At 40.9% G+C, this 288,358-nt stretch overlaps 2 protein-coding genes and 5 non-coding genes across 8 annotated transcripts; 5 read left to right on the forward strand and 2 right to left on the reverse strand.

Moving 5' to 3' along the window:
• Nucleotides 1-242: 242 nt before the first annotated feature.
• Nucleotides 243-43,997, forward strand: cftr (CF transmembrane conductance regulator). The gene is made up of 27 exons (XM_072386453.1): nt 243-582; nt 1,678-1,788; nt 4,320-4,431; nt 9,024-9,239; nt 9,622-9,711; nt 13,416-13,579; nt 13,835-13,960; nt 15,900-16,146; nt 16,343-16,435; nt 18,264-18,440; nt 18,644-18,835; nt 23,361-23,455; nt 24,351-24,437; nt 24,816-25,581; nt 26,246-26,374; nt 26,458-26,495; nt 26,811-27,097; nt 27,279-27,358; nt 27,711-27,861; nt 30,298-30,525; nt 31,967-32,067; nt 33,934-34,164; nt 34,496-34,651; nt 36,673-36,762; nt 37,182-37,354; nt 40,194-40,299; nt 41,152-43,997. The coding sequence occupies exons 1-27, from the start codon at nt 530-532 to the stop codon at nt 41,365-41,367; spliced, it is 4,515 nt and encodes a 1,504-aa protein (XP_072242554.1). The 5' UTR covers nt 243-529; the 3' UTR covers nt 41,368-43,997.
• A 24,743-nt stretch (nt 43,998-68,740) lies between these two features.
• On the reverse strand, nt 68,741-197,002 carry cttnbp2 (cortactin binding protein 2). 2 transcript variants are annotated; one of them, XM_072386455.1, is made up of 23 exons: nt 196,718-197,002; nt 190,593-190,700; nt 142,246-142,476; nt 135,643-137,074; nt 131,244-131,537; nt 128,707-128,806; nt 127,070-127,220; nt 125,593-125,784; nt 124,829-124,946; nt 124,047-124,337; nt 102,278-102,373; nt 86,010-86,089; nt 85,408-85,494; nt 81,103-81,202; nt 79,787-79,963; nt 77,747-77,919; nt 77,246-77,424; nt 74,436-74,665; nt 74,126-74,311; nt 72,294-72,339; nt 72,024-72,123; nt 70,351-70,458; nt 68,741-69,938 (listed from the first exon to the last, which is right to left on the reverse strand). In XM_072386455.1, the coding sequence occupies exons 1-23, from the start codon at nt 196,844-196,846 to the stop codon at nt 69,600-69,602; spliced, it is 4,947 nt and encodes a 1,648-aa protein (XP_072242556.1). In that variant the 5' UTR covers nt 196,847-197,002; the 3' UTR covers nt 68,741-69,599. The 2 variants fall into 2 exon arrangements, with proteins under 2 accessions (XP_072242556.1, XP_072242555.1); XM_072386454.1 differs by having other exon boundaries at nt 68,741-69,941.
• Nucleotides 197,003-260,637: 63,635 nt separating this feature from the next.
• Nucleotides 260,638-260,753, forward strand: LOC140307809 (U5 spliceosomal RNA). Its single transcript, XR_011915840.1, has one exon. It is a non-coding gene; the product is annotated as a U5 spliceosomal RNA (small nuclear RNA).
• Nucleotides 260,754-261,065: 312 nt separating this feature from the next.
• LOC140307998 (U2 spliceosomal RNA) lies at nt 261,066-261,256 on the forward strand. Its single transcript, XR_011916013.1, has one exon. It is a non-coding gene; the product is annotated as a U2 spliceosomal RNA (small nuclear RNA).
• A 390-nt stretch (nt 261,257-261,646) lies between these two features.
• Nucleotides 261,647-261,760, forward strand: LOC140308373 (U5 spliceosomal RNA). Its single transcript, XR_011916326.1, has one exon. It is a non-coding gene; the product is annotated as a U5 spliceosomal RNA (small nuclear RNA).
• Nucleotides 261,761-266,437: 4,677 nt separating this feature from the next.
• Nucleotides 266,438-266,624, forward strand: LOC140308041 (U2 spliceosomal RNA). Its single transcript, XR_011916051.1, has one exon. It is a non-coding gene; the product is annotated as a U2 spliceosomal RNA (small nuclear RNA).
• Nucleotides 266,625-267,005: 381 nt separating this feature from the next.
• LOC140308094 (U5 spliceosomal RNA) lies at nt 267,006-267,119 on the reverse strand. Its single transcript, XR_011916071.1, has one exon. It is a non-coding gene; the product is annotated as a U5 spliceosomal RNA (small nuclear RNA).
• Nucleotides 267,120-288,358: the final 21,239 nt, after the last annotated feature.

The following is a 288,358-nucleotide window of genomic DNA, read 5'->3' on the forward strand; positions in this document are numbered from 1 at the left end:
CATTAAGATTTTATAAAAACATGCAAACAAAAGTCATGAAATGATGAAAACTGAGTGTTATTCAAGTGAAAATGGCTCTGCACAGCTATTGTTCCCTTCATCTGACAACTAAGATGTCCACAATCACATGAGCTGGCTGTTGCTTCTTCAACTTGTTGCCACAATATGCAACCTGAGGTTCATTTGCGTGGAAGTGACGTGTCTCCACGAGTTTTGGCGAGTCAGCCCATAAAAGATGGACTGTCCTCACTATCACTGAGTGAACGGAAGAAAGAGCAAAGACGAGAGGAGCGGACTGTGACTTGCGGAGAGAAGATCAAAGACACTCAGGGGGCACTCGATCTCACTTTCAGCTCTGAGGTGAAAAGTTAACGGACAGTGACGTCACATTTAGAGTAGACACAAAGTGGGGGATAAAACTTACGACCCCCCTCTGAGTTAGTGTAAACGGAGCTACGCGGGAGACACCAATGTAAGCAACGCGCAGGAACCCTCAGGTGTTAGAGAACAAACTGGCGGCGCTCTTAGGATGCAGAAGTCACCGGTGGAAGATGCAAACTTCCTCTCCAAATTTATCTTTTGGTAAGACATGTTTCGTCTTCATTCTTTATCCAATAAGTTATTGGTTGATGGCAAAGTGCACACGTATTCCACTATAGCCGACATCTGATGCAAAGACAGATGTCTGAATAAACGTAATATCATTTTCCTCATTTTCTCCACATCGAGAAAAATCGAGAAGAATTGGTTTTGTCAGTAAAAGTAACAGGTGCTTACATAAACTCGTTTGCAGGTTTGGTTGTGATTAATAAATTATTAATTCTGAGGTTAATTGCTTTGGTGCTACGGGGGGATACGAAACTGCAAATCTTATTAAAGCAGTGACTTTCTATCGCCCGTAATGCACATAAAATGCGCACGTTGTTGAAAGCTGTGCGACAAATGTGCGTTGTGCTCCAGGTATTATGTTACATATATATATTTATGATCATTATTTAAAAAGCCATCAGATGAAGATTGGGTTGCCAAGTCCTGTGTTCCTCATTTGTGGATCTAACAGTCATTCACTTTTAAGTAGAGAATAACACTACGTAGTGGCAAGAGATCATTGGGCATGTTGTCTTACGTGTGCTATTTAAAATATAGCATCAAATTTTCACACTGTCTTTGTGCAGTTCTTGTTTCATATTTGCAAATCACAATACAACGTTATGACTCCACTGCTATGTTCTGCCTCTTCAAATTTTAACAGATACTGAAAATCAGGCTATCTCTCAGGTTTTAGGTAGTGGAATCGCATGCTTCCATCATACATGTTACCAGTAACAGAAGATTACATTAAGTGCTCCAGAAACACTTGGCCTTGTTTTTTTATTTTTTATGTTAAAATTGTCCTTTAATAATCAACTGGAATTCTGTGTACTCTGTCTAATAGATTCACAAAAGCAAATCATTAGTTTTGAATTGTGTTACTTTTATCCATAGTGTACCTTGACCAAACCATGTGTCCAACCTGAGTTCCAGTAGATGTTGAAAACATATTTATTCCGGTTAATTTTTGTTATTTGCCAATTTTCTTTGTTTGTGGAACAGTATCTATTAACTTTTTTTTCCCAGGTACTCTAGCCTCAAGCAGCTGATATTTAACAATCCTTATGTGTGTGGTTTTAAACACAGGTGGATATCACCACTGTTGAGGAAGGGCTTCACTAAGAAGTTAGAGCTGCCAGACGTGTACAAGGCTCCATCTTATGATCTGGCCGACACCCTCTCCGAGAGGCTTGAAAGGTTTGTGTATCCCATCCCACTCACTGGGAATAGTAATTTAGTGGCCATTCAACTAGAAATCAGGGTGATAAGACAAGATTAACCTGAAATTCAAAATTAGTTCATTAATACTGATGTCCCTTATAAAGTGCTTGGTGATTGTATTCCTTTATGTACAGAGAGACTAAAAGTCTAAAACATTTATGTGCAAACATAAACAGATTTCTACCTTTTTACATCTAAAATCAACACAAGGCAGCAAAACACACAAATAAGCGAGCACATCTTTTTACTTGCTGACATTTTGACTCATTAGAAAAAGGTAGAAACTTTCATCCCCGGCCAAGTACATAAGGATTATCTATAATCAATAAAGTGCCTTGAACAGTACATTTGTATGTGTAATCTAAAAATGTGCTTCCTTTTGTGCTATGCATGCTGTTTACAGTAGCAGGACATAGATGTCCTTTCTTCTTAGTCAACTTAAAATATGGGCTGGCATTTAAACCAGGTTAGACGTAAACCTAACTTGTGTGTGCCAACAAACAGCCAGGAATCAGATGATGGACATGAACTCGTTCACTACTTTGAAAATGTCTTTTCTTTCAATGGTTAGAGTTGTCCAAACTTTTGATAAATAGATTTTCTTTCTCACTCTCTCACTTTCTGCCTCTGTCTTATATGTCAGTCTTAAGTTTTTCTTTGCCACTCCAGCCACAACCTGCTGGATGGTACTTTCTCTCTTGTTAAAGTTATTTCTTTTATATAAACAAATAATAATTTTTGTCTGGGATGTTAAGTGCCGCTGTTGCCTCTCAGTTGTTGTTTTTTTTTAATTAAAATTGTCTGATTCCCTGACACTTGTTCGTGTTTTTATCCCAGATTTTGTTGCTTTCTTTAATTTATCTTCTCCTTTCAATTGTTTCTTTGCTTTTCTTATTCCACTAGGCAAATGCCAACAATGTTTTTGTGTCACAGTTGACACAAAAAATAGAACATTTTTATACTTGTGTCTTCCCTCTTGCTATTTTTTACATTGCCTAACAGTCTTAGTGGTGTCCCTCATTGGCCTTGCCTCTTGGTCACCAAGGGGCCCTTATCACCTTGAGTGGTGCCAACAAGCCGGTTAATGTACATGGGTGTTAAAAACTCAACCTTTAGAAAGGTTCCAATGCCCACTGGGTGATAAATGAGTAGTAGTGGGTGATTTTGCTCTCATTACTCTGATCTGCAAACAGCAAAGGCTTCTGGGAATGTGAACTTTACCTTCCAGTAAAGTATGCTTCATCAGCCACTTCATCACTCTGAGCTTAGCTCAAGTCAACAACCTTTACTGGCATGAAAAGGATTGGCAGAAGTTGGACTGAAATTTAGTGGTGAAAAAAGGATTTGTCTACATTGCTTAAAATCACAATTTAAAGTTAAAATTGACCCTTTTGTATTTAAAAAATGTGGTGGCAAATACTTTTATTTTATTTATACTTAAATTTTTTGTGGTACACTGATGTAGTAGTAGTTTGTTGCAGTAAACAGTCAAGATTGGTTGAGATTATTGCTACTCATTTATCTAATTGTTACTTTATTGTGTGTAAATTTCAAGCTCAAGACAAAATTTTCCATCAGTCCTGATTTTCTTTTTTTTTCTCACTCATCTGCCATTTGCCATCAATAGAAACTCTGGCAACATTACCTCTGTGATTTTGAAGTGGATGAACAGAGACCATTACCAGATATGCTGAAAAAGACAAACCAATCAGTTTGTTATTAAAGATGTATGGTAGTGAATCATGAGAAATCATAAAGACGACGTCCAGCTTAAGGTTTACCCAGTATGTTCAGATAGAAGCTCTCTTTGGATTTTGGGCAAAAGCAATTCTTGGCAGCTTGCCATCATTGACTGAAGGCAGCTGAAGATGGAAACAATACCTTTTTTATATCTTTGGTGAAGAAACTGAATTAAAATTCATAGTGATCAAACTGATGATTTTAGTCCATCCTTAACTCTCTATTATTTGTGTGAATGTCAAGAAATACATTAAAAATACATTAAAAAATAAAAGGTTGTCCTCCACAGTTATTATTAATTTCTTTCAGAGTGATCTCCCCTTTTTCTTCCTTCCTTTTCTTTCTACATTAATCTCGTCTCTTCTCTGCTACTCCACCTATTTGCTGTTGAATTGGTCAGCATGATCGAACAGGTCAGGTCAGTGTAGGTACATGCTATAGGTATGCCTTCATACCAAGACAGTAGCTTAAGGTTAATGTCAACATGGTATGTTGGTCAGCATACAAAAAAAAATCTAAAGTATTTTTTTCAAATTACTTCTAAATCAATTCTTTAAAAATGTTACACAGATAAATGCAATTTACTGTCTTTATCGATTTCCTGTCTTTATTGATTGAAGGCTCCTATACCTGGTTTGTTGCCAAAGTGGTAACATAAAAATAGCATACAGGGCCAAAGTTTGCTGGCATTTGGCTGGTAGATGTATTATTCTCCCTGTGTGTCTGTACTGCCGTTTAACTGTGTTGTAACTTTGTCCACCCTGCAGAGAATGGGACAGAGAGGTGGTGTCAGGCAAGAACAGACCCAGGCTGATGAAAGCACTGGCCCGATGCTTCTTCTGCCCCTTTGCCTTCTTTGGTGTCCTCCTTTACCTTGGGGTGAGTGTTGATCCTATTTGAGTTGAGCTACTGTAACAGCTCGACTTGACCATTTAATTGGGCCGACATCTTTATCCTAGTATACATGCAAAGGAGCAAAATTTAGTTATTGACCGAAATACGTCCTCTGCCATGATGCTCTTGACTGCATAAGAAAACAATTATGATATCCTGTCACTTTCTCTGTGTGAAGCAATTGTACATGTAAGTACAGCCAAAGTCACAGCAGAGACAATGTTTTGAAGTTACTTTGACGGTGATTTTGTCAGATGAACCAGCAGTTCTAATATCCATCCATCCATCATCGGCCGCTTATCCGGGGGTCGGGTCGCGGGGTCAGCAGCTTGAGCAGAGAAACCCAGACGTCCCTGTCCCCGGCCACTTCCTCCAGCTCTTCCGGGGGGACCCCGAGGCGTTCCCAGGCCAGCCGAGAGACATAGTCTCTCCAACGTGTCCTGGGTCTTCCCCGGGGTCTCCTCCCAGTGGGACGTGCCCGGAACACCTCCCCAGGGAGGCGTCCAGGGGGCATCCTAACCAGATGCCCAAGCCACCTCATCTGACTCCTCTCAATGCGGAGGAGCAGCGGTTCTACTCCCAGCCCCTCCCGGATGACTGAGCTTCTCACCCTATCTCTAAGGGAGAGCCCAGACACCCTGCGGAGGAAACCCATTTCGGCCGCTTGTATTCGCGATCTTGTTCTTTCGGTCACTACCCACAACTCGTGACCATAGGTGAGGATGGGAACGTAGATTGACCAGTAAATAGAGAGCTTCGCCTTCTGGCTCAGCTCCTTCTTCACAACGACGGGTCGGTGCAGAGCCCGCAACACTGCAGACGCCGCACCGATCCGCCCGTCAATCTCATGCTCCATTCGTCCCTCACTCCTGAACAAAACCCCGAGATACTTGAACTCCTCCACTTGGGGAAGGATCTCATTCCCGACCCGGAGAGAGCATTCCACCCTTTTCCGGCTGAGAACCATAGTCTCGGATTTGCAGGTGCTGATTCTCATCCCAGCCGCTTCACACTCGGCTGCGAATCGCTCCATTGAGAACTGAAGGTCACGGCCTGACGACGCTAGCAGAACCACATCATCCGCAAAAAGCAGAGACCCGATTCTGAGGTCGACAAATCGGACACCCTCAACGCCCTGGCTCCGCCTAGAAATTCTGTCCATAAAAGTTAGGAACAGAATCGGTGACAAAGGGCAGCCCTGACGGAGACCAACTCTCACCGGAAACGTATCCGACTTACTGCCGGCAATGCGGACCAAACTCTGGCACCGGTCATACAGAGACCGAACGGCCCCTATCAAGGGGTCCGGCACTCCATATTCCCGGAGCACCCCCCACAGGACTCCACGAGGGACACGGTCGAACGCTTTCTCCAAGTCCACAAAACACATGTAGACTGGTTGGGCGAACTCCCATGCACCCTCCAGGATCCTGCCGAGGGTATAGAGCTGGTCCACTGTTCCACGGCCAGGACGAAAGCCACACTGCACCTCCTGAATCCGAGGCTCGATTATCCGACGGATCCTCCTCTCCAATACCCCCGAATAGACCTTACCAGGGAGGCTGTGGGGTGTGATACCCCTATAGTTGGAACACACCCTGCCAATCTGCCAGTCCAGAGGCACTGTCCCCGATGTCCACGCGATGCTGCAGAGGCGTGTCAGCCAAGACAGCCCTACAACATCCAGAGCCTTGAGAAACTCAGGACGGACCTCATCCACCCCTGGGGCCTTGCCACCGAGGAGCTTTTTGACCACCTCGGCAACCTCAGCCCCAGAAATGGGAGGCCCCGTCTCCGAGCTCTCCGACTCTGCCTCTTCCGAGCACGTGTTGGTAAGATTGAGGAGTTCCTCTAAGTACTCCCCCCACCGACTCACAACATCCCTAGTTGAGGTCAGCAAAGCCCCGTCCCCACTGTACACAATGTTGACTGTGAGCCGCTTCCCCCCCCGAGACGCCGGATGGTGGACCAGAATCTCTTCGAGGCCGTCCGGAAATCGTTCTCCATGGTCTCACCGAACTCCTCCCAGTTCCGAGTTTTTGCCTCAGCAACCGCCGAAGCCGCAGCCCGTCTGGCCTGCCGGTACCTATCAGCTGCTTCCAGGGTCCCACTGGCCAAAAAGGCCCGATAGGACTCCTTCTTCAGCTTGACGGCTTCCCTCACCACTGGTGTCCACCAGCAGGTTCGAGGGTTGCCGCCACGACAGGCACCGACCACCTTACGGCCACAACTCCGATCAGCTGCCTCGGCAATGGAGTCACGGAACATGGCCACTTCGGACTCAATGTCCCCCACCTCCCCCGGGATATGGTTGAAGCTCTGCCGGAGGTGGGAGTTAAAGCTCCTTCTGACGGGGGATTCTGTCAAACGCTCCCAGCAGACCCTCACAATACGTTTGGGCCTGCCAGGTCTGATCGACATCCTCCCCCACCAGCGGAGCCAACTCACCACCAGGTGGTGATCAGTTGACAGCTCCGCCCCTCTCTTCACCCGAGTGTCCAGGACATACGGCCGCAAGTCCGATGATACAACCACAAAGTCGATCATCGAACTGCGGCCAAGGGTGTCCTGGTGCCAAGTGCACATATGGACACCCTTATGCCTGAACATGGTGTTTGTTATGGACAGTCCATGACTGGCACAGAAGTCCAACAACATAACACCACTCTGATTCAGATCGGGGGGGCCGTTCCTCCCAATCACACCCCTCCAGGTCTCACTGTCTATGCCCACGTGAGCATTGAAGTCCCCCAGCAGAACGAGGGAGTCTCCGGTAGGAGCATTCTCCAGTGCCTCCCCCAGAGACTCCAAAAAGGGTGGGTACTCTGAACTGCTGTTTGGCGCATAGGCACAAACAACAGTCAGGACCCGTCCCCCCACCCGAAGGTGGAGGGAGGCTACCCTCTCGTTCACTGGGGTAAACCCCAATGTACTGGCACACAGCCGGGGGGCAATAAGTATGCCCACACCTGCTCTGCGCCTCTTACCACGGGCAACTCCAGAGTGGAAGAGAGTCCAACCCCTCTCAAGAGGACTGGTTCCAGAGCCCAAGCCGTGCGTCGAGGTGAGTCCGACTATATCTAGCCGGAACCGCTCAGCCTCGCGCACCAGCTCCGGCTCCTTCCCCAACAGAGAGGTGACATTCCACGTCCCAAGAGCTAGCTTCAGTAGCCGAGGATCAGACCGCCAAGGCCTCCGCCTTCGGCTGCTACCCAGCTCACATAGCACCCGACCTCCTTGGCCCCTCCCACGGGTGGTGAGCCCGTCGGAAGGGGGACCCACGTCATGATTTCGGGCTATGCCCGACCGAGCCCCATGGGCACAGGCCCGGCCACAAGGCGCCTGCTGCCGGGCCCCACCCCCGGGCCTGGCTCCGGGGGGAAGCCCCGGTGTCCCATATCCGGGCAAGGGATCATGAGGTCCAAATTTCTTACTCATCATAAGGAGTCTTTTGAGCTGTTCTTTGTCTGGTCCCTCATCTAGGATCTGTTTGCCTTGGGTGACCCTACCAGGGGCTTGAAGCCCCGGGCAACATAGCTCCCAGACTCATTGGGGCACACAAACTCCCCCACCACGATAAGGTGACAGCTCAGGGGGGAGTTCTAATATATTATATATTTGAGCCGACACACTTTTTTTAATCACAATTTCTCACTTGTCCAGCCGTCTGAAACGAAACAGTTGGCACTTTGGAGCACGTGTGGAGTGCCTTGGCCCATTTGAGTCCAACTGAGCTGTGGAAGCTGTGGGTTAGGGAAAGTGTGAGGTCACACACTGGATTATTTATATATTTTTTCTATACAGTATTACAGCCTAGGCTCTGCTTTTTCTCTATCACACATCAGTGGATGCATCGGAAGTAATGTGGGGTTCAGTGTCTTGCCCAAGGATACTTCAACATGTGGTACAGGGAAGCCAGGGGTCTGATCACCAAATCCCAATTGACAGACACTTGCTCTTGCTCCTGAGTTACAGCTGCCCCAATAGTTTCAAATGTTCTGTCATACAATATTGTTTCACTCTTACTCTCTCTTACTCTCCTACTCTCTGTGTTTGTGTGTGTGTCTCAATCTTTTTGTGTGGTGCCTGTTAAGTGTGTTGTCTTGCCGAAGAGGACCAATAAAACTACAGCGCAATGACGCATGAACATCACAAGCATGTCGCACCATAGTGTCACAAACCAACTCACTGTCTCTCACTCATGGGAAGGTGCAGACAGTAGCCATTGTCTAAGTTAGTACATTTTGAGCTGGTTGTCTTGACGACAAGAATGCCTGTTAGATGTAAATGGGACACTGTGGGAAAAAAGAAAATTGTCTGAGAAAGATGTCAGTGGGAACCAACACACTCTGATGGAATTTCACAGTTATGCTGCATTCAAATGGAAATTGTGACCTTGATGTCTGGCCACTGATGCAATCCTTTATTTTAATCCCTTTATTTATTGATTGATTTTGAGATACTGTGATGTGTTTTTAAATTTCTCTATAAATCTATGTATCTGTCTATCTCTCTCTACCTCTCTATCGGAGCACTGGGATGGAATGAGTAATCACTTGTTCTTTTTCTTGTTGCAGGAGGCTTCGAAGACTGTGCAACCTCAGCTTTCGGGTCGCATCATTGCTTCCTTTGACCCATTTCATGCTCCGGAGCGGAGTCAGGGATACTACCTTGCCCTGGGCCTTGGCCTCCTCTTCACCGCCCGCTTCATCCTGTTGCAACCGGCCCTTTTTGGCTTGCATCACCTGGGCATGCAGATTCGCATTGCTCTTTTCAGTCTTATATACAAGAAAGTAAGAGGAGGAATGTTTGCATAATCAAAAACAATATTTGAATAAAAAATAAATAAATGTGTCAACATATATATCTTAGTTGTATGTATGTTGTGTATATACATATATATCTATAGAATAAATTATGATAGTGATTTTTCTTAATTTTTGTTAAAGTTAAGGTGGCACAGCTACATGATCAGCCAAAAGCTTCCACCCTGTTTAACGTACATAACTGAATATTCCCAAAATACTTCTCACATGTGAGAGTCCAGCAAGTGGCAATCCTCAAGCTTCTATTAGGGGCATGGCGGCCTGATGTCAGAGTTTACCCCATGGCGCTGACTTCCTCTTACTTACTCCCTTTGTGCTTTGACTGAGCTCTGATATTTAAATGTTTCAGACCCTGAAGCTGTCAAGTCGAGTCTTGGATAAGATCAGCACTGGTCAACTTGTCAGTCTGATGTCTGCCCATCTCAACAAACTGGATGAGGTGAGAAAAGTTTTGTTTTCCCAAGACAAAGTTCATTGATCAGTGAGAGGACATCCACAGGAATAAGGAACTGGAATTAGAAACTATCAAAATTATTGACTGTGAAACAGGAATAACAGGAGGTCAGAGGTAGAAAACACACAAACCCAATTAGGTATTAGTCTATAAGCAACATATAATTGTGTGCGATTGTTGCAAACAAAGATGACGACAACATAGCTAGAGAGTGTTTATGTGTGTGTAAGCTGTCAACTATGTTACGTGGAGTTTCACTGAGGTGTTGAATGTGGAAACACTATGCAACCTGCTTTAGGACAATTATCACCTGGCTGGAATGTGGCTTGCTTGATATAGAGAGATGGGGCTACTTTGTCTGTGTGGGTGCATTATAGATAAAAAGAGGAAAGTTGCAGGTGAGTGGATAAAAGAGAGCTTATTGAGGTGAGAACTGAGTGTAACACTTATAGCACAGGTGAGATTCAGAAGCATAGAGGTGATGAAACTGGATTCTTCCAGCAAGAAAGTTTGCCTACTTTTTTTACTCATCCTTCTTTGTCTTCTTTCACTGCATTTAGTGTCGGCATAGTGTCGACATATTTTAAAAACTTAAGTATAAAAACGTTTATATAAATAATGTGACATCCATCCATCCATTAATTTTCTAAACTATAAATTCTAGAGCCTATTTCAGCTGCCATTGGGCAGGAGTCGGGGTACACCCTGGATAGGTTGTCCATCACAGGGTATGATATGATTATCATATTGCATAATGATATTACATACTAACTCCTTCAGTCAGTCTGGATTTATAAGATGCATTACACTGATAAGTAACCTATTCCAAAAGTGGAAAAAGTAGTATTACTTTTAAAAGAATGTTATCTTCTGGAAAGTAGGCAGTGTTCAGTGTTCAAAGAGAGCTCATCGAGTCACAGAATGGCACCACAGAACTGATCACCTGATACTGCAGCGCTGGTCATATTGTGTCTTTTCTTGTATTTTCTTTTGCTTTAATTCTGTGGAAAAAAAAAAAAATTTAAAAGTATTTTTTCCATCTTGGTTTGGATGTTAAGCTGTGTGACTGAGGAAGAGGAGATGAGCAGCAGGTAAAAGGATGTGGGTTCATTATGTCCTTGTGGCAAGACAGGAGTTTGAAGATTTTAGGTTCATCCAGGAGCTGTACAGATACAATCAGTTTTCATGTCTGCTTCAGACTAAGTAGGGAATAATTTGACAGCATGTCGGGAAGAGTCAAATGGAGACCCACAAAAATGAGAAGGCCAACTTGAGGCAACTTTAAACAGAATATGTCTGAGATCGATGATTTGTTGAGAATTGCCAGATTCCCTCCAATTTGATGATGTGTCAGAAGAAAACGCTGCACCCAAGTTTGAACATTTTTAACTTCAACGCAGAGCAAAAGAATGGCAAGCCCAATCTTGCACTATTTATATTTTTTGTTCTGGCTTCATGCGACATATATACATGAAGGTGTTTGGAAGCAGAGTGCTGCAGCCACCACATCCTGTGCGAAAAACCCCTTAAGGAATTCTTGCTGGTAATTCTGGCACTCTAACTGTTATAATAATACACCATGCCAACAGAGAGTTGTTTACATTCATGAACAGCTAATTGAGCTTTCAAAATCCCGACAGATGTCTGCAGTAACTTGCATTCATCGCCTTCATTAAATTCACTTAAGTTTATTTATATAGCTCAATTTCACAACTAAATTATTCTTAAGGAATTTTATTCATACAATTCAATCTAAACCGAACCAAAAGAAAGATGCAAGGTGTTAGCCCATGGGTTCTGAATGCATGCGCAGAACAGCTATTTAGGCTTCCACAGCACCTTCTCAACCATAGCCTTTGCCAGGAGAGCATTCCAGTACCTTCAGGACAGACTATAGTTTGCATTTCATCCTGGGGTTGTTGTTGAAGATGCTATCATCTACCAAGATAAAGAACATAATGGGGAATACTGCCCACTCTCTACATAACCTAGTCTTGAAACATTGGAGTGCATTCAGTAAGAGGCTTCTTCAGTTTTTATTTTGACAATACAGAACGATAGTTCCTGCCAGCACAATAGCCATACCTGCAATGCAATGACAACTTACGATGATCGATGAGAAAAAATTATTTCTAAATTCAAAATTTGCAACATTGTATTTTTCCTTTAGGATAAAGTTTTTTTTTCTTTTGATTTAATTTTTGTGTCATTTAAATAAATTTGATCAAATCCAACCTAATGCATTGTAATCAAATTAAATCAGATTCATTACAATCCAAATTAGTCAATTTTTTATAATGCTAATTAAAAGGTTGCCTAGCTATGGAAACCAGCGCATCAAATATTCTCTTTCAATCCCCTGTCCTGAACATGCACAAGGCAACAGTGGAGAGAAAGCCTGTTTAATGGAAAGAAACCTCCAATAGAACCTAATTCAGAAGCGCTTTCCATCTGCCTCAACTGTTTAGGGATTGAGAGTACAGGAGAAGGGTCAACAATGCCATAACACTAGTTAATGACAAGAATAATGTCATATTTAGATGGAGAATAAAGAGAGCAAGTGTGGAGAGGTGTTCAGTGCATCATTGGAGGTGCCCCAGAAGGTTAAGTCAATAGCAGCTTATCTTAAAGGAATGGTTCAGGGTCACCTAAGCCATTATGAACCACACCTACTAAACTATGTGATCTTAAAGATGTGAAGAAACTTGGTCATTAAGAGCTTTATATGTGTGGGGAGGAATTTTAAATTCTACCCACAAATTATTCTAACCTAAAACTGGAGAAAAATGATCTCTCCTCAGAAACAGCATTAACTGTTTGAATCAACTTGAAGCTTTTCAAATTTTTTTTAGTGACAGCCCAATAACAAGTAATTAGATAGTCCAATCTTAAAGTAACAAATGCATGGACTAGTTTTTCTGCATTCTGCACTCTGAGAAAAGATGTTCCTAATTTGCACAGTTTTGTGTAGTTTAAAAAAGACCATCCTAGAAACTTTTTTATGTGGTTCAATCCAGGTAAAAGAATAACACCAACGTTCCTAATGCTAATACTTATCAAGTATTTTTTTTAAAAAAGTTTTTTTTACACAAGCATTATTCAGTTAATTTAAATTATGAATAAGCACAAATCAAGCAGCCTAATTATACATATTATATTTAGATGCAAGATTATTACAAAATGGCATTTGTGAAAAGAGAACACTTGCATTAAACTACAAAGGTATTGATATAGATAGGTTTTATCAGAAATATTTTTGATGAAGTACTATTGTATAGCATAATGCTAATGCTGTTTTGTCTTGCATGGTCAGTGTATTCCTAATATTTCAATATGTTTTACCGAAGTGTAGCTTACTAATAATTTCTCAATATAAACATATTCTGTTGGTTAACTTTATAGCACCTGACAATGTTTTGTTTATATCAAAAGTAAAGCTACTGTGCTCATCTAACTTCTCAGATATCTTTACAAAGCTGTGAGTATGAGGTCCTCAGAACAAAAGCTTTCACTAATCTTTCTTAAACCTGACCATTTATTTTCTTTCTTTGATTATTTCTTCATTCATTGTTTTTAGTGATGGGAATATCACACAATGATTCCCTCCATTAAACTCCATTTCTCATTGCCTTGTATACTCTATTCTCATCTCTGTGTTTTGTGTCTGTGTGTGTGTGTGCGCATTACAGAGTTTGGGTTTAGCACACTTCATATGGATCACGCCTCTGCAATGTATATTGTGTGTTGGTTTGATCTGGGAGTTGATCGAGGTTAATGGGTTCTGCGGCCTTGCAGCTCTAACTCTGCTGGGCATCATCCAGGCCTGGCTCTCCATGAAGATGGGACCACACAGGTGAGGTTGGATTACCACATACACTCATAATATACGCTCATAAATCTCAGATTTTATTTCTTTCTTTCTGATTACAACAAAGTAACTCCTTGGCGATGGAAATGTTTTCAGAACAGGTGCAACTATTGTCATGGATGTGAGAATGTTTGTGCATGTGAACCTGCATGCTCTGATATGCTTGCATTTTATGCATGCGCACACCTATAAGAAATTAAACAGTTTATTTGTTCACATGAAACTGCTTCCTGTGAACAGAGCGAAGCGAGCAGGATTGATCAACCGCCGTCTGGCTCTCACGTCAGAGATTGTGGAGAACATTCATTCTGTGAAGGCATATGGCTGGGAGGAGGTGATGGAAACCATCATTAAGAACATCAGACAGTAAGGCACTTATACATTCTACATGTATACACTCACACATTTACAGAATAAGACTCTTGCTAAGACTCTTGTGTACTGTGGCAAAAGCTGATGCTCTGCCTCTACAGTTTGTATCAAAGCTTTTACTGTGGAAAACCTTTCAAGTACACCTCAGCTTAGATGATTTCAGAGAGAGGACTTATCTGGGCTTAGTTGGCTTAAACTGTATTCCAGAAACTCGTAAGAACTGAGTGAATAATTTTTCTGTGTTTTCGGGCTGATGGGGCATATTATTCACATTTTAGTACCGAGTAAGAACAACTGACAGGTCCAATAATCACACTCAAATGCTTTGACGGTACACAGCATCATGGCATCAACACTTTGCTGAATTTGAGAGGGATGTTAAGACATATGGTTAACAAGTGGGTTTTAAAGTCAAAGTCTGCATCACTTTAAATGGCAAATTAAAGTGTGAGAGACAGTTTTGGTATCATGCAGCAAAAAATATGAATATGAATTTCAATATTGGTTACTTAGCAATTTGGTTACCAGAATCCCTCCAGTTAACTGTAAAACAGTTTGAAGTTCAGCTACAGTTTGTTTTTAACAAGCTAACAGACATCTCAACTGTCTGTAAAAATGTATTAACTATATGTAATATATGTAATATTTAATATGTGAAAATCCTCAAGCTCCCAGGCCTCTGGTAGACGACCCAGCTTGAAAAGGGCTATGTGGCGTTGCCTGATGCCACTGCGGGTTCTTTCAGCAAGTACACTCATAAATGATGGACGGTTTGACACGGACGGTTTATTTTATTTTAGACAGACAATATGGCCAAGTGGAGTCGTTCACAGGCCTTTTTCTCTCAGGATTCCACTTGTGTCTGTTTCTGCTCCACCCCCTCTCGAGTCCAACACGCTACTGTGTTAAAAGAGAAGAGTGATTAGACAAGTGGATATGTTAAATTACCTCTTGCCCTGGTGATAGTTCAGTTATTTCAAGCTCGGGTTCTGCCAGAGTCCCAGGAGCTTGGGGATTCTGCACAGTATTTTAGCTGTTCCTAGAATTTGGCTTTTCTGAATAGCAGTTTACAGGATCGTATCTCTGATCTTACGATCTTTGGTGATGGTTCTGTAACTGGAATGAAGCTTCTTTCGTGTTATTTCCTTTTCCCCCACTGGGTCCTGCTCATTTATTGAGCCTTATGTCTACTTATCTTATCTGCAATAAACTCTGACAATAGCTTATATGATGTAAACTGGCAGATTTTTGGCTGGTCGTTGGATGGAACTGCCCTCTTCTGGAGCTCCATCTTGACCAGGACTGTTTCAACTCCAGGTTGCGAGTCTTAGTTGATCCCACCCATTAGCAGCTAGTTCATTTGTGCTGCTGAGCATTTCTGGGGTGGAGTTAGTGTCTTTAGCCAGTAGGTGTGTATCCTGTCAGAGCCTAATGTGGTTCTTCATACTTGAGACCTTTTCCTGGATTTCTGCCATCTTTATTGTCATGAGTTCTTGTTCCTGAAGACTGTGAACTGTACCACAAATGTCACACTGGTGGTGCCTGGTGGTACTGTTCCTGAAGGCACCTTATTGGCTTCACCTTTAAAACCTGATGCCGAAGGTAGTGAAGACATGAAATAACCAACTCCCCCTATGATTTATTTATCCTGATATTCTTACCCTCATTCTTACTCTGTGTTCTTTCCACAAAAGAATGATCTGCCTCCCTCCTCACAGTTAAATTAATCAGACATTCAGGTGGCATATTTTTAAATGTCTGTTTCTTTTTTAATACAGGACATTTTTTGCTTTGGGTCCAGCCAATAGTATTGTACTAATTAAATATAAAGTTTCTTTGCTTCATTAAATATAAACAGAATCTATCAAAATTATGTGTATCTTGTATATAAAGCATGTAAGAATAGTAATGCAGTGCTCCTTTCCTCTCTCAGGGATGAGATGACACTGACAAGGAAGATTGGCTCTCTGCGATACTTCTACAGTGCCTCATATTTCTTTTCTGCCATTTTGGTTATCGTGTCAGCCATTGTACCACACGCGCTCAGTAAAGGCATTATCCTCCGTCGAATTTTCACCACAGCCTCCTATTGCATAGTGCTACGAATGACTCTCACCCGCCAGCTACCAGGCTCCATCCAGATGTGGTATGACACACTGGCACTAGTCAAGAAGATTGAGGTAGGTTGTTAGGTTGGGGTTAGATGTACTTTCATTGGCCACTTCATTTGGTACCCCTGTGAAGTATAATGAAACAGGCCTGTCCTAAATCTACTCCTATGAAACTCAGACATTTTTGTTGATGATATCAAATGATGATAAATCTACTTTAATATTATTATGGATCACTTTTTTTTTCGTTTTTTTTTTTCATCAGGACTTCTTGCTGATGGAAGAGTACAGAGTGCTGGATTACAGCCTGACCACTGTTGGGTTGGAACTAGTCAATGTGTCTGCATCCTGGGATGAGGTATGTTGGTGTGTGAATATCAAACCTAAATACAAGACTTAAGTGTGTGATGAGAGTACTAATACACATGAACCATAATTACAGTAACACTGGAGAATTTGGCTAATTTTTTGCTCTTTGGCTCCACCGGTGGTTGTGTAAGACCACTGTCATAAAAACAAATCTCTGTGTGAGCCCTTTACATGTATAACCATACACATGATTTGTTGTCATGTTGAAGAGGCCACCAAAAGGCCATCAAAAGTCCATAAACCATAAAGCAATGTATTATTTTAATTAAGCTATCAGCAAGCTATCAAAGCTATCAAAAAGTATGTTGCAATTACTCACAAGGAGTAGTGATTGACTTATTTGTATTTGAGATGTGATAAGGTATAGCAGAATGGTGCAAGAAAAATGTTACAAACTTTAAATATATTAGTCTACAATAAGAAATCCTAATAACAGTACAAGGTTTTATCCACATTTCTTTATTAGTAATTCTCAAATTTCATAACTGTTTAAATATTATTTTGATATGTTTTTATTATTACTGATATGCTGGTACAAGTAGTATGATTATTTTCAAAAGGTTTTTCAGACACTAGTGGCCTTTGATTAACAGTAGGTGGACAGAAAAGGGAGCAGAGAGAGTGGGGAAAGACATGCAGCAATAGGCCTCAGGCCAGGGCTCAAACTACAGCCTCTGTACATAGTGCGCCTGCTCAACCAGTTGAATTAAGTCATGCCTCAAGCAGTATGATTCTAATATAAGATTTAGTGTGACACGTATTTACCATTATTTTACTTGATTTTACTCAACTTCCAATAATTCTGGTCATATGACACAGCAGTTATTGTGCCTGGATCACTTACCTTAAATAAATGCATTTTCATCTGTTATCTGCTGCAAGTACTCCTTGATCTTATTGGATGTTTTGTTTTAAGAATATATGTGCCAAAAACTGTTTTATCACTTTAATGAATAAGCATTTGGGAAATCATGACTCGGGCTATATCATTAACCTTTCTGACTGTCACCACCATAAAATGGCATTGGCATGTTTGAAAAAGGTAACCCTCAGAAATCCCTAAATCCACCATGCATTACAGGTATCAAAGTTAATTCACCAGTCACTGGGAGTGGGTAGTATAATCTCATCTATAGGCAGAGGCTCCAAACTTAGTGTAGCAGGTGTGACTCATTGACCACCTGATACCGTGAGAAAACAAACGTCCGGCAGTGTTCTTTTCACTCACTTTGCATAATTAATCATCCCGATGTTGTCACCAAAGTTTGCTTTTGCTGGGAACACTGAATTTCCCTTTGAGATTCAGTGCTTATCACCTAATTCCCAAATTCTCCTCTTGCATTCTCCCCTTCTTGGAATGTGTCATTCGCACATGAATGGGGGTGGCTGTTGCCTTTCTTTACTACTGACAGCATGTACGTCAACTCATTTAAATGAGAATTAGACTGACAAACCTATACAATCCATTGCCAATCCTGGAATTAGGGGAACGGTGACCCATAAAATATCACAAAGGTCAATGATTAAGCTAGTGAGTCATGCAGAACTCCTTTATTCTGTGTGTTATGTCACCTATTAATTTGTACAGAAGCAGTGACTGAATTGAAATAAGGCCACTGAGAGTCAGGTCGTGTTTTTGAGAATCTCTTATTTCTCATAGTTTGACCCACTGTCATTGTCTGAAATCATTGCTTGACAGAGTACGCACACACTAAACCCTGGCATGAGCAAAGATTAAACAAACAAAAAACAAGTGTCCATGTGTGTGTTTGTCTTGATGTCACTCAGACAAGTGAAAACTGCATTCTTTTCTGCAGGAGATTGGTAATCTATTTGAGAAGATCAAACAGGAAAGCAAAGCAAATGGACACCTGAGTGGTGACAACGGGCTCTTCTTCACGAACTTGTACATCACGCCTGTTCTCAAAAACATAAGCCTGCATTTAGAGGAGGGCAAGATGCTTGCAGTGGCTGGATCTACTGGCTCAGGAAAAGTAGGTCAAAGAAAATATTTGATCCTAAGGAAATTGTGCTAAAGGAGTGTTAATGACAATTAGAAAAAAATGTGTTATCAAGCTATCTTTTCTTGAAAAGTCACAATACTGACTCTTTCCAGGTAATAAGGAGTGACAATACCATTGTGTCATGCCTTGACATAAAAATGTAGTTGAGTTAAGTATAACCCTGTTTCCTTCAGAGTTCCCTGCTCATGATGATCCTAGGCGAGCTGGTGCCATCAGAGGGTAAAATCAGACACAGTGGTCGGATTTCATACTCATCGCAGACTCCTTGGCTCATGCCAGGGACCATTCGTGACAACATCCTGTTCGGCCTGACTTATGACGAGTACCGCTACACCTCCATTATCAAAGCTTGCCAGCTTGAAGAGGTACCGGTCATTAATTTTTTTAAATGTCTTTACTTTGTGGTCATGATTGCTATTAATGCAGACTACAGATGTTCTGCTACCAATTACTAAAACACAAACTAAGAATATGAATGCACTTATTTTAATAGCCACTACCTCAGATGCTCATACTTTCAGACAAAGTCTGTCAAAATTAACAGATTTGGTGTGTGCAATCCTGGAAGCAGCAGATATCTCAAGAAAAAATATTTTTTATTTTGTTTATTTTTTACTGATTTGTTTATTTATATATTTGTTATGCTTTCACTGAACTGAAACTCTCCACTCAGTTGCCCATTTGGAGCCTCTGCAAGGCTTTAACGGGTTCAGGTTTCCCAAGTCCCCATTTACCCCAATTATATCCCCCCACACACACTTGCACACATATTTGTACATTCTGTCTCTTATTCTGATACACACACACTCACACTCTCATAAGCCTCAGTGTTGAGTGATATCCAACTCAACTGAATAATGTCTCTTCTATTGCCATGGAAATCTCAGTGGGATGCAATATGAGCCTTTTAGTTCTCAGTGACGAACACAACCACATCAGCAAGCTGGAAGGACAGCTCAGACCTGCAAGGTGTGAGGACTGATATTCACTATTAGATTATTTTATAAAACGTTTAAACAAATGTTGGTGAAGAAAACATTAAGAAAACATTAATTTTGCATGCATGCATTTATGAAAAGTATGCATTTATTATGGTAATGTAATTTTTGTCCATATTGCGCTGATGTAAATACTTGATCTGTTATCTGTTTTAGGATCATATACAACAAAGTACAACACGTGTTGTGATGTGATGGACTTTTACTTTTAACCAACTACTCACAATCAAAATGTTTGGAACTTATATAAGCCAATTTTTCAGTGACATTTTTTTATCTGTTGATATTATTGATACACTCTTTAAGCTCTATTATTACTGAAATCAATGCTGCAGTTCATGCTGTGGATAACTTTGTTGACTTCCATGTTTCATGCTCTGTGGCGTTGATGGTGCCTCAGTAGTTTTAACAAAAACATAAAATGTTGTCACAACAAACAAAGCCAGCATGCAATACCATTGTTTCCATGAAAAAAAAAACAATCACTTTCAGTTTGTCTTTCAGGAGAGATGTCAAAAGTGGTTCAAGGCATCAAGAAAAACTAAACCACAGGAGTCATATAACAGAAGTCACACTGTCAGTTCACTGTATATCGTATGGAAATTATTAAAAATCCTCCTCTGTATGCAGATTGTTAATGTTGGGACTAACCAGTATGAGACACGGTTCTTTTGAAGTTTTGTCCAAACAGCCTCTAAAACTTAGCGTATTGTTTTGCTTTTTTTTCCTGTGTTGTAGCTGATCTGTCCTTTGTAGTAATGAGCAGTGATAACCATTTTTGTTGTCATGTGTCATCAGATTTATGTAGGTGCTTTTGAACTTGTAGTGTTAAGATTTATCTGCCTCTGGTACAATTTATGAATGTTAAATTGTCTTTTTGTCTTACTTACGTACTTATCAAGTATATAATTTTAGAAAAGGTTCAATTTACCGTATCCAGCAGAATGTAGGCTTTCCAAGAAGGACAATTTTAGCTTACAAATATAGGATTCCTTCGTATGAACAGTAGCAGTTAATGCTTTTGAAGGACTTTGTTGAAAATACAGGCACTAACATAGAAATCAAATACTAAAAAAAAATATGTACCTGTGTTCACCACTACACAAGACACAAAACATGATTATTGAACCAAACCAAAAAAAGATACTTTTAATCTCATTATAATGTATAATATCAACTGGTTTAACTGTGTGAATGTAATAAACAAGAATCGTTGACCAGCCTAAAATCACTGAACAGTGATGGTGACAGAAATCATGCACTACAAAATAATTAAACTCAGACAGACAGACAAGTGAAATACAGACAGACAAGTGTTTCAAACTTGTCTTAGGGGTTATCAGTTGAAATGATCAGTTATCAGTTGAACTGCTAGATAAAAAAAAAATCGAGTGCATATACTTTAATCAGATGAAGCCAAGATGAAATTGCTAAGCTGATATGGGGTTCAGCATGTTTTGTGACAATGTGGCCAGGACTACCACAGCAAGTGCATAGTCTTGACAGTGAAACACGAAGGTGAGTCTGCTGTTACAAAGATGACATGTGGAGATAGGACAGTGACATCATACCTTTGGAAATGCCAAAATACTGTCTGATAAAATTCCAGCATGACGATCCAAAGCAAAAGTAAAACTCACACAGGAGTTACTAATGAAGAAAAAAAGGGAAAATTATGTTTTGTCTGAGTATGCAGCCTGATTGAAGTCACAGAACTCCTTTTGGGTATTTCACTGAGAAAGTTAGAGCAACACAGCCTCTCCAGCAAAGAGCAGCTGTTAAAAAAATGTCATCACATTGAAGAGGGTTGAGTCTTTCAGCAAAAACACAATATTTTACTTGCAGTAATAAAAGATGGACTGATTTAAGTTGTATTGAGTTCATTACCATTTGACCTGTATTTTAAATGTAATAAGTCTAAACTGATAGTTTGTAAGAGTAAATACTTTACTTTTTATTTTAGATGTAAAACTGAACAGTAGGGTTTTCACTTATGTTGAGTACTCTATTATCTTTAATCATACATTTGAATACAGATCATTCTACTTGCTTAATTTTTAGATATCTGGCACAAACAATAACTTGAGTACATGCATGACTGCAGCTTTGGACTGAAGGATGAACTGTTAAGAACTTAATGATCAAAGGTCATTGTCACCTCAAAAATTATGTTTTTGGCCACACTTTAAGAATTCATAAGCCTAGAATGACAATTTTTTTTGTAAATTTCTTGTAGGATTAGATGGTGACTACAAAATATGATTTGAAATTCGGAAAGTATTTGCAGGTTATTCTTAAGTAGGAAAAAACATAGGATAAACCTGATATACAGCATTGACGGAGTTCTGCAGCTGATTTCTTCAGATAGTGACAAGTCTTTCATTGGGCATGTCACTGTAATTCCTTACTATTGTTACCTCCCGAAGAACCAGACAGACTGCTGTGGGTGGTCTTACCTTTAAAATCTCATGATTTTCCTTCGGCATCTTTTATCTGCCTTTTTGTGCAGTGCGACACAAATGTAGTTTTTTTTTTTTTTTACTATGCTGCCTTATTTTATAAGCTGTTAAACAACTTGTTAACTTGATCCCCTATGCGCTCCTACTGGGACTGCGGAAGCTACCATTAAAAAGGTAGGAAACTTTAATGATGAAAAAGTTCTTCATGAACACTTCATTCCCAATGGTTTGGGTGTCTGTTTTGTTACCAATTACTATGAAAATAACCATACAGTTTTTCCGTTTCTCATATCCTTCATATGCCCCTCTCATCTGTGTTTTGTGTTTTCTATGTGTTTAAAATTATAACAATACTTTTGTGATCGTATGAACAAGCCTTAATTGGATTTTCAGGTAAAAATCATGTTTAGGGCAGTGTCTTTATGTTATCTTGGTGTATGGGCAAAAATTTCAGTTTCCCTGGAATCTTACAAAAAATGCCGACAAATTCATGGACAATGTTCATCTAATTAAACAAGATGTGAAAGGGACTTAATATAGATATGTTTTAGGAACTTGGCCTAGGAACTTCTTTATACTTTGAATTAAAGTTGCGTTAAATGATAGTCTAATTATAGACTATTGACTACTTATTGACATAGTATTGAATAAGACAACCTAGCTCTCTGCATTGAGACCTCAGCATGGCACAGCATTCAATTAGTGTTGGTGTTGCTCTCAAGTTTGCTGCTGTTCCCACATTGGGGCTGTGTTAAAACACTAGGAACAAGCTGGAATGTATACCACTCTTGTTTGTGTAATAATGGTTTTCGGGTACAACCACTGACTTTACTTCATAGTGATTTTGCGTGCTTCTTCCTCTGTGGTGTACTATTCTGTGGATGTCTCCCTTTGCAGGTCAAACAAACTTCCAACCAATTAGCATTTTCATTACTCTTTGCGTCATCACCACATTGTTGGCTTTTTGGAGGACTACACACAGACCCATTTGTGTACCCTCTCCTTTGGTTAAATTTCTGTAATCCTTCACTGTCTCTGTGGGCTTAGAGCTCCAAAAATATACAACCATAAATTTGTTTTCTCGCTCAGTTTAGCTCAACTATATTTATGGTGATTATAGATGTGTTAAATGATAAGGGGTACGTAAGGCCCCTGATACGTAAGGGGTCTGGCATTCATTGAGACACTCATTAGTTTCTGGCTCTGGGAAAGTAGAAAATATTGTATTAGTCCCCCAAAAAATATTTTTTCTCACACACATTTCTGACCAAATCACAAATTATGCCAGAAATTAAATTAGGCAATTCGTTTCCTGTTGTCAGTTTTTTTTTACAATTTTTTGCTATATTTTGAGCTGAAACCTGTTATACAACTGATACTACTGTACTTGCAAATTTACATTTGATCCACTGACCTCTTTTTTTCTTCCTAAGGACTTTGCTTTGCTGCCTGAGAAGGACAAGACTCCCCTCGTCGATGGAGGGGTGACCCTCAGCGGCGGTCAAAGAGCGCGCATCTGCCTAGCCAGGTAGCCCCTGTCACACCTCAGCATCTGTCAGCATGCCTCAATCACTCCCATGTATATATCAGCCCAGTCCACCTCCACTGAACAGTTTGGTCTTTTCTAATTATAGTCTTTGTTTTGGTCAACCTTAGCGCATTAAAGAACAATGCTTTGCATAGTTCTTCTGATTTAAGATAAAAAAATTATTTTTTAAAAACAACGTTTCAAAATATAAACAAGCTTCTTACACAAAAAACTAACTGAAAAATAAACCAATACTTTTCTTTTCCTTCAAAACCAGTATCAAATAACTTTATTATCAGTGGAAGTTCAGACAAAAATAAATAAATTCATACATGAGCAATAAATAAATGATCCCTGTTATCAAGATAATTACTATTATCATCTTGTATTACCCTTGACAGTTTTGATGCCCAAAGATTTAAGTATCCACAGTACATAATCACACTTTCCCAAAACTGTAAAGGGCCGTATATCATTTCTTATCTATTGTTTTAAGCTCTCAAGTTTGAATGACAAATGTCTTCTACAGCCCTACCAGAACTTTATTGCTTCATAAAATCTCTGTAGACTACAACAGACACACTCATTTTCCCTTGCGTTATTTATTGCTTTGGTGTGCTAACATTGATTTGTGGCCATTGATTGGTTTGCTGCCTCTGCCATCACTGTCAGTGTTTATTTCAAGTTATTTACAGCATTTCCAAAGAAATCTGACTCCTTCTTTACAACCTGTAGGTAGACAGCTTCTCCTCTTTGGCTCTTCTTAAACATTTTCTCTCCAACTCAACTGAACTGTTTTATTTCTGTCATTCTCTCACACACTCTACCATTGTCACTTTTTATTTTGCCTTTCAGTTCCTCTCTGATTGGCTGCCTGTCTGTTGCTTTCTTATAGAGCTGTCTATAAAGATGCAGATCTTTACCTTCTTGATGCTCCGTTCACCCACCTGGACATTGCAACAGAGAAAGACATCTTTGAGAAGTATGTATACCAACAGAGAGCCTTTCAAGTGGCAGTTGTGGGGGTGGATGAGTTGAAGTGCAGGTTCAAGTTCAAAACTATCTCTTGTTGTTTTAGACACACTCAAGCTGACTGCAGTGAACTAAGGCTACTTCATTGCCGTGTAACAGTCTCAGGAAATGTGTTTGGGTTTTTTTTAAGCTCAGCGAATGGGAATTTTTTTCAATCACAGCCAGATGCCTGACCATAACTGTTGTGCTAAATACATACTGTAGAAAATGACACATCATTCTGTATTCTATATATATTTTTCATATTTAGACAACAGCCCTTCTTTTTGTTGGAATCCCCCAGCCCCCCAAAAAGTAATCAAATATAATTTTCTGTATCACTCAACAGATGTGTCTGTAAACTTATGGCCTCCAAGACTCGAGTTGTGGTTACCAGCAAGTTGGAACATCTTAAGCGGGCAGACAAAATCCTTTTGCTGCACAATGGAGACTGTTACTTCTGCGGCACTTTCTCTGAGCTTCAGGCACAGCGCCCAGATTTCAGCTCCCTCCTGCTTGGTCTTGGAGCTTATGACAACATTAACGCAGAGCGCCGCAGCTCTATTCTTACAGAAACCCTTCGCAGGGTCTCAGTCGATGAAACTGCTGGTTTCCGGGGCTCAGAGCCAATTCGCCAGTCTTTCCGCCATGCACCACCACAGAACCATGCTGTAAGTGATAGTTACCCTGAAAAACGCAAGCAGTCACTCATCCTTAATCCTTACGCAGCTTCCCGAAAGTTCTCATTCATGGGCAACTCCCAGCAGACAAATGCATTCCAGTCCACAACTTTAGAAGATGGGATTAATGAACTTTCAGAAAGAAGATTCTCTGTTGTCCCTGAGGATGATCAAGTAGAGGAGGTGCTTCCAAGGAGTAACCTGTACCACCACGGGGTGCAACATCTTGGCGCGCAGCGACGCCAGTCCGTCTTGGCGTTCATCACCAATGCTCAGGGCCAGGAGCGCAGAGAACAGATGCAGTCGTCCTTCAGAAGAAAGCTGTCCATCACTCCTCAGTGTAACCTGGCATCTGAGCTGGACATCTATGCCAGACGTTTGTCTAAGGACAGCGTTTATGACATTAGTGAGGAAGTGGAGGAAGAAGACATGGAGGTACGACCTCTTAACATTTTTACCCTTGTTTTGCAATGGCATTACTAAGAAAAAGCAGTTTGTGTGTTTTTTTTTCAAATTAATGCTATTAGAAAGATCTTTTTTTAAACCCAGATTTTGAAAATCTTACATACATAAATATAAAACTTATTTGCTTTGTCACAATTTGACGTACACTGGGACAAACCTCTTTCAGGATTAATGTTTCTTTGAGCCATATTATTGACTTGATTGTGTAAATATTTCTAAAAGTAACCTACATCAAATTGATTAGAAAGAGTTTCTGTATCCAAGGAAATATGATAATAATAATTTCATAAAGTTATTGTTTAATGTAAGAAGTCACTGTAATTTGAATAAGTTGGAGCCAGAGATGCTTTGTAACCAACCTCGAATAATTTAAGTCTTTTCTGCATTGGCTTCACATTTCAGACCTGATGTCCATCATTTAGAAAACCTACAGTAAAACAAAGGCATACATGAAAGCCATAACAGTCAGCGAGCGCTGATAAACAGGCCCACCTCTAAGTGTAAACTAGCCATCAAATTATAAATTACATGTGCTTTTCACTCTATGATGACTGAAAATGTCTCCTGTGAAAAAGGTATAATTTGGTGTTATTGGTGGAATGCATTATAAAAGAACAATTCTGCTTTCTTACAGCAATGCTTTGCAGATGAACATGAAAACGTCTTTCAAACTACCTCATGGAGCACTTACTTGCGCTACGTTTCCACCAATAGAAGCTTGGTCTATGTCCTTATTTTCATCGTGATTGTCTTTGCCATTGAGGTAACACGCAACCACTTTAAAAACTTTATGTGTGCATGTGGAACTTTAAAAATCAATAAATACTTATTTTTTTCTACAAATAGGTTGCTGGTTCAGTCATTGGCATTTTCCTCATCACTGAGTGAGTTCATACTTCATATTCATTCAGACTCAGACGTTAACCCTTAAATTGTGTTCTCTCAGCTTTTGAGTGATTATAACTCTCTTTTTTTATTTGTGTGTCTCTGTGTTTAAGTTTCAAATTGATTGAGGACTATAAATATTTTAGATGGCATCATTATAAGATATTAATTGACTTCTAAGCCTATACAGAAGCTTCACAGTTAGCTTTCACTTGCCATAGCTGTGTAGTTAAGCATTTTTGTAGTTATATCGCAGTTTTCAGACAGAAACTCTGACTACAGTTTATTCTCCACTATTTGCTCTGCTCAACCAGTGAGATCTGGAGGGACGGCGCCAACCCTAATTCGCCCAACTTCATTGATGAGCAGCACCCTAACGCATCATCCCCCCCTGTCCATCTGGCAGTCATCGTCACACCGACGAGTACATACTACATCATCTACATCTTCGTGGCCCATTCTGATAGCATACTGGCCTTGGGAGTCTTCAGAGGTCTCCCTTTAGTCCACACATTGCTCACTGTGTCCAAAAGACTGCATGAACAGATGCTTAGTGCTGTGCTACGAGCCCCCATGTCAGTGCTCAACGCTATGAAAACAGGTGCTTGACTCTTTCCACTTTAATAATATCATTCACATCAACAAAGGAAAGTATGGTATAGTACCCATATATTCACAATATCCAAATAACTGCTGTATATAGAATGCCATACAAAGTTGTCCTTTTCTTCAAATTCATACAAGATAGAATTTTTTCTTATATTTTTATTCACCCCTTCCAGGCCGGATAATGAACAGATTCACCAAGGACATGGCCATCATAGATGACATGCTGCCTCTTGTGCTTTTTGACCTCATACAGGTATTTAAACAACGGATGATGTCATATAATGTAACTCTAACAATGAATTTAGCTTAAGTTCCTCTGACACACATTTTTTTGTTCCACACATAAATTGACTCCCAGGGTGACTTACAACGAGAGCAAGAAAAGGCATATCAATATTCATCAAATGTGACTGAATACTGTGAACTGATTCTTGTTGACTTATTTTAATGCAGAAGATAAGTTTAAACAGTAGCAATCCTTGATAATACTTGAATGCAAAATTAAAGGAGAATTTAGTTTGATTGACGCTGACTTCTACACTTTTAAAAGGTGTATCTGTGTTTGAGTCAAGTCTGATCTAACTCCTTATTTTTCCTCATATCAGCTGACATTACTTGTCATTGGGTGCATCTTCACTGTGTCCATCATGCGACCATACATCTTCATCGCTGCCATCCCTCTGGCTGTTATCTTTGTTATCATCAGAAAGTACTTCCTACGAACTGGACAGCAGCTCAAGCAACTTGAAGCTGAAGGTGAGAAAAGGGGAGTCAGTGCTCTAATTACAAATGATGAAATTCGGCAATTGGTCAACTTTCATTGCACTCTTTTAGGTTCTACAAGACGTTTAAAGTGTTTCTTACTCAGACATTTGTACACACTCTTATTAACCAGTAGTTTACCAGTAGCTAAAGACATTTCTTAAGGCTCCTTGTTCTCTGCATTTACAATGCAGTCAAATGATCTTTGAGGTTTAGGCATATTAGGTTGATGATATCCGAAAAAGGCTTCCTGCCCTGAGCTACAATATTTGAGCAGAATCCATACCACAGCAGTGGAGAAGGTGAAAGACGTTTAGGCCCATTGAGTTGACTATTTCTGATAGCTATTACTAATTCTGTCAGATTATCAATACACTTTTAACACAAAACGCAATGTTTTCTGTCACACCCACAGGTTATAGGCCCACCAGTGCGTCAATTATGTACAGTACAAATATTGTCAGCTTTCAACTCTTTACTAGGAAGTGAAAAGTGACAGACGTTTTATCAGAACTATATACATAGGGTTGTTTTCCAACACTTAATGCTGATAAGGCTCTGGTGCTTAAATGTTCTGCATCTGTTGGACCAAATGCTTTTGCAGATTTTGTTGTAATTTTAAAAAAGCTGTTCTGTATGTTAGAATATATTTATTGTTGATTATTTTGGTAAACGTTTAGAGGAAAAATGCACTTTTACACTGTCCAACAATGTACTCACATTTACATTTGTCCAAGGTGGACCTTTTGTCATACAGTATAATGTTGGAAATTCTTTGATAATGCAGGATGCTTAATGAATTAGCTGATGTCATACTGTATTTAGTTTGTTATATTGTATTGATTTCAGTACAAGTGTTCATAGTGAATTTATGAACCCATCTGCTTAAAAATTCTTCATCTTTTTGTTAGATCGCAGTAAATTGTGCTTTTTTACAACAGCCTCAAGATTGTGAGGCTGTTGTAAAATAGCTCTAGCTTGTAAAGAATTTATTCCACAAAATAGATATTTTTTTCTCTTTTATTTGACAGCACGAGTGAAATTTGACAATTCAGCAAAGAGTACAGAGATGAAATGGCAAATATTTGGAATGAGTAAAGTGAGAATATTATTGAATGACCAATGGAGAGAACAAAGGAAAAGAAACTTGGTGGGGGCAAATGCCACAGTTCTCTGTGAAGAACTGGTGGATGGCCCAGGGCAGTGAGAGAAGATGTCATGGAAAAATGAAAACATGACCGTAGATAGAGTTGAGGGAGTGAATGGTCAGACGGCATCAGAGGGGTGGAGAGAGGTTAAAAAAAGAGAGGTGGCTTTGATTTTATATATCCAGGCTAAGAAATATGTCTGAAATTTCTGCCTCCAGCTGACGAATGTTGACCTTCAATACAATGGATAATCTACAAAGTTCAACTGCAGAATAAGTTTTTTTCCAAACAAAAGAATGTTGTATAATTCAATAATTTCTGTACTTGATTAATATAGTTATTGCAAGCCGCTTTGTACAAATGTATATGTATGAAAATATCTAAAGTACTGTACATGCTCAAAAGACTAAAACTACACACATTAGATTGAAATTCAGAGGTCAAACTTTAGCATGTTACATATCAGAGGAACTTCCATATGAAGTTGATAGAACAAAGCAAGTTTATGCAGTCAGATGGAGGAAAAAGCTTGTCACTGGACAGCTGACAAATATGCCACTTTGTTTGTTTGACTTCCCTGCTCTTCCCCTGGTTATTTCATTGAATGTGTGCTTTGTTGATGATGGCGAGGTCTTTCCGGAGCTGCTGAGAGCACGTCTGGCCAGATAGATGAGCCGAGGTGGGATTTCCTCCAGCCCCATCCTGGTGTCGTTCCTTCTAATGTTTTTACACAGCATGTTGTACAAAATACAGTGGAAACTCCTTGTGTTAGTCAAACACTGTTATAGCTGCACTACTCAGACCTACCTATTTGGATTAAGTCTTAACCAAAAGTGATTACAGTGAGAAAAGTAAATGTTAAAATACATTCACTGAGAATTTCTTACAGAAGATAAGATATTGATGATAAATGCAGAGGTTCTTGACTAACATTCAGTCAGGCTGTATGTTTAGGCTGCATGTTGCTGAATTGAATCATCAACATTTCAGTTGGGTTATTGTTTTATGGAGAAGAATCAAAACAGTGAAAGTATCTAAAATTTTTGCAAAGTACTGTGAACAAGTAGTTAAGTAGTTGCAAGTAGTTAATTCCAGAATATTATCCTGTCTTTGCCAGTTATTACAATGCACTCAAGAAAAAAAATAAAGCATTGTATCTTTTTATATGTTCTTTCTCCCTTTCAGTTATTTTAAGACTAAACCACTGGAATCAGGGATTTATTTATTCTTTTTTTTTTTGCCAACATTAATCCTAACTGTGTCTGTCTCTGCTTTCCTGCAGCTCGTAGTCCCATCTTCTCCCACCTCATCATCTCACTAAAGGGTTTATGGACAATTCGGGCATTTGGGCACCAGACTTACTTCGAGACGCTCTTCCACAAGGCCTTGAACACCCACACAGCCACGTGGTTCCACTACCTGTCCACTCTGAGATGGTTCCTCTTCCGCTGCGACGTGCTGTTTGTCATCTTTTTTACTGCCGCTGCCTTCATTGCCGTGGGAACCAATCGTGAGTCATGGGAAGACTTTAGACAGTTGAAGGTTATATGAAGGGATGAAGGACAGATTTCAATATTATTATGTGATAAAAAGAGACTTGATCGGTTGTCCAGCTGTTGCTTATAGTACAGATGTATACTAAGTCAATCATCAGAATAATAGGGTAAGTTCACATAAGGACAACAAAATACCAGGTGCATTCTAAACAACTATGTTGAATGAAACCTTTTTGCTAATACGTTCACTGTCTTTGTTTCTGAGCTCTAAATTTTGATGTGGTGCTGCCAGTTACCCTTAGAGGTCACGTAATTAGTTCAGTTTGGTCCATCTATGTGCAGTTTTAGTGGCTCCGGGATCTGCAACACAATGAAACAGATTGCACCCCGAGCAAGCAGCACAATGAAGACCAAGGAGCTCTCCAAAAGGATTTAGGACAAAGTTTGGGTACAAACCTGCCAAGAAAGAACAGACCACACAAAGTCCTGGATCAGGCAAATTAGGCATTAATCAGAGTGGCAACAAAGGCTAAAGGACACCCTGAAGGAACTACAAAGCTCCATAGCAGAGATTGGAGTGAAAAAGAAAAATTGGCATGGCAAGTAACTGGAGTTAACTCAGATTAACAGGAAACTATACTTTTTTGCCACCAAGGAAAACACTTCATGAAACACAAACCCAAAGATCATTCCAACAGTGAAGCATGGTGGTGGTAGTATCTCTTTGGTGGGGCCTGGAAAATTGGTAAATATTGAAAGACTGATAAAATTTCTCAGAAATGTTGTTAATGAAATGGAATTCTCTTTCAGAGAATACCATTTCAAAGTGATAGGCATCTTGTGTTGCTCATATGATACAAACAAAACAGATATTTTTAATTCCACACTGTAAAACAGTAAAATACGAAACGTAGTAAAGGGGGTGAATATTTTATGAAGGTACTGTAGTGTCTTCATTGATGTATTACATGTAAGATGTATTACATGAAATGAGAATAACAGTAGTCATTATTTGTTTAATCAAGGTAGAGATTAGGGTATGTAGCTAGATCTTTCTGACAGGTTAGTTAATCCTCTGGGCTGAACAACTGAAGAAGTGGAATTGTATTGAGAGCTGCAGTGTATATTCAGATATTAGGATCAGAACACTTTGTCTGCAAAAACTGATCAAAACTGTTGGAATGTTGCTGGATAGAATACCAAAAGGAAACATGTGTTTGTTTAATTAAACCAATGGGAAAAGCAAGCACACACACGCAAAAACATGTGTTATTGTGTCACAGGCTGTGTTTATGTTGAGAGCAGGTTTAAGGGTCATTTCACAGCTCATTAGCTTGTAATGGAGCCAGTAGCAGAGTGCAGCTCTGACATCAGAGAGGAAAGCTTTGATTGGACAATACTGTTGACGTTGTGTATGCTGATATGTGTGTTTGTGTGTGCACACTCACTCCACAGAGGACAAACCAGGGGAGGTTGGCATCATTGTGGCCATGGCCATGCTCATCCTTGGGACTTTCCAATGGGCTATCATCACCAGCATCAATGCGGATGAACTGGTATGAGATTCAGACACACATACACACACACAAAGCTATTATTGTTTGCATCATGGTAGTAAGACCTGGTTATACTTCTCATTTAGAGATCCTTAAAACATGGCAAACGCACACACATTAAAGAGTGTTTTTTCCTGAGCATAGTTTTTTACATGGATCTCACGTTTTTTATATACCTTTATACTTTGTGCAGCCAATCCTCACAATTTCTGCCCATCTGATATTCAGCCTTCCCAAATTTCCCTACAAATTTCCCACTTAATTGTTAATAACTCTGGTTCATGCAGTTCACTCTAGTGCTTACCGCCAAAACAAGGACAGACTATGGGCAAGTTGCTTCTGCACCACTCAGACCCGATAGTGGTCAGAAATTTGCTGTGGAATAAAATTAAGAAGAAGAAAATTAAGCTTAAGAAGTTATGGCTGCACAGTCTGTGTTACATTATCAGAGAACAGTTGAAAAACTTTTCTTTCTCAACTTCATTTATTTGGTAATGGATGTTCTTCCAGTTAGTGATGATATGTAGTTTAAGAGTTTGAAAGCACTTATTGTTAGCCCTTTTTGATAAAAATGTATTGTAATTTTGTTTGGCATTACTTGGGAACTGTTGAGATTTTACAAATATTATGTGCAATTCTGTCATCCAGTTTTACACAGTGTGTTATTATCATCACTGTTCTTGAAGCAGAGCATACATTATGATTATGAGCTGTCCCAACTGTGGTGTTATCTTTGGTCGAGGCTCCAATACAGGGTCTTATATTCATTGTGAGACATGATCAAAGACAGTAGTCATTGACGTTGTTTTCAGAAACTTAGGATGACTGTCTTGCAGTGTGACCACTGCTAAAACCTACTTTTATTTATCAATCAGTACAAATTCACTAGGAAAAGATTAAAAGAAACCCAAACTTGCAATTAGAACAAAATGTTTTAATGATTCCAGCAAGAAAAAAAAGCCTTTTGAGACACTTTTCAGATATTTGCAGTCAGATTCAGATTTACAGCCATGTAACAAAAAATGTGTTTGATGTGGCATTGAATGACCTGCATTGAACTAACAAAAGTGCTCAAATCTCACAGTCTGTTGGTATTTTTGTGTCCTCAGTCGACATATGCTCACCAAAAAAAAGGAAGAAAAAGGAATTTCTTTGGACAAAAACACCTTTCAAATGAATGTAATGTTTTTTTGTTAATACAGCTGGGATGGTTTGTTTTTTGTACACACAATCAGAAGGCAGCAGATAAGAATTCAAGCTGCTGATGATGTGGTTGGCCATCGTTTGTTCTTTTTGTTCTGGTTTGCCTCTGTAGGGTGAGGGTAAAGGGAGCAGGCAGAACTGAAGGTACCTCAGCTGCAACATGCTGTTTATGAAGACTGTGTGAGGCTCTTGTGAGTCAACCTGACTCACAAGAGCTATTCAGCGGTCTTTTCCCCCACATTGTGGTTAGTGAAGCTGAGCAAGCTTATCAGAGTGCAGGACTCTTTGTTCAGTTTGTACACACACTCACAGTGGTGGTAGAGGTGTGTGTGTTTAGGGAAGTTAGCATGGCACCACACATTGTGTGGAAAGAAAAATATGAATGCAAAGAGTCCTGAATTGCATTGTCAACGATGGTAAGAAAGGTTCAGATGAAATAACTTCCAGTTATGTACTTTTTTTAGTTAAGTACCATTTGATTTTCTGAAGATCTCAAAGTAACACAATGTGGAGATTGCATCTATGTGATAAAGCCTATACAAGAAAAAAGTTTTACACTTGCAGCACGTTGATTGATGTTTCAGTCGAAACAAAGCGATTTTTACACTTGATATATCTTCATCGCTCTCAGCTCCCTTCACCCTTCATCTACCCTTCTCTCAGATGCGTTCAGTTGATCGAGTGTTCAAATTTATCGACCTGCCGTCAGAGGAGACACTGCTGGGAAGATCTGGGGGTAAAGGAGGTCATGACCTTGTCATCAACAACCCTCACGTGCACGACTATTGGCCCAACCATGGCCAGCTGGATGTCCAGGGTCTTACTGTCAAATACACAGAGGCTGTGCGTGCTGTGCTCAATGACATCTCTTTCTCTGTGGAGGGCGGGCAGAGTGTAAGTCCTGAGTGATGGGTACAGAGGGGTTTGTGTTTCCAGTGTGGAATGAAAGTTGGAACAGTGATGCATATTAGCTGTATTTTATCAGTTTTGAAACATCAAAACACCCTTTGGGCAGGGATGAACTGCTATGTATGGATGCTAGTGAATAATCAATATTTTATATTTACACTCAACTTATTTCATAAGGAAACAGTTTGTGCTGTTCTGACAAACCCACTGACATCACCTCTGTAGTTCAGTTAAGCTCCTCTGAGTACTTCTCAGATGCAAATGTATTTATTCTGTTTCTGTTCGTATGTGTGTGTGTGTGTGTGCGTGTGTGTAGGTGGGTCTGTTGGGTCGAACAGGTTCTGGGAAGAGCACGCTACTGTCAGCTCTGCTGCGTCTCACAGCCATTGATGGAGAAATGTCTATTGACGGCGTTTCTTCAAGCTCCGTCTCACTGCAAACATGGAGAAAGGCCTTTGGAGTGGTGCCACAGGTACACATTTGACTGCAGATGTTTCTGCTTCAAAATTCAGGAAATCTTGTTGGGTTGTAGGAGGGTTGTCGCAATATTTGAATTTCAAACTCAAAATCAACACTGAGGAAAAACCATTTTGCTCCCGCAGAGAGAAAAATGAGGAATGAAGAAACATTAAAATATGTTTTAATAAACAGCTTCAGATTAACTTTTTCTGCTCTTTGCACTAATTGTTCTTACTGAAAATAGGTACTGCAGCACTAAAAGGAGCATGGCTTAAAGCATCTCTGTTGCTATGCTTTAATTTTTTTACTTTTGCCTATATACCAATAGGTAGGTGTTTTGATCCTAAACAAACAAATTACAGAAATGACCAAACTTTTAAGTAAATTACAGTAAAACTGTCCAATTAGTTTACATTTAATTGGACAGTTTGTTTTAGGGGTTTTTCACACAAAAAACAAATAACTTAATATTAATGCAGTAAGACTGATATTAATCATTTAAAACAAAAATGCAATTTGATATTTCTGGAGGATAGACTGTCATAGACTGTCATTTATTAGTGAAAATTTTAAGATGGGATGAGTATCAATGTATGGAGGTGCATGTTGGCTTATGTTATTTGGTTTACACGTCAGTCACATCCAGGTAGCTGAACACATATTGTGTTGTGTCTAAGAGTCAAATTCACTTAAGCTTTTTTTCCATAAACCTAATTACAGATAGTGAAGCCAGTTCTTCATATATACCATGCCAGTGTATTAACATGTTGCTGGTAAAACCACGGCAGTTGGGTTACGTAGTTTATCCAACATGCTATTGTTGCATTCACGAGTATCTCATGTTTAAAGTTTGTTGTTGATTCAGTAAACTAGCTTTCACTGTAAATGTTTGGTCACATTGATATCAGTACATGAAATACACAGCACTCCTCTTTTATTTTCTTGACCTTAAAGTGAATGGGAAGACATGTCACATATGCTGCATGCTGGGACATTTGCACCATCCTGTGAAGAACGCTTTCATTGTTCATCATTGTTGCCTGATAAGATTTTCTTTTTTTGGATTTACATTTTTTTCTTTTTATATTTTGGGGAGAGAAGATGGATCGAGAGTAATTAAATCTAATTTCCGAATGCAAGATCTGCTGATTAAGAAGTCTGAAGTTTTTGACTAGTTTAAAGAAAAATCCTAGTACTTCCAGTTACATTCAGCAATGTGTTAATTTTATGCAGTCATGGGTTGTGGATTTTATGAGTCACTATGTTGATAATAAAGATATTTTCAATATTTCACTAACTAGCAGTGGACAAATATGTTTAACATATGAGGATTAAAATGGACTGATGATTTAAGAGGCTGATCCCAAAGTTTGAATGTAAAAATACATGCTGAAGTCAAAATTCAGAGAACACAATATTCATTTTTATACACACACACTTGTCTTTTTCCTGCCTTTTTGTTTTGCTTTATTTATTATGGCAAAAATCTACTTGCTGCTGCATTATGTGATAATGTGTGCTGTGCCATGAGGAAATCAAAGTTGGGAACAGCGGTGTCTTAGCCTCCGGGCAAAAATTGGTGTACTTCAAAACAAGTCAGAGGCATATATTTTTAAGATTCACAAAGAAGACAAACACACAAAACACATTGATTCTCACTACCTTCTGGTGTTTCATAATGGGTATTACAGCATTTTAAAATCCTCTGATCATATTTCATAGAATTCTTGGTGCACCAAGCAAAATGCTGTCATACTGTCTCCAAAAATGGACACAAAATGCAACATTTTGAAGTCTTTTCAACAATAAAAACAATGTTAACTTAATGATAAGGATTACAATGAGGCTAACTGACCAACAACTATATTTTTCAAAGACACATTCTTTAATAAGTGTAGCTGTCAGTACTTTGGTATCAAATGTCTTAAATTAATATGGTGACTTTTTTTTTTCCTCTGGCCAATATACCACTGTAGTTTATGACAATTCAGTGTACTTATATTCAGTTGTTATCTCTTTATTTTGTTGAAAAAGAAAATCTTCATCCTGACTGGAACTTTCCGGGTGAACTTGGACCCATATGGACGTTATAATGATGAGGAGCTGTGGAGAGTGGCTGAGGAGGTGAGGTTCCCTTGCTGTGATTATGATTACAGTTGTGATTGGTAAATGAATCTACTCTGTCAAAATTTTTATCTTTCTTATCATTTAGAGGCTATGAACCTTATAATTTTGATCATTAGATGCATATTTAAATATCTTCCTTGTTCATCTGGTCATAAAAAAAGAAAAATAACATGAAAATCTATGACAGTCTTGTGTTGACCGGATGAAGGCAGAATGTTTAGCTCACTGTAACACCTTGCTGCTCTTCTGTTAAATAAGCTTTTCTTTGATGTCACAAAGCTTTTCACTTTAATATAAGGAAAGCATACAACAACACAAAAATATTATGTCTGTATTGTAAAAGCCAGCCATTTAGTTAATGAGCTTGAACCCCAGACATCAGAGGGTAGAGTAAAATCTCTTCCATGTCCCTGCAGGTTGGTTTGAAGTCTGTCATTGAGCAGTTTCCAGACAAGCTGGACTTTCAGCTGGAGGACGGAGGCAGTGTGCTGAGCAACGGACACAAGCAGCTTGTGTGCCTTGCCCGTTCCATCCTCAGCAAAGCCCGCATCTTGCTGCTGGATGAGCCTTCTGCCTACCTCGACCCCATGTCAGTATCAACAAGAAAACATGGTCTCTTTATCTGTGGTGGGATTTAACCTGACTAACCAAAACTCCTTTAGTCATATTGTTTTGTTTGACACAATCAGGAATTTTGTCTCTCCTGATATTCCGTATGCACCAGTGGGCAATGAGTTTTTACACTTTTTTGTAAGTAAAGTTGCTGTCATCAGGTCAGATATTTCTCCATCAACTTCTCAACATTATGTCTACAATTTTCTTCCATCTGTTACTTGGTCCTCCTTTACTCCTGCTACCTTACAGGTCATCACAGCTTTACTGTTTTACTTGAAACTGACTTCAAGTCCTCTTGATGTCCTCCCTACTCCCGTCTTTAAATATATTGGGCACTGTATTATAGAAATGATCATTTTCTCTCTTCAAGCTGGCTCAGTTCCCAGTTTATTTTAAAAAGTTGTTGTTGAGCCACTACTGCAAGGAAAACCTCATTTGGATCCATCTCTTCCAAATAGCTACAGACCAATGTCCAAAAAGAAATAGAAATAGAAAAATACCTCTTTCATCCCCCAGTGGGGCAAATTCAAAATTAGTCAAGTAACTCAAAATAAAAAAGAATACATTTATTATTATTATTATTATTATTATTATTATTATTATTATTATTATTATTATTATTATTATAATAATAATAATAATAATGATAATTAAATTAATACATAAATCAAATTATCTTATTTCTCAAAGATTTTGGAGAAAACAGTGGCCGACCAACTCAACAATTTTTTGGAGAAAACCATTGTGATACTTTCCAGTCTGGTTTTTGCAAATTGCACTCCACAGAAACTGCTTTATTTAAGGTCTCTCGTGACATTTTGATGGCAGCAGATTCTGGTTACTGGTTACTGTTCTGGTTTTATTGGATCTCTCCTCTGCCTTTGATACTGTCCATCACAGTATCATGATAAACAGGCTTCAGGAATTGTTTGGGATTACTGGTGTCATTTTAAAATGGTTCACATCGTACCTGTCTGAGACATTACTGTTGATGTAAATGGGGGAATGGCTGATTCAGCTGACCTGCACTGCAGGTTACCTCAGGAATCTGTTTTTGGTCCAATTTTATTTTTGCTGTACATGTTTCCTTTTGGCCAAGTTATTAGACATTACCATAATATTTCTTATCACCTCTATGCCAATGATATCCAGATATATTGCTCTTTTAAAGCTTCTAAATTTTATAAACTGTCTTGTTTACGAAATTGGCTGACAGATGTCAAGCAATGGTTATAAGACAACTGCCTTCAGTTAAACAATGAGAAAACTAAAACTTTGATAATAGCTCTGATGTCTGGTGGTCCCAGACATCAGAAAATATCAGCTTTATAGGCTCTTCTGATAAATCAAATGCTAGAAATTTGGGTGTCCTATTTGATAGTTCATTGTCATATTAGCAACACTCCCAACAATTAGTTGGGAACTGTTTTTATCACTTAAGGAACAGTTCAAAACTCAGACTGCTGGAGTCAAAAGCTGAAAGATGATTGAGATGATTATCCATGCTTTTATCTCTTCTCATTTAGATTATTGTTGCAGTCTTTTAACCTGTTTAAATAAATCAGCTTTGGACCGTTTTTTGCATTTGCAAAATGCTGCAGTAAGACTTCTAACTGGCACCAATAGAAGATCTCACATTACTCCAGTCTTGGCTTCTCTTCATTGGTTGCCAGTAAATTTTAGTTCATTTTAAGATTTTAGTCTTTACTTTTAAGGCCTTACATGGTCAAGCTCCACAATATATCGCTGACCTGCTGAAACCCCATTCTTCTTCTCGTGATTCGAGGTCGACAGGTCAGATGTTGTTGGTTGCCCCACGTACTCTGTTCAAAACTTGTGGGATTGGGCATTTCAGGCAGTGGCACCAAGACTGTGGAACTCTCTCCCGCTTTCTTTACACTTTACTGATTCCATTAACTCTTTTAATAAGCAGCTGAAGACATTTTTATACAGAAAAGCTTTTCATTTATTAAATTGATGACTCACAGTGTGTTGTGTTTTATTTATTTTTTGTAAATGTTTACAAATATGACCATCCTTCCTTGCCCTTATCAAATTGACCAAACTCTGAGACCACCATAGTTTTCAGTAAGTGGTTGGATGAGGAGGGTGATATTTGGGTATTCAGTTAGTCGCAGTCTGGTGTTTATGCCACTAGATGGCACTAAGTCTTACTTACTGGACTATGACATTCAAAGCTAGACAATACATTGTAAACCTAACGGCACTGAGATCAGTGAGAAACTGTGCATCTTTTTAAAAGTCAGTAGCAGATAATTGTAGAATATATAATCAAGATAAGCCACTTCACATGTCATCCTGTTTGTGTGTACTTATGTAAACTCTTTGATATTGTACTGTTTTGCTCTCACTCTGTGTTTTGTTTTTTTAGCAACGTTAACGGTAGTAATAGATTATTTCTGCTATGGAATTGCTTCCTGCTGCGCACTCAGACACAGCAACCATCTGAAAGTCATTAAGAGTTTGTATATTTTCTTTCTGCTTGTGGCATCCTGTAAGATGAGGTCACAATGCAGCTCACACCATGCATGTCTTACTTGTGCAGTGTTCCTGTCATTGCATCTGGTGACAATCTAGAGTGCTTACAGTAATTTTGAAGTACTGTATGTGAAGTGTGCGTGTATAAGCATATGCACAGAGGAGGGTCATGATAGCAAATGAAGCCTAGCTTTCTGCTGAGTTTGCCACAGGTTAAACTAATGTCATAGCAATGGAGAGAGACGGCCTTTGATGATGATGTTGATGATAGCATGTGTGTGTGTTTGTCTTTGTATTTGCATGTGTGTGAGCAGAACTCTACAGGTCCTGAGGAAGACCCTGAAGCAATCATTTTCTGGCTGTACTGTCATTCTTTCAGAACACAGAGTGGAGGCGCTGCTAGAATGTCAAGTATTCCTGGTGAGTGTCTGACTCAGTATTGGTTGAAACCCGAATTTGGTCTGCCGGACAGTTTTTGCCAAGACAGTTTTCATTATGAATTTTATCAGCATGTTTTGCTAGAAGAAAAGAAAGTAATGAAACTTCCTTTCTTCATGTTGCAGATTTAGACATGTGTGCTGGAATGTTTGTTGGTATGTTTGTAATTGAAGTTTGTGCCAGAGCAAATAACTGGCATAATATACATTGAGTGGTCAGGTTGAGAGGAGCCACAGTCAGGACTAACAACATTTTGTTCACTCTCCAAATTGTACTCTCAGAAGGAACACCACAAAATTGCATTTGATTTCCAAAGCCTCTGGTTGAACTCACAGGATCATTCATCTGTCATGAGCAAAACTGACTGAGATCCTTTTCTCAGATTGTCTTATCTGAGTATAACAATAAATCACCATCTGTTTATCTTTGCTGAAAGTGATCTGACCAAAAATTCTTTATTTTTGTGTGATACAGTTTTACACAATGTGTCACTTTACACCATCTGAGAATGGACCTAATGTAGGCCAATCATAAGAGCTTTATCTTACAAAATCTAAACTGAAAGTTGATTATCACAGCCATCAACTTTCAATGTTCTCACTGTGCTTTCCACAACATGGTGGTTTTTAGATCAAACAAATGTATGTAAGTGCAGTCGGCACTTTGCAAGTTGATGGAATGTTTTCTAGATAATTCAAAGCTTTGAAATTTTCATTGATTTACTCATAAAAAGCATGTATCACAAACTTCACAAACTCTATTAGATATTCATTAAAAAAAAATCCTCTCCCAGATGAATCCATAATCAGCTTCTCTATCCTCTTTCCTTTGAAGATGATCGAGGACAGCTCCGTAAAAAGCTATGACTCTATTCAGAAACTCATGAACGAAATGAGTCACCTGAAACAGGCCATGAGCCCATCTGACCGTCTCCGCCTCTTTCCAACACTTCACCGCCTAAACTCCACTAAGAGGGTGCCACCGCAGAATGCCAAGATCTCCTCCCTGCCAGAGGAAACGGAAGATGAAGTCCAGGACACTCGCCTCTAAGCTGCCAGATCAACACAGATGGACACACACGTCTTACACATATGTATATATACATACAGACACACAAAAACAGGGCTTACTTCTGGTGTTTGTATACTGATGAGTTTTGGTTATTTCTGAAGCATTGTTTTCCCAAATTACTAGTTTGCATATCTCAGTTACAGTCATTTAAGTCATTTGTATGATAACTCAATAAATACTCAATTGGAATTGATTTAAAAACTAAACTGACCGTGCAAAGAAGATATAATACATAATATTTTGTTTATATACATATTGAATAAAAAATAAATAGATAAATATTTAACTTCACATTTTAACAAACATGTAAATTAACACGTAAAAACACAAGCTCAGACAGCACACACTAAACGCACACAATACAGTAATAAATAATGGCACAAAGCATCTGGACTCATTTACTCAAAGAATTCACTCACAAACAGAAGTTGCAGAGGAATTTTTGTACATATGTGATAAAACGTAATTGAGATAATTTGTCTGCATATGAATCTTAGGATGAAATCCTGATGAAAAATTATAAATCAGGTGTGTACAGTGGAAAAAAACCAATACACGTTCACTGACCACCAACATGGTACGACACAGTTGCAAGTTTAAAGAAGGAATGGAAGGTGAAAAACCTTTGCATGGCGGTGAATTTTGTTGTAATTCCAAAAACCTAATAAAGCAGTGAGTGTTTGCGCAACAGGGAGAGCTCTGGACCGAAGCATCTTACTTTCAGAGGGGTGGAGGATAAAATCCTCTGTCAAAAGTCAGTCAAACCATTTCCATATCTGAACATGCTCTATAAACTGGTTTGGCCTAACTGGACATTTAAGTTATTGAACCACTCCAAGTGCCTTTGCTGGTTTCAGTCACACGGGGCAAACTTAATGTGAGTGTTATGGTTGTACTTAATGTTCTCTCCTATATTTGCTTTGAAAAAGCAAGTTGTTGTTTGTTTTTTTTTGTTGCATGATTTATTGTTTAAGAACAGCTTTTTTGCTGTGGCTATTGAACAACGAGCCTGTTTTCTTCTGAGGACTTTAGTGTCAACTAAGGCTGAGCATGAAATTGCTGTAGAGGACAGACTACTCCACTTCCATAAATGAGGGTGGAGCTCTTTTTTGCTAGACAGTTTTGAAGTGTAACTACAAGCATTACAAGTAAATGTTAAGATAGTAAGAGCCTTTGAAAGTTAAGAACAGGGCTTTATTCTTCACGTTGAGCTGATGGATCTGCAGTACAAGTATCAAAACATTTTCATTACTTTGTCATTGATTATGTACTAAAGTATTGGTTGTTTAAAGAGCTGATATGTTTTTATTTGAATATAATCAGCTTCACTTGAGGCTTCCACATGTAGGCTTTGGTGTTTCCGAAGGCACTCGTTGACGTTAGTGGGATCTATCCTAGATAGATCCTAGATATCCCACTATATAAATATACAGTTCCACTCAAAGGTTTGGACACACCTAACCAATTCATTTTTGATTGGATAGGTATGTCCAAACTTTCGATGTCTGCATTCTTACCCATCAATTGATCCTTTTTTTTCTGGAGTCATAAATTACATACAGGGACACGCTGCATGCTTATCTGCCACTTCAGTGGCACGGCCCATAATTGTGCTTGACATTGTCTTGATACAATTCAGTTTAAAAGACTGAGTTACATCCAGATGCTCAAAACTTTTTCTTTTCCATAATCTGACCACAAATATGTATTGTACCCCATTTCAGGGATGGGGTCTTATCATCAGGACTGACTCACATTTGGAGAGAGTCCCCAGCAGAGATTCAAGGAATTGCAGGTTCTGAATTATGTAATTTGGTGAATCAGCTTTCTGATAAAAATGTTTAAACCATGCAGTATAGCTGGAACTGCCCAATGAGAAAAAGAAAATCATTAACTCCACATCAAAGTGTGATCAGAGTCCATGTCCATCAACAGCACCTCTTTAAGTGTGAAACTTCTGCTGTAGCTTCTTATCCATTCATGGAATAAACATATCTGAATTAATATTGTCTGATTTGCGTCAGTATCTTTGATTTGTCAGTCTTAACCTGCAGAAGCTCCACTGCTGTCAGCAAGCACACATCGACCAGCAGAGAGATGCTGTTGACTGATGCAAATAATTAGTTATGACTCAAATACCCTTATTTTTCTCAGTGTATGCACTTTAGAGACACCTTGACGTACTCATCAGCTTTTACAGCAAGGAAAAGTAAAGTGATTACATGCAGCACAACAGCTGTTATCACATTTTTTTCACATTTTTAATATCTTTTTCTCAAATGCAAAACAATTCCTTCTCATTTTCCACATTGCATCCCCTCTAAGTTGGAAACCATTTAGGCTCCTCTGATGTCACAATATTGTTTATTTTCTTCTTTGGCTGAGGAAAGATGCTCCTCTAATGCTGACTATGTTTTTTTGAAGGAACCCACAGAAATTTAAGGTGCCATTGAAAAGCTGTGATTTTTTTTATTTTTATTTTATGCTGTAATTTAAGAACAAAGTTTTTCTTACTCATAGCAAATGGACACAAAATGTCCAAAAAATGTTTAAATGTATTTGTTCAACCAGCTGTATTTCCAGTAAAGATAGATTTTGAGAATTTGAAAGTGGTTGTGTCATTTTTCTCAAATCTTATTTGTTGTGGCGTAATGAAATCCACTAATTCTAACATTAATATACACATTTACATTTACAATTAAATGTAAATGTAACCTACCGTCTATTCATTAATTTGTCTTAATACAGGGCAAAAAATAAATAAAAAAATTAATTGCCACTACGGGGTGTGAGATAATGCGTGAGAGGTGACCAAATTTTTTCAAATATCGGGAGTTTATCCATGAGAGTATATTTAATTCTCTCTAAATGGAGAGTGTTAGTAAGATCACTAAGCCACATCTTTGTGGTGGGTGCTTCTTTCTTTTTCCAATGCATGAGAAGTAATTTCTTGGCAACGATGAGACTATAGGAGAGGAAACATTGCTGGGATTTGTTTAATTTCTTAATATCATCTGACATTCCAAGAATTATAGTGAGTGGTTTAGGCTCTAACTGTACGTTAAGTATTTCAGACATTAAACTGAAGATATTAGACCAAAAGAACTTGACCTTAGAACATAGAGCAAAGCTGTGAAGCAACGTGTCGTCCGCTGCATGACATTTGTCGCATATAGGGGACAACTCGGGGTATATTCTATGTAACCTTTCCTTAGAGTAATGAAGACGATGTAAAATTTTAAACTGGATTAGGCAGTGCCTGGCATTATTGGAGCATCGATGAGTGTGTTGCAAACTCTCTTCCCATATAATGTCTGGTATCTCAGTGCCCAGTTCTTCCTCCTATTTTGTTTTAATTGGGATGGAGTTCACAGGACTAGTAGATTGCAAGATATCATATATAAAAGATATTGATTTTTCTGAGCAAGACATGGGGCTGAGGCATTTATTAAGACACAAGCCTTTGAAAGTCTCATAATTTTGCAGATGTGTTCTTACATAGTCCCTTATTTGCAAATACCTAAAGAAACTACGTCCAGGTAGATTATATTTACTCTGTAACTGTGCAAAGGATGCAAACATACCTTTAATGTATAGGTCTCCTATTGTATGGATGCCTATAGTCCTCCAGAGATTCAAAGTATCATCCATAATGGATGGTGGAAAGGTTGGGTTTCTAGCGATAGGTAGTGCATAAGATATGGGTTTCAGCTTAAAGTGTGACTTTAAGCACACTTTAGTGTGACAATTTGTTTCCAAATGCGCACTGTACTATGGATCATCACATTGCAATTATATAAAGACTTCTCAATAGTGCAAGGTGCCAGGAGAATGGCACCCAAAGAATAAAGCTGGCATGTCTCCTGTTCTAATTCGGGCCAGTTTGGTGGGATTGCTGTGTCATCCAGCCAGTATGCCATAATCCTAATTTGTGAGGCCCAATAATATGATAAAAAATTTGGGAGTGCCAAGCCCCCCTCCATCTTAGATTTGCAGAGGTGTTTCTTACGAATTATATGGGTTTTGTAGTCCCAAAGGAAAGGGAGCTGTGGAATGTTAATGTCTATTGTATTAAAGAAGGATTTAGGAAGAAACACTGGAATGCTCTGAAATAAATAAAGTAATTGGGGCAAGAAAATCATTTTAATGGCATTGACTCTGCCCACTAATGATATTGGCAAGGACTTCCAGAACTGTATATTTGACTGTAACTTAGACAGCAGTGGTTGGAAATTCTCCTTAAATAACTGGGAGTGACACTTTGTGATCTGAATCCCTAAATATGTAAATTTTTCTGGAGATACACGAAAAGGGAGGTTCTGTAACCAGGCATCATTCTGTACGTGCACGGGCATTAGCACACTTATCTTTCCTCGCTTTTATTCCAATTTATCCTATAGCCAGAGAAGGACCCAAAAGTGTTGATTTTATCAAGTATCTGCGGAATCGTGACTTGTGGCTGAGAGATGAATAACAAAATATCATCAGCGTATAATGAAATTTTGTTTAAAGATTTTTGTGTATTATAACCATGAATTAAGGGATCTGAGCGGATACTCTCGGCAAGGGGTTCAATTGCTAAAGCAAAAATCAAGGGCGATAGAGGGCACCCTTGTCTTGTTCCTCTATGTAGATTAAAACAGGGAGACATATTACATACCAAGATATTTGGTTTGTGAGTATCTGAGCACGGGGGTTGTTATAAAGAAGTTTCACCATTGAAATAAATCTCTCACCAAAATTAAATCTTTTTAAGATTTCAAATAGATAAGGCCATTCAACTTGGTCAAATGCCTTCTCAGCATCGAGTGAGAGAATGGCTAACTCTTCCTTTGGTCTGTTAGTAGCATACATTACGTTAAACAAGCGTCTAAGATTGAAAAAAGAATTTCTCCTTGGTATAAAACCAGTCTGGTCTGGATGCACTAATTTCTCTAAGAAGGGGCTTAATCTATTTGCTAAAATTTTAGAAAATAATTTCCCATCTTGGTTTAACAGGGAAATGGGACGAAAAGAGCCTACCTCTTCTGGGTCCTTACCCTTTTTATGAATCACTGTAATGACTGCTTCTGTTAAGGTAGGAGGTAGGACACCATCAGTGTGAGCTTGAGTAAACACCTTATATAGATAAGGACAGAGAGTTTTGTTAAATTTTTTTATACAGCTTACCTGGAAGGCCATCAGGGCCTGGGGCTTTGTTGCTTTTAAGTGAAGTGATGGCTTTTTTTACTTCTTCGATAGAAATTTCAGAGTTCAGCTGAGCTGACTCATGTTCATCAAGTTGAGTGATATTACATTTATCTAAGAAGTTCTGCATAGCGATATAGTCTGCATCAATTTGGGAAGTGTATAAATTTTTATAAAATTGAAGAAATCGATCGTTAATGTCTTTAGGTTTAATCAGAGTCTCACCGTTGTCAGCTTTTATGTATTGTGCGATCATTTTCCTGTTTTCTGAGCTGTCGGGCTAAGAGTCTATGTGGCTTGTCATTAAACTCGAAATATTTCTGTTTGGTATACAAAAATGCCTTACTAATCCTTGCCAAGAGTATCTTATTAAATTCATATTTTAAACCTGACATTTTTTTATGTAAATCACTGGAAGGAGTCTGGGCATTCTCTTTATCTAGAAGATCAATTTGGTTGTCAAGTTCAAGCAACCTGGCTTTGTTCTTTTTCCTTCTGAATGCTTCAAATGAAATAATAGAGCCTCTAAGAAAAGCTTTAAATGCCTCCCAGAGAGTAGAAGGGGTTGTTTCTGAATTATCATTAGTGTCAAAATAGAGGGATATCTGAGCTTTTAAATAATCACAAAACTCTTTTTCGGTTAATAAAAGAGGGTTTAGTCTCCAGTTCGTCTGCGGCTTCGCCATGTTTAAAATATTCAAAGTGCACGTGAGGGGGCAGTGGTCGGAGATCAGAATATTGTGGTATTTCGCATTCATGGCATATGGCATCAGTTTAGCATCTATGAGAAAATAATCTATTCTGCTGTATGAGTTATGCCTTGCAGAGTAAAAGGAGTAGTCCCTTCCGGACGGATTACCGACTCTCCAAATGTCAGACAAATTATCATTATTGATAAATGTATTAAGAAAGACACTTGAATTGCTTTTCTCTATTCTACGAGCGGAAGACCTATCCAAATACGGATCTAACACGCAATTGAAGTCCCCTGCAATAACTAAATTAGTTTGGGACAAGTCTGGTATAAGAGACATCACCTTCTGAAAGAAAGATGGATTGTCTATGTTCGGAGCGTATAAGTTCACCAAGGTCAGAGGCGTAGAATATATTTCCCCAGTTACAATCAAAAAGCGACCTTCCTTATCAGATATTGTGTCTTTGTGGATGAAAGGAATGCCTTTCTTTACCATGATCGCCGTATCTCTTGCTATAGCATTGAAAGATGAGTGGTAAATATTATTAATCCATTTACACCTTAATCTAATATGAGGGTCCTTTTTCAAATGAGTTTCTTGTAGGAATATCAGGTCTGGTGTTAATGATTTAAGATGGGCAAAGACTTTACCTCTTTTGTTAAGTCCACACACATTCCAGCTGGCTAAAGTTAGATCTCTCCTCTCTCTTGTATTCAGATCATCTTGTGTTGACATATCAGACAGAGGCAGAGTAAAAATCTGATTCAATTAGTCCACCTTCAAGTTGTGATTTTACAATAGCTAGACGGTTAGATCCCATCCCTCCCTCTCCCTTCCCATAACTCCCTTAAACCCCCTAGAACAAACTGAGCAGACAAAAAACAAAGACATTTCTAGCCAGTACCAAACAAAAGGTATAGCGCGAGAATACTTCGGGAAGTGTTACAAAAAGTAATAAGAATAATGATAAAATAAAAAACAAATACAAAATAATAAGACTCTAACCAAAAACTTACTTCCCTGAGCTGTTACTGTTGACCTTTGTTAACTTAAGTAACTCTAACTTCTCAAAATAGATAGCTCGTCAAATTTCTTAGATTTGAAAATAACAAAAAACGTTTTCATTGTAGTATGAAGACAATTCAGGTGTAACAGTCCCAACGTAGATTCTGGGGAATTAAACCAGTATGCATAATTACTGGGGCGGTTCACCTGTACAGAACATATTATGCCATTCAGAAAGATGGGCTACCACTCTTTGGATGAACAAACAAGTGAGGGGCAAAGAGGCAAGAGCGGGACAAGAGAGTGAAAAATAAGAAAACAAAAAGTTCACCACATCGGTGACGTCTCACCGACGGTCAGCGTCCTCTCGTTGCCCTCCATTCTGGGATATGAATGTCTGTATGCAGCTCGCTACCCACTCAGTCGGGCAGCCCGGTGTATCCATTTCACTGCCGATGTCTATTGTGGATGTCCAAAGTGTTTCTCCGCGTAATCTTGAGCTTCCTTCGGGTCGGTGAAGGACATTTTCACTCCTCCGTGCGTCACCATCAATCTGGCCGGGTAGATCAGTCCGTACCTGACGTCCGATCTTCCTCGTAACATTCCTCTAACTTTAGTGAATGCAGCTCTCTTCTTGACCACAGAAGGGGGGAAATCCGGAAATATTAATATTTTCCGCCCCTGGTATTCCAGGTTATTATTTTCTGTGGCCTTGCGTGGTATTTCCTCACGAATATGGCAATAATGCAGCCTCAGGATGAAGGGTCGCGGGGGGTCTTCGGGTTTCGGCTTTTGGCGGTTTATCCTGTATGCCCGGTCAATCAGCGGCTGCTCCGGCAGAGATAGCGCTTCGGCCAGGAGATGCGCAATGAACTCTCTGGGCCGTGGTCCTTCTTTTCCCTCCGGTATTCCTATAATCCTGATATTGTTCCTCCTCGAGCGCGCCTCGAGGTCCTCACATTTTTCATTCAGGTGCTTAACTTTCGTTGTCAGATTATCCACTGTGGATTGCAGTGTGGAAAGCATGTCAGAGTGGGTTGAAGCGCATTCTTCTAGCTCTTTCAGAGCGTCCTCGTGCACCACCGACATGCCTCTCAACTCCGAAATAGACCTTTGGACATGTTCATTTAGTGATGAAATCTCGCCCCTGATGGTAGCAGAAACTTCTGTGATGCGGTTCTCTATGGTGGCACAGACCTCTGATTTAATTCGGTTCACCTGTGTGCTTAAAACACTGATGGCCTCGAGTACCGTCTTATTAGAGGGTTCATCCACACCCCTGTCGTCAGCTTCTGGGGCCTCCGAGTCCGGCGTGCTCGAGGCGCCTGGGCCTGCCTCGGGTGACTCGTTCTTCTTACTTTTCGGTTTAACCATTGTGAAAACTGAGCAGAATATTGTGCTCTGTCGATTCCTGCTGCGTTTATATTCTTCATAAAGTGGATAGCGTTCAATAAATTTGTGTTTTTGTTCAATTTTAAACGGATTTTTGACGAGCTATCTGGAGGTGCAGCTTACCCTACCATTGCTCACTAGTGCCCTCAGTCATTCATTACATAGTTGAATGCGATGAGATCAAAATAACAAAAATTATCAAAATTATTATCCCATGGTGATCTGGATTTGGAATCATACCCAAACAAAAATGGAAAATCAGATTACAGGCTGATCCAACTTCAGTGGAAATTCCTCAAGACAAGTCAAAATGAGGCTCAGTAGTGTGTGTGGCCTCCAAGTACTTGTATCACCTCACTACAATACCTGGAAATACTCCTGATGAGGATGTTCTCCTGAGGGATCTCCTCCCAGACCTTGACAGTCTGTGGTACAACGTGGCGTTGGTGGATGGAACGAGACATGATGTCCCAGAAGTGTTCGATTGGATTCAGGTCTGAGGAACGGGCAGGCCAGTCCATAGCATCAATGCCTTTATCATGCAGGATGCTGACACATTTCATGCACATAAGGCCTAGCATTGTCATACATCAGAAGGAACCCAAGGCCCACTGCACCAGCATATGGTCTCACAATGGGTCTGAGGATCTCATCCCGGTACCTAATGGCAATCAGGATACCTCTGGCTAGCACATGGAGGGTTACGCGGCACTACAAAGAAATGCCTCCCCACACCATTACTGACCCACCGCCAAACCGGTCATACTGTAGGATGTTGCAGGCAGCAGAATGTAGGTATATTGTCAGAAAAAAATCTCTCAAAATTCGGCTCAGAGTCGCTGGATACGATTAACACAAAACATTTATTGCAAGAAAGAGACAAGTCCGCACAACCTATCAGAAAGCTGGAATCTATCTTTGACATTGCTTTGTGTTAGGTACAAAATATTTATAATGCACATTGTAAATTGGGACAGAGTGATAGCTTATTTCTAAATGCGGTCTGGCTTTAGCACACACAATACAATTATATTGATTATTTTGTTGCACCGTATACAACATCCATTCCAGCTATTTATTTTCCGATCACTATAACCTGTTATGGACTACTATTCATTCTCACAAAATTCCAATTGATACATCGGCAATGCTTCGGAAATCTTGTACCAACATACGTTTCACATATGTTCTTCTCAGAATACACATGTTCTTTTTGGTTGCCTCCACATGCAATAACTGAGCATTAGTCAACCTCGGCCACCCCATCCATTCCTATAACAAAATGTGAGGAACATGCAGGGAGTAAATATTAATGACTGTAGTCATTCCTGTATTCGTGTTAAACTGGCTAAACATGATGTGTGCTCGAGTGTAGCCTGTATGCTAACTGTGTCATGCGGACAGAGGCTAAGGCATGGTTGTAATGTGACGCTGCTGCCAATTTCTTGTATTAGTTTCATATTGTAGAGAAATGGTAAAAGTGCAATCGTTGCAGGTTAAGAAAAATGGGTGTTTAATGTGATTAGGCAAGATATGTTTTGTTCATTCTTACAAAATTCCAATTGATACATCGGCATTGCTTCGGAAATCTTGTACCAACATACGTTTCACATATGTTCTTCTCAGAATACACATGTTCTTTTTGGTTGCCTCCACATGCAATAACTGAGCATTAGTCAACCTCGGCCACCCCATCCATTCCTATAACAAAATGTAGGTTCACAAGTTGTCTATTGGACCTGAGGGACCTCCTACCTCTGTGGTCAGTCTGTATTAAGGGTGTGAGGGTGATTCATTGTAATGCATTATCTTTAGTTTTTGTTCATCTGTGCTTAATACCATATAATTAGGGATACTATAATAAAAACAATGACTAACAATATGCAGCTGGTTCCTTTTAACCCACTAAATCCTGGTAATCTAAATGGATGCCACGGCCGTTGTCTGTCCATTTTCTCTGTCTCGTTTTAGCCATTGTTTTCTTCACTGAGGTTGAGATGAACTCCCTTCTGTTGAGAGAATTCCCCTTTGTCGTCAGACTTATGCCACAGAGGCCTTACTAGTTCACAGTGTGATAAGTGAATCCAGGATATATTATTTTAGCTGCTGTGGGTGTTGTAAGTAATACCTGATATGGATTCTTCTCTTTCTTCATCATGTCCGGTGAATGGTTCTAACTGTGGGAGTACAAATGCTCATACATTATCTCAAATGGAGTTAATCCTGTGCTAGCTGGAATAATATGCATATTTAGGACTACTAGTGGTAAACAGTAACTCAATTTTTTTCCATTTCTTCTATTTTCTTCAACCTTGACTTGATTATTCCATTGTGTCTCTCCACCAAACCTGCTGATTGTGGATGATATGCACAGTGGTTTCTAAGGTCTATTCTTAAGTTCTTTGCCATCAGGGAGATGATGGCAAAGAACTACAGTGTCCCATTCTCACTGTAGATCTTTTCAGGAATACCAAATCTAGGAAATATTTAATTCACCAGTGCTTTTGTTACTGAGAGTGCATCTGCCTGTGCACATGGAAATACCTCAACTCATTTGGTAAAACATCAATCATCACCAGGCAGAAACTTTTTCCTTCACTTTTATTTAGTTCAATGAATTCCATACAAATGCGTTGAAAAGGGAACTGTCCTAGGCCACCTTGTGGATCATATTTTGCACATATTTGACATGTTAGACAAAAATCCTTTATTTTGATATTATTATTTATTATTTGAAAAATCATAAGCTGTAAAAACCTTGTTTATAATTGCTACCATCCCTCCTGTGGAGACATGACATGGTCCGTGGCTCAATACTGCAGCATATTTAAACAAAGTCTTTGGCAATATGGATTTTCCTTCAGGTTACTCATATAAGTTTGACTGTGTATAGTAAATGGCACCTTTATTCTGAGCGTGGCTGCTTTTCGCATATCACATAACACTTGATGGTTTCTATGTGAGTTTCCTCTTTGGAGAGGAGGTTTTCTTCTGGTAACTGAGCAGCTTTTTTTCTTCTTCATCTGCTTTTCTATTACCTTTTGAGACAGGATCAGTGTTCGTAATATGTGCAGCACATTTATAAATTACTACTTTATTTAGCAGTTGAATAGCATTTAATAATGCTAAAATCAAATCTTTATGGTTTATAGATTTGCCTGTGATGTTGTCATCCCTCTGTTTTTCCATTGCTGTGCAAACACATTAAGATTAAGATTACTTTTTATTGTCATGTTACAAGTGTTACAAGTCATACGAAATTACTCTGCATTTGACCCATCCAGTTGGGCACCTGTTGAACACACACATGAACAACCTTTCTGCTTAATCTAATTAATAGTTATCTGCAGGCTTAGAAACTGCTAATAGTATTAATATATTACTCCACTTGTGCAACTCTCTGGTCACTGTGACTGAACAAAAAAAATAAACCTGACTCGTTGTGACTCTGATTCACTGCAGCTACCTTTAAATTTCTCTTTAAGAAAGCCCTTGTTTGATATCTGACTCCCGTCGCATATTTTATTGCTCTTTTGTTAATATCCTAATATTCACTTTAACCCTTTCTGTAAAGAACTTTTCTTCTCTGTTATGAGATATATGCGGCGATCTCTGATGAATATGATATCAGTTCCTTTAAGTTTTAGGGAAGTTAATCAATCAGAAGTAATGAAGCCATCAATATGTTAAATTCTCCATTTCCTGCTAATATTTCTGATAAACTTATCATGTTGTTGCAAAAGCCAGCCTCAACTTTAGAAAAGGTATCAGTTTGGCTTGAAAACCATCTGCACCTGAAAAATTTGACTGTCTGGTCTCAGACCTGCCTCCGGTCAAATTATTAAATTTTTAATACCTTGAACTTTGTCATTAAAGAATATTGCAAACTCATTATGTAAGGATGATCAAAAAAACAAGGCAATTCTAAATACATTGAATGGGTTGATTTAAGTTTAAGGATACTAAAAAAGTCAAAAGGAAAAGGGAAACATTAAGACTGCTAAGTTGATATTCATTATGATCGGTAGATCAGTCATCCATTACTTTTTGGGATAAAATATTAAGAGGATAAAAAGACGATCTGTGTTTAGAATGCTATTTAATTTCCATAATGTTTTGTGGGAATGCACCTTAAATTGAAATATGCCGTGTTTGGTTGTTTACATAAGTTTCACTTTCTTTTGCCATAAGTATTGATTATCAGTTTGTGATCGGAGGATCTGTTCATGATTGCTAATGCCTCGTTCAGTCTGCGTACGGAACTTGTTGCTTACGTTCGTCCATTACAACATTGGACTTGACTGCAGCTAAACTGTGTCCGTGTCATATTTCCTATTTCCCCTTTTATAAGCAAGAACGAGGGTTGCATTATGTTTGAATGATTTATATTTGTGTTTAAATTGTGAGGAACATGCAGGGAGTAAATATTAATGACTGTAGTCATTCCTGTATTCGTGTTAAACTGGCTAAATATGACGTGTGCTCGAGTGTAACCTGTATGCTAACTGTCATGCGGACAGAGGCTAAGGCATGGTTGTAATGTGACGCTGCTGCCAATTTCTTGTATTAGTTTCATATTGTAGAGAAATGGTAAAAGTGCAATCGTTGCAGGTTAAGAAAAATGGGTGTTTAATGTGATTAGGCAAGATCTGTTATATGTTTAAGTGCAACACTACTGAGATTAAAATGTTGTGTATTCTGAATTAGTGATGGCAAAAAAATGGCAGCATTTGGCATTACAGCATACTTCCTGATTGTGCAGTTTCTTAGAGGGACATTATTATGTTATGCAAAGGGAAATTAAATGTTTATTTGTAGTATTGTGTAAACATGTCATTATTCTGTTCATCGTAAATTCATTACAACACTGGACTTGATCGCAGCTACACTGTGTCCGTGTCGTATTTCCTATTTCCCCTTTTACAGGGGCGTAACAATTACACTTAGATGTAGAAATTAATTCTAAAGGCAGTAACAAACAGTTCAAAGAAAACACAAAAATTATCAGATAAAGCACAAATTGTTTTATCTCAATTTTAAATGACACATACTCAAATTAAGGCAAAAACATTGTTAGACAGGAGAAACTCAGTAAGCTGTTGGTATACAACTTTTTCTAGGACTTTGCCTAAGAATGGCAGGTTTGATATGGAAATGATAAAATCTCAGTTTGTAAAACTGAAAACTTTTGCTCAGTTTTTCCTGTGAAAGGAGCAAATATTTTAACTTTGTTTATCTCAGATCTTCTGAACTTTAACTCTTTAAGAGAGCTGTTAAATCTTAATTCACAAACTTGTACTACTGCTTAGTTTTAAACGTGTTCTTAACTGGATTTACTTTGTACATTTTATTATCTTTGTCTTCCCCTTCTCTAGGATTGGGAAATTTTACAATGTTCAAATCTCCTTTAAAACAAAATTTATTTTCTCATCTGTATAAGTATTGAATATAAAATATTATTTGATATTATTATGAATCATGTATTTAGTACTCCCACTTAACTCCCGGTTAGCTTTAGTATAGGTATTCCCCATATTACACCCTTTAGCAGCTAATCAATTTGAATAGAGTTAATCCGAGTAACTAGTCAGTGAAACATTACACCTGTCATTACGTCACCAGTAACAACAGTACAACTAAACCACAAGGTTTGCTCACCTTCAGCAGCTGTTTCACCACCACTTCAACTCAATTTTATACATACATAGCAAACATAACAACAACACTGCAACAAACAAGCAAACAAAGAAAGAAAGATGGATTTACTTATTGCGATCCCGAATCGCAAACTTTCTTAAGAAAGATTCCCCTTTTAATGTGCTGCACGGAGTTATTTATTCCCTGTAGTCTTCTCACACAGACTATGGACTCGCTCACCTTTAACTTAACTGGTTTTATGTTACTTATCATGGGTTAATCTGAAACAATTATACAGTCTTTAGTTAAAGGCTACTCCCTTTGGTACTTAGCTGCGCTTCAAATAGCAACGTTTTTTTCAATAGCAATGCCCCTACATAAATGTATCGTCATATCACAGGTTTCTCATTGCAATCTTACACAGTTTAGTTAAAGGCTGCTCTCGGGTACTTAGCTGCAGTTGCAAAAAATAGCAAAGTTTTTGCAGATCTTAATTAAGTATCACACATTTATTAATTAAACTTAATCGGTCTTGCAGATATTAGCTGTATATTAACTTTAATACTAGACTTCACTGGAAGAGTGGGTTACAGTTAAACATGTCCTGTTCCATACTCACTTCACTTTTTAAAACTCACTATTATTTGCAAACGTCTTATTTAAATGAAGTTCAATTTAACCTCATTGGTCTAACAGTTGTTAGTTAAATAATCCCTAAATTTTTTTTTTTTCCCTTAATAATCGCACTATTTTTCACCAACAATAGTCACACAAAGAGTTCCTTATCATAAATCCACTGGTAAGTAGGCCGGGGCCGATAATCAATAAATCAATTAAGGCAGACAAATTAAAATTAAAAATTAACTTGCCATGTGCATGCGTTTGTTTTCCTCGTCTCTCGCCTCCAAGCAGACTGGATGACAAGAGGGTTCACTCTGTGCTCGGTCTCAGCACTTGGGCGCGTTTGTTCCATAGCGGAATAAACGGAGTGAACCCTCTTGTCAGTCATCCAGTGTCTTTGTCTCTGTGGGGGGAGGCTGGGCCACTAGCATTGGCTACACACAGGCTGTATCCGAAATTATTCTCTAATCACTATATAGTGCACTATATAGTGACCACACCATTTTGTAGTGGTATCTGAATATTTAGTGATTATTAATGTTCACTATACAGTGCACTGAATGTATCCCACAATTCACCGCGAAATGTAGTGAACATCTGATGGTCACTAACAAGATATCCCATCATGCAACGTTTCGCCTCCGCAGCTGGTACGGTGAGTAAAAGGTTTTTTTTTCCCGTGAATTGCTTGTAGTTTTATGTTACTACGAGCAATTATGACAAGCGGCAGACAAATTCATGAGTTGTAGAGCAGTACAACAGTCACAAGCCAGTTTATTCCATTGTTTATTTTATTACACTTTTCAAAACAAGGCAATTTAAATGTCTTCCAACATTCATTGAAAAAAATAAGTGTAAAAGGAACTACAGATAGACCAATATGTTTTTTTCAGGGCTGATACCAATACCGATTATTAGTAGTCTGATATTCAAATAGTATGCTATATATAGCGGACACACATAGCGATGTGATAAAATATAAGGATTTATTTGAAAGTTCTGACTATCTGAATAAGCCTTATTTGACCTCGTTTTTGGGCACCACCTTCAACCGAAGGAAAAAGACAGAATCTTACGATTCTAGTATGTTAAATTAATAATCAATAATTAATAAATTCCAGTCTCATATAGTCACTACTCGTGAATTGTTGGACTCATAAATACATAAAGAACACATACACAAAAACCGGTTGATTTTATATGTATATATATGAACCATTTATTAACATGATATGACCAAAGACATGAACCTTAAGACAACAGTAGAAATGCTTTGAATATGGATGATTATATAAGAAACACTTAGTGAATTGAAAAGAACTAAGAGCAGGGGATGGATGGATACCGGAATCATTCAAATAGTCTAGGTTTGTTACTATTTGAATTTAAAGGCAAACAGCTTGAATTAATTTATCATTCTAACAGTGAATTCTCTCGACACCCACCGCACACCGCCTGAAATGTAAGAACAGGCAGATCTTACTGTTAAGTCGGCTCCGAACCACAGGTAATCGCCAGCGGGTCCAACTGGGTCTCTCTCTGTTCCACGTCTCGCAGGCTTCGTTGTGGTTGACTTTCGGGGACTTTAATTAAAGTGGCCTGGACCGGTCGCTCTCCTGCGTCAGAGGGGCTTCTGGTGGCTCAGAAAACGAACAGGGTGGTGTAGCCTACAGGAATTTACCGCAAATAATGACAAAATTGTCCAGGGTCTAGTTGGGTTTGGTTGCTGACCAACTCTGATGAGGTGAACTTAAATTCACAAAAGATTGACAAAAAGAGAGCAAGCTTAACGCTGACTCTCTTGTTGAGCAAAATAGGTGAGGATGCGTGCAGCAGCAGAATTTAAAGAGACAAAATTACGGACGAACAAAAAACGCAAAACGTATCTTTCTACTACATTCTTCTCTTTCTGTCTGTGTTCGGACCTTTTTCTTCCATCTCAACTTCCTCTCCTGCTATTTTCAAAGACTCTCCGCTAGACTCTCATTCCATAAAACTCTCAGCTCTTCATCTCCTTCTGTTCTACTCCGACTTTCTTCTCGCGGTTTCCGGAGTTTGATTCGCGGAGGCGGGGCATGATGTAGGCTTACGCTACAGAATTCAGATGGATATAGTCGTTATGACCCTTCGCTAAGCCCCACCCCCCTTGGTTACTGTTGCTACGCCAGTCAAGCTTTCCCTCCTAGAGCGAGAAACATGGAGTTTTTACCGGTAACGTTAAGTCATATTCCTCAGGAATTATCTGAAATTTTCTGGCAAAATTTTTCAGAGGTGTCACAGAGAAGCAGACAAAAAGGTCTGCAATATGCGTTTGAAAGATACGTTCACCAAATTAAATGTTTGCAAAGGTCAAACTGTCAAGAAGGGAACTCTCAAAGAGGACTCGGACGCAGAGTACAGGTTCAACTGACAAACTTTATTCTTCAAAAAAAGGAAATCCCAAGGAACAAAAAACATCTCCAAAGAGGGATGATCGGGAAAGGCTCTACTATACTATAGGAGCTATGAAAATACTACATTGCAAAAGGCCAACCAAAAATCCCTCTTAATTAGGAATAAGGAAATAACAACAAAACTAGAAAAGCTCTGACTTAACTCAAGTGATATTAAATACTAAATGACAAAAGGCCAACCAAAATCTCTCTTAATGAGGAACTAGAAAATAACAGCAAAACTAGTCTATGAGAAACCAGAAATCCAAAATGCCAATAAGCCAACTAAAAATCACTCTTAGGAGGTACTAGACAGACTTGACTATGACAAAAGACTTGGAAAACTATGGAAAACGGGCTTGTGAGCAGGACGATCAGACATGACACACTGGCACAGGACAAAGGGAGACGAAGACCATAAGTAGACATGAGGGAAGTGAGGAACAAGTGGACTCAATCAGGAATCAGGGAAGACGATCAGACTGGTGACACATGAGGAAGGGCAAGGAATCTGAAACAAGAGGAGTTAATTTCCAAAATAAAACAGGAAGTCACAAAACAAACATGGAGACACAAACAAAGAGGAACACACAATAGAGGGAAAAGTATACCGCTCTCAATGTAAGTGCCAGGCATCACACGTGTTCAAATAAAAAACCAGCACATTGAAGAACAACAATGTTCTTGTACAGCAGGGTAACTCAATATATATTCTTATATAAGGAAGATAAATATTCAATACATATTCTTATATATATAAGGAAGAAGAGGAAAGAGCAGCCACAGGATTTGGAAAGTAAGTTGTAGGTCGTCCCTTCACAAAATACTAAAAGATATCAGTATGTCAGAACTTGCCTCTATCTGTTAGTATTTATTTTGCTTAAATATTACAAAGTGGCTCAAGGTTTAACAGAGACGTCTTTGTTAAAGGAGAACTCCGGTATTTTTAAACCTAGACCTTATTTCTGGCATGAAATACGTTTATCTACTCACCGAGCACAGTTTAGCGAAAGTCGGATTCCTTCAGAAGCTATTTAAATAACTTGCGATCCATATAACTGAGTGAACGGGGCAAAGAAGATGCAGCCTCTAAATAATGCATTATCTGTCTTTATTTCACCAATACTTTAAGATGAATGAATGAACGAACGCGTACTATTGCTCTGTTAGCACATAGCTACTGTTATGTGGCTACTTGCAGCTGTAGGAGAGCTAACTGAGGGAATTCTACACACACCTCTACTGGGACGACTTCATTGACACGCATGGCTGCAGAATTCAACGCCACTCTCCAAACTTCTTGGATATCGACTGTTGGACTTGCAAGTCCCATATGCACACTGTTTCGGCATTTTGCTTTCTACCGAAAGCTTCAGAATCAGAGAATCAGAATCAGAAAATACTTTATTAATCCCCTGAGGGGGAAATCCATTTTGCAACAGGTAGCTTGCAGCTAACGCACATGCGCACAATTAAAGAGTTGCAAAAGGGGGGGAAAGGGAGAAAAAGGGGGACAGGGGACAAGAGGAGAGGGAAAACAAATACAGCCTCCAGACTATGCTCTTTGGGGAGTACAATGTGGGGCCGGGAAAAAAAATCTCAGCAACATCAAGAACAGCAAACATAAGCTCACCATCCAACATATAACTCAAAACATAAGCAAACATTTGCTCGCTTCACACATAATACCGCAAAAACAACTAGAAGACGTGGGATGGGGGTAAGCCCAGAGAGTTGCTATGTGTGGCTCTCAACCAGTGTTTCAGTTCACAGGATGTCATTGTGATACCACAGCAGGTTGCTATGGAGAAGTCCTTGATTGGGTCCCAGACGGAGTCAACAATCACCAGGGTCCTCATGTACAAAGGGTGCTTATACACAAAAAAACGGCGTACACACTTTTTCACGTTAACGATCAGCTGTATCAAGAGCGAAATGACCATGGAAATGTGCGGTGCCTCATGCCAACTTCAGGGTTGTCGTACGCACTTTTCTACAGCTATTGAGTCTTTGGCGACACTTAGAGGTGATGTTGGGAAACTGTTTGGCAAAATTAGGCTCAGAGTCGTTGGATGCGATTAACACAAAACATTTATTTCTTGCAAGAGACAAGTCCGCACAACCTGTCAGGAAGCTGGCTCAGAGTTGTCTGACTCACAAAATGGTACTATTGCTATTTATATTGTTTAAGTTTGCTGGCCACATAATCTTATGAGAAAAGGACATTACTAGCCATTCAGTGTTATGGGAAAACGAGTTTTTCTTGTGTTATGAAAACCAAAAGATAGGAGGAATCCTCCTCCATCACATGAACCTTTTATTCTTGCAGCTTTTCTCATAGTATAACTATATTACTATATAATTTTCTGATACTGTTATAATAAATATATGAACATAATTTGTCCTCAGAATGAGTGATGTGCACATTTGAGACACATGAACAGTTAACACACGTGTCTGCAATTACATGAGTGGATATAAAAGCATGCGCAAAGTGTTGCAATGCATACCATTGAAAACAATGGCTGCTTTAGTGGTATTGGAAGACATTGTAAATGGTGCAATTGGAAGAAAGTGTGTGTTCAGAGACTGACAGGATTTGCAGGCACATGATGACAACTGGCTCATCAGCCGTTTTGAGGGCAATCCTCCTGGAACTGTGCGTAGAGCTGTGGCCGGCGCTGGAGGACAACACAGCAAGGAGCCATGCGCTGCTTGTGCCAGGTGATGTGTACACTGGGGTTTAAGCAACCGGGGCATTCCAGAGGGAGCTGGCCGACCTATTGGAACTGTACCAGTCGACCCTGAGCCAAGCCATGCCAGCCGAGTGGGACGGAATTATCTGCATCTCAGCAGGTATATCAAATTCCCACAATGCAGTTAAACAGGCCAACATTGAAGCGCAATTTGAAGCGAGAGCCGGTTTTCCTAATGTAATCAGAGCGATCATCTGCACACACAGTGCTATAAAAGCCAATCACATGATAAATTTGTCAACAGGAAACATTTTCCTTCCATCAATGTACAGATCGTATGTGATGCGCAAATGCTTTGTGGGGGTGGCCTGGTACAGCGCACAATTCATACATTCAGTAACATAATTGTTGGGAACAGACTACAAGCTGGCACTGTGCGCAATGGGTGGCTTGTTGGTGAGTAACTTTATTCATGTAATTGTCCTAATATTATTCCCTGTGACATGCATTGAGCACGTGCGCCCCCAATTTCTATCCCGTCTTCACATCATCATCATAGTTGGTGGTTAAAGTTAGTGACTTGCTGTTTTTTGCTGGTTAAACAACAGCTTAAGATCTTTCTAACAAGCCCCTGATCATCTCTGTGTGCAAATGTAACCCCATGCGTAAAGTGTGAAATGTCTTAATCAGCCTCACCTTTTCCCCGGCGCACTTCTGCACTAGGTTACTGTATGAACACGTTTCTTGTGAGTTACACAAATATAGGTAGGTACCTTGGGGGTAATCAGAGTCTCCCACACCCACCACCGCTGAGAGAGCAGTGTCACCCATAGTTGTGCCGACTCTCATAGTAGTAACAGAAACGTTAGCTGCTAACGTAAGTTATGTACCTGAATGGTAGCTATATAAGCACGTCGAACTGAGCATGGGCAGCAGCACTCAGGAGGAGAGGTTTTATCCCAAAGGACCGTTCAGTCGTCTGCAGCTGTCACTTTAAACCACAACACTTTGACAGGACTGGACAGTCAATTCGTTTAAAGGAAGGAGCGAAACCATTGCTTTTTAATTTTTCTGACCATCTTAGCAAAGTTAGTGTCATGACAAATTCTCATATAATCTTAATATTTCACTAACACAACGCATTGCCCACTAAATGATAATAAAATACACTATTAGAAATTGTTCCGATTGAATGAACCCTCATATAAACTTTTAAAAACAGTTTAAAAACTTTCTTAAAACAACCTTCCTGATGTTAAAATGCTCAGTTCTATTAACATAGAAGATATACTGTTTTTTTTTAAAACAACAACACATGATAGAGTTATCCTTAAATACCTGAAATCATTCACTAAATAATCACATTTCTAATGTATGATCTATGATCTATGTATGATATAAATAAAATCCTATAAAAACTAATCTATGTGGTATCACAAATATATGTCTGAAGTTTATATTAAACCAAAAGGATTGAAATTGAGAGTGAGTTGTGACTTTAATCGTTGATAGACCTCTGGCTCGGTTGACTCATGCAGTAAGCAGACATGGCTTCCCCCATCCCAAGATGGTGGCCGTGTTGACGTATCGTTCCAATGGACAGCACGGCAACAGAGGCGGCATTTACGTATATATCTATGTATCAGGACCACATGACGTCACTGTATTTTCGCGCCGCCATATTTTTGTCTGCCCACAGCACTCAGGTTACAGCGTTGTCACTTTACCAGAACAAGTGGAGTAGGAGGAAAACCTTCATGGATGATAAAGCATGGATGTCAGCTGGCAACGAGCTAAAATGGGAATGTAAACAAACTAGTGAGTTTTTAGCGCTGAAGCTAACAGCTAAGAAGGATAACGTTGACAGTAAACTAGTACCGAAACCACACATTTAAAACTGTTATTGAATTATTTGCATGTGCTGTGATGACATAATTTCTTATGTGCCATATCTGTGATTCCTTCATTCATCCAGCAACAGCATACTGGTAGGCATCCGTGTTCTTAAAAGCCTTCAGGCTGTCTCGGCTAGGGAGAGGGATTGTGGATCAAAAATATATAAATATCCAGGAACATGAGTTGGGACAGGTGTTTTGCAGAGGTTAGGGGACAAAATACTGTTGAGGGTAATAAATATGGGTCGCAACCAGTCGTTGTCTCTACATCTTGTTCAAATGTGAGGTGTGTGCCGCCATAGCGAAACTGAGGAGAGCTGTCAAATTGGACACAAAAGGGACTTCCGGCAAGATGGCGGGTTGAGCAGTCGCGTTTTTTGGAGCTTGTCTGACTTAGTCCCAAAGTTTATTTTGAAGTTGTTGAAAGTCCACTGTGAAGAAACATCATGGATGCACAGAAACTAATTAAACCGGCCAAACTCATAAGAGATGAAAGGAGATGAAAGAATGCAAAAAGAAAGTTCAAGACTTAAAGAAACAAAACGACCAACTTTGTAAAGATAACAGCGAACTCAAAGACAGAGTGAGAGAGCAAGAGAGATACAGGATGAGGTGGTGGTGTCAAATTAAAGGTTTGGAAGAAAAAAGAGATGAGAACATCAGAGAGCAAGTCATCGAAATCCGGAAAATCGCACCAGATCTGGAGTCGAAGGAGGATGCAGTCGACGTCATCCATAGAACGGGAGAAAGATGGATAACAAAGTCAGACATATCGTCATTGTGTTTGCAAAGAGATGGGTGAAAGAAGAAATCTGGCGTCGGACTAAGAACTCGCAGGTCTGCAGGGATAAAGGCATCTGTTTTGTTTTGCTGAAATGTTGCCATGGGAGGACTGGGAGGAGAGAAGACGCTTGTGGCCACAAATTGAACAAGCGTGGCGTGCTGGAAAGCTGGCTTTCTTTAGGGGCCCACATGGATACTGTGGTGGAAATTTAGTAATGCACAGAGTCACTTAGTTTCTTCTGAAGAGATAAGCGGCTTTAATAATAATATCTTGCAAGAGAGAACAACAAAGTACAGAATACAGAGTTGCTCTGACCACAGAAGCAAAAACACACAGTTATATTGCCCGCTCATCACGTCATCTGTCTTTGGGTATAGTTGATTGTTCTTCTAACTTTCCTTCCCAACCATCAGTTGAGGTTACCCAGACACAGTCGTATATACCAGTCTAACCGTGTCCCACCTAAAGTGCAGCTATCTCATTATAACAAGCCCACCATTGTAAAGAGGAATTTCAGAAAACAGGGCAGGGTGGTACCTTGCAGCTCGGTCATTTGCAGGTCATATACAGTAACACTCAATACAATGCATATAAGAATAAATTTTCCATTACAATACATAGACGGCCGTCGGATTGGAGATGACGGGTGGAAAAATTAAATATGACAGTGATACGGTGTAAACGTTTGTAAAGGGACATGATATGCTATTATACTCTATTAAGGTTTAGGTTAAAATCACTTATCCAAGTGGACGGAGTAAACACGGGTTTCATTTATCGTTTATCTTTTTTTTGTTTTTGTTTACTGTTCATGGAAAATGTTGACATTTCTTTTGGTTCATTGAACGTTAGGGGCCTGAAAGACATTGTGAAAAGGAAAGCACTTTTTTGTTTTGTAAAGGGCAAAGATCTCAGTGTTTATTTTTGCAAGAGACTCATTCGGCTGATGTGAACATAGCTTTTTGGACTAATCAATGGGGAGACAAGATCTTATTTAACCATGGCTCCAATCGTTCGGGAAGCGTAGCAGTTTGTTTCAATAAATGCCCTGGAGAAATTATAACTCATAGAGATGATGTAGATGGTCATTGGCTAACGGTGGTATTGAAGGTTGAAAGTCTGTTTCTTATTACAACAAACATTTACGGGTATAATGATGGACAAAATAAGAAACTCATGGAAAATATAACAAATATGATATTAGAGCTTAAAGTGTTGTACCCCAATAACTTTGTTTTAGTTGGAGGAGACTGGAACATGACTCCGGATGAATGGGTGGATAGGATGCCTCCAAGACTGGGTAAACCACATTGTAATGACATTGTTAAAAGTTTTATGACAAATGATAATTTAACTGATGCATGGAGATGTCTCAACCCAGATGTCGAAAGTTATTCATGGGTTAAGCCCAATGGGGGTAACAAGTCCAGAATCGATTATTGCATGTGATGACATTCTGAGAAATACCTTACACACTAGAATTTCTAAAGCACCCTTAACTGATCAGTTTTATAGATTTAGTTTTAGGACCCGCAATGACAGAAGATGGGAATAAAGGGTATTGGAAATTTAATGCCAGATTGCTAAAGAATGAAGACTGTTGTGATCAGATTAGAGAATTGGTTAAATAAAATGAAAATAATGAATCGATCAGAAATTATATGGCTAGATGGGAATTGACTAAATTTAAGATAAGACAATTTACTTTTAAATTTAGCAAAGAACTTGGCAGGAAAAAAAGGGAATATGAAAGCAACTTACTTCGAGAAATAAATATGTGCTGTAGTAAAGCGGAACTAAACTCTCAAGAGAAGAATAAACTCCTCTACTGAGCGCTGTGGAAGACGATTGCCTCTCCAGTAGCTCTCCAATTGTTGAGCTGTTTTTTTAAAAACTTTTTAATCGCTTCTTTCTACTTTCTGCTCTTCTTGTGAAGAAATTGTGTGCTTTTTGTGTATCCCATGGATACTTTCAACTTTAACATGCCACCAGGAGCCAGTTTTCCCACTTATTCGAGAGAGGAACAGCTGGCTTGACAAGCAAAGGGACGAGCCGGGATACAACACCCCATCCCGGCGGAGCTGAGGAGGAGTACCAGGGGCTGCAAGGTCGGGACTAAGCTAAAGGCTAAGCTAGCAGACAACAGGAGGCGCTAAAAACCGACGATTCCCTCCGTAATCATGGGGAATGTGAAGCTGCCGAATAAGGTCGACGATCTGTCCGCACTGAACGACCAGCGGATCTACAGGGAGAGCAGCTTGTTCAGCTTTACGGAGACATGGCTAAACCACCTCGTACCAGATGCTAACGTGGACCTGCTGAGATTCACTGCTGTGAGAGTCGATAGAGACACGAAAGTGAGCAGGAAAAGCAAAGGTGGGGGACTCATCATGTATGTCAACAACCGCAGGTGTAACCCAGGACATATCTCTGTGAAGACGGTGTGGTGTTGCCGGGACCTCGAGCTGCTTGCTGTTAGCCCGCGGCCATATTATCTGCCGAGGGAGTTCAGTCACGTGATCACCATCTGTGTTTACATCCCTGTTTACTGCCTGTGAGAAGATCCACTCTGTCATAATGAGGCTACAGACACAGCATCCTGAGGCTTTTATGATCATTCCTGGGGACTTCAACCACGCAACTTTGGACTCTACTTTGACTGTTTTTCACCAGGTTTTAGACTGTCCCACAAGAAACAACAGGACAATTGATTTGCTGTATGCTAATGTGAGGGATGCATACAGAGTCCCACCCCTCCCCCCACTGGGGAAGTCTGATCACAAACTGGTTCACCTACAGCCACTTTACACCCCCCTGGTCCGAAAGCAGCCCTTAACAACTTGCTCCATCAGAAGGTCCCCTGAGATGGAAAGTGCCCTGAGAGACTGTTACAACACCACAGACTGGGATGTGCTAATCAACCAGCATGATGAGGACATAGAGGGGCTGACACACGGTCTGACAGATTACCTGAACTTCTGCGCAGATGTGGTCTCCCATGTTAAAACTGTCCGCTGTTACCCTAATAACAAGCCATGGGTAACACGGGAAGTCAAAACTGTCCTCAAGCAGAAGCTGACGGAGAACAACATGAGGGAGGTCTGGGTAGGTATGAGGACCATCACAGGCCACAAAACAAAGACCAGAGCCGTGGGGGGGACAGTGGATAGGGCGCATGAACAGAACAACTTCTTTAACAGGTTTAACAGGTTCAACCAGCCCATGCCATCCTCTACCTGCTACATCGCGTCCACTCCCATCTGGACAAGGGAAGAGGCACAGCAAGGATTCTCTTCTTGGACTTCTCCAGTGCCTTTAATACTTTTCAGCCCCCTATGCTTCAAGATAAATTGAACAGGATGGGAGTGGACTCCCACCTGGTGGCCTGGATCTCCAGGTACCTCACCGACAGGCCACAGTATGTCAGACTGAAGGACACCATGTCTGACGCTGTGGTCAGCAGCACTAGAGCCCCTCAGGGCACAGTGCTGGCCCCTCTTCTGACGTCTGCCACAACTCAGAGCTGTGTCACATACAGAAGTAAGCCGATGACACAGCCATCGTTGGATGCATCAGGGACGACAGAGAGGAGGAGTATCAGAGTCTGGTGGGGGACTTTGCTGTTTGGTGCCGCACAAACTACCTAGAGCTCAACACCTCTAAGACAAAGGAGCTGGTCATAGACTTTGGGAGGACCAGATTGAAGCTGAGACCAGTCCTACTAGAGGAAGCTGAGGTGGAGAGTGTGGACTCCTACAAATACCTTGGGCTGTGGGTGGACAATAAACTGGACTGGTCAACACACACCAGCCACCTGTATGGTAAGACACAAGGCAGAATGTACTTCCTAAGGAGACTGCAGTCTTTCAACATCTGCAGCAAACTGCTGTGGATGTCTGTGGTTGCCAGTGTCCTCTTCTACACTGTGGTGTGCTGGGGGGCAGCACATCAAAGAAGGACACATCCAGACTGAATAAACTGATCAGCCGTGCCGGCTCTGTGATTGGCATGAAGCTGGACCCTCTGGTGACGGTGGCAGAGACATGGAATCTAAACAAACTGTTGGACATTGTGTACAATGCCAGCCACCCTCTGCACACCGTCATCAACAACCAGAGGAGCCTGTTCAGTGGGAGACTGCTCCTTCCACAGTGCAGGACCAACAGACTGCATAACTCCTCACTTGTGGGGAGGAGGTAACAAAGACAGAGGAAGAGGAATATTCAATTGCTCAATACACACTACAACTCCTGTACTATTTCCTGTGCAACACTTATCTATTCATCAAAATGGTCAGCCTATGTGCAATAACTCATTTCATTCATGTCAACTACAGTGCAATAACCTAATTTAATTTCATCTATATTTAGTTCACATAACAGTAGCTACGTGCTAACAGAGCAATAGCACTCGTTCATTCATTAATTCGTCTTAGTATTGGTGAAATAATGACAGATAATGCCTTACTTAGATACTGCATCGTTTAAGCCCCGTTCACTCAGTTATATGGCTATACGCCAATCGCGAGTCATCTAAATGTCTTCCGAAGGACGCCGACTTTCGCCAAACTGATCTCGATGTCATGATCTTAGAAATAAGGTCTGGGTTTAAAACTACCAGAGTTCCCCTTTAAGCGAACAGGGACTTCTACGGGTATTGGTTACTACCTGACCCTGCACAGAATGAATGTGAGTTTAAGTCGAAATGCAAAATTTTAAATTTAAAAAAAGATAAAACAGTAAAGGCTTAATATTATTTAATATTTGTGCCATTTTTTTAAAACTTCAAACAGCTATACAGATCAAATCCATAGGCTGACGAAAATCTCTCCTGTACATATGTATAGATATATTTATAATGTCTCTATATATTCATATATAAACTGTGTTTTTTTTTTTCAAATGAAATGAGTAATTGAAAACAGAAACTTCAACTGTCAATATGAAAACCATGGAGCCCACTGTTGGGCTCTGCTAGGGTTCAACTGAATATGAGTCAAGGGAAAAAATGGGCATTTGAAATATTTATTTATGGCTTACAGTTTACAGAGGACATCCTGTGTTTACACAGTTCTATTACTTATTGCCACATCCCATTTGCTTTGAAACAAGTGGAGGGTTCAGAAACAAACTAATTTTAAAAACACTATGTACAATTTTGTTTGAACTTTTTTTTATTTATTCTCAACAGTTTTAAGATTGAATGACTGTACAAGTGTCATACCACATACACCAATCTATAGAGCATTTAAACTTACTAACTCTTATTTACAAATATATTTGGTAGAACCCTGGTATTTCAACAGTATTCAAAACCAATCTTGCAACTATTTGCAGATAAAACACTTGAATATCTCAAAATACTTAATAGCAAAAAAAGAACAAAAATCAAAACCTGCTTGTGTCTTTCTTTGATCCAAAAACACTCTTCAGTGGTGTTATAACAGTAGCAGTACACTATTTCACTTTAAGTAGACAAAAATACTGTGCCAGGAGTGTTTTGAGCCAGTTTCCACCAGTTAAATACTTCATCTGTCTTAATCTAGTAAATTCTTAGACTGTATCTGAATACTGTACCCATAATATGCAGGTTGAAACACTGGAATTAAGGCAACAGTAAAAACAAACCAACAAACAAAAAAAAAGTATGCTGCTTTACCTTCAGTTTTTTTCCCACATTACTGTCCTTTCAGAGCAGTCACATTTTTTTCAAATACTGCAATAGAATAAAACTATGGTCCCACAACTGTAGTACAGTGTAACACGTACAGATAACAAGTACAAATACTAAGAGTCAAAGGTCGTCAGGTACATGTTGGAGGGAGGCTCAGAGAGGAGTCATGGGAGAAAAGAGGAGGAGAAAGATGTTTAGTCATTGTTGCTTTCATGCAGGTCTCTGTGGAAGATCCAGATGTCCTCGTGTGACTGATTGTTGTCGTTGATGCTGCTGCGGTAGTAGTTGTTGTTGCTGTTGGATGGAATCTGCCTTGTTCTGCTGCTGCTTTTGGTGTTGGTTCTGCTGCAGTTGGGGGGTGTCTGAATTTGACTGCTGCTGCTGCTGTTGTTGTTGATGCAAGTGGAGAGGACTCGTGTCTGCTGCACTCTGCTGCTTGGGACGGGAAGCTGCGATTTGCTGCGAAGACCCGAACCTCGGTCACTGTTCTGAGCAGGTGCCTGGATAGAGCTGTAGCTGGACTGACCTACGGTCTGCTGGAAGAGGTGGTCGGGAATATTGAGATGGAACTATTTTAGTGTCATGTTAAACTGATGGGGAAACTCCAACAGGAAAGTGATGTACGTAACTGAATCACTTGCACAATCGCATTGTTTTTATATTTGGTTTTATGGCTTCTAGGGATATATCAACTTGTTAACCTATATTTTAAACACAATTAGTTTTTCTTGAGACCATATTTGCACAAGAAAGTGGAGCTGTAAAGTGATATCTGAAACTAAACCAGACAGATATGTCTCAAGGCCTGATTTATTTTTAAATCAGCACACAGATTACAAGTAAGTTCAAGGAACCACTTCTCAACACATAATACAGTAGCCATTTCTTTTTATGCTGGACTGCCCGTTATTTATATTATGACCATTTTTTTGGCCCTGGTCTCACCATCTGTGTTTGCTGCTGGACTGCGGTTTCTTGGATGGGCTTTTGAGGAGGCAGCTCTTCACTTGGTGAGCTGGAGAACAGGACCAAGTCGTCTTTGGCCTGAGAGATCTGTGGAAGTAAAATAAGGGTAAAAGTTGAGCAGCAGGCAAAACCTGGAGTGCAGGAAAGGGACAACAGATTCATCAGTCCCTGGCTGCACTGTGTGTTTGACCAGCCAGAGAGCACCAATGAGGTATTTTTGCTCAGGCATAGAGGAGTCAATCTGGTCAAACATTAATTCAAAATGTATGTATGTATGTGTGTACAAACTCTTGACTAGGAAAAAAACAACTCTGCATCTAACTTTACACTGATTAAATTCTTTCAGATTGCCAATGCAGCATTTGCCAGACTTGCACCTCTGAAGCTGTTAAGTAAGCTTTAAAGAATTTCTCAAACTTAAGAATCAAAGGCCTGACAGGCAGGTCGAGCAAACAGACTTTCCACAAAGACTTCCTGTTGAGTCTCCAACATTGATATCCCCAACTGAAATTACTTCACCTCTGATATCAGAACCGAGTTTCCACATGAATAAATACTCATCCACATAATGTTACCAGAAGAGGAGCTCATTAAACATAAATGTCATTTCCCTGCCACTTCATAGCACCAGACACTCACAACGTCTCTATATTTGCAAAGATGACAGTGTTAAATTTCAAGAAAAGCTGTAATTTACATATTCAGAACTTAACTCTTCACTGACTGGAACATAAAAAAGAAAATGTTTTACTCAAACTGTGAGCAAAGCTTTACTGCTGTGGCGGTCCATCCCAAATTAGTGATGCAGAAATCCTTTGTGGAGAAAAATCAGTCCCAACTGGGTATGTTCAATCACTATGAGAGCCTTATCCCAACACCATACCTTCAGCTACATCAGTTAAAACAAAATTAATGTACATGGAAATTTGTAAAAAGAGTTTTGAAGGCCTGAAAGAAACCAGAAACATTTAACTTAGGGAACCACCAGTGTGGAAAGGTGCTGTGAGCTGATCTGAGCTCACAAAAACCCAAAGGGCTGCTGAGAGAATTTCACCAATTTAATGTCAATCTGAACTATATTTTACCTTCATGTTGACTGCACAAATATCATCTGGTGGAATTCTACAGAATCCAGGTTCTACAAACTCTGGCCTTTACTTCCCTGTTTTACTAAGTCAAAAATAAGACTGGAACTTCAAATAAAATGGATGAAACAAAATTCAGATTGCACTGAAGTGACAGCGCAGACGTGGCACTGGTGCTTCTTTTATACAAACTGCTGAGTTAGACGGTGAAAGACCAAAAAGGAAAATGCTAAATGAGAGATTTCACATAGATACCGAGGACAGAAGTGCTGTTGTGATGGAAGCTATCTATAACAGTAGCCAGGTGATTAGCCATGGAACAAAGTATCACAACACAACAAAAAAATCCCCTTTTCAAGCAATAAATACAGCAGTTTTTCCTCTTCTACTTGTCAGAGGACACCAGTTTTAAAAATAGTCCACTACCTTCACTCAGACCTCCTTGTCTAAATTATTTTCCAGAAATTTTTCTTTTAGAAAAGATTGGCGAGCTTATGGAGAAAAAAAATGTAATAAGAGACATAACTGTGTGAGTGTGAGTGTGTGTGTATGTGTGGATAACAATACCTTGCTAATGTCTGGCTCTGACTTGCTGGAGCACATGGTCTGCAGCTCTCTGATCAAATCTGTCTCATCATCAGAGAATACTGGGAGACCTCCAGGCTCCCTGAAAAAACAAAAAAACAGTAAGGCTATTTTACATCAAAACCAATTTATTGAGCTATTTAACAAATGTAATATCGCATTAGGCTGTAAAGTAAGCTGCACTTCCAGCACTATACTATTGGACCAATGCTGCTGAAAGCTGCTCATTAACAAAAGACAAAAAACACCAACCTGGGGCCATTTGGGATGAAGCTGACATCAGAGCTCGACCGCGACCCTGCAATCACGAGCATGTATGAATGACTTTATAAACAAAACAAGACATCAAACTGTCAGTCCACCAAAACCACAACAACATACTTTCACAGAGATTACGCAGACCTTTATGTCAACAGTATTCATTAAAAACTACTTGCTTTCAAATGTGAAATATGACGTGAACCATCCACACTAAACTGAACAGCAGGGACATAGTTCGAATGATTGTGGTAATCAGCTCCTGTAAAGCCTGTTAAACTGTGTCTCCCTGTGGAGACTGTTAACACAAGGCTCCCAAACCAGAGCTCGAAGATTTCCACACTAAATATCAAAGTCCATCTTATTTCAAATGAGCTGATCATGAACATTTCCACATGTTTGTTCTCAGGATTGGAAGTGTATCTTTGCAGTCCTTTTGCACTTCATAGTCCACTAAGTAAGTGTATTTACTGGGGCATTTGGGTGTTAATCTTGTCCAGACAGGAAGCGGAGAACTTTGATTGTCTTTTTACATTGCAATGTTCTGCTGGAAAACTTTGGGTCATGGCATTGTTGTGGATATTATGTTAACATATTTTCAACAGATGCTGTTCCAGTGCAGGTTTGGAGCCAATGCCTGACTTCCAACAAGTTATTTGTATTTCAGTAACCAAACCACTGATGAGAAAAAATATTGTCTGAGCACAGCACTAGCTATGGTTTCTGTGAGGTCAGATCATATCATAAGGTGAAGTCCTGCGTTTGGAAACAGCTGGAATGCATACAGATGGAGAAGGCCTCTAAAGCCTGTTTTATGGTTGCTGCGTCGCTCACAGTGTGTGACGTCAAAATGACCTATTTCTGCCTGTCGCGCGCCATGAGAAGGTGGTGTGGCGCGTAGTCGTGCACCAGTTTGGCGCGTGTGGAGAACGACAAACAGGATGGACCAATTCGAAATCCAGACTCAGCGAGGAACTCTGTACAGGCACCTGTACAACACTGCACTGAAACAACATAGGGATCAAGTCAACTCCCAGAACTCGTGGACGGAGATTGGCAGAACTTTGGGGAATTTTCTGTTGTTTCATTCACTGGTATTCACTGGAAGTGGCTTTGAGTATTATAAAAAGCGCTATATAAAACCGATCTATTATTATTTTTGCATCCTGAAAGGCAACGACAATTCCAAAGTGTGTCCATTGAAGCACACTCTTTCATAACAAACAAAGACAAGGTAACACAATACACTTAAAAGTCCTATAACAATATTCTAAGTACTATAATTATGGTGATAACACATGGAACATAATGCACGGAGACTTTGGAGGCCAGGTGGGCATCGTCATGCCTATTGAAATTTCAACCTCTGGAGGCTCATCAGCTATTATGTAAGAGGTGAGAATGCTCAGGAATTTGGAGGAGAGATGGGCATCATGCCTATTAAAAATTTCAACTTCTGCAGGCTCATCAGCTATTATGCAAGTAGAGGTGAGAATGCTCAGGAATTTCCAGGTGAGATGGGCATCATCACGTCTATTGAAATTTTGCCGGCAAGTTTCTAAGCAGCATTTCATCTTCCAGATACTGCAGCAGTCATTGATGACAGTGCTGCTCTTCCAGCTCTTGACAGTGGCATTGTTTTCTTCTTGACTTTTGTTGCTGTAGAGTAGTTAGCGGTAACCTTCACGTAGCAACGACACCTCTGTGATGGAGAAGATTACAACTACTGGTGCATTGACTCGCACCACTAAATGTGGCCAGCACGACATTGTGACGTCATCAACACCACTTGCGCAAGCCATCGCAGCAACCATACTGGGCCTTACCCTCTCGAAAGGAACCACCGCAGCTCCAGTTTACTGAGGGGCCTCCCTTCTTTCTAGGGCTGGTGTTGGACCGTCTCATCTTGCTACTGTCCCTTCTTCCACCTCTGTTGCAACTTCCTCTGTAGGAGCTGAGGGCTGACAGAGGGAACGCGCTACCTTTAAACTCCAGTAGGTACCTGTCAATTTCTGAGGATTGAGCAAAAGAAGCACGTCAGGATGTTTTCCTATTTTTATTATCACTTTCCCAATCCTCTCTTTTTCTTTTTCCAAATTTCCATTTAACTTGACAGCAGCGACTACGCCTACACACCATGTCGAGGCAGGGGGCAGCCAAGGAGAACAGCCTTGTTGACCAGGATGCTGAGGGCGGCTTTCACCACAGCCTGCTGTCCGGCACTCAGCCCACTGTTACTAGGAGACAGTTGCTGTGACAAAGCGGGTGAAGAAAGAGAGGAAGAAGAGCGCTTGGCTGTTACACGTGAGATGATAGCTTCTTCCACACGAGGGACAACCACAGCATTCCAGAGACGTGCCAGCCACCTGTACACACACACACACACACACACACATACACACACACACACACACGCGCGGTCAGACTCTTGAACTTGTTCTTGTAACTCGTTGTCTATCAACTTTTATCGAGCTGCTCTAACTTCATTTACAGTCAGTGCTGAGCTGTTATCAGTTAAGTAAGCAGCTTTTGAGAGAAAATGGCTGGAAATGAAGGGTGTGTTTTATAAAACAGTGTTGTGATTTACTCTCCTATTACTCCTTGTGATCAAAGCTATTTTTCAGTTATTGTCAATATGCAAACTATCTGGAAACCTAATTCAAAGGGTTACTGGACTTCAAATGTAACATTTGAAGTCCAGTAACCCTTCAAATGTTCCCTTCCATTTGTGCTCTTCACTGCTTGAATGCTTGCTGACACATATTAAAAACATTCACAAAAAGCTACACCAGTGTCAGAAGAAATTCAATCTAAAAGTGAAACATATTTGCTAAAAACATTGCCGGCTGTTCAAAGTAGTGATATGCCAAGGCGACCGCTTTATTAGTCGGGGAAGCCAGCTTCCAAATTCATAAGGTGGTTGTGTGTACATCCACAGCAAAATTCTGACCTTGTTCTACCAAATACATTATGCTGATTATGTGTTTACATGAGTTGCAGATGGGATATTCCATTCATATTCCGGTTTACTTGTAACAGCATATACATTGATTAATGACTCATCCACATTATATTTTCCTACACAATTACAATGTGTGCACCCATCCCAAGTCTCAGTTATATCCATATCATTCAAAACACAGAGCAGTAGTTTACTTGTGCTACTACTTTACCTAAAAGGTTAATTTTCTTTTGGGTTACAGCCTTCCTGTTGTGCAATAAAGAATGCAGATCCAGTGTTGTGCAGCAGCAGTGTGTGTCACAAGATGATGTGAAAACTCCAACACATTTATACATGCAACTGAGGTCAGTATACTAAACATAGTTTATTCAGTCTGTTGCCATATTGTTAAATCCAAATATGACTTTATTAAGAGTCAAGGATTAGGGTAAGGGTTCAGGTAATCAGAAAATTCTGTTTACATTGAAGGTGTCTTTTTCAAATTAAGGTCTTTCACATCGTTCACATCAGAATATTGCTGTGTATGTAAATGTAGCCAGTGTCTATAGAGGGAGGTCTATAACTGTAACTAAAAACAACATACTTCACAGAATTTTAAACCAATTTTCAAAGTGAATGGTTTCTTTAATATGCATTTGTGAAACAAGAAATATGACCAGCCACTCAAGACAGTTGAAACAATAAAGCCCATCAACCACCAACATGCTCTTGGATGCAGATAGTAAGTCACATCTCAAGATTTAGTGAACACTACCTCCCAGGTGCTGGCTAGCCAACAGCAAACAAGTACAAACTACTTAGCTTTTAAAAAAAAGAAACATTATCAGTTTTAAGTCCTGATCTGTGCCAGAATCAACTTTTTTCTCATACTACAAATGTTTTGCTACAAGGAGGAAGTAAATATCCTCTGTGGAGACAGAGGAAAAGGCTGGGGAGAAAGCTAACATGTTAGCACAGCGGCCAGCTTTTGTTTGCAAAGTCAAGCTGTAATCATTAGCTGGTATCTGCTAACATAACCTCTATAAACTAAACCTGTGAGAATTGTGCCATTTACATTTTTACTTTGGGAGAATTGTTCTGTGACTAAGATTTTGCTGGCGTTCCTATTTTTATGGGGACAACAACATAATGCTATCCCTATTCTCTCTTTAAGCATAACAGCAAAATACCAAAGTCAACCACAACCCAACCCTAACTTCAACACGAAAACTGAGTTTTAGCACTAAATATACCGTATTTTGCGCACTATAAGGCTCACCTGATTATAAAACACACCCTCAATTATGGGGTCCATTTCTGTACTTAACCCATACATAAGGCGCACCTGATTATGAGGCGTATGTATTACCTAATGTTCTCTGATTGGTTTATCGCTGCCAGCACAAATGTATTACGTCCCTGTGTCAGCGGGAATTGGTCTGACGGTCAAGGACAACATCGTCGGTCATTTTTACACTTATAAACTGCACATCGGTCTGCATCACCCATCTCACACTGAAGAACAGGCACTCACTGAGACATGGGCAAAAGCATTAATGATGACACGATTCAATCGCCAAGTACAAGCTCCATACAATCTTTGCCCCATTCAGAGTGAATGGCTGGGATCTGCCTAACCCTGGATTCACACCGAATGCAAAGCGAGCGACAGAAGTGGCCAGTTGCCATTATTTTCCAATGTACAATAGCGAAGAGGCGCGGCAAAAGTGAACGTGGCGGTGAGCAGCGTGAAGGGAGAGCGGTTAGTGATGCGGAGGGGGCTTAATGCTTGGCGCTCCCCGCGGTAAATTCAAAATGGCGGTATCCGTGACAGATTTTGGAATCCGGTGCGCATATGTGTGCACCGGATTACAAAATCTGTCCATGGCCGTTTTTTGTGGAAAATTTAAGGCTTTTAGGTGCGCCTTATGGTGCGGAAAATACAGTACATACTTTTTTAAAATTTAGATTCAGCTATAAAAGATGGAAAGACAGTCGGACACACCTGACAATTGCCTGTGTATTGTTTGGGACCACAGGACACGACAGGAAGAGTTGTGGGCCCAGCAGAGCCTCATGGGTCCCCAGATGGGACAGACAGGCATTAAGCTGTTGCCAAACCTGGCTCACCCACAACACTGACTGCTCCATGACACCGTCAGGTGACCAAACTCCTGTCCCAATCTGGAGGAGAGATAGAGGAGAAAAATATTAAAAATGTTCCTCCTTTTTATTCTGCTGAGGAAAATAGCTGAAATGAAACAAAGTAACAAAAGATAGGGAACATCACAAGTTTTCAAGAATCTGGATCATAAAGCCTGCTTGACAACATAAAAGATTTCTCCTCATCTGTCTTGCTGACTGAAACAGGACCATTCAAGCTCACTTGGTTATTTTTCATATTTTGTTTTCTTGAAAAAAAAAAAGAACAACCATAAACACTGAATCAAGCAAAATTGCATTATGTGTCATCTCTGTGGCAGCTTCAGCTACTCCTTTGACTGACCTTACAGAGCAGCTTCCTGCGCAGGTGCCTTCCCAGAAGACCATGCAGTGGCTCCTGGTCCCAGCGAAGAGTCACCCAGCGGAAATGCTGCTGGAGGCGGAGCTCTGATCCCTGTAGTCTGGGCTTTGACAGTGTTGCAATCAAGAAGTTGTCCTCACAAAAGTGGTGGGGACCTGAGGGATGAATAAAAATGGAGGGATGTTTATTTGGTGAATAATTGTCACATATGTTAAAAAAGGACAGTTAAAGAATTTTTCACAACATGTAATTCAATTCAATTCAATTCAATTTTATTTATATAGTGCCAGATTACAACAATTGTCATCTCAAGGCACTTAAGTAATATAGTCCAATTCAAGCCAATTGGAATTCAATTCATTGTAATCATAATCCAATTAATTCATATAGAGCCAATTAAAAAATTAATATCCTAGCTAAGGAAACCAACAGATTGCACCGAAACTTGTCTTCAGTCCAATCTCCCGTCCTGAGCGTGCCTGTGGCGACTGTGGAAAGGAACGACTCCCTTTTAACAGGAAGAAACCTCTGGCAGAACCAGACTCAGGAAGGGTGGCCATCCGCCTCGACCAGCTGGGGTTTGAGAAGACAGAAAAGAGGCGGGAAAAACACCATAACGCCATTCAAAGGATATCTGTTGGAACAGGGAAACACAAGTTAATAACCACAATAATGTCACATGTACATAAAATCAATTGTGAAATTAAACAGGGGGAAAAAGAGAGCAAAGTGAGGAAAGGTGTGACAGATGAGGTCCCCCAGCAGTCTAAGCCTATAGCAGCTTAACTATGGGATGTTTCAGGATTACCTGAGCCATCCCTAACTATAAGCTTTATCAAAAAGGAAAGTTTTAAGCCTAATCTTAAAAGTGGAAAGGGTGTCTGCTTCCCGGACATTTACTGGCAGCCTATTCCACAAGAGAGGGGCCTGATAACTGAAGGCTCTACCTCCCATTCTACTTTTAGAAACTCTGGGAACAACAAGTAAACCTGCAGTTTGGGAGCGAAGTGCTCTGTTAGGAAAATATCTTACAATGAGATCTTTAAGATATGATGGAGCTCGGTCATTAAGAGCTTTATATGTGAGAAGAAGAATCTTAAATTCTATTCTGAATTTAACAGGGAGCCAATGAAGAGAAGCTAAAACTGGAGAAACATGATCTCTCCTGTTAGTTCTCATCAGAACTCTGGCTGCAGCATTTTGGATCAGCTGGAGGCTTTTCAGAGAATATGTGGGACAGCCCAATAATAAGGAATTACAGTAGTCCAATCTTGAAGTAACAAATGCATGAACTAGTTTCTCTGCATCACCCTGAGACAGGATGTTCCTGATTTTAGCAATATTACGAATATTACGTACAATATTACGTAATGATTTGCTTGATTTACCTGAGGGTGATTCTATACACAAGGTAAAATAAAAATATAACTCAGTGCTTACTTAAAGAGGAAGTTTTTTTTTTTTAAACCTGGAACTTATTTCTGACATAAAATACGTCCATTGACTCATCGTTAACATTTTGGTGAAAGTCGGTGTCCTTCAGATGCTATTTAGAGATCCGTATATCCATATAACGTGAGTGAATGGGGCATAGACAATACAGCCTCTAAATAAGGCATTATCTGTCTTTATTTCACCAATACTATAAGACGAATGAATGAATGAATGAATGAATGCGTACTATTGCACTGTCAGTTCAAAGCTGTCGTGTTGTTGTTATTGGGGGCTTTCTACACCTGGGTCACTTGGGATAAAATCATTGACGCACGCCACTGCAGCACAGCTTATTTACTCCGTGCTCTGTGACGGTCGGCTATCATCACACAGAGTTTGTGACTGCTAGTAACATGGTTCGTGTTTGAGTACTTCAAAATTGTCCAAACATTGTCCCTTTTAAGGTAAACTATCAAAGCGATATTAAAAACGATTAAAGCTAAAAAAAAAAAAAAAAAGACTGCATGAGTGGATGAATGTTTCATTATAGCTTTTGTCTCATGAAGCACAGTCTGGCCTCTGTCATACCAGTGTTCAGGACCAGCGGTGAGGCAGAGCCCCTTTTATCCAGACTGTGGCAGATGTCTCCCAGAAGGTCTGTAAGGGATGAAACCTTCTCCAGTCCTTCCAGCAGCACCACCACACAGCGACCAGTATGACCAACTGCTACCCTGAAACCTGACCTCACCGCTGGCACCAGGAAGCCTGAGAAACGAAGAAGATAGGGGTGAAGTAAAAAATCTAAAAAGTGTTTGGTTTGTAATTACTCTTTTATGAAAATTAAAGTGTTTCAGCATTTTACAATAGGTATGTTTTACGCAAAGTGGACAGACTAATTCTAACTTAAGTGCCTAAAGTAGCACTTTTTGTTGTGTTTCAACTGAGACAGTCAAGACATTAACTGAGAAGTTAACTGAATCTAATAGTGATTGTGTAGCAGTGACATAACTGCTAGAGCGGCACAATTTTCAGGTACTTTGCCAACTCTGCAGCCAACTGTTTGTTGACATGTGAATGTCCTCAGGCTTGTAAGCTGTAAGACGACCCCCACTCAGCTAAATGTAGCTAAAAATCACCAGCAAAGATATTACATTTGGAATCAAATTGCATGTTGTAAAAAGTGAACTTTTGGAATTGTACCTGAAAGATTACTTTAGAACTAGAAAAAGCTGCGAAAAAGCAGTTTCGAAAAAACAGAAGATTTGATTTGATTTTTTAAAATCTTTTTTTTTTTTTAAATGTTTTTGAAACAGTCGTATTTCAAACTTGGCTTAATATTTGCAAACGCTGACCCATTTGGTAATAGCTGAATGTCTTGTGACCCGTTTAAAAATTGAATGGTGTCTCTAGCTGAAAATCTGCAGAAGTAGTTAGGTTGGAAAGAGGAGGAAGTTTTTAAAGAGTTGAAAGCACTTTCCATTCATGTGAATGAGGAACAAAGTTGAATCAAAGTTGAATAGTTTAAAAAGTGTAGAAGTTAGGAACACCAAAAGTCATAGCAGTAATCTCCTGAAAGAGCTGAACGTTTTGATACCAAAATTGTAGAAATCGGTGAAAGATTGCAGGAGTGGTTGAGCAGCGAAAAACGTACGGAATAATAATAATAAAGAGAAACAGGAAAACAATAGTGAGAATGCCTTAAAGAATTCTCACAATTATTTTATAATTAGGATCAAAAGTCTTGCTAAGTTTTCATAGATAATTAGTTTCAGCTAAAAATAAGTAATCCAAAAAAAAAGATTATATTCTGTACATGCATGTCAGCATCCACCACATATAAACCTATTAAATGAGTATGCATGTGTTTCAACAAAAATGTTTCATGTGCTTGTGTGTTTTCTCACTGCAGTTGATGAAAGTCTCCAGCAGCTGCTGTTTGGTCAGATTTTCTTCCACCTCCACCTTCACTATATCGCAGCTGATCCCTCCAGCCTCCTTCTTGGACTGGTAGAGAAAGAGAGGGAGTGAAGGAGCGGGAATATGAGTGAAGAGGCAGAAAGAGGTAAGATGGGAGCGTGTTGCCATGGAAACAAAGGAAATGTACTACTACATACAAAGGGAAATGGGGCAGGAGGAAAATTTAAATGAACACAAAAGAGCTTTTCCAGGAACATCCCTGCAATCAGCTGAGGACATTTACCTCATGTCCTTTCTTTATTTCTTAGTATGTTCTGTAGTATATCAGTATAATGCACATTTATGGACAATAATCTATTGCTAATATTATAGATTAATGATGCTAAATTGCAGAAAGAACATCAGAAATTAAAAGAAAAGAAAGACATTTACAGCGTTTCAGTTATCATTATGAAGGATGATTGGGGAAGAAGATTTATCCTTCATCACTGCCTTGAAATACAACAGACGAATGAGGACGTATCATAATTACATAGCTCCACATTGTCTCTTTCTGCTTGTGTCAGATTTCTTTGTCTCTGGAACAAACACCATAGCCATGGTAACACTACAGATGTGACACTGCAGTGACTCAAACAATGCTGATTGTTACCATTGTGCCGACAGCATTCATGGAAAACACAAGAAACTTGTGCTAGAGAAAACTCCCTGTAAGCTGGATTTTTTTTTACTCATTTTGTCTCTCATAGTTGAGGTATACCTTGGATGAAAATTACAGGCCTCTCTCATCTTTTTAAGTGAACTTGCACAATTGGTGGTTGACTAAATACTTTTTTGCCACACTGTATTCCCAGCCTTGTGACAAATGGGGAGTTCAATCCCCAGAACCTAATACCCCTATTAAAAATCTAATACTCCTTTCCTCCATACTCTACAGCTTTTTCCAACTAAGCTTTTTCTTCTCTAAGCCTTCCCAATTCAACTACTGTCCCTGCTTAACCTGAGCCACTGCCTTTGTACTCCTTAACATTTCCTCCTGTCTACGTTCAACAACTTCCTTTCTCTTCTCCTTGGGACCTGCTCTACTTCACACCGGTTTGCCTGGGCTAAGCCCCAAGCCTCCCCAGCCTATTTGAACATACCCATCTCTGTATGTCTAAGAGTTGCTTCTGCCTCCTGAGCTGCCAATCTTGGATTCCATTTCCTCCCCTTGGTGGGATTTAGAACCACCTCACAACTACCACATCTTTATTCCCAGCTAACAGGAGCTTTGTCCTAACTTTAGTACATTTAAACTCCTCTACTAGACTAGATACTGGGAGCTGGAGTATGCCTTTCCCATACAGTGCCACAGTACTTAAGCATCCAGGAACACCTAGCCACTTCCTAATGTAAAAGCTAACTAATTTTTCCATTTTTTCTGCAACAGATAATGGAATCTCATACACATACAGTGGCCATATCAACCCAGGAAAAAATCCAAACTGCAGACACCACAGCTTCAACTTTCCTGGAAGCCCTGATTTATCTATGCTATCCATTCCCTCAGCAACATCTTTCCTAAACTGCACTGCTTACTCTACATTGTTCATGTCTGCCTGGTACCACCTACCTAAACTCTTTACTGCCTTTTCCCTAATTATTGGAATTTTTTCTTCATCTATTAAAAAGTTTCTATCACTTAATTTTCCTCTACTTATTGAGATACTTCTGGACTTTGTAGGTATGATTTTCATACCAGCCCACTTTAAATTTTTATTAAGTCTCTCAAGTATTCTCTTTATACATGGCACAGTTGTAGTCATCAATGTCATATCATCCATGTAGGCCCTAATTTGTGTAAGGCGTATGCCATCCTGACGTCTCTCTCCACCTACAACCCACTTGGAAGCTCTAATAATTGTTCCCATTGCCATTGTAAATGCTAATTGAGAAGTCGTACACCCTGCCATAATGCCTATTTCGAGCCTCTGCCAACCTGTTGTGAAACCTGCTGTACTTAGGCACAGTCTAATATCCTGAAAATATGCTCATACTAAGTTAACATCTACTACAGGCACATAACCAAATGCTTTCCAAATAAGGCGATATGTTTTTTTTCTCAATCTTGGCTGTCTGAATCTGATGCCAAATAATGCTGGCATTCCTGCCTTCTGCACAGTAGTATCTATTAAGCTATCATTTTCTAAATAACTAGCTAATCTGTGCAACTACATATAAAGAAAATCTTTCCCTTTACATTTAGGAGAGAGATTGTCCAGAACTGACTAAGGTCAGAGGACTCTTTGTCCTTTGGAATAAGAACACCTCCTGTCCTACGCCATGCTCTAAGAATTAACTGTTTCTCCCAAACTGTTCTTAAATGCATCCACAAAAACTTTTATAAACCCAGTGGGTTTTTTTTTAAGTCCATTTGGCCCTGGGGCAGATGAAGCCTTTGCATGCTTGACTACCTCAACCTCTTTCCACCTAGGTGGTCTCACATCCATCTTATGAGCTGTCTCTCCTAATGGTGGCATGTTAGGAGGACCTACTACTCTACACTGCTCAAGATCTGAATATGTATTTCTTAAATACTCTTCCACCTCTGACTTTGTTGCCTTAAGCTGTCCTCCCTTTTCCTGGTTAAAAAATGCAGTCCTTACATGTTATTTCTTCTTTCTCTTTTTCTTAAGATATTCAGCCCTTCTGAGTTTTGCTTGTCTGCTTCTCAATTCTTCCTGCAAAACATTAATTCCCTCCCTCTCTTCCTCTGTAGCTCTTTTCAATTGCTTTCTTAAATTTCTTTCCTTAACCAATTTCTCCATCTCTCTTTGCCGTCTAGACTTAACTAAATTTACTCTTTCAACCCTCTTTCTATCTTCTACTCCAAATCTTTCTACACCACAGGAGTAAATTATATCCCATCTTCTTTAGCCTATCGCTTACATTTCCTCCTAACCTACTTAATATTATCGACAAATCTTTATTGACTACCTCCCATTCTTTGTTGCTATTTACCCTAGGCCACTTAACTCTAGCTTTCTGTTCCATATTTCTCTCTCTAACTGGCCTATTCACCTCAGTTTCTGCTGCATCCCTTCTTAGAACCTCTTCCTCCACCTCTGTAGCTGTGTTATTGATATCCTTCGGACTGTGGTTTTCTACCTGCCGCTGGACTTCATTCGACTTACTCGATTGACTTCTTAAAAAGTACTGATCGATGTGGCCGCACTGCCCTTCTTTTACAACACATCTCTTTCTTCCCTAATGCATTTTAAGGCCTCTAACTGAGGTTACTTTCTGCCAGCCACAAGGACAAACCTGGAGCTTATTTCCCTCTTGCTTACCACTTTTATTTTCTCCAGCTACGCTCTCTTTCCTCTGAGAACTATTCTGCTCAGCTCTAACCCTAGAGAATAGTTCCGTGCCCCTATCCTTCACTGAGTCACATCCCCAACTCATAGTCATGTTCGTTCCAGTGTCAGTTGCCATGCAGTCTGCCTGTGAGTAATCTTCCGCCCCTGCTCTCACTGACCTAATGAGTATTCTCCTTAATTTACTTGTAGTTTATGCTGGTTGTAACAACGCTGCTAGGCCTTGCTACTGCTACCATGGATTGCTAGTCTTTGCCTCCTGTCAGCTGTCTTTCTAATCTGTCACATGGTCTTCCCCTTGTTGCCAGCTGCCTTATTCACAGCAGCCACTAGTTAAGATAGATTTGGATTTAAGTAAAACACAAGAAACTTGTGCTAGAGATAAAATGGACCTGACTCTATATATATCCTATATATATATATCCTATAATCCTTATATAGACCAGTGAGCAGTGCTGACTAATATGTCATTGGGGTCATCAGGTGGTTGACAGAAACTGTTAACAATGACAATGTCATCATTAATGATTTGACAGTTCCACTATAGGAGGTCTCTTGTTGTAGTCAAGTCTCTGAAATGCAGATGTACTGAAGCAACAGTGGCTAGCTTCACAGCACTGAGAGAAATGACACGACTGTTTTCATGCAATTTCTCTTATTGCATCACCCTGTGCAAAAAAGTTTTTTTTTTCCTTCAAAAAGGTAAACCTTTCCCAAAATTCTTCATGTCAAACCTCTCACAAAGAAAAAGAAGCTCATATTTTCATTCAAATAATAACTGAATTTGCTTTGAAGAGACCTAACTTCACCTGCTTTTGTTCTCTCATTCACTCAAGCATCAACATGACTCGCTTTGGTCAGGTGTTTAAATTGAACCATTACGCTCTAGTGACATTGTAGCTTTGAGTGTTGGTGTTTGAAGGCTGGTGGATGTACCTTGATACAACGAGCAACTACACTGGCAATGTACTCCTGACAGCAGCCCTCCAGCCCGTGAAAGATTAGATTGCCATACTGCTCCACCTAGACCAAGACCGAGAAACCGATGACAGATGAACAGACATGATGAACTGAAACAAAAAGTGAGTTATATATACAGCAAAAAGTGAGTTATATATACACCTCTGTAACCCACAAATTATTTTTTAAAAATGCATTAAATCTTACTCAATTTCTATTTACTAATAATAAAATACTTCAATTTTTCTTGAAGGATCAAACCAAACCCAAACCAAACCAAAACAACTTTGAGCTTAGATTTTATTCCGTTCTATGTTTCCATTCGTTTTAGATCACTCTCTATTTGGCACAGCCAGCAGGGGGCAGTGCAGCTGCTAGAAATCGGTGAACAATGATTCCCTGTCTGTCCATTTCCTTTCATCCTGCCCATCATCTCCTCCTCTTTCTTAACCATTTCTCTTGATGCAAGCTTCTCACTCCCCATCCCAATTGTCCATGTCTCCTTCAGCCAATCCCTCACAGTCCTTTCTGTGTATTTGCATGAAAGTACACATGCATGCGTTAGTGCATGTGCTTACCAGGCGGACGCAATTGTGCAGCAGTGGCAGGGGGAAGAGGGATTCTAGAGCCAATTCATCAAGGCAAGACTCAGACAGACCTGTCAAAAACACACACACAAATAAACCCTCAAATTCTCTCCGATTTATGTGCTCAGTATGAGACTTCAACTGAACCTGTACCCTGCAGTAAGACTGTCCTGAAATTAATAAAAGTGCAGGCTCGATGCACACATTTAACATTTAACTTGTCAAAGTTAACTTGTCATTACTCAGCTAAGGGCCTGTGATATATTAAATATAGCACAACAGAATTAGGGAATGTTAAGTATGGGTATTTGTTCACTTCACTCTCAGGGGTCTGAGTCCATTTTGGTCGTTTTTGAATACTTTTGATTTTGCTTTTATATACCACAAAAAAAAAAAAGTTTGCCATACCCATGCTGGGTATCATTTTTTCAGCACAACTTCATCTATATGATCTGATAATTATTTTTCACTTTGACATACTTTATTAACACATTGGGCCCAAAAAATACACAGAAAATATAAAATCCGAATTGAAAAAATATACTATTTATTACAATAAAAAACATGCTCAATTAACTGTTTTGGAACTTGAAATAGTAAACATAAATGTAAAATTGAAAAAAAATAATACTTTAATACTTTATACAAATATTTACCATAAAAAGCATATATATTTATAGGCGTTTTTTACCTTGTCACCTGCAAGTCCTCAAAACAAAGTAAGTGCAAAATTATACAGAGAGCTACACCAGTGCTTTGTATTCCCAGAGTCTCAAATAGCTACTCCAAGAGTTCCAAATAGTACAAAATGTAAGATAAGAAGTAAAATTGAGATGTAATCAAACTATATACAAATATTTAAATCTATATACAATGGGACAATTTTTTTTCTTTATCTGTGCCACTTTCCAAAACAGTTTCTGTCCACTATGAGACAAAGCGCCACATCACAGGACTGGCACTTCCAGGGAGTGAGGTTTATTTTTTTATCCACCTGGTGCAAGTGTAGGCAACTCCTGCAGCCTTGTGTGGCTTTCAGGCTGGCATCTATTACCAGTCAATGGGATGCGATCTGACCACGCCGGCGTAATCATAGACCTCAGAGGGTTAATGCTTTTCCATGTCAACTGCTGCAAGAATGCTGCCCTGATAACAGATGAACAATTTGCCCTAATTCCACCTTTTCTCTCCAATGTGTCCAAATAATTTCTGCAGCACAATTGATGTATCTTAGACTTTGCTTGTTTTAAAAGCAAACATGATTTTTAGTCAGCAAAAATGACATCTCATATGCGCAAAATATCCACTGTTTTCTGTAAAAAGATAAATTTGCATTCATTGATACACATCCACTCTCCAGACAAGCAATAATTTTGTCATCTTCACAAATACAGTATATATAGTGTTTAGATTTTATCGCTGAAACATATCTTCTCATAGTTGAGTGACAAACTTAATACTGTTACTTATAGCCTTCAGGAATAGAATGACAACAGTGTGTCATGTGTGTATAATCCTTTTTTGTCTGTCACTGATAAGAGTGACAGACTAAAGTGCAGAACATTTCTTGGTCTATCACTGCAATGGATGCCTGAGTCAAGACTAATCCCACAAACACACAAAAGCACCCCAATTCCCGAGTGAACACAGGAGGTGGAAAACTCAGCTGCTGCTCTGCCTGATTTATATGGTGACAGTCGATTTTCCTGTCTCACTGAGATGAAAAATACAGAGGAAGCAATTGGAGAAACAGAGGCACAAAAACAGAAACAGACTGTCTGCTGCTCAGTGCTGCTGCAGTGACTCATCTGTAATCTCTAACTGCTGACTGGGTACAGTTCTGGTTTGATTTCAAAGAGTGTTCTGGTCCCAGTTATTTCTTTATAATGGCATTTTTTTTTTTTCATTTAAGATTAGCATTCTTATTGATAAAAGTTCAGCACCAAAAAGCACTGAAAGCTAACTTCAGAGATTAAAAGGTAAATTGTTTGACACAGCAGAAACCACTGATTTGGTAAAAGAACACCACTATAAAATGCAAATACATTTGCAAAAGAGCATACATGAAGAGACAGGGACAGTTGTAGATGGGTTATTTTAGAATGAGTCAAGTTTCAATGTACATGTATCTGATGCTGGGAAGGCAGGGAGGAATTCAAACAAGACAGCACTATGGTTACAGTCTGTTCAGGACATAGGTGGTTTTACAACAGTCTTGAAGGAATTCCTCAGTCACACCGCGGTGAGGTCAAGTAGGGTTTTTGTCCTGTCTCCATGTTTTGTCTTGTCATTTCCTGTTTTATTTTGAAAGATTAACTCTCCTCTTGTTTCAGGTCATTTGCCCTTCCTCATGTGTCACCATTCGAATCGTCTTCCGTGATTCCTGATTGTGTCCACCTGTTTCCCACTGCTCTCATGTGTCTTATAGTTTGCGTCTCCCTTTGTCTTCTTCTTCATCTGAGTCCTCTTTAAAGTCCAGGTCTGACAATTCCCAGATGTGCTGAGCACTTGTTGTCTGCTTTGCCTTCACTCTGAGGTCCAACTCAACCATCTCAATTGATATTTGAGCAATTCTTGGTCAAATAGCCCTTACATAGCCCAGTGTGTCATTGGCCTGTTGGAAAATGACTGATGGCCCCGCTAAGGACAAACCAAATGTAATGCCATGTCACTGCAGAATGCTGTGGTAGCAATGCTAGTTAAGTGTGCTTTGGATTTTTAATGAAAAACCAACAGAGTCACCAGCAAAGCACCCCCTTACAATGACATCTCCTCCTCCTTGTTTCACAGTGGGAATCATGAAAACCATGAAATCTATATGTAGAAACCATCTGCTCACCTTTTCTGGGTCTCACAAAGACATGGAGGGTGGAACCAAAAATCGCAAATTTGGACTCATCAAACAAAACGACCAATTTCAACTGGTCTAATGTCCAATCCTTCTGTTTCTTGGTCCAAGAAATTCTCTTTTTTGTGTTGTTCTTCCTCATAAGTGGCTTCTTTGCAGCAATTCGACCATGAAAGCCTGGTTCATGCAGTCTCTTCTGAACAGTTGATGTTGAGATGTGTCTCTGCTACTTGAACTCTGTGAAGCATTTATGAGTTAACTCTTGTTCTGCTTTTCCTGGGGCAGTCCTCATAAGAGCCAGTTTCATCATAGTGTTTGATGGTCTTTGTGACTGCACTTGAGGATACGTTCAAAGCTCTTAAGATTTTCCGGATTGACTGACCTTCATGTCTTAAAGTAATGGTGGACTGTCATTTCTCTTTACTTAGTTGAGTGGTTCTTCCCATAATATGGATTGGAATAGTAGTCAAATAGGGCTTTTCACTGTGTAGACTTTTTTTTTAACCAACCTTAGCTCTGCACAACACAAGTGATGATCAGAAAGCACTGGTTCTGAATTATTCCTGAACTTGATCTTAAGTGTAAGTCCCACCCGTGCTAAAAAAGGTTTACAGAAATCTTTCTTTTGAAATCCTGTTCATGTTGTTAATTTTGCACCATGGTGTGCCAAGTGACTACATATAGATTCTTATACAACATATAACCATGAAACATTCATAACCCTAAACATCCAGAGTCAAAGAACAAAGTCATTCTTGAAGATAAACACATTGTGACTGTCTAAATCCACAGAATATCTATGTATGCCTGGAGCACAGTACATGCTCAAAAAAAATGCCGAAGAGTACTGATGCTGTTTGATGTAGGTTTTTTCTGTTTACTGTGCTGTTTGCAGTGGTGTGTATGAAAGCGTTAAAATCGGTTCGTGAGTGGCATTTATATTTTCTGGGAATGTTCGACTGAACAAGACAATTTCATAAAATCTGCTTTTGCAAAAGTTCAGTAATGAAGATCTCTTTCCTCTCACCTGCCTATCATTCCATTCCAATTTCTGATTTTTGATGCTGTCAAATTCATCTCGTTCTTAATTTGACATCACTGTTGTCGCCTAATGGCCTTCTTGCACACTCTTTTCCCAGTTTTTTAAATCTCTCTCTGGTTCTATCATTCACTTTACAGATCGACTTTCACGCAACCCAACTCCTCCCCATCTTCCCCTCCATTTGATACCCTAGAGTCGACATTTAAACTCCCTGCCATCATAATCTCACTTTATCCTCCACCACCTTTATCAGAACCTTGCTCAGCATGACGTCCCAGTGGAGTATGATTGGAAAACATTTTCCATTTTCTTAACATCAATAAATTTTATTACTACCTTCTAACTGATTTAATCTTAGTGAACTGACAAACGTGAAGTGAGTGTGGGTCTTTCTCGCTGCATTGAACAATGTTTTAGTCAATAGTGAGCGTGTTATAAAGCTATGTGCCTGCATGGACCTTGTAATGATTTCTGCAGGCGTCACAGGAATAAATATCTTATATAAAACTAATGTTAGGACAATTACAGATTTGTGCAACTGACCCTTCGCTAAGCCCCTCCCACCAACGCCTTCTGTCCAATCATACGTTAGCAACCCTAACTATGCACAAGAGGCCAGTCAAGCTTTCGGCAGAAAGCAATATGCTGAAGCGGTGTGCATACGGGACTTGCAAGTCCGACAGTCGATATCCAAGAAGGTTTGGAGGGTGGTGTTGAATTCTTTCCTTCCCCAAGCCCAAGACGCAACAAGAAAGATGCTGGGTGCATAAAGCAGTGTGGAAGACCACACGAACAGCTGAATCCCTCCAAAATCAATAAGAGCACTTACGTTTGTTCTAAGGTATAGTGCTAGTTAGCTAACCATAGCGTTGTGTGATAAAGTTAATAAAGTTAACAAGTTTACTGATATCTTTCAGCAATTTTGAGCAATATCCTGGAGCACTGTAAACGCAAGATAGTTTATTTTAGCAAGAAATTGGCAAACAGAACGATAATGAAAGCTAACATAACGTTTAATTTAAATTTAAAGAATATTTATCGAGTTACCCTGCTGTACAAGAACTTTGTTCTTGTATGTGCTGTTTTTTTATTCGAAGTGTCAACACATGTGGTGCCTGGCGCTTACATTAGGCACATTCCCAATGTAGGAACCTTTTGCAGTTCCTATCACAGACATACAGGAACTAGGGACCACGGCCCTCAGTTCCTATAGCCATTTTAGCTCCTTCTCCGAGGCAGGGTCTTTTCTGGGTTCTATAGGAACACATATGACATAGGTGTTTGGTGGTTGGTAGCCACGCCCCTTGTCTGAAATGTTTACTCATTCGACACCGACACAACCGGCGCATGTTTAATAAGTGAAACTTAGACGTTCTCCAATTTGTCTGCAGTGCTCTGCTCTCCTTCTTTCCGTCATGAAACAAAGAAGAATCGCCTGCTGCTCGATTCTTCGTCTCCTGACTCTTGCTGTGTGCTCTTCCAGCCTCGATCTGAGATGCCTGACGTGATCGTCCATGATTAATATTATTGTCATGCAGACCATGGACATGGTGGCCTCCTCGCTCTCCATATTAGCTTCTTGGTGGTGTTGTTTTCTTCTCTCCTTACTTTCCACGGGTTTTATTTTGTTGTTGAGACGGTTGTTGAGACTGTCGCAGACGGTTGCGTCACATCAGTCCCTGTCAAGGTCCCTGACTCATGTGCGAATGCAAAATGAAACAGTTCCCCTGGGGAAGGGCAGTTCATAGAACAAAATTTGAGATGGACAGTTCTTAGAACTGCGTTCTTAGAACGTCTCTGTCCGAATACGGCTATGGAGAGCGGTGTACTTTCCACTCTATTTTGAGTTCCTTTTCGTTTGAACTTCACCAACATTTAATCTGTTGAACGTATCTTTCAAACGCATATTGGAGACCTTTTTGTCTGCTTCTCTGTGACACAAAATTTAAGATAGTTTCTGAAGATTATGACTTAACTGTACTGGTAAAAAGGGAATCTTGACTGGCATAGCAACAATGATCAACGGTGGTGGGCTTAGCGAAGGGTCGTGTAGACGTGGAGAACTATGCAGCATCACTCCCACAGCAGACAGAACAGAAACTGACAAAAAGTAGCTATATAAACAAAAAGAGGTTTGAGAAGAGAGCTATAAAAGAGTGAAAAAATACCAAGACCCAACCAGCTGAATATGAAAATGTAATACATGACTGTAGAAGAAAGCCAGAGGACAGCACCTGAAATGACAGCCGAACTTTGGGGCCTTGATGCAGACAGCTGCATTATATCGGCTGCCGTCCTAACACACCAGACTTTGTCAAACAGCTACTGCTGTTTCTTCTTGGTTTCTTCTTTTGTTGTTAGATGTTTTGAAGTTGCACTGTACACTGTTTCTCTTGCTGCTGTGATGTTAACTGTGACACTGAAGTGTTTGTCACTGGTCTTCTGCTGGCTAATATGTTTTCACTGGTCTGTGAAAATGATGAAAGTTTTTTGTCAGTTTGATTTTGAGAATCTTGATAGCTCTTCAGAAAAAAGATAGAATACAGAGATGTGCAAACATCTGCTCAGATGGCCATCGACCCATGTCCAACACATGCCCCAGGTCTACGATCTCAGAGTGTCTGACCACAAGGTAATCTCAATGACTCTGACATCCCTGCAGCCTCCTTCCAGACCCAAGCGCCATATAACATTTAGGAATTTGAAACGGATTGTTTCAGTGAACCTGGCCGTAGACCTCCAGCACATCACCTGGCCAGCCTCTGAAACTGTGGATGAGCTAGTGGAGCATTACAACACTTCTCTGAGCAAAGTTCTCGACTCTCATGCTCCTGTTAAGACACGTGAAGTTGCGTGTGAATGCTCTGCTCTGTGGTACACACAGGAACTACAGAAACTTAAAACAGCTGGCTGTGCACTGGAACGTTAACTCAGACGCACTGGGCTCACCGTCCACAAACTGGCCTTCCGCGAACATCAAAGAGCCTATTGCCAGGCCCTAAAAGATGCTCGGTCAACATTCTACTCCAACCTCATCAATAGGAACACTGGAAATTCTAAGAAGCTCTTCTCCACAATAAATCACCTTCTGAAGCCACAAACACCCTCACTGGCTGAAGCTACAGTTGAGTAGTGCAACAGCTTCATCGAATTTTTTAGATCGAAAGTCAACAACATCCGCTCTATGTTGCCCGGCTCTTTCAGATAGGACTTAAACCACATGTCTTGCTCGGAGGATGTGAGTCCAGGCCGCTCCGTGTCACCTGTGACGTTCCTCAGGGTTCAGTCCTTGCCCCAATCCTCTTCACCATCTACATGCTTCCTCTCAGTCAAGTCATCAGAAAACACGGACTCCTCTTCCACTGTTATGCTGATGAGACACAACTATACATCAAAACCACCCCAAAACCCTCCACAGCCCTGTCATCCCTCACCTCTTGCCTTGAGGAAATCAAGGCATGGATGAACAATAACAGTATAATCTGACATATCAATACCAATAACATATCAGCTGAACAGCAATAAAACAGAAGCGCTTCTCATTGGTACCCCACATCAGGTTCACTCCTCACCCATATCCCAACTTACTTTCGACGGACAGATCATTCCTCTCTTCTCCTCAGCAACAACAAACCTGGACTGGACTCCCACCTGACCTTCAACAACTATATAAAACACCTGTGCAAAACCTCATTCTACCATCTCCGCAACATCTCAACACTCCGTTCCACTCTATCCCTCCCAGCAGCAGAACAACTGGTCCATGCCTTCATTTCCTCAAAACCGGACTACTGTATTCGGGCTCTTCATCGGGATAGCTGGCAAAACCATCCAGAAGCTGCAATATATTCTTTTTTTTTTTTTCTTCCCCTTGTCCTGTTCAGCATTATGGCAGCAGAATTGTAGTCTGAATACCTTTGATGCCAAACAGATTTGCTTTGCCAAGGGAAGTTTTATAAATGTAAAGCTCCCCTTGATGCCCATTTATTTATTTCTGTTGACAATATATGACATGTAATATAACTGAACCGGACCGGGGGACATGGAAAGAAGAAGAGGAAAGAAGAGGAAACAGAACAAAAATAGAAACAAAAACCAGACAACCAGCTGCTACACCTGTAAAAAATAAAACGGACAACAATCCATGGCCTCTGAGGGGAATCCAGCCTTAGCGCCACCAGGAGCACCTGAAAGCAGACAAGCAGAGAAAAAACAAACACAAAAACAAGCACAAGAAGCGGTAATCGCATACAACACAGCTGTGGATATAGATGACCTGAGACGACATGATAATACATCAACTGCTTAGCGAGCATGCTACTGGGCTAATAAATGTGTGTGTGTGTGTGAGAACATGCAACACCCATGACACAGGACCTACATGATAACCGTGTTTAGTTATGAGTGTATAAGTGTACAGAGCCACAATCCACAGCCCCCCCCCCCCCCAGCAATCAGAAGCAGGCAGAGAGGGCCACAAGACCCAGGCCACCAGCAGCCCCCACGGAGCACAGAACTCAGGAAGCCCACCACAGGGACAACCACGCATCCACCCAGAAGATTGCAGAGGAAGCCCCCGGACAGAGCCCCCATAAGCATAGGGCAGAGGCCCTCCCGAGAGCCAGGGGCAACAGCCCACCGACCCCGCCAGGCCCCAGCCGCCCAGACACGGACCGTGCACTGGACCCGGGCCCCAGGAGCCCGAGCGCCCCCAAACCCCCCGGCAGAGGCCCCACCCAATACCCAGGAGGGCCAAGCGCCCCAGACAGCCACACAGTGGGTCAGCGCCTGCCCCAGCGCCCCTGGCCAAGTGCCCTGGGAGTCAAGACGTGCCCACAGGTGGGTGAAGTCGCGAGCAGCGGGGAGAGGCAACGCCGCCCCCCCATCGGGAGAAACACAGGCAGGCCAGGCGACAGCAAGTCACAGATCCAGGCCCAATCATTACCACACACACTTTCACGTCCCATACATCCACACGTCCTCCCTCCCTCGACTCCGCTGGGGTGTAGTACAGCGGGCACACCAGGGGGCCAGCAGCCCCCCAGCCACCACAGACCCCGAACCAGCAGAACAATTAATTAATCCTCTTGGCCCCTCCCGCCCCGAGCAGCAACCAGGAAGCAGGGGTGTGGGAAGAAGACCCCTCCCCTCACCCTTCTGGCTCTTCAATATTTTCTAATAGTGAGCGATTAAAATTGAGGGGCAGCCAAACTTGTAGAACTGGGAGCGCGGCCCCCTGGGCAGCCTACATACCCAAAGAGCCCCGCCCACCAGATGCCACTCAGTGTAACCACCCCCAAGACCTAATGTGTGTGTGTGAATGTGTTTGGTAAGTAGTAATGTCTAAGGTGTAATTAAAACAGGGGCGGGGAACTGCAGAGTGCAACCAAAGGGGACCACCTACGTGGCCCCATCCACTACACCCCACCGAACACACACGCCCCCAAAACCCTTCATGTGTGAGTGTGTGTTGTGTACAGGAGCCAGAAGGGAGAGGGGTATGGGGATATACACCGGGGGAGCTACTCTCCCCCAGAGAGGGCAGCCAGGGACTGGCTGCAATAGGCATCCCCGCTACCTGGGAGCCAACCCAGGGCAGGAGGGGCTGATGTCCACCAGGCTCGGGGCCTGCAGCGACCATATTCCGGGAGCTACTGTACCCCCAGAAGGTACCCATCCCGCCCCACCCCACACCGGAGGACTTCTACAAAAAAAAACAAACAAACAACAACAAAAAACAAACAAACAAACCACCCGGTCACACCAGTCGCAGCAGCCCGGGCCTGAGACCCACCATCACCTAGGCCCCCCCCAACAGGGGAAAAGCACCGCCCCCCCCATACTGTGGCGCGTCCAGGGCAACTCAGCACCCCCAGGCACAGGCAGCCCCCCCCCCCCCCCCGGGCGCAAGGCAGCGCCCAGCCACCAGGGCCCAGGCCCATCACCACCACCCACGCCAGAGCAGCCCGGCCACTCGGCACAGAGCCAGCAGCCACCACCCCAAGGCCCCTAAGGGACCCCGCCCCACACCGCAAGACAGCCCCACCCGCAAGCCCCCAAAACTGCCCTCCAAGCCCGACACACAGTCCCCCCCAGCAATGACCAACCCGGTCCCCACGACCCGAGAGACCACCAGACGCCCGAAGACACACAGCCCCCCCCAGCACACACCCAACCGCCCAGAGCGACGGGACAGCAACCCACCACCACCACCACTATGTGATAAAGCTAATCAGAGGGGACCAGAGAGAATTAAATTCAGCCAATTGATGTTTTGAGGAGGCAGACATTGTTTCCATGCTAATATAGTCTAAAAGAAAATGTCTAAACTGGTTAATACACAGATTGTTCTTCGCTTTCCAGTTCATGAGAATAGTTTTCTTTGCGATACATAACACTGTGAGAACCATGTGTGCTGAGTTAATTTCCATGTTGATGTTGTCTAAGTCACCCAGTATGCACAGTGTGGGGCATGCAGGGATGCTACACTTTAGCCATGTTGATAGGTCCTCACAGACTTCAAGCTAGAACTTCTGGACAGGCGCACAGAACCACAAAGCGTGTGCATAATCATCAGGTGTGTTATCTGTGCAATGTGAGCAGATGTTTGAGTGTGTTAGACCAATCCTGAACATCCTTTGTCCTGTATAGTGTGTTCTATGAAGGATTTTGTATTGTATGAGCTGTATTATTAGAATTAGAATTCTGAGTCATTCTGAAGGTGTTCAAACATATTTGTCGCCAGAAGCTATGACTAGAACTGATGGATAAATCTGCCTCCCATTTTGAGGATGGAAGAGACATTGTGTCATCTATTTTAGACAATAATTTATATATTTTTGATAGTAGTTTTGGGGTGCAGATGCTTAGAAATTCTGCTGCCCTAGTCGGGAGTTGTAAGTCTGGTTGGTGGAGGATATATTTCTTTGTTATTATAGACTTAAGTTGTTGATATTCTAGGAATTTATTGCTGCCTATCTCGTGTTGTGATATGAGCTCATCAAATGAAATAAAATTTCCATTTTGGATTATATGTTCCAGATGTTTGATTCCTTTGATCTTCCACAGAGTAAAGTTTAGCATTTTTTTGTTTTGCAGTATGTCAGGATTGTTCCAGATGGGTGTAAGCTTACATGGGACAATTGAAGACTTTGTTATTTTAAGAAATTCCCACCAGGCTGTCAGAGAGGTGCTGATGTTAATGCTTTTGAAACATTTGTGATTTTTTACGTTTTGACTAATAAGTGGCAGGTCAGAGATTTCCAGATTATCACACAATGCTTGTTCTATATTTATCCATGGTTCATCTATTGGGCTAGGTTTAAACCATTTTGATATATACTGTAACCTATTGGCTAAGGAATAGTGCTGAAAATTAGGTAAATCTAATCCACCACAGTCCTTGGTCTTCTGTAGGGTTTTTAAACTAATACGTGGTGGTTTGTTTTTCCACAGAAATTTGGAGATGCATGAATCTAGTGACTTAAACCAAGTAGCAGATGGTTTTATGGGGATCATTGAGAACAAATAATTAACTTTTGGTAGTATCATCATTTTAATGGTTGTAACTCTCCCCATAAGTGATATAGGTAAGGACTTCCAACGAGATCGTCCTCTACGGTCTTTAATAATTGCACATAATTTAGCTTTGTTAGCTCTGAGAGCCTGGAGGAGATGTTTATGCCTAAATATCTAATATTTCCTGACTGTAAAGTGATCGCAGGTATATTCTGGACTCTGCAGTTAATGGGCAGAACTGTGGTCTTAGACCAATTGATAGAGTAGTCAGAAAGTGCTGAGAATTTATTTATGAGTGTGATCGTGTGAGTGAGAGACGTTTGAGAGTTCTGAAGGAAAAGTAAAACATCATCAGCATAAAGACTTATTTTATGCTCAATATTTTGGGGTTGGATGCCTTTAATATTTCTATCTTGTCTGATAGCAGCTGCTAAAGGTTTGATGAAAATAGCAAAAAGTGAGGGAGAAAGTGGGCAACCCTGTCTTGTACCTCTCTGCAGACTGAAGCTTGGAGAGGTTTGATCATTTGTCCTGACACTTGCATTTGGGGAGCTATATAATATCCTTATCCAGTTGATGAAGTGTGACCCAAACTCAAATTTGTTTAATGCTGCGAATAAAAATGTCCAGTTCACTCGATCAAATGCTTTTTCTGCATCTAGAGAGACTATTGTGGTTTCCAGGTTGTTGATGGTAGAATAGTCTATGAGATTAATTAGCCTGCGAGTGTTAGTGGATGAGTGTCTCCCCTTTATAAAACCTGTCTGGTCAGGATGTATTAAAAGTGGAGTTATTTTTTCCATTCTTTTGGCAAGGGCTTTACAAATTATTTTGAGGTCGGCATTTATTAGAGATATTGGGCGGTAGCTGGATGGAAGTTTGGGGTCTTTTCCTGGTTTCTGTAGCAAGATAATGTTAGCAGAGTTCATGTGTGGGGATAATCTGCCATTCTGCTTAACTTGTAATACCATTTTGTGAAATGCAGGTGCCAAAACAGTCCAAAATTCTTTGTAGAACTCTGCTGGAAAACCATCTGGTCCCGGGGCTTTGTTACTAGGCATATGTTGAAGGGCTTCATGGAGTTCTCCTATTGAAAGAGGTGAATCCAGAGCCATTGCCTGTTCGGTTTGTAATTTTGGAAGGTTGATATTACTAAGAAACTGATCTATGTTACAGTCTGATGGATCATTTTGTGATGAATATAAGGTTTTATAGAAGTCCCTAAAAGCATTGTTGATTACATCGGGGTCATGGGTGACATTTCCTTTTGAGTCTTTAACAGAAGTGATTGTTGTTTTCTCTTTGTTTCTCTTTAGTTGGTTAGCTAGGAACCTTCCAGATTTATTGCCGTGCTCAAAGTTCTCCAACGAAGTCTTTGTATCAGAAACTGTGTTTGTTTATCAATAATTTTGTTTAATTCAAGTTTAGCTTTTCTTAGTTCATTCAGTGTGTGTTCCTCTTTGGAGGTACTGTAGACAATTTCTAATGATTTAATCCTGAGTTCTAAATCTGATATCCTTGAACTTTCCCTCTTTTTCTTATTTGATGAAAAAGAGATTATTTTGCCTCTCATAACTGCTTTTCCGGCTTCCCAAAGAGTACAAGCTGACATTCCTGGCAGGTCATTATTTTCTAAATATACAGACCATTCCCTTTTGAAATAATTAATAAAATCAGGGTCTTTTAGTAATGATGTATTAAATCTCCAATTCCTAGCTGGTGGTGTAACTCTGTTATTCTTCAGTGTGATAGAAACTGGAGCGTGATCACTGATAGTGATGGGGTGGATTTTGGTGTCTGAAATATCCCTCATCAAGGAACTGCTAACTAAGAAATAATCTATTCTTGAATATGAGTGGTGTACCGGTGAGAAGAAGGTGTATTCTCTAAGAGTGGGGTGGTGGGAGCGCCAAGCATCACAAAGACCAAAATCTTTCATATACTGTTTAACAATATTCGTGGACTGCCAGTTCCACTGACTTCCTGAAGTACTGAGTCTGTCTACTCCTGAGTCTAATACCATGTTAAAGTCCCCTCCTATGATGAGTGTTTTATCTGAGTGATCAGAGAGTGAAGTGAAAAAGGAGTGAAAAAAAGAGGGGTCATCCACATTTGGACCATATATATTTGCAATGCATAAATTCATATTTTGAATAGATAAATTAACTATTAGAAATCTACCTTCTGGATCTATAACTGTGTTGTTTACGGTGAAATTTACTCTTCTATTTATCAGAATGGCTACACCTCTTTGTCTGGAGTTGTAACAGGCTGAGTACACATGAGGAAACTGTGCTGTGGTGAGAACATCAGCTACAGTCTTTGATAAATGAATCTCCTGTAATAAAACAATGTCCGCCTGTAAATCCTTCAATTTATTGGAGATTTTTAATCTCTTCTCCCTGGACCCAGCTGCATGCACATTCCATGAGATAAACCTCAGCGTGGACATGCTCAGACTAACGCAGTGAGTGCTGGATGCTTGCTAAAAGCATCCCGTGCGTGTGTGTGCATATATGCTTCCATGAACATGCCATTGTTGGTGTTTCAGTTGTCAATATGAGCTTGCTACAATATGTACTTGCGCTGTCGATGCTGTGTGGAACTTGATTATGTACTCTGCTCAAAACTCTATGTGCGCCGTGCTTGTTAACATTACTTATTAAGGTGGAAACGCAGCGGGTTGGGGAAGAAAGACAGAATAAAAAACAGTGCAAAAGAGTGGAAGTGTGAGATAGAAAAAACAAAAACGAAAACAAAAAAACATACCAAAATAAACAAATATGAACTGCATATATCCTATGATGGTGAGACTGGCAGTGAGCTATATATTTTGCCTTGATAGATAACTGTGAATTGGATAGATTATTTCATCTTACTTATGTCATCTACAGTGAAATGATTCATACAAGTTAACGAATACAGATCACCTGGAGTTTAGAAGAGCCAAGGAGTGGTTTCCTGGTCACGGTACCGCTGCCCGTTGATGAATAACTTATCCACCGCGATGACAGCTCGGGAGCCTCCTTCCATGAACTTTCTCCGGATGGGGAACAGAACTCTGCGTCTTTCCAGGATTTCTTTGGGAAATTGGTCGTTGACGCTGAAGTCCGTTCCTCTCAGTTCCCCTCACCCGGACCTTCTGTTGGTAATGCTCGAACTTGGCCACAATCGGTCTCGGTCGGCAGGCATCAGGTCTCTTCCCTCCCAGGCGGTGGACTCGGTGAAAAGTAATGTTTTTCACTACATCTACTGGAAGTTTCAGTTGATTTTGGATGAAATTTTTCACTGTGAGTTCAGGATCCTCGTCTGCCTGCTCCGGGATTCCAGAAAACACCAGATTGTCCCTCATACTACGAGCCTGGAGCTCAATAATTGATTCTTTTATCCTCTTGTTCTCATCAGAAATCCGGCTCATTTCTTCGGTGAGTCATTTCACCGATCCTCTGAGGGTTGCGTTTTCTGCAGCCAGCGTCTGCACCTGTTGCTGGCTGAACTCCAACGACTCCCGTAATGCCTGGAACTCTCTGTGTAGAATTTCTAACAGAGACATACGGGCGTCGAAGCTGGATAATTTGTTATCGATCGATGTTAAAATGTCCGTCGAATCATTACCAGCTGGAGACGTCGCTCCGGGTGACTCTTCCTTACGACTTCTTTTGGAGGTTGAAGCCTTGCTGCTAGCAGATGGGGTTTGGTTAGTTTTCCCCATGACGATCCTGTCAAAACACTCGTCGATGAAATCCGTGAGGCTCTCCAGGCTTTCTTCACTGTACTCCAGTGTTTTGTTTTTGTTTCACCCGATAATATATTTATTTAAACAGTAGTTATTGGCATAATTATAATCTTACTATATTGTTTGCTCTATTTGAGGCGCGCCTTGTTTGAATCTGCCGATAGTCTCACACAATCTCGCGACACTACAGCATCACACTACCCACTACAGCATCACACTACCCATACCTGCAATATATTCAAAACAGCGCGGCCAGGGTCCTGATGAGAGCCCATAAGCATGAGCACATCACCCTCATCCTTCAATCACTGCACTGGCTCCTCGTCTCATCCCGGATCAACTACAAACTTCTGTTACTCACCCATAAATGCATCCATGGACATGCACCCGCACACCTCCAAGAACTCATCACCCTACAGTCCACCACCCGTACCTTCAGATCCACAAACACCATGCTCCTCCAGGTCAGATTTTTAACCTTGTCCTAACTTGTAGCACTTTGAGATCTTCTCGATGAAAAGTGCATTAGAAATTAAATTCACTATTATTATTATTATTATTATTATTGTACTTTATGGCAGTCCATGTATGTACCACGTCAGGAGGTTAATAGAAGAGGAGGTCATAAAAAGTCAAAAATTAATGTGAACAAGTTAATTTTGTAGTGCTGAATTTAGTTTATCATTTCAAATGCCAAAAATGTGAACATGAACACTTCTTCAGTTTTAATATGTGTCAAGTGAACTTTGAACTAGTTCTTTGTAAAGTGTAATCTTGCGCAGCACTGGTTGTATCTATGAAGTTACTTCTAGTAATTACAACCTTTTCACAAACAAAAGCTGCATTTTTGCTTTGAACTAGTACTTTTCATGTTGTAATAATGAGTTTCCTATCCTATTTTTGTTTTTCTAAAATAAAATGTGTGTATTGTGACCGAAGAAGCAACCTGTTCTGTGTTGCAAAGCTCGAAATAATTACTTCGATCTTGATTTAGATTGGTCAGAACCTTTCATCTACCAATTGGCATTAGTTACCAGTAAAGGCAGTAATGATTCAGTATTACTGTTGGGTCAGTAACACTGGATGAGCACAGACTAGGAGTGCCAGGTTTGTACCTTTGAGGCGGATGGTGATGCACTGGCTGTGAGGCTTTCTGACCAGGTCCCAAGGGGATAAAGGCAGCTCCTGACCGAGCGACCACACTGTATCTCCTGGAAGAGAAAAGAAGAGATGGGAACATCAGATGTCAGTCTTACATACTGTACAGACACTTGTACAATGTACATGAGTTCAAAGATCACATACAATCCTAGAAACACAAAAGCATTTTGGTTTCAAACACACAAAATTAAAATACTGCTGCTGCTTTTTCTGTCACTTAGCTGTCTTTAAACATCTTTTCAAGTTCTGCCACATATGCATTAATACCTAAAGAACCGAATGTATGGCTATTGTGCTTTCTTTCACTGATATTCATCATCTAATTATGTATAGGGAAGAAAACCCAATATCACTCCATCTCTCATATACTTTATTTGAGCATACATTAGATGATGCATCAGTCAGTGCATTGTGGTATGAGTGTGACCCAAACAACAACAGTTGAACCGCACAAAGCTGAAAACATTGTGTTTGTAAAGTGTGAGTGTATTTTCTCCTACTTCGTGTCATTACTATGATGCTCATATAAACTTTGCACTAAACATTCTCTTAACCAATACAGCTGCTCCAGCATCAAAAACTGAACTGTTAAGTTTTGTCCTCTTCTAGCAAGCTCTAATTTTATTCTTATTTTGGCAGCTGAGGAGCAGACAATTCAATGACAAAGATGACAAAGACCAACACAGTTAAAGTGAGGGCAGTTCTAAATCTCTGAACTTTACGTTAAGTTTTTTGTAAGGTCTGCACAGGTTGAGATTAAATTACGGTACCTTCTGACGGCATCCAGACAAAATTTAAACTAACCCACAATCCATCACTAAGTATACTTGTGCTGCCCTCATTCATGTGTGCTGTGCATAACTTGTCAGATAAATGCTTTCCTAACATCAAGACTCTGAAGACAGCTGTCCTTTTATCCATAGGTTTAATGACATTGCGAGGAAAGGTGAAACTAAGACCGAAATACAAACGGTATAATCAACGCTGTGTTAACATACAAAATCCACAATGTAAAGTACCACTTGATCTTCACTATGCATTAATCCACCCATTTTCTTTTTCAACGTATTCTCATGAAATGGTTCGTATGGAAATGTACGAAAAGTTATGTACAGATTTTCGTGCATTATTCTACGAATATCCAATGACACGATCGACCAGTGTGCATGCGCACACTAATTTCAGAACCCTGAAGCACGATATAAAAACTACAATTTGTACTAAATTGCTATACAGAGTGGCGGGCAGCGCCATATGTTTTGTAGTTCGAATGCGTTTCCTCTAATGTGTGAAATTGTGGCCAGGAAACTTATTAAAGGTTTTGGGGTTGGGAAGCACATCTGTTTGGTCCGATTTGATCTTGCTTATAGTTAAAGGGGTGAAATCACATTTTTTTTCTGGGTTTTGACCCTACTTAGTGGTGCTCCCTGCAGGTGTCCCACAGGTGATGGTAGTATAGGTCAAGAGCTTTCCAAAACTGTTTGAAACTGGATTAATACATTAATCCAGTTGCATAGCCCATTTTGTTGCTGCTCTGTAAACCTTAAAAAGTGTCTCAGGTTCAAGGTTCAAAGGTCACCTCTGAGGAGCAGGAGCAAGCCACAATTTTAATACTGACATATGTTACTCTCTAGGTCAAGACATTTCCAATAATGTCTTCACTTTTGTCCTTTACCAAAGTTTAATTTTCATCCTGCTCCAAGTACCCTTTTTTAGGTGCATTTTCTCAGACCCTTATTAAGACTAAGCTGGACAAAATAATTCAAACATATTTTAAGGGGTAGTTACTGACCACATGTGTTCAAAATATTGACGTCTGCTTAATACAATGTCAAAATTTTAAATTTAGTTTAGTTTAGACACGGTTTTTCCCATAATTTAAAGTGAGTTTTATATTATATTTTCTAATGACCTAATATGGCCAATTATACCTACTGTATCCCTTTACCCAGGCTAACAGGATGGTCCTAGATGACCAAGGCTCCAGTATATTGTAGTGCCAATATGTATCTGGATACATATACATACATACATACATACATACATACATAGCTTTACAAATGTTGTTTATTAGCGATGATGTGAAGATGATGAAGGGATTTCCGTACACTGTTTCTTAACATTTCGATCTTGCATTAAATTCAGCCAGCCTGGGTCTCATTTTATTCGCTCCACCCTGTCCAAACTGTGTTAGTTTATCTCAAAACAGAACTGCTACAAGTGTGTGGTGTCTGTACAGGGTAGGGTTTATTTGTAGGAGCACCTATTTAATGATCATTTTTATTCTCTTTTATCCGTTTTGATTTATTTATCAATGTTTCCTTATTTATTGATGAAATTAACTGCACTACTCTCCAAATAGTGGATGTGTAAAACACAATTTCGTTTTTATGTGATGCATAGAAATGAAGAATAAAACCTATCTTTATTTTATTTGTTTATATATTAGCTGTTCATGAATACATCTTCCTGTAAATATAATTATTTCGGCTCTCTCCATTCACTTCGGTGCTCTGATTCGATGCAGGAGAAGTCAGTGGGCAGTGATCTTTCAGGGTACGCCGTTGTTCATTCAAAACAAACTTATTTCTCCGTTGCCTGCATGTATTTCCTTTATAGCGTGTCTCAGCAGCGAAGTCAGAACAAAAGCAAATTAAAACAAACAAACAAAAAAGTAGCCTATGGTGATTAACGTGACGTTTGCGGAAGCTACAGCGATAGTAGCGTCCTTTGTAACCGGTCGAGGAACAACGTAAAAATGAAACTTTACAGGTTAATAACTAACAAACGAAAGCTTGCATATATTCCCTGAAGGAAGTTTGTAAAAATAAAAAGTACATTTTTCGCTTTCAACAATGTAATATAATGTCGAAAATGTCTATTTTAAAATGTTTATTTTCCTCTGTGAATAAAAGGCATGTCAGCCCTGACTTCAGGCTTTGCGCAGGCGCACTGATCGCTCGTGTTGAACACAACAGCTCTCTTTCTTACTTCTTGGTTACTTGTCACATGAAACAACTCCCTGTCACTTAGGTTTTAAGTTTCTTAAAGTGACAACTTTGAACAAAAAAAAAAAAAAGACTTTTTTTTTTTTTTCCCTTGTCCGGTTCAGCATTATGGCAGCAGAATTGTAGTCTGAATACCTTTGATGCCAAACAGATTTGCTTTGCCAAGGGAAGTTTTATAAATGTAAAGCTCCCCTTGATGCCCATTTATTTATTTCTGTTTACAATATATGACATGTAATAGAACTGAACCGGACCGGGGGACAAGGAAAGAAGAAGAGGAAAGAAGAGGAAACAGAACAAAAATAGAAACAAAAACCAGACAACCAGCTGCTACACCTGTAAAAAACAAAACAGACAACAATCCATGGCCTCTGAGGGGAATCCAGCCTTAGCGCCACCAGGAGCACCTGAAAGCAGACAAGCAAAGAAAAAACAAACACACAAACAAACAAAAACAAGCACAAGAAGCGGCAATCGCATACAACACAGCTGTGGATAGATGACCTGAGACGACATGATAATACATAAACTGCTTAGCGAGCATGCTACTGGGCTAATAAATGTGTGTGTGTGTGTGTGTGAGAACATGCAACACCCATGGCACAGGATCTACATGGTAACCGTGGTTAGTTATGAGTGTATAAGTGTACAGGGCCACAATCCACAGCCCCCCCCCAGCAATCAGAAGCAGGCAGAGAGGGCCACAAGACCCAGGCCACCAGCAGCCCCCACGGAGCACAGAACCCAGGAAGCCCACCGCAGGGACAACCACGCATCCACCCAGAAGACTGCAGAGGAAGCCCCCGGACAGAGCCCCCATAAGCATAGGGCAGAGGCCCTCAGAGAGCCAGGGGCAACAGCCCACCGACCCCGCCAGGTCCCAGCCGCCCAGACATGGGCCGTGCACTGGACCCGGGCCCCGGGAGCCCGAGAGCCCCCAAACCCCCCGGCAGAGGCCCCACCCAATACCCAGGAGGGCCAAGTGCCCCAGACAGCCACGCAGTGGGTCAGCGCCTGCCCCAGCGCCCCTGGCCAAGTGCCCTGGGAGTCAAGACGTGCCCACAGGTGGGTGAAGTCGCGAGCAGCGGGGAGAGGCAACGCCGCCCCCCCATCGGGAGAAGCACAGGCAGGCCAGGCGACAGCAAGTCCCAGATCCAGGCCCAATCATTACCACACACACTTTCACGTCCCATACATCCACACATCCTCCCTCCCTCGACTCTGCTGGGGTGTAGTGCAGCGGGCACACCAGGGGGCCAGCAGCCCCCCAGCCACCACAGACCCCGAACCAGCAGAACAATTAATTAATCCTCTTGGCCCCTCCCGCCCCGAGCAGCAACCAGGAAGCAGGGGTGTGGGAAGAAGACCCCTCCCCTCACCCTTCTGGCTCTTCAATATTTTCTAATAGTGAGCGATTAAAATTGAGGGGCAGCCCAACTTGTAGGACTGGGAGCGCGGCCCTCTGGGCAGCCTACATACCCAAAGAGCCCCGCCCACCAGATGCCACTCAGTGTAACCACCCCCCAAGACCTAATGTGTGTGTGTGAGTGTGTGTTTGATAAGTAGTAATGTCTAAGGTGTAATTAAAACAGGGGCGGGGAACTGCAGAGTGCAACCAAAGGGGACCACCTACGTGGCCCCATCCACTACACCCGAACACACACACGCCCCCAAAACCCTTCATGTGTGAGTGTGTGCTGTGTACAGGAGCCAGAAGGGAGAGGGGTATGGGGATATACACCGGGGCAGCTACTCTCCCCCGGAGAAGGCAGCCAGGGACTGGCTGCAATAGGCATCCCCGCTACCTGGGAGCCAACCCAGGGCAGGAGGGGCTGATGTCCACCAGGCTCGGGGCCTGCAGCGACCATATTGCGGGAGCTACTGTACCCCCAGAAGGTACCCATCCCGCCCCACCCCACCCCGGAGGACCTCTACAAACAACAAACAAACAACAACAAAAAACAAACAAACAAACCTCCCGGTCACACCAGTCGCAGCAGCCCGGGCCTGAGACCCACCATCACACAGGCCACCCCCCCCCCCCCCCCCCACCCCCCAACAGGGGAAAAGCACCGCCCCCCCCCCCACCGCACGCCCCAACACCCTGAAAAAAAAACAACCATCTGCGGACACCTTGGAGGTCCCAGAGCAACAAGCCCGGCACCAGGACCTGCACCAACCCACCCATACTGTGGCGCGTCCAGGACAACCCAGCCCCTCCAGGCACAGGCAGGGCCCCCCCCCGGGCGCAAGGCAAAAAAAAAGACTTCTAACATTAACAAAACACTCCTCACCTGGCGTGATTACAGGTCACCCAACAGTCTTTGAAACTTAATCTAATTAAGCATCTGCGAGGAGAAGAAGCACTATCTCTGTGATAGGCCTAAGAAAGAGAGTAGTCCCTCCTGGTTTAATGACCTTCACCTTAACCTGGCGCACTTTCCTTTCTTTGCTAGGGAAGGTCTGAGTTACCTGTCCAAGAGGCCATTAATTTCGTGGTACTTGGTTGTTCTTGAGCAGAACAACACTTCCTGGCTTGATGTTAGGATAAATGGACTGCCATTTCTTGCATGCTTGCAGTGTTGGGACAAATTGCTTCCAATATCTGTCCCAGAAAGTGTTGGACAGGAGCTGAACCTGCCACCATTGGCACTTATGAAGGTATGAAGCCTCAAACACGCCTGCAGGAGCAGAAACAATGTTCACTTTTTGTGTGAGAAGAGCAGCCGGTGTGAGTATAAATGAATCATCAGGATCAGTGGTCACAGGAACAAGAGGCCTGCCATTGATGATTGCTACCACTTCAGCCATGAAGGTCACCAGCACTTCATGGGTAAGTTTGTCTTTCAGCTGGAGAAACGTGGAGTCCAGAACTCTCCCTACGGCATAGGATGTGACGCCGTCATTAAGCATTCGAAGTTCTTTGTCGAGGGAACGCGTTGCTCTTCAATTTACCTTGCTGCTAGTGGTGTCTGGCTGTGTGTTTGTCTGGTTTCAGGGGTTATAGCCGAATCCTTGCTTTTTCTTCCGGTCACAGTTAACAACAGTAGACAATGGCAACCGAGGTGGAGCAGCTGTATTTGCAGTTGGAGCTCATCAATATTGAAGAGCAAATGCTTATATTGCAAATGTTGAAGCACAGGCAACAGAGAAGACGTATGCAGAGGTGATCTGTACGACCACCAAACCGGTCGAGGCTTAACAGGTGAATTTACGACACTGGTTCACCCACTGAGTGACCTGGATGAACAAATTCACATTTGAATGTCAATGGGCCGATTTGAGGAGCTTCTTCGCTGTATACAGTCATTAAGAATGGAAAAAGCAACTGCCGGAAATTACGTTCTGAGTGGACCAATCATAGCCCTTGCATCAACTCGATGCGTAGTTAGAATTTTTTGGGGGTGCACATCACTACACCGTCGACTTGACGCAGAAGCCTAAACTAGGCTTAAGCCCAATCATCCTTTCCCATGTTCTGCCAAAATGGGAAGCATGCGGAGGATTAAAGGTCCGACAGCAACCTTGGTCTGACAGGTAAGTCAGTACAATTGTACTGTCAATGTTTGAGGGTATCTTCAAGTCCTTGCTTGCACCCACAAAGTTAGTGCCACAATCTGAACGAATATGTTTGACTGGCCACAGCAAAAAAATCGCTTCAGTGTGTTGATGAAGCTAGACGTGTCAAGGGATTCTATGACTTCAATATGAACAACTCTTACACTCATACATGTAAAGATTACCTCTTACTGAGTGAAAGGCCTCCTTTGGTTAGACGTGAAGAAACACCCCATGGGCCAAACACATCTAACTCAACATTTGTAATGGGATATAAAACAAACAAAAAATAAAATGGACTCATCTCTGTTACCAACAATTGCACTTGAATTGCATTTCTTTTGCGATGTAGCGAACGACACTTTCTGTGAGCACACACCATTTTGCGCTGTTTCGTTTATATTTATGTCGTGACGAGGTGAATTTTTTTTCCCAGCTGAGAAAACTGGTACGGTGTTTATGCTTTAGTTGGGCACACAAGTTTGTTGTGTTGCCTTTATTGTTGCCGCCAACAAATTCGGCATACTGGTTCGTCCGTGTTATGGGCTCACCTTGCTCATTCGGTTTGAAGCCTAAATATTCCAAAACCGGGTCTTTTTTCCTTGCGTTGCTCCGCAGGCTCACTTGCTGCACCCTGTGTGTGTAGCCAATGCTACTGGCCCAGCCTTCCCCCACAGCGACAAAGAGACTGGATGACTTAACTCCGTGGTTCACTCCATATATTCCGCTATGGAACATATACAGCCCAAGTGCTGAGACCGAGCCCAGAGTGAACTGTGGACGTAAACCCCCGTTCCATGAATGAACAGCGGACGTAACCGCCCGCCCGGTTTCTTAATGTCTGGGGGATTGAGGGTGCGTCAACCCGGTTGGGACATAGAAGGGAGTGCCGCTGATCGTTTAGTTTGGGAGCCGCCGATCTACGTTACAAAAGTTATTTTTAGTGACAGTCACATCAACAATGATCAGGTTATAACTTTGGCACAAAGCATCAAATGGCAACAATTAAGTTTATTTGTGAACACGGTCCCTTTACAAATAATAGTAATAAGGAGTATGCTACATCAATCCTTTGCTTTGCATCCTCCGACTGATTGTCTGGTGGCCTACGCCGAACAGCTCACTATTTCCTTTATTTTTAAACCATTAAATAAATAACTTTCAATGGACTCGAACGGATGTTGATGGTTGGTCGTGCTCGTCCCATTTGAGGCTCCACAGCATCCAGCCATTCCAGGACTGAACAGAGGTAAGAGAGGTTACTATGGCAACCTCATTAATGTGTAAATCTGTGACGGCAGAATATGCAGCCAAGCTCTCTGACTTGTTCTACTCGGCCACGGGCATCAGACCCAGATATATTATTCGAGTCTACCTGCTCAGCTAATTCTAACAGTGTTTGCACAATTTGAGGGAGCGCCATGATCTGTGATGCGTCCTCTAAAGACCCGGCAATTCAATCAATTTCCCGGCACATTTGCAATGTAATGTAATGCAATGCAGATGTGCACACCGCCCCCTACCGAACAAAATGGGTAGCTCACTCTGCTGCGCCGCTCAGAATTAGTGTTGGGAACTTTGAGTCTTTTGGCTGAATCGAATCATTTACTCTCGAACAGTAAATTGAACGAATCTTTGAACGAATCATTTCGTTAATTTTTCCAGCAGGTGGCGCTGTAGCCCTACTGTGGGCGTTGCACAAAATGGCCACGGTTCTAAACGCTTAACACTGAAGGAAACATAGTTTGCTTCAGCTGAGCTGACAAAGTACAAAACACAAAATGCCACAAACAATTCAAACCATGTGAAAACCTGGGAAAGCAAATACACAATAAGGTGACTTGTGTCTGTATCCTCCCTGCCATTGTTGTTTAAAGCCCGACACTGACTCAGTAGCTGTCACGTGACAAATTAACGAACGAGAACGATCCATTCAGCCCTGTCACGTGACAGCTGGTAGAGAACAAGGGAATGTAAAACTCACATTCATTTTGACAATTAGTAACATAATTAAGTGAGAAAAAAAGTAACAATAAGTTCCCTAAAATGTTACATAGTGCATTTATTGTGTCTTATTATTATTATTATTATTAGTAGTAGTATATTATTTTATGGTTGAGTATAACACAATATCAATATGTTGATATAATTTTCAAAAGTATCTATTCACATTATTACATTATCATTTATCTATTTACACACTTCACGCATTATATACACAACAACACTATACATATCTACAAGAACCGAAGACCACTAATTAATTATGATTTCATGACGAATGAACATCACAAATCAGACATCATTCATTTCCTCCTTCGTTTCTCAGTCCACAGTAGAGCCCTGTGCGGGACTGTTTTCTTCACCCCGCTCCCGCTGAATTTCTGACCATTAACCACCCACAATGTGTGTGTTACACTCCCGCCCGCAGCCGCAAAACTTTGAGAATTTATGCCCGCACAATAATAGAAATGCATTGATTGTGTCTTCTCCCGTCCCACAGGAGAAAACACGTAATTTTATAGGCTATTAATAAAGAGATTCACAGACAATTGAGAAACTTCTCCAAATATCACACTTGCCTTGCTTTGTCTTTGTGCTGTAAAGACCTTCTTTGAGCTTCCTTTCCACATCATTTATTGACATCCTGTCACTAGGCTACATCCCGATCTCACAGTGTTTTTAGCCGCCAGCAGTTGAGTTGTGAACGAATCTAAACTGTTTCCTGTGCGAGGAGCCATAACCCGAGGAGTTGACTCGTGAACGAATCAAAACTGTTTCTTGTGCAAGGAGCCGTAACCCGAGGAGTTGACTTGTTAACGAATCAAAACTGTTTCCTGTCCTGCTGACTGAGCTTATGCAGCTGCCGCCTGCCATGTGGCGAGAGAGGGTACTGCATGGAAATGAATTAATCATTTCTGTTTCCTGTCGTGCTGACTGAGTTTATGCAGCAGCCGCCTGTCATATGGGGAGGAAGGGTGCTGCGTGAAAACGAACGAATCACTCACTGAGACTACTCCCGAGTCATATAAAAGATTAGTTAATATCGAACGAATCGTTCGCGACCGACACATCACTACTCAGAATGCTTTTTCATTTTCGAATCATGGGCAGTACTTTGCGGGCAGACCATGAAAAAGCAATAATATCTTGAAGAAGAAAATGCAAATGGAATGATTGATTACTAATTTTATTTATGAGTTCAATAATGCAGCCACATTCTTAAAATGAAAAAGCATTTCTGCAAATGCATTTTAATTTTCAAATTTGACATTTCAAATTGAATTTTGGTATCTATTTGCTGGGGCATATTTTGAAAATTAAATCTCAAATGTCTATTTCTTTTTCATTTTAATTAAGCGAAAGATTGAGCACTCTTGAAGAAGAAAATTAAAATTCAAATAGGATGATTGATTACTAATTTAATTTATGAGTGAAATAATGCAGCCACATTCTTAAAATGAAAAAGCATTTCTGGAAATGCATTTTAATTTGAATTATGATCAAGATTCGCTTCCATACACACCTATCACTGGAAGAGGAGCACATCAAGCTAAAAATGTAGGTGGAGAGCAGTTTAAGTGGTAGATGACTGTGAGGAAAAAAATAACTTTAAAGTGGAGATATTTTTATTGCAGCCCAGCGTACTACTCAGATAGCAAGGAAACGTGAATCAAAGTTTAATTTTGGTTAACTCCGTCAGTACCGGTCGTCAATCAATTTTCACCGGTTGAGTTAACATTCGTTTTGCGATTGAAATGTCAGCGACGTCTTCAATTGAAAATTAAACTTTTATTCAGTGTTGATTTCTCAATGTTGGATGCTGAACCTGTTATATATTTCTGCCGGAGCACAACGCAGCAACACCTCACAAAGCAGATCGTGCGCAGAAACAAAATAAAACTTCCGGTTAATTTTCAAAATAATAATAATAATAAATAATTTTCTGTGTTAACTTGCCTTTACTTCATGAGTCACCATAATGGTCCTTAAAAAAGCCTCAGAATGCCCCATTTTTACCTAAAATTTCCAAAGCTCTGCACCGCCCTCAAGGTTTTTTAAGATTTCTGACACATCTGAAAACATGATGTTGAAATTGTTATAATTTCTATCAGTTTAGTGTTTGACTGTGTTTATAGATTCAAGACTTTTATTTGTCCCATACATAATCATACATAGTACAATATGCAGTGAAATTTTCTTTTTACCTGCTACCAAGAATTAAGGATAAGAATGTAAATATAAATATGTCGAATAAAAAAAACCTTGGCACAATAATTCCACACAAAAGAAAATAAGAAAAATGCTTCAGTAAAAAAGTGTTGAGTGTAGGGTATTAAAATATAAGTGTAAAAATTTACAATATTAACAATATTATTGACGTTAGTATTAAGGTGCAGGTGAGTGAGATTAGTCCAGTTTTTTATATTCTTCACTAAAGGATAGGGAGGAAAAGGCTGAGCCAAACCAAGCTCATCTTTGGGCCAAGCAGCAAGAAGAGGAGCAGTGATAGAGGGAGAGCAGGTACTATAAAAGGAAGAGACTATGCCAGAACTGTATACATTTTAAAAGTCATGTATAATGCATGATAATTTAAGTATTGTGTAAGATTATAATAGAAATGTGTTCAAAATCTGGTTTTCCTTAACAAGAGTGAACAGATTAGACACTATCATCAACATGGTAATGTAATAGGGCTTGGGTATCTATTTCAAATACTGAAGGAAATATGAAGCATTTGTATATATTAACTCCGTGGTTCATTCCATTTATTCCGCTATGGAACAAATACAGCCCAACTGCTGAGACCGAGCCCAGAGTGAACTGTGGACGTAAACCCCCGTTCCATGAATGAACAGGATCAGGACAGTTCATTCATTTTTATTCCTAATCCATGACTTGATGAAATTCATTCTCCAGTTTTACATTGTAACTCACTTGCAAATCATTTAGGATGAGGCTGATGTTCTCTGATAACAAACAAAACTAAAAGTAATTTTGTTCCTTTAAGACTCTGAAAATGGCCAGATTTAAATAATGGAATTAAAAAAATTTCCAGGGGAGCATGCCCCTGAACCCGACTAGAAGTTCTGACTCATGACCTCAGTATTTTTTGGGCCCTGCGTACGGCCCTGCTCTCAGAGATGCTCGGCTCTGGTACTGACAGGAATTTGGGCCCACTGAGCCCGTTGGTGTCTTTTAAATGACCTGCAGCAACAGAGCATGTTGCATGATCTGCAGGGTTCTGGTCTGTTGGCACAAAGCGCCATTGGTCTGGATGAGAGGATCTTAAGATACGTAGTACCTGGTTGCTGACATAAGCATAAAAGCGTCTGGTTTAGTTATTATTGTAGCCCAGGACCACTTTGCTGTCTGAATAGAAGGTTACAGCATCGAGCTGAAAGTCTAGTTCTGCTGAGACAAGGTCTGCTAACTCAACAGCAAGCACTGCTGCACAGAGTTCTAGTCTTACTGCCTACTAAAATTACTGCCTATATGTGTGCAGTTTGATCCTGGTTGACCCAGAAGATGGACATTTTCTACTAAACTGGCTTCTAGTTCCCCTTCCTCCCACTTTCCCCCAGCTTCATCCATTATGCAGCCCTCCTCATCTTTCTTCCATCACCATCATTTTATCAAAACACACACACACATAACAGTTTCTATCTTTTCCAGCATGGAGGAAACAGTAAGAATGACGGAGTGCTGTAACGGAAGACAACCAGGATAAAGACTGGCGAGCAGTTCTTGCCATCTGAGGCAGACATCATTGATTTCCTTTTTTTTCAGTCTTTTTCAGGCAGGCCTGCACACATATACACACAGTCGTGTCTGACACACATGTAACTCGAACCCCAAAGCAGCCTTTAACTGAAGAGTGAGCCAAACACACACCGGAGATGATTGATACACAGGAGCAACATATTAATTAACAGATTAATTATTTATCAGTCAAAAATCTTTTTTAATTGTCAACATTTAAACCTCTGAAAGGACTCTTACATATTTTACCATATGTAAGAGATCCATGTTATAAGAAACATTAAGAGGAGCAGTGTTGTTAATGGTTCCATTAGTTAGCCAACTTTTCCATAAAAAAAAACAACTCAAATCCAGACATAATCTGGCCTTGGCAGTCATCTCATATGCCACATCTGCATCACAAAAAATACTGATTGCGTGTAATCCCCAAAGAGAGATGACAGTGTAGCAGTATAAAATTTTGATTAAAAAAAAAAAAGATACATATCAACATCAGTAACAAACTGTTGCAATGTAGCAGACAGAGAGACGTGGCTGAAATCTCCAGAAATTGCTATAAATGCATTGGAGTGTTGTCTTTGTAGCTTGGCAACAACAAATCTGATGACATTAAATGCAGCATCAGCAGGTAACACAAATGAGCTCTTTCAGTAGACAAGATCAATGAAAATTCACAGTTGATAATTAAATATCCAGGAGACAGAGATGCTCCCTCACAGTAACATGTCCAGGATTCCCACCTTTCTTTACTCATACTGCTCTAATTGTAGTGTTACGTCCAGTTAGCAGACAATAACACGACAACCAGTAAATCAAATGAGTCTCAGTTGAAGTGAACAAATGAGCTTTATTGTAACAAAAAAGACACTCCAAGGTGGGGGGAGGATGGTGATTGTGCCAAATAAAATTAAATTAATATAACAAAAGAAGGCCTGTCTGAGCTATCTCTGAAGAAAGAAATTAAACAAAATACCTAACTGGCTTGTCTAACAAAAGTCCCTCCAAAACAGTACAGTGGTGGCACAACCAATAAACCTAGTGGAATAATAATTACATGCTACGTGAGTGCAAAAGAAATGTAAAGGGTACCCCAACTTACCTAGTCCCAAAACCTCCCACACCTACCTGAACAAATATGTCTCTGAAAGAGCACCAAACAGAGACAAGGTTGGTAGCAATCATGTGCAGCAAAATCACGAGTCAAGAAGCCCATGAAGCCCCGAGACTTCCTCCATTTTAAAGTGGCTCCTCAGTTGTGATTGGTCAGACACAAAACCACAGAATACCTGGGCTGATTATGATTATGATAATTTTTGTCCAGCCATATTTCATTAGTTTTTTTTTATAATTATGTTAATCAACAATTCAAAAGTAATGGCTGATTTTGATTATTTCATTTTCAATAAATTTTCATTTATTGTTACTTTTGTAAGTTTCAAGTGATTTCAGTGAGAATTGTGGGTTTTTCCTTCTTTAACTGAGGGGTACCAACAATTTTGTCCACGTGTGTACGTGCCAGGTGGCCAGATATTCTGTGGTTTTGTGTCTCCCCCCTTCCCTGTGTGTTGTGTTGTCTTTAGGTAATTGCTGCAGGGATGTTGCTCACCTGTGTGAGCAGGCGGTGTGGCTGGTTGGATAATTACCTATACCGCTGACCAATCACAACTGAGGAGCCACTTTAAAATGGAGGAAGTCTCGGGGCTTCATGGGCTTCTTGACTCGTGATTTTGCTGCACATGATTGCTACCAACCTTGTCTCTGAGGGGTACCAACAATTTTGTCCACATGTGTAGTAGTCTTTCATTATCTGGAAGCTGAGTAGAGAGGGACTGAAGTTCCCAATATTTCTGCTCTGTCCTCAACAGCGCTCCAAGTTTGTCCACTTTATTTGACAGTGAATTCAGTCCCCATGACGATAAAGGAAAAAAAAAAAGGTTTCCTTGCCCTCCATTTTGCTCCTGCCCTACAACATCCCCCAGCCAACTTGTCAGGATTTGGGATCATACTCCAGACTTGGCCTATAAAGAGCTCAATCAGCTGCTGTCAAAAGGAAACAACTTTCACACTGGCAAGGTTACTCACCATAACAGATGTTATAAAGTGCCAGAATTACCAGCAGAAATAATTCCAGTAGCACAGTATCAAAATCAGAGTAGAAAATGATTTTTCATTAGAAAATCTCAAGAAAATACAAAGAAAGATGATATGATAAGAGTTACTGCAACAGGCTGCCATAGTGTGGCACCACTCTAGGACTCCAAAAAAAAGCCTTGAAATAAAACCAGTGACACCTCTCACATAAACATTTCATAATATCCATATAGTATCTGACTTAAGTTTTATTTTCAAGCTCCCAGTTTCAAATTATACTTAAGAGTAAGATATCTAACACTGATTGTTGCACTCATTTTGGATAGAAGTGAGACAAGCAGCCGTAAACAAATCAATTAAACTGTTATACAAGTGCATAATCCTGTTAGAAGACAACATGAATGGAATAATTAAGAGGGAACACGTTCGTGGACCACACAGATTTTTTGGCCTGTAAGTATGTTATCACTCATTCATTTAGTTCATCTTTTCCGCAATTGTTGACATGATTCACTGTCAGGACTGTCAAGAACTGCAAGCATAGAATAATTTACACATTCACAGAAAAAAATAAGCCATTTAATTCTGACTCAACAGGTTAAGTTAGGAGTTATTTTGACCAGAATTTATCATTTGAGCCCATATATAACTGGTTTCTAGGACTGCCTTCTTTCGCGTTCGTAATATTGCTAAACTCAGGAACATCCTGTCTCAGGGTGATGCAGAGAAACTAGTCCATGCATTTGTTACTTCAAGACTGGACTACTGTAATTCTTTATTATTGGGCTGTCCCACATATTCTCTGAAAAGCCTCGGCCCCCTGTTATATTCAGAATAGAATTTAAGATTCTTCTACTCACATATAAAGCTCTTAATGACCGAGCTCCTCCCTCTGGTCGCATAAGGAATCAGACTGAGAAGATGCTTGCATTTTATAAGGAAGAGGCTCACAAAAAGGAGAAAAGGTTGACTCACATTTATGAACAATGGCTGACCCAGGCACGTAAGGCTAGAGAGCAGCTAAAGGTAAACATTCCACAGAGTGACATTGCATCTCTTATAGACACACTAGAAGACAAAAAGAACAATGTTATAAACATGTATATGGAAATTAGAGCTCACCTCACACCATCTAGTGAGACAAGACGTCGTGTTGATGCCTGCGAGGCAGTGACAAGAAATATTGTTAAGATTGCTTTTGAAAGGATATTAGGCATTGATGGGGAATTTGATAGTGAAGAAGTAAAGCAATGCCTTCATGAGCTTCTTCAGAGAGATTATACTCACTCCATCTACGGATCCACAGCTTCACGTTAAAGTAAACACTCCAGTAAAGGTTCCAGCCAACACTCCGTCATAGCAGTAAAAAGAGCAGATGCTGCAGCCGAATTAGCAGCAAAGGAGGCAGTGTATGAGGTATTACAAGAGGAGGAGAGACAAAAGGAAAAAATTCAACTCCTAGAGGAACAACAGAGGAGAGAACTTGAAGCTCAAAAACGTGAGTTGAAAAGATTAAAGGCAGGGAAGGACATAAGAGCTGCACAAGCTAGGTTTACAACCTATGATCAGGAAATAATGCAGGAAGCCAGTGTTCATTCTGCTGATCAGAGGAGCACAAAGGAACAACAGCACATGTATCTCCAACAATCTGTGTCTTCATCTTCCATCCAGCAGCCCGCTAATGTCACAGTGACAACATCACCTGCACGAATAGATGTGAGTTATCTGGCTCAAACAGTCCAAGATAGCATAGCTCTCAAGAGGCTACCAATGCCGGAACCATCTGTATTTACTGGTGACCCTATCCAGTTCATTGAATAGAAGGCTGCCTTCCATTCTGAAAAAATATGTAGGAGGTCCAGCTCGAAAGACACTTGATGGCATATTTTATAGAAATGATGAAGAAGCCTATAAGGATGCATGGAACCGTCTCAACCAACGGTATGGTCAGCCCTTTGTTATACAGACAGCATTCAGGGAAAAACTGGCATACTGGCCAAAGATCCATCCAAGAGATGCTGAGGGACTGAGGGCATTTGCTTATTTCTTACACTCGTGTCAGGAAGCCATGCCTTATGTTAAAGGTCTGAACATTTTGAACAATTGTGAAGAAAATCAGAAACTGGTTAAGAAGCTAGAAGAAGAATATACCTCCTTCTGAACATGCTGCTGAAGTGAAGGCTCCATACCTAGTCTTCAAGGATGTGACTTTAGAGAGAGCCTTGGGACTCCACTGGCACATTGAATCCGACACCTTCAGATTTTGTGTCTGCCAAAAAGACCAGCCAGCAACACGACGTGGTATACTGTCAGTGGTTGCCTCCCTTTACGACCCGCTGGGGTTGTAAAAGTTGTTGGCCCTTTCCTACTCACTGGAAAAAGGGTGCTTCAGGAAATGTGTAGGCATGGCACAGGCTTTGATGATCACCTTCCCAGTGAACTGCAACCAGTATGGGAGCGCTGGAAGAATGATCTTGCAGATTTAGAAAAAAATCATCATACCACGCTGCTATATGCCCCCTGGTTTTGGATAAGTTGTTAGACATGAGCTACACCACTTCTCTGATGCAAGCACATGTGGTTATTGCCAGTGTTCATATTTGAGACAAGTGAATCAAGATGGAAATGTTCATTGTGCTCTGGTTATGGGAAAGTCCAGAGTGGCTCCAATCAAGGTCACAACAATCCCTAGGCTAGAGTTGGCAGCTGCTGTCGTGTCAGTCACAGAAAGCAACACTCTGAAGGAGGAGCTTGGTTTGACAGATATTGTTGAATATTTCTGGACTGGTTCAAGGTAGTCTTGGGTTATCAACAATGACGCACATCGTTTTCATACTTTTGTGTCAAATCGGATACAGAAAATACATCTCAGCTCGTCCCCTCAACAATGGCGATACGTCTCGACCAATGACAACCCTGCAGACCTCGCATGGAGAGGTTCAAGCGCACGTCAGAGTCTCACATCAAGCTGGTTCAGAGGACCTCAGTTCCTATGGGAGAAAGAGATACCTCCAGCTGCAGATGTTAGCACGGAAATACAGATCGGAGATCCTGAAGTCAAAAGGATTAAGGCTTTAAACACACAGACTGGAACAGTTGAGTCTTTTATACCACTTGTCAAGGTTTTCTTCATGGTCAAAAGCAACCCAGGCTGTTGCTCGTCTCATTCGTCGCGTCAGAAGTGATAAGTCAACAGACCACAGTACTGTACAAGAACGAGAAGATGCACGCTGCGTCATCATAAGAGACCTACAGAGACAAGCATATCGAAAAAAGATAGTTGCTCAGAGAGGCAACTCAACTTCCTTCTCAGAGTAGACTGTTTCAGATGGATGTCTTTCTTGATCAAGATGGACTCCTCAAGGTAGGAGGAAGACTGAAAAATGCATCACTCCCTACCTCACTGAAGCATCCAGTGATTATACCCAAGAATCATCCCATTACCAAGGCAATAATTGCTCATTGTCATGAGATGGTTCAACATCAAGGCAAAGGCTTGACTATTACCTACATCAGATCAAATGGATACTGGATTCCAGGAATTAACAGAGCTGTCGCAACGTATCTGCATCAATGTGTTACATGTCGGAAACTCAGAAGGTTCACAGAGGAACAGCGAATGGCAGATTTACCGTCTGAGCGTGTGGATCTATCATCACCTTTCACCTATTGTGGAATGGATTGTTTTGGTTCGTTTTTCACAAAGCAAGGGCGCAAAGTACAAAAGAGATATGGTCTGCTTTTCACCTGCCTTTGCTGTCGAGCTATCCACATTGAAATGTTAGACAACATGTCGACAGATGCCTTTATCAATGGACTTCGTTGTTTCATTGCTATAAGAGGAGCAGTACGTGACATAAGATGTGACCAAGGATCTAACACGTTTTTGTCTGAGAAACAGTGTGACTTCAGAATGAACGCTCCGCATGCAAGCCATGCTGGAGGTGTATGGGAGAGACGGAGCCGAACGGTGAGGAATGTTCTTCGTTCCACTCTTTCATCCTCATCAGGCAGGCTGGATGATGCCTCTCTGCGGACATTCTTTTATGAGGCAGCAGCTATTGTGAACAGTCATCCACTCACAGTTGACAATCTAAATGATCCAGATAGTCCAGAACCACTAACACCCAGTCACCTATTTACCATGAAACCCATTACAGCCTTATCACCTCCCGGCAGATTCATCAAAGAGGATCTGTATGCTCGTAAGAGGTGGCGTCGTGTTCAGTATTTGGCGGAGCAGATCTGGGGTCGGTCGCGAAGAGAATACCTCTACAATATTGCCACCAGACATGCTGGCATATTCCAAGGAGAAATCTCAAGATCGGCGACATCGTGATGGAGAGGACAGAAAATCTGCCTCACAACGTGTGGAGGTTCGCTAAAGTTGTAGAGACAATAACTGATAAAGATGGACTGGTGAGAAGAGGGAGGGTTCGTGTTGGAGATCTAAAGATGGGAAAGGAGGGACAGCGTTCTGGCAAACTATCAATCGTTGAATGTCCAGTACAGAAGCTGATCCTGCACCTAGAGACTGTTTAACCACCCATCACTCCACAGCTATATTCTTTATAGTATGAAGAGTTTATGGACAATTGTATAGGCTCCATCATTAAAAATTGAAGGTCATACTTAAGAAATCATCCATGCTTTACATCTAAAATTGGGATGAAAACCAGTAATGATTTGGTGGGAGTGTAAATTACCTTTAATGTGATTATTGTTTCTAAGCACATAGTGTTTTCATTAAGTTTACTCATATTCTTTAAAGCCAGGTTATTATTTAATTATTTACATTAGAAATTGAAACTTTTATTTTGAAAGCACCCCGGTCGAAAGTGAGTCCGCATGTGAAAACGCTATTATTAATAAGCTCCTGGCTGATATGGCACAAGCTTCGTGATCGTTTAAGTTAATACAAGGTTTAACACTGAGTTGGAATTGTTGGGCTTTTTGTGTGATTTTTCTAGGATATTTTTTGCTGAGACGTGTTTTGCTAGCGTTAATGGTAATGGGCGTTAGCCGAGCTCCAGGTCGTTCTATAGTTAATTTACAAGTGTGTTCATTAATGTAAAAACAATGTAATTGTGTGCCTTCTGTTGTCTTTCATGGTATGTGTGTTGGAGCTGCTTGTTTGATATGGAAATGACATGTTGAAAATCAGAATGTAAGTTGGAAACAATAGCATACAACTTTCGGAGATTGTTACTGATTTGGTATGGGTTATGGAAGGCGTGGTTTTCATGTTGCAGTAGCTGGGGAATGCATGATTTTAGTTTGTGTTGTCAAAGAGCTATGATTCAAAAGGCTTTCTCTGAGAAGGGATAGAAATGATTTGTGTTCTCTTTTTTAAGCTCTTAGGGTGAGTGAAGGAGATTCACAAAAATAAAACACGATGAACCATCAGTCAAGGCCTATGACCGTCATTCAGCTTTGTATGCTACAGAGGCAGAGCCTTCAGTTATCAGGCCTCTCTCTTGTGGAATAAGCTGCCAGTAAATGTCCGGGAAGCAGACACCTTTTCCACTTTTAAGATTAGGCTTAAAACTTTCCTTTTTGATAAAACTTATAGTTAGGGATGGCTCAGGTAATCCTGAAACATTCCATAGTTAAGCTGCTATAGGCTTAGACTGCTGGGGGACCTCACCTGTCACACCTTTCCTCACTTTGCTCTCTTTTTCCCCCTGTTTAATTTCTCAAATGATATTATGTACATGTGACATTGTGGTTATTAACTTGTGTTTCCCTGTTCCAACAGGTATCCTTTGAATTGTGTTATGGTGTTTTTCCCCCCTCTCTTGTGTCTTCTCAAACCCCAGCTGGTCGAGGCGGATGGCCACCCTTCCTGAGTCTGGTTCTGCCAGAGGTTTCTTCCTGTTAAAAGGGAGTCTTTCCTTTCCACAGTCGCCACAGGCACGCTCAGGACGAGAGATTGGACTGAAGACATGTTTCGGTGCAATCTGTTGGTTTCCTTAGCTAGGATATTATTTTTTGAATTGGCTCTATATGAATGAATTTGATTATTTTAAAATTAATTAATTGGATTTCATTGGATTATGATTACAATGAATTGAATTCCAATTGGCTTGAATTGGACTATATTATTTAAGTGCTTTGAGATGACATTTGTTGTAATTTGGCGCTGTATAAATAAAACTGAATTGAATTGAATTTAATTGAATTAAGTCCAGCTGTCTGCAGCAGCTGTGTCCCCAGGACTTTCAATGTCCAACATTTCTGCTGCAGGGTACTTTACAAGACCTTTTATTAGCTTTTATATGTCCAAAAACTTATTTAAGAAGAATGTTAACTTTATCAACCTTTTGGTAAACCAGAGGCGATGGATTTTTGCCAACATGCTACACCTGATCCTGCTCTTTTTTTTTAATCGTTTACACTCAGATGCTGTCTGCCACTGTAACTGCACAGGTACATAACAAGTGGCAGAGTGAATCACGAGGAGGCACTGAGACATAATCATAATGAAGACATAAGGCAAGCCTCCCTCTGTCCCTTCAATGTGTTGTGAGAAAAGCACACAAGCAAGGTGTCATGATTGGACATGGCTGTGGTGTTGCGTTCTGAGTTTCAGGCGGGGCTGAGCAGGTATCCAGGAAGGCTGGGGCAGTGTCTGGATTGGGCCTGCCAGCACACCTGTTGTTAATCTGTGTTGATTTGGAGCAGCTTCTTAAGTATCTGTAGGAGCTCCAGTCTTTGCCAGATTGTTCTCACTGTTCTCGTGGTAATCAGGCCAACCAGTGTTCTATTGTGTTTTTTCTGAGTGAAACCTACCTTTTCTTACTGCGATCTTCCTTCATTATTAGGACATCATTGCTACCGCAGTGATCCAGGACATCTCCATTGATCTACCTCTGTCTCTGGATTTATTACCTGGAAACATCCTGATGCCTGGCCCCTGATGCCTGTCTTAACACCTGCCTGCTCGTCCCGCCACCATCTTGGACCAACCACACCACAGCCTGCATCACTTCATTATCCCTCCAACTTTGGACCCCTTCTGGGTGCATAAGTTTATCTCTGGACTGGATTCGCTGTGGACTCACCCCTCAATTCATCAATACAAATAAAATGTTTCTTCTTTTCATATACCTGTGTTGAGTCTGCCCTTGGGTCCACTCTTGTTTGTACAGGCTATTTCATAGCCGTGACACAAGGTGATCAAGTAGAATGGACGGAAGAAAGAAAGTGAGAGTGGTGAGAGAGGGGTAGACATGAGACAAAGGACGCCTGTGGTATGCAGATATGAAGACAGCTGTATAAAAGAAAAAGTGTGTTTCCTCACCGATGAGGACCGAGGCGATACTGGTGGGACTGAGGCCTAGCATAGGGCGCTGTGCCTCCTCTCTGTCTGTCTGAAATTCTCCACAGAGTGTCTGGAGGTGAGAGGTGATGGCGTCACTGAGGGCAGCACTCAGCTGGGCCCAACGCGTTGACCGGTCGACTGTCACTCTGCCCAGAACTATCTGGCTGCTGGCAAGCCCCTTCACCTCCTCTTCTTCCAGAGTCTCCACAGGACACATGGACCCCGTTCCTGCACCTGAACACTGGAGACAGACCAGGACCCGGTACGAATCTGTGGGAAGGAGAGAAGAGTTATCATTAGGTAACAGCATGGTTGCACAGAATAAAGGTTAAAAAAAAAAGGGAACAGAATTGACAGCAGTTGGAAAATTAGGCATGAATGTTGAACTTATGAATAAATGTTTTACTTGTCATCACTCTGAGAGACAGACCATTTGGAGCTTTTTGGTCTTGAGTCAATAGCACTTCAACCCACCAGCACAGCAGCAAAAATCTAACATAACCTACCTCCTTCCCCCACAGCCAACCCCATCATGAGTGTATACAGGTTCCTTGCACAGGGCATTATAGCTTCATTATAGCTTCTGGTTTTTCACATGATGTACCACCTGTCATATGTATAAATTGCTGTTTACTTCTGGGATGATGGTCTGTTTCTGGCCTGGTTGGAGCCACTATGAATTATAAATACAAAACTACAAAAAAATAACGCCCAGGATACTACAGTACTAATTAGGACACAGATGCATGCACAACACTCACAAAGATTTTCAAGTAGATCTTTGCAGTCGTCAGTTGCCACGTCATGAATAGTGCGGTTACACTTATCCCTCCTCTCAATGTACTGTTCACTGTAGCTGCACAGCACCTCCAGACACTCCTGTACACACAAACGCATATCAGAACAATATGAGAACAGCACTAAAGCACAGGAGACTTTCGGACCATGAGTACAACTTGTCTATAAATTGTGTGTATGCCACCACACAGGTGCGTGTTATTGTGTAAGACATCACAGAGTTCTTCATTTTTATTCCATTCATTTGCAGTCTAGTCCAGTCTTGTGTCTCCTGCATTCATTTAAGATGAATGTTTCCAGACTCCAAGGCCAATAATCCCATTAGCCTGCCAGTGTGGCGACAGACAGGATCGGACATTAGTTAATGATATAGGGGATTACATATGAGCTGGAGAGTAAGAAGAAAGTCCATGTAGTGTATGTAATTACACACAATGATGGAAACATGATCACATTGTGCCACAGTGTACAGAATAATTGGTGTGCCAACTCTCAGAGTAGTAGGTTGAGTTTATGCATTGTCATTGAGATTACAGCTGTGTTACAAAGTTGATAAATGTGTGGTGTTAGGTCCAATGTTTGTCAAAACCAGTTGGTCAATAGGACTGAATCCTATGGTGAATAAATATGCTATGAAATAACACTATGGACTCAAAGAAATCTGCTAGGCATATCATGGTTAGGTCAGTAAACACATTAACACAAATCATGTTTATTTTATTTCCACCTTGAGGCCAAGTGCAGCAGCCATGTGTGCAGTGGTCCAGCCATCACTGTTGGCTTGGTTCAGTAGGGAAGCGGGCAATGCCAGGGTGGTGGGTGGATCAGGAGGGTCGTCCCGTGCTGGATGGCAGAGGAGGAGACGCAGGGTGTTTACGTGTCCTGAGCGCACAGCAGCGTGCAGTGCAGTGCAGTCATCCTGCAGAGAGGAAAAGGTGATTCCCTGATTAGGTTCAGTTCAGTTCAGTGATAGGGTGGATTTCATAAGTCTGACATTAATTGTGTTTTTTAAGGAAGAGCTGATATGATCTTCTGTTTTAAACTCTATCTTTGAGTAACTGGAGAAAAAATATATGTCTGATGTTGCATATTAGATCAGATCAGGACTGCCAATAACCGCTGATTTTTAGTATATTTTTTTTACTGTAACTAACTTTCTATAATCAGAATAATTGACAACTAAAATTATGGCAACCAATCAGCTAACAGACTAATAGTTTGAACTTTAGTTTTCACACTCAAGCACTCTTAATAGTAAATCAACTGTAAGTTTCTGAACTCAGTTTTCAGTTTATACATTTTTTTACAGTCAATCATGATGAATGAGAACAAATCATTTGAAACATTTCATGCCTTTAGTCTCACAAAAGTTGTGCTCTTTGTCCCAAGAGGAGTATGATCACTTCAGCTCTCAATGAGCAAAAACTACTGTTCAGAAATACTGAAAATGCTAATTAACTGCTAAATATGCAATGAAATCACAAAAATATGCAACTGAGTAATACAAATACATGTACATAATTTTTCACCTGGTTTACACCAAAAAAATCTGTTTCTGTAGCTTTTATTCATATTAAAAGACAAAAACTACATAAGAGCTGAGCTTCAACAAGCTTCAAACTGAGCTCTGACAAGACATTCACACTGTTCTCAAACCTATGTTAGACCACCTTCTTCATGCCAATTCATTAAGTCAGACCCAATAAAGTGGCCAACATTTTCTGCTGGAAGAAAATACTTCAGCGATCCTGACAGCTCTCTGGCACAGCAGGGTAGTCGGGCTAAATGTAGAACAAAGCAGGTAACTAAATATAGGGGTGCATGCATGCTGCCAAAGCAACTCATAGGCGATGGTTACCGTGGAAACCCAGAAAGCCCATTCATTAATGGGCTCATACCTATCAGGTGATCAAACCCTTAAGAATACTGAAACAAAGAACAGTGTTACTAACCGGTGGCAGAATGTGAAATTATATCATGAAATTTACATTGATAAATCGATCGAGTTGCACAATTCAAAAGAAAAAAACTAACCTATGATATAAAATCAAAACTATGGAGGAGGACAGGAGGAACTGACTATATGATGCACATGAGAGGACATGTTCTTTTAATGTACCAAATCAATTAAATTAACAATCTGCCTCATAAATGTCACGCAGCACAAATACAGACAGAGACCAGTGTGCCAGAGAAAGACTTACTGCGGTGGTGAGTGAGCGATCTGCTCCGGCCTTCAGCAGGGCCCGGGCACAGTCCAGTCTTCCTGCCTCACAGGCCAGGAAGAGGGAGGTCTGTCCCCCCACCGCCACCGAGTCCACAGCAGCTCCTGCAGACAGCAGCACCTCCACACAGCTGAAGGGAGGAGGCCAATGTTAAAAAACATATGTGCCAACAGGGAAACAAAATGTATACAAACAATAATGTGACCCATATTATGTAGGAGTCTGCACAACATATTAATAAGCTTCATATTATTTCTGCAAATTTTGTATTTCGAGAAAAGAGGGTACTACATGTCTATGTATGGCAAAAGAAAACTTTGGTGCCTTGAACACATTGACAATCCTGCTGGTAATTATGTAAGATATTTTGTTGGATTTGTTCTTCGCAAATGTTTACAGTTGTTGTTCAGTACCTGTTCAGAGACAAGGGAAGAAATAATTACACTCCTGACCAGTGGTGAAGCAGAATGACTGCACTTCAGGTCATCAGGAAAGCTGAGCCTGCATACTCACACAACCACTGAGTCACAACCACAGAAAAACCAGTGAGCATCATCAAGTAAGTTCTGCGTGTGTATGTACGTGGTTGGGCATGCCTTTTGGATATCCCACTCTATAAATAACCCAGTGATCAGATATTACAACACTGCACATTCCCCAGCTGGTCCTCGTACTCGTGCCTTTTGGCAAACTCACTCACAAAACTGAGGGTGACAGAGCCACACTGTGAGCTTGGAATCCATCTTGGTCAAACATCAAGATCAATGTGAGTAATCAAAAGTAAAAGTCGGAAGGAGCAGATGGTTCAATCATCCTTAATTCTCAATAATGAGGCATCTCGTAATGTTTGAGGAGGAGAAGCACAACTGAATAAATGCTGCACACATCCAACATTCATTGCAACTACAGTAAAAGCTCTAAATTGGGTTTGTTTTAACAGTAAAGAATGTGGATTCTAAAGCAATACGGAGCCAGTCTTGACTTCATAGTATGTACTATTTTCGAACATACCTCCATTTGAAACTGGTGTTGTGACAGTAATGAGCAGACACGATGGCATTGACATAGCTGTGGCATTTTACACATGGGAGCTTCCAGTTGTGCTTGCTTTCCAGCAAAATATATGTAGTGACATATTAACTGATAGAACACACAACAACTTCCACTTAAACTTCAAAGGGCCAGAGACACTATTTCCATGTTTGTGATGGCAACATATATACATATGTCGCCATATATAAAAATTAGTATTTCCATCAATTCATGGCTAAAACTGTGAGTGTACATTCAGCACATACATGCGCATACAGATTTATGATTAACAGAGATCTATAAAACAAAGCCATGGGTATAATATACTTAATGAATCTCACTAACATAATGCATATCCACATTTTTGACCAGGTGATTACACTCAGTTTTATACTTATACTTAGTTTTATACGTTATCAAAGCAGACACTCATTCTGAAGATATCAGTATGGAAAGTTAGCGTGGGCTTTTATCATGGTTTTGATTAAACCTAGTATCTTATCAAAACATTTTTTAAAAATGCCTGATTTAATTATATATCTATAATTGGGGCAGACCCATTTAAAATGTTTATATGAGCTCACCTGCTGTGGCCTTGGGCAGCAGCAAAGTGTAAGGGTGTGCATCCATTTTCATCTGAAACATCAGCAGGCAATCCCGAAGACAGCAGCAGCTTCACACAATCTGATGGAGATAGTGACAGATGCAGAAGAAGGGTGATGCTTTAGCCTGCTACTGTAGGCTACACTGTGAAAGTAACTTACCGTACACGTGAGCCAACAAAATTAACAAAATAAGAAGAGTTACAACTAAATAATCAGATGAAAAGATGTCTCACTCAGCAGAGAACAGCGACCAATGTAAAAAGAGTTATTTTTCTAACCAATATTCTGAAATAAACAAGCACATCCTTGATTGAAAACAACAGTTACTGTATTAACATTCCTATACAACAATTCTCATGAGTATAAGCCACAGAGGTGGTCTTTTATCTTTGTTAAAATGACAGATCATTCAAAGACAGATCTGCCACCCTTCCTGAGTCTGGTTCTGCCAGAGGTTTCTTCATGTTAAAAGGGAGTAGTTCCTTTCCACAGTCGCCACAGGAACACATTTGGCGCTATATAAATAAAACTGAATTGAATTGAATTTAACTTTTAGTCCGTAGGGCAGTAGTAAAGAACCCATTCATTTTGGAAAATGGAGGAAAAAAAGTAGTTGCTCATATTCCACATTCAAATATAGTCATCATATACACAGTATAGTAAATCAAGTGCTATACTGAAAAAAGGACATCCAGTCTCAGTAATGAGAGGTTGGTATTCTCTTGACGACACGCTTTCATTAGAGAACAGATGTGGTATTTCATTTTTACATATTGGATACTCAGTGCTCAGCAAACAAACATAACATGATTTCAGTTTTGAAAATGCATAATCTATAAACCAAAAGACTGAAGAAAGGGTTAACTAGGTTCTGTGTGTGTGTGTGTGTGCTTACACTGCCTGGTTCTGCAGGTATTAATTATTTTGTATGTGTGATTGCATTCTTTGCATAATTCTCTGTGCGTGTGTGTCAGCTGAATGAGCACACACTGCTGAGCTGAGGTTACGGCTCCAACATGACAAACTCACATTCTCGTTTAACCGTTTTGAATACTTTTGCCTTTATGTTCCACAAAAATGTTTTTGCCATACCCATTCTTGGTATCCTTTTTTTCTAGTTTGTAATACCAAAATTAATTGTAGTTTGTTTTCTACAGCGCTGTAATGACGTCATGCTATCTGATCACACCGGCGTGATCAGAGGGTTAACATAATGGGATCAGACACCGCTCACATGATTATTAGCTTTACACCAGCACATGTAAAGAGTTTACCAGCACCAGGCCTTTGTCTTCTCACTGCACCTTCATAAATAACCAATTCAAGGCTTGTCCCAGCAAAGCAAAGTATATCTTTGTTTGTACTAGTTAGCTCTACTAAATCAGTTCTAATTTTCTGTAAATCCATGAAAAGGGAAAACATGATGCCACAATAACCCCAAAGGATGCTACTTAATATAAAACAGGAACTCATCTTTGTTTTCTCCTTTCTAACTCAATAAGTCAAGCATCAGTACAGGGAATCTTTCAATCAGCCCCGACCACGAACTGCATATTAGTGTCTTTGTAGGTCTTAAATACTGGTAAACAAAAGCACAGAATCCTGTTTAATTCAGCCATCTCAGACCACATTTTAGCAGCGAGTGTTGGCTGTGAGAAATGTAGCAGGTGGCAGGGCGGTTTTGTGGTTAGAATATGTCTTACAAAATAAATGTCAGAGGTTTAATCTTAGTCATGTTCCCACTGATGGTTTCATTCTTGAGACATTTAACCCTGTACCACTTGCTGTGAGCTGCTCTGGAAACGGCTAGCAACCCAGTGACCTAGTTACGCCTGAGAAGAAAAGGAACTCCTTTAGAGCCTTTTTCAAATGCAGCTGTGCAATGGGTGCTGACAAAATCTGTGCTCAGGTATATATCAGGCTTTGGGGAAGAGCGAAAAAAAAAAAGTATTTTAATTTTTCCTTGGTGTGCAGCAAAAACAAAAAAAAACATGGAAAAATACTGAATATATATGTATCTATCTGCATGGAGACTGACTTAAGTATCATTTAATCTGTAATCAATAATTAGTTGATAAACCTCAATCCTATGAGAATCTTTTGCTTGTATTGAAGCGTATAACAAGCTGTTTATCAATCAATGCAAATCATTATGAGCCTATTGGCATTCCTTAACATTACTTTGTGAAATCAATTAACCAGCTGTAGCAACACCTTTACCTCACAATATTTCTTCTTCTATAATGGAAAAGCGCTGCTTGGTGCTCTGAAGACAGTAACTATTGAGTGTGAGGCCCTCTTTCGATACAACTGTCCCTCTTGTTTTTTTCCTTTTTTCCAGCAAGTAGTAACAAAAAATGTCAAGCTTAACCTTGAATACCTTAAGTCTAGACCAAACATCTAAAGACTCGAAAAAATGTTTATAGATCTATCAAACCTTGTCTATCAAAACATTAAATTGCTCAGTGAGTTCTGTCTAGTATGAATGCCAAATCTCCCCTAATGATGTTACTGACCTGTGTGTCCATTCTGAGCAGCAGCTAACAAGGCAAAGGTTTGGATGTGGTTGAGGTGGTGATCTAGGTCAAGATCATTGGGCCTGTTTTCCATGGGGGTGGTAGAGGTAACGTTGGTGGTAGAGGTGGTGTTGGTGGACGAGGTGGTGGTAGTAGTCGAGTCTGGTTGGTTAAGCAGCATTAACAATAAAGTGACATTTCCCTGGGAAGCAGCTTGAAGGAGCAGGGGGTGCCTGCTGTCCAGGGCAGCAGGCCCACTGCCACTTATAGAGGAGACTACGGAGGGACACCAGCCTGCAAGGGGAAGGAGGAGCAGGAGCAGTACAGGTTAAACTGGGAGGAGGCAGACCAGGAGGGAGAGGAAGTGACTAGAAGTGCTGTGCATTGCAGAGCAGGGATGTAAGAAGGTGGAAGGGAAGAAGAACAAATCTGATTTCCACACATACTCAGTAATACAGTCTCTATTGTCAGATGAGCAGCTACAAACAAAAAGGAATGCTGGGCAACTTAACAGTGGAAGTGCCCAACATTAGTTGGTCGGAGCTCATGTTGTACAGCCAAACACTGTTCAAAGCAACCTTTTTTTTAAACGTATCTGCAATTTTGAAAAACCAATATCCATTTGTGTGAAACGCCAGAGTGCTTGGAAACAGAAATGAACTAATTTTGTACACCTCATTTTACTATAGTGCACACAAAATGCAATTGCATGCACTGTTGACTATTTTATTGCAAACATCTATCCATTTTCTATACCCCCTTAATCCAATCCACTAATTTGACTTAACTGCTATAGAGTAGTATGACAAAAAGTTGCATTATATAGTATACATACTGTTTGTAAAATTATTACGACATATAAGAGAGTGTGAGAAAAATTAACAAATGGACAAAGATGTCAAGCCAGTCAAAAATGGCAGCTGTGTGGAATTTCTATTTGTGTCCCAAAAAAGGGTCAAGTTTACCTAAATTTTGACTAAATATTAACACCCCCTCTAGTGTTACGTATGACAAAGTAAGAGGAAATTAAAAGTTCACAAGCAGAAAGATTTATACAAAAGCTAAGTGCTAAGCTTTTGCTACTTGAAACGGCTGCTAGCTAAGCTAATTGTCTGAAATTGTTTACTAGTAACATATCCTTTTAATATGGATGCTGCAGCATTTTATGTATGATTTCAGATGACTTGCTGTCAACCAAGACAACTTCACATCAGAGTGTGTGTATGTATCTGGTTAGTCAGTGGCTCTGCGAGTCCAGATTAGAAAAAAATAAATCAAATATACCTCTAAAAGAAGCCACCCGTTTTTCTTTATGTTCAATCTATTCTAACAAAAATCTCATGTTTATGAACAAATCAGTATGGGAGAATTGTAGGAAAATAAGCATAAGATTAAAAGACATACTAAGGTTTTGTTTTGGCTTAAGATGGACCTAAAAAGCATTTTAAAGGCTGTACTTTACTCGACCTGTTGGATTATCATTTCCTTTAGATTTGTTGCTAGATGTATAGTTTAACATGAACTGTAACATCTAAACTATAATTAGGTGCTTTTGACACTTATGATGCCTCCAAACATGTCCTTATGTGTAGAAAAATAAACATCTTTTACATATTCGCACATATTGTTTTTTGGTTGTGTGGTTCTATTTGTATTTAACAAGCAACTGAAATGTATCATGTCATTTGCTGAGAGCTGACTATTTACTATAAGTACTTTAAATTTAAAGTAACCCATACTTCAGTCATATATTTTGTATTTATGCTAGAATTCCAAAAATATCAAACAATGCTTGGCTGTACAAAAAAGCAAGTAAAAATCTAATAGGGGTTCAGCAAAGTTCAAGTTTTTTATACGATAGTAAAATAGATACCAATCATTTTAGAGTAAAATGTTATCCACAGTACTTACACACTGCACAAGGACAAAAGATACATTACTTAGTTGGATACTGTAGGAATTATACAGAATTATTCTAAGCAATAAAGCACAACAAACATACATACAGATGAGGTACAGAACAGCAAAGAGCTCTGTTTACTAAATCCAGCTGTGCTACAACTACTTTTCAAATGTTCAGGCTCATTGATCATGTTTTAATACACCAGTTCTGAAATATACAGGTCAAAGTATAAAAGTTAGCTGGAAAAAGACAGAATGAGGATTTCAGTTCTGACATTTGTCTCACGGACAAGAACAGAGATGCATAAGCACAAAGAAAAATTACAGCACCCAATCTCACAGACAAGATCAGGGCACCTTTTTCTAGGTTGCTATTTCTCTTTGAGTAGGTACTGGTGGTGGTGAGAAAAAGAGTAAGTGACATACCAGGTTTGCTGACAGGTGAATTTGTAGCCTTGCTTAAAAACTGTTGTAATTAAGTCTGAGTAGTAGCAGATTTTCCTCCATACCACTCTACAACTTTATATGATTTGTTTATAAATGTGATATGGTGAAATCAAATCCAATACTTGTGGAAAGAATGGCAACTCTGATGTTTTGCATTTGAAATCGATTTGCAATAAGAAAAAAATCACAAATGTCACAATGTCTTAAATGGCATTGAATGTGAGCATCAAATGCTAATAAGGACTTGAAAGCTTGCATCTGTGGCCTATCTTTTAATGATGTCCACATGAGCAAGTGTAAGTATCACAAATATGAGCACATGGTCAAGTTGTTCAGCATGTAGGTAGTAAAGGTTTTGTATGTCAATTTAAGTAGTTTGCTCTTAGTAAAACAGTAGGATGTATGAATAGATAGAGCAGCTATGCAATTTTAAAACAAGATTCATTTGCATGCAAATGTACAGCAAGACTGTCAAAAATGCAAACATACAGTGCGTAGATACTGGTATATTAAAGGATCATTCCAGTTTATTACAACTGAGAGTTTGTTCTTGTAGTTTTTGCAATCATGACTTTCAGATTTAACACAGCACACAACACTAAAAGGTTTAAAAGACAATACACATTACCACTAAGTCAGGATATTAATATAAAAGTATTGTCCCAAACAACTGAAATAATAAACTGGAATAATCTTTTATCATACTAAGTTCAACTAAGCATAGCAATAAAAGGCCCATTACAAAGTTAATATAAATGTTAACATTTATATTGAAACGACTGATTCACATAGAGTGCTGTCAATAACAAATGGTCAGTGGTCCAAGTTAATGGAAGGTGAAATAGGAAGGGAGATAGGAAGTGTGATCATGGCATGCCACAGGGGATGGAAAAAGGGAAGGGAAAGAAAAGCAGCTTCTGGCATCAGCTTCAGAGAGGATAGGGGTTACTGTAAGAAGGCCGACAAACCAATCTGAATATATAGGAGCACCGGGGGTCTCTAGTCTGCCTTAGTTCAGCCTGGCAATCAGTTTGCCCTGAAATTATCCTCCACGTTAGCAACATGTTGTCAGTGTCTGCTTTTGAAAGTGGGACTGACATAGCTAACGTGACAACATGGGAGATGTGAGAGTCCCAGTGGGAGGAATTATTACAGGTAGAGAAGAGAGATGAGTAGAGAAAGAATGCAGTGAGCAACATTGGATCTTGTAAGGTAATTTGGAGTAGAAGGATAGAGACAGTCAGTGCGGTTACATGCGGGCCATCGGATCGGATTAATGGCTAAATTACAATAAGATTGAGTTGTTCAGTTCATGTAGACAACTTAATCTGACAAGAAATCTAATCGGATTGGGTTACTTGCGATCGAATTAAGACCCCGAGAATACTCAATCCAAACGCCCTCTGAACGTGCATGTAGACGACAGTGGATCGGATCGAGCGTTCTATGCATGCTCGAGATTTTTTCCCACGATCGTCACCCGGACGTCGAAGGAGACAATATTACTGTTGTTGTCGCCGCCGTCAGAAAGAAATAAACAACGCGATGGAGAATGCGCCATTGTGCATCGCGTTTATGCCATAACCATGCTCATCACATATGTAGAGGGACGTAACTTTATCTTGCTCTTCGTTCACCATCTTTCTCGAATGCCTTCATTTTGTTGTTGTTGGTGGTGAAGACGTCAACCGGATATGGCTCTATTAGCGATAGTTGAAATGGGTACAGCGCTAACTATCGTACTGCAGTATCGCATGCTTTGTGCCAGTGAATCGATTCATTCACCACCATATATCCAAGGATAATTACCCTTGCTCAGATAAGGAGCATAACCCAACTATAGCTATATTCGAGTTAATCTCATCATGTCTGACAAACTCAATTGGCCCATGTGCTATTCTGCTTTACGTGCCTGTGGTTACATTAATTCCCCTGTGAAATGATCACTATGCTAGCCTATCCTAAGCTAGGCTAGCACCTAGGAAATACTCGAAGAAAAAAAGCAGTGGTGAGAGTTGGAGGGAGATGGAGCATGGAGGAGCCCCTTTACCTGATGCTGTTGCCAGGGGGCTGCCTGCTGAGGCACAGGAGCTACGGGAGGATGGAACACTAATGGAAGAGGAGGTGGAGGGGGGGTTTATGGAGGAGGGGCTACTGACAGTGGTGGCAGGACTGATGACGGGGGGGCACTCTGCACATGCTGCTGCTGGTTGCCGCTGAGGGCCCGGGCCAGACCCTGGAGGGCAGGGGGAGGGGCAGGCACCCACCTGAGAGGCTGTCAGGGCTGGGACCAGGTCCAGGGCAGGTTTGGGCGGCAACTGCGGTGTGGCTGGTTTTAGCCCGGCTCCAGGGGAGCGGCTGCTGTCCGCCACCACCTTGATGGGTGGATGAGGAGGAGAGGGGGTCTGGGAAAGCCCTGGCTTTTTGGGAGGTATAGGGGGAGGGTTTCCCCGGTCGATCCTGGCCACCGTAGGTGACTTGATGCCAATTGGATGACTCAGGCGGCTGGGAAAAGAGCCTCCCTCAGAGGCAGAGTGGGACAGGCCTGGACGCAGGGGTCCAACACTTCCTGAAGGAGGGCTGGTGAAGCGTGAAAGGACCTGTGTGACAGTGTGACGTGCTTGCTGCTTGGCTGCAAAGTTGTCACGGTTGGTGGGGGAAAGGTCACGGGCTGGAGGACTCTGGGATGATGTGCCATTTTGGTCCTGTTCCTGAAACTTGTAGCGAGCTGCCTGGACACGTGGACTGACTCCAGTGGGCAAGACATGGGGGGTTTGGCTCTCTGAGCCATTTTCTGTCTGTGCCAGTCCTCCTGAGCTACTGTGGACAATCCCTCGGCCAGTCGTCTTTGGCAAACTCAGACCCACATAGTTGGCAGGGGTTGGTTTGACAGGTATAGTGAGGGGGCTCTTCTTTGGACCCTCAACCTCTGTGGAGGGCAGGTCCGTTTGGCAAGACACTGTTTGAGAGCTGACGGGCTCTGTGGCCACAGAAACTGACGTCAGAGCTTTAGGTGTGGGTGGAGTTCTGGTGGTGGAAGGAGGTTCAGCTCCACTAGCAGCAGACAGAGGAGCAGCAGCACCATCCTTTCCGTTGCCCTTTTCAGTCCTGAGCTGCTCTACCTGCTGCCGCAGGCTCTGGCAGTCAGTCTCCTCTCGGCCCAGCCTGGCACGTAGCTGCTCACGTTCTGTGTCAAATTCTGATAGCTGCTTTTCCATCTTGGCCTCCATCTGTTGACTACGCTGGCGCTCGGTGCTCAGCTCATCCTGCAGACGTCCAGAGGTGCGACTCTCCTCATCCAGGCGAGCCTGGAGCTCGTCAAAGCGCTGTGACTCCTCTACCACCCGTGTGGCGAGCTGCTTGCACTCGCGCACCAGCATCATAACGATGTGTTTGTTTTTCTCGCGCTCGTCCTTTAGCTGCGCTGTTAGCTTGCGGTGCTCCTGCTCCAGGCTCTGGAGGTGCAGCTTTTCCATCTCCAGCTAGAAAATAAAAACACATAAAGTCAGAGGATAGTAGTATCCATTAATGCAGTATTTAACAAAAACACTCAACTCAGTCACTGACTGTATTAGTTACACTGTATTCGATATTATACGTTTTTACCATACCCCCTCACAGCAAAAAAAAAAACATTTTTACAAATCATGTACACTATATTGCCAAAAGTATTCGCTCACCCATCTAAATAATTAAATTCAGGTGTTCCAATCACTTCCATGCCCACAGGTGTATACATTCAAGTACCGAGGCATGCAGACTGCTTTTACAAATACTTGTAAAAGAATGGGTTGCTCTCAAGAACTTGGTGAATTCCAGCGTGGTACCGTGATAGTCAAGTCACGAAATTTCCATCCAGCCATCCATTTTCTATACCCGCCTAATCCATCAGTCGGGTTGCGGGGGAGCTGGAGCCTATCATAGCAGACATCGGGCGAAAGGCAGGGTACAGCCTGAACAGGTCGCCAGTCCATCACAGGGCCCCACAGAGACAAACGAGACAAGGAGTCCACACATGTCCCAGACTCCACACACATGCTCACACTCACTCCTCACTCACTCCTAAGGACAATTTTAAAGACACCAATTAATTAACATGCATGCTTTTTGGATGGTGGGAGGAAGCAGTTTGGGGATGGCCCCTTCCTGTTCCAACATGACTGCACACCAGTGCACACAGCAAGGTCCATAAAGACATGGCTGAGCGAGTTTGGTGTGGAAGAACTCGACTGGCCTGCACAGAGTCCTGACCTCAACCCGATAGAACACCTTTGGGATGAATTAGAGCGGAGACTGCGAGTCAGGCCTTCTCGTCCAACATCAGTGTATGACCTCACAAATGCACTTCTGGAACAATGGTCAAAAATTCCCATAAACACACTCCTAAACCTTGTGGAAAGCTTGCCCAGAAGAGTTGAAGCTGTATAGGTGCAAAGGGTGGGCTGACTTCATATTAGACCCTATGGATTAAGAATGGGATGTCACTTAAATTCATATGCGTGTAAAGGCAGATGAGTGAATACTTTTGGCAATATAGTCTATACCTGTGTCCACTCATGTGATATGCATAATATGTTGTCCTTGTGGTCTTGCGCCTGTCTTTGCAATCAAACAACAAGAAAGTGATTATCAAGTAGTGTCATGATCTGGCTTGGCTGTGGAGATGTTGTGTTTTCTGAGTTGTAGGTTGGACTGAGAAGACTTCACAAGAACACCAGGGTGGAGTCTGGTTGCTGCCTGCTGCCACACCTGTTCTTCATCTTCATCAAGACTCCTTCTTAAGGAGCAGAAGGAGCGCCAGTCTTTGCCAGCTAGTAAAACCATTTACAGTGGTAATCAGACCAGGTTCTTTTTGTGGCAAGTCTAGTGAAAAAATCTATGTGTATTCTTACAACCTCTTTGCTTCCCAGAGTTGAGTTTCCCGCACCCTATTCTCTGGTTCCTGAGATCGGTACCCCTTGGACCTCTTCTCTGTTGAAGAGAAGGACCCATTCCCAAATCCATGCTCGAGATTTTTTCCCGTGATCGTCACCCGGAGGTTGAGGGAGACGATATTACTGTTGTTGTCGCTGCCGTCGGAAAGAAATAAACGACGTGATGGAGAATGCGCCGTTGTGCATCGCGTTTGTGCCATAACCATGCTCATCACAAACTAAATGTAGAGGGACGTAGCTTCATCTTGCTCTTCGTTCGCCATCTTTCTCAAATGCCTTCATTTTGTTGTTGGTGGTGGTGAAGACGTCAACTGGAAGTGGCTCTATTAGCGATAATTGCAATGGGTACAGCGCTACCTATTGTACTGGGGTATGGCATGCTTTGTTGCCATTGATTCAATTAATTCACCGCCATATATCCAAGGATAATTACCCTTGTTCAGATAAGGAACATAACTCAACTATAGCTATAATTGAGTTAATCTAATCATGTAGACCCACTGATCGTCCCAAATGGCTCAAACCACTCAGCATTCTCCTGTACAGCACCTTTCCATCTGCCCTCCCTTCTCCCTCACCTCCTCCTTCTCCTCCACTGAAGACAACTGCATCAACCCCCGACCAATGGTGACTACAGGCCAGGTTGAGAGGCAGCTGGAAAGATTACATCAGCGGAAGGCTGCAGACACTGATGGCATCACACCCAGGATCCTGAAAACCTGTGCCAGCCAGCTGTCTCCTGTATTGGGACATCTGTACAACCTGAGTCTGAGTCAGGTGAAAGTCCTGTTGCTGTGGAAGACGTCCTATGTGGTTCCAGTCCCCAAGAAGTCGAGGCCATCTATAGACCAGTCTCTGACATCTGATGTGATGAAGGTCCTGGAGAGACTGGTCTTGGCCTAGCTGAGGCCACAGGTGAGGATGTTTCTGGACCCCTTGCAATGTGCCTACCAGTCCCACTTAGGAATGGATGATGCTGCCATCTACCTGCTGCAGTGAGCCCACGTGCACTTGGATGGTGGAGGAGATGCTGTGACACTTCTTTGATTTCTCCAGTGCCTTTACCACCATGTAAGGGGGTGAGAGGAGGGGGAGTACAGGACACTGGTGAACAACTTTGTGAAATGGTCTGAACAGAATCACATGAGCCTGAACGTTAGCAAAATCAGATAGATGGTGATCGACTTCAGGAGGAAGAAGACACCTTTACATCCACTAAGGATCATGGGGGAGGTTGTGGAGGAGGTGGAGGACTACAAATACCTGGAAGTGGTGATCGGAAACAGACTTGACTGGTTATCTAATACTGAGGTTGCGTGCAAGAAGGGGATGAGCAGCCTCTATTTCCTGAGGAAGCTGAGATCCTTCAACATGTGCAGCAAGATGTTGGAGATATTCTGTCAGTGTTGTTGCTGGCGCGGTTTTCTTTGCTGCTGTGTGTTGGGGCAGCAGAGCCAGCGACACTAACAGACTGGACAAAATCACTAAGAAAGCTGGTTCTGTACTTGGTCTCCGGTCTTTTGAGACCGTGGTGAAGAGGAGAACATTGAATAAGCTGTTATCCATTATGGATAATAATCAGCACCCTATCCATCACACCGTGGTCAGACAGCGGAGCACCTTCTCACACAGGCTGCTTCAGCTCCGCTGTCGAAGGGACAGATACAGGAAATCATTCCTGCCACATGCCATCACAATGTTTAATAAAAGCTGAAAGCACAGGTCATTATTCTCTATATGCACTATAGATATATTTTCTGTTAAACATACTGCTCAGTGTGAGCTACAAGTCTCATTTTTAATATTAGAAGATGTGCGACAGATCTGTATGAGAGAAAAGTTAATTTGCTGCTAAATGCTGATGAGAGAAGATGTTTATCTTTTAGATGAGGGTGGAGTGTCAAAATGAGGACAAAACAAAGTTCAAGACACTTAAAAATCAGCTTCTGCCTCCGTATTTTCACCTTTTAAGAACTCCTACCTCTCCCTTCCTTCCACTCTTTCCTCAAATACTCTTTCATCTATGCATATGTACACTTGTGTTTGGTACAAAGGTTCCATTTCAAAGGGTAATATTATGGAGTTTAGGCATTGGAGAACTATTCTCACAGTATCTTGATTATTGCTCACACTCTCATACAGCCAGCTTTACAGTACATCCAACACACACTATCACAAATCAATATCCTCAGCAAAGAGGAGGAAGAGAAACAGCGATGAAAAAAGAGGGAAATTGGGGCTAAGTCTTATTTGACACCTGGGTTCCCTTTTTGCTCGGGGCCAGATAATCCTAAAGAGACCTGACACACAGTCAAAACACAAAAACAAAACTGGCCTGCAAGTCTGCATCCATATTCCACTTTCTTTTTTCTAAACAGCAAATATGCATCCATGCATTCACCAGTAACAGAAATAAACAAACAAGCATAAAATGTTTTATTCTGACATTTTCCAGAGGATAATGTCGACCACAGAGATATGAGATGCATGCATCACAAATACCATTTTTGGCCAAACGGGTATCAGTAAGACTCATCTACTGATGTAAATGCACAATTTGATGGACTTTTATTTAATATGACTGCAGTTAAACTGAGGTTATATAAACACAGGCCCATAAATGATGCATTTTCTCCAATGTAATAGATTTTACCTGCTGCAAAGTGTTGACAGTTTGTCTGATGACCCAACACATTGTGAGATTCAGACTCTGAGCAGCGACTGGTTGGATTCTCATTAAGGCTGTTACTAACATTCATATTCTACCATGATTATTGACTAGTGGTGATTACCTGAATTTTCTACTTGTGCCACCACTTCACTTGATGTCACTTCAAAAAGCTTATGACCAACTGATTTCTGTCAGCTTCAATTTCACTATAGATAAAATTAGAAAGGGATCAGTTCTAAAAGAAACTGCCCACCGCTCCAGTGTATGGCATCTGTCTCTATAAGTGTGTGACCCTGTGCATGTGCATGTGTGTCAACAGGTGCCAACCTGGATGGGTTAAAAGCAGATGACAAATTTCGTGTATATGCATGTATGCATGACAAATTAATCTGATCTTAAAGGATCTTAAAGATCTTAAACTGTAGGACTCGCTAACAAAAGACTAGGGCATTTTTATGAGTTAAGAAAAATTGATAGTAAAGATGCAACAGTTTATGAACCTAACTCATTTCACTGTGCTTTTTTATGCACAAGACTGTGGGTATTACGTCAAAGATTATTTAACTGAAAAAGTGGCAGATGGTGTCTAACTTATATTTGGGTTCTTTATAGTTCTTTATTGTTCTGGTTTATCTCAATCTATTCTATTTCCAGTTATTTGGCTGTTATTTGAATTAATTAATCCTAGGGGTGACAAAAGAGCAAAATAAACCTAAAAAAAACAAAATCATGCTTGTGCTACCCACAATATACCTATTAAAAAGAAATATGCTCTAGTAAGTCAGGATGAATACATTTAGCTGACATTGTGCAGCAATAAATCCTGCAACACTGAGTTCCAGAGTTTCAGCAAAAGTCATCTTTAAAGTTCTGAAATACAAAAGGCTAAAATAAATTTCAGAAGGGAATGGAAATTTTGCCTTACCACCAATACAAGTGTCAAACAAAACAGTCTTTTCACAAACAGTCTTTCCACAGTCTTGATTTTGTCATCAACTTAAATTTTATCCCTGAACAGAAACCCCCATCCTCCCCCTCAGTGTCTTACCCTCCTCTGGCGGCTCTCAGCAGCAGCCAGCTGGGCTGACATGCGTTCCTGCATCTTCCTGCAGTGTGCCATGACGGCCTCCAGGACCGAGATGGGGCTGGACTCCAAAGGCACCCGTTCTTTATCCCCCCCAGGGACCCTGCACTCAAAGTCCCTCTGAAGGGCCAGGAAGGGGTCTGTCAGGCTGTAGTGTCCATAGCGCTCTTGAAGAAACACCTCTTTTCTCTGAGCCTGGAGAAACAGAGGAGGGGAGAAGCTGCTATTTAATATCCACAACACTGGACGAAAATTATTTCGACTCCATTCTAATCTTGTATGGAACAGCTATATTATAGATGCCACACTCGGAAAGAATGATTACTTCTGTTCTTTCATTGACATATTTCATCATGTTTCTACTACATGTAACTCTAAAAACTATGTCTTAACCAGGCTTAGTACTACAGAGTTCAGCCCTACTATGAGCATCATTATTGAGCAAAGCCTTGCTCTTTGCTCCAGTTGTTCAAAAAGGAAAGTCCTGTCTAAAAGGTCTCTGAACCACCCAGCACACATCCCTGACCACTGTGAGCCTATTTACCTGGCTGACTCCACAACCACTCTGAATCCCATCAAGCATAGCTGATCTCAGGTTACAGAGCAAAATGAGTTAGTTACAGTTACTATGAAGAAATATATGAATAAGCATTTCCTAGGTGTGACCAAAACTGATGAGCTGAACTAAATGTTGTGCCAATTCAAGCATAATCAACTATATATATCGGTATATATATCAATTATATATATACCGAACACTGAGTTTACTGTTCTTGTCTGGTATTGGTTGGTCTCAAGCATGCTTTCGCAACATTAGCCATTTTATCTAAATAACCACCCACAATAATCCAACATCAAATTATATCTAACCTAAACCCTGCAGGGAGACCCCAGTATAGCTGGTGTTGAGCAACTAGTGACTCAGAAAATATGTTACAGAAATACTCCGTAAGAGCGGAGTGGGCTAAAGGAGGTATCCAGATCTAGAAAAGTCATCAAAGCCAAACCCTTTTATTTGATCTATTTCATAAAGTTAGTTAAAGATGTGGAAATAACAGTTTCACAGTCATTCAGCAGCAGAAGCTTGGTGAGGGAGGAATATTTATTCAGAGACTTTCACAAGTGGCGATGAGAGAAGAACAAAGAGTAGGCGACAGATGAACACTCAACAAGGATTGCCAAAGAAGGATATACAGTTTGGAGGGCTGAACAGCAACTCTTAGTCGTACACAAAGAGTGCAGAGCATGGAGATTGATCTGGAACGTGAGGCTGAGGCAGTTCTCCAAACCGATGTGCTAACTGCAAGATGGCCAATATAAACAGATAACAGAGGAGAGGAAGGAAAAGTACTGAGAGAAATACAAACAATAGGTTATGTTAGGCATAGACACTTTCAACCAGTAATCACCTCTGAAGTATTACGAAGCAATGGTGAAAAAGTCAATCAGTATATTTCTTTTATTTTTTTGTCATTGAATCAGGTAATCATTCAATTTGAAAAAGGAAGAAAATCAGTAAAAAATCCAATTTTACAAGTTCAAGATTGTCTTGTTTCTATTTTTTAGAAAATTCCTGTTTAATAAGAAAAATCAGTAGTACGCTCAAGCTCAAAATTCTACAGAAAACAACTTATTATGTTCATTTTGTCGAGATGGATGCTGCAACTCTGAAGATGTAAACTTATTCTGCTGTGAAAGCACCATCTGAACCATTCAAAGGGAATATTCTTGAGAACTCAGGAGTAAATAATCAGGAGTGAGGTTGTGTCATCTTTACCTGTTTACAAATATTTACACTGAACCAGAGGCCAGTGACCTTCCACTGCAGCTCTCAGACAGACAGCAGCTGCTCTTCACTTCCACTTTAGAACCATTTACACTCAGACTCAGGGTTTTTTGGTTGATTAAAAGAGCTAAGAATCTTTGCTTGCTCATCATTCAAATATGATTCCCCCTCTTAATGAATCAATGCATCTCAATTTCCTTTTATAATGACCATACCAAGAAAAGAAATACATTATCTGCCTTTTTATTTTTGTAAATACTACATTTCTGATTAACACTACAACAACTTAATTTCTATTTGGCTATTTAAAAGCAAGCATATGTGACATGTAAAATAGAATCTTCGCCCTCAGTCAGCTTTGTGTTTCGTTTTGAAGCTTTGCTAAGACTTCCTGTTTAGGAGGCCCATGGTCAAAGGTCACACTATTACACCATCAGGACTAGGACAAGAGTCCTTTGAGAGCTCTTCAGCTGTCATATGCTGAGCTCCCCTAAGGCTCTATTGATTCCACAGATCCAATGCTGGTCACCAGAGAGCAGCTAGAATATACAGTAGGCCTGAAACAGTACAGGATTTATAGGGTGATATTTATCTATTTTGTACCATTTCTGTTTATTCACTATGATTCATTTCTATTTATTTTCTTTGTCTGGGATGCAGAAAAAATAGCATGCATTTGTTACTTCAAGATTGGACTACTGTAATTCTTTATTATTGGGCTGTCTAGGGCTGGGTATTGTGACCAATTTCCTAAATCGATTTGATTTTAATTCATAGGGTCATGAATCGATTAATCATGATTCGATTCAATCTGCTCTCAAATAATGAAAATGGCTCAACTGTATTACAAAATACAAATGTACTTTATTTTTCTTTTCATCATAAACAACAGGTTTTAAGTGCAAATTTGTAAATTGGACAGTTTAAACTAGCTATAAATAAAACTGTCTGAAGTCTCAAAAGTGCAATTTTGAAATTATAAATGAATTGCAAGTGAAAGTGTACTTGAACAACAACATTCTATCACTTCAAATTGCATTAAGGCATTGTTACTTAATTTGCAAAAATAATGGTAACACAACTAAAAGTAAACTTAAACTGTCTAAAGTATAGTCCTGTTATTATGACTTTTTTTCTCACTTGGTAATTGTGAGATTCTTGTGCAGGAAAAGGAGCTCATTGACATGATCTCTGGTTAGGCAGAGATTCCTTTTTGCATTGACAACGTCGCAGTTGAAAACACCCTCTCCGACGCAATACTGGTCCCTGGGACACAAAGGTATTGCTTCGCTAGGCGAGCCAACAGTGGATACGCCCTTTCATTTGACCTCCACCAGGTCAGAGGATTTTTATTCAGCCCAGCAGGTTTTTCCGCCCTATCATCTTCAGCCCTCGTTGCTGGAGTTTTCTGTTAATTTTCCTTTACTATTGGTGAGTAGACTGCCACAAGGAGAGACTCCAAGGTGCTGGATTTCTTCCTCAGCTCCTTCATCAGCATCATTACCATCAGTATTTTGCTGTTAAATAAGACACAAAGAACACATTAATAAATAAATAAAAAGATTGAAAATAATTTATGAACTCTTTTAAATTATATAATATTGCATATAATCCAATAGAGAATATTTTAATTCTCAATGAAAACATTCTTATTAAATTAAACAGTTTTAAAAAAAAAAAATACTTACATCACATGCAGCAGTGGCAGCCTCAGTCTGGAGAAGGTGTAATATCGCTCTTAAGCAGACAGGGATGGTAGGGCCTTAAAGCGAGGATCCAGTGCTGATGCTGCATACAATGTGTCCTTCTGTGCCCTTCTGTGCATCATATCTTAAAGACATTTTACAAATTATTTTTGTTATCATCACAGTATGAGGATAAACATGGCATGCATACAAATATACAATCTCAGACATAAAAACTAAAGAAATGTATGGATTATAAATTATTAACTGCTACAACTAATCAGTAAAATGAGAAGAATATTCACATATAAAATACAAAACTTTGCTTTTGTAATCTTGTGATTTGGCCTGCTACTTACTATTGCATAGACATTGACGTACACACAGAAAGAGAGAGACCTTAGCATACCTTGTCATTAAGTCATTCTTTACAGCAGTATTCAAGTCCACGGTGGAGTCTTCGAGGCTGGGGGTCAACAGCAGGGCGAGAAGTGGGGCGATGATAGACAGAGGTGGTTGCTTGTCCTCCGACATTGCTTGTATAGCTTCTTTCACTTGTTTCAAGACCCGCACCAACTCTTCGGCAATCGTTACATCCTCCTCTGTTAAGGTGCACAATTTTCTTTAATTCATGCGCACGTCATGTGAAAGGAGAGTGGCAGAGATAGCTGGCTGTTGCTCTAAAAAGCACTCCAGCATGTCCAGTGCGCTGTTCCACCTAGTCACAATGTCTACCGTTAGCTTGTGTGCTGGCAGTTGAAGCAGCTTGTGTTTTTATTTTAGCATGTGGTTTGCCGTAGTACTCCAGTGAAAGAACGTTGCTACAAGCCTCACTTGAGCAAGCAGACGTGACAGGCTGGGATTTTTAGACCTAGGTGTGAGGCTAAGTTCAGTGTGTGCGCGAGAAACAGCCGAAGTGCATCAGCTGCATTATCTCCACCACACAAACCATATTTGCAGCGTTGTCCATCAAGACTGCTGGGTCTTTCCGGCTTGTTGTCGGAAGCAAACGTTAGCGTAGTGCAGGGATGTCCAAAGTCTCAAAGTCAAAGTCAAAAATCTCATCTTAATCAGGTGTGCTGAAGCAAGGAAACATCTAAAACATGCAGGACAGCAGCCCTCGAGGACCGGATGTGGACATCCCTGGTGTAGTGAGATAATACCTTGGCAAGTGGTTTCTGAGGTTTGTAGTATTTCTACAATAACTGACCTCTGCTTGGCTGATCTTCCAAACCACTTTGATTTTATCCGGCTTTTTGTCCTTTGTTGTTGTTCCAAAATGGTTCCAGATGTCAGACTTAAGTTGTGGTGGCTTGTTGAGTGGAGTTTTACTTGCGTCAGCCATCTTGCACGCCTGTGCGCTTGCAGGACAAGCGGACGTAGACGCGCCACTGCTGCATCACGCACGAGACTGCTGGGCTTAACTTCATGGGGAAAAATTGTTCACATGCCCTATGAGTCGACATTGCAAAATTTAAATGAAGTCGATCCAAAATCGACTTGAATCGATTTTTTTACCTAGCCCCTAGGGCTGTCCCACATATTCTCTGAAAAGCCTCCAGCTGATCCAAAATGCTGTAGCCAGAATTCTGATGAGAACTAACAGGAGAGATCGTATTTCTCCAGTTTTAGCTTCTCTTCACTGGCTCCCTGTTAAATTAAGGATGTAATTTAAGATTCCTCACATATACAGCTCTTAATGATATCTTAAAGATCTCATCATAAGATATTTTCCTAACAGAGCACTTCGCTCCCAAACTGCAGGTTTACTTCTGGTTCCTAAAGTTTCTAAAAGTAAAATAGAAGGCAGAGCCTTCAGTTATCAGGCCCCTCTCTTGTTGAATAAGCTGCCAATAAAAGTCTGGGAAGCAGACCCTTTCCACTTTTAAGACTAGGCTTAAAACGTTTTTTTTTATTTATTTATAAAGCTTATACATAGGGGGATGGCTCAGGTGACCCTGAAACATCCCATAGTTAAGCTGCTATAGGCCTAGACTGCTGAGGGGCCTCATCTGTCACACCTTTTCTCACTTTGCCCCTCGTTTAATTTCTCAAAAGATATTATGTACAGGTGACTTTATTGTGGTCATTAATTTGTGTTTCTCTGTTCCAACAGGTATATTTGTTGTCCCCTCTTTTCTGTCTTCTCAAACCCCAGCTCGTTGAGGCATATGGCCACCCTTTCTGAGTCTGGTTATGCCAGAGGTTTCCTCCTGTTAAAAGGGAGTCTTTCCTCTCCACAGTCGCCTCAGGCATGCTCAGGACAGGAGATTGGACTGAAGAGAAGTTTCGGTGATATCTGTTGGTTTACTTAGCTTGGAAATTGAAGTACAAGGTAAGTGCTAGGATAGGAGATGCTCTCTGTTTTCAAGAGCTTCTTGAAGATAGACAGGGATGCCCCTGTTCTGGTAGCGCTCGGTAGGTCATTCCACCATCGTGGGACGACACATGAAAAGAGTTTGGATTGTCTTAGGCGTGGTGTAGGCACTGCTAGACGACAATCCTGGGACGAACGGAGGGAATAATTGGATTTGATTGGATTATGATTACAATGAATTGAACTCCAATTGGCTTGAATTGAACTATATTATTTAGGTGCCTTGAGATGACATTTGTTCAAATTTGGCATTATATAAATAAAACTGAATTGAATTGAATTGAATTAAAAATAGGGGGTTGCAGATCTCAGCAGAAATGCAAATACAGAAACTTCCAAGTTCCTGGAAAAGTTCCCAGACATCTCTAACGGAATTCTCCAGTAATCTAAGATCTTAACCCTCTGAATTGGAGGAAGAGTGGCTGATTACATGCTTGTAACTGCATAGTATTTACAACTGCTGCAATAGTTATTACTATTAACTTTTACATGCTAAACTCAGTGGGTGAGAGGGTTCATGAAACACAGCAAGAAAGAGTGAGGTGGTTATCGCAAAGACACAGAGAAGGACTGCTGGAAGAAATGGACAGTGGCAACCTATGAAATGAGAAAGGACAAAGAGTGATGAAGACATTTGTGGCACAGGATAAAGCCCAGCCACAGGGGCAAAGAAAAGCTTTCTGTAGACAGAAGAAAAGAGTACTTGAAACTTTACAGAGCAGAGGAAGGGAACAGCGTTTAACACTATTCATCAGCTGCCAGCTGACAATTCAGTCCTGAAACAAAAATCAACAAGCTAAACCCGGGAGCTGCTCATGTCCGGAAAAATAAACAAAACAACATTAGATGGAAAGAGAGGGAGGTGCTTGAGGGTGCTTCATTAAGTATCTAATGGTCAGGATGCCATTCAGCTCAGCATCAAGAGGCAGGAGGCTTTAGTAATAGCTGAAAAAACTGTGTTAACTTTGAAGCAAAGAGCAGAGAAAACCAGTAGAGACAGTTTGAATGAAGACAACCCCCCTCATTCACTATTTGCTGTTGAATCGAGATACCTACCTCTAATAATTAGGAATTCTGCCTAGAAAGCATAATATTTAAAATGACAAAAATTATAGATGTTCCCATATTCATTCAGGTTCAGTCAGAAAAATATGAATCTGACTGATACCTGATTATCAATCAGTCACAACAGTTCTTAGTTGAAGCCACTCAAATGTAATAATTTTCTTCTTTTTTTCTTATTAAAGAAGTGAACAGATCTCACCTGATGACCGCTGGGATAGGCTCCAGCCCTTGGTGTTAATATTATGCGATTATGAAATGAATATGAATTATCTTCAGTGAAGTAGAAAAGATATATATATATATGTGTGTGTGTATGTATTGCATGACAACTTTCATTACAATTTTAATTTAATTTCAGAATGTGAAACAAGCTTTACTCAAGCTTATCCTTATAAGTACTTGCGGTAAATCAATTTATAATTATATTAGGCATGGCTGGGAGAGGGGATGGGTGTGTTTCAGTGTGTGTGTGTGTGTGTGTGTGTGTGTGTGAGAATTGTTGTACACCTAGTTTAGCCAGTACTGAGGCTTACCAGGATCCTGTCGATATATTGACCTGTCCCTCACTGGATTCTTGTTTCAGCCACATGGGGTCAGGTCAGGGCGGCGTGGTTGTCAACTGCATCCTTTTCAGACCAGTGTCTTCGTTTCTGCTGCAACAGCTCCATTGTCTGTCATATTTTTTTAATGAAGTGTATTCAAACATAAGAATGAACTACACATACTGCAAGAGAGAGTTGGATGTTGTTTTTTTGGTTCTGAGTCTTTTGTGTGTGTGTGTGTACCACACAAACTATATCTGAAACTGCTACATCTGAAATGACATTAAGAAGTGTCTCCACTAAAAAAGAGCCACAAAATTATGGTGTTGTGGTTAGCACCATCACCTCACAGCAAGAGGGTTCCAGGTTCAACTCCCAGCTGGGGCCTTTCTGTGTGGAGTTTGCATGTTCTCCCTGTGTATGCGTGGGTTCCCTCCAAAGTGGTGGGGGTGTTCAGAAAGTCTATCTTTTTGAAATTCTAAAATTCTAAAACCAAATTCTAATCAAATCAAATGCACACACAAATACACAACTACTTTTGTGACTTGTCAATTTAAGTGGTCTTGAAATCATTTTCATGCTGTAAAATGGTAGATTATGATTATACTGCCTGTTCATAAAATAATTGTAGTGGAATCACTAAATAGAAAAAAAAAAGAAATATTCAATAAATATTTAACTGCTTGGTTAAATAAAAGAAGATGTTTCAAAAAACTACAGCTAACTAACTTTAACTTAAAGAAAGCTGTTGAAACCATAACATCTAACAGACAGCATTCACTGCCATCACACTTTTCATACTTATTTTACTCCCCTATGCCTAATCCTAAAATAAAGCACCAAAATGTATTTCCTCCTTATTGACTATGGCTTCACCGATTTGTTTTCGCAGTGCAGCTCAAACTCACCTGCAAGACATATGTGGAGCAGCAAAAACAAACTTTTAAAAGATGCATTAGAAGACAATTCACCTCATCTTTGCTGCACTTAGGACCACAGTGAGAATGCTTTCAACTACAGTGTAAAGGAACCTTTTTATTTTTGTGAAAAAAATCCCTGAGACTAAAAGTACTGGTTACTATGGTCAAAATGTGACTAGTTTCAAAAACAAATCTGTGCTGTCATGATCCCCTCCAAATAGAATTGAATTTTAAATAAAATGTAGTGAAGAAAGAGTTTCCCAGTAAGCTCCTTTCCATGCTAACCTGTATGATTTATGATCCCGAGTTGCCTTCTCATTTACACTTTACTTGGTCAGAGCGAAAACAAACTGATAAACAACAAACATTCAAGTGTGTGTATGTGTGTGTTTGCATTTGTGTGTCAGCTTCGTTTTTGACATTCCCTTGGGAGGCACTGACCCTTGGGAATACAGTAGATATCCTGAGGCCCATCTGTCATACACACGCATGCAAACAAACCAATTAAGCCATCACATTCCAACACATTTTCTCATGAGTCAACAATGAGCAGGGATTTTGCATTGAGATTTAATCCAGATAACCACATAAAACAAAAAAAAAGACCTGCAGTGCTCAAGGTAAAGGCTGAACTTAAAGGTCACCATCTGCTTCTTTTCAGTATTTTACCAGGAGTGAATAAACACCAGACCAACATAGGCGGGTCAAAGATTTTAAATGTCGATGTGGTGACACTAAACAGCACAATTTTCTGTCAAACATCTAGAATTTATTGACAGTTACTATTCTGAGCCGATTTTTATAGGGACCAAACTGCAAGCAGCGAAGGCCCTATTGTATCTGAAGACGTTATTAGGGCCCGAGCTGTAAGCACAGCGAGGCCCATATTTTTCTTCCAATTATTCTTCCTATAATTCTTATTCTCACTTTTCAGCGCTTTCCCATGCGCCAAAACTCACCCATTTTGCCATGTGTCACGTTACAGTGGAGTTGCATCAAAATGAATCTGTAGCGCCCCCTACAAATTTTCTAAATACCCCTGCCATTGGGATTAGTTGTGTGTAGGCTGGCGAAATTCGGTACACACCTTCGTCATGCCCAGTCGCACAAAAAAGCCTCTTGATGTCATGGCGCCGGATCCACACAATGTCGGCAATTTTGAGTGGACAATGCAAATTGGTGCGGTTTTGCCTGTTTTCACACCTCGCATATGATCAAACTCCTCCTACAAATTTAATGGTTACTCTTTTAAAATTGCTCTGGCTACTCTTCAGCCATGGGAGATTAAAAGTTGTGATCAACTTTTCCAAAGTCTGATGGGTGTATCCGTGGCAGACCCTCAAAATTTGACGACTCGCTGCTGCTCGCCACAAAACACAAAGTCATTTATAACTTTTGCATACATTGTCCAATCTTCACCAAACTTCGAAGACTTGTCTGGGACTCTGTCCTGACAGCGAACATATGCACATACTCAAACTCACCTATTGCGCCACCTGCTGGAAACGTCACTTTGTTTCCAATCCTCACATTTGATCGAACGCCTCCTACAGATTTCATGGTTACGGTTTCAAACTTGGTCTGATTATTCTTCAGCCATGCGGGATTAAAAGTTGTAATCAAATTTTCCAATGTCTAAATGGTGTGTCCGTGGCCAGGGACCTAAGATCGTGTGATGGTGTTTGTGGGTTGAAAGCCATATCATCACCATAAGGTCATGAAACACGTCCACGCTGACAATCTCGTACATACGTAAAGAATATCGTGTGTGGCTGGAGCTATATGGCTCAGTGGTGCCTCCTACGAATTGCCTCCTACCTCCTCAAGACCCTGACTGATGATGTCTTCATATACATGGGATTCTCGCAGCCTGCTCCACACTTGACGGACAGCTGTGCTGTGCGATGCGTGTTGGCTGGCATCCAATGCCTACCCCGACGTGCACACATGCTCGGGCCCGATCAACGCTGCTTGCAGCTTTAATTCTTCTTAGTCTTTGTTCTCTAGTGAAATTGTGATTCGACTGGCCAGGTTCAACACTTTTTTCCAAATAGAGAGAATCAGAGGGCATCCCCACATGCAATGGAATAAAGAACCGTTTTGTTGCTTACATTTGATGCAGTATCTGGGATATTGGGGTTAAAACGGTGCGGCTTACTTGGGGTTATATACTGTCTGCTTATCCATTTGTACTGTAGTAATTCAGAGTTTGTATTCACAGTTTGAGTTTGAGCTGTTAAACAAGCTCTGGCCCATTCTTCCTCTGTTAGATTTTCTTGCAAACCGGATCTCTATGATCAATGGTAGGAGTGATCTTCACACCCAAGTACCTTCCAATGAAACCAGAAAAGGAGTATGAATTGGAGGGTTGAGTCTCTCATTTTCATTCATAAATAATATTACTGATTTGGTGATATTTATTTTGTAACCTGCAAAGAAAAACAAAAGTGTTTGTGAGAGAAATTAAAGTATGTAGAGTCTGTTTCAAGTTAGAACAAAACAGAATGACATCATCTGCACATAATGCTATGTGATGTTCAATAGCTCCTATCTTTATTCCGTTCAGGTTGGTGTTTATTCAAATTGCCATAGCAAGTGGTTCGATAGCAAGGGTGTATAACAGAGGCGAAAGGGGGCAACCCTGTCTTGTCCCCCTTTGCAATTCAAAAGGTGTTGAAAATAACCCATTTGTTAAAACAACAGCCTGTGGAGCAGCATAAAGAAGGCGAATCCAGCCAAGAAATTTCCCCCCTATACCAAACCTTTGCAGAGTCTCAAATAAATACAGCTACTCCACCCTGTCAAAGGCCTTCTCGGTATCCAACGACAGAATGGCAGTGTCCATACAGCCAGATTTATTACACACTATATTAAGTACTCTACGGATATTGTGAAAGCCCTGCCTTCCCTGCATAAAGCTATTCTGGTCAGAGTGTGTCTATTTCCGGAACTATTTCTGGCAAACTCAGTGCAAGTTTTCTAGCCAATACTTTACAAAGAATTTTGATATCATCATGATATCATCAGCAGTGAAATTAGTCTGTAAGATCCACACAGAGTGGATGTCTTCCCTGGCTTCAGCAACAAAGTATATACTGCTGTATTGAGAGAAGGAGGAAGGGATCCGCTATCTAAAGACTCACAATACATCTCGAACAGAGGTGGTATTAGTTTAGTACTAAAGGTTTTATATATTTCGATGGGGGTCCCCCCCGCAGAAAATTCTTCGGCCTCTTGGTCAAGCTCTAGAGTAGCCTGAGAGTCTTCCTTTAGGGGGACAAAGTCTAATAAATCAAGAAATTCCTTTTGTTTTTGAAAAGCTGAATTTGAATAATCCGAACGGTATAAATTTTCATAGAAGCTTGAAAACGTTTTATTGATTTCTTCAGGGTCACTAGTTACCAAGCCTTTATCTGTTTGTATTGTATTCATTGCTCTTTCAGTTTCCATCTGTTTAATACGTCAAGCAAGGAGCTTACTTGCTTTCTCACCCTGTTCGTAATAGGAATTTTTCTCCAGTTGTTCCCTCTCCAATCTACACTGCTTGTGATTGAAGCTTGTGAAGCTTATCATCTGGCCCCTAAAAAAGACCTTAAAAGCCTCCCAACATATAGCAGCTGGTATCTGATTTATATTGTTTTCAAAATAGTAATAAATTTGTGTCCTAATAAACTCAAAATTTTGGATCCCTAAATCAAAATGCCTGGAGACACCATCTTGGGGAGTAACTAAATTAAACCAAAGCATGATCTGACATTATAGTGCTATAATATCAGGATCGTAAGACAGTAGATAGGAGGGAAAAACCAAAAAGTAATCAAGTCTGGAGAATGTCAGACATGTACTAGAGTAGCAGTGAAGTAGCAGAGAAACTTAGTTGGTTGGGATAATTCCCTCACCAAATGTCAATTAAATTAAATTCTTTAACATACTGTAGCAGCTCCTTTTCACTAATGTGAGTGAAGATTATTGCATGAGAACAAAATATCCAGTGTTTACAGCTGTGCACTAAGTCATGTCTTTGTGTGTCTTCATTAAGGACAATGATGACAGCATGGACCAACATGTTGTGGTCACCACAAGCAGAGATGATATTTCTTCCGACAAGCCTGAGGTAAGGACATGTAAAGGATCAAGAAACAACAAATCTTATTTAATATACTTAACCAGAATAATTATGTTTAACATCTAAATGCTGTTTAATCAAATTTTAGGAAAGGGCTCAGCAAGCTGAACGCCAAAGAAGAGTCTCCAGTGACCTTCTTTTAACATCCATCACTCAGGATAAAGGCCTACTGCAACATCTTGAAGTGCGTTTGAAATTTTAATTTGAGTCGCATACTGTAACTAATTTTAGTCAACACATGATAAATTAATTATTTAAGTGAATCATTTTCTGTTAGTCTAGTGTTTGTACATTTACTTTGAGCATCCTGACAAAAAATATATATATTTTACAGGCGATCGTCGCAGGAAAAGTTTCATCCTCCTGGGCAACATCAAGGGGGAGGGCGAAAATTTTATTGTTTGTACATTTATGACAGCCTCTCGGCGTGAATGTCCTTTTACTAATTGCTATTTGCTATTTAAATTTTGTCTCGTCAGTGAGAAAAACCTCATTTTATGTAAAAAAAACATGAGCAAGGATGCATAACAGAAAATGGACACATATGCAGAAGAGCTCTAGACTTGTTTTTGAAGAGGCTGTAGAATTATAAATATGTTAAAGTGAGAATGTTTGTTTTATTTTATTGCCAATAAAAGTTGTTGCTGGCTGCTTAATTTGTCTGAACTATTGGTTCCAGCCTAAATTGTTACAGTGTTGAGTGGAGAAATCAGGGTTTCACATTCTCAGAAACGCATGACTTGATATACGGAATTGTGCAGAAAAAGGTCTGCTAAAATTCAATAATCTGGAAAACTAATTTCAAATTTGATTTATTTATTTGTGTTATTATGTACTTTGTGTGTTTTTTTTATAGGGTGGTCCTTGTGGAGTTCTGGCATCCATCCAAGCTTTTTTTCTAAAGAAAGTACTGTTTGAAAACAATAGCATTGATACAGGCCTTCAGTACGTTATCCTTCAATTCATAGCTTTGGCCTCTGTTCGCCCTATTGTAATCACTTTGATGCTTTTGCAGTTATTAATTCACATCAAAGAATATGTTTAAGTGAGAATGTTTGTTTTATTTTTTTGCCAATAAAAGTTGTTGCTGGCTGTTTCATTTGTCTGACTTGACTTTTTTCTCTTTTACGGTACACATTTTAAAGATTTGTGTATGGTCATATTTATTTTACTAGTTTTGTGAATTGTATAATTAATTCAAAATTCTCCATTTTATTTAGTTCTAAATAAATACATTTTATTTGTGTCAAAGGGCCAGCAATCTTTTCTGTTAACCCTTAAGAAATCATCACCTTAGAGTGATATTTATGGCATTTGATGTAGTGTCACAGAAGCTCTGTGACAGTGTGGCTCTTAGAAAAACGGACGGTGGAAACAACCTATTTTAATTCAAATACCTACAACTAATTATCACTATTGTAAATATTTTATTGAGTTTAAAATAAAGTTGTGCTCATACATTAGTCAGTTATATAAATAAATATACTTAGATATAAATCTGCAGTCCTATATAATCTTTTTAATTACATTACTTTCTATTTTTGTATAAATGTATTGTTTCAAACGCATTGTTTGCATTGAAAGACATTTAAAGTTGTGAATCAACCGTTAAAATGGCTCCCATTATTGCTTTGTTTCCCTTTTGTTTATGTTCTAAGTGCCATGGGCATGGTTTGAAGGGGGTGTGGTTTGTAGCAGCTCTGGCTGCAGCTAGACCTTTTAAAAGACCCGGTTGTGTAGCAGGAATGGGGGGGGGGCGGGATTCTCACTCTTGCCTTCATTCAAAACTTGAGAGCCTTGCACATGCGCTCAGCACAGCACCATAACCAGAAGTCCTGTAAACTTGAATTGATAAAACTACAAGGCAAAATCCAGAGGATTCAATTCACTCCTGTCAAAAGTTTGTTCTTCTGTTGAAGAGAAGATATCAAATATCAAAGTTGTTGAATTGTTTTGAACATGCTACCTAATGCAGCTCTCATCGGCTCCACATGAAGGTGACCAGACGTTTTCCCCGTTTTCGGTGAACTGTCTCTGGACAAAGCTGTCCCTGAAAATGTCCCCGATTTTGACACTGAATGGGGGGAAATGCGCGCAGACTCAAAGTAACACCAGTTATTATGCTAGCCATTTAACGTATCGCCAGTGACGACGTCATATGACGTACAGATGCAACAGCATCAACAACAACTATCTAGAGGCGGCAAAAAGGAAAGAAAAGGAGACCAGCGGTGATAAATGGTACGTTGTGTATTAACTTATTTATTTTGTGTGAACTGGCAGGTTTTTTTGTTTGTTTGTATGTTTTTTTGGCAGATTTTTCACCGCTACATTGAAAATGTCCCCGATTTTCATTTCAGAAATCTGGTCACCTTACTCCACATTTACTTACTATATCTTTACTCATATGGCAGCCTATGTCTAGGTCCAGGCATCGGGACTCCTACAATGAGATGATGATGTGTTTGGCACAGGGTCATGGAGACTGTCAGACACGGGCATATATTCACCAAATGTGTCACCAAATGTTTCATTAAATTTAATGTGTTCCCCGAAGTCTTCAAACATTTGCTGGATGTTGAAGCTTTCTAAATCCTTTAATGCGAAATGCTGACAAACTTTTAAAAGCTGAGCCAGGGCTCTCAAGTTTGGAATGAAGGCAAGAGTGAGAATCCCGCCCCCCATTCCTGCGACCTGGCCAGCAGGGGGCGGACAGGTCTTTCATTACTTCTATTATTATTAGTGTTGTTGTTAGTGTTGCTCTGCTCAGACTCATGGGAGATGGCTCGGATGACGTCATCCCAGTAGACGAGTGTGTAGAAAGCCCTCTATAAGCCCCCCGATAGCCGCCAATAACAACAACATTGCAGCTATGAATTAACAGTGCAATAGTATGTGTTCATTCATTCATTCGTCTTAAAGTATTGGTGAAATAAAGACAGATAATGCCTTATATAGAGGCTGTATTGTCAATGCCCCATTCTCAGTAATCTAAATATCTTCTGAAGGATGCCGATTTTCACCAAGCTGTTCTCGGTGAGTAGATTAACGTATTTCATGCCAGAAATTAGGTCTAGATTTAAAAATACAGGAGTTCCCCTTTAACACTGAAGGCAACATAGTTTGCCTCAGCTGAGCTGACAAAGTACAATACACAAAATGCCACAAACAATTCAAACCTTGTGAAAACCTGGGAAAGCAAATCATTCATTTCCTCTTTCGTTTCTCAGTCCACAGCACTGTCGCTGAGCTGCAGTCACATGACAAATTAACGAAAGAACGATCCATATGAACTATTGTGCTTAGTGCTCTTCAGCCTGAGCTGACTATCATGTCACAAATTAACCCGAGGAGTTGAGTCGTGAACGAGTCATTTCTGTTTCCTGTCCGAGGACCCAAGGAGTTGAGTGAGTCATGAATTAATCATTTCTGTGTCCTGCTGACTGAGCTTATGCAGCTGCCACCTGCCTTGAGGCGAGGGAGGGTACTGCATGAAAATTAACAAATCACTCACTGAGACGACTCGTTACTCTGCACAAACACTTTATCGTTTCGGCCTTGCAGCTTGCGGATTCGGCAAAAACGTTCTCATGTGGACGGGCCCTAAAGCTAAGCGCAGGGCTCTCACACGCATTTCAACAAGTTCTCACGCTCACACGCCCACTCGGTAGTGATGTGTCGTTCGCAAACAATTTGTTCAATATGAGCTAATCTTTTATATGACTCGGGAGTAACGAGGCTTTTTTGAGGTGTGAAACCGGTATTTTTTGAAAATGGGTCCCAGAGTTGGAAAATCCTAAAACGCCGGATATGTCTATGCATTTATACGTATGCTCCTTGGCAGCGCCACATACAGGCCTGGCATATGTACTACAGCGTTTTGGGTCGTTTCCAGAGAATCCGTGTGGACGCAGATATTTCTGGAAACGACACCGTGTGTACGGAGACTTTTTTTTCCAAAACGACAGCGTATTGGGTGAGGCTGCGTACTTGTGTGGACGGGCCCCTAGTCATCTTGACTTTGTACAAGATATGTTGCCTGCTGCAGGTGAACATCAGAGGGTGAAAATAAACAGTTGCATATTTTATGGCACCGAAATTCACGTTAGCACCGATTCCATATCGGAAATTAGTTTTGGTACCCAACCCTACATGAGTCATATTGTTGCCAAAAAACTTACAACGAAGCACAATACAGACATAAGGTACCCTTCTTTAAAAATAAAAAAGCATGGTTGGATTTTCTATCCAACCATACTTTTTTTGTATGGGGCAATATCACCAAACTGTTATTATATTATATACTATTATATTATTACCTATCATTAACCTCAGTAAAAATGAATAACAAAGGGGAAACCATCTAACCTGGACCCCAAATAACAAACACTCAATAAGACCAGGCTGCTTTTTGGAAAACTTTGAATCATGGTTATTTTTACAACTGAATAGTTTTTCACTGGTACAAGGTGTCTGTAGGCATTTGATTTCACAGAGAATACAACTAAAAGATAGTTTTGCATCTCTTAGTACTTCAGGAAATCAAAACGTCTAAAACTTATATACATCATACCTTTGCAGTTCCTAACAAGGTGCGACCAAATGCAGTTTTTAGTACATGGAGCAACGTTTTAAACGTTTGTTCGCATTTTTACAAACTCTAATCATTATACGTATTTGAAATAAAGCACAATTTGTCTTTGTTTGTGAATGTACAGACTGCTAACACTTTCCATTTGATGCTGTAAAAAACTTTAAACATAATGATTCCCGTCCTAGTTCCAGAGCAACTTTTTTCATGATTTGTGTATCATTGCAATGTTTTTGTAAATTATACTGTTCTCAGGTGGTGTAAGTCAAACCCGATCAAAAATGGCATTTTTTGTGTTGAGATTGAGATTCAGAGGGAAAGGGAAAAACATGTAACAGGCGGGTGGCCATGGCTCTGTGGTTAGAGTCGGTCATCCAATAACCGGAAAGTTTTTTTCAAGAGAAGTAGCAAACTGAAATGGCAAGACTAGAAAAATTACCGTTAGCCCATTGGGCCACGTTCTGATGTACTGTATAGAGGGTGTATCGTGCAAGACTGAAAAACCTTGAAAAAAAAATCAATGGGAACGTATCAATCATAGATATAATTACAATAAACAACAATAACAATGCTAGCATCAATATAACCTTACTGTAGTTCATACATGATTTAATATGTCTATTTTTCAGTGCATTTAGAAACTTTTTTCATCTGCTTTGACAATTCATCATATTCTAAGAAAAATGTAAACCCCCTTAACATTCTGTTTACACATTCACAGAAAGGCATCCCTGCATTGTAAAAACATCTACACAAACACACCTGATCAATCTCCAAAGGTATACAGAGTGATGATGGCTGCTTGGTGTACTCACAGTGAAAGAGAGACCATCAGACACTTGATGCAATCCTAAGCATTTTTACTCGGGTGGAGGGAGTGCAAAAGGATTTCATCTGATAAATTGAAGCAGACAACTGTTAAAGGCAGTATGAGCTCTGTAAAGGAAAACTATAGACAGGGAAGGTGGAGGTGGTGCAGTATAATTTAGATTTAAATAAAAGGGAAGAATGGATGCTCAGAGAGAGAAAGAAGGGTTAAGATATTTTTTTATGTGACTGCCAGAAAGAGCGAGAAAGATGGATGAATCCACGAAGACAACGAAAGGATAACACAGAGAGATGTGAAGCCAGCAGAACAGATGAAAGCTGCTTACTCACACACAGCTACAACCCCTCAGCTACACAACATGTTGATGGTTCAAAGCATCACCCAGCCTGAAGAGCAACATCTTTATAATCACCCTAATGTCCTCCAAAACACAAAATCAGGTATCTAGTTGTGAAGGTAGCAATAATAACAATATAAGTCTGCAATTTAAATGTTTCATTGTTTGGTGAGTTAATTTTAAAGTAAAAAACGTAATAAAATTCTGATTTCTGACAGCATAATGGGACCATTTCAGATTTTCTTTTAAATCTGTTTTCTATGACTTATCTAATAATAAGTTATGAATAACTATAAATACTTATAAGCAATTATATTGTTTTAAGTACTTCTATACTTAAAATAAGAATATGAAAAAGTCAATAAAATTATCTTCACATCATTTACAGGAAACTCAGAATTATGTAATTGCATCCAGTCATGTATTATAAATCAGAATAAGACATCGGAGGATGTGTTGAACTTTTTAACATTCATATTTTCCCTGAAAATCAAACTGCGACCACAGTCAAAGTTAAGATCACCTCCTGGACTGTTGTCAGTGAGACTGATTCCAAAATCCATCACTACTTTATCTTGTTGTGTTTCTGTGGTGGAGGTGGGCTTGCCACCCCCAGGCATCAATGCAGTCAGTGAAGGCAGTGAGATGACGTTACACTGACAGCAGTGAGGAACCAGGTCACTCTTATATAAGCAGTCTGGCGGCATAGAGACAGCAACAGACACACATGTCAGCTGCACGTGACTCATGAGGTGATGTTCTCAAACAGTCATGTGAAGCAGAAAAGGTGGAAGCATCAGTTTGTAATATGTGTCCGGTTGAGAAAATGGGTACAATATATAGTATAATACAAAATATTCTCATGATGAGCCTGGAGGACTTGCTGTAGTAGACCAGAGTACAAACACACACACGTACACACCGACACACGCTGTTTCCAAGAGGTGTTACTGGGCAGACTTCAGGCTTAATTTGAGGCCTAAAATGGTGATTTTCCCACTCAGTGGCAGTTTTCTTTGCTCATCTTTAATGAGCTCAGTAGACAACCTCAATAAAAGTTTGATGAAGCCTGAGATACTGTTCCCACTCACACAGAGAAAAAGATACACAAATACACAAGACAAGGCATTAGAGGACAAACAGACACAAGAGACCTAAAATGCACACTCTATAAAGCCATATCCCCACAGCTGGAATCTCCGTTATATGCTTTGCAAAAGAAGTTCCTTAGATATTCTAAAGATAAGTAATCCTCATGTGAGTGAGCACAGAGACCCTCTTTGTGCAGTCATGTGATGCTTCATCACGGCACACTAATAAGACTCTCTTTCCTATGCACAGTGACTGATGAAAATCATTCTGCGTTCCCAAGACTTCCCAACTCTTAATCTCTTCATCTCTCTCTTTCACACAAAAAATCATGCACACTGAACAGCAGAACCAACATAAACAGAAACAGTTTGGGCACCATGGGAGACACTTGATATCCACCACTGTTTAAGATGGAGCTTCAGAGGAATTTAAAACCTACAATCAAATTTAGTTTTCTAAGTACTTATTTTTCATTGTGTGGCTGCTGCCTAAGAGGATCAATCAGAGAGTTTGAGTATCTCATGACATTCTGAATGGAGTTTAAGGAGCTTTTTCATCCTCAAGTCAGAGTTGGGAAAAATATTTGTCAGCTGCAGTAGTTTTAGGGGAGCAAGTTAAAGAAGCAATGCATTTGGTCTATTTTAGGGGCGTGAATTAATTTGTTTTCTTAACAGCAAATGACTCAATTAAATTCTCTTTTTTTTTGGGTCATGGTACAATTCAAAAGTTGACTTGATTTAGTACAAGAGTACAAATTTAAGAGGCAAAGAAAGCAGCAGTATGCTTGAATGTAATGTAAAGTGTGTGTAAATTGAAGAACTGCAATATTAAAAAGGTTAAATAAATCATTCACAATACAAATAATAGATCAATAAAATGAATGATCTTAGGCTGGAAGCTGCTTTATTTTCAAACATTCTGCCAATTTCTAAAATTAAATTATACATATATTATATTAAATTATTGTTGTTGCATTTCATTATTTTTGTAACAACAATTAAAATTCTTGGCAAAGTTTTGACTTGCTGGATGAAGGACAGATATACATCCATGGTAGTATATTCTTGGGTATGAGGCAATATCAGAAAAAACAAACAAACAAAAAAAAACGCCATGATTGTGTCTTGAACGAATTTTCAAGCTTTCTGTCACTTTCTGTCAGCTGGTAGTAGTAGGTGCCCCAATGACACTGTGTGAAAATTTATTTTTTTCAAAAAGCGTTGTCTTGAAACACCATAAAAAATATTTTCTCTTAAGCTGGCCATGTTAAAAGCTGCTTTTAGCTTTGGAAACCACCATTCTCCTGACTGAGAGTACATTGACCACGTTCTACTGAAGGGAAGACACTAACTACTTATACTACACACAACCCCCTTCAAAGAAATCAAAATATCCCTTGAAGTGTAACGCTACAGCTAGGATGCCGTTAGGTAGCTTTGCATAGGAACATGAAGCAGGGGGGCAGATTTAGCTTCAGATTTCTGTCCAAAAAAGTACTTGTTAATTACTGAGCTTTAGAAGTTGTGGGAAGCATATTTTCAAACTTCACTGAGAATCAGGGGTTCCCAGCTCTCTACTTCCACTAAGCTAAACTAAAAGATGTTTTGGTTTAAGAGCAAAATTTTCTGATCTTTCTATAAAAAACAACTTTTTTTTCTTCAGTTTAGTGTATTCTAAGAAATGAAAAATTGATATTGACACATCATACATATTTTCACAATAACCTGACCTATTTTAACAGCAGTGAAATTCAAGTGACTTCATTGAAATATCATTAATAAAGTGTCTCTAAATAAGTACAACATAATTCATTAAACATCCAGGAATCAAATGGAGCCTCCAAAGCTTTTAAAGGATCAGTTTCTCCAGTCTCCACAACAACATACAATCTTAAGAAAAGACACATACCCACATTCACACAAGTCATTTAGATGACATAAGCTTTCCAATCCCCTATAAGTAAATGTTGTTTTTAAGGTAAAAAAAAATGCAGGCATGAAAACTCCAGACAAAACATACTGAGGCAAATGCTTCCCAGTAAGCACACAAACATGCTTTTTTGTATGCACACATACACACACAAACACAGCATGAATTGCAGATATGTGAAGGGCTTCTGCTGCCCAGTGGAGTCAGCTTCATGCAGACTATTTTTATCCATATTGCCACAGTAAACCAACACAGACTTACTGCTTGATTAAACCTCATAGTCCCTGTGGGCAGAAGCACAAAAAGCCCCCCAACATCTGATAAGGATGTGAGAGTGTTTATTACTTACTATTTGCGCGAATTTATGTGTGTGTGTGTCTTTGCATGCGTAAGACAGTTCAAAGAGTAGTATTTTTCTTAATCATGTGCCAATACTTTATATTGAGCTGATTTAAACTCACACTGGAATCCTGCACACACACACAAACACAGTTCAGTTAGCACAAACATACAACTCTAAGCTGAAAAAACCTTCTAGTCCTCATAGAAACATGAACAGGAGATGACACTGTGACAATATCGGAAACCGGACCAGTCAGGACTTCGATGTACGCACACAAAGTCAGCACTTGTCAGTCCTCAAAACACACTGATTGTGTCTGTTACCACCGGCTTTGGCAATAGAGGCAAGATTAAAAAAAGGCCCAGGCCCAAGCGGCAGGGTCCGTATCCAACAGCTACTTTGGTATCACACATCAGTTGAAAATCAGAGAGCTCAGCAACCTTGTACACATGACGACACACACCAACACAACACACATGATGCCCTATATAACAAATACAATATATATATGTAGCCTGAAATAGCTAAGGTTTCACTAAATGAAGCTGGATGAGATGAGATACCTCCCAAAGAGGCTGGTGGGGAAAACAAAATGCCACAACTACAACCAAATTCTTTTCATGGAACATTTTTGGTGGCCAGTTGTCAAAACAGCACTAAGAATGGTGGCTGTTTCACAATTTAGATTACAAAGCTACTGCAAGGACTGAGGACAAAATGTACACTTTATGAACTGATTAAAATATTTTTGTGACAGCAGATATTACAAACATTTGTCAAAACAATTAGTGGCTTGGGCTATTAAATCTGTCCAGGAAGAACAGAATGAACAGTACAAAGGGTAAAAAAGGTAGTACAACAAATTTGAAGTATTTTGTCTTTGGAATACTAGAACACTTTAGATTGTAAAAACCAAATTAATTTTCACAGAGCATTAAAAGCAAGAAAAATAAGAGTACAAAAAAGAGTAGTTGAAAAGACATGACAAGGGCCTAACTTGGTCAGTCATGGTCAGTAAGAAATATATTAGTACAAGATCAGAGCATCTCAGAAATGGCTACTACGTGCTATATGCATTGGTGTCATCACACTCCTTTGTTCATCATCCAGAAACTAATACACAACACACACAAATCATTTTTGGCTACAATGAGCAGCTCATACTCTGGGGATCTCTGTTTCATGGATTCATAACTGCTGCTCATTTCACAGGTTCAAAGTCAAACTGGTCCTCACAAAGAAGGTAATAGTGAAACACACTTGCAAACGACAACTCCCGAGCATTAGCTCAACAAAAGCTAATACGCCTTTTAGATTTTCTCCTTTAAAAATCTAATGTAGATACATACCAATGTTTCCCATAAAGAGACCACACTGTAATGGCCCGTTGCATATTGGCACTGTTAGAAACACTATCTTATAGAGCTGAATTAAAACAGCCTGGGAAGGGCAGAGTACAAGTAACCCCAACAATAAAGGTTTGTGATGTAAATGAAGCAGTAAAAAATGCTGGCTTGACCAGAAACCTGTTTTTTACACTATCTTCTATAGTAAATTTCACGAAAAATGTTTACCTTGGGAAAACAATTTTATTGTACTGGTGTTTGTGGAAAGTAATTGTTGATTCTGTTCTGTTCTAACTATTCATCTGAGGGCATCTGCTCTTTAGCTGTGCAAAAACAATTCGGAAATTTGTGATTTATCTGAAAAAAAATTATAAGCTCCCTTACCCTTACAACTGCAAATTAAAAGTAATAACATGTTTTCCAGTTTGATCAAAATCCAAGCACGGAGAAGTATTTGTTTATAATGATATATTCAGATCTCAGCAGGATAGAGCTTCACACACTTCCAACACTCCATCCTGACTCCATTGCCAGCTCCTGGCTGTATAAAGTGTCTCTGGCAGCACAGTTCAGTCCTGCCACGTGGCCTACCTGTCCTGCCTGATGAGGTGGGAACCAGGCCTGGTGTGAAATAGAGGGCCGTTTGCATACCAGCAGTGCCGACACAGCAGGTACGGTCTCTAATCTGTGTTTATTGTACAGAGATACACTGGCAGTTTATAAAACAGTTATTTTCAGCCTGGTGCCATTAAGGCCCTGGAATCTGCAGGTTTTCTTTCCAACAAACCCCCACAGTGGCCAGTTCCACTAATTTACAAGTCTTCATCCAGGGAGAAGTAACTACTTTGTGAAAGGAGCAAAATGGAATTAAAAAAACTCAATGGCACCAGAATAAGAACCCCTTCGTCACAGAAATGTCTTTTTGCACAAATTTAATCATATTTGAAACAGCATCATTACTAGCAGCAGCGACAAAAACATATTCTTGAGCTCTAACTACATTTAGTGATCAGAAATACTCTCTGGTCAAAATTATATTTTGAAGTTCATTAAGTGTGAGATCAGGAGCATGGTTTTACTCTACCACTGGACTTAATGAGTATCCAACTGATACTCAATTATTCCAATCATGTAGCATGATATTTTATACAGTTAAGTAATTAGTGGTAAAGTGAAGTCTTTTTCACTTCAAACAAAATCATAGCATCCTTCATCAGTCTGTTGAGGAGGTTTTGCACTTGCACTAACAAAAACCAACAGACGTTAGCTTTGAAATGTAGAGCTATGACACCAAGCTTCAATTTACATAGATACTTTTTGAATGAAGCAGTTCCAATCCTCGTTTGTAGCTAATGCCTTATTTAATATATGATTTTAAATTTGGAGACTATTTTATAGAGTGGTGAGGCAAAACAGTTTGATTGGATCAGGAGTTTGACTACTTAAGAGAAAACAAGGCCAGCATACCAAGGCAGTTTTATTTGTTTCAAATCTTTACAAATAGAATATATTTGAAATTTAAAAAAAAAAATACATATACACACATATATATATATATATCCATCCTTAAAAAAACAGCTTATTATTCTAAATGACTCACTGCACAGATATTTGATGCAGGCATACTTGTCAGAGCTATGTACTAAATCACCTTTTACTAACTTCTGCAGAACCCTGGCTTCTATTTGAAAATTTGTGAAAAGCACTGCTTTCCAACAGCATGTTATTTATGTATTTATATTTATTTATCTGAACACCATGGTCATCTTTACTTTATCAACTGAAGTGAAACAAGGCCATAGAACTATGCTGATCATTGGATCAAGACGTACAAACTGTACCAAATTTTGAAGTTTGATTCCTACCTAACTTTGATTCCTAACTAGACGTGCTGTCTCACCAAAAAAGTAAATGTAGTTTATCTATTTCTGCTGTGTGACCCACTGTCCCAGGTTTCTAATGTCAGAGTAGAGGACACGCATCCATAAGAGCCAATTTTCTACACAGAGGCCTTGTCTTCTGCATATTTGACCAGAAATTGTTCTCCAGGGTGAGAACAGAGCTGCCAGTGTTGCTCAGAAACTCGACATCTAAACAAAGCAGTAGTTGTGTTGAAATAGAACTCACAACACCCTCGACAGTACTTGCCTCAGCCGCGTCAGTCACAACCTGCAGCTCCCTCCTAGAGAGGAGTATTCTAGCTCACCCTGAACAAAACAGCCTAAAGATGACAGGATGAAGAGCATGGAAGAGGGGATGAAGGGAGGTGGTGGTGGGCTTTGTGTTTGTTAGACCGTTGTCTTGGAGAGCATTGGCGAACATGAAACCGAAAAAAAGAGATGGAGTGCTTTAGTAGCTGCTGAATGCTTGTAAATTTAATTGCCTTTGCTAAGATGCATTACTCTGAGGCCAATGGGGAAACAGTAAGTTGTGCTGGAGGGAGGCACAATCGATTAATGGATGCAATGGAAAAAGAAGGTAGAGGTCCTTATAACCCCACTGACTTGGCTAAAACTTTCAGCATTCTGAAACATCAGGACTGGTTGTGAAAGTTATGATAACACATATTTTCACATTCTAAATTAAACGGATATTCTAATTCAAAAACTGAAAAGTGTAACACTACATCCTTATCAAATATCTAAATAGCTGAATATTTGGGTGTTGCACTAACATTCCCTTCAACTGTAAAGTAAATTTGAAGCCAACTTCTGAAATGCATCTTTGAATATGTGCATCAACATCGTTTCCATTAACTGGTTTAAAGTGCATAAACTTGGCTCTGTACTGCGGTGGTGTAGGCTTCATTAGACATCATTGTAATAAATAGAGTGGTGGTTGCTAACTGTAAACAAATTTTTCAAGGAAAAAAGACAAACCAAACTGGTGACCTGGTTCATTATTTCTACAAGATACATTGGCTGGCCAGAAAAAAATTAAAGAAAAAAAATTCATAACCAGGATTTAACTAAACAAATTATCTAGGGTTGCTTAAGTTGGTCAGGTTTAGCTGATTGTTTAGTCCTGTAAATTGGTGCAGATTTAGAGTTTAGAGTCTAAAGTCACCTTTCCAACATGACCATATGATTGAAATGTTCCAGTACAGAAAATCTGCAACAAGGTTTGTTGTCATAGTTCCTCAATAGAAATCATAATCAGAATGTCAGACAAAAGATTAGAATCGACAATGAAAACTGTGACTCTCTGAAATCTCTAAAATTAAGAAACCTTATTATCTTGATTAAAGCTTTGGGGAAGAGTTATGTCTACCTTTTGGGGTGTAACTCAACATCACTGATCAGTCAAAAACACAAATATTTTCCCACCCTTTTCCAACCACCATCTTAGAAAAAGTGCAAAAAGTGCAAATTCAGTTTTTGTTCATCATGCTTCGACACGTAAAGCTACAGAAGAAATCCAAATTGCCAGAAAAAGTATTCAGACATTAGCAAAATTACAATCTCTAGAGCCAAACTGTTTGTATGTCTGAGAAACTTCATGTAGCCTAATTGGTGCAGTCTCCCTAGCATCTTGTATCGAACTGATGCAGTCCCACACCCTCAATACTTCGACCTGAACAGCCTTCCTTTTTGTAAGGTTGGAGGCGTTCTCTGACATTTATATTAAAGTGTCTCCTCCACTGACAGTCTCTCTCTCACACCTACACCCTTCATTACGCACATGTTGAGCCTTAGCCACCATTTTACTTCCAGCATCTCACACAATGAGTCAATGAGTCTGCTTTCTTGCAAATCTCTCTTTAATACACCAAGAGTACATTAACCTGAGGTGTTAGACTGCACCCACAGCAGCACTGAGTGGACTCTTGCTCTGCAGCAGGTGGGTGGTTGAGCGATTTGCTCGCAGAATGAGTCTCATCATGTTAAACAGAGTGATAACACCTGCAGGCTAAGATACCCTTTGTTCCTCTTATAGAACTCTCCTCCCTTTGGTTGGTCAACTTTCAAGACTCTACCTGAGGCACTGTAAATGTAACTATATCATTAAAAGATTAATTCTTCAGAGTACAAAGAAGTCTAATGAAAAGGCCTTTTTACACATGCCTTTCAAGCATTCCGGTATTGCAAAACATGCCACTCTAATCATTGAAGCTGTCGTCATTCAACTGATTTGGCGATAACGGCTAGATGTGTGTAAGCACACACTGATATGCAGCTGACCCCCTTATGTCTGTCTTGTGTGAATTATCAAAGATGAGTTGGGTATATGAGGATATCTTTTTTTGCACCAATAAGTAAGTAAGTAAGTAAAATTTATTTATATAGCACTTTTCGCAGAGGAAAAAAACTCACAAAGTGCTTCACATAGCACCGTCAAGGTATCAAGTTAAAATCATGAAACAGGCACACACACGAATAAAATAAAAATACAAAGACAAAACCAACAGAAACAGTCAAAATAACACTACGACACCTTAAAAGCCAGCCTGAACAGGTATGTTTTAACTAACCTTCAAAGAACACGTTACCTCGGTTGCTCGTTCATGCCGCTTTGCATTACTAAACATAAGAAAGATCAGACCATACCTAACCCAACATGCCACCCAACTCCTGGTGCAGACCATGGTCATCTCTCGCCTTGACAACTGCAATGCTCTCCTAACTGGTCTCCCAGCCTGTGCTGTGAAACCTCTGCAGATGGTCCAGAACGCGGCGGCGCGTCTGGTCTTCAGTCAGCCTAAAAGAACACACGTCACCCCTCGGTTCATTGAACTCCACTGGCTACCCTTAGCCGCCCGCTTCAAATTCAAGTCACTGATGTTAGCCTACAAAGTGCTTAATGGAACGGCTCCCATCTACTTGAATGCTCTTGCAAAGGCTTATGTCACAACTCGGTCCCTCCGTTCGTCCCAGGATTGTCGTCTGGCAGTGCCTACACCACGCCTAAGACAATCCAAACTCTTTTCATGTGTCGTCCCACGATGGTGGAATGACCTACCGAGCGCTACCAGAACAGGGGCGTCCCTGTCTATCTTCAAGAAGCTCTTGAAAACCCAGCTCTTCAGAGAGCACCTCCTATCCTAGCACTTACCTTGTACTTCCCTACCCCCTCTATCTCTTCACTTTATCTTTCTGCACTTCCTTCTATGCCTGCACCCTATCTCTACTCTGTCACCTCTGACAGACTCGGACTACTGGGTTTCTTCTATGTAGTTTATTGTTAGCTTTTTGTATAACTTGTTATATCTTTATTTGTAACTCGCTTTGGATAAAAGCGTCTGCTAAATACATAAACATAAACATAAACATAAGATGTTTTTTAAAAATGTCCACGGTAGCTAAGTCTCTCAGGTCCTGAGGAAGACTATTCCACAGGCTGGGTGCGACAGACTGGAAGACTCTGTCTCCTCTGGTTATGCACCTGGTTCGAGGCACAACCAGAAGACCCAGGTTGGCAGACCTGAGAGACCTGCTAGGGACATGAGGGCGAAGAAGTTCTGACACGTAATCTGGTGCCTGACCACGAAGCGCTCTAAAAGTTCAAATCAAGACTTTAAAATGAATCCTAAAACTAACCGGAAGCCAGTGCAGCGATGCCAGGACAGGCGTTGTATGGCAACTCCGCCTAGATTTATTCAGCAGCCTGGCTGCAGCATTCTGCACTAACTGCAAACGGTTAATAGCTGCCTTGCTGAGATATGTGAATATGGAGTTGCAGTAGTCCAGTCGAGATGATACAAACGCACGAATTATCAATTCTCGCTCAGCCTGCGACACCATGGTTCTCAGTTTGGCAATGTTTCTGAGTTGGAAGAAACAAATGTGAGACAAAGAATAAATGTATTTGTCAAAGCTCATATGCTGGTCAAAGATAATGCCCAAATTTCTCAGGGAGGAACATACATTGGTGCATATAGACCCAACGTAGTCCTTCACAGCAGAAATACAACTGTCTGGCCCAATAATGAGAACCTCAGTTTTTCTGGTATTTAACTTAAGGAAATTGTTTGGCAGTAAGACCTTAATAGCTGACAAACAATCATGCAGCACATTCAGACCATCGATTCTGTTAGGGTTAAAAGAAAACTGTAGCTGAATGTCATCAGCGTACATGTAATAAGAGATGTCCTGGAACTGACTTATGATTTCACCAAGAGGCAACATGTACAAAACAAATAAAATAGGACCTAAAACCGAGCCCTGTGGCACTCCACATGATAGGGGAGTGGACGAAGAAATAAACGGGCCAACAGCTACTGAGAAGGTTCTGCCAGAGAGGTACAAGGCAAACCAGTCAAGGGCCCTGCCTGAGATACCAACATGGTCCCTAAGCCTGTCAGTAAGGATGCCATGATCCACAGTGTCAAATGCTGCACTGAGGTCGAGCAGCAGAAGAACAGTACATTTGCCGGTGTCAGAGGCCATCATGATGTCGTTAGATACTCTAAGAAGAGCTGTTTCAGTTGAATGACAATAACCGGACTGGAATTTGTCAAAGATCCTGTTCTCATTCAGAGCAGAGATGAGCTGATTAGCCACAGCTTTCTCCAGGATCTTTGACACAAAAGATTTGTGGAGAAGACGGAGCCAGGTTGGGCTTTTTAAGAATTGGTTGAACAATGGCCTGTTTACAATAAGAGGGGAAACAACCAGAGACCAGTGAGCAGTTAACAATATTGAGCAGAGTAGGACCAATGGATTCTAAGACTTTTTTCAATAATGATGTGGGTAATACATCTAATGGGCTGGAGGAGGTCTTCATACCACTCACTAGCTCAGTTAACTGTAAGGGGGAGATGGGCACAAAATGATCAAGTATTGGCTGCCGCTTATATGGGGTGGGGAGAAGGGCAGTAGAAGGGCTGATGCTTGCCCTGATGCTGGCGACTTTGTCAACAAAAAATAACAAAAAGTTATTACAGTCGTCCTCAGAACACAGGAGCAACAGGCAACTGGGAGGAGACAAGGTTGTGGATAGTGTCAAAGACAACTTTAGGATTCCTCTTATTGGAGGAAATAAGGTCTCTAAAATAAGAAGCCCTGGCAGTCTTTACCCATGAGTTAAATTCAGTTTAAAGTTCTTTAAAATAAATTCGGTGGACTAGGAGACCCTTGGATTTTCACAGGCGCTCTGCACGCTGACAACTACGTTTCAAACAATAGGTTCTCATTCATCCAAGGATTCGGGTTTACGGCGGCGACAGAGCTACATTTTACAGGAGCAATATAATCTAAAATAGATGAACAGTGCAGGTTGAAAGTGTCAACTAATGAATTGACATCAGAATCATCAAGAGACGGCTGACAACTCCGAACCGCCTCGCAGAGCGTTTTTCTGGAGCGAAGGCGGTCAGCTGATGTGCCGAACCAAGGAAGACGGGCCTGAGACATGACAGCCTCACATCGGGAGACAGCCAAGGAAACGGAGACATCGGGCCCTCCGAAGAAGCAGGAAATGCAGAGGAACAGCGGTTCCAAAGACGATGAAGCCTTCTCCGCCTTGCCGCGACTCCAGCGCGTCTCCCTCATCTCCTGGTTCGCTTCCTCCGTGAGCTGCGGAGGGAGCACCCGCGAGGATTCAAAGTTCCAGCCGGGAGCTGGAGACGAAGATTGGGGCAAAACGCCCTGGTTTCCCACAAATTAAGTTTGAAATGAGGCAAATATTTTGCAAGGTGGCTCAGTTAAGATATCTTGTTTCAAATGAGTTTTTGCAATGGTTGAATATAGCCACTGTGTTGCTAATGGCAAACATGACTGGTGGCAGCAAATATCAGCTCTAATTAATTAACAGTAATTCCGAGAGTAACTTGATGGCAGTTCTATTGTTGGGCCCCTTTCTCTCAGCAAGCTGCTCTCTGCCAAAGAGCGAGTCTAAAAGATGCACCAGTCTGTAATCTGGCTGGCCTGAGTGTCCCTGTAGTCCCAACAATTTAGACAACAGACTAGGTGATTTCTCACCACATTAACCTTTCCATTGTTGATATAACTACTGGAAGCAGCCTCAATAGTCTCTCAATAGTCTCTGCATAACATTAATTGCAGCTGATCATACCTCATAGAACAAATTTTATAGTGACTCTTACATCAGAGCAGGAGTACTAAAGGAATCTAATCAGAACTGGGTTACTGAACCTTTCGGATTCCTGTCACAATAGGATTAAGAGGAGATGCCTGTTGGTAATTTCCTCATGAGTTTGCTGGTCTTAAAATGGTAATTCTTTCTTGTAGAGAATTACGCAATTCTCTCCAAGAGAGAAATTATTTTTGGAAAGGATTAAAGGTGTAGTTATATAGAACCCTATAAATTCACCTGGGAAGGGTGCTTACTAATGCATTTCCTTGGATACTGAGCTGCATAATAGCTGAAAAAATAATTTAGTCAAATTTTTTTCTGCTTATTTTACTTTGAGCTACTAATACTAAATCATCAAAACACCAACATGCTAATTAAAACACTCTTTTAAACCCGGATCAGAGTGTAAACACAAACATATTGTAGTGTCACAATAGATGGTAATTTGTAACTATGTATTCCCTGCATCTAATCTAATTAGTATCAGTGCTAAGCAGAGTTACTCTCTTATGCCGTGTTTTTGCTGGGCTTCTTATCCTGCGCTACAGCTGGAAAACTCCCACACTCTGTCTACATCAGCAGCAGCAAGAGAGGAGCAGGTTAACAGGCCTGACAGAATGACTAATATTGTTTTATATGCAGATATGAAAAGGAAAAGAGGATTGCACTGACAAGATGGGGAAAAAAATATATAGATCTTTTAGTGATTCATCTCTGTTGGTCTCTTTATCTCTATGGTAACCTGAAGTCGGCCATTCGCATTCGTAAAATAATCATGACAAAATTATGGCTAATTGATCAATTGCTTTAGCTCAAATTATACAACCTGATCAAATGTAATATCTGTACCATGTACACCCCTTTCTAATTCCCGAGCGTTGCCTAAACATACTGATGATTTTTCTAAAATCAAGAAGGGTTCTTTCGCCACAAGAGGCAGAGAAATTCTATAACATGTATGTTTGTGAGGTAACAGAGAGCAGAAGGAGAGCTATGTTCAGCTGAGGATGTGAACACATACTGCAAACACACAGACTTTGTTCTGTTATTGATGCAAACCGTGTTGTACAAGAATGGAGAGGTTTTGCTCCAATAAGTCCTTCATACAGCGTCATGTCAGGCAAGCAGAGATGACTATTTCTATGTTTGTATCATCATTTCTCATATAATTCGCTAACTGATCACATGGAGTGGCTGCGTGTGTCTGTGTGTGCTCACAAGTCAGTGTGTTAGTGAGTACTCATGGCGCTTTTTCAGCTCACATCAAACAGCAATCGTGTCATCAAATCAACTGGTCAAGAGACCCTGACAAAGAGGGAGCAGTAGCATATTCCTTTAACTCTCAGTAGTGATGATTTCATGAGCTTCGTCACCAATAAAATTGCTTCTCTTAGAGGGAAGATTCATGGAATCCATTCCACCACTATTACTGACATATCATCAAGTACAGCAGCTTTAGAAGTATCCTTAGAATCTGATTTATATTTAGACTGTTTTTCTCCAGTCAAACTCTCTGAGCTAACAACAGCAATAGTCTCTTCTGAACCATCAACATGTATTTTAGACCCAATCCCAACCACACTGTTCAATGAGGTTTTACCCTTGGTCAATACTTCCACACTGGATTTGATCAATCTGTCTTTGTTGACAGGCTATACACCACAGAGTTTTAAGGTTGCAGTAATTAAACCTTTACTTAAAAAAAACTTAATCTTGATCCAGTGGTGTTCGCTAATTATCAACCTATATCCAATCTCCCTTTTATGTCTAAAGTCCTTGAGAAAATTGTTGCAGCTCAACTTTTTGATCATTTACACAGAAATAATCTGTTTGAACTGTTTCAGTCAGGATTCAGAGTGCATCATAGCAGAGAAACAGCACTAGTGAAAGTTACCAATGATCTCCTCTTAGCCTCTACTTAGAGGACTTGCGTCTATGCTTATCCTGTTGTTATTGGGATTAAAGGAACTGCATTAAGCTGTGACTCAGTGGTTAGAATCAAATAACCGGATGATTGGCAGTTTGATTCCCACTCTCGCCACTCAAAAAAAGATTGGTGAAACTGACAGCTGGAGGGGTTTCAGTCCACCTCCTTGTCATGGCCGAGGTGCCCTTGAGCAAGGCACTGTACCCCCATTCTCCCTGGGTGCTGTGAATGGCTGCCCACCGCTCCAGTGTATGAAATCTGTCTCTATGAGTGTGTGACCCTGTGTAGATACGCCTGTCTGAGGGTCGCTTTGCCATCAATTCCCATTGCTATGTTGGTGATACTCAGCTATACCTATCAATGAAACCAGATTAAATCAATCAGTTGGTCAGACTACAAGCATGTCTTGTAGACATAAAGACCTGGACGGCTCAGAATTTTCTGCTTCTACATTCAGACAAAACTAAAGCTGTTGACTTTGGACCTGAGTGTTTCGGGAAGAAACTGTAGTTATATACTTATTCTAGATGACATTTACATTTACATTTTCTTGACAGTCAGGAACCTTGGAGTTTATTTTTGTCACGGTTTATGTTCTGTTCCATGTCTTGTCTCGTCATTTCCTGTTTTATTTTGAAAGCACTGACCCTCTCCTCTCGTTTCAGGTATCTTGCCCTTCCTCCCGTGTCAAGCGTCTCATTGTCTTCCCTGATTCCCAAGTGTTTCCACCTGTTCCCCTTGGTCCCTCATGTGTTCAAATAGTCTGCGTTTCCCTTGTCTTGTGCCAGTATGTTGTCTCTTCCCATGAGCTACACTGCCAGCCTCACAGTCATAGTATCACGAGCCTGCAGTGAGCGTTCCTCCTGCAGTGTAATCTTGTTTTGTAATTTATTCTTAGTCCTAGTCTTAGTTTATTTATTAATACGGTAAGTTTCATAGCCTTGTTTGTTCCTCCGTTTTCTAGGAGAGATTTTTCGTTATAACATTTCATAGTTGCCTCCGTTAAAGGAGAGTTTTAAGTTTATAGTTAAAGTTTATAGTGCCTCTTTTTTTCGAGTGCGTCCTTTGTTTAATTCCGCCTTGTTAGGAAAGCGTGTCTTTGTTTTGTAATTTGTTCATAGCATTTCTGTTTTCCTCCCAGCATGGAGAGATTTATGTTTTGTAACTTTCATAGCAGCGCTCGTCCTCCGCCATAGTTACCGAGGAGAGCGCTTAGGTTTTCATAGCCCTTTATTTTGCTCTGCTTGGAGATCGCCCTGCCTTGCTGTGCTCTGTGTGCTTTGCTCTCCAATAAAACCCCTCTGAATCTGAAAAGACCCTGCGTCTTTGTCCTGAATCCACGGTACCTGACAATTTTTGACCAGGATCTGTCCTTTGACACACATATAAAACAGGTTTTCAGGACTGCCTTCTTTCACCTTCATAATATTGCTAAGAATAGGAGCATCCTGTATGAGAATGATGCAGAAAAACTAGTCCATGTATTTGTTACGTCAAGACTTTACTACTGTAATTCTTAATCATTGGGCTGTCCCAAAAATTCTCTGAAAAGCTTCCAGCTGATCTAAAATGCTGCACCCAGAGTTCTGATGAGAACTAAGAAGAAAGATCATATTTCTCTAGTTTTAGCTTCTCTTCACTGGCTCCCTGTTAAATTCAGAATAGGATTTTATATTTTTCTCCTTACAAATAAAGCTCTTAATGACCAAGCTTCATCATATCTTAAGATCTCGTAGTGCAATATTTTCCAAACAGAGCACTTTGCTCTCAGACTGCAGGTATAGTTCCCAGAGTGTCTACAAGTAGAGTGGGAGGCAGAACCTTCAGTTATCAGGCCATTTTCTAACTTCAATATTAGGCTTAAATTTTTCCTTTCTCACAAGCTTATAGTTAGGGGTGGCTCAATCTGTTGGTTTCCTTTGCTAGGCTATTGGACTAATTTATGATTTAATTAATTGGATTCGATTGGACTATGACTGTATTACAATGAAGTGGATTCTAATTGGCTTGAACTGGATTGTGTCTTTGAAGTGCTTTGAGATGACATTTGTTGTAATCTGGTGCTATATAAATAAAATGGAATTTAATTGAATGGTGAGAGGCTAGCTTAAGCTAGAAGAATTTCAGACTAAGCTTCCTCATGAGAAACTGACAGATAAGAGTCAAATGTATACTATGTATGTAAAGAGGAAACAAACGACAAAAAAAGGTGCACCATTCAGGAGAAAGAGCTGTACAGTCTGGCAAAAATTAAATCAAAACACGAAACTTTCTAAATTAAGCAGGAAAGTAGCAAATAAGGTGAGGAGTAAGTGTTGGTTATGGTCTTTGAACAACACTGACACAGCCAACGAGCAACGTAGTTACATAGTTATGAGCATTCACAATATCTCAGGATTTCAGTGCATGCCACACATCAAACCCCTCCTGTTTCATGTACATTTAAAGTGTAAACAATTGTGAAAAATATCAACAGTTAAAGTCTCCCCAATACAGATCAACCTCATTCAATAAGAAAAAAAAATCCAACCGTTTTAGAGCCATTTGTTTATCATGCTGTACTGCACAGCTACAGTATATGATTTCAGTTCAACAAAATGCTGCCCGCAGCTGCAGGAGATATAAGGTAAAAAAAAAAAACATCCAGAGAGGCTGACAGGACAGCACAATGTTTATACTTCACAAGTTTATCTGGTACCTTAATAGGTACAGATACAAAATTATACCTCATCTCAAATACGTGCAGTCTGCTGAGTTTTGTTTTTCGACACAGAAACACAAAAAACATACATCATCATCCCATACTGTCTGCAAGTGTGTTAACATACACATTATTATTCCATTTTTTACAATGAGATTATATCCCTGTCTCTGTGGTCAGTGAAATATCCAGGTTTCAAGTCTTTACAACCACAATATCCTAGTTTCTATCATAGTATTCCATGTCAAATTATTTTCAATCTTTTCAAGGGTTACCATAATTTGTCTAGGCCTGGTTCATTAGTTTGTTTTAAAAATTATTCTTTTGAACCACAATTCAAAAGCAATAAATTATTTCCATTGGTTAATTTTCAGTACATTTTTATCTATTATTACTTTTTGTCAGGGGTACCAACAATTTTGTCCATGTGTGTAGCATATCAAGATTTCTCAAAAAGGATAAGATGTTGACATATGCAGCTTACAAACACGATACTCCAGAACAGTGCATGTGGTGTCGAGAACCAAGCTAAGTAAAGCAGAGATTATCACCAGGGTTGAGGGTTTGATTCCAATTGGTGCCACCCATGTTAAAAGCATGTGCATTCAGATTGCTGTGAAGCAATCAATAAAAAAAAACCTCCAACAAACAGTATGAGTTATTATCTATGCACAAAATCAAGAAAGCAAAGGAAGAGTGAAATGTAGGCCTATATATGAAAAGGGAAGGGGGGAGGTTGTTATGGGGAGGATGGGAGGATTAAGAGAGGAGGAGAATGAGAGGGATAGCTGCTATGACCTACTTCCTAAGTACTTCACTGATCGCTTTGATTCACGGGGAAGAATTTCACCAAACCACACATGGCACAGACATGCAAATGTACAAATAAACTACCAAGTACAGCAAAAGAAGAGAGATAGGCTTTGACAGGCAGTTTGATTCTGGATTTCGTTCCAACTTGATAACATACTCAGGTGTGTTAAACTTTGAGGTAGGACCGGGCAACAAAATCATGCTGATAGTCATCACGATGATAATACCCTCAATGACTATGATAAACTGATGAGTGATTTACAAGATATGCATCTGCTCTATTTGGGTCAGACCGCTTCTGCTGTGGTGAATATCAGGTTTCAAATATTCATGCAGGGTGTAACTCACCTGATAGAGCATGTGCACCCTGTACTGAGACTTCACCACTGCAGCTTTGATTCTCACCCTGGCAATTTGTTGTATGTTCTAAGCCTTTTGTCTTCAGTTGTAAGTATGCTGTACTTTCAAACCCTAACATACTTATATCTAAATATTTAGGAATTAATAAAAATCTTGATATAAGTTTTAGAAACTCAAGAGGTTACATCCTCACAGACAGAACCAAAATACTTTTATGTACAACAATGGTCAACAAAACACATGAAAAAAATCTATGTTTTACATACAAGTGAATGTGAAGATGAAAAAATGGTCACAAAAAAAGACATTGCTCCTCAAGCACTTTCTCACAAGGTTAATTATGTATAAGCATAATCAGCCGATGGCTTAAAATGTGGATCAGTAACACCAGCCCAAGATCAAATGTTATATAACAAAGAAAAGCAAAATATCATCCAACTTCAGAAGTTAAAAACACAGACATTTTTTACTTCAGCGTTATCTTAAAACATGAAACAGTTATGAATTAAATGAATGTGATTTAATTTAAATTCCACCAATTCCTATATTGTGTAAAAGAACCAGCAGAACCTTACTCTTTTGTGACCACATGTAGTTTACACACTGGAAAGGACATTAAAAAATACAAGATAGTGGTGAAAGCAAGCTGATTTAGGAACTGGCTAGATGAAGAAATTGATGCAGAGAGTCCAGGTCAAGTAGTAGATCCACTAGTCTGAGTCTAACTCTTCAGCCATTAAACAGGTGCCAACCTGGATGGATTTGAAGCTGAGGACAAATATTGTGTGTATGACTGTATGCATGACAATAAATCTGATCTTAGTTGTTATAATTGGCTTTGTTCTTAGACATTATGTATTCATATTCTGTATTTTACTAAATAACCTCTGTACCTAGCTGGTACTTTTCCACTCTGCTCATACTGCACAATAGATGACCTAAAACAGTCCAAGACTTTAGGATGACATACCAAGACAAAATAACTGGGTCAGACAAAACATCTCTATTGGAGTAGATAGGTCTGGTACATTAGATGCACGTCAAAAACAGCACTCACACACACATTGCTTATCACATCCAAAGAACACAACGAGGACAGTGGTTGGCCTGTTCAGGCCACTAAAAACTATCCAATTATACTATATCAAGTGTGGGTACAACCTTTGTGAGATAAAGCTGAATACAAATATGAAAGGCTTCCGGATATTGGGACTTGGCCTGACGGATTTCCTGTGGGAGCTTTTGCAGTCCAGCGCTGCAATGTAGGTGACCACTAATAAATACTACTAATAATACTAATGATTTCTCCAGCTTGTTCTTGGGGTTCCAATGAAAGAATTGGGCTAACAGAATCTTAATCTGTTCTTTTTTCTTTTTGAATTTTTTTTTTTTTAAATCGATTCTTGCAAAGATGTATTACTAATTTATATAATCCTTAATCCTTAGTTAGTGCCTAGATAATACACACACACACTTGGGAGCGGATCCATCTTCTGCTCTGACTGACAGAATTTAAAATAAAAAAAACCTGTCACAAGAAATTGGCTCCAGGATTGGGTTGTACCACTTTCATCCCTATGGGGGGATGGTGGTGGTTACTCTGTGAGCCTTTTTAGCCTCATTCCTAAGTGGCAAGTCAGTGGGTGGCAGTGAAACATGAGCCTGGGAAGCTTGTGAAGGAGGGTCTGAGTTGGGGGGTGGGGGACTGGTTGCTAAGCAGCCCTTTGATCAGAGCAGGGTGTTGATTGGCTTGTGCGATCTGGGGAAAGAACCTGACTCTCGTTCAAGGACCCACACAAGACTGACTGTGTCCTACATTAAACACAATTTAGATTAATGCGTATTACACTTTACTTTACTGCTTTTTGTGTAGTCTTTGAGTAAACTGACATCCTAAACTGTCAGAAAATTGTTGAGCAGCACTCACCTCTGAATGACAACCACTTCAGCACTCTGTAGGCAGAATGATGAAAAAAAATTTACAAAGTCTTCCATGAAGAGGAGTCAGGTGGGAATGATGGTATTATTGTCCTGAATTCTGTGAGGCCTGAATAAAATAAAAAATTTGATTTGTACTACTCACAAATTTTGACTGAACCCATCGGGGAAGCTATTTTGGAGCAACCCTGTATGGGATGGTTATAGGTCAGAGAGAAAACAGTGACCTTTAATACATTTTGGATTAGTAGCACATTTCAGGGGATGGGAAATAAGAGGAATTCAAAGATTTACATTGAAGGAGAGAGACTTCAAGAGAGAAGTAATGATAAGCTGCAGTCTGAAGAGATATCATCTCAGATAGAGACAAAGCTAGAAGGGGGGGGGGGGGGGGGGGGGTCCAAAGTAGAAATATTTCAGAGAACAAAGGGGAGATGAACAGAGATATAGAAGAAGAGAAACACTGCTGAGTGTGAGTACAGGCAGGGTTAGGGGGAGAGCTGGAAAAGCCCAGCAACATGGCATGCCTTAAATAGCTAGAAGGCTGGAGATAATGTGACGCAGGAGAAAGCCTGATGGTTTGGTGCATGTGTTCTGTTGCCCTAAACATGCATTAACCCAGTGTTCATAGCAGCTCCATAGGCTCTCTTAGTCATTTGTTAGATCACATGACTTCCCGTGGGGGGGTCATGCCTGCCGCATGAGACTGGATGGTGGTGGGCAAGAACGCCAACCACCCATCTGGATTCCAAAGCACTTCTGTCTGTGAGGATGTAACCCCAATTTTACACAAAGAGCAGCACTCAGAGTTTTTGGCGTAGTTACGAGTAAATGTATAATTTAAATTATGTTGCTTCCACAAAGAACAATTAAACTGTAACTTAAGTTCACCAGGATACTACAACAATGGTAAACAAGAAGCTTAAAAAACTACTAGTTACACTGCTGCATCAAGACTTAAAACACTTATGCACTGGATATAAAACGGGGGCCAATCATTCTAAATCAAAGCTCAAAAATGATAGCACCACACACCGCTCCTCCAAAAAAGTGTCTAGTCATGAAAAATTCCCCTGCAATACAGACGAGCAACAAGCTAAAGGAAAACACTGAATCTTTGACCCCTGCAGTGAGAGGATCTGGTGGCTCTGTTATGCTGTGGGGAGCAGTTTGCTGCTATTGCTTTGGTCCACTTGGCCTCTTAGTGGAAACCGTTATTGCAAATCTGATCTGAAGAACACCATAACCTCATAATGAAACATTTTATTATTAAGCCCCCAGGACTGAGCAGTTTTGGCATATTGGCCAACTTCCAAACACTATGGACCCAAAACTTTTTCAGAGTGCAACTTTAAAAAGTTTCATAGAGTGGAAATGTCATGCTCTAGAAACAAACAGCTTTACTGTGGACCCAAATAGATGCTGTAAGCAAATAACTGCTTAATTCAAGCTTCATTCAATGTGTAAACCTAAATGATATTTCAGGCTTCATATTTTCTATGTATGCTTATTTAGAGTTAATTGCAATGGCTGATGGCTAAGATATTTTTTATTGGCCTTCCACTTATCAGTCCTTGCAGTGAAATCCTCCCTTCAAGTCATTTTAATGAAGCACATTCTGGAAAGCTCTGTCTGTACAATCCCTCTTTCCAACTGAGTGCAGGAACATAACAGTTAGAAAATGTTTGACAAACTGTCCAACTGTGCAGGCTACCTTAGAGTTCAGTGACTGTATGATTAGTCTTTTAGTTTGAGAAACAAGGAACTGATGTGACAACTAAGCTATTTGTGTGCAACCGCTTGCAATATTACATATTTTTAGCAAAGTGTTAATTACAGCTTCACTACATCATATCTTTTTAATATCAGCACAGATTCCTATTGCTCAGCGTAATGCAAAACTCAAAAGAAATTAATGATAGAGATTAATGAAATGAATTAAAAAACTACTTTGATGTAACACCTCCAGCATTTGCCCAGCTTAAACATGTAAGATTTTAAATATTCAATCTGAAAATCATCGTACTAACAGTAAAATCAGTCAACTCTGTTGCAGACAAATGAGGGTAAATATTTATAGTACTTAAATGTAATCCATTTTCAATGCCTATGAGAACTTTTGTCTTTACTTCCACCAATTCAACTTTAGGTTTTCTTAAATAAAGACTATTTTTTTCAGGAGTAAAAACATTGACACATCTAACTGGAAAGTTGCCAAGAATATATTTCTCTAAATATAGTTCCTAACATGAATGAAATGCTTTGAAATTTCATGTACTGAGAATGTTAGTTATGACACAGCTTCTGGTTAATTTTTCAGCAATAAAACACATTTAATTATCATTTTTTTTAAACAAAACTTTAAAGAAACAGTTGATGGTGATGTCAACAGAGTTGACATGAATAACAGAGTTGACAAACCATGTGTAAAAGACCATCTTTTTTTAAACGTAAATACATTTCATAGCAACTTGTACATCTGAAAATCTATAAATTCATCAGTTTGAATAACAACACAACAAAATTGCTTAGCACAAATTTGCTACTTATATAAAAAACTACCACCTCCCTCACTCCCTCGAAAAATTAATCACTGGCGATTCCACCAGTAGAACCTATTTTTCCCCACCATGTGCATGCATGTGACTTTTGCATGTCTCATTGACCTCAACGATGGTCCCAGGGTAAAAGTCATTATCATATTTAATGACACACAACTGTCCAATCATATCTTTGCTCTCCCACTTGATTTCTCCCATTGTTTGTCGCTCTTCAGTGGTATCAGAGAGGACGGGCTGAACATCAAATTCAAATCTCTGTGAGTTGTGACTCAAGGATCTATTTAGTTGAGCAGGGACAACTGACATCTCTGAAGATGACTTTTCCTGGTGCTTGAGTGATCATTTGATGGAGGCACATTGTGGAAGGAACCACTGGGAGTTGTTTGGGCATCTTCTTCACAGCTTTGGTCACAGCCTCCTCCTCAATGTAGAATAGCTGTATAGAGGTCTGGACACTCAACAGATTGTCATATAATTGCTTGGCATTTGGAATGTTTTTTCATTCACTGACCAGCCTGTCTGCTGTTCTTTTTAAAACCCCACCCACTCCGTCTGGGGCACCTTTCCTGTGACCTGCTTCAAAGAAGCTCCATGTGCTCTTCTGAAAGCCCTGCTTAAACAGCTCTAAACATATAGAAGTTGCCCTTCTGGCGATACTGGGTGCAAGGTCCATCGCTAAAGAAATTAACCACCAAGTGTGTATGACAGCTGACTTGATGGATATTCAAGAAGAAATTTATGATGAAGATTTTTTAAGGTATCATTTAGAAACCATTTCTGCATTTTTAATTTCCTCCTAGTTATGTTTTTTTTTTTCTGCAGTTAAGCGGCTGACATCATCTCTGAAGAAAACTTCCTGTACCTTCTTTTGGAGCTTGCTTTTAGATGATTGGCATTTTCTTCTTTGAAAAGACAGTCCACTTTGGTCATCTGACGACATCGCTTTCTTGAAAAACCAAATATGGTCAGTGTTGTTTTCTATAGTTTGTAACGTTTAATGATCTTTCCTGACACAATTCGTGATATCATCTGACTTACTCTCTCTTCTTTAGTATCTTGGTATTTTTGTCTGATATTATGTTTATGCTTATGTATTTAGCAGACGCTTTTATCCAAAGCGACTTACAAATGAAGATATGACAAGCTATATAAAAAGCTAACAATAAACTACATAGAAGGAACCCACTTGTCAGACTCTGTCAGAGGTGACAGGGTAGAGATAGGGTGCAGGCATAGAAGGAAGTGCAGAAAGATAAAGTGCAAAGATAGAGGGGGTAGGTAAGTACAAGGTAAGTGCTAGGATAAGAGATGCTCTCTGAAGAGCTGGGTTTTCAAGAATTTCTTGTTGCATGATGAAAAAGGAGAGTTCTTTGAATCTCTGCAAGAACTCTGTCTTCCTATCTATATATTTCTCTGTATAATTTGGAGTTCTCTCTTGTTATTATTTTCCGTCCTGACCGCCTTTGTCTGAAATTATAAAAATAAATTGCTTACAAATTGAATTTAACATAGTATTTTTTGTATTAATGAGTTTTTAAATAAATTAATATTCATTAATATGTATTTTATCATACATACTATCATGTTGACAGTTACTAATAATCAAAGAACTATACTTCTCACTGCATCTATAACTTTACCTTCTGTACTGTAATTATAGACTCATCATCTATGTTGTCACCTAAGCATTCACAAATCTAACCTGTGTCTGTGTCTGTGGTTCAGGGTCTGGTTCAGGACTTGGTGGTGGTGTTTCAAAAGTTCTCTGCCTTCTTGCTCTGCACCTCTGTTGAGCCTCTCTCCAATACCTCTGCTTATGCCTCTGCTCCCTTTCACTCAGATTAGCCACTGGGCTAGTTAAACCTGCATTTCTCTTTTTCTTCCATCAGGACAGAGAAAAAGACAGGGAGACTGTCTTTTTCCAAATTTTATCCCCTTCTTACAGGGTCAGCATTTTGCCGTGCCCTGTATTGCCGCTACCTTTCTGCTGCCGACACCTTCATCTTCACCTACCTAGAACAAACATAATAACATTTTCTTGACCTGGAAAGCGATCTCAGAAATCTTACCTTACAATAAAATTACCCACAACCCACAAAAAATGTATAAAGTAAAGCAAAATTCTTAGAAGTGATTGGGAACACCTGACTCTGTTAGTCTCCGTCAACTCTGTTAACATTAAAATCTTGACATGTGTAACAGAGTTGATGATAACAGAGTTGACATTTTCGACGATTTTGTGCCTTAACTCCACGTGCTAGCTTAAAAGCAGATATCACATGTCATGAATAAAACCATCATTTTATGAATTTTCATCATATAGTTTTTTAAAAAATGAAAGACATATTCACTAGAATATCATAGTAACAGATTTGACATTTAATTAATCTACTGTTGGTATATTGTCAACATTTTGTCCAAATTAATGAGAGAGAAAGGTTAACATACCATAGTTCCCTCCAAACCTTTTCTACAAGAGGGAGTGACATCACTGGGTGCAGGTCACATGTTTTTATTTGAATGCTGTAGTTTTTTATGTGTTTTATAACAGAGATAACAGAGTTGACCGTATCATAGGGACAGATAAAAAAAATTTATATTTCTAATGTTGGAATCCTCTGTATTACAGAAAATAAATACTTTTTTTTAAATACTAAGTATTTAAAGAATTAGCACAAAAAAATGTGAATTATACTAAATCATTTCATGTTAATTCAAGTTGAACATGTGAATCATAAGCTGAAGACAGTCAATAATTGGTGGGGTGGGAATCATTTTATGAATATTTTCCATATATATTGTGCTTAAAATACACACCAAACATTATTTTTGGTGAATATGCAATATAATTAGCAATATTATCTAACACAGATCCAGTAAAGATTTTTTTAGGGGGAGACACTTCTGTTTCTGGGAGACGTGAAATGTACCCGCAATTCTGAAATGACCCATTTATCTGATAGATTTCAGTTTGTTCTTGTAATTGTAGAATCTTCCTCATACACCAGAGTAAGACATGGAGTTCCACAGGATTCTGTGCTTGGACTGATTATTTTAACTTTATACATGCTTCCATTAGGTAACATTATTAGACAGCATGGCATACATTTCCATTGCTATGCTACTTAACTATGAAACCAGGTGAAACCAATAGGTTGGTCAGATTACAAGCATGTCTTAAAGACAAAGACCTGGATGACTCAGAACTCCCTGTTTCTAAATTCATACAAAACTGAAGTCATTATCTTTGAACCTGAGTGATTCAGGGAGAAATTGTCTAGCTATATAATTACTTTAGATGTCATTTCCTTGGCTTCTGGTACTACAGTGAACCAGAACCTTGGAGTAATTTTTGACCAGAATTTATCATTAGACGCACATATGAAACAGGTTTGTAGGACTGCCTTCTTTCACTTTCATAATATTGCCAAAATCAGGAACATCCTGTCTCAGAGTGATGCAGAAAAACTAGTCCATGCATTTGTTACTTCAAGATTGGACAACTGTAAGTCTTTATTATAGGGCTGTCCCACAAATTCTCTGAAAAGCCTTCAGCTGATCCAAAATCATTGTAAGATATTTTCCAAACAGAGCACTTCGCTCCCAAACTGCAGGTTTACTTCTGGTTCCCAGAGTTTCTAAAGGTAGAATGGAAGGTAGAGCCTTCAGTTATCAGGCCCCTCTCTTGTGGAATAACCTTCCAGTAAATGTTGGGAAGCAGACACCCTCTCTAACTTTAAGACTAGGGTTAAAATTTTCCTTTTTGATAAAGCTTATAGTTAGGGATGGCTCAGGTGATCCTGAAACATCCCATAGTTAAGCTGCTATAGGCCTTGCCTGCTTATGTCACATCTTTCCTCACTTTGCTCTCTTTTTCCCTTCGTTTAATTTCTCAAATGATATTATGTACATATGGCATTATTGTTACCCTGTGTTTCTCAACAAGTATCCTTTGAGTGGTATTATGGTGTTTGTTGTCCCTTCTTTTCTGTCTTCTTAAACCCCAGCTGGTCGAGGCGGATGGCCAACCTTCCTGAGTCTGGTTCTGCCAGAGGTTTCTTCCAGTTAAAAAGGAGCCGTTCCTCTCCACATTCGCCTCATGCATGCTCAGGATGAGAGATTGTACCGAAGAGAAGTTTCGGTTTTCCTTAACTGGGAAATTGTTTTTGAATGGGCTCTGTATGAATGCTTTGGATTAATTTTGAATTCAATTAATTGGATTTTATGGGATTATGATTACAATGAATTGAACTCCAATTGGCCTGAATAGGACTATTTTATTGAAGTGCCTTGGGATGACATTTGAATTTGACATTTGAAACTGAATTGAATTGAATTAATGCCAAACTCCAGTTAATGTTTCTTTTAATATCATAAGCCAACACTAGTTCATCATTAGGGTAAAGTAAGTTTCCTCTTGCCTCTGACTTTAGCTGCCCCTTGCAATCTTTGGCCTTCAAAATACTCACCTTTTACCCTTGTGGAAATACAGACTGGCTTTCAAATGTCAAAGATATCTAAAAGCGTTGCTTTCATTCTCTCTTCAACACTGGGAAGGCTTTATTTCTTTGTGCCAGTGGGAAAGTACCACTGGCCATCAGCCCAGGAGCTAATCTTCTTTTTTAATTTATTTATCAACTGTGACCCAATCAGCTACTCAGCCAAAATCAGCCATTTGTAAAAATGGTGAAAGTAGCTACATCATTTTGAAAATGGACCTTGCCTGTGGCTTGTGGGCACAAGCAAACAATGTTTGTTTCTTGTTCTGCGAACTGGGTAAAGATGCATTCTTTGACTGCTCTCTGAAAAGCTCTTGGCAGTAAAGAACGGCTTACTTGTAGTGGTCGGTCATGCTAATCATGTGATATCTCTGTCTTTTGACTAATCTATTTTTTCTCCAGAATGAGATGAGATGCTAAGCCAGTTCTAGCCACATACTAATTAATCTTCAGCACCAAAGCCTTTCAATAACACCTGGACTCCAAAAGCAATCGTTGCAGGTCTGCCAACTGTCCTACAGTAAGTCTGGTACAAGCTATTGGTATGGGAACAGAACAATGGTACGATGGGGGAATTGCCGATATGAAGTAATCAAACCTGTATTAAAATTGACAGGGCAGAGGGCTTAGTTTTCTGTTCTGCTCTGTAACTGAGCATGTGTAACATGCTTTAGATGTGCTAAACAAGTTTAGATTTGATATTTGATTCGAAAAAGTTAACAAAATAGAATATTCCAGCGGCATTGATAGCCTTGCAGCTGGTGGCAGAGGACGCCTTTGTTTTTGTTAGTAAGGTGGAGGGTGCTGGAAAGCCGGGGAATGAGGCAGTGAATGTAATCCACTGTCATACGGTCTCACTTTGTTCGAGATGACATCAAGCCTTCGGCTTTCACCGTCTCTCGTCACATCTCAGAAGCCCTTTGTTGTCTTCACCCTAGATTTAAACAGACGATCACGGGTTCTCACTTTATATCTATTTTTTGTAACTCTTTGTCTTTTTATTACCATGCTCCCCTTTTTTCCCCATCCCTTTTCGTTCCCATCTGTCTCCCTTTTTCTCAGATGGGCTTATTTGTGACAGAATAAATAGGCCCTTTGTGTTTTGGGAGAACTGTGAGGACAGCAGAGAGAGGTGGCTTATTTCACTGAAACATGGATTGGATACCCATCCACGGGGTATAAGGAATAAGGACTTTTAATTTCGGTGAAACGCATGGGTAAATGGGTGGTAAAGAAAGAATACAAAAATAACCAGACACCTGACACGAAAAGCGACAAAGAAGACATGTCAGACTGTCCTACATTTAAACAGTGTGTAGCAGAGATGAAAGAACCAGGACTGATAGACCGGAAAGGGGAGAAAACTCGACAGAGCAGACTGCAGAATTGAATGTTTAAAGATTCAAATTACTGTCTGAAGCAGATGCTGCAGTACTGAGTGAGGCAGAGTTTGTTCAATATCAGGAAGGTCGATTACTGTTCAGCCGCACGATAGGTTCAATATGTGGAAAACTGAAAAAAAATGAAAATGATGAACAGCCTGCTTACAGGGAAAAAAATAAACACAAATTAAATTGAAAAGCAACCTATTGAAGCCCTGTATCAATTATAGTGTTTACAGTAAAACAGTAAAATAGATGCTTTTTGTTGTTTCACCAACAAGCTTTGAAGCTTGTAGTATCTGCTCAGAACATTTCTCTCTTGATATACTCATTCAGGGCCTATTCCAAAAAGAAAAACAGCCTAAGAGGAAACCCTGAAGTAGAGCATGGGCAAGAAGAGATGACCTAAATACAAAAGTACATAGAGAAAGGTCCTGCAAGGATTTGTTTGGAAATAACTCAGCATTTCTGCCCCTACAGAGAAAAAGAGAACTCCGGCACAAGGGCGAGACAGGTTCAGTATTTACAACCATAGATCAATATGTCATCCAGTACATTTCCTCCCAACCTTCATCACCATGATTTTAACAATTCACAGAACAGCACTGCTAAAATCAGCACGGACAGTCAAGTTCAATTTATTGTTTGTTTTTTTTTGTTCAAATTTTATAAATCTCATGCTTTTTATTGTCTATCAGTATTCGAAAAAGAGTAACCACAACAGAAACTTGAGTCATGTCATGTCTATTACTGCTAGTTAGACAGGTGGTGCTGGGCGGACACAAGCATTTAATCCCTTTCTGTCTTTCTGTCAGGAAACAAAGAGCAAACTAGTTGCTAAGCCAGCTCCCGTTCAACAAAGGCAATTGGAGAGGCTTTTTAAATCAGCTGGTAATTACAAGGGAACGAAAGAAACAGCAAGGAAGAATCCTTCACTGTGGTCATACAAGCTTTCTGTGCATTTCTGAGATAAAGCCACCCAGATACCATTAATTTTGAAGCATTCAAGACCATGAGTTCATGAGTGATACCAATAAAATTCTAGGTCATAATCAAAGGTATCATCATCAAATCTGACAATGGCTAAGATGGTCTGAGTATGTGTGTGAGTGTAGTGTTTGGACTCACCCTCAAGGCTTCTATGACCAGGTCTCGGGCCTCTAGCTCTCCCTCCATGATGCTCAGCAGGGTGAGCAGCTCTGGCTTGCTCAAGTTATCCATATTGAACTCACATTTCTGCAACATAAGCAACAAAAAAAACCAATCTTATCGCAAAAGATATCAGTTGGCGACTGGATAGTATAGTGGTAAGATTGCTGCCCTTCATCTGGGTGACTGGTCACTTACGCTACCTGAATACATGGGATATGAGTGTAAGTCTCTTTGGATAAAAGCATTTGCCAAATGCATAAACATAAACAGTACAATCAATACAGCTAAAAAAAATTGTGGGCTTTACTATGATACAATCTTGTTAGCCTGTAAGCATATCATATCTTCAAGAAAAGCAGGAATATTTTTTTTGGCCACTTGAAAGAAATTTATGTAATAAAAAGTTGATCATTTACATATCCAGCTTAAACAAAACAATATTATTTCTCATTTGGAGTTTTCGTTATAGAAAAAAAGAGTTGGTACTTCAGCTGGAAATTGTTTCCCTACCAGCCAGCATTTTTACACTGGAAACAGCTGCAGGGGTAAAAGATGACAAAGACAGAAACCTCTCAGGGAATGACAAGTCAGATGGTCACTAACATTATTGAGATTCATCGAATTAATTATTTTGGTAACTATTCCATTAAACTACCATTTGTCACTTTGCACTGACACACCAGTGTCTGTGAAAGACTGTCATCATCACAAACATTAATCTACCTTGAATTCAAATGATGAGGAGGATTTTGAACAACTTTTACAAGGGCCAAACTCTGATGGCTGGACTGCTGGCTTATGGAACATTCTTGGTCTGCTGTGGTCTTGGCCAACCCCAAAGGGATCCAAGCAAGGATCAGGCTCCATGAGCCTGGCCATGAGTGGCCAGCCTCAACAGGTCTGGGCATTTTTGCCAGCATAAGCAGGACCAACTAAATATTAGGCAAGTGGTCATAATGTCATGGCAGATCAGTTTATGTTGACCATAACAAAACCAGAGTGGCAAACTCTGAAGTCAGTGACTGTACACGTATATGGAAACAATTACACTACACGTACTGAAAAATATCATGGAGGATTTTTCAACAAAGCAGTTTCAGTGTTGGTTCAAAGCCAAAACCTAAATTACAACCAGTTCTTTCTGTTACAACCACCAAAGCAATCCAGTTCCAAAAACTCTTTACGGGGACAGAGCAAAGAATCGCTTACGTGTGGGCCTAGGGGCGGGATTATAGAGACCAACCAGACCAAATGTTGTGACCACCATGTTTCAAAATCCAAAGAGAGGAGAACATTCTCAAACATCAGCTGTTGTTTAGAATTCCATTTTAAAACAGACTGATGACATACAATATCAGGAACAATGAAATGAAACATTTAATCTGTAGTTTTTGTGAAAAAAAAAACTGTCTCAAGGCACTGTGATCATTTACAGAAATTCAGAATATACTCGAGGGAGGGTCAAACATGTATTAGAAAAGATTTAGGTTGACATAATGGTGCTAAAAATATAGAGGACATGTTTAAGGAATGACCAAATTACTGTGAATTTTGAGTGTTAACCGGAATTATAAAAATGTGCCATCTCCGTGTTTCACTCACCACTTTCTCAACCCATGTTTTCATTCTCTTTCTTGGTCACATCCCTGACAACCACACCACCAGCCAGCCAGGCGGCATTCAAAAGCAAAGCGTCAAATTGTTGTGTTGAGGAACCCTGAAAGTCATTGTACTCATTCAAAGTAAAGGCGATGAGGGGAAAATGCGAGAATTTCATAATATTTGGAAGCCTTTTCGCTAGGCTATTTGTTAAATAAAACCTTAACCAATTATCAGAAGGAATAGCAAATGAAGCAGGTTTGAGTGCCTTGACCTCTGTGGCATATAAGGCAGATTGCTACCTGCCTGTTCTAGTAGCACTCAATTGTGAGCCAGCCATTTAAACCAGATTTACAATCCTCCATCAAGACTTGAGCCAACAATATGTCATTTCATCAGTGACAAACATGTCTCTAGAAGTCTCTCACAGGTCACTTGCATCCTTATAAATAAACACACCAACACTTTTCATTTTAAATTCTTCTTAAAAGATATGAAACTTTCACTAGAGAGTTGTCTTCAGTCAGGCTTCTTCTCAGAACAACAAGCTCAAATGTGTTTCTATTACATGTTGCAGTCTAGTTAAAAACCTTGAAATAAAAAGCAGCAGGTTCCAAAGGACTGATTCGGTTGCACTGAGCACTTCAATCAATCCCTTTTTCCCAGCCACATTTTCACCACTTAATCAAATAGGAGTATACAGGCTGCCTTGATGGACAGCAACCCTGAGCTGCACTGTCATGACATGGGGCCTCAGGTGGTCAGTGAGGTGAGATGAGATGAGGTGAGAGCGGTGGTGCTGGATGCAGCTCTTTCTTTCTGGCATTTCTGTACTGTTAGCAGGTGAAGCAAACGGCCAATATATCCCATGAGCCATGAACCGTGCACCACAGGGATGAGCAGCCTGGCCAGTGTTCAGAGGCTCCCTGTTAGCCCTGGTCCACTTAATAAGGACCGAGTCAATTCACTCTAAGCCACAAGGGAGAGGAAGGGCTCGTTCTGTGAAAGCTCTTCCACTGTGTTCTGCTGGCAAAATCCTGCTCAGTCCTGCAAGTTTCTCACAGTCTCATGTCCTGTAACTGCAAGCAAAAAAAAAACGCTGACATGTGATAGCCAGTAAAGGAACTCCTGTTACAGGTAAAATGCAACAACCAAAATAATGACAAATTTTCTCATTTGAATCTACAAATGAGAACAGCTTTAATTTCAATTGTCAAGGGCTGTGACATCTGTCCCACATTGTTAATTCTAAAGAGATTCCTATGTATACTGATGGGTGACAGATTGGGCTACAACTCACAACATCTGTGCATCTACATAATCATTGAATCTTAAGACACTGAATCTTTAACATTTTTTACATCTCACTACATGCATATCGAGTCTGAACAATGCAGTTCTAGCTGTAAGCAACACCAGCAAAGATCTTTCTATTCCACAGTTCTGGCAGATAAAAGGCAACAGATATTGGAAACTAGTCAGTTTTCAAGCAAAGATTTTTTTCTGATTATCACTTTCCAGCATCATCAGCTAACTAAATCAGCTGTAGAAATAATCATTAGCTTCTGCATAAATCCCATAGACAGATAAGCCTTGACAAAAAAAAAAAAGGGGGGGGACGGACATTTCCCATCATTTTCATTTCCTGTGTGCTAAACTATTTACATTAAAACTAGTATATAATCAGCTTGTCAATGGTCACATAAGCATTTTGACTGCTCCTGCTTTTTTCTTGTTTTAATTGTACTGTAATTTGAATGAAGTTTCTCCTTTATCGGTTGTTAAATTATAATGTCTAATCCTATATGATGACTAATTGTTTGCTGGGTCATTTGAACCATCTGGATCAGAGCACAGACCTTTTTGTGGTCAGGAAGAAGAGGCAGCTATGACATTACAGCCACTCGTGTTAGTGGCACTTGTCCAACCCCACTGCATATCTCACATATCCACAGGAGACCAGTCAGGCTTCAGTTGCTCAATAGCTCTGACAGATATTAAAAGCAAGGTTTAAATATGTTGTTGAATGGGACAGATCTGTCACAGTCAAAAGTTCCTTATCCTCCCACCACAGTGGGTTAAAAGTTTTGTTATTTTGACTTTCATTTCTTGTGTTGGAGACATTTTACATGAAGCGCAGAGTCAAACAGGACAAAGAACATAAATGGTCAGCCAGTTTGGGGAAACCAAACATATAGATCAGTGCTTTCCAAAGGAGATCACAGGCTGTGGGTGAGATTTCACTGCACCAAGATTTACATTTATTGGATGATCTGAAGTCATCTTACAGAGCCCATATTGGATGAGCTGCAGTCATCTGTGTGAGGATGATGTACATCAAATACTGTTTTACACACAGAAACAAGTTGGTTGTCATGTGGACAAGTAATGCATGTTCTAAGAAACTGCATGAAATAAAACAATTCTCGAAAAAGTGCATCTACTCTGTACAAACAGCAAACTGATGCGTTTTTGATAAAATCAGCATACATCGTGGACACATTCCCTCTACAATGGGGCAACAGGCGAATACCAGATCCTGACTCAAACATCATGGAGAGCAAAGGTACTCTTAGCAATGTTGATACTTACTTATGAACACTTCCAACGCTACTTACGATGAGTGCTGGAAATTAGATTTTATCCTTGGCCATAGGTGTGTAAGGGTTTAACTAAACTTATTTGGAAGGAAAAATTTGTGAAAACAATGTATTTCTAACTCATGATTAAACGCTCTACTAATTCTAAAAATCTTTGACAACAATTCCCATGCCCTCAAAAAACAAGCACAGAAATTTAAAAGAACTGACTCTCAACATAAGGTCTACCTCACTAACAAGTAGCATGGTAACTGAAAGGGGATAATTGACCTTTCACCCCACTCTGGACCACGGATACTTCAGAATCCTCTCACGAGAAAATTCCCCCACCTCAAGCCAACAACAGAGAGTCTGACAGGGGTTAGCAAAGAGCACAGAGCTTTATTTAACCACAGCGGACATGGCCGTGTTGTTGGGTGGGGGGGTCTGCGAGTCCATGGAGGCGGAAGCCCCCTTTCGTTGGCTAGGACCTGGTGAAGATAAAGAGCTCTGGCAAAGTGACGGGTGACCTGAAGAGGCAGCTCATATCCCATGTCTCAGGAGCACCTGTTCACCTCAATGCTAAATGTAAAGTAGCTTCCAGGCAGTTCTGAGTGTGCTCAAAGGGGAGAGGGGGTGGACTGTCATGGTACTCCCAGCTATGAAAGCTGAGTCACTGAAATTAAGACCAATTTAGAAAGGTGTTTGGTGAACAGGGCCTCCACCTCCTCCTCCACCACCACATTGGCTGTGCCCTCCACTCACCCCCGCAGCTCTTCTCACACTGTCTACTCAGCTTGCCACTCAGACCCACCCCCTCCTCAACACCTACACTCCCACCCACCCACCTCAGGGACGGTGGTTGCTGTTCTATTATAGTACATTTCCATCAGCCAATCACTTCCAATCCACATCCTAAGAGTTGTTTATCTGTCATCAAACTGCATGTACGACAAAAGATGAGCTTAACTAGACAGGACCAAAGTGAAATAACTATCAATACCCTGCCAATTATGCATTAGTCGCTTGCTGGCAAGGGCAACAGTTTGATAATTTTGCACAGAGGGGTGCTGAGCCACTACCATGACACATATACTGCAACCTGTGAAAGGGCAACAGTGAGAAATCACAAGTAGGTGCCTGTAAACAAGTGAAACTCAACCCTGGTTAGTGACAACAAAGGTTTAATAATACATTTTTGTCTTGAGTCTTCTGGTCAGCATAGTCAGTCTAAATCTATGGAGGGACTCATTTTCAAGTATGTGACCATTCAGTTAGAACTGAATGGTTCTAACTGAATGGTCAGTTAGAACTGAATGGTCATGCCACTATAAGCTCCTAATGCCAAATGAACATCAATATGTACTTGGTATGGTAACATATGCAAAACGAATCTATTTATTTATTTATTGTTTTGTTTTAATTGGAACAGTTTCCCAAAAAGCAGCCGCCAACTATTACCCCGAAGGCAACCGAACAGCTCCCCTTTAAGTGTCGACATATTTCTCGTTCACTGCAATGCACTGTGTATGAGCTACAACCTGTACAGCCAGCGTCGATTTCTCTTTTCATCGGGCACAATGTAACATTACAGCTGAGGGATGAGCGTTCAAGGCAGCCCGTAGTCTAAAAAAAAATAATGTACAGATACAGAAAAACGTTCTTCTCCCTTGCTAGTCATCACTTAGATTAACTGTGGGGAATATTTCAGTTCAAACATCGCGTCCCTGGGTTAGTCCCTGTTTTTCTTCAGACACAGTCGCGAGCCTCGCGCTACCCACCTCTGTTGCTTGACAAGCCTGTGCGAAATAGATGCGCACCGCATTTTACTGTCTTTTCCCCGAGATTACAGCAACGCCACGGAGATAGAAAAAAAATCAAACATCTGTATTGCTTATGTTTTCTCACACCATCGTCTCTTACCGTGTCGACACTTCCCAGCACAGCGGCTGCCAGTGTATGTATCGGAGGAGGCTGCTCTCCGCTGGCTCCCTCCGACGCCATCTTCGTACTGTAGCTGTCTGCTGGAGTAAAGGCGCATCCGGCACTCATTAACTATTGAAATGCTGAAAGCAAATCACGCCCAGGACGGCCATTGAAAGAAAAGAGAGACGAAACCAGTCAATTTGAAAGGGGGAGAAGAGAAAGGTCTCTGCTGCGAAAAGCCCACAACCGAGTTTGCAGGCTGCTGCTGCTGGGAGGGGTAGAGCTTGTAGTCCTATAGGCGTGGACCGACGCGTAAAATCCAGACGCGACACCCCAGTGCGCACCCAACAGGAAAGGAGGTGCGTCTCGACGGGCTGATTGACAACAGCATTTGTCTGTCTTTGTAGCTACAAGAAAAGCATTTCAGTGATCTCAAAACTGTGGTTCTGGGATTCCAAAGGATCAATTAACTAGAAAAAAATTATAAAAGTAAATAAGGGTGTTGCAAAATAGATTTAAAAAATCTGATTTTACAGATCAGAATCTTACATATTTTAAAAGTAAATCTGACATATCTTGCATCCTCTTATTGGACACTTTTCACCTATTTGATCGATTTTACTGATTTTCTGTTTTATTTTCATATTTGGTGCAAGCTACTTAAGTAGTGCTTCAACAATGCATTACTCATGGTGGTAAATACATAGATTAATGTAAAAGGCAACATGGCGTTCTTTTGAGCATGATCAACAGATTATCATTCACTATAACTTTATATGATTAGTATATCTAGAATTTTAGAGAATACTACAACTCTAAATAAGACAATATTCTGTGCTCTGGATCAAAGACAAAATGGACCATCTATTCTGTTAGTAGCAACAAATCGATACGATCGATCACAGCATTCTGTTACAGAGACTTGAACATGTTATTGGGATTAAAGGAACTGCATTAGGCTGGTTTAAGTCATATTTATCTGATAGATTCCAGTTTGTTCTTGTAAATGAAGAATCTTCCTCACACGTTGGAGTAAGTCATGGAGTTCCTCAGGGTTCTGTGCTTGGACCGATTCTTTTTACTTTATACATGCTTCCATTAGGTAACATTATCAGACAGCATGGCATAAATTTCCATTGTTATGCTGATGATACTCAGCTGTACTTATCTATGAAACCAGATGAAACCTACAGGTTGGTCAGACTACAAGCCTGTCTTAAAGATATAAAGACCTGGATGACTCAGAACTGTCTGCTTTTAAATTCAGACAAAACTGAAGTTGTTCTCTTTGGACCTGAGCGCTTCAGGGAGAAATTGTCTAGTTATATAGTTACTCTAGATGGTATTTCCTTGGCTTCTAGTTCTACAGTGAGGAACCTTGGAGTTATTTTTGACCAGAATTTATCATTTGACGCACATATAAAACAGGTTTCTAGGACTGCCTTCTTTCACCTTCGTAATATTGCTAAAATCAGGAACATCCTGTCTCAGGGTGATGCAGAGAAACTAGTCCATGCATTTGTTACTTCAAGATTGGACTACTGTAATTCCTTATTATTGGGCTGTCCCACATATTCTCTGAAAAGCCTCCAGCTGATCCAAAATGCTGCAGCCAGAGTTCTGATGAAAACTAACAGGAGAGATCATGTTTCTCCAGTTTTAGCTTCTCTTCATTGGCTCCCTGTTAAATTCAGAATAGAATTTAAGATTCTTCTTCTCACTTATAAAGTTCTTAATGACCGAGCTCCATCATATCTTAAAGATTTAATTGTAAGATATTTTCCTAACAGAGCACTTCGCTCCCAAACTGCAGGTTTACTTGTTGTTCCCAGAGTTTCTAAAAGTAGAATGGGAGGTAGAGCCTTCAGTTATCAGGCCCCTCTCTTGTGGAATAAGCTGCCAGTAAATGTCCGGGAAGCAGACACCCTTTCCACTTTTAAGATTAGGCTTAAAACTTTTCTTTTCGATAAAGCTTATAGTTAGGGATGGCTCAGGTAATCCTGAAACATCCCATAGTTAAGCTGCTATAGGCTTAGACTGCTGGGGGACCTCATCTGTCACACCTTTCCTCACTTTGCTCTCTTTTTCCCCCTGATTAATTTCACAATTGATTTTATGTACATGTGACATTATTGTGATTATTAACCTATGTTTCCCTGTTCCAACAGATATCCTTTGAATGGCGTTATGGTGTTTTTCCCCCCTCTTTTCCCTCTTTTCTGTCTTCTCAAACCCCAGCTGGTCGAGGCGGATGGCCACCCTTCCTGAGTCTGGTTCTGCCAGAGGTTTCTTCCTGTTAAAAGGGAGTCGTTCCTTTCCACAGTTGCCACAGGCACGCTCAGGACGGGAGATTGGACTGAAGACACATTTCGGTGCAATCTGTTGGTTTCCTTAGCTAGGATATAAATTTTTTGAATTGGCTCTATAAGAATTAATTGGATCATGATTACAATGAATTGAATTCCAATTGGCTTGAATTGGACTATATTACTTAAGTGCCTTGAGATGACAATTGTTGTAATCTGGCGCTATATAAATAAAATTGAATTGAATTGAATTGAAATCAAAAAGCATGATTGTACGGAAGTGTATCGATGCCTAAATCTGTGCCTTTGACAAAGCTCGTGTACATTAATCCAGCCTACTCATGATCCAATGGAAATTGAGAATGTGTTCATAAACTACTATAATGAACTCTATACTCAAACATCAGTTATGAATAAAGAGGAGACCAAATCTTTTCTTAACCTACTGGATTTCGCCGGCTATAGGCAACATTTAAAATGAACGCATAGCATCAGCAATTACAGAAGAAGAAATTAAGAAAGCAATAGGAAGATTAAAACACCAGGTAATGATGGATTTCCGCCTGAGTGGTATAAAAATTAACTCCAAATCTTCTCATTAACTTCAATAGGATTTTGGAAAAACATTGTATCCCTCCATCATGCAAGGACGCAATAATTACTGTATTACCCAAACCACAAAAGAATAAAGAGCTATGTCAAAGTTATAGACCTATATCTATTTTAAATGTGGATTACAACCTCTATACTTTTATTTTTGCAAACAGATTACAATCAATCATGCCCGATCTTATTGATGAGGATCAATTAGGTAGAGGATGTTAAACCCAAGACAATATTAGAAGAACATTGTTCATTATAAACAAGATTCTGAGAACCAAAAAACCAACAGCACTGATTTGTCTTGATGCAGAAAATATTTAATAGGCATACATTTTTACAATGATTTCATACTGGACAACAACAACAATAATAATAATAATCTATAACAAAATAAATAAATATAAATAAATTTGAGAAGAACATGTCAGCAGTCACTATTAAAAAGCCTTATGGCTGTAGGGATGAACCTCTCACTGCAGCTGCTCCTCTGACTTGCCAGGATGCTATGGAGAGGATGTCTATTATTCAAAACAGAATATAATTTCCTCCTCATCCGTTGCTCCACCACAGCACTGAGAGGGTCTAGTCTTCTGCCTACAACAGGACTGGCCTTTTTAACCAGTTTGTCCAGGCGCCTATGTTTTTTGTCTGTAGTGCAACTACTCCAGCATAGAACAGTACACTCTCAATGATAGTGTGATAAAACATGCATATCATATCACTACAGACATTGAAGTGATATGATGCCGTCACTGAGCCGTCTCAGGAAGAAGAGACAGCTCTGGCCCCTCCTGTACACTGCTTATATGTTGTCAGACCACTCCAATTTATTATCTAGCACCAACCACAGGTATTTGCAGGTCTGAACAATTTCTATCTCCCCTCCATCAATGCAGACTGACTGGTATGGAGTTTTAGATCTCCTGAAGTCCACCACCAGCTCTTTGGTTTTGGTAGTGTTCAGGAGCAAAAAGTTATCCTGATCTGATTTATGTTGTGACTGGGCCTGGGTCTGGGATTTGCTGTCCTCTGACCTGCTTGTGCTGTTCCTGATAGGGGGTAAGTGTTGCCTCTTCCTGCTGCTCATGGCTGTGGGCACATCTTGACTCCCAGGGCACTTGGCCAGGGCCACTGGGGCATGCGCTTGACCACTATGCTTGGCTGTCTGGGGCGCCTGGCCCTCTCTGGTATTGGGTGGGGCCTCTGCTGGGGCGTTTGGGGGCGCTCAGGCTTTTGGGGCCAGGGTCCAGCACACTGGCGGGGTCGGTGGGCTGTTGCTCCTGATCCTGGGGGGCCTCTGCCCTATGCTTATGGAGGCTTTGTCCGGGGCTTCCTCTGCAGTCTTCTGGGTGGATACGTGATTGTCCTTGCGGTGGGCTTCCCGGGTTCAGTGCACCATGGCGGCTGCTGGTGGCCCTTTCTGTCTGCTTCTGATTGCTGGTGGGGGGCGGGGGGCAGGGGGGTCCTGTGCCATGTGTATCCCATGTTCATGCGCATACACACGCGTACACACACATATTCATACTATTAGCATACTCACTAAGCAGTTGTTGTGTTGTCCTGTTTGAGGTCATCTATATATACAGTTGTGTTGTACGTGATTGCTGCTACTTGTATTTTTTTTGTTTGTTTGTTTGTTTTTTCTTTGCTTCTCTGCTTATAGGTGCTCCTGGTGGCTCTAAGGCTGGATTCCTCCACAGTGTGGATTCACTTCTGTTTTGTTTTTACAGGTGTAGCAGCTGGTTGTCTGGTTTTTCATTGTTTTCTCTTATTGTTTCATTCCATCTCTGTTCCATTTCTTTTTCTTTTCTCTTCCTCTTTCCCGTTTCCCCTGGCACTATAACATGTTAAATATTGTCACAAAAATAAATAAATAAGCAGTTGATGGGCATCAAGGGGAGCTTTACATTCATAAAGCTGTTTGGCATAAACGGTATTCAGATTACAATTCTGCTGGACAGGACAAGGGTAAAAAAAAAAGAAGAAACTAATTTTCAAATGACTACTATGAAAAAGAAATTAAAGAATTAAAAAAGGTCACATACATCCTCTCACAAACATTTTAGCTACATCATATTGCAGAGAAATTTCCAACGTCATCTCAGGTCTCTATTCATGTCTATTAGATTCTAAACAGCATTCAACACTATATGTAAAGAATAAGAGGGAAAGGGAAATATCAGTTGAAACCTGGTGTGAAATGTGGAAGTGTCATCAAACCACCACACTATCACATAAATGGAGAGCATTTGCCTGGAAAAATTAGATCCGTTATTTTACTACCCCTCTAATAACAAGTAGACACCTATAAATCCAACAAGCATGCTGGAGACAATGTAGTGAGCTAATAACAAACCACACGCATATGGGGCTGTAAGAACATAAAACCCTTTTGGAGAGAGATTCATATATATATATATATATATATGAATATGTCGAATCCTGGGGTATGCAATTCCCCTGGGACTGATGGCTGAGGTCGTTAGAGGATTAATTGCAGGCGTGGGGAGACACTGACCTAGAAGTGCCGCGAAAGTGCATGCTTCTCTGCCATTGCCTCGGCCAGGGGGGACAAGGGATGTTCGCCACACTCACTCTGACGGATGGACAGGAAGGATGTTACGTGGGACTGGACACCAGCCTGCCACGAGGCTGTGTGCATCATAAAACAGCAGCTTACGTCCCCGCTCCTATTGAGAGCTGTTGCGGTGACCAAGGAGACAAGTGGGTCGACATCGGATATGGAGAGTGACAAAGACTGCGTCCACATCCTGCACGGGCCCCTCAGTACTGTAGTTACCCTGGCTGAGCTGCAGCAGGCTTCAGCTGATGATGACACTCTCACAACTCTCCGTTCCTACATCCAGGATGGCTGGCCAGCCAAGGTGGATGACAAACTGCTCCCCTATCAGAGCTCTCCTGCGAGGGGGCATTGTGCCTCTCTCGTGGCCATCGAGCTGTTGTTCCTGAGACCCTAAGAGCCAGAGTTCTTCACATGGCACATGAGGGGCATTTGGGTGTGGTCAAGGTGAAGCAACACTGCAGTGTGGATACAGTGTGGTGGCCCCACATAGATTCTGACGTATAGGAGCTGGTACACAACTGCACGTGCTGCTTCCTGAGTGGGAAAACAGGGCAGCCTGTCACAGCACCACTCACTCCAACTCCTTGGCCGTCTGCACCTTGGGAACATATCCAGGTTGACCTTTGTGGGGAGCTCCATGGGGCTCCCACTCACGCACGCTACATGCTGGTCATACATGATCTTCATTCAAAATGGCCAGAGGTTTTCCAACTGAACTCCATCACCACACACACTTGTCATCAGCCGCTTGGATGACCTGTTTGGGCGCTTACTACAGATAATGGGGCCCAATTCACATTGGCTGAGTTCACAGAGTTTCTGACATTGCGGTCCATCAAGCACATCAGGACAGCAGTGTATCACTCAGAGCGTAATGGAGGGGTGGAAAGATTGAATAAAACTCTCAAGAATGGAATCGGAGCATGCCTGAAGGAAGGGAAAACCTTCAATGATGCCTTAAACCAAACCCTCCTGATCATCCGAGCATCCAAGCATTCCGCTACCGGGGTATCACCTGCGCTGCTCATGATTGGACGTGAGGTAAAGCAACCACTGGACTGCTTGTGAGCGGAGCCGGTCCCTGTACATAAAAGTCCAGGGCTCCAGAAAGCCAAAACACAGGTGGCAGATTCACAGGCTCGAATGAAAAGGAGGTTCAATGCCACACACAGAATCCGGACCCCCTCACTTTCGGCAGGGGACTGGGTTAGCATCAAACACCTCCACCGCCAGAATAAGCGGCAGTCATACTGGTCAGAGCCGCTCCGGGTGGCTAAGAGGCTGGGACCAGCCACCTACAGGTTGGAAAATGGGACTCGTTGGCATTCAAACCGCCTGCACAGAGTCACAGCTCCCACAACACCTGCATCATCTCTGTCTTCAGCAGCAGCTCTAGGTTGGCAGCTAACCGGTGGGAGGTCACCCGCCAGCACCACTAGTCGTTGCTGCTCAGCTAGTGCGCCCTCAGAGAGTGAGGCTGCCGTCCGCCTGGCTTCAGGATTTTGTGACACAGTGATAGTGGCACTGAGGAATGTGGGCTGAATGTTATGTTTCTGCTTTCAGGGACAGGGGGAGTAAAGCAATGAAACGAAGCTACATGGTGTGATCATTAGCTCTTTGCAAACGTAATAGGTTTTATACCTTGGGGATATTGCAGAACATGTATCTAATGAAGACCAATATTTAGTGAAGATCCTTCTCATGGCAGGCAAGAAAGCAATTACTAAGCACTGGCTCAAAATGGATAGACCAACACACATCCACTGGCTGTCGATAGTTCAGGAAATCCAAGAGATGGAAAAGCTAATATATAAATTACAAGTGCAAGAGGAAAGTTTGGGGAAAAAAATAGGAGAAATGGCTGATTAACAGCAAAGTACTAAAAGAAATATAGCCATGACTTGATGAGGGATTGTTTTATATAGGATATATTAAAACAAAAGAACGACAAAATAAAATGAAACCCCTTGTTAGAGGCCTGTGTTCTTTCTTTTTTTTCTGTTGTTATATGTCTGAATCTCTGACCCAATTGTGTTTTGTTTTTTATTTTTCCTCCCCATGAAACATTTTTCCTCCCCATATTTCGAACATTGCAGTGAATATAGAGTAGTATGATTATAACATCATATAATTTTCAAAGTGAAGTATTTCTGTTTGCATTGCATATTAGTCTGTACAAGCCATACAAGTCTGAACATAAGATTACCTTACACATGCAAGGAATGTTGTTTTTATTGGCCATCGGAGTACACAGTCATAAACAAAATGTCTCTTTGTGATACTCACTCACAATGCAAGCTATCTTGTTTGAAGGATTCTAAGCTGAACCAAAAAAGCAGTGGCTTTCCCACCAAAAGCCCAACAGTCAATGCACAAGAGTCAATGCTTGAAGTTCAAATCTCTCAGTTCTGGCTCTGTTTATCCGAGAAAAGCTGGGAGAGGAGAGGGGATCTCCCATGTCCCAAATGTGGCATTCAGGATTAACTGACGTTGATCCATCCTGGTCATCCAGAATGAGGCTATTAATTCTTTATTTAGGTCAAATGTTGCATGATTGACCTTTGCTGGTTGTGGTGAGGGCTTGATTGTGTGTGCCATGAAGAATATATTCATATTTGAGCTCTAATAAGCTGTTAACTTTTCTTTGTTTTTTTTTTTTAAAACATTTTTACTTCCAAAGCATTTGGTCATAAAGCTGATATGTTAAAATACAGATGTTATAAATCTAAAGAGCTTACTAAGGACTTGGCGATGTTGAAATATTGTCAGAAATTTATCTCACAACATCAAAATTGAGAGTCATGCACCAACAATGTTAATGTTAACAAACACATGCTTCAAATCGTGACCAAAGAAGCCTTTCACTCTGTTTTTTGTAATCCACATGGGAATTCACAGAGGTGAATCCTTGATTTGTTTAGTTTTTTTCTTATTAAGGTATTGTTGTGTGCTAAATCTCAAACACATGTCCTAATCTGTGGCAGATCAGCAGAGATGGAGCTATTATTTTAAATGTTAAATACTTCCTTTCCCAAAAGGAAGCCCGTGATTATGAGGGGGGCTCCGGAGAAGTGGCTTGAAAACAAAAATTTGGCTGTGATACTTGTAAGAAAAGGGGTTGCGCTCTTTTTATTCAGGAAGTTCTAGTTATTCTTGTTTGTAGTTTCTCAGATGGAATTGTCAGTGCAACAGTGAAAGTGACAGAAAGAAAGAGACTTTCTCTTCATTGAATGGAATACATTTGCTGTGGATGCACAAACACATTTACTGTATCTGCCATTTTCTGAAAAAGGTTTCTGAAAAGCATGCAAATAGTGTGCACCATCCCTAATATCTTTATGTACTGGCAGGAAAACAGGAAACAGGTGCATTGGTTATTTGAAAATTTGCAAACAATAATGTAATTAAAATATGTGAGGCAAAAAAATAAACAGAATTTGTACAATTCTGAAGGAAAATCTGATAACAGACGAAGAATTGTACATTCATATCAGCTTAGGCAAACAATATATGGATGGATTGGATAATGGGAGACATCTTTTAAAACTTAGGGGAAAATAAAAGTTAAAAAAATTTAGAGTTGTGTAGTTGAGGCGTTAGTCTGGCTTTGAGAAGCTCGATTTTATACAAAATTAGTTGGAATAACTTGTTTACATGTACTTAAAAGTCCAATTTTAATCAGCTTAACGCAATCATTTAGTTGTTTTTTTTAATGTCACATAAAGGTGCCTACTGTGTGCCAGGAAGTGGTGCCAGAATTAGCTAACAAACAACTAGCTTGATTACAGACAGAGTTCTTTAGCTAGGAATGACATTGAGTTGATGGGTAGTTGAAATGTACATTGATTGTAGTTCCTGCATATTTCACATTTTCACAGTGACCATGCACACCAACCACCTAGCATTCTTTGTTGCTAGTCTTGTTTCTGTTTTTTTTGCACTAATGCCCCCATGTACATAGTCCTTAGGACTGGCGGTGGATAATACCAAAAAAATAGCACCAACTGCAGAAGTAAAGCTTCAATTATACCAAATAACATTGCATTTCCTTACGTAAAGGGCATGATCTGTACATCATGCATTTATCTCGATGACAATCTATGGATATTCAATATGAGTACAAAACTCCCCCTTCAGTATTTTTCTAGATCAGAGCTTAGACAGCAAAAAACACCTGATCTTTTGATCTGATGTTATTCCTGAACCCAGGATCTTGCAGAGGGAGACTATACTGTTCAAAAGCAGGTAATGGGTCTACTCACGTCAACTTAAGCACTAATTCAATGCCAGATGTTATTAATTACACTCATTATACTTGACAGGATTAGAGGGGAAACTTATGCTCTCACAGTGGAAGCTATTGATACGAAGCTAAACAGTTTAGCTTCTATAACAATATTAGGACATGACAAACATTGACTTTGAAAGCATGCAAATGCTAATATATGGATATTTTGTGCATTAGATGAAAATTAAAATCAGAAAGTTTTGTGTAAGCGTAATAATTTTGTGTAAGCGTAAACAGCACAATGTCTTGGAAGTCTCAAAAGTTTTTGAGACCATTTATATCTGCTGAGCTTATTACTGTGGGTGAGCTTTTTGAAGTCTGGCAGAATTTTGACTTGACTTTGACTGCAAGCACTGAGTTTGGAAAACATGGACATTGAATTAGCAGGTATGGTCTTAGGAAATTGTCATACCTACAGCACAAACAGGAAATACAGGGTTTAGTGTTTTTGGTGCTTAAGCAATCCTGAAACTAAGAAATTGCTTCTGGCCTTGATTCTGACATTATTGAATGATGATTGGGGAATTCTTGGAATAAAACCCCAAGCTGTGACAATGTATAATATTTTATAACCTGATCATAGAGTTTTATGTGAAAAGAAAAGCACAATAATTATTTCTGTTACACTCCGTCACTGTGAAGAAATTGCCTGTGCAGTACTTCCTGCAAGTGTTTACATGCCAACAGCCTAATGCTTTATGAGTCTATATGACCCATAAACCATGTCTCCAGGGTGATGTGAGGGCAGACAAAAAGCCCTGAGCTGAAACAATGACCATCGTTGAAGAATCTGTAGAAAGTGTTACAAATGGAGACGATGGGACAGACACCAATGGATGAGGCCTGAGTTGAGGAGCAGTGATGGGGTTCCTTCAACCTGACTCTGGCGTATGGCTCAGCCAGCAGGCGAACAAGAAACAAAACAAAAAGAATGAGGCAGTTAGCCCCAGATCCCATATCCTGGCTCCAGCTTCAAATAGGAAGACAAGGGAGGCCTAGATAGTGACTCTGCTGACAGAGAGAGGGGAAGCAGAGAAAGGAGAAAGAGAAGGAGAGCTGGGATATCAACCACATCTCTGTTTGATTGTCCCTGAGGGGCAGCCAGGAGCTGAACCAGACCTCTGTTCAGCCAACATCCTTGCTGATCAGAAGTCAGGGCTCTTCTGTCTTTCTCTCTCTGGCTCTTTTTCAGATTGCCTTGATGTCCCCTCACTTTCTCTCCCTCACACTGCTTCTCTGTTTAACAACTAGCTCATGACTGAGAAGTGGATGGAGCAGGTGCTTGAAGCAAATAGTGAAATATTTCACTCACTGCTCTGTTCACCCTTGCATTAAGAATTCACTAAGGTAACCATCCAGAAAAGTAGTATAAATGGTGTTATTAAACTAAAAAGTGTAAAGTGTATACAACAGTGGGAACAAGAGCATCCTTTAGCATCCATAAATTATTTAAATACCCTGAAAGTCCTCTTGATGGGATGTATGGCTAGTCCTGTGCAGAATGATCTAAAGTTTAAAACAAAACTGAGTACACCCTGATGCAATATCATTAACATGGAAAAGGTTGATGGTGGGTGATAGTACAAAAGCATCAGTAGCAACTGAACATAAACCAAAACACTGTTCCATCTTCTACTGGGTAGTAGAGGAAGAGCTATACTAACAAAAAAAAAAAAAAACAGGAAGTACTTTGGCAGCTCTTAAACAATGGCCACACTATGAGTTTGCTAGTTTCACAGCATGAAAGAATAGGCAATAAATGTATCTGACCTGGCATGGGGTTTCTGAGGAAAGTTGTGTTTCAGTGGCTGCTCAGATAATGTGAAGGATATTGTATTAAATTATTCTGGACAACATCCAAAAGAAAAAACATTGCTCACAGAACAGCTCAAAGATGCAAACAAACATGTGAATAGCCTGAAGGAATTAGAGCTTTAAATGCTGCCGCACTGGTAGCAACTTGCTCCATTAGCTCAGGACATATCCTGTCATTCTTTTTTTCTTTGAAAAAGGGGTTTATGGGGCAGTTTTTTCTATGCTGATTAGGCTGCTGTGCTGCTGGAATGATTTCTGCTGATTACTCTGTTACAACCATAGCAATGGGAAAGTTGCTTGTGTGTGGGAGCAGCTGACTCCAAAATAGCCCAGAATATGACCCCAAGTCCAGATTGGATTACAATGAGATGTCTAGGATGCAGGACAGGAACAAAACAGAGCAAAAAGAGGTGGAAGTTTGAACCTTCCTTGATAATTATGGGAAGTGGTGTTTAAGAAGTTTACTGAAGTTTAAGATGGATGAGCTTGGAGTCCTGATGAAGACACAGAGACAACAGAGACAATTCTAACACTTTTCTCATAAACTTTAAGACTACCTGGCCAGACAGAGAGGTACAGTAACAGTGAAGTTACTAGAAATGTTTTCTAAAAGGGAGACTCTGCACTCCATATGATGAACTGTTGACTGTGAATTTTTGTGGAAGTTGTGTTACCTGCCGATGCTTTGTGGGACATCATCATCTCTATTGCTGCAAAGCTACAAAAAACAACACCCCCCCAATCCAGTCTGAACATTTCTAGCTCACCTTACTCTGATGTACTTTCCAAGTGTTTGTCAGCTATTTTTATTTAATTTAATTTAGTTATCTATCTATGACAAAAGCATACACATCTTTCATGATAATCTATACTGCGATAATAAATTTTCCCTTTGGGAATAAATAAAATCTCATTGAAGTGAGCTGAAAACTGGGTAGCACATTGTTTTGAACATAATAATTTGTCCTTGTTTAGGTTAAGATTACCACTGTAAGTGTATTGTGCAGGCCATGTAACCAAGAGATGGAACAGCATAACTGCAAAAGGTGAAGGGGTGATTTGGAGATAGAGCTGTGAATAGGCATCCCACTTTGGAAGGATTGTCCTCATCCTGTGCTCTTGTGCTCTCATGTCTAGAAATATAGACGAATTTATTAGTCATCCAAAAACATGGCAACCCAGGGTCGAAACCAGGATGCAGAGTTGTAGTCTTACACACTTCTCTGCGGCTTCCCACCTGATGCTGCCCCCCCCCCAATCAAAAAACACAAAAGGAGCAAATCCTCTTGTGCAAAAACAATTCAAAACAAAAACTTTAACTGAACAAAAACATCAAACTATTAAATGTGGTTTGCTGAATATTAGCTCTCCCCTTTCAAAGTCTCTGTTAGAGAATGATTTGATCTGTGATCATCATTTTGATTTATTTTGTCTTACAGAAACCTGTCTGCAGCAGGAGGATCATGTTAGCATTAATGAATCAACTCCCTCTGACTATTTAAATGTTCACGTTCTTCGAACAACAGGCAGAGGAGGAGGAGTGGCAGCTATCTTCAGATCAGGGTTACTAATCAGTCCTAGACCCAAGATTAGTTTTAGCTCTTTTTTTTTCCCACCCAAAGTGGAAATCCCAAAAACCTCGTGTTTGTTGTTGTGTATCGTCCACCTGGCCCTTATTCTGAGTTTCTGTCTGAATTCTCAGAGTTTTTATCACAGTTAGTGCTGAGTACTGTCACAGTCTGTTCTGTCACAGTTTATGTTCTCACAGTTTAGGTTTCATGTCACAGTTTATGTATCTTGTTTCCAGCTTATGTTCTAGTCATGTTTTTCCCGTCACATTCGGTTCACTCACGTTACGTGGTTCATTATTCACAGCTGCACCTCATTCACTGATCACTCCCTCCACAGTATTTAGCCTCCTGGTTTCCTTTCAGTCATCGCAGAATCCTCACTATCCCTCCATGCCTAGCCACGGAAAGCTAAGTCTGGTTTTGCCTCATAGTCACGATTCTTTGTTTAGTCATTGCTCATCGTATTTATTTCATAGTCTTGCCACAGTTATTCATAGTTTTCATGTTTTGTTTGTCATAGTATTTTTCCACGTTAAGTATTTTTGAATCCGGCTCTGCCGCGCTTTTTGTTCTTGCTTTTGCTCCTTGTTTTGTGAATAAACCTTTTTGAACTAGAAGAGCTGCATCTGGGTCCTACCTCTCCACCAGTTCGTGACAAGTACAGATAATGTCATTGTAGTGGTTGACTTTAATATTCATATAGATGTTGAAAATGACAGCCTAAATATTAACTTTAATTCTATATTAGACTCTATTGGATTTTCTCAAAGTGTTCACAGACCTACTCACTGCCTTAATCATACCCTTGACCTTGACTTATGGCATTGAGAGTGAACAGTTAACAGTGTTCCCTCATAACCCTGTCTTGTCTGACTTTTGAATTTACATTACTTGACTATATGGCTTCTGAGAAGAATTTTACATATAGAAGGTGTCTATCAGAGAATGCTGTAACCAGATTTAAAGAGTTGATTTCATCATCCTTTTCTTCACTGCACTGTGCAGATATGAGGACAGCTACCTAAATTTTACTCCAGTAGGACTTGACTCTCTTATTGACAGCACTATAGCTTCAATGCGTACAACACTGGACAATGTTGCCCCTCTGAAAAGGAAGGTAATCAGTCATAAGAGGTTGGCTCCTTGGTATAATTCACAGCTGCGTGCATTAAAGCAGACTGCAAGAAAGCTGGAGAGACAGTGGCGTTCCTCTAATTTAGAAGAGTCTCAATTAGTCTGGAAAGATAGTTCAATAACGTATAAGAAAGCACTTCGTAAAGCTAGAACTGCTTATTATTCATCATTGATAGAAGAGAATAAGAATAATCTCAGGTTTCTTTTCAGCACTGTTGCCAGGCTGACAAAGAGTCCAAGTTCTGTTGAGCCATGTATTCCTTTAACTCTCAGCAGTGATGATTTCATGAGATTCTTTATCAATAAAATTGTTTCTATCAGAGAGAAGATTAATGGAATCCTTCCCACTATTATCAATGATGTATCATCAGCTTTAGAAGTATCTTTAGAACCTGATTTGTATTTAGACTGCTTCTGCCCAGTTGATCTTTCTGAGCTAACAACAGCAATAGTCTCTTCTAAACCATCAACTTGTATTTTAGACCCAATCCCAACCAGACTGTTCAAGGAGGTTTTCCCCTTAATTGACACTTCCATATTGGATTTGATCAATCGGTCTTTGTTGACAGGATATGTACCTCAAACTTTTAAGGTTGCTGTAATTAAACCTTTACTTAAAAGAACCTACTCTTTTTTTCCCTTCCATGCCAGCATTATGGCAGCAGAATTGTAGTCTGAATACCTTTTATGCCAAACAGATTTGCTTTGCCAAGGGAAGTTTTAGAAATGTAAAGCTCCCCTTGATGCCCATCTAATTATTTCTGTTTACAATATATGACATGTAATAGAACTGAACCGGGCCAGGGACAAGGAAAGAAGAAGAGGAAAGAAGAGGAAACAGAACAAAAATAGAAACAAAAACCAGACAACCAGCTGCTACACCTGTAAAAAACAAAACAGACAACAATCCATGGTCTCTGTTGCGAATCCAGCCTTAGCGCCACCAGGAGCACCTGAAAACAGACAAGCAGAGAAAAAACAAACAAACAAACAAAAACAAGCACAAGTAGCGGCAATCGCATACAACACAGCTGTGGATATAGATGACCTGAGACGACATGATAATACATCAACTGCTTAGCGACCATGCTACTGGACTAATAAATGTGTGTGTGTGTGTGTGTGTGAGAACATGCAACACCCATGGCACAGGACCTACATGATAACCGTGCTTAGTTATGAGTGTATAAGTGTACAGGGCCACAATCCACAGCCCCCCCAAGCAATCAGAAGCAGGCAGAGAGGGCCACAAGACCCAGGCCACCAGCAGTCCCCACGGAGCACAGAACCCAGGAAGCCCATCGCAGGGACAACCACGCATCCACGCAGAAGACTGCAGAGGAAGCCCCCGGACAGAGCCCCCATAAGCATAGGGCAGAGGCCCCCCGGGAGCCAGGGGCAACAGCCCACCGACCCCGCCAGGCCCCAGCCGCCCAGACACGGGCCGTGCACCGGACCCGGGCCCCAGGGGCTCGAGCGCCCCCAAACCCCCCGGCAGAGGCCTCACCCAATACCCGGGAGGGCCAAGCGCCCCAGACAGCCACACAGTGGGTCAGTGCCTGCCCCAGCGCCCCTGGCCAAGTGCCCTGGGAGTCAAGACGTGCCCACAGGTGGGTGAAGTCGCGAGCAGCGGGGAGAGGCAACGCCGCCCCCCCATCGGGAGAAGCACAGGCAGGCCAGGCGACAGCAAGTCCCAGACCCATGCCCAATCATCACCACACACACTTTCACGTCCCATACATCCACACGTCCTCCCTCCCTTGACTCTGCTGGGTTGTAGCGCAGCGGGCACACCAGGGGGCCAGCAGTGAGCGATTAAAATTGAGGGGCAGCCAACCTTGTAGAACTGGAAGCGCGGCCCTCTGGGCAGCCTACATACCCAAAGAGCCCCGCCCACCAGATGCCACTCAGTGCAACCACCCCCCCAAGACCTAATGTGTGTGTGTGTGTGTTTGATAAGTAGTGATGTCTGAGGTGTAATTAAAACAGGGGCGGGGAACTGCAGAGTGCAGCCGAGGGGACCACCTACGTGGCCCCATCCACTACACCCCACAGAACACACACGCCCCCAAAACCCTTCATGTGTGAGTGTGTGTTGTGTACAGGAGCCAAAAGGGAGAGGGGTATGGGGATATACACCGGGGGAGCTACTCTCACCCGGAGAGGGCAGCCAGGGACTGGCTGCAATAGGCATCCCCGCTACCTGGGACCCAACACAGGGCAGGAGGGCCTGATGTCCACCAGGCTCGGGGCCTGCATTGACCATATTCCGAGAGCCACTGTAACCCCAGAAGGTACCCATCCCGCTCACCCCACTCAACCAAACCCCACCCCACCCCACCCCAGAGAACCTCTACAAAAAACAAACAAACAACAACAAAAAACAAACAAACAGACAAACCACCCGGTCACACCAGTAGCAGCAGCCCGGGCTTGAGACCCATCATCACCCAGGCCCCCCCAGCCCCCCCCCCCCCCCCCCCCCCCCAACAGGGGAAAAGCACCCCCAACCCCAACATCATCCATGTTGATGTTGTCTAAGTCACCCAGTATGCATAGTGTGGGGCATGCAGGGATGCTACACTTAAGCCATGTTGATAGGTCAGTACAGACTTCAAGCCAGAACTTCTGGACAGGCGCACAAAACCTCAAAGCGTGTGCATAATCATCAGGTGTGTTATCTGTGCAATGTGAGCAGATGTTTGAGTGTGTTAGACCCATCCTGAACATCCTTTGTCCTGTATAGTGTGTTCTATGAAGGATTTTGTATTATATGAGCTGTAAATTAGGATTTCGAGTCATTCTGAAGGTGTTCAAACATATTTGTGGCCAGAAGCTATGACTAGAACTGATGGATAAATCTGCTTCCCATTTTGAGGATGGAAGAGACATTTTGTCATCTATCTTAGACAATAATTTATATATTTTTGATAGTAGTTTTGGGGTGCAGATGCTTAGAAATTCTGCTACCCTAATCGGGAGTTGTAAGTCTGGTTGGTGGAGTATATATTTCTTTGTTATTATAGACTTAAGTTGTTGATATTCTAAGAAGTTATTGCTGCCTATCTCATGTTGTGATATGAGCTCATCAAATGAAATAAAATTTCCATTTTGGATTATATGTTCCAGATGTTTGATTCCTTTGATCTTCCACAGAGTAAAGTTTAGCATTTTTTTTTTTTGCAGGATGTCAGGATTGTTCCAGATGGGTGTAAGCTTACACGGGAAAAGTGAAGACTTTGTTATTTTAAGAAATTCCCACCAGGCTGTCAGAGAGGTGCTGATGTTAATGCTTTTGAAACATTTGTGATTTTTTACGTTTTGACTAATAAGTGGCAGGTCAGAGATTTCCAGATTATCACACAATGCTTGTTCTATATTTATCCATGGTTCATCTATTGGGCTAGGTTTAAACCATTTTGATATATACTGTAACCTATTGGCTAAGGAATAGTGCTGACAATTAGGTAAATCTAATCCACCCCTTTCCTTGGTCTTCTGTAACATTTTTAAGCTAATACGTGGTGGTTTGTTTTTCCACAGAAATTTGGAGATGCATGAATCTAGTGACTTAAACCAAGTAGCAGATGATTTTATTGGGATCATTGAGAACATATAGTTAACTTTTGGTAGTATCATCATTTTAATGGTTCTAACTCTCCCCATAAGTGATATAGGAAAGGACTTCCAACGAGAGAGATCGTCCTCTGCTGTCTTTGATAATTGCACATACTTTAGCTTTATTAGCTCTGAGAGCCTGGAGGAAATGTTTATGCCTAAATATCTAATATTTCCTGACTGTAAAGGGATCGCAGGTATATTCTGGACCCTACAGTTAATGGGCAGAACTGTGGTCTTAGACCAATTGATAGAGTAGTCAGAAAGTGCTGAGAATTTATTTATGAGTGTGATCGTGTGAGTGAGAGACGTCTCTGAGTTCTGAAGGAAAAGTAATACATCATCAGCATAAAGACCTATTTTATGCTCAATATTTTGGGGTTGGATGCCTTTAATATTTCTATCTTGTCTGATAGCAGCTGCTAAAGGTTCGATGAAAATAGCAAAAAGTGAGGGAGAAAGTGGGCAACCCTGTCTTGTACCTCTCTGCAGACTGAAGCTTGGAGAAGTTTGATCATTTGTCCTGACACTTGCATTTGGGGAGCTATATAAAATCCTTATCCAGTTGATGAAGTGTGACTCAAACCCGAATTTGTTTAATGCTGCGAATAAAAATTTCCAGTTCACTCGATCAAATGCTTTTTCTGCATCTAGAGAGACTATTGTGGTTTCCAGGTTGTTAATGGTAGAATAGTCTATGAGATTAATTAGCCTGCGAGTGTTAGTGGATGAGTGTCTACCCTTTATGAAACCTGTCTGGTCAGGATGTATTATAAGTGGAGTTATTTTTTCAATTCTTTTGGCGAGGGCTTTACAAATTATTTTGAGGTCTGCATTTATTAGAGATATTGGGCAGTAGCTGGATGGAAGTATGGGGTCTTTCCCTGGTTTCTGTAGCAGGATAATGTTCGCAGAGTTCATGTGTGGGGATAATCTGCCATTCTGCTTAACTTGTAATACCATTTTGTGAAATGCAGGTGCCAAAACAGTTCAAAATTCTTTGTAGAACTCTGCTGGAAAACCATCTGGTCCCGGGGCTTTGTTACTAGGCATATGTTGAAGGGCTTCATGGAGTTCTCCTACTGAGAGAGGTGAATCCAGAGCCATTGCCTGTTCGGTTTGTAATTTTGGAAGGTTGATATTATTAAGAAACTGATCTATGTTACTGTCTGATGGATAATTTTGTGATGAATATAAGGTTTTATAGAAGTCCCTAAAAGCATTATTGATTACATCGGGGTCATGGGTGACATTTCCTTTTGAGTCTTTAACAGAAGTGATTGTTGTTTTCTCTTTGTTTCTCTTTAGATGGTTAGCTAGGAACCTTCCAGATTTATTGCCGTGGTCAAAGTTCTCCAAGCAAAGTCTTTGTATCAGAAACTGTGTTTGTTTATTAATAACTTTGTTTAATTCAAGTTTAGCTTTTCTTAGTTCATTCAGTGTGTGTTCCTCTTTGGAGGTACTGTAGACAACTTCTAATGATTTAATCCTGGATTCTAAATCTGATATCCTTGAACTTTCCCTCTTTTTCTTATTTGATGAAAAAGAGATTATTTTGCCTCTCATAACTGCTTTTCCGGCTTCCCAGAGAGTACAAACTGACATTCCTGGCAGGTCATTATTTTCTAAATATACAGACCATTCCCTTTTGAAATAATTGATAAAAATCAGGGTCTTTTAGTAATGATGTATTAAATCTCCAATTCCTAGCTGGTGGTGTAACTCTGTCATTCTTCAGTGTGATAGAAACTGGAGCATGATCACTGATAGTGATGGGGTGGATTTTGGTGTCTGAAATATCCCTCATCAAGGAACGGCTAACTGAGAAATAATCTATTCTTGAATATGAGGAAGAAGGTGTATTCTCTAAGAGTGGGGTGGTGGGAGCGCCAAGCATCACAAAGACCAAAATCTTTCATATACTGTTTAACAATATTTGTGGACTGCCAGTTCCGCTGACTTCCTGAAGTACTGAGTCTGTCTACTCCTGAGTCAGAAATCATGTTAAAGTCCCCTCCTATGATGAGTGTGTTATCTGAGTGATCAGCGAGTGAAGTGAAAAACCATATATATTTGCAATGCATAAATTCATATTTTGAATAGATAAATTAACTATTAGAAATCTACCTTCTGGATCTATAACTGTGTTGTTTACGGTGAAATTTACTCTTCTGTTTATCAGAATGGCTACACCTCTTTGTCTGGAGTTGTAACAGGCTGAGTACACATGAGGAAACTGTGCTGTGGTGAGAACATCAGCTGCAGTCTTTGATAAATGAATCTCCTGTAATAAAACAATGTCTGCCTGTAAATCCTTCAATTTATTGGAGATTTTTAATCTCTTCTCCCTGGACCCAGCTCCATGCACATTCCATGAAATAAACCTCAGCGTGGACATGCTCAGACTAACGCAGTGAGTGCTGGATGCTTGCTAAAAGCATCCCGTGTGTGTGTGTGCATATATGCTTCCATGAACATGCCATTGCTGGTGTTTCAGTTGTCAGTATGAACTTGCTACAATATGTGCGCGCGCTGTCGATGCTGTGTGGTATTTGATTGCATGCTCTGCTCAAATCTCTATGTGCGCCTTGCTTGTTAACATTACTTATTAAGGTGGAAACGCAGCGGGTTGGGGAAGAAAAACAGTGCAAAAGAGTGGAAGTGTGAGATGGAAAAAACAAAAACAAGACAAACCCAAATAAACAAATATGAACTGCATACATCCTATGCTGGTGAGACTGGCAGCGAGCTATATATTTTGCCTTGATAGATAACTTTGCATTGGATAGACTATTTCAGAGTTACTTATATACCATCTACAGTGAAATGATTCATACAAGTTAACGAATACAGATCACCTGGGGTTTAGAAGACACAGCTGGTACCTGGTCATGGTACAGCTGCCCGTTGATGAATAATTTATCCACTGCGATGACAGCTCGGGAGCCTCCTTCCATGAACTTTCTCTGGATGGGGAACAGGACCCTGCGTCTTTCCAGGATTTCTTTGGGAAACTGGTCATTGACGCTGAAGTCCGTTCCTCTCAGCTCCCTGCCGCGGCCCCTCACTTGGACCTTCTGTCGGTAATGTTCAAACTTTGCCACAATCAGTCTTGGTCGGTGGGCATCAGGTCTCTTCCCTCCCAGGCGGTGGACTCGGTGAAAAGTAATGTTTTTCACTGCATCTCCTGGAAGTTTCAGCTGATTTTGGATAAAGTTTTTTACTGTTAGTTCAGGATCCTCGTCTGCCTGCTCCGGGATTCCAGAAAACACAAGGTTGTCCCTCATACTACAAACCTGGAGATCAATAATTGATTCTTTCATCCTCTTGTTCTCATCAGAGATCCGGCTCATTCCTTCGGTGAGTGATTTCACCGATCCTCTGAGGGCTGCGTTTTCTGCAGCCAGCGTCTGCACCTGTTGCTGGCCGTAGTGCCTGGAACTCTCTGTGTAGAATTTCTAACAGAGACATACGGCGTCGAAGCTGGATCATTTCTTATCTATTGATGTCAAAATGTCCGTAGAATCATTTCCAGCTGGAGACGTCGCTCCGGGTGACTCTTCATTACGACTTCTTTTTGAGGTTGAAGCCTTGCTGCTGGCAGATGGGGTTTGGTTAGTTTTCCCCATGACGATCCTGTCAAAACACTCGTCGATGTAATCCGTGAGGCTCTCCAGGCTTTCTTCACTGTACTCCAGTTTTTTGTTTTTGTTTCACCCGATAATATATTTATTTAAACAGTAGTTATTGGCGTAATTATAATCTTACTATATTGTTTAATCTATTTGAGGCACGCCTTGTTTGAATCTGCCGATAGTCTCACACGATCTCGCGACACTACAGCATCACTCTCTCCCTCTTCAGAAGTGTTGGCTAATTATCGACCTATATTCAATCTCCCTTTTTTGTCTAAAGTTCTTGAAAAAATAGTTGCAGTTCAACTTTGTGATCATTTACATAGAAATAATCTGTTTGAAGAGTTTCAGTCAGGATTCAGAGTGCATCATAGCACAGAAACAGCACTGGTTAAAGTTACCAATGATCTCCTCTTAGCCTCTGATAGCGGACTTGTTTCTGTGCTTGTCCTGTTGGATCTCAGTACTGCATTTGATACGATCGAGCACAGCATTCTGTTAGAGAGACTTGAACATGTTATTGGGATTAAAGGAACTGCATTAGGCTGGTTTAAGTCATATTTATCTGATAAATTCCAGTTTGTTCTTGTAAATGAAGAATCTTCCTCACACATTGGAGTAAGTCATGGAGTTCCTCAGGGTTCTGTGCTTGGACCAATTCTTTTTACTTTATTCATGCTTCTATTAGGTAACATTATTAGACAGCATGGCATAAATTTCCATTGTTATGCTGATGATACTCAGCTGTACTTATCTATGAAACCAGATGAAACCAATAGGTTGGTCAGACTACGAGCCTGTCTTAAAGACATAAAGACCTGGATGACTCAGAACTGTCTGCTTTTAACTTCAGACAAAACTGAAGTTGTTCTCTTTGGACCTGAGCGCTTCAGGGAGAAATTGTCTAGTTATATAGTTACTCTAGATGATATTTCCTTGGCTTCTAGTTCTACAGTGAGGAACCTTGGAGTTATTTTTGACCAGAATTTATCATTTGACACACATATAAGACTGGTTTCTATCTTCCTGTTAAAAGGGAGTCGTTCCTTTCCACTCTCGCCACAGGCATGATCAGGACGGGAGATTGGACTGAAGACAAGTTTCGGTGCAATCTCTTGGTTTCCTTAGCTAGGATATAATTTTTTGAATTGGCTCTATATGAATTAATTGGATTATGATTACAATGAATTGAATTCCAATTGGCTTGAATTGGACTATATTATTTAAGTGCCTTGAGATGACAATTGTTGTAATTTGGCGCTATATAAATAAAATTTAATTGAATTGAATTGAATGGAAGTTTGTACGTCAAAATATTTGATAATAACAAGACTCCTGCAGATCGTACATGTAACATTGAGAAAATATGAGGACATCAACAAGGACATAAATGGTTTAACAATTTTGTCAATTTTGTCAATTTTTGTCAACAATTAATCACATAACACCATGGCGTTGAGGCATCCTGGGTCTGACGGCTTTGCTTTGCGGTAAGACGTATTGCATCACTTCCTGTTGCTTTGTGTGTGTGCACTGTGACAGTTCTCGCTCTCCTTGAACTACTAATAATCACCTTATTTCTCCCTATAATTTACACATCTTGCATAGTTAACTCTATCCCATACTTGTTATATTCTAACGCTCACTCTTACAGATCTTTAGTCTTTATTTTTCACTTTTTAGCGGTGTATCTGGTTCTCTAGCTTAGCATGGCTACCAGTTCTCTTCCTCTATCTCCTGCTTTCACCTGCTCCGTGTGTCAGATGTTTAGTTACTCCTCTGCCTCCTTTAGTGGTAATGGTACATGTAACAAATGTAGTCTTTTTGTAGTTTTGGAGGCAAGGCTTTCTGAATTGGAAACTCGGCTCTGTTGAAAACCACCCGATAGCGAGCCAGGCCCCTTTAGTCAGTGCGGAGCCACCTAGCGTAGCTTGCTCTGTTAGTCGTCCCCGAGCAGATCCCGAGCAGCCGGGACTTAAGAGTGGCTGGGTGACTGTCAGGAAGAGGAGTCATAGTCCTAAAGTCAAGCCCGTGGTTCACCATCAACCTGTCCACGTTTCTAATAGATTTTCCCCACTCAGCGACACACCCGCTGAGGAGAAAACCCTGGTAATTGGCAGCTCTATAGTCAGAAACGTGGCATTAGAGACACCAGCGACCATAGTCAAATGCATTCCAGGGGCCAGAGCGGGCGACATAGAATCCTATTTAAAACTGCTGGCTAAGGATAAACGTAAATACGGTAAAATAGTTATTCACGTCGGCGGTAATGACACCCGGTTACGCCAATCGGAGGTCACTAAAATTAATGTTGCATCGGTGTGTAATTTTGCCAAAACAATGTCGGACTCCGTAGTTTTCTCTGGACCCCTGCCAAATCTGACCAGTGATGACATGTTTAGCCGCATGTCCTCATTCAATCGCTGGTTGTCTAGATGGTGTCCAGCAAACAACGTGGGCTACATAGATAATTGGCAATCTTTCTGGAGAAAACCTGGTCTGATGAGGAGAGACGGCATCCATCCCACTTTGGAAGGAGCGGCTCTCATTTCTAGAAATATGGACGAATTTATTAGTCATCCAAAAACATGACATCCCAGGGTTGAGACCAGGATGCAGAGTTGTAGTCTTACACACTTCTCTGCGGCTTCCCACCTGATGCTGCCCCCCCCTCAATCAAAAAACACAAAAGGAGCAAATCCTCTTGTGCAAAAAAAATTTAAAACAAAAACTTTAACTGAACAAAAACATCAAACTATTAAATGTGGTTTGCTGAATATTAGATATCTCCCTTTGAAGTCTCTGTTAGTGAATGATTTGATTTGTGATCATCATATTGATATATTTTGTCTTACAGAAACCTGGCTGCAGCAGGAGGATCATGTTAGCATTAATGAATCAACTCCCTCTGACTATTTAAATGTTCATGTTCCTAGAACCACAGGTAGAGGAGGAGGAGTGGCAGCTATCTTCAGATCAGGGTTACTAATCAGTCCTAGACCCAAGATTAGTTTTAGCTCTTTTGAATCTCTGATTCTCAGTTTTTCCCACCCAAAGTGGAAATCACAAAAATCTCGTGTTTGTTGTTGTGTATCGTCCACCTGGCCCTTATTCTGAGTTTCTGTCTGAATTCTCAGAGTTTTTATCCCAGTTAGTGCTGAGTACAGATAAAGTCATTGTAGTGGGTGACTTTAATATTCATGTAGATGTTGAAAATGACAGCCTAAATATTAACTTTAATTCTATATTAGACTCTATTGGATTTTCTCAAAGTGTTCACAGACCTACTCACTGCCTTAATCATACCCTTGACCTTGTGCTGACTTATGGCATTGAGAGTGAACAGTTAACAGTGTTCCCTCATAACCCTGTCTTGTCTGACCATTTTTTAATAACTTTTGAATTTACATTACTTGACTACACGGTTTCTGAGAAGAATTCTACATATAGAAGGTGTCTGTCAGAGAATGCTGTAACCAGATTTAAAGAGTTGATTTCATCATCCTTTTCTTCACTGCCATGTGCTGATATGACACAGGATGGCTACCTAAATTTTACTCCAGTAGAACTTGACTCTCTTGTTGACAGCACTACAGCTTCAATGCGTACAACACTGGACAATGTTGCCCCTCTGAAAAGGAAGGTAATCAGTCAGAAGAGGTTGGCTCCTTGGTATAATTCACAGCTGCGTGCGTTAAAGCAGACTGCAAGAAAGCTGGAGAGACAGTGGCGTTCCTCTAATTTAGAAGAGTCTCAATTAGTCTGGAAAGATAGTTTAATAACGTATAAGAAAGCACTTCGTAAAGCTAGAACTGCGTATTATTCATTATTGATAGAAGAGAATAAGAATAATCCCAGGTTTCTTTTCAGCACTGTTGCCAGACTGACAAAGACTCCGAGCTCTGTTGAGCCATGTATTCCTTTAACTCTCAGCAGTGATGATTTCATGAGATTCTTCATCAATAAAATTGTTTCTATCAGAGAGAAGATTAATGGAATCCTTCCCATTATTATCACTGATGTATCATCAAGTAGAGCAGCTTTAGAAGTATCTTTCGAACCTGAATTGTATTTAGACAGCTTCTGTCCAGTTGATCTTTCTGAGCTAACAACAGCAATAGTCTCTTCTAAACCATCAACTTGTATGTTAGACCCAATCCCAACCAGACTGTTCAAGGAGGTTTTCCCCTTAATTGACACTTCCATATTGGATTTGATCAATCGGTCTTTGTTGATAGGATATGTACCTCAGACTTTTAAGGTTGCTGTAATTAAACCTTTACTTAAAAAACCTACTCTTGATTCAGAAGTGTTGGCTAATTATCGACCTATATCCAATCTCCCTTTTTTGTCCAAAGTTCTTGAAAAAATAGTTGCAGTTCAACTTTGTGATCATTTACATAGAAATAATCTGTTTGAAGAGTTTCAGTCAGGATTCAGAGTGCATCATAGCACAGAAACGGCACTGGTGAAAGTTACCAATGATCTCCTGTTAGCTTCTGATAGCGGACTTGTTTCTGTGCTTGTCCTGTTGGATCTCAGTGCTGCATTTGATACGATCGATCACAGCATTCTGTTACAGAGACTTGAACATGTTATTGGGATTAAAGGAACTGCATTAGGCTGGTTTAAGTCATATTTATCTGATAGATTCCAGTTTGTTCTTGTAAATGAGGAATCTTCCTCACACGTTGGAGTAAGTCATGGAGTTCCTCAGGGTTCTGTGCTTGGACCGATTCTTTTTACTTTATACATGCTTCCATTAGGTAACATTATCAGACAGCATGGCATAAATTTCCATTGTTATGCTGATGATACTCAGCTGTACTTATCTATGAAACCAGATGAAACCTACAGGTTGGTCAGGCTACAAGCCTGTCTTAAAGACATAAAGACCTGGATGACTCAGAACTGTCTGCTTTTAAATTCAGACAAAACTGAAGTTGTTCTCTTTGGACCTGAGCGCTTCAGGGAGAAATTGTCTAGTTATATAGTTACTCTAGATGGTATTTCCTTGGCTTCTAGTTCTACAGTGAGGAACCTTGGAGTTATTTTTGACCAGAATTTATCATTTGACGCACATATAAAACTGGTTTCTAGGACTGCCTTCTTTCACCTTCGTAATATTGCCAAAATCAGGAACATCCTGTCTCAAGGTGATGCAGAGAAACTAGTTCATGCATTTGTTACTTCAAGATTGGACTACTGTAATTCCTTATTATTGGGCTGTCCCACATATTCTCTGAAAAGCCTCCAGCTGATCCAAAATGCTGCAGCCAGAGTTCTGATGAGAACTAACAGGAGAGATCATGTTTCTCCAGTTTTAGCTTCTCTTCATTGGCTCCCTGTTAAATTCAGAATAGAATTTAAGATTCTTCTCCTCACATATAAAGCTCTTACTGACCGAACTCCATCATATCTTAAAGATCTCATTGTACAATATTTTCCTAACAGAGCACTTCGCTCCCAAACTGCAGGTTTACTTGTTGTTCCCAGAGTTTCTAAAAGTAGAATGGGAGGTAGAGCCTTCAGTTATCAGGCCCCTCTCTTGTGGAATAAGCTGCCAGTAAATGTCCGGGAAGCAGACACCCTTTCCACTTTTAAGATTAGGCTTAAAACTTTTCTTTTCGATAAAGCTTATAGTTAGGGATGGCTCAGGTAATCCTGAAACATCCCATAGTTAAGCTGCTATAGGCTTAGACTGCTGGGGGACCTCATCTGTCACACCTTTCCTCACTTTGCTCTCTTTTTCCCCCTGTTTAATTTCAAAATTGATTTTATGTACATGTGACATTATTGTGGTTATTAACCTATGTTTCCCTGTTCCAACAGATATCCTTTGAATGGCGTTATGGTGTTTTTCCCCCCTCTTTTCCCTCTTTTCTGTCTTCTCAAACCCCAGCTGGTCGAGGCGGATGGCCACCCTTCCTGAGTCTGGTTCTGCCAGAGGTTTCTTCCTGTTAAAAGGGAGTCGTTCCTTTCCACAGTTGCCACAGGCACGCTCAGGACGGGAGATTGGACTGAAGACACATTTCGGTGCAATCTGTTGGTTTCCTTAGCTAGGATATTAATTTTTTTAATTAGCTCTATATGAATTAATTGGATTATGATTACAATGAATTGAATTCCAATTGGCTTGAATTGGACTATATTACTTAAGTGCCTTGAGATGACAATTGTTGTAATCTGGCGCTATATAAATAAAATTGAATTGAATTGAATTGAATATTAATCTGGGGTGTTCATCTGAAATCTTAGTTGAGAACTGACAACTTCTTTGGATCCAGTCTTGGCCAACATGGTCTGATGCAAAAACATGGAATAGTCATGAAACAAACTGTTGTTTTTGTGAAGTGTTTGTGTATGACTTTCAAAGTTATGTATTTCAGTGTAAGGTTTGGTTCATATCTCCATCAATGTTCTGACTCATAGTGTATGCCTGGAAAAAGAGGTGAAAAAGAGCAGCTGAAAGCGGAAATAAACAGTGACTGCAAACAAAATTAAGTTTTTAACAGGAGAAAATTTTGAAAGCACCAAGAGGGAGGGGCGTCAAAAAATGAGCTTCTGTTTGACAGTCATGTGTTTCTCAATGCAAGGTTTTATGGTCAGGTAATGCGGAGATGAACCACAGTGTCACAGTCGGCTCTGCTCCTCCCCTGCTCTGCTGCTCATCCACACCCCTCATCAGTTTACAGCTTTCACCTACTGATCTCACCTGCTCACCATCTCCAATCAAGCAAGTATATATGCAGCCTCACTCCACTCACTCTTTGCCAGATTCTCTTTGCTCCCATGCCTAACTGTCCAGCACATTTTCCTGGATTGCTTACCTGGTATCGACCCAACTGGCTCTGGGTAATTTGGTGCTCCAGGCGAGAGTCGTCTTTTTCATTAAGTTTTATAGTTACACCAGCCTCAAGCCTAATTATTGAGGATAGTGTATTAGGATTTAATAGCCCCTTGTTTTCTCTGTCAGGAGATACTGAAAGATCCTGCATCTGTGTCCTGTGTCCTTCCCGGTTCTGACAGTTTTGATATATTACTTTGTAGCAAAACTCTTAAAAACAATGAACATGGCTAAAAGCTACAAGCTATTATATTTACAAATCAAAACAGATCATGACAAGTAATTGTACTTCAGTCAAATTCAAAAATGTAATAAATTGACATTCTTCTTCATGGAAAGGCTGAAGACTGAGGCCTCTTGTGAGGCAGGCTCCTCAGCTGCCTGTTGTGGTTTCAAATATTTTTTCATTGCACCTGGAAAAATGCAAATAGTAAATATTGATTGATGGATAATAGATTACATTGCAGCCAACAGCCAAGCTTGCAATAAACACAGTTTATATTACTCTTATTCTGAAGCTATTACCCTCTATTTACTGTAAATGTATAGTAGAATATAATAGCTAGGGAACCTGTCTGTGAGTAGTAACTTTAGTAGTAGTAACGACAGTATAGTACTGCTATTTAACACAGCTAGCTTAGCTTTTCACTTGCTGTTAGCATAAATGAAGAAATCAATACCTAATGCTTTAAAAGTTCATTAAAGTTACATACCTCTGCTTTGGGCCAGTTTTTCCTCCCCCTCCTTCCTTCACTTTCTAAAAGCAGCACCTGACGGCTTGGGTGACCTTTTCTGTTCTTTTTATTATTTATTTAAAAGAAAAAGTATCAAGAAATTTGAAGGATGAGTTGAAATTTATTATTCGTATCTTCAAGTCTAATTTTTCAAAAAAATATTTTTTCTTTTTTCATTTTGAACATTCATTTTTTTGCACCCCTCCGGCAGATGGTGCCCCAGGCGACCACCTAGTTCGCCTATGCCCAAAGTCGGCCCTGCGTGCTCCACTCAAGGATCCATCTGATCAGGTTCACCTCTCCAGCTCACATCCTCTGTTCTGCTGGGTAACTGCTTTTTCCTGCTGTTTACCAGACTGTGTTTCCGCCTACTGCCACGCGTTGCCCTTATCTGTTGGATTTATTAAATAACTCTTTGATACTGCATTTGGGTCCCATCCTGATCTGTGACACACAGATCATTTGATTAACACTAGTTTTATGACATGTTCATGAAATACTTTGAGACTGTATTATTTTATACATCCATTTTTTTTTTAGTGAAGATACACAACAAAAGAAATTTGAGTCTGCGGATATAAATCAGTAGCATTAGCTTTAATGAAAGTTTCACAAAATGGGGGAGGGGGGGTATTGTGATAATACTTTTTGCTGTTTTTCTGTTTACTGAGACTAATTCAGAATGAAAACATCAGTTTAAAAGTTTCACTTTGTGTGAGCTCTGCAACATCACATAGCAACTGTGTGGCGCTTTATACTTGTCATGTTACATAACGACACATATGGATATATTAATATAAATCTCACTCGAAAATGCAACTTTGGTTGATCCAAAATATGTTAATGTCTGAATAATGATGTAGTTCAGGCGATTGAATGTATTTGTAATTTTAAAGAAACAGAACAAATTCCTCTAGGAGTACCAACTACCAAGTCTGAATAGGGTTAGGGTATCTAATGAAAGATACAACATTTTGTGTAGTACAGTCATGAAAGAAAAATGTCTGCATTGTTTCATAAGGTCCATTGATCCATTTTCTATACCCGCTTAATCCAACTCCGGGTCGCGGGGGGGTCTAGAGCCTATCCCAGCTGCTACCAGACGAGAGGCTTCATTAGGTACATATAACAAAATAATTTAAAAGTTTCTTTTTAACATTTATACCTTCAAATGAAAAATAAAACTATAGGAAATTTGTTGACGCTACCACCATAAAAAAGACTTGAAACAACGATGGCTCTACATAACGGAGGAATAATGAATAATAATCAGACACACAGTCTTGAGTTCATCTGACTGGCATGGTTCATTTCACCAGAGCGAGCTGCAGTCCCTTTATTTTGAATTTTTGGCACCTGTGTGTAACTCCTTCCATTTCAGTAATCAGGCAAAAATCAGTAAGAACAAACAAAACTCAACAACAATATATAAAGATAATAACATTAGCTTTACTTGATGATTGTAACAAGTCAGTTTGAACTTTCAGTACATTTCATGGCTAATTATAGGACTATAGGAATGCAGAGATCTTGTTCGCATTTAATTTTGATGTAACTGAAACTGTTACACTGTTCTGATCTTCCAGCCCTTTTATTGCTTGTACTGATGTCTAATTGTTGTTTTTGTTCTACTCTAACCTTTTGTTATTATGGCGGTTTTCTGAAATCAGTAGCATATTCACACCAACGCATACTGTGTTGAGGAATATGCCTCCTGGTGTGGTGCACTTAAGAGAAATCATCTGAATGCAAACTAATGCAAATACCAGTTCCTTAAACACATACATTCATGATTCATTTTTGAATGAGATCAAAGTTAATATTCATGAGAGAAGATTAGATAAACAGAGACCGAGAGGAAAAAGTGTTTAAGTGCAGAAAACAGACTCCTGAGATTCAGAGCATGACATTGTTGCCCCCTTGACTCTGTGTGATTCACTGTCCCATTGTTAGAAAATTCACTCACAGACAACGGCTTGAAACCAAGAAATCACTCAAAGGCCTCAGTATTTTACTTGCAAGGGGAGAACAACTCACAAACCTTCTCTCTGCAGATTCACAAGAGTTCTCCAGTGAGTGGTTGCCTCCTGAGATGGTAAATGTCTCAGGACTGACAGACCCTCCAATCCACATTAACCATTTTTATCACCCAGACACGCTAATTGTTTTAAATAATTTACTTCTTAATTAACACTCAGACGAGATAATTGTTTTAACCTCCTGTTTCTTAATCATCAAGACTGCATCCTACCCGCCCTGGAGGTGTGGTTACACACCTAAAGAACAAAGCCCCCCTCCTCAGGTATAAATCATCTGTGTTCCTTTTGTTTGTATCTTTTCATACCATTGCCGCTGAATGGTGTGGACTGATCATTTTCCTTGCAACGAAGAATAAAAACTTAGCCGGCCGGCAGGAAACGTAAAGTTCTCTATTTCATTGCTCATCAGAGGTATTAGGAAGGAAGCAATTGAAAACTTCCATAACACTCTCTTTACTTTTTATTGGGTATTGTACGTCACACATACACATACAATATATTTCAGGTGAAGAGACTTGGGATATATAATCAGTATGCAATCATTAACTTATTTGGGCAGAGTGAAGATAACATTCCTTTTGAGTACATCGTGCTTTTTCTCCCACCTCTCCTCCTTGTGAGTTTTAGCTTCTTTGGCCTTAACATTTATGCAGTGATAATATGCAGGCATTGTCACAACCTTGATGCCTGGCATTGGTTCAGGGAGACTAACGCTCTCATTCAATACCTGCCTCGACTTCAGATGCCATGATGAGTCATTCAGAAGTTTGATGTTTATTTTCCTAGTGTGCATGTCCTTATTTAAACATCAAGAGTTTGGATGAGATGTCAAAATTGTGGTATGGAGACTCTTTAATGGAGATGCTATAACCTGATCTTCAGTTGCAACAGTTAATGCACAAGGTAACAATTATCATAGTTACAACATGTTGCTGCTTTGTATTTGAAATTTTGCTTCTGATTTCTGAGTCACCAATTATGACATTTCCATCCCCTTTTCTTCTCTTAAAGTGTCTGTAATCTCTTAAATAAGTTTATTGTATTGGTGACACAAGAGAAATATGCAATAAAATGGAAAAAAAGAACATAACAACATTGTATGACATTTACAAAATTCAGACAAACAGAGTAAGTGGCATTGTAGAGGGGTGATGTAGATATATAAAGTATGGGCGAATGGAAGTGAAACAAAATGTAAGTTCTTCACTCCATGGAATTTCATATTTTGTTTGATGTCGTTGTTTTTTGTGTGTTCTTTATTCAAGTTGGTGGAAGAACATGTTAATCTTAGCTGTTAGATATGATTTGACATTACTGTTGGATACTCTTAACCCTAACCCTGACATGGAAAACTCAGAGCTGTTAATGAATCAAACTTAAGCAGATGGGGGGCATTGATCACATTCACTCCTTTGTACAAATAGAGGACTATAATCAATAAAACCCCTGACAAAACATGACGAGAAGCACCTATCAATAACTTCTCAGGAGGAAAATTTATGTTTAACCCTATCTAACACTGCCAGGCTTTGCAAGAAGTACTTGAAGACCAGGAATCATCATGAAATTTATATGGTGCAGTAAAAGGGACAAAATTAAAACTACTGTGCTTAATTTGTGATCTGCCTTCAGCAGTGGTGAAGGATAGATCATTGTCTTTGTTAATGAATCAAACTTAAGCAGATGGGGGGCATTGATCACATTCACTCCTTTGTACAAATAGAGGACTATAATCAATAAAACCCCTGACAAAACATGACGAGAAGCACCTATCAATAACTTCTCAGGAGGAAAATTTATGTTTAACCCTATCTAACACTGCCAGGCTTTGCAAGAAGTACTTGAAGACCAGGAATCATCATGAAATTTATATGGTGCAGTAAAAGGGACAAAATTAAAACTACTGTGCTTAATTTGTGATCTGCCTTCAGCAGTGGTGAAGGATAGATCATTGTCTTTGTCAGCTATAACAAGAATTAAAACAAAATTTCTCAAATAGATGAAGTAGGCATTGATCTTTTAAACTGAACACTAACATATTGTAACAGTTCCTCCCACTTTGCAACAAACAACCTTTGAAACTTTATGTCCACATTATTATAAAGTAATTACTTTTTGTGAGCTTGAACTAATCTATGAGCCATTGGTGGCCCAGGTAGGCACTTAAACGTGGCAGACAGTAGGTAAGTACCTGTACTCAAATACGGTTCTGATGTAGTACAGTATTTTAATTATGGTACTTTATATTTCCACCGTGCTTCATTTTTTACTCCACCACTCTTACACCACTGACATACTCTTTGGTACTGATGATGAGTGTATACTATGTCCATGGTTATATTGTGAAACCTACCAGTTTGCATTTTAGGCGTCTCTGCAGGAAAAACAAAATGATAATCACAAAAGAAAAAAAGTACACTTTTCATATCTGTATGTAAAAGTTTAGCATTACCACGTTTAACTGAATGTGAAAGGTATTGAACATTTTTTTTTCACTGAAACATCAGTGTCAAGCTGACTTTAAAAACCTGTGCTGTATTCACAAAGCTTTTTATCTTTCCGCTAGGAGTGCTCCTAGCTCGCGCTAAAACATTTTCTGTAGGAGTTTTCCCTAAAAGTAATTCACAAAGCCGGTGAGACCTTCTCATACCAAGGATAAATCGTTAAGAGTTAAGTGAAGCACCGTTTCTATGGATTACATCGATTCTCATACACGACTTTAGAAGCGCTCAGTACGGTGATTGGTTGTTTGAGTGCAGGTGGTCTCGGCGAAAGTCTTCGCCCACAAACGAGCCCGCTAAATCAACAAAAGACGAGGAAATTGTGTTATGAATGTTTTAACATAAGAACTTTATTGCCCAGCATGCCAGGGTTAGGAGGCGGAAGAACCACTGTACTGTAGGAGTATGCACCTGTGCAATAAACACGTTGACATCACGCCTCGACTGCTTATTATAAGAGTAAGCAAGACAACACATGGTGTCATAAGTGGCCGTGAGCAGATACAGATGAAAGATTTGCCACGGGGGAGCCACGGGGGGACAAAAATAGAAAATAAAAAGTCCAAGTCAATGGTCGCGTGAGTGAAACGTGCTACGAAAGCAACATGCTAACAGGCTTTGTGACGGCGTGTGATGGCTACAAGTGGCAGTAGAAGTGAAACGGGGGACAAAGGACGAATCGAACCATTAGAAGAGGATCTCGAGCCCGAATTAGAGGACAACCAGCAACAGCAGAAGGCTGTGGAAGTCCTGATACCCCGACGAGCAGTCATGGTTAAGATAAGTCCGCCCACTTCTATGCAACTGACCGGTAATCTTGCTGATAACTGGAAACGTTTTAAACAAAGATTCAATATATATCTTGCAGCAAGCGGAGCAGGGAGTAATGATGAAAAACTGAAAGCTCACATCCTTTTGCATGTTATAGGAGAAGATGCTTTGGACATGTATAATAGCTTTCAGCTGAATGAAGCTAATCTGACTTTGAGTTAATGACGAAGTTTGAGGGATACTTTGTGCCAAATCAGAACATGACCTTTGAAAGGTACAAGTTTTTCACCTATGACCTAAAGCAAGGAGTACCTTTTGATCAATACCTGGCAGAGCTTCATGCACTAAGCAAAACATGGGAATTTGGCACGCTGAGAGACTCACTTATAAGAGACAGGATCGTTTGTGACAATGCACTCAGAGAATGACTGCTCAGAGAAACTGAACTTACATTAGACAAGTGTGTCAGTGTGCAGAGCAGCAGAAACCACTTGCGCACAAGCAAAAGAGCTGCGGAGAGGTGAAACAACAGTGCACACAATAAATAAAGAAGGATGGAAAAAGAAAACATTTACCAAAGAAAAAGACCAAAAAAAGAAATCTAAAGAGTTCAAATGTGGTAAATGTGGAGGCAGCCACAAGCCAAAATCGTGTCCCGCATCTGGAAAATCCTGCAACAACTGTGGAAAGAGCAACCACTACGCTAAATGTTGTAAAGCAGCATCCAAACAGAAAGTTCACACAGTTGAATATGATGATGATGATGATGAGTTCATTGTGGATCTGGTGCAGACTTGTACAACTGAAAAAGAAGAATGCATTGTGCCAATTGAAGTGAACGAGACGGTAATACCATTCAAGTTAGATACACGCCCATGTAAATTTGCTACCTTGGGACTTGGGACTATAAAAAGCTGACTGTGAAGAGTAAAATCCATCCTGTAAAAACAAAAGTGACTGGATACACTGGAGAACGTGTTCCTGTTAAAGGTAGATGCATCCCAACCTTCAAACAGAAAGGCCGACGGATTAAAGCGCAGCTACTGATTGTGGATATGTGTGTACAACCAATCCTAGGACTCAGTGCATGTACAAAGCTCAATCTAGTCAAAAGAGTGTTTGTAGTGACATCACCAAATACTGCGAATGATCAAGACTCACTCATGGAGGAGTATAAAGACTGTTTTGAAGGACTGGGGTGCTTACCTGGAAAACACAAAATACATGTGGATAAAAGCGTCCCTCCTGTTGTCCATTCTTGCAGGAAACTCCCATTTCAACTGCGAGAAAAACTGAAAGATGAACTAGCACGCATGGAAAAATTAGAGATCATCAAGAAAATAGCCAACTGAATGGGTCAGCTTGTTGGTGGTTGTGCAGAAGAAAACAGGTGCTCTGAGAACATGCTTGGACCCAAGAGACTTAAACAAGGCAATCAAAAGAGAACATTTCAAGTTACAGACCAGAGAAGAAATCATGGCACAGTTTGCTGGAGCTAAATGGTTCAGTAAACTAGACGCTTCGTCAGGTTTCTGGCAGCTGAGGTTTGACGAGGAGAGTTCGAAGCTATGCACATTCTACACACCTTAGGGCAGGTATAGGTTTCCTCATCTGCCATACGGTATCTTGTCAGCGCCTGAGGTCTACCATAAAACGATTCACAGGATTTTTGAGCACATACCAGGAGTAGAGACAATGATGGATGACATCATAGTCTGGGGGACTACTCGAGAAGAACATGATGAAAGATTGAGACAAGTGCTAGACAAGACAAGAGAAGTGAATCTGAAACTTAACAAAGACAAATGTGTGTTTGGAATGAAAACACTTACTTTTGTTGGAGATGTTGTCAGTGAAGAGGGGGTGAAGCCAGACCCGAGAAAAACGTCAGCAATCAACAACATGGAAAGACTGAACAACAAAGATGAAGTCAGACGGTTCTTAGGGATTGTCACCTATCTCGCTAAGTCTGTCCCACAGCTGTCAACTCTCTCAGCACCTCTCAGGAGTCTTCTTGAACAAAATAATGAATGGATGTGGTCCCATGAGCAGGAACAATGTTTTTTTAACCTGAAAGAGACACAAGGATCTCAGCGGATGTGTCACAGTATGGCTTGGGAGCGGTGCTGTTGCAGCAACACGACAAGCAATGGCAACCTGTAGTCTATGTATCCAGAGCTTTGACAAGCGCAGAGTCCAGATACGCTCAAATTGAAAAGGAGCTGTTAGCCAGCATGTATGCATGTGAGCTTTTCCATCAATTCATCTATGGTCAAACTTTTAAGTAGAAACGAATCATAAGCCTTTGGTGTCCATCATGTCCAAACCTCTGAATGACTGTCCTGTCCGGATAGAGCGCATGTTAAGGTCAGGCTGCAAAAGTACTATGTGTACATGATATATACACAAGGAAAATACATGTACACAGCCAACACCTTGTCTAGAGCAGTGGATAAGGAGGAACATGAGGACAGCGAGAAAAGTGCAGAAATACAAGCATACGTGGACATGATTATGACATCTTTGCCAGTAACTGCTGACAGAACAGAACAAATAAGGAGAGAGACAAATGTAGATGAAACAATGAAAGAACTCAAGCGCACAGTACAGAAAGGATGGCCTGAGAACAAGAAGGATTGCCCAGTGAAAATACAAGACTACTGGAACTGTAGAGCAGAACTTACAGTGGTGGATGACATAATGCTGAAGCGGAGCAAATTTGTTATTCCATCATTACTACGTGAACAAATGCTTCAAAAGGTACACGAAGGCCACCTCGGAGAAGTCAAGTGTAAATGCAGGGCGAGAGAAGTAATGTACTGGCCAAGAATAAATCAAGATATCAGCCAAACAACAGCGTCATGCAAACTATGCCGTACCCACAGATCCAAACAACAAGCTGAGCCGCTGATGACACATCCTGTGCCCCACAGACCTTACGACAAGGTTGGAACAGATTTATTTGACTGGGATGGAAAGTGTTACATAGTGGTCACCGACAACTTCTCAAACTATCCTGAAGTAGGAATACTGCAATAAACATCAAGTAAAGCAGTCATCAGCTACCTCAAGACTGTGTTCGCTAGACATGACGTCCCATGTGAACTGTTTTCAGACAATGGACCACAATTTTCTAGCTGTGAGTTTGCTGCCTTTGCCAAAGACTGGGGGTTTCAATACTTAACATTGTCACGGTTTATGTTCTGTTCCATGTCTTGTCTCATCATTTCCTGTTTTATTTTGAAAGCACTGACCCTCTCCTCTCGTTTCAGGTATCTTGCCCTTCCTCCCGTGTCAAGCGTCTCATTGTCTTCCCTGATTCCCAAGTGTTTCCACCTGTTCCCCTTGGTCCCTCACGTGTTCAAATAGTCTGCGTTTCCCTTGTTTTGTGCCAGTATGTTGTCTCAACACATGAGCATTGTTACCAGCCCTTTGTCTAGTTTCCACGAGCCTGCAGTGAACGATCCTCCTGCAGTGCTATCTTGTTTTATAGATTATTCTTACCCATAGCCTTACTTTATTTATTAATACGGTAAGTTTCATAGCTTTGTTTTTCCTCTGTTTTCAAAGAGTGATTTTTCATTGTTACCATTCATAGTCATCTCCGTTAAAGGACAGTTTTAAGTTCATTGTTAAAAGTTCATAGAGCCTCTGTTTGGTTAAGAGTGTGTCTTTTGTTTTATTCCGCCTCGTTTTGAGAGCGTGTCTTTGTTTTGTTTAGTGTTCATAGCTTTTCTGTTTTCCTCCCAGTTGGAGAGTTTTATGTTTGTAACTTTCATAGCTGCGCTCTTCCTCCGCTTAGTTACTGAGGAGAGCACTTAGGTTTTTTCATAGCCTTTTCCTTTTGCGCTGCCAGGAGATCGCCCTGCCTTGCTGTTCGCTGTGTGCTGTGTTTTAATAATAAAACCACTTGGAACCCACACGACCCTGCATCTGTGTCCTGAGTCCCCTTGGAAAACGGACAAACATCGAGTCCAACCTATCCAAAGTCCAATGGCTTGGCAGAAAGCTCTGTGAAAACAGTAAAAAACATGAAGAAAAAAACAAAAGATAGAAATGACTTTCAGAAAAGCCTACTGATCTAAAGGGGCGCACCTCTGCTGAATGGACTGTCACCGGCCCAAATGCTGATGAGTAGGCGCATTCGCTCCAACCTACCTCTAAATTAGGACTTGCTGACGCCCAAAGGTGCACACAAAGTCAGAAAGGCAAAGGAGGAACAAAAAGTGAAACGAAGGCAGCTGCCTGATCGTACAGCGAAACACCTTTATTAAAGCCTGAAGACGTGGTGCATCTAAGAGACCTCTCCACAGGCACATGGAGACAACAAGGGCGAGTGGAGGAAGAAGTTGCTCCACATTCCTATAGGATCTAGACAGAGAATGGATTGTCTCTGAGAAGGAACCGCACAGATCTTCAACTAAAGCTGACTAAAAAGGACACTGCAGCCAAGAAGATGGTTCAGCAGGATTCGGCTGAGTCTACGGAGCTACCAAACACCGAGCCTAATCACACTGACTGTGGTTTGACAGTAGCCTCTGCATTACCAAGTGCTGCTGGACTTTCCAAAATGTCAAAATCGCCAGCTGTTGAAAGACTGTCTAGACCTAAGAGACATGTTCAGCCACCTAAAAGACTGATAGAAAGTTGCTGAATACTTTCTGGTAAAGAACGAGACGTTGAAATGACTTAGTTTGTTTTAAATGCTTAGAAAGAGTTTGCACGTTGTTATTTTTCCATAGCAGCATAAAAGTGTTTAAGAAGAAGCTGTTTACAAGTTACAATATTTGTTGGGAAATGCAAAGCTAAAATAAAAAAAAATAAATAAAAAAAACATTTTGGCATAGCTTTGTTTGAAGGAGTAAATGTTATTTCTGTATCGGGGGGAAAGATGTGATGTTATGAATGTTGTACCATAAGAACTTGATTACCCAGCATGCCAGGGTTAGGAGGCGGAAGAACCACTGTACTGCAGGAGTATGCAGGTATGCAATAAACACATTAAGATCATGCCTCAACTGCTCATCAAAAACAACCTGCGTGTTGATCGAGTGGACTTTCTTTCGATTAACAAACACATCCTCATCTATTGATGGTGCAATTATTTTGATATGCGTCCCGTCAATATAACCGACCACACCGGGCATGCCTACAATTGCCATAAAGTTGGCTTTGATCCTATGTTGTTGCTGATTGTCCAAATGAAAACCGGATAAACTGTTGTATGATATGTGATCTAGATAGCGCGTTAATGGTTTGGTTTATGCCACGGCTGACTGATGGTTGCGATATTCCTAAATCGTCGAAATTGCAAAGTTGTATTTTTCCTGTTGCTAAATAGTCAGGGACATTATTGCACCCCGCACTAATTCTACCACAAGTTTAATACCCTCACGATTTAGCCTATATCTCTTCATCAATTCGCAGTCCTCCATTGCCCCAAAACATTTCGTCTCGCTGCAGCCATTTTCTGATTCTTTGTGAATGGATCTTACTGAGTTAAGAGTCTGAGGATTTTTAAGCTCTCCTAGAATAGATGGTACTTTTAGGCCTAAAATCCTTTGTGAATTTCTCTGAGTGAAAAAAAATTACGAGTCCTAAATTTAAGACTGAAACGCCCATCATTTTTAGGGGTTTCTCCTAAATTCGCCAGTTATGAGCTCCTTTTAGCCCTAAGACACTTTGTGAATATGGCCACAGTTGTCCACCCGTACAAGTGCATTCTGACATGGTCCTGTTAGTGTCATAATGTTTAGCTCCCTAAAGGACAATAAGGGGAGAGGGTTTTGGAGAGGAGTCAACGCAGTCATGTACAACGCCCCTAGGTTTTAAATCTGTTTTCATGTCTGACATGGAAAGGGGTTCTTCTATTTTTTTCTTTCTTGTATCATACTGTATACCTTAACTGTGTCACAACACAAATGGATAGAAAACAAAAAATGTCCTTCACAATAATCCAAATAAATAAGAAATATCTGACAACACGGAAAGCCTTTTCGAGACCATTTTAAATTTCTCACATTTTGTCATTACATTTTCACATGAAAATGTATCCAAATCCAAAATAGGGTTCAATTTCAGGGTTCAATTTCAAGTTTTGAGATTCAAAGATTTACAGTCTTTCAGAATCTTATTTTCAAGCAGTTCTTGTAAACTATTCACTTAAGTGTACTAAGGCTGGCATTAACAATTCCATATAACAACATCCTCCACACAGAAAGCCCAGCTGGGATTTTAACCAGGAACCCTCTTGCTGTAAGGTGACGATACTAACTGGTTTTCAGCTTCCGCTGCTGATGGAAACAATACTGATAACAATTAAAATGTGGTAAAATTAAAAGAGTAAGCTACAAGATCCTTAAACGCTAGTCATTTGCAGAATGTCTAACGTTGAAAGAAGTAATTTAATTGTGTGTTAACATATTAAAAATCTACACATTTTGTATTTGTACTCCTGTTTTATTGTGAGAAATTCTATACAAAATCATGAATTAATTTGGTATGGAGGAAATGTTCCTGAAAGGTCAAGAAAAACAAACAAAGCATTTGTATACAGGTGCAACATTTTAAGATTTATTGTCAATACATTCTAAATGGTGTTGAGTCAGAAAACATCCTCAAAAATGACTTGTCTGATATCTGAAAAACATTTGTCAGGCTGCTTTAACCTAATAGTGGGAAAAAAAGGAAACATGTTAAAGGCAAGGTTTTAGGCCACATTGTGACATGGATTATATTTGGAGACATAAGACTATCCTCTTATTTACAAGCAGCAAATTATTAGCATAGGCAATGTTTCATTAATATTATATGTACAGTAGTTTATATGTATTGTTGATAACTTGATGTTATGTGAAACAACCTGGGTGATTTCCGTAACTGCCCCAATTTAACCTTTGCTTTTGTTCCAATAGCATCATCTGGTGGCCAAATGTAATATGACAGAGGAAGTATTTTAAGATGTGACAGTTGTGCAATGTTTCATTTAAACATAGCAGCTCCATATCACTTTTTTTATTGTTGTAACCATGGTAACTTATATCCTCTAAGCTACAAAAAAAAGTTTTTCAAGACAAACTTATCTTAAACCAAGAAAAGTAGCTTTTATATTTAAACTCATCTAAAGCTTTCCAAAAGCACTGTTATTTCATCATGGAAATTATTCTTTTAAGATTGGAAAGTTTGTCGACAGTATATTGAAAAAAAAAAGCTTGTGTGAGCTATTTCCTTACTCTTTAACATTTTTACAGTTCATTCTGGGGATATCATTATTGCTCATTTGAGTGTCTGTGCCAAAGGCAACATTGGATTGGGAATGGTGTGATGGTTTATTGTTATTTTTTGTTAGCGGAGAAAGCATACCTGGAATTAATGCAGAGGTTGATTTGTTTAAGAAAAAAAAAAGTAGAAGCAATTTCTTCATTACTTAAAAGGAACTGCTAATCAACCTAGCTAGGCAAGTTAGCTTTTGCAGGACTAATTATTCTGGTCTGATTTGAAATTTAACAGTTTATAATTACTTTGGTAGCAATACTGCACTTCTTATGGGGTCTGAAAATCAAAACTGAGTTTCCAAATTTCTGGAAGTATGTGTAGCAAAATTTACTTTAGCCTCTCTGGGAGGTGCATTTGACAAAACGGATACAAGAGACTTCGCTAAATGACTCCAGGCCACGCTGAATGATGGAGAGCTCATAAGAAGCTTTGGAGACACACAAATGAAGGAGAATAAATTACACACAGGGATATGTCTGCAGAATATGTACTCCGTAATGAAAAGCACTCTACGACTTAGACTCTACTGATTAAAAATTACTTTAATCCACGTCATTGAAGAAAAAAGTCACAAATAATTCTTCAGTTTCTTACAGGAATGATTGGCGATAACATAGGGCACGTAGACCTTTCCATCAGCAGATTTGGGCCACATGCAGCCGTGAGATGTGCATTGATCAGCGTTTCTCTCATTTTCATTGTCATAAGCAATGTCATCCACAACATAAGGTTCCTCCTCTGTATGCACTGTTAAAGAACAAAGGTTCAGTCATTTCACTGTAAACTTACAGTATACACTATACACTAAGCTCCTCTAAGGCATAGCATAACAGTGCATTGTAATATAAATGGGAAAAAGTAATTGAAAAGTAGGGAAATTTTCTGAAATGCAATGAAAACTCAAATTTTAAATGTGTTCATTCATTTGAACCTTCATTAATCAGACAATCATCAGAGAGAAGATTGAGGAGAGAGGTGCTATAAAACAAGGATACACCAAAGAATCCTTTGCAGTTTTTTTGACACCTGCAATGAATGACAGGGGCACGGCATGAAATTTAGATATTTACATTGTCACAGATTTAGTTCTCATCTGACTGAAATAATTAAAGGGGTGGGCTACAACTGAACAATGGTTAGATGGTCAGTTTTGTCATACACCATATTTAGTTGACGATGGTGGCACACAGTAAGGACGTCTGATTTTGTTACAGACCTGTAATTTTACCTCTCCTCTCCTCTTGTCTGTCCTCAACTCCTCTGCTCATACTGAAAGAAGCAAAAAGAGGAGGCAAGTGGAGGTATTGAGTGTGTGTACTTTGGAAAATAAGATTAGGGGAGTGTTTTCCCTCACTGTCATCACTGTATTAAAATTATATAAACAAATTTAAAAATGATGCACATTCAAAAAAACATTGGGTGGTGAACAATGAGCCATTCTTACTTAAAAAGCTTGTGTCTTCGGTGGATGCACCTTTTACACCCAATCCTGACTTCCTCACCTGTCACCAACCAATTAGCCAAATTTGCGGAATTTCACAAATTTTCTGGATAAGAGGTTTGTAATATCCATCCATCCATATATCCATTTTCTTGCCAGGCACAGGGTTAACAGTTCAAGCAGATATCCTCATACCTTCCTCTCTCCAGCTACTTCCTTCAATTCCACTGGAGAGAGACAGAGGCGTTTCCCAAGCCAGCCAAGAGATATTGGATGCGTTTCCCAGATTCGCTAAGAAGCTCTTAGCGAATCTGGGAAACGCGTCTGTCTCTCTCCAGAGCCATTATCTTTCTAGTCAGTCCTGGTTCTGCCACAAGGCCTCCTCTCAGAAGGACATATCTAAAACACCTCCTCTGGGAGGCATCTGAGAAGCATCCTGACCACATGCACCTCAACTAACTCCTTTCAATACAGAGGACCAGCAACTCCACTCTTTGCCCTCACAGGTGACTGAGCTCCTCAGGCTTTTGATAGGGATTGAACGTCACTCCTTCATTTCAGAATTTGATTTAAAAGATGTTCCAATGTGTCAGGGCTGTCAGCATTGGCTCATCCCTGGTATTGAGATTCTCCTTTCCAAAATGTGCCCATGTAGATGCAGGCAAATATAGACTATGATAAAGTTAAAAGAATATGTGACCTCCGGTGGTTGTGAGAGCAACTGCATGTGGTGAAGTGTTAAAATGGTACGTTTGTCATGTTGCATTATACAAAAAGTCGACAAGAAAAAAGGAAAGATGAAATTGGTCTAATGAAAAAGGATGAGCACTGTAATCAGTATCAGTATCAATTTGTCTTGGGAAAGCAGGTTGTAGTTTGAAAAAGGTTCACTGTTGACTCAACAATACAACTAGGTTAGGGAGGTAACTCATTGGTTTAGTTGTTTTGTGAAAATCCACAAAAAAGATTAATTCACCATTAAATCAGAACTGCCAAACTCTTTCTCTATTGAAGCATAAGTATACTAAATATATTAAAACCAGAACATGCAGAGTGCCTTACCAACATCCTTGTTGGCCCTCCACAGGAGCTCAGAGACAGATAGTTCCTAATTAAGGGACAACAACATTCATTAATGAAAACTCACTGAAAAGAGAAACGTATTTCATTTCATTGTTTCACACACAAGCATATATATATATATTTTTTTCATTTTGACTGTGAACTCACAATATCCTTTAGGATTTAATAATTGAGCAATTTTGCAACTTTACTTTCCTCTCTGCCTCTAGTCTTTCCTCATACATAATTCTGAGATTTCTTTTCCAGAGCTAAATGCGATAGCATTTCCCCTGCTCTTTTTCATTTCTTCACAATTTATACGGACTGGTGTTTAGACAACATCTTAGCGCATTACACTAAATGTAGGGTGGTACATGGTGAAATGTATTGTTTTGTTTTTGCTTGTATTGCTTGTTTTTGTATCTGATGCTTTGGCACCAGTACGGTGTACATTTTAGGACATCTTCAGGATCAGGCTTCAGCATCATACCTCAGATGAAAATCTATAAGGTCTCAGGAAAACCTCTGTCACACTCGCACCAAAGGCTTCATAAAAAAGTTTTTCACAATGAACGGCCTCAGAAAAAGAATGTCAGACTCAACGGCTTCAGCTAAAAAGTTCTCATATAAAACGGCATCAGCTAAAAAGTTCTCATTTAAAACGGCATCAGCTCAAAAGTTGTCATTTAAAACGGCTCCTTTTGAGGAGTTCTGCACGATATCGGATTTTTCTATAAAAATGAATTCCTTCACTCAAACCAAGTTAAATCTGCTTCGTCATTCATATTTATTCATGTCTAAATAGGTTTCAAGCAAAAACTTCTTCAAATTACCCTGTATGAGAAAGAACCAAACTTTTGTTGAGCAATACGTTCCTTTTGAGGAGTTCTGCACGATTTCAGATTTTTCTATAAAATTAATTCCTTCACTCAAACCAAGTTAAAACTGCTTTGTCCTTCATATTCATCCATGTCCAAATTGATTTCAACAAAAAACAACTTCGTTTTTTGCAGTATAAGAAAGATTAACTCTAAAGCCTCAGGAATCCGAGAATAATTTTCTTTTCATGAGTTCTGCACGGTTTTGGATTATTCTATGAAATTAAATCCTTCACTCAAACTAAGTTAAAACTGCTTTGTCCTTCATATTCAATCATGTCTAAATAGGTTTCAAGCATAAACTTCTTCAAATTAGCCTGTATGAGAAAGATCCCAACTTTTGGTTAAGCAATACGCTCCTTTGAGGAGTTCTGCACGATTTTGGATTTTTCTATAAAATGAATTCCTTCACTCAAACCAAGTTAAAACTGGTTTCTCCTTCATATTTATCCATGTCCAAATCAATTTCAACAAAAAACAACGTTGCACTTTGCAGTATAAGAAATATTAAAACTAAAGCTACAGGAATCCGAGAATAAGCTTCCTTTCATGAGTTTTGCACAATTTTGGATTATTCTATGAAATGAAATCCTTCACTCAAACTAAGTTAAAACTGCTTTGTCCTTCATTCATGTCTAAATAGGTTTCAAGCATAAACTTCTTCATTTTAACTTTTTTGAATAAGAACCACACGTGTGGATGAGCAATATGCTCCTTTTGAGGAGTTCTATACGATTTTGGATTTTTCGATAAAATGAATTCCTTCACTCAAACCAAGTTAAAACTGCTTTGTCCTTCATATTTATCCATGTCAAAATCGATTTCAACAAAAAACAACGTTGTACTTTGCAGTATAAGAAAGATTAAAACTAAAGCTTCAGGAATCTGAGAATAAGCTTCCTTTCATGAGTTCTACACAATTTTGGATTATTCTATGAAATGAATTCCTTAACTCAAACCAAGTCGAAACTGCTTTGTCCTTCATATTCATTCATGTCTAAATAGGTTTCAAGCAAAAACTTCTTCAAATTACCCTGTATGAGAAAGAACCAAACTTTTGTTGAGCAATACGTTCCTTTTGAGGAGTTCTGCACGATTTCAGATTTTTCTATAAAATTAATTCCTTCACTCAAACCAAGTTAAAACTGCTTTGTCCTTCATATTCATCCATGTCTAAATAGGTTTCAAGCATAAACTTCTTCAAATTAGCCTGTATGAGAAAGAACCCAACTTTTGGTTAAGCAATACGCTCCTTTGAGGAGTTGTGCACGATTTTGGATTTTTCTATAAAGTGAATTCCTTCACTCAAACCAAGTTAAAACTGGTTTCTCCTTCATATTTATCCATGTCCAAATCCATTTCAACAAAAAACAACGTTGCACTTTGCAGTATATTTAAGATTAACACTCATGCTTCAGGAATCCGAGAATAAGCTTCCTTTCATGAGTTCTGCAATTTTGGATTATTCTATGAAATGAATTCCTTCACTCAAACCAAGTTGAAACTGCTTTGTCCTTCATATTCATTCATGTCTAAATATGTTTCAAGCATAAACTTCTTCAAATTAGCCTGTATGAGAAAGAACCCAACTTTTGGTTAAGCAATACGCTCCTTTGAGGAGTTGTGCACGATTTTGGATTTTTCTATAAAGTGAATTCCTTCACTCAAACCAAGTTAAAACTGGTTTCTCCTTCATATTTATCCATGTCCAAATCCATTTCAACAAAAAACAACGTTGCACTTTGCAGTATAAGAAATATTAAAACTAAAGCTACAGGAATCCGAGAATAAGCTTCCTTTCATGAGTTTTGCACAATTTTGGATTATTCTATGAAATGAAATCCTTCACTCAAACTAAGTTAAAACTGCTTTGTCCTTCATTCATGTCTAAATAGGTTTCAAGCATAAACTTCTTCATTTTAACTTTTTTGAATAAGAACCACACGTGTGGATGAGCAATATGCTCCTTTTGAGGAGTTCTATACGATTTTGGATTTTTCGATAAAATGAATTCCTTCACTCAAACCAAGTTAAAACTGCTTTGTCCTTCATATTTATCCATGTCAAAATCGATTTCAACAAAAAACAACGTTGTACTTTGCAGTATAAGAAAGATTAAAACTAAAGCTTCAGGAATCTGAGAATAAGCTTCCTTTCATGAGTTCTACACAATTTTGGATTAGTCTATGAAATGAATTCCTTAACTCAAACCAAGTCGAAACTGCTTTGTCCTTCATATTCATTCATGTCTAAATATGTTTCAAGCATAAACTTCTTCAAATTATCCTGTATGAGAAAGATCCCAACTTTTGGTTAAGCAATACGCTCCTTTGAGGAATTGTGCACGATTTCGGATTTTTCTATAAAATGAATTCCTTCACTTCAAACCAAGTTAAAACTGGTTTCTCCTTCATATTTATCCGTGTCCAAATCAATTTCAACAAAAAACAACGTTGCTCTTTGCAGTATAAGAAATATTAAAACTAAAGCTACAGGAATCCTAGAATAAGCTTCCTTTCATGAGTTCTGCACAATTTTGGATTATTCTATGAAATGAATTCCTTCACTCAAACTAAGTTAAAACTGCTTTGTCCTTCATTCATGTCTAAATAGGTTTCAAGCATAAGTTTCTTCATTTTAACTTTTTTGAGTAAGAACCACACGTTTTGATGAGCAATACGCTCCTTTTGAGGAGTTCTGTACGATTTCGGATTTTTCTATAAAATGAATTCCTTCAATGAAACCAAGTTAAAACTTCTTTGTCCTTCATATTTATCCATGTCTAAATAGGTTTCAAGCATCAACTTCTTCAAATTAGCCTGTATGAGAAAGAACCCAACTTTTGGTTAAGCAATACGCTCCTTTGAGGTGTTCTGCGCGATTTCGGATTTTTCTATCAAATGAATTCCTTCACTTCAAACCAAGTTAAAACTGGTTTCTCCTTCATATTTATCCATGTCCAAATCAATTTAAACAAAAAAAAACAACGTTGCACTTTGCAGTATACTTAAGATTAACACTCATGCTTCAGGAATCCGAGAATAAGCTCCTTCACTCAAACCAAGTCGAAACTGCTTTGTCCTTCATATTCATTCATGTCTAAATAGGTTTTAAGCATAAACTTCTTCAAATTAGCCTGTATGAGAAAGAACCCAACTTTTGGTTGAGCAATACGCTCCTTTTGACCACGATTTGACCACCTCCACGATTCGGAGGCTGAGACTTTTCGTCTTTGATTGTTTTGATGCAATTTTTTTTTTCATAATTGTTCAGCGGTTGAAGAACTGTAATTTTATCTTGGTGTGTTATTTTAGAGGACAAACAGCAGCAGTTTATTCTTGAGCTGATCACTTGTAGTGATGGAGGAAGGGTTACAGGAGTTTAGGACCCTGGTCGCTCAACTGAAGGCTGACAATGAGAAGCTGCGTGCACCTGGCCCCAGTGCTGTGCCATTTCTAGCTCCTCCACTCCCCACTGCCCCAATAACTGACAGGTTAGTGTTCATTCCCCGTGATCGTAAATGTCCTATGTTCAGGGGACGGACAGGTGTTAATGTGGGAGAGTGGGTTGAGGAGGTGCAGGCATGCATGCGGGCACGAGGCTTGTCACCAGCAGACCAGGCATTTTTTCGTGAAATTGACGGGCGGATCGGTGCGGCGTCTGCAGTGTTGCGGGCTCTGCACCGACCCGTCGTTGTGAAGAAGGAGCTGAGCCAGAAGGCGAAGCTCTCTATTTACTGGTCAATCTACGTTCCCATCCTCACCTATGGTCACGAGTTGTGGGTAGTGACCGAAAGAACAAGATCGCGAATACAAGCGGCCGAAATGGGTTTCCTCCGCAGGGTGTCTGGGCTCTCCCTTAGAGATAGGGTGAGAAGCTCAGTCATCCGGGAGGGGCTCGGAGTAGTACCGCTGCTCCTCCGCATTGAGAGGAGTCAGATGCGGTGGCTCGGGCATCTGGTTAGGATGCCCCCTGGACGCCTCCCTGGGGAGGTGTTCCGGGCATGTCCCACTGGGAGGAGACCCTGGGGAAGACCCAGGACATGTTGGAGAGACTATGTCTCTCGGCTGGCCTGGGATCGCCTCAGGGTCCCCCCGGAAGAGCTGGAGGAAGTGGCCGGGGACAGGGACGTCTGGGTTTCTCTGCTCAAGCTGCTGCCCCCGCGACCCGACCCCCGGATAAGCTGCAGATGATGGATGGATGGATGGATGAAATTGGAGCTGTTGGGCCTAAAATGGGCAATGACAGAGAAATTTAGAGATTATCTTTTGGGTCACAGGTGTATTGTCTATACTGATAATAATCCTTTGAGCCATTTAGATTCAAGTGGTGCAGAGTGACCAACTGCGAGCCATTCAGTCCTCTGTGACGGTCTTCCCACATTATGCAACTGGTGACCTCCATGCTCTTCAGCGGGCTGATGCTGTGCTTCAAGAGGTAATGGCCTTTTGGTGGAGGAAGGCACGACCAGGTCGTGATGAGCGGCATGGGCTTTCTGCAGCTGCCCTCGTGTTGCTCGGCCAGTGGGATCGCCTAGTTGAGCTGGACGGGTTAATGTACCGGCATGTGTTTCGTCCCGACGGTGGGAGGCCAGTGTACCAACTTCTGTTAACAAATATTTTAACCACCCCGGTTCACTAGGAGCATGGGCACCAAGGAGTGGAACGGACTTTTGCTTTGCTGCGTTCCCGCTGCTATTGGCCAGGGTTGTCCCGTGAGGTAACAAATTGGTGTAAAACCTGTGCGCGATGCCAGATTGCTAAAGATAGCCGACCACTTGCTCGTGGATTCATGGACCACTTGCTTGCATCAAGGCCAATTGAAATTGTGGCCATTGACTTTACTTTGCTTGAGCCAACTCCGTCCGGCCTAGAAAATGTCTTGGTAATGACGGATGTTTTTAGCAAGTATACACTGGCTATTCCAACTAGGCACCAGCGTGCTTCTACCTGATTACTTGCTTGGAAGAGTCCAAAACCCAGTTGCAGGAACTGTTGACGAGTGGGTTCAGGAACATCAAATAGCATTGAGGAGGCTAAGGAAAGGCTGAAGGTTTCTGCAGGTCACAGGAAGGCTAATCATGATCAGCATGTTCGGGACGCACCTCTTACGGAGGGCCAGCTCATGTTCATCTGAAATTTGGGCAACAAGGGTCGTCAGAAAATTCAGGACTTGTGGAGTTCAGTGACTCACATAGTCATCCGGGCTCCAAGAGAAGGTGGTGTGGTTTATTCGGTGGCACCAGTTCAGGAGCAGTCCCGGGTAAGAAGGGTACATCGCTCATTGCTGAAGACCCTGTTTGGTGTTGATATACCCGATCCCACACCTACTGAGGGTGCCGTCCTTGAGCCTCACTCCATCATAGAGGAGGAGCTTTCTTTGGAGGGTGATTTGTTTCTACAGCCATGTCCTCAGGAGCCAATTCCACCTACTGCACCTGTGGCGGCAGTGCCTAGCCCGGTTCCCGGGACTTCGGGACCTGCGTTGCTTCCCTCTAATGTGACCTTGAACCAGTCGACCTTATTCTCGGTTGTGCCAGCGGCAGAGTCTGTTTCTAGTGAGGTGCCAGTGCGCAAATCAGCACGGTCAACTGCTGGCCACCATCGTAACCTCCACCATCTTCCGAGGCCAGCATTGAGATCACCATCAGGTGCTGTAGAACCTTGCATTCCATCCTCTAGTGCCATGTGTGCTGTTTTTCGGCCTTAGTGTTAAGCAAGTTGGCTCATCCTTGGGACGCCAATGCAATTTGGGGGGCTGAAATGTGGCAGTAGGCCCTGATTGCACTATGTCAGTGCCTGTCTGTCATTGGCCACTGGGCCGGCTGGTGGCATATAAAGCTCCCTCCATCACCTGTGTGGTGATTGATTGCTGGGTTCAGACTTCCGGGGTTGCCGATTCACCCTGTGCGAATGCCGCTCCTAACAATTCTTTACGGTAAGGAAGCTTCTTTATTATTTTTCTGTATGTTGCTTGGCTTGGGCTCAACCTCCATGTTTTAATAGGACGCCTGTCGAAGTGGCCTGACTCTCCGTTATAGGAGCTGCATCGTGGGCTCAAAGTGGTAAGTGTAATGCTTGGGTCTGTTGTGTGCAAGAGCTGAGTTTTAACTGGATTATTCCTCATTCTCACTTATAGACGCTGCTGTTTGTCCTTTCATGATTTCGATTGCCCGACTGTGGTCCTGCGTCGTGGGCTCGGGCTTGTCCTGCATTAGGCGGCTGCCCGTTGAACGCCATCTGCACTCTACAGGCTTGGGCTACTTTGTGTAGCCTCTTCTGGGACGGCTCGGCTGCATGTCATAGCGTCAGGACAGCTGTATTGCAGTTCACCAGTCGCCTTGGCAATCTGCTGTGGCCTGACGGGAATGATTTGATTTGTTGAACAACACAAATCAACTTAGCAGTTGATATTAATATTGTTGATTATTTTGTACGTTCAAGTAATTGGACGTTGATTTATGCCGTTTGATCTTTTAACTTTCTTTTGTAATTGGCACAGGGCACGGCCAGCTCCTGGTGGTGGTCTTCTGTTGGTGTGTAGTATAATTTCTCTTCTTTTCGTGCATGTTGTGTTGTGCTTTTTTTTGCTTTTTAGATTACTGCCTATTTACTCTCTCAATTCTAGGAGTTGAGCCAGAGAAAACGGTGTTCCTCTTTCTTTGTATATTTGTGAGTAGCTGCTCAGCTTTTAACAATGATCCTTTCATTTTTATTGTGAAATAAACTTATTACTTCGATGAGTTGTCTCAAGCCTGCTCTGTGGTGACTTTTGTGCTTAAAGTGTAAACCCCGTTTGGGATGGTGGCAATAGCTTTGCTTTACCTTTTTGTGTGATCTCACTAATCTACATTTATCACAATACTGGTCCCGCCACATTCTGGCATGTTCGGCAGGACCACGATTCGGAGGCTTAGACTTTTCGTCTTTGATTGTTTTGATGCAATTTTTTTTTTCATAATTGTTTAGCGGTTGAAGAACTGTAATTTTATCTTGGCGTGTTATTTTAAAGGACAAGCAGCAGCAGTTTATTCTTGAGCTGATCACTTGTAGTGATGGAGGAAGAGTTACAGGAGTTGAGGACCCTGGTCGCTCAACTGAAGGATGACAATGAGAAGCTGCGTGCACCTGGCCCCAGTGCTGTGCCATTTCTAGCTCCTCCACTCCCCACTGCCCCAGTAACTGACAGGTTAGTGTTCATTCCCCGTGATCATAAATGTCCTATGTTCAGGTGACGGACAGGTATTAATGTGGGAGAGTGGGTTGAGGAGGTGCAGGCATGCATGCGGGCGCGAGGCTTGTCACCAGCAGACCAGGAATTTTTTCTGTACGACCACTTGGAGGGGGAAGCGAGGGATGAGATTAAATATCGTTCCAATCAGGAACGAGGGGACCCCGCTAAAATAATTTTTATTCTCCAGGAACTTTATGGCTGTGCTGAGTCATATGTTGCCCTACAAGAAGCCTTTTTCTCCAGGTTGCAACTAGAGGGGGAGACACTACAAGAGTTCTCCCTTGCGTTGATGAGCCTCATGGAGAAGGTAAAAGCCCAGGCTCCTAGGGACATGCCTAATGCTGAAGTTCTTTTGTGCGACCAGTTTATAGAGTATATGCTTGATGGTGCACTGCGTCGTGCGCTAAAAAAATATGTACGTCTGAACCCAGCCGCAATGTTGTTAGACGTCAGGGGAGAGGCAATGAGGTGGGAGTTAGAGGGTCTGCCAGCTGGTATGCGGGGACGGAGTAATTCAGTGCCCTCAGCCTTTGGCTTTCAGTGCGCTGTGCATGGTGACCCGTTAAAGGTTACTGGCCCCACTCAAACAGAGGTCAATGAGATAAAGGAGCTTTTAAAACAGCAACAGGAACAGCTTAATTGGCTGTCCCAGAGTATTACCCTCCTCCAAACTCCAACAGTGCACTCGCCCTCCACGTCGAGACCCCATTATATGCCGTCGGTGCCAACAGCCAGGGCACATTGCAAGGGAGTGTGATGGACCGCGTATTGTTCCCATTCAATCAACCTATATACAGTGTCAGGGAAGCCAGTCGCCGGAAAACTAGCGCCCACCTACGTTAATTGCTTCCTGCCCCCAGATTGAGGTGGACATGGCTGGGGTGAAGGTGCCTTGTTTGGTTGATACCGGGTCAATGGTGTCCACCATCACACGGAGCTTCTTCACTGAATTTTTTCAGTCCTGGGGTGAAGAGCGGTTGAGATCTTGTCATTGGCTACAGCTTCAAGCAGCCAATGGCCTCCCTATTCCAGACATTGGCTATTTAGAAGTATCTCTTGAGCTTTGTGGTAAGTTGATGCCCCACTGTGGAGTGTTGGTCGTAAGTGACACTCCTGATAGTGGTGTGGCTCTAGTTCCTGGCGTGTTGGGGATGAATGTGATGCGTATGTGTTATCAAGAGCTGTTTGGACAGTATGGTCATGCTTAGTTTAACACAACCCCCGTAATGGCATATCCGGTGGTTTTGGTTAAAGCCCTACAAAAGTGTCATGAAGCTGCAGCCCCCTCCGAAGCAGCCAAGTAAGGGTGTGGGGAAAGAGGGCATGCCGCATCCCAGGAGGTATGATGAAGATTGTGCCTACTACATGGTGTGAGCAGTACTCAGGTACCACCATTTTGTTCGAACCATCAGAGTCTGGCTTACCGGCTGGTTTGCTGGCATCTCCCGCTCTGGTTCAGGTGGTACGCGGCACTGCATATGTCCCAGTGGTAAATGTTGGTGACACAGATGTGTTGCTTTACCCACGGACCACTGTGGGAACTTTGAGTAACGTTAGTGTGGTGAGTCTTCCAGCAGGCATAACTAAAGTTCCATCAGTTTCTGTAACTGTGTCTTCTCAAGCAGCTGCTGCTCCTTCCTCGGATGGGATTGAGACAGGCGATTTATCCTCATTGTCTGCAGAGGAACAGAGGCAGGTACGGGCACTTTTGGGGAAATATGCTTCTGTGTTCGCTGCACACGATCAGGATTTGGGTTGTACCAACCTGATCAGCCATGGTATCCCGCTTCTGGATGACATCCCTATCTGGCAGCGCTATCGTCGGATTCCCCCATCAGAGTATGAGCTTGTCAAAGAGCATATTGGTCAGCTCTTGGCGGCAGAGGTCATCAGGGAGTGTTCCAGCCCCTATGCGTCACCAATTGTGCTGTTTCATAAAAAGGATGGTAGTATTAGGCTCTGCGTTGATTATCGTCAACTGAACATCAAGACAAGAAAGGATGCTTTTCCACTCCCTCATATCGAGGAGTCTCTTGATGCATTGACAGGTGCGTGTTGGTTCTCCACTATGGACTTGGCTAGTGGCTATAACCAGGTTCCTGTCACAGCGAGCGACCGTCATAAAACTGCATTTTGTACACCTTTCGGACTCTTGGAGTGGAATCGCATAACTTTTGGCCTCTGTAATGCCCGCAGTACATTTCAACTTTTGATGCAGCGCATCTTTGGCGACCAGCAATGCCAGTCCCTCCTCTTGTACTTGGATGACATTGTCGTTTTTTCGTCCACAGTGCAACAACATCTTGAGAGGCTGGAGGTGGTGCTAGGGCGGCTTCAGAAGGAGGGCCTTAAAGCCAAGTTGAGTAAGTGCAGCTTTTTCCAGCGTGAGGTGCACTCACAAGGTGGTAAAGAATTGGCCTGTACCCACCACGGCCACTGAATTGCGTTCCTTTTTGGGGTTCGCTAGTTACTACCGGAGGTTTGTGGAGGGCTTTGCCAAATTGGCTGCACCCTTACATCGTTGGGCAGCTGAACTGACTGGTAAGGGGTCTAAGAAGAAGGCCACTCAGAGAAGTGCTGGAATATGGACCGAGGAGTGCCAACAGAGTTTTGAGGCTCTGAAAGCTAAGCTCACTTACACCCCGGTCCTTGCATATGCAGATTTTTCTCTCCCTTTCATCTTAGAAGTGGATGCCAGCCATGGTGGTCTGGGGGCGGTGTTGTCCAAAGAACAAGAGGGTAAGATAAGGCCTGATGCCTTTGCTAATCGTGGCTTAAGGTCAACAGAGCGGAACATGTCAAATTACAGCTCAATGAAATTGGATCCTCTCCCCTGAGCTGTCACCTTATTGTGGTGGGGAAGTTTGCGTGCCCCAATGAATCTGGGAGCTATGTTGCCCGGGGCTTCAAGCCCCTGGAAGGGTCACCCAAGGCAAACAGATCCTAGATGAGAGACCAGACAAAGAACAGCTCAAAAGATTCCTTATGATGAAAAAGAAATTTGGACCGCGTCATCCCTTGCCCGGATATGGGACACCGGGGACTCCCCCCGGAGCCAGGCCCGGGGGTGGGGCCCGGCACCGAGCGCTTGGTGGCCGGGCCTGTGCCCATGGGGCTCGGTCGGGCATAGCCCGAAATCATGACGTGGGTCCCCCTTCCGACGGGCTCATCACCCGTGGGAGGGGCCAAGGGGGTCGGCTGCCATGTGAGCTGGGTAGCAGCCGAAGGCGGAGGCCTTGGCGGTCTGATCCTCGGCTACTGAAGCTAGGTCTTGGGACGTGGAATGTCACCTCTCTGTTGGGGAAGGAGCCGGAGCTGGTGCGCGAGGCTGAGCGGTTCCGGCTAGATATAGTCGGACTCACCTCGACGCATGGCTTGGGCTCTGGAACCAGTCCTCTTGAGAGGGGTTGGACTCTCTTCCACTCTGGAGTTGCCCATGGTGAGAGGAGCAGAGCAGGTGTGGGCATACTTATTGCCCCCCGGCTGTGTGCCAGTACATTGGGGTTTACCCCAGTGAACGAGAGGGTAGCCTCCCTCCGCCTTCGGGTGGGGGGACGGGTCCTGACTTTTGTTTGTGCCTATGCGCCAAACAGCAGTTCAGAGTACCCACCCTTGTTGGAGTCTCTGGGGGAGGCACTGGAGAATGCTCCTACCGGAGACTCCCTCGTTCTGCTGGGGGACTTCAATGCTCACGTGGGCAATGACAGTGAGACCTAGAGGGGTGTGATTGGGAGGAACGGCCCCCCTGATCTGAATCAGAGTGGTGTTATGTTGTTGGACTTCTGTGCCAGTCATGGACTGTCCATAACGAACACCATGTTCAGGCATAAGGGTGTCCATATGTGCACTTGGCACCAGGACACCCTTGGCCGCAGTTCGATGATCGACTTTGTGGTTGTATCATCGGACTTGCGGCCGTATGTCCTGGACACTCAGGTGAAGAGAGGGGCGGAGCTTTCAACTGATCACCACCTGGTGATGAGTTGGCTCCGCTGGTGGGGGAGGATGCCGATCAGACCTGGCAGGCCCAAACGTATTGTGAGGGTCTGCTGGGAGCGTTTGTCAGAATCCCCCGTCAGGAGGAGCTTTAACTCCCACCTCCGGCAGAGCTTCAACCATATCCCGGGGGAGGTGGGGGACATTGAGTCCGAATGGGCCATGTTCCGTGACTCCATTGCCGAGGCGGCTGATCGGAGTTGTGGCCGCAAGGTGGTCGGTGCCTGTCGTGGCGGCAACCCTCGAACCTGCTGGTGGACACCAGTGGTGAGGGAAGCCGTCAAGCTGATGAAGGAGTCCTATTGGGCCTTTTTGGCCAGTGGGACCCTGGAAGCAGCTGATAGGTACCGGCAAGCCAGACGGGTTTCGGCGGTTGCTGAGTCAAAAACACGGGCCTGGGAGGAGTTCGGTGAGACCATGGAGAACGATTTCCGGACGGCCTCGAAGAGATTCTGGTCCACCATCCGGCGTCTCAGGGGGGGGGAAGCGAATCACAGTCAACACTGTGTACAGTGGGGACGGGGCTTTGCTGACCTCAACTAGGGATGTTGTGAGTCGGTGGGGGGAGTACTTCGAGGAACTCCTCAATCCTACCAACACATGCTCGGAAGAGGCAGAGTCGGAGAGCTCAGAGACGGGGCCTCCCCTTTCTGGGGCTGAGGTTGCCGAGGTGGTCAAAAAGCTCCTCGGTGGCAAGGCCCCGGGGGTGGATGAGGTCCGTCCTGAGTTTCCCAAGGCTCTGGATGTTGTAGGGCTGTCTTGGCTGACACGCCTCTGCAGCATCGCGTGGACATCGGGGACAGTGCCTCTGGACTGGCAGATCGGGGTGGTGGTCCCCCTCTTTAAAAAGGGGGACTGGAGGGTGTGTTCCAACTATAGGGGTGTCACACTCCTCAGCCTCCCTGGTAAGGTCTATTCGGGGGTACTGGAGAGGATGGTCCGTCGGATAATCGAGCCTCGGATTCAGGAGGTGCAGTGTGGCTTTCGTCCTGGCCGTGGAACAGTGGACCAGCTCTATACCCTCGGCAGGATCCTGGAGGGTGCATGGGAGTTCGCCCAACCAGTCTACATGTGTTTTGTGGACTTGGAGAAAGCGTTCGACCGTGTCCCTCGTGGAGTCCTGTGGGGGGTGCTCCGGGAATATGGAGTGCCGGACCCCTTGATAGGGGCCGTTCGGTCTCTGTATGACTGGTGCCAGAGTTTGGTCCGCATTGCCGGCAATAAGTCGGATACGTTTCCGGTGAGAGTTGGACTCCGTCAGGGCTGCCCTTTGTCACCGATTCTGTTCCTAACTTTTATGGACAGAATTTCTAGGCGGAGCCAGGGCGTTGAACGTGTCCGATTTGGCGACCTCAGAATCGGGTCTCTGCTTTTTGATGATGTGGTTCTGTTAGCGTCGTCAGGCCGTGACCTTCAGCTCTCACTGGAGCGATTCGCAGGCGAGTGTGAAGCGGCTGGGATGAGAATCAGCACCTCCAAATCCGAGACTATGGTTCTCAGCCGGAAAAGGGTGGAATGCTCTCTCCGGGTCGGGAATGAGATCCTTCCCCAAGTGGAGGAGTTCAAGTATCTCGGGGTCTTGTTCACGAGTGAGGGACGAATGGAGCGTGAGATTGACGGGCGGATCGGTGCGGCGTCTGCAGTGTTGCGGGCTCTGCACCGACCCGTCATTGTGAAGAAGGAGCTGAGCCAGAAGCGAAGCTCTTTATTTACTGGTCAATCTACGTTCCCATCCTCACCTATGGTCACGAGTTGTGGGTAGTGACCGAAAGAACAAGATCGCGAATACAAGCGGCCGAAATGGGTTTCCTCCGCAGGGTGTCTGGGCTCTCCCTTAGAGATAGGGTGAGAAGCTCAGTCATCCGGGAGGGGCTCGGAGTAGTACCGCTGCTCCTCCGCATTGAGAGGAGTCAGATGAGGTGGCTCGGGCATCTGGTTAGGATGCCCCCTGGACGCCTCCCTGGGGAGGTGTTCCGGGCACGTCCCACTGGGAGGAGACCCCGGGGAAGACCCAGGACACGTTGGAGAGACTATGTCTCTCGGCTGGCCTGGGAACGCCTCGGGGTCCCCCCAGAAGAGCTGGAGGAAGTGGCCGGGGACAGGGACGTCTGAGTTTCTCTGCTCAAGCTGCTGCCCCCGCGACCCGACCCCCGGATAAGCGGCAGATGATGGATGGATGGATGGATGGATGAAATTGGAGCTGTTGGGCCTAAAATGGGCAATGACAGAGAAATTTAGAGATTATCTTTTGGGTCACAGGTGTATTGTCTATACTGATAATAATCCTTTGAGCCATTTAGATTCTGCTAAACTGGGAGCGGTCGAGCAACGCTGGGCAGCCCAGCTTGCGTCATTTAACTTTGAGCTGAAGTACCGACCAGCTAAGACCAATCAAAACGCGGATGCATTGTCTCGTTGGCCGTGGCCTCCACAGGAACAGGATTCCTTGGTTCCAGCAACTTCCCTCCCTCAGCCCCTGCAGCAAGTGGTGCAGAGTGACCAACTGCAAGCCATTCAGTCCTCTGTGACGGTCTTCCCACATTATGCAACTGGTGACCTCCATGCTCTTCAGCGGGCCGATGCTGATGCTGAGGAAGGCACGACCAGGTCGTGATGAGCGGCATAGGCTTTCTCCAGCTGCCCTCGTGTTGCTTGGCCAGTGGGATCGCCTAGTTGAGCTGGACGGGTTAATGTACCGGCGTGTGTTTCGTCCCGACGGTGGGGGGCCAGTGTACCAACTTCTGTTGCCAAATATTTTAACCAACAATGTTCTCACCCCGGTTCACTAGGAGCATGGGCACCAAGGAGTGGAACGGACTTTTGCTTTGCTGCGTTCCCGCTGCTATTGGCCAGGGATGTCACGTGAGGTAGCAAATTGGTGTAAAACCTGTGAGCGATGCCAGATTGCTTGTGGATTCATGGGCCACTTGCTTGCATCAAGGCCAAATGAAATTGTGGCCATTGACTTTACTTTGCTTGAGCCAACTCCATCCGGCCTAGAAAATGTCTTGGTAATGACGGATGTTTTTAGCAAGTATACACTGGCTATTCGAACTAGGCACCAGCGCGCTTCTACCGTAGCGCAGGTCCTGGTTCCTGAGTGGTTTGCAAAATTTGGTGTACCAGCACGCCTCCACTCAGACCAGGGCCGGAATTTTGAGAGCACTTTGATCCAACAGCTCTGAAGCTTGTATAATATCACGAAGTCACGCACTACGCCTTACCACCCAGCTGGTAATGGACAGTGTGAGCGCTTTAACAGGACACTCCACAACCTGCTAAGAGCTTTGCCCACGTCTCGTAAATGGGACTGGACCACTTGTTTGCCTCAACTGTTGTATGCTTATAACACAACCCCACACCAATCAACTGGTGAATCACCTTTCTTCCTTTTGTTCGGTCAAGAACCACGGCATCCCAATTGATTTCTTGCTTGGAAGAGTCCAAGACCCAGTTGCAGGAACTGTTGACGAGTGGGTTCAAGAACATCAAACATGCTTGCAAATAGCATTTGAGGAGGCTAAGGAAAGGCTGAAGGTTTCTGCAGGTAACAGGAAGGCTAATCATGATCAGCATGTTCGGGACGCACCTCTTACGGAGGGCCAGCTCGTGTTGATCCGAAACTTGGGCAACAAGGGTCGTCAGAAAATTCAGGACTTGTGGAGTTCAGTGACTCACATAGTCGTCAGGCCTGTTTTGATCATGTATGGTCTGGCAATACTACCTTTTCTTACCCGTTTGTGAGTAATTATGGCTGGATATTCACACCTACTTGCAGCCGATCACCACCTCTCCCGCTTTTGATGATGTATGGACCGGCATTCTTACCTTTTCTGACAAACTGCATGCTCCCGCTAGTCGGGCATTCTCACCCTTTCTTATCAGCTTTTTGCAAATTATGATCAGACATTCACACCTACTTGCAGTCGAACAGCTCTGCTCCCGCTTTTGATTATATTTGGTTGGATATTCGAACCTTTTCTTAACTGCTTTTTACAAACTTTGGTCGGACGTTCACACCTACTTGCAGCCGAACACCTCCACTTCCGCTTTTGATGGTATATATTCGGGAATTCAAACCTTTTCTTACCCGCTTTTTACAAACCATGGTCAGACTTTCACACCTTCTTGTAGCCGAACAACTCCGCTCCCGCTATTGATTGTGTACAGTCGGGTATTTAAACCTTTTCTCACCCGCTTTTTACCAACTATGGTCGGACATTCACACCGTCTTACAGCGGAACACCTAAGCTCTCTCTTTTGATGATGTATGTTCGGGCATTCGAACCTTTTCTTACCCGCTTTTTACAAACTATGGTCGGTCATTCAAACCTTCTTGTAGCCGAACACATCCACTCCCGCTTATGATCATGTGCGGTTTGATATTCGAAAATTTTCTTTCATGTTTTCTAGCAATTATTGATGGACATTCAGACCTTCTTGCAGTGAACACCTCCGCTCCCGCTTTTGATTGTGTATAGTCTGGCTTTCGAGCCTTTTCTTCCCCGTTTTTTACAAATTATGGTTGGACATTCAGACCTTCTTGCAGCCAAAAATCTCCGCTCCCTCTTTTGATCATACATTGTCGGGCATTCGCACCTTTTCTTACACGCTTTTTAGAAACCACGGTAGGACTTTCACACCTTCTTGTAGCCGAACACATCCGCTCCCGCTATTGATTGTGTACAGTCGGGTATTTGAACCTTTTTTTACCTGCTTTTTACCAACTATGGTCGGACATTCACACCTTCTTACAGCGGAACACCTCCGCTCCCTCTTTTGATGGTGTATGTTCGGGCATTCGAACCTTTTCTTACCCGCTTTTTACAAACTATGGTCGGACATTCAAACCTTCTTGTAGCCGAACACATCCATTCCTGCTTTTGATGATGTATGGTTGGGCATTCGAACCTACCTTTTGCCCGCTTTTCATTAATTATGGGTGGACATTCACACCTTGTCGCAGCCAAACACCTCCGCTCCCTGTTTTGATCAAGTAGTGTTCGACATTCGCACCTTTTCTCACCCGCTTTTTACTATGGTCGGCCATTCACAGCTTCCTCTCCACCATACTTGTATGGTGGGATATTCACACCCACTTGCATCCAAAGACCTCCACCCCCACTTTTGTTGATATTTAGTCGGTCATTCGCACCTTAACCGCTTTTGGCAAACTATGGCCTTCTTGCAGCCAAACACCTCTGATCTCGCTTTTGATGATGTAAGGTTGGGCATTCAGACCTTGCTTCACCTGCTTTTCACCAAATATAGTCGGACATTCACACCTTCTTGCAGCCGAACACTTCCGCTCCACCTTTTAGTATTCTATGGGGCATTCACACCTTTTTTTCACCGCATTTTATAGATTATGGTTGGAAATTCTCACCCACTCTCATCCGAAGACCTCTCCTCCCACTTTTGTTAATATATAGTCGGGCATTCGAACCTTTTCTTACCCGCTTTTTACAAATTATGGTCGGACATTCACCCCCACTTGCAGCCGAATACTTCCGCTCCACCTTTTAGTGATGTATCGTTGGCACTTGCACCTTTTCTTACCCTCTTTTTATACTGATTGCTGACGATTAAGTTGTTCTTTCTCAAACTAAAAAAATTTTTAATTGTTGAAACTTGATTTGAAGTGGATAAATAAGGAGGACAAACAGTTTTAAGTCAGGCTGATAGAAGGAATTAATTTTATAGCAAAATCTGTACTTCGTCATATGTCGAGAGATGCTTATTGCTGAAGAAGTTATTTCTCATTCTACAAAGTACAACGTTGTTTATTGTTGAAACTTTATTAGACATGAATAAATATGAAGGACAAAGCAGTCTTAGCTTGTTTTGAGTTAAGGAATTAGTTTTATAGGAGAATCCGAATTTGTGCATAACTCGTAAAATAGAGCTTATTTTCGGATTCCTGAAGAATGAGTCTGGTTCTTTCTCATAATACAAAGTTTGTTGTTTATTGTTGAAACTTCATCAGAAGTGAAGAAATGAATGAATGCCTATCAACAAATGTGGGATCTAAACTCTAGTGCTTCCTCTAAAATAATTTCCTTTCTCAATTCTGAAATGTGTGTGTGTAAGTCACAACACCCGTGACACCAAAACGGCTTTCTTTTCTCTCTTTTCTCTACACTCTGCACTGTGAGCACACACACCAAATCAGAAAGGCTTTTTTCTCTCTTTTCTACATTATGGACTGTGGGGACACAAAACCGCTCTCTCTTTTTTTTTTGATTGTGTGCCAGGGCGTTGTCTCACGTATTAGATTATGCTTAAGATACGAATGGGTTTATCAGTCACATCAGAATCCATACATACTGATCCTCCCGTAATAAAATGGTCGGATCTTATCAAACACACTTTGTTTCTTGTGACAATCAAGTCAGCGAAACAGCGTATACACGTCAAGACACTGAATCAAGTTTGCCACAAGAACTCATAAGTTTGGCAGTATTGCTCTGCCGTCAGCAATCATACACCCATTTTATTTTCGTGAGACATGTGCAGGCACCTGTTCATCTACTGTTCTATCACTATGAATTAGTTTATCTATTATCAATAAGGATACTTCTACAACTACTATCAAAGTATGTCCGGACTTCTTATGTTGTCAGTTGCTATATATGAATAAGTGGGTAGCTACTGACAAGCATTAAGCATGTCACACAGCCCAAACATATAACATTTCAGGACACACCACACAGTTAACAACCACAGTGAAGCGTGTCAAAGCCCAAACATGTAACATTCAACAGGACACTTACACAACACATTCAAATCAAACAGTCAGACAACATACAAGAACATATACCCCAGCCGGCATTGCTCCCTGCCTATTTTCCTACAGCTCACTATGTGTGCGCACACCTTTATTCACAAACTCTTCAATTTATACTCTTTTACCGAAGCTGCTACAGCTCGATTGGCCGAATACCCTTAGATCCTATTTCGGTGAATTTGACATCTGCCTTACATGTAACAGAGTAGCGGTTTAGAAGTTTTAATTTAGTTTGAGTGAAGGAATTCATTTTATAGCAAAATCAGAAATCGTGAAGAACTCATGAAAATAAGCTTATTCTCGGATTCCTGAAACTTTAGATTTGCTCTTTCTTTTACTGCAAAGTACAACGTTGTTTTTTTTTTGTTTAAATCTTTCTAGACATGGTAAATATGAAGGACAAAGCAGTTTTAACATAGTTTGAGTGAAGGAATTCATTTTATAGATAAAATCCCAAGAGTCTGCTGAGAAAAGAGAGTGAATGCAAAGTAGTCTTTAACACGGCTCTGGGAGCGAGCCGAGTGTGGGCTAACCGGGAGAATTGCTTGAAAGAAACGCCACACCGAATGAGCGGTCAGAACAAAGCCTCAATACGGTTTTCCCGTGGTGTTTTTGTTGCTGCCTTGTTTTTTGCACAGAGTAAAAGACAAGGCAGCCATCGAATAGGGCCCGATTGTTCCTACTTGGTCAGCCGAGGAGCAAGGGGGCGGAGCAAGCGTCTCAACCAAGCAAAGCTCACCATGGGGAAGGTGGCTATGCCAACTAGCCTGATGCCCTGCTCCCGCAGTGACGGATAATCGTACTCTGGTTTCTCTTCATAACGTACAAGTCTTTCGCCTTTTATTAAAGACTTCCGTGGAGAGCAGCACTAATGAGTTGTTTCTATTTTTGACAGGCTTTACCTTTACCTTAGCGGGTGAAGCCCTTTTTGTTTGTGCAAAAGAGATCTTGTTACTATGCAGAGTGACTTCTCTGAGTAGAGTCGCCTTACTTGTTGCGATTGTGCCGATGTTCGAAGCTGGAGTACAAAGTTGTTGCTTGAATGGTGCTTGCTTGAGCGTGCGGGAGTGCAAACTTATACTATTTAAAAGGGCTGAAGAGTGCTCAGTGCAGCGGGTGGGAGGAGGTGCAAAGTGACACTCTGGCCACCTATGGCCATAAAAAGAACACCGCTACAAATGCGCATTGTGCCAGGAAGGGCCCTCGGACGTGAACCAGTGGACAGCTATCGCTTCTCGGCCTTTTGGCTAAGATCAAGTGTAGTATCTGTTCTTATTAGTTTAATATCTGATATGTCTTCTGTACGAGGACTACATATTAAATGGATTTTTAGCAATAGGAGTTGAAAAAGGAGCTTGCTCCGTTCACTCCAAGCATCGACCCGATACTGAAGTGCAGCTGGGAACGGTGCGCTCTCCTCTGCTCTTGTGAAAAAGCAAACAGCGGTGCAGGATGGAAGTTTCTTTTAGTCTGCTGAGAAAAGAGAGTGAATGCAAAGTAGACTTTAACACAGCTCTGGGAGCGAGCCGAGAGCGGGCTAACCAGGAGAATTGCTTGAAAGAAACGCGACACCGAATGAGCGGTCAGAACAAAGCCTCAATACGGTGTTCCCGTGGTGTTTTTGTTGCTGCCTTGTCTTTTGCACAGAGTAAAAGACAAGGCAGCCATCGAATAGGGCCCGATTGTTCCGACTTGGTCAGTTGAGGAGCAAGGGGGGGGAGCAAGCGTCTCAACCAAGCAAAGCTCACCATGGGGAAGGTGGCTATGCCAACTAGCCTGATGCCCTGCTCCCGCAGTGACGGATAATCGTACTCTGATTTCTCTTCATAACGTACAAGTCTTTCGCCTTTTACTAAAGATTTCCGTGGAGAGCAGCATTAATGAGTTGTTTCTATTTTTGGCAGGCTTTACCTTTGTGGGTGAAGCCCTTTCTGTCTGTGCAAAAGAGATCTTGTTACTGATCAGAGTGACTTCTCTGAGTAGAGTCGCCTTACTTGTTGCGACTCTGCCGATGTTCGAAGCTGGAGTGCAAAGTTGTTGCTTGAATGGTGCTCGCTGGAGCGTGCGGGAGTGCAAAGTTATACCATTTAAAAGGGCTGAAGAATGCTCAGTGCAGCGGGTGGGCGGAGATGCAAAGTGACACTCTGGCCACCTCGAAAACCAAGGTTACATCCAGTACCAGGGGAAGCCCAAGCTCTGCCGCAAGTGCGGTGAGCATCGGCACCTGGTTGAGGCTTGTACCAAGGTGATATGTGGGAAGTGCAGAGAAATTGGGCACACTTTTGGAGAGTGTCCAAATGGCAGGAAATGTAATCTCTGTGGAGAATTAAATCACCTCTTCAGAGATTGCCCTAAATCTTTTGCCAACAAATTAAAGACGGTAAAGCCACAGTCAAGCCAACAAAGAGAAGGACCAGAGGTGGCAGTTGGTGAACAAAGTGAAGAGGTTGACCCAATAAATTCAAACTTCCCGCCAAAAGCTTGGATTGGAAGTGAGGAGCAAAAAGGAGTGGGGCCTCTAGAGGCCTCACCACTCAGTGCTGAAGTCTGTGAGAATTCACAGGCAGAGGGTGGAGCTACGCTAAATGAGGAGGAAGAGCAGACAGGTGAAGATACTCACCTCCCCGAAGGTCAACAGCTGCAGAGGACGGCATCTGAGTTGTCCTCTGATTCCCCAGTGGTATCAGAGAAGAGGGGAAGGGTTAGGTCCCTTTCAGACAGTTCTTAAGTGGAAGAACCTAGAGTCTTCCCCTCTGACTCACCAAATGAGGTCTCCTTTTTAACTTTAGCTCTGCAATCAACCCCCAGGGACTCAAAGTTAAATGCAACATTGCGTCAGAGGCCAACACCGAGAGTCCGAAAAGGAAATATAGATCACCCTACTCACTTTTCACCTAAAGAAATGAAGGAAGAGCTAGTTTCCCAAGAAATAACCTGAGTGTGTAATTTTGATAACTTAGAAAAACGAAAATGACATACCTACTTTCCTTTATCCTTTTAATGGTTCTCACCTTCTCAACACTAAATGTGAGAAGTGTGAAATCAAAGACAAGAGCCCAGAGTATTTTATCCTTCTTAGACTCCATAAAATCAAATGTGTTTTTAATACAAGAATGTGGACTACCTTTTTTAAAAAAACATAGACAATGGGAGGAAATGTGGACCCATTTATCGATATGGAGTGGCTCAAATCAAAATAAAATGATGGTGTGGCCATTCTAATTAAACATCCGCATGTTCTGGTGAAAGGTAGCACAGTGGTGAGAGACGGACGGGCACTTTTAGCACACTTGAATTTTATGGGGCAAGACTTTAACCTCTTAAATATTTATGGTTTCAATGGAAAAAATGACAGGTATGACCTTTTAGAAGATATACAGCTTTACATGCTAGGGCAAGTACCTTTAGTTGTAGGAGGGGATTTTAATTGTATCTTGAGCAGGAAAGATAGAAAAAGAGCAGGGGGAGATTTTAAAGTGGATAAGACTTCGATTTTACTTCAGGGCATATGCAGGGATTTTAAGCTTACTGACTGTTTTAAAACCATGCATCCCAGAGAGGAGGGCTTCACCTGGTTTAGTCATGATGGCACCAGAGCCTCTCGCATTGATTATTTCTTTACTAGAGATTGCCCACCCACTGATGTTAGATTAACCCCTGTTTTTTTTTCAGACCACCTTATGCTCTCCTGCACCCTTTCACCCCCTTCTGGTGTGACGGTAGGAAGTGGTCTGTGGAAACTCAACTGTTCCCTGTTGGAGGATGAAATCATAGTCAGTCAGTACAGGGAATGTTATAAAGAGTGGCAGACCCTTCAAGACCTCTACGAAACACATGCACAATGGTGGGAAATGGTGAAGGAAACGACCCAGACTTTTTTTAAACAGCAAGGTAAACGTAAAAAAAGGAAAGAGAATAGATGTATGATGGGACTACAGAAACGCTTACAGCGCTACTTTAAACTTAATCAGTGTGGCATAGACTTTAATGAAGAAATCAAAGATGTCAAAAAGGAAATGTCAGTTTTAGCAGAAATAAAGAGTAAAGGAATTTTTGTAAGAAGCAGGGAGCAGGAAATTGAGGAAGGTGAAAAATGCACACGGTACTTTTTTAAGAAAGTTATAAATAAAAAGGAGTGTATTCAAAATCTAAAAAGAGAAGATGGGTTTTTAACAAAATCCCCACAAGAGATGATTGAAACTGTACATACCTTTTATAGTAACATGTACAAAGAGAAACCAGTGCACTTGGAAACATCGGCAGAAATTTTAAAATTCGATGACAAAACCGTAAAAGAGAATGCACACTTGACACAGGATTTTACTGCTTTAGAGTTAAAAAAAATGCCTAACAGGTTTTAAGAGAAGGCGAGCTCCGGGTTTAGACGGGCTTCCTGCAGAATTCTATCTGACCTTTTGGGACCTTTTATCATCAGACATTTTAGATGTTTTTAAAGATTTTGAAAAACTCGACCGACTGCCTGACAGTTTTAGAGTGGGAATAGTGACTCTACTTTATAAAAAAATGATAAGACTGACCTAAAGAATTGGAGGCCCATCACACTTTTAAACTTTGACTGTAAACTTTTTAGCAAGGTTTTAGTGACACGGATGTCCTCTGTTTTAGAGGAGGTAATTCACCAAGACCAGGCTTGTGACATCTCAGGGAGACAACTCACTGACAGCCTCGTACTGATTCGAGACTGATTGATTGATTACGGTAGAGCCAGAAACACCCGGCTTGTCATCTTAAATTTAGACTTTGAAAAAGCTTTTGATCGGGTCTCGCATCAATATCTCTTTCAGGTGTTGCAAAAGGTGGGTTTCCCTCAAAGACTGTCGACATGGGTGGGATTACTGTACCAAGATATAAGCAGTAGGTTCGTCATAAATGGTCACCTGACCGATGCAGTGAAAGTGAAGTGCGGTGTTCGGCAAGGATGCCAATTATCTGCTCTCTTGTATGTGTGTTGCATCGAGCCTTTAGCACAGATCTTGAGAAAAGATCGACAGATTAAAGGAGTTGTAATCACAGGCAGTGCAGGCTTGGTAGCTAAATGTGTCCAATACATGGATGACATTAACATATTGTGTACAGATATTTTATCTATAAATAGAACTTTTGATGTCACTGACTGGTACCCCAAGGCATCAGGGGCAAAAATAAACAAAGAAAAGTCACAAACCAAATTTTACAGACCATGGAACGAATCAGACTCCCCCTGACAAATGCCAACAGAGGCCAAAAAATACTAGGGATCAAATTTGATACAGAAGGAAAAGGAAAAACAAATTGGCCAGATATTGTGGGGAAAATAAGGAAACGACTAGGGTTTTGGGGACTCAGAAGACTGACAAGAAGGCAAGATTTTAATTATCAAAACAGTTTTTTTACCTCTGCTGTTGCTTGCCAGTTCTGTCTTTATGCCACCTCGAAGAGTTCTTTTAGACCTGGAACGATCCATCTTTTATTTTTTATGGAACTCCAAATGGGAAAGGTTGAGGAGGGAAGTACTGAAGAAGCCAGAAGAAGTGAAAGGAGGGAAAGCAGTACCAGATCTGTATTTGTTTTTAGGAAGTCTCTTTTCCTCTGTCCAATTAAAGTGTGCAATTAACCCATCCAAAAACCCAGCGGCAGCTGCAATGGCAAGATGGGGGCCTACTTGAGAAGACTACGACTTTTACCATCAGACCTGAAATACCTGTGTCTTTTAATCTAACAGAAAGTTATGCTTTTATAAAGACATTTTTAAACCATTTTAATTTAGAACAAGAAGATGTACAAGTTTTAACGTGCCATCGATCTTTGTCATGGATGGTGGCTCACCAGATTCTCCCAGACAGATCTGTCATGCACTCCAGGGGTATGTCGGTGACGGCCACCTGCCCCCGTCCAGGTTGTGGCGCGCCTGAGACGGTGAGGCATCTCTTCTGGGAGTGCAGTGCTGCTGTGGACTTGTGGGAAACAGCCGACTCCTTAAATTTCCCGTACTTACCAGCAAGAGAGGTCCTGTCAGCACAACTGGTGCTTTATGGGGTGAGTCAAAATCAGAACCTCAGGAAAGAGGAATTTGTCAAACAGTGGCTCACCCTGGCCGCCATCAAAGACGCCATATGGACCTCAAGAAACTTGCTGGTAAGAAGGCACAAGCAGATTCGCCCCGTGGCTGTGATCCAGATGGCAGTAGCAACAGCCCAAGAGGCTGCAGCTGGAGGCAGCAGGCCAAGGACGCAGCCACAACGAAGCATCGCCTCTGTGCTCACTCGGATGAAGGAGCCGGAATCACACGAAAAAAAGGAACATGCAGCAGCAGACTGGCTCTCCGGGTGAGGCAGGTGGGAAGGAGCAAATGGGCGGGGATCTCCCCTGAGCACTGTGATGGATCTGACAGGTCTGCTGATCGGAGGAGCAAAATGGGATTCACACTGCGTCAGCAGGACTATAACATGACCAAGATAACTGTTTTCTAAATATACGATGAATTTTGAATAATTACTAAAATGATACATATATCTTTTAAACTGTTTTTGAATTTAAAATGTTCCTGTTTCTATGGAGTAATGTTTTAAAAAGATGAAAAGATATATGTGCAAGGTGTGAAAATTGTCAATAAAACATGAAAAAGAAGAAAAATCTGTTCTTATCAGTTTAATATCTGATATGTCCTCTATACGAGGACTCCATATTAAATGGATTTTTAGCAATAGGAGTTGAAAAAGGAGTTTGCTCCGTTCACTCCAAGCATTGACCCGGTACTGCAGTGCCGCTGGGAACGGTGCGCTCTTCTCTGCTCTTGTGAAAAAGCAAACAGCGGTGCAGGATGGAAATTTCAGGGAGCCCAAGATGAAACTTTCTTTTAGTCTGCTGAGAAAAGAGAGTGAATGCGAAGTAGACTTTAACACGGCTCTGGGAGCAAGCCGAGTGCGGGCTAACCGGGAGAATTGCTTGAAAGAAACGCGACACCGAATGAGCGGTCAGAACAAAGCCGCAATACGGTGTTCCCGTGGTGTTTGTGGCTGCCTTTGTTGCTTGAATGGTGCTCGCTGGTGCAACAACTTTGCACTCCAGCTTCGAACATCGGCACAGTCGCAACAAGTAAGGCGACTCTACTCAGAGAAGTCACTCTGCACAGTAACAAGATTTCTTTTGCACAGACTGAAAGGGCTTCACCCGCAAAGGTAAAGCCTGCCAAAAATAGAAACAACTCATTAGTGCTGCTTTCCACGGAAGTCTTTAGTAAAAGGCGAAAGACTTGTACGTTATGAAGAGAAACCAGAGTACGATTATTCGTCACTGCGGGAGCAGGGCATCAGGCTAGTTGGCATAGCCACCTTCCCCATGGTGAGCTTTGCTTGGTTGAGACGCTTGCTCCGCCCCCTTGCTCCTCGGCTGACCAAGTAGGAACAATCGGGCCCTATTTGATGGCTGCCTTGTCTTTTACTCTGTGCAAAAGACAAGGCAGCAACAAAAACACCACGGGAAAACCGTATTGAGGCTTTGTTCTGACAGCTCATTCGGTGTCGCGTTTCTTTCAAGCAATTCTCCCGGTTAGCCCACACTCAGCTCGCTCCCAGAGCCTTGTTAAAGTCTACTTCGCATTCTTTCTTGTTTCTCAGCAGACTCTTGGGATTTTATCTATAAAATGAATTCCTTCACTCAAACTATGTTAAAACTGCTTTGTCCTTCATATTTACCATGTCTAGAAAGATTTAAACAAAAAAAACAACATTGTACTTTGCAGTAAAAGACAGAGCAAATCTAAAGTTTCAGGAATCCGAGAATAAGCTTACTTTCATGAGTTCTTCACGATATGGGATTTTGCTATAAAATGAATTCCTTCACTCAAACTAAATTAAAACTGCTAAACCGCTAATCTGTTACATGTAAGGCAGATGTCAAATTCACCGAAATAGGATCTAAGGGTATTCGGCCAATCGAGCTGTAGCAGCTTCGGTAAAAGAGTATAAGTTGAAGAGTTTGTGAATAAAGGTGTGCGCACACATAGTGAGCTGTAGGAAAATAGGCAGGGAGCAATGCCGGCTGGGGTATATGTTCTTGTATGTTGTCTGACTGTTTGATTTGAATGTGTTGTGTAAGTGTCCTGTTGAATGTTACATGTTTGGGCTTTGACACGCTTCACTGTGGTTGTTAACTGTGTGGTGTGTCCTGAAATGTTATATGTTTGGGCTGTGTGACATGCTTAATGCTTGTCAGTAGCTACCCACTTATTCATATATAGCAACTGACAACATAAGAAGTCCGGACATACTTTGATAGTAGTTGTAGAAGTATCCTTATTGATAATAGATAAACTAATTCATAGTGATAGAACAGTAGATGAACAGGTGCCTGCACATGTCTCACGAAAATAAAATGGTTGCTGACGGCAGAGCAATACTGCCAAACTTATGAGTTCTTGTGGCAAACTTGATTCAGTGTCTTGACGTGTATACGCTGTTTCGCTGACTTGATTGTCACAAGAAACAAAGTGTGTTTGATAAGATCCGCCCATTTTATTACGGGAGGATCAGTATGTATGGATTCTGATGTGACTGATAAACGCCCTGGCACACAATCAAAAAAAAAAAAAGAGAGAGCGGTTTTGTGTCCCCACAGTCCATAATGTAGAAAAGAGAGAAAAAAGCCTTTCTGATTTGGTGTGTGTGCTCACAGTGCAGAGTGTAGAGAAAAGAGAGAAAAGAAAGCCGTTTTGGTGTCACGGGTGTTGTGACTTACACACACACATTTCTGAATTGAGAAAGGAAATTATTTTAGAGGAAGCACTAGAGTTTAGATCCCACATTTGTTGATAGGCATTAATTTATTTCTTCACTTCTGATGAAGTTTCAATAATAAAAAACAAACTTTGTATTATGAGAAAAAACCAGAGAAAGAACCAGACTCATTCTTCAGGAATCCAAAAATAAGCACTATTTTACGGATTCTCCTATAAAACGAATTCCTTAACTCAAACCAAGTTAAGACTGCTTTGTCCTTCATATTTATTCATCTCTAATCAAGTTTCAACAATAAACAACGTTGTACTTTGTAGAATGAGAAAGAACTTCTCGACATATGACGAAGTACAGATTTTGCTATAAAATTAATTCCTTCTATCAGCCTGACTTAAAACTGTTTGTCCTCCTTATTTATCCACTTCAAATCAAGTTTCAACAATTAAAAAAATGTTATAGTTTGAGAAAGAACAACTTCATCTTCAGCAATCAGTAAGAGGGTAAGAAAAGGTGCAAATGCATACATCATACATCACTAAAAGGTGGAGCGGAAGTATTCGGCTAGTAGGTGTGAATGTCCGACCATAATTTGTAAAAAGCGGTTAAGAAAAGGTTCGAATGCCCGACTATACATTAACAAAAGCGGGAGGAGAGGTCTTCGGATGAGAGTGGGTGAGAATTTCCAATCATAATCTATAAAATGCGGTGAAGAAAAAGGTGCGAATGCTACATAGAACACTCAAAGGTGGAGCGGAAGTGTTCGGCTGCAAGAAGGTGTGAATGTCCGACTATATTTGGTGAAAAGCAGGTGAAGCAAGGTCTGAATGCCCAACCTTACATCATCAAAAGCGAGATCAGAGGTGTTTGGCTGCAAGGAGGCCATAGTTTGCCAAAAGCGGGTAAGGTGCGAATGACCGACTAAATATCAACAAAAGTGGGGGCGGAGGTCTTCGGATGCAAGTGGGTGTGAATATCCCACCATACAAGTATGGTGTAGAGGAAGCTGTGAATTGCTGACCATAGTTTGCAAAAAGAGGTTGAAAAAAGGTGCGAATGTCCAACCATACATGATCAAAACAGGGAGCGGAGGTGTTCCGCTGTAAGAAGGTGTGAATGTCCGACCATGGTTTGTAAAAAGCGGGTAAGAAAAGGTTCGTATGCTCGAATATACACCATCAAAAGCGGAAGCGGAGGTGTTCGGCTTCAAGAAGACGTGAACGTCCGAACAAAGTTTGTAAAAAGCAGTTAAGAAAAGGTTCGAATATCCGACCAAACATAATCAAAAGCGGGAGCGGAGGTGTTCAGCTGCAAGAAGGTCTGAATGTCCATCAATAATTGCTAGAAAAAATGAGTAAAAATTTCGAAAATCAAACCGCACATGATCATAAGTGGGAGAGGAGGTGTTCAGCTGCAAGAAGGTGTGAATGTCCACCCATAATTCCTGAAAAATAGGTAAAAAAAAGGTGCCAATGCCCAACCATACATCATCAAAAGCTGCTGTGGATGTGTTCGGCTACAAGAAGGTGTGAACGTCCAACCAAAGTTTGTAAAAAGCAGTTAAGAAAAGGTTCGAATATCCAACCAAACATAATCAAAAGCGGGAGCAGAACTGTTCGACTGCAAGTAGGTGTGAATGTCAGATCATAATTTGCAAAAAGCTGATGAGAAAGGGTGAGAATGCCCAACTATACACCATCAAATGCGGGAGCGGAGTTGTTCGTCTGTGAGTAAGTGTGAATTTCCAACCATAATTGCTGAAAAAATGTTTTAGAAAAGGTAAGAATGCCGGTCCAAACATCATCAAAAGCGAGAGAGGTGGTGTTCTGCTGAAAGTAGGTGTGAATGTCCAGCCATAATTACTCACAAACGGGTAAGAAAAGGTAGTATTGCCAGACCATACATGATCAAAACAGGGAGCGGAGGTGGTTCAGCTGCAAGAAGGTGTGAATGTCCGACTAAAGTTCAAATATATTAACAAAAGCGGGAGGAGAGGTCTTCGGATGAGAGTGGTTGAGAATTTCCAACCATAATCTATAAAATGTTGTGAAAAAAAGGTGTGATAGAACACTAAAAGGTGGACCGGAAGTGTTCGGCTGCAAGAAGGTGTGAATGTCCGACTATATTTGGTGAAAAGCAGGTGAAGCAAGGTCTGAATGCCCAACCTTACATCATCAAAATCGAGATCAGAGGTGTTTGGCTGCAAGAAGGCCATAGTTTGCCAAAAGCGGGTAAGGTGCGAATGACCGACTAAATATCAACAAAAGTGGGGGCGGAGGTCTTCGGATGCAAGTGGGTGTGAATATCCCACCATACAAGTATGGTGGAGAGGAAGCTGTGAATTGCTGACCATAGTTTGCAAAAAGCGGGTGAGAAAAGGTGCGAATGTCCAACCATACATGATCAAAACAGGGAGCGGAGGTGTTTGGCTGCGACAAGGTGTGAATGTCCACCCATAATTAATGAAAAGCGGGCAAGAAGTAGGTTCCAATGCCCAACCATACATCATCAAAAGCAGGAGTGGATGTGTTCGGCTACAAGAAGGTTTGAATGTCCGAGCATAGTTTGTAAAAAGCGGGTAAGAAAAGCTTCGAATGCCCAAAAATACACCATCAAAACAGGGAGCGGACGTGTTCCGCTACAAGAAGGTGTGAAAGTCCGACCATGGTTTGTAAAAAGCGGGTAAGAAAAGGTGCGAATGCCCGACAATGTATGATCAAAAGAGGGAGCGGAGGTTTTCGGCTACAAGAAGGTTTGAATGTCCGACCATAGTTTGTAAAAAGCGGGTAAGAAAAGGTTTGAATGCCCTACTATACACCATCAAATGCGGGAGCGGAGGTGTTTGTCTGTGAGTAGGTGTGAATGTCCGACCATAATTGCTGAAAAACGTGTTAGAAAAGGTAAGAATACCGGACCATACATCATCAAAAGCGGGAGAGGTGGTGTTCGGCTGCAAGAAGGTGTGAATATCCAGCCATAATTACTCACAAACGGGTAAGAAAAGGTAGTATTGCCAGACCATACATGATCAAAACAGGGAGCGGAGGTGGTTCGGCTGTAGGAAGGTCTGAATGTCCACCCATAAATACTGAAAAATGGGTAAGAAAAGGTGCGAATGCCCAACCATACATCATCAAAAGCAGGAGTGGATGTGTTCGGCTACAAGAAGGTTTGAATATCCGACTATAGTTTGTAAAAAGTGGGTAAGGAAAGGTTCGAATGCCCGGACATACACCATCAAAAGAGGGAGCGGATTAGCTCCGCTGGAAGACGGTCTGAATGTCCATCAATAATTGCTAGAAAACATGAAAGAAAATTTTCGAATATCAAACTGCACATGATCATAAGGTGGTGTTCGACTGCAAGTAGGTGTGAATGTCAGATCATAATTTGTAAAAAGCGGGTAAGAAAAGGTAAGAATGCCCAACCATAAATTATCAAAAGCGGCAGCAGATATGTTCGGCTGGTATTTATAAATGTCTAGATAGATTTGAACAAAAAACAACGTTGTATTTTGCAGTAAAAGAAAGAAAGGTTCAGAAATCCGAGAAAAAGCTTTTCATGAGTTCTGCATGATTTGGGATTTGGCTTATAAAAAACACTCCTTCAATCAAACTATGTTAAAACGGCTTTTACCTTCATATTTATCAATGTCTAGATCGACTTCAACAAAGAAGAAACATTGGATTTTGCAGTAGAAGAAAGAGCATCACTGAAGGATCAGGAATCCGAGAATAAGCTTATTTTCATACGTTCTGCATGATTTGGGATTTTATGTATAAAATGAATTCCTTCACTCAAACCAAGTTAAAACTGCTTTGTCCTTCATATTTATCAATGTCTAGATCGACTTCAACAAAGAACAACATTGTATATTGCAGTAGAAGAAAGAGAGACACTGAAGGATCAGGAATCCGAAAATAAGCTTCTTTTCATACGTTCTGCATGATTTGGGATTTTGCTATAAAATGAATTCCTTCACTCAAACTATGTTAAAACTGCTTTTAACTTCATATTTATCAATGTCTAGATCGACTTCAACAAAGAAGAAACATTGGATTTTGCAGTAGAAGAAAGAGCATCACTGAAGGATCAGGAATCCGAGAATAAGCTTATTTTCATACGTTCTGCATGATTTGGGATTTTATGTATAAAATGAATTCCTTCACTCAAACCAAGTGGAAACTGCTTTGTCCTTCATATTTATCAAGATCAATTTCAACAAAGAACGAGGTTGTATTTTGCATTATAGGAAAGAGCAACACTGGGGGATCAGGAATCCGAGAAAAAGCTTACTTTCATGAGTTCTGCACGATTTCGGATTTTCCTATAAAATGAATTGCTTTGCTCAAACCAAGTTAAAATTTCTTTGTCCTTCATAGTTATCCATGTCTAAAAATGTATCAAGAATAAAGTTCCTCATATTACCCTGAATGAGAAAGAAGCATCCCTTTGGTTTAGCAATACGTTCCTTTTGAGGAGTTATGCATGATTTCGGATTTTGCTATAAAATTCATTCCTTCACTCAAACCAAGTGGAAACTGCTTTGTCCTTCATATTTATCAATGTCAACGCAGTTTTAACATAGTTTGAGTGAAGGAATTCATTTAAAAACAAAATCTTATTCTCGGATTCCTGATCCTTCAGTGTTGCTATTTGTTATATTGCAAAGTACAATGTGTTTTTTTGTTTTGTTTAAATCTATCTCGACATTGATAAATATGAAATATACGAAATCGGGCAGAACTCACGAAAAGCTTTTTCTCGCTTTTCACTGCTTTTTACAAACTTTGGTCGGACGTTCACACCTTCTTGCAGCAGAACACATCCGCTTCCACTTTTGATGGTGTCTATTCGGGCAATTCAAACCTTTTCTTACCCGCTTTTTACAAACCATGGTCGGACTTTCACACCTTCTTGCAGCCGAACACCACCTCTCCCGCTTTTGATCATACATTGTCGGGCATTCGCACCTTGTCTTAACAGATTTTTACAAACTTTAGTCGAACATTCACACCTTCTTGCAGCTGAACACCTCCGCTCCCGCTTTTGATGGGGTAAAGTCGTGCTTTCGAGCCTTTTCTTACCCGGTTTTTAGAAATTATGGTTGGATATTCAGACCTTGCAGCCGAACACCTCTGCTCCCTCTTTTGATCATACATTGTCGGGCATTCGCACCTTGTCTTACCCGCTTTTTACAAACTATAGTCAGACATTCACACGTTGCAGCTGAACCACCTCCGCTCCCTGTTTTGATCATGTATGGTCTGGCAATACTACCTTTTCTTACCCGTTTGTGAGTAATTATGGCTGGACATTCACACCTACTTGCAGTCGAACAGTTCTGCTCCCGCTTTTGATTATGTTTGTATGGATATTCAAACTTTTCTTAACTGCTTTTTACAAACTTTGGTTGGACGTTCACACCTTCTCGTAGCCGAACACATCCACAGCTGCTTTTGATGATGTATGGTTGGGCATTCGCACCTTTTCTTAACCATTTTTCAGTAATTATTGGTGGACATTCAGACCTTCTTGCAGCTGAACACCTCCGCTCCGATTTTGATGGTGTATAGTCGGGCTTTTCTAGCCTTTTCTTCCCCGGTTTTTACAAATTATGGTTGGACATTCAGACCTTGCAGCCGAAAACCTCCGCTCCCTCTTTTGATCATACATTGTCGGGCATTCGCACCTTTTCGCTTTTGATGATGTATGGTCCGGCATTCTTACCTTTTCTAACACATTTTTCAGCACTTATGGTCGGACATTCACACCTACTCAGAGCCGAACAGCTCCGCTCCCGCATTTGATGGTGTATAGTCGGGCATTCTCACCCTTTCTCATCAGCTTTTTGCAAATTATGATCTGACATTCACACCTGCTTTAGATAATGTATGGTTGGGCATTCGCACCTTTTTTTACCCATTTTTCAGGAATTATGGGTGGACATTCACACCGTCTTGCAGCTGAACACCTCCTCTCCCGCTTATGATCATGTGCGGTTTGATATTCGAAAATTTTCTTTCATGTTTTAAAGAAATTATTGATGGACATTCAGACCTTCTTGCAGCTGAACCCCTCTACTCGCGCTTTTGATCATACATTGTCGGGCATTCGCACCTTGTCTTACCAGCTTTTTACAAACTTTAGTCGAACATTCACACCTTCTTGCAGCTGAACACCTCCGCTCCCTGTTTTGATCATGTATGGTCTACGAATGCCCGACAATGTATGATCAAAAGAGGGAGCGGAGGTGTTCGGCTGCAAGGTCTGATTGTCCAACAATAATTTCTAAAAACCGGGTAAGAAAAGGCTCGAAAGCCCGAGTATACACCATCAAAAGCGGGAGCGGATTAGCTCCGCTGGAAGACGGTCTGAATGTCCATCAATAATTGCTAGAAAACATGAAAGAAAATTTTCGAATATCAAACTGCACATGATCATAAGCGGGAGAGGTGTTCGACTGCAAGTAGGTGTGAATGTCAGATCATAATTTGTAAAAAGCGGGTAAGAAAAGGTAAGAATGCCCAACCATAAATTATCAAAAGCGGCAGCAGATATGTTCGGCTGGTATTTATAAATGTCTAGATAGATTTGAACAAAAAACAACGTTGTATTTTGCAGTAAAAGAAAGAAAGGTTCAGAAATCTGAGAAAAAGCTTTTCATGAGTTCTGCATGATTTGGGATTTGGCTTATAAAAAACACTCCTTCAATCAAACTATGTTAAAACGGCTTTTACCTTCATATTTATCAATGTCTAGATCGACTTAAACAAAGAAGAAACATTGGATTTTGCAGTAGAAGAAAGAGCATCACTGAAGGATCAGGAATCCGAGAATAAGCTTATTTTCATACGTTCTGCATGATTTGGGATTTTATGTATAAAATGAATTCCTTCACTCAAACCAAGTTAAAACTGCTTTGTCCTTCATATTTATCAATGTCTAGATCGACTTCAACAAAGAACAACATTGTATATTGCAGTAGAAGAAAGAGAGACACTGAGGGATCAGGAATCCGAGAATAAGCTTCTTTTCATACGTTCTGCATGATTTGGGATTTGGCTATAAAATGAATTCCTTCACTCAAACTATGTTAAAACTGCTTTTAACTTCATATTTATCAATGTCTAGATCGACTTCAACAAAGAAGAAACATTGGATTTTGCAGTAGAAGAAAGAGCATCACTGAAGGATCAGGAATCCGAGAATAAGCTTATTTTCATACGTTCTGCATGATTTGGGATTTTATGTATAAAATTAATTCCTTCACTCAAACCAAGTGGAAACTGCTTTGTCCTTCATATTTATCAAGATCAATTTCAACAAAGAACGAGGTTGTATTTTGCATTATAGGAAAGAGCAACACTGGGGGATCAGGAATCCGAGAAAAAGCTTACTTTCATGAGTTCTGCACGATTTCGGATTTTCCTATAAAATGAATTGCTTTGCTCAAACCAAGTTAAAATTTCTTTGTCCTTCATAGTTATCCATGTCTAAAAATGTATCAAGAATAAAGTTCCTCATATTACCCTGAATGAGAAAGAAGCATCCCTTTGGTTTAGCAATACGTTCCTTTTGAGGAGTTATGCATGATTTCGGATTTTGCTATAAAATTCATTCCTTCACTCAAACCAAGTGGAAACTGCTTTGTCCTTCATATCTATCAATGTCAACGCAGTTTTAACATAGTTTGAGTGAAGGAATTCATTTAAAAACAAAATCTTATTCTCGGATTCCTGATCCTTCAGTGTTGCTATTTGTTATATTGCAAAGTACAATGTGTTTTTTTGTTTTGTTTAAATCTATCTCGACATTGATAAATATGAAATATACGAAATCGGGCAGAACTCACGAAAAGCTTTTTCTCGCTTTTCACTGCTTTTTACAAACTTTGGTCGGACGTTCACACCTTCTTGCAGCAGAACACATCCGCTTCCACTTTTGATGGTGTCTATTCGGGCAATTCAAACCTTTTCTTACCCGCTTTTTACAAACCATGGTCGGACTTTCACACCTTCTTGCAGCCGAACACCACCTCTCCCGCTTTTGATCATACATTGTCGGGCATTCGCACCTTGTCTTAACAGATTTTTACAAACTTTAGTCGAACATTCACACCTTCTTGCAGCTGAACACCTCCGCTCCCGCTTTTGATGGGGTAAAGTCGTGCTTTCGAGCCTTTTCTTACCCGGTTTTTAGAAATTATGGTTGGATATTCAGACCTTGCAGCCGAACACCTCTGCTCCCTCTTTTGATCATACATTGTCGGGCATTCGCACCTTGTCTTACCCGCTTTTTACAAACTATAGTCAGACATTCACACGTGGCAGCTGAACCACCTCCGCTCCCTGTTTTGATCATGTATGGTCTTGCAATACTACCTTTTCTTACCCGTTTGTGAGTAATTATGGCTGGACATTCACACCTACTTGCAGTCGAACAGCTCTGCTCCCGCTTTTGATTTTGTTTGGTTGGATATTCGAACCTTTTCTTAACTGCTTTTTACAATCTTTGGTCGGACGTTCACACCTTCTTGCAACCAAACACCTCCGCTTCCGCTTTTGATGGTATATAGTCGGGCATTCGAACCTTTTCTTAACCGCTTTTTACAAACTATGGTCGGACATTCAAACCTTCTTGTAGCCGAAAACCTCCGCCCCCTCTTTTGATCATACATTGTCGGGCATTCGCACCTTTTCTTACCCGCTTTTTACAAACCATGGTCGGACTGTCACACCTTCTTGTAGCCGAACACATCCGCTCCCGCTATTGATTGTGTACAGTCGGGTTTTTTAACCTTTTCTTACCCGCTTCTTACCATCTCTGGTCGGACATTCACACCTTCTTACAGCGGAACACGTCCGCTCCCTCTTTTGATGGTGTATGTTCGGGCATTCGAACCTTTTCTTACCCGCTTTTTACAAACTATGCTCGGACATTCAAACCTTCTTGTAGCCGAACACATCCACTCCTGCTTTTGATGATGTGTGGTTGGGCATTCGAACTTACTTCTTGCCCGCTTTTCATTAATTATGGGTGGACATTCACACCTTGTCGCAGCCAAACACCTCCGCTCCCTGTTTTGATCATGTATGGTTGGACATTCGCACCTTTTATCACCCGCTTCTTGCAAACTATGGTCAGCAATTCACAGCTTCCTCTCCACCATACTTGTATGGTGGGATATTCACACCCACTTGCATCCGAAGACCTCCGCCCCCACTTTTGTTGATATTTAGTTGGTCATTCGCACCTTACCCGCTTTTGGCAAACTATGGCCTTCTTGCAGCCAAACACCTCTGATCTCGCTTTTGATGATGTAAGGTTGGGCATTCAGACCTTGCTTCACCTGCTTTTCACCAAATATAGTCGGACATTCACACCTTCTTCACACTTCCGCTCCACCTTTTAGTGTTCTATCTCACCTTTTTTTCACCGCATTTTATAGATTATGGTTGGAAATTCTCAACCACTCTCATCCGAAGACCTCTCCTCCCGCTTTTGTTAATATATTTGAACTTTGGTCGGACATTCACACCTTCTTGTAGCCGAACAACTCCACTCCCGCTATTGATTGTGTACAGTCGGGTAGTTTAACCTTTTCTTACCCGCTTTTTACCAACTATGGTCGGACATTCACCCCGTCTTACAGCGGAACACCTCCGCTTCCGCTTTTTCCCATCAAATGCGGGAGCGGAAGTGTTCGGCTGTGAATAGGTGTGAATATCCGACCATAATTGCTGAAAAATGTGTTAGAAAAGGTAAGAATGCCGGACCATACATCATCAAAAGCGAAAAGGTGCGAATGCCCGACAATGTATGATCAAAAGAGGGAGCGGAGGTGTTCGGCTGCAAGGTCTGATTGTCCAACAATAATTTCTAAAAACCGGGTAAGAAAAGGCTCGAAAGCCCGAGTATACACCATCAAAAGCGGGAGCGGAGGTGTTCGGCTGCAAGAAGGTGTGAACGTCCAACCAAATTTTGTAAAAAGCAGTTAAGAAAAGGTTCGAATATCCAACCAAACAAAATCAAAAGCGGGAGCAGAGCTGTTCGACTGCAAGTAGGTGTGAATGTCCAGCCATAATTACTCACAAACGGGTAAGAATAGTTAGTATTGCCAGACCATACATGATCAAAACAGGGAGCGGAGGTGTTCAGCTGCAAGAAGGTGTGAATGTTCGACTAAAGTTTGTAAAAAGCTGGTAAGACAAGGTGCGAATGCCCGACAATGAATGAAGAAAGGGTGAGAATGCCCGACTATACACCATCAAAAGCGGAAGCGGAGGTGTTTGGTTGCAAGAAGGTGTGAACGTCCGACCAAAGATTGTAAAAAGCAGTTAAGAAAAGCGTCGACTATCCAACCAAACAAAATCAAAAGCGGGAGCAGAGCTGTTCGACTGCAAGTAGGTGTGAATGTCCAGCCATAATTACTCACAAACGGGTAAGAAAAGGTAGTATTGCCAGACCATACATGATCAAAACAGGGAGCGGAGGTGGTTCAGCTGCAACGTGTGAATGTCTGACTATAGTTTGTAAAAAGCGGGTAAGACAAGGTGCGAATGCCCGACAATGTATGATCAAAAGAGGGAGCGGAGGTGTTCGGCTGCAAGGTCTGAATATCCAACCATAATTTCTAAAAACCGGGTAAGAAAAGGCTCGAAAGCCCGACTTTACCCCATCAAAAGCGGGAGCGGAGGTGTTCAGCTGCAAGAAGGTGTGAATGTTCGACTAAAGTTTGTAAAAATCTGTTAAGACAAGGTGCGAATGCCCGACAATGTATGATCAAAAGCGGGAGAGGTGGTGTTCGGCTGCAAGAAGGTGTAATTACTCACAAACGGGTAAGAAAAGGTAGTATTGCCAGACCATACATGATCAAAACAGGGAGCGGAGGTGGTTCAGCTGCAAGAAGGTGTGAATGTCCGACTAAAGTTCAAATATATTAACAAAAGCGGAAGGAGAGGTCTTCGGATGAGAGTGGTTGAGAATTTCCAACCATAATCTATAAAATGCGGTGAAAAAAAGGTGTGATAGAACACTAAAAGGTGGAGCGGAAGTGTTCGGCTGCAAGAAGGTGTGAATGTCCGACTATATTTGGTGAAAAGCAGGTGAAGCAAGGTCTGAATGCCCAACCTTACATCATCAAAAGCGAGATCAGAGGTGTTTGGCTGCAAGAAGGCCATAGTTTGCCAAAAGCGGGTAAGGTGCGAATGACCAACTAAATATCAACAAAAGTGGGGGCGGAGGTCTTCGGATGCAAGTGGGTGTGAATATCCCACCATACAAGTATGGTGGAGAGGAAGCTGTGAATTGCTGACCATAGTTTGTAAGAAGCGGTTGAGAAAAGGTGCGAATGTCCAACCATACATGATCAAAACAGGGAGCGGAGGTGTTTGGCTGCGACAAGGTGTGAATGTCCACCCATAATTAATGAAAAGCGGGCAAGAAGTAAGTTCGAATGCCCAACCACACATCATCAAAAGCAGGAGTGGATGTGATCGGCTACAAGAAGGTTTGAATGTCCGAGCATAGTTTGTAAAAAGCGGGTAAGAAAAGGTTCGAATGCCCGAACATACACCATCAAAAGAGGGAGCGGACGTGTTCCGCTGTAAGAAGGTGTGAATGTCCGACCAGAGATGGTAAGAAGCGGGTAAGAAAAGGTTAAAAAACCCGACTGTACACAATCAATAGCGGGAGCGGATGTGTTCGGCTACAAGAAGGTGTGACAGTCCGACCATGGTTTGTAAAAAGCGGGTAAGAAAAGGTGCGAATGCCCGACAATGTATTATCAAAAGAGGGGGCGGAGGTTTTCGGCTACAAGAAGGTTTGAATGTCCGACCATAGTTTGTAAAAAGCGGGTAAGAAAAGGTTCGAATGCCCGACTATATACCATCAAAAGCGGAAGCGGAGGTGTTTGGTTGCAAGAAGGTGTGAACGTCCGACCAAAGATTGTAAAAAGCAGTTAAGAAAAGCGTCGAATATCCAACCAAACAAAATCAAAAGCGGGAGCAGAGCTGTTCGACTGCAAGTAGGTGTGAATGTCCAGCCATAATTACTCACAAACGGGTAAGAAAAGGTAGTATTGCCAGACCATACATGATCAAAACAGGGAGCGGAGGTGGTTCAGCTGCAACGTGTGAATGTCTGACTATAGTTTGTAAAAAGCGGGTAAGACAAGGTGCGAATGCCCGACAATGTATGATCAAAAGAGGGAGCAGAGGTGTTCGGCTGCAAGGTCTGAATATCCAACCATAATTTCTAAAAACCGGGTAAGAAAAGGCTCGAAAGCACGACTTTACCCCATCAAAAGCGGGAGCGGAGGTGTTCAGCTGCAAGAAGGTGTGAATGTTCGACTAAAGTTTGTAAAAATCTGTTAAGACAAGGTGCGAATGCCCGAAAATGTATGATCAAAAGCGGGAGAGGTGGTGTTCGGCTGCAAGAAGGTGTGAAAGTCCGACCATGGTTTGTAAAAAGCGGGTAAGAAAAGGTTCGAATGCCCGAACATACACCATCAAAAGAGGGAGCGGACGTGTTCCGCTGTAAGAAGGTGTGAATGTCCGACCAGAGATGGTAAGAAGCGGGTAAGAAAAGGTTAAAAAACCCGACTGTACACAATCAATAGCGGGAGCGGATGTGTTCGGCTACAAGAAGGTGTGACAGTCCGACCATGGTTTGTAAAAAGCGGGTAAGAAAAGGTGCGAATGCCCGACAATGTATGATCAAAAGAGGGGGCGGAGGTTTTCGGCTACAAGAAGGTTTGAATGTCCGACCATAGTTTGTAAAAAGCGGGTAAGAAAAGGTTCGAATGCCCGACTATATACCATCAAAAGCGGAAGCGGAGGTGTTTGGTTGCAAGAAGGTGTGAACGTCCGACCAAAGATTGTAAAAAGCAGTTAAGAAAAGCGTCGAATATCCAACCAAACAAAATCAAAAGCGGGAGCAGAGCTGTTCGACTGCAAGTAGGTGTGAATGTCCAGCCATAATTACTCACAAACGGGTAAGAAAACGTAGTATTGCCAGACCATACATGATCAAAACAGGGAGCGGAGGTGGTTCAGCTGCAACGTGTGAATGTCTGACTATAGTTTGTAAAAAGCGGGTAAGACAAGGTGCGAATGCCCGACAATGTATGATCAAAAGAGGGAGCAGAGGTGTTCGGCTGCAAGGTCTGAATATCCAACCATAATTTCTAAAAACCGGGTAAGAAAAGGCTCGAAAGCACGACTTTACCCCATCAAAAGCGGGAGCGGAGGTGTTCAGCTGCAAGAAGGTGTGAATGTTCGACTAAAGTTTGTAAAAATCTGTTAAGACAAGGTGCGAATGCCCGAAAATGTATGATCAAAAGCGGGAGAGGTGGTGTTCGGCTGCAAGAAGGTGTGAAAGTCCGACCATGGTTTGTAAAAAGCGGGTAAGAAAAGGTTTGAATTGCCCGAATAGACACCATCAAAAGTGGAAGCGGATGTGTTCTGCTGCAAGAAGGTGTGAACGTCCGACCAAAGTTTGTAAAAAGCAGTGAAAAGCGAGAAAAAGCTTTTCGTGAGTTCTGCCCGATTTCGTATATTTCATATTTATCAATGTCGAGATAGATTTAAACAAAACAAAAAAACACATTGTACTTTGCAATATAACAAATAGCAACACTGAAGGATCAGGAATCCGAGAATAAGATTTTGTTTTTAAATGAATTCCTTCACTCAAACTATGTTAAAACTGCGTTGACATTGATAGATATGAAGGACAAAGCAGTTTCCACTTGGTTTGAGTGAAGGAATGAATTTTATAGCAAAACCCGAAATCATGCATAACTCCTCAAAAGGAACGTATTGCTAAACCAAAGGGATGCTTCTTTCTCATTCAGGGTAATATGAGGAACTTTATTCTTGATACATTTTTAGACATGGATAACTATGAAGGACAAAGCAATTTTAACTTGGTTTGAGCAAAGCAATTCATTTTATAGGAAAATCCGAAATCGTGCAGAACTCATGAAAGTAAGCTTTTTCTCGGATTCCTGATCCCCCAGTGTTGCTCTTTCCTATAATGCAAAATACAACCTCGTTCTTTGTTGAAATTGATCTTGATAAATATGAAGGACAAAGCAGTTTCCACTTGGTTTGAGTGAAGGAATTCATTTTATACATAAAATCCCAAATCATGCAGAACGTATGAAAATAAGCTTATTCTCGGATTCCTGATCCTTCAGTGATGCTCTTTCTTCTACTGCAAAATCCAATGTTTCTTCTTTGTTGAAGTCGATCTAGACATTGATAAATATGAAGTTAAAAGCAGTTTTAACATAGTTTGAGTGAAGGAATTCATTTTATAGCAAAATCCCAAATCATGCAGAACGTATGAAAAGAAGCTTATTCTCGGATTCCTGATCCCTCAGTGTCTCTCTTTCTTCTACTGCAATATACAATGTTGTTCTTTGTTGAAGTCGATCTAGACATTGATAAATATGAAGGACAAAGCAGTTTTAACTTGGTTTGAGTGAAGGAATTCATTTTATACATAAAATCCCAAATCATGCAGAACGTATGAAAATAAGCTTATTCTCGGATTCCTGATCCTTCAGTGATGCTCTTTCTTCTACTGCAAAATCCAATGTTTCTTCTTTGTTGAAGTCGATCTAGACATTGATAAATATGAAGTTAAAAGCAGTTTTAACATAGTTTGAGTGAAGGAATTCATTTTATAGCAAAATCCCAAATCATGCAGAGCGTATGAAAAGAAGCTTATTCTCGGATTCCTGATCCCTCAGTGTCTCTCTTTCTTCTACTGCAATATACAATGTTGTTCTTTGTTGAAGTCGATCTAGACATTGATAAATATGAAGGACAAAGCAGTTGTAACTTGGTTTAAGTGAAGGAATTCATTTTATACATAAAATCCCAAATCATGCAGAACGTATGAAAATAAGCTTATTCTCGGATTCCTGATCCTTCAGTGATGCTCTTTCTTCTACTGCAAAATCCAATGTTTCTTCTTTGTTGAAGTCGATCTAGACATTGATAAATATGAAGTTAAAAGCAGTTTTAACATAGTTTGAGTGAAGGAATTCATTTTATAGCAAAATCCCAAATCAGGCAGAACGTATGAAAAGAAGCTTATTCTCGGATTCCTGATCCCTCAGTGTCTCTCTTTCTTCTACTGCAATATACAATGTTGTTCTTTGTTGAAGTCGATCTAGACATTGTTAAATATGAAGGACAAAGCAGTTTTAACTTGGTTTGAGTGAAGGAATTCATTTTATACATAAAATCCCAAATCATGCAGAACGTATGAAAATAAGCTTATTCTCGGATTCCTGATCCTTCAGTGATGCTCTTTCTTCTACTGCAAAATCCAATGTTTCTTCTTTGTTGAAGTCGATCTAGACATTGATAAATATGAAGGTAAAAGCCGTTTTAACATAGTTTGATTGAAGGAGTGTTTTTTATAAGCCAAATCCCAAATCATGCAGAACTCATGAAAAGCTTTTTCTCGGATTTCTGAACCTTTCTTTCTTCTACTGCAAAATACAACGTTGTTTTTTGTTCAAATCTATCTAGACATTTATAAATACCAGCCGAACATATCTGCTGCCGCTTTTGATAATTTATGGTTGGGCATTCTTACCTTTTCTTACCCGCTTTTTACAAATTATGATCTGACATTCACACCTACTTGCAGTCGAACACCTCTCCCGCTTATGATCATGTGCAGTTTGATATTCGAAAATTTTCTTTCATGTTTTCTAGCAATTATTGATGGACATTCAGACCGTCTTCCAGCGGAGCTAATCCGCTCCCTCTTTTGATGGTGTATGTCCGGGCATTCGAACCTTTCCTTACCCGCTTTTTACAAACTATAGTCGGACATTCAAACCTTCTTGTAGCCGAACACATCCACTCCTGCTTTTGATGATGTATGGTTGGGCATTCGCACCTTTTCTTACCCATTTTTCAGTATTTATGGGTGGACATTCAGACCTTCCTACAGCCGAACCACCTCCGCTCCCTGTTTTGATCATGTATGGTCTGGCAATACTACCTTTTCTTACCCGTTTGTGAGTAATTATGGCTGGATATTCACACCTTCTTGCAGCCGAACACCACCTCTCCCGCTTTTGATGATGTATGGTCCGGTATTCTTACCTTTTCTAACACATTTTTCAGCAATTATGGTCGGAGATTCACACCTACTCACAGCCGAACAACTCCGCTACCGCATTTGATGGTGTATAGTCGGGCATTCTCACCCTTTGTCATCAGCTTTTTGAAAATTATGATCTGACATTCACACCTACTTGCAGTCGAACAGTTCTGCTCCCGCTTTTGATGGTGTATAGTCGGGCATTCGAACCTTTTCTTAACTGCTTTTTACAAACTTTGGTTGGACGTTCAAGCCTTCTTGTAGCCGAACACATCCACAGCTGCTTTTGATGATGTATGGTTCGGCATTCGCACCTTTTTTTTACCCATTTTTCAGGAATTATGGGTGGACATTCACACCTTCTTGAAGCTGAACACCTCCGCTCCTGCTTTTGATCATACATTGTCGGGCATTCGCACCTTGTCTTACCAGATTTTTACAAACTTTAGTCGAACATTCACACCTTCTTGCAGCTGAACACCTCCGCTCCCGCTTTTGATGGTGTAAAGTCGGGCTTTCGAGCCTTTTCTTACCCTTTTTTTAGAAATTATGGTTGGATATTCAGACCTTGCAGCCGAACACCTCCGCTCCCTCTTTTGATCATACATTGTCGGGCATTCGCACCTTGTCTTACCCGCTTTTTACAAACTATAGTCAGACATTCAAACGTTGCAGCTGAACCACCTCCGCTCCCTGTTTTGATCATGTATGGTCTGGCAATACTACCTTTTCTTACCCGTTTGTGAGTAATTATGGCTGGACATTCACACCTACTTGCAGTCGAACAGCTCTGCTCCCGCTTTTGATTTTATTTGGTTGGATATTCGACGCTTTTCTTAACTGCTTTTTACAATCTTTGGTCGGACGTTCACACCTTCTTGCAACCGAACACCTCCGCTTCCGCTTTTGATGGTATATATTCGGGAATTCGAACCTTTTTTCATCCGCTTTTTACAAACCATGGTCGGACATTCACACCTTCTTGTAGCCGAACAACTCCACTCACGCTATTGATTGTGTACAGTCGGGTATTTTAACCTTTTCTTACCCGCTTTTTACCAACTATGGTCGGACGTTCACACCGTCTTACAGCGGACCACCTCCGCTTCCGCTTTTGATGGTGTATAGTCGGGCATTCGAACCTTTTCTTACCCGCTTTTTACAAACTATGGTCGGACATTCAAACCTTCTTGTAGCCGAAAACCTCCGCTCCCTCTTTTGATCATACATTGTCGGGCATTCGCACCTTTTCTTACCCGCTTTTTACAAACCATGGTCCGACTGTCACATCTTCTTGTAGCCGAACACATCCGCTCCTGCTATTGATTGTATACAGTCGGGTTTTTTAACCTTTTCTCACCCGCTTCTTACCAACTCTGGTCGGACATTCACACCTTCTTACAGCGGAACACGTCCGCTCCCTCTTTTGATGGTGTATGTTCGTGCATTCGAACCTTTTCTTACCCGCTTTTTACAAACTATGCTCGGACATTCAAACCTTCTTGTAGCCGAACACATCCACTCCTGCTTTTGATGATGTGTGGTTGGGCATTCGAACCTACTTCTTGCCCGCTTTTCATTAATTATGGGTGGACATTCACACCTTGTCGAAGCCAAACACCTCCGCTCCCTGTTTTGATCATGTATGGTTGGACATTCGCACCTTTTCTCAACCACTTTTTGCAAACTATGGTCAGCAATTCACAGCTTCCTCTCCACCATACTTGTATGGTGGGATATTCACACCCACTTGCATCCGAAGACCTCCGCCCCCACTTTTGTTGATATTTAGTCGGTCATTTGCACCTTACTCGCTTTTGGCAAACTATGGCCTTCTTGCAGCCAAACACCTCTGATCTCGCTTTTGATGATGTAAGATTGGGCATTCAGACCTTGCTTCACCTGCTTTTTACCAAATATAGTCGGACATTAAAACCTTGTTCCAACCATAATTTCTAAAACCCGGGTAATAAAAAGCTCGAAAGCCCGACTATACACCATCAAAAGCGGAAACGGAGGTATTGGGCTTCAAGAAGACGTGTACCTCCGAACAAAGTTTATAAAAAGCAGTTAAGAAAAGGTTCGAATATCCAACCAAACATAATCAAAAGCGGGAGCAGAGCTGTTCGACTGCAAGTAGGTGTGAATGTCAGATCATAATTTGCAAAAAGCTGATGAGAAAGGGTGAGAATGCCCGACTATACACCATCAAATGCGGTAGCGGATTTGTTCAGCTGTGAGTAGGTGTGAATGTCCAGCCAAAATTACTCACAAACGGGTAAGAAAAGGTAGTATTGCCAGACCATACATGATCAAAACAGGGAGCGGAGGTGGTTCAGCTGCAAGAAGGTCTGAATGTCCGACTAAAGTTTGTAAAAAGCGGGTAAGACAAGGTGCGAATGCCCGACAATGTATGATCAAGAAAGGGAGCGGAGGTGTTAGGTTGCAAGAAGGTCTGAAATTCCAATCATAATTTGTAAAAACCGGGAAGAAAAGGCTCGAAAGCCCGACTATACACCATCAAAAGCGCGAGCAGAGGGGTTCAGCTGCAAGAAGGTCTGAATGTCCATCAATAATTTCTTTAAAACATGAAAGAAAATTTTCGAATATCAAACCGCACATGATCATAAGCGGGAGAGGAGGTGTTCAGCTGCAAGATGGTGTGAATGTCCACCCATAATTCCTGAAAAATGGGTAAAAAAAGGTGCGAATGCCCAACCATACATTATCTAAAGCAGCTGTGAAAGTCAGATCATAATTTGCAAAAAGCTGATGAGAAAGGGTGAGAATGCCGGACTATACACCATCAAATGCGGGAGCGGAGCTGTTCGGCTCTGAGTAGGTTTGAATGTCTGACCATAAGTGCTGAAAAATGTATTAGAAAAGGTAAGAATGCCGGACCATACATCATCAATAGCGAAAAGGTGCGAATGCCCGACAATGTATGATCAAAAGAGGGAGCAGAGGTTTTCGGCTACAAGAAGGTTTGAATGTCCGACCATAGATTGTAAAAAGCGGGTAAGAAAAGGTTCGAATGCCCGACTATACACCATCAAAAGCGGAAGCGGAGGTGTTGCGCTGTAAGACGGTGTGAATGTCCGACCATAGTTGGTAAAAAGCGGGTAAGAAAAGGTTAAACTACCCGACTGTACACAATCAATAGCGGGAGTGGAGTGTTTTGGCTACAAGAAGGTGTGAAAGGCCGACCATGGTTTGTAAAAAGCGGGTAAGAAAAGGTTCGAATTCCCGAATATATACCATAAAAAGCGGAAGCGGAGGTGTTCGGCTGCAAGAAGGTGTGAACGTCCGACCAAAGTTTGTAAAAAGTAGTTAAGAAAAGGTTCGAATATCCAACCAAACAAAATCAAAAGCGGGAGCAGAGCTGTTCGACTGCAAGTAGGTGTGAATGTCCAGCCATAATTACTCACAAACGGGTAAAAAAAGGTAGTATTGCTAGACCATACATGATCAAACAGGGAGCGGAGGTGGTTCAGCTGCAACGTGTGAATGTCTGACTATACTTTGTAAAAAGCGGGTAAGACAAGGTGCGAATACCCGACAATGTATGATCAAAAGAGGGAACGGAGGTGTTCGGCTGCAAGGTCTGAATGTCCAACCATAATTTGTAAAAACCGGGTAAGAAAAGGCTCGAAA

Source organism: Leuresthes tenuis, unplaced genomic scaffold, assembly GCF_036924035.1.
Source record: "Leuresthes tenuis unplaced genomic scaffold, fLeuTen1.0.hap1 SCAF_5, whole genome shotgun sequence".
In the NCBI taxonomy this organism is placed as follows: domain Eukaryota; kingdom Metazoa; phylum Chordata; class Actinopteri; order Atheriniformes; family Atherinopsidae; genus Leuresthes; species Leuresthes tenuis.

Bases quoted from the DNA above. Each gene is read 5' to 3' on its own strand.
- cftr (XM_072386453.1), top strand. From the start codon at position 530: ATGCAGAAGTCACCGGTGGAAGATGCAAACTTCCTCTCCAAATTTATC. The intron at 23,456-24,350 runs GTAGCCCCTGTC...GCTTTCTTATAG, and splicing joins GCGCGCATCTGCCTAGCCAG to AGCTGTCTATAAAGATGCAG. The intron at 34,165-34,495 runs GTAAGTCCTGAG...GCGTGTGTGTAG, and splicing joins CTGTGGAGGGCGGGCAGAGT to GTGGGTCTGTTGGGTCGAAC.
- cttnbp2 (XM_072386454.1), bottom strand. From the start codon at position 196,846: ATGAGTGCCGGATGCGCCTTTACTCCAGCAGACAGCTACAGTACGAAG. The intron at 127,221-128,706 runs GTGAGCTCATAT...TCCTCCCTTCAG, and splicing joins GCTGCCCAAGGCCACAGCAG to CTGTGTGGAGGTGCTGCTGT. The intron at 74,312-74,435 runs GTGTGTAGGCGT...CTCAATCCTCAG, and splicing joins CTGCCCCCTGCCTCGACATG to AAATTGACAGGTACCTACTG.